The 231,296-nt window shown below is 43.0% G+C and overlaps 3 protein-coding genes across 6 annotated transcripts; all 3 read left to right on the top strand.

Moving 5' to 3' along the window:
• Positions 1-69,517: 69,517 nt before the first annotated feature.
• On the top strand, positions 69,518-140,660 carry LOC140210076 (solute carrier family 41 member 1-like). Of its 3 annotated transcripts, none has more exons than XM_072278867.1 (11): positions 69,518-69,593; positions 70,480-71,221; positions 98,978-99,085; positions 105,738-105,809; positions 111,867-112,011; positions 118,049-118,195; positions 121,087-121,234; positions 125,865-125,944; positions 126,295-126,429; positions 133,613-133,761; positions 134,375-140,660. In XM_072278867.1, exons 2-11 carry the CDS (start codon positions 70,808-70,810, stop codon positions 134,558-134,560), a joined length of 1,584 nt encoding a protein of 527 aa, XP_072134968.1. In that variant the 5' UTR covers positions 69,518-69,593; positions 70,480-70,807; the 3' UTR covers positions 134,561-140,660. The 3 variants fall into 3 exon arrangements, with proteins under 3 accessions (XP_072134968.1, XP_072134967.1, XP_072134969.1); XM_072278866.1 differs by lacking the exon at positions 69,518-69,593 and adding an exon at positions 69,687-69,783; XM_072278868.1 differs by lacking the exon at positions 69,518-69,593 and adding an exon at positions 69,814-70,270.
• Positions 140,661-146,486: 5,826 nt separating this feature from the next.
• LOC140210077 (ras-related protein Rab-7L1-like) lies at positions 146,487-181,272 on the top strand. The gene is made up of 5 exons (XM_072278869.1): positions 146,487-147,321; positions 167,282-167,353; positions 174,872-175,053; positions 178,812-178,933; positions 179,111-181,272. The coding sequence occupies exons 1-5, from the start codon at positions 147,201-147,203 to the stop codon at positions 179,232-179,234; spliced, it is 621 nt and encodes a 206-aa protein (XP_072134970.1). The 5' UTR covers positions 146,487-147,200; the 3' UTR covers positions 179,235-181,272.
• Positions 181,273-186,410: 5,138 nt separating this feature from the next.
• Positions 186,411-230,855, top strand: nucks1a (nuclear casein kinase and cyclin-dependent kinase substrate 1a). Of its 2 annotated transcripts, none has more exons than XM_072278865.1 (8): positions 186,411-186,815; positions 189,317-189,360; positions 198,178-198,283; positions 198,785-198,867; positions 205,217-205,360; positions 214,170-214,322; positions 226,387-226,542; positions 229,110-230,855. In XM_072278865.1, the coding sequence occupies exons 1-8, from the start codon at positions 186,799-186,801 to the stop codon at positions 229,343-229,345; spliced, it is 939 nt and encodes a 312-aa protein (XP_072134966.1). In that variant the 5' UTR covers positions 186,411-186,798; the 3' UTR covers positions 229,346-230,855. The 2 variants fall into 2 exon arrangements, with proteins under 2 accessions (XP_072134966.1, XP_072134965.1); XM_072278864.1 differs by having other exon boundaries at positions 214,167-214,322.
• The last annotated feature ends 441 nt before the right edge of the window (positions 230,856-231,296 follow it).

Raw genomic sequence — 231,296 nt, 5'->3', positions numbered from 1 at the left:
TTTGGCAAGCTTCATCAATCAGGTATTGAGCATAGAGTCATAGAAAAGTACAGCACAGAAACAGACTCTTCAGCCCATCTAGTTCAGCCTGAAATGTTTAAACCGTCTACTCCTACCGACTCGCCCTTAGCCCTCCATATCCCTGCTACCCAAGTACCCGTCTTAACTTCTCTTAAACGTTGAAATCGAGCTTGCATGCACCACTTATGCCAGCAGCTCGTTCCACACTCTCACGGCCCTGTGAGTGAAGATGTTTCCTCTCATGTTCCCCTTAAACTTCTTACCTTTCACCCTTACCCCATGACCTCTGGTTGTAGTCCCAACCAACCTCACTGAAAAAAACCTGGTTGCATTTACCCAATCTATACCCCTCATAATTTTGTATACCCCTATCAAATCTCCTCTCAATCTTCTATGTTCCAAGAAATAAAGCCCTAACCAATTCAATCTTTCCTTATAACTCAGATCCTCCAGTCCCGGCAACATCCTTGTAAATTTTCCCTGTACTCTTTCAACCTTATTTACAGCTTTCCTGTAGGTAGGTGACCAAAACTGCACACAGTACTCCAAATTAGGCCTCACCAATGTCTTGCGAGTTGGGAAGTAAAGTTGCAGTTACAGAAGACATTGGTGAGGCCTCACTTGGAATGTGAATGGTTTTGGCCATCCTGTTATGGGAAAGACGTTGCTAAGCTAGAAAGCATGCAGGGAAAATGTTGCCGGAACTTGGGGCCCGATCTGACAAGGAGTGGTTGTGTGGGTTGGGAGTTTATTCCCTGGAAAGTGGGAGATTAAGCAGTGAAGTGATATAGACAGGTAAGACTTTGAGGGGCATGGACACTGAAAACACGCAGTATTTTATACAGGGAGGAGGTGCTAAAAATAAGAAGGCATGGGTTTAAGACTGGGTGAGAGATATAAAAGGGACGTTGGGGGCAGCTTCGTTATACAAAGGGAGGTGCATCTTTGGAATGAGCTGCCGGAAATAGCAGCTGAGGTGGGCCTTTTAGCAATGTATGAAAGGTAAGGACATGGATAGGAGAGGTTTCGAGGGCGATGCAAAATGCAAGCAGTTTGGACTAACTCTCTGGGCAACACATTTGGCATGGACTAGATGGGCTGAAGGGCTGCCTCCATTCCACAACTTTTCCTGTGACCGAGTGATTTCCCTTCAGGTGATCCAGCTTCCCCCTCACGTCCCACGAGTGGCACGGTAGTGTAGTGGTTAGCACAACACTTTACAGTACCAGTGACCCAGGTTCAATTCCCAGCAGTGCCTGTAAGGAGTCTGTGCATTCTCCCCAGGAGATTCCACCCACAATCCCACAATCTAAATTGTCCTGTGATTAGGCTGGGATTCAGCTGGGGGGTTGCTGGGTACTGTATCTCAGTAAATACAAATGAGCAGACAGGACAGAATTCGTTGGGGGGCAGGAGGCTGAGGAGTGACCTTATCGAGGTAAATAAGATCACGAGGTCAGAATCCTGAGTGGACAGTCCTGAGCATACCCAGTAACACGGGCGTGGCGATAAACCGAGGCCAACTTTCTACTGTACAGTTAAACAGGGACAGGTGTCAACAGCGACCTGCAGATCGAGGCATCCGATACCTGCCTCACGCAGTGTCACGTTAAGTCTGGGCAGTGTGTTAGACGTTACATAAACACAGCACAGAGCAGGCTCTTTGTGTTTGTGCAAGACAAATAAATTAGTAATCTTACGGCCAATTAAACTAATCCCCTTATGCCTACACAATGCTCCAAGACTACCTTGTGCCTACCAAGGCTCGCTTTTATCAGTCGAGGCATTGAGTTCAAAAGTCAAGAGGTTAGGGGAGGTTAGGTTGGAGGAAAAACACCTTATATTTGTCTGGGTAGCCTCCAACCTGATGGCATGAACATTGACTTCTCTAAATTCCGCTAATGCCCCACCTCCCCCTCGTACCCCATCCATTAATTATCTATATACACACATTCTTTTTCTCTCTCTCCTTTTTCTCCCTCTGTCCCTCTGACTATACCCCTTGCCCATCCTCTGGGTTTTTTCCCTGCCCCCCCCTTTTCCTTCTCCCTGGGTCTCCCGTCCCATGATCCTCTCGTATCCCTTTTGCCAATCACCTGTCCAGCTCTTGGCTCCATCCCTCCCCCTCCTGTCTTCTCCTATCATTTTGGATCTCCCCCTCCCCCTCCCACTTTCAAATCTCTTACTAGCTCTTCTTTCAGTTAGTCCTGACGAAGGGTCTCGGCCCAAAACGTCGACTGTACCTCTTCCTAGAGATGCTGCCTGGCCTGCTGCATTCACCAGCAACTTTGATGTGTGTTGCGTGGACAGAGAGTATCTGTTTCCCCGGGTTGAAATGTCAAATATGAAAGATTGAAGGTGAGAGGGGGTAGTTTCAGGGGGGATGTGAGGGGTAAGTTTTTTGACTCAGAGAGTGGTGGATGCCTGGTATACGCTGCCTGGTATGGTGGCAGAGGCAAATATATTAGAGGCTTTTAAAAGACATTTGGATAGACACATGGATATATGGAGGATGGAGGGATATGGACATGGTGTAGGTAGGAGGGAATAGTGTTTGGGTGTTTTTGATTTGCTTTCTAGCTAGTTCAGCACGACATTGTGGGCTGAATGGCCTGTTCCTGCGCTGTACTGTTCTTTGTTATATTTCTAATGTCCGTATGCCTTCACTGATCTGCCGATCTAAACGTCTCTTTAAGGTGCCTAACGGATCTGCCCCTACCACAACACAGGCAGCGCATTCTAGGCATCACCGCTCTCTGTGTAAAAAAAACTTGTCCCTCACATTATCTCTGAACCTACCCCCTCACACCTTCAATGCATGCCCCCCGATATCAGACATTTCAACACTGGGAAAAAGATACTCTATCTCTTCTGCTCATAGAAAAGTAAAGATAGCGTGCAGTCAGATTGTCAGGAAGGGCAGGCAGGTGATGAGGCCTAGTCACAGCCAACAGTATCAAATTATTAGGGATGCACAGTCAGAAAGGATAGCAAATATGGTACTCAAGGTGTTGTGTCTAAATGTGCGTAGTATAAGAAATAAGGTGAATGATCTTGTTGCAATATTACAGATTGCCAGGTATGATGTTGTGGCCATCACTGAATCGTGGCTGAAGGATGGTTGTAGTTGGGAGCTGAATGTCCAAGGTTACACGTTGTATCAGAGGGATAGGAAGGTAGGCAGATAGAGGGGGTGTTGTGGCTCTGCTGGTAAAGAATGGCATCAAATCAGTAGAACGATGTGACAGGATCGGAAGATGTTGAATCCTTGTGTGTTAGATTAAGAAACTGCAAGGGTAGAAGGATGATGATGGCAGTTATATACAGGCCTCCCACCAGTGGCTGGGAGGTGGACCACAGATTACAACAGAAAATAGAAAAGGTGAGTCAAAAAGGCAATGTTATGATAGTCATGGGAAATTTTAACATGCAGGTCGATTGCGAAAATCAGATTGGTAATGGATCTCAAGAGAGTGAGTTTGTTGAATACCTACGAGATGGCTTTTTAGAGCAGTTTGCCATTGAGCCTACTAGGGTATCAGCTATACTGGATTGGGTGTTATGTAATAAACCGCAGGTGATTAGGGAGCTTAAGGTAAAAGAGCCCTTATGATGTGTTCAACTTGAAATTTGATAGGGAGAAAGTAAAGTCTGAAAGTAAAGTATTTCAGTGGATAAAGGGAAATTACAGTGGTATGAGAGAGGACTTGGCCAAAGTAAATTGGAAGGAGCTGCTGGCAGGGATGTCAGCAGAGCAGCAATGCTGTGCGTTTCTGGGAAAAATGAGGAAGGTGCAGGACACGTGTATTCCAAAAACGAAGAAATACTCAAATGGTAAAATAGTACAACTGTGGCTGTCAAGGGAGGTTAAAGCTATTGTAAAAGCAAAAGAAAAGGCATACAACTAAGCAAAAATTAATGGGAAGATAGAGGATTGGGAAGTTTTTAAAAACCTACAGAGAGCAACTAAAATAATCATTAGGAGGGAAAAGATGGAATATGAAAGCAAGCTAGTAGAAATATCAAAGTGGATAGTAAAAGTATTTCAAGTATGTTAAAAATATAAGAGAACTGAGAGTGAATATAGGACTGCTAGAAAATGAGGCAAGAGAAGTAATAATGGGGGACAAAAGAGATGGCTGATAAACTAAATGAGTATTTCGTGTCAATCTTCACTTTGGAAGGTACTAGCAGTATGCCTGATGCTGTAGTGTGTGAAGGAAGAGAAGAGGGTCCAGTTACTGTTACAAGTTTATTGGTGAGACAGTCCTGGCTCGCCGGGCAGAGAGACTGTAGGTGGAAGATCAAGAAGCAAAAGGACTTCCGAAGATGGGGAGTTAACCTGTGAGGACATGATAGGAGGCACAGATTGAGTGGACAGTCAGAACTTTGATCCTGGGATGGAAATAGCTAATACAAGTGCAAAATAATTTGAAGTGATTGGGGCTGTCAGAAGCAGGGCTTTACACTGAGAGTGGCAGATGCCTGGCACGCCCTGCCATGGCTGGTGCAGGAAGCAGATGCACTAGGGGCATTTAAAGTACTCTTGGATGGGCAAATGGATGACAGAAAAATAGAGAGCTCCATGGGAGGGAAGGGTGAGGTTGACCTGAGAGTAAGTTAAAAGGTCGGCACAACACTGTGGACCAAAGGCCCTGTACTGTGCTGTAATATTCTGTTCTATATTTTATTTATTTATTTATTGAGATACCACGTGGAATCTGGCCCTTCCAGTCATGTCGCCCTGCAATCCCCCAATTTAATCCCAGCCTAATCACGGGACAATTTACAATGACCAATTAACCTACCAACCAGTACGTCTTCAAACTGTGGGAGGAAACCGGAACAAGCACACACATTCATGAGGAAAACGTAAAAACTCCTTACAGGCAGTGGTGGGAATTGAACCCATGTCGCCAGTACTGTAAAGTGTTGTGCTAATCGCTACACCACCATGCCGTCCACTATAGCTGCTGAAATTCAGAAGAATGGGTGCGGGGCAGGGGGCAGGTAGGTCTTAAAGAAATATGGAACTTAGAAATGAATAAATGGTGATAATGCTGAGTCTCCAAGCCTCCCGGACGTCTACATCTGCGCCAAGTGCATCGAGATGCAGCTCCTAAGGGACCGCGTTACGGAACTGGAGCTGCAGCTCGATGACCTTCGTCTGGTCAGGGAGAGTGAGGAGTTGATAGAGATGAGTTATAGGCAGGTGGTCACACCGGGGCCACGGGAGGCAGACCAGTGGATCACGGTTAGGAGGGGGAAGGGGAAGAGTCAGGTAATAGAGAGTACCCCGGTGGCTGTGCCCCTTAACAATAGGTACTCCTGTTTGAGTACTGTTGGGGGGGACAGCTTACCTGGGGGAAGCGACAGTGGCCGTGCCTCCGGCACAGAGTCCGGCCCTGTAGCTCAGAAGGGTAGGGAAAGGAAGAGGAGGGCAGTTGTAATAGGGGACTCGATAGTAAGGGGGTCAGATAGGCGATTCTGTGGACGCAGTCCAGAGACCCGGATGGTAGTTTGCCTCTCTGGTGCCAGGGTCCGGGATATTTCTGATCGTGTTCAAGATATCCTGAAATGGGAGGGTGAGGAGCCAGAGGTCGTGGTACATATAGGTACCAATGACATAGGTAGGAAAAGGGAAGAGGTCCTGAAAGGAGAATATAGGGAGCTAGGAAGGGAGTTGAGAAAAAGGATTGCAAAGGTAGTAATCTCGGGATTACTGCCTGTGCCACGCGACAGTGAGAGTAGGAATGCGATGAAGTGGAGGATAAATGCGTGGCTGAGGGATTGGAGCAGGAGGCAGGGATCCAAGTTTTTGGATCATTGGGACCTCTTTTGGCGCAGGCGTGACCTGTACAAAAAGGACGGGTTACACTTGAATCCTAGGGGGACCAATATCCTGGCAGGGAGATTAGCGAGGGCTACTGAGGTGACTTTAAACTAGAATGGTTGGGGGGTGGGAATCAAATTAAAGAGGCTAGGCGAGAGGAGGTTAGTTCACAACAGGGAGATGGGAACCAGTGCAGAGAGACAGAGGGGTGTAAAGTGAGGGTAGAAGCAAAAAGTAGTAAGGAGAAAAGTAAAAGTGGCAGGCCGACAAATCCAGGGCAAGCATCAAAAAGGACCACTTTTCAACATAATTGTATAAGGGCTAAGAGAGTTGTAAAAGAGCGCCTGAAGGCTTTGTGTGTCAATGCAAGGAGCATTCGTAACAAGGTGGATGAATTGAAAGTGCAGATTGTTATTAATGATTATGACATAGTTAGGATCACAGAGACATGGCTCCAGGGTGACCAAGGATGGGAGCTCAACGCTCAGGGATATTCAATATTCAGGAGGGATAGACATGAAAGAAAAGGAGGTGGGGTGGCGTTGCTGGTTAAAGATGAGATTAACACAATAGAAAGGAAGGACATAAGCCGGGAAGATGTGGAATCGATATGGGTAGAGCTGCATAACACTAAGGGGCAGGAAACGCTGGTGGGAGTTGTGTACAGGCCACCTAACAGTAGTAGTGAGGTCGGAGATGGTATTAAACAGGAAATTAGAAATGTGTGCAATAAAGGAACAGCAGTTATAATGGGTGACTTCAATCTACATGTAGATTGGGTGAACCAAATTGGTAAAGGTGCTGAGGAAGAGGATTTCTTGGAATGTATGCGGGATGGTTTTTTGAACCAACATGTCGAGGAACCAACTAGAGAGCAGGCTATTCTGGACTGGGTTTTGAGCAATGAGGAAGGGTTAATTAGCAATCTTGTCGTGAGAGGCCCCTTGGGTAAGAGTAACCATAATATGGTGGAATTCTTCATTAAGATGGAGAGTGACATAGTTAATTCAGAAACAAAGGTTCTGAACTTAAAGAGGGGTAACTTTGAAGGTATGAGACGTGAATTAGCTAAGATAGACTGGCAAATGACACTTAAAGGATTGACGGTGGATATGCAATGGCAAGCATTTAAGGATTGCATGGATGAACTACAACAATTGTTCATCCCAGTTTGGCAAAAGAATAAATCAAGGAAGGTAGTGCACCCGTGGCTGACAAGAGAAATTAGGGATAGTATCAATTCCAAAGAAGAAGCATACAAATTAGCCAGAGAAAGTGGCTCACCTGAGGACTGGGAGAAATTCAGAGCTCAGCAGAGGAGGACAAAGGGCTTAATTAGGAAGGGGAAAAAAGATTATGAGAGAAAACTGGCAGGGAACATAAAAACTGACTGTAAAAGCTTTTATAGATATGTAAAAAGGAAAAGACTGGTAAAGACAAATGTAGGTCCCCTACAGACAAAAACAGGTGAATTGATTATGGGGAGCAAGGACATGGCAGACAAATTGAATAATTACTTTGGTTCTGTCTTCACTAAGGAGGACATAAATAATCTTCCAGAAATAGTAGGGGACAGAGGGTCTAGTGAGATGGAGGAACTGAGCGAAATACATGTTAGTAGGGAAGTGGTGTTGGGTAAATTGAAGGGATTAAAGGCAGATAAATCCCCAGGGCCAGATGGTCTGCATCCCAGAGTGCTTAAGGAAGTAGCCCAAGAAATAGTGGATGCATTAGTGATAATTTTTCAAAACTCGTTAGATTCTGGACTAGTTCCTGAAGATTGGAGGGTGGCTAATGTAACCCCACTTTTTAAAAAAGGAAGGAGAGAGAAACCGGGGAATTATAGACTGGTTAGCCTAACGTCGGTGGTGGGGAAACTGCTGGAGTCAGTTATCAAAGATGTGATAACAGCACATTTGGAAAACGGTGAAATCATCGGACAAAGTCAGCATGGATTTGTGAAAGGAAAATCATGTCTGACGAATCTCATAGAATTTTTTGAGGATGTAACTAGTAGAGTGGATAGGGGAGAACCAGTGGATGTGGTATATTTGGATTTTCAAAAGACTTTTGACAAGGTCCCACACAGGAGATTAGTGTGCAAACTTAAAGCACACGGTATTGGGGGTAAGGTATTGATGTGGATAGAGAATTGGTTAGCAGACAGGAAGCAAAGAGTGGGAATAAACGGGACCTTTTCAGAATGGCAGGCGGTGACTAGTGGGGTACCGCAAGGCTCAGTGCTGGGACCCCAGTTGTTTACAATATATATTAATGACTTGGATGAGGGAATTAAATGCAGCATCTCCAAGTTTGCGGATGACACGAAGCTGGGCGGCAGTGTTAGCTGTGAGGAGGATGCTAAGAGGATGCAGGGTGACTTGGATAGGTTGGGTGAGTGGGCAAATTCATGGCAGATGCAATTTAATGTGGATAAATGTGAAGTTATCCACTTTGGTGGCAAAAATAGGAAAACAGATTATTATCTGAATGGTGGCAGATTAGGAAAAGGGGAGGTGCAACGAGACCTGGGTGTCATTATACACCAGTCATTGAAAGTGGGCATGCAGGTACAGCAGGCGGTGAAAAAGGCGAATGGTATGCTGGCATTTATAGCAAGAGGATTCGAGTACAGGAGCAGGGAGGTACTACTGCAGTTGTACAAGGCCTTGGTGAGACCACACCTGGAGTATTGTGTGCAGTTTTGGTCCCCTAATCTGAGGAAAGACATCCTTGCCATAGAGGGAGTACAAAGAAGGTTCACCAGATTGATTCCTGGGATGGCAGGACTTCCATATGAAGAAAGACTGAATGAACTGGGCTTGTACTTGTTGGAATTTAGAAGATTGAGGGGGGATCTGATTGAAACGTATAAAATCCTAAAGGGATTGGACAGGCTAGATGCAGGAAGATTGTTCCCGATGTTGGGGAAGTCCAGAACGAGGGGTCACAGTTTGAGGATACAGGGGAAGCCTTTTAGGACTGAGATTAGGAAAAACTTCTTCACACAGAGAGTGGTGAATCTGTGGAATTCTCTGCCACAGGAAACAGTTGAGGCCAGTTCATTGGCTATATTTAAGAGGGAGTTAGATATGGCCCTTGTGGCTACGGGGATCAAGGGGTATGGAGGGAAGGCTGGTGAAGGGCTCTGAGTTGGATGATCAGCCATGATCATAATAAATGGCGGTGCAGGCTCGAAAGGCCGAATGGCCTACTCCTGCACCTATTTACTATGTTTCTATGTTTCTATGTTTCTAAATGTGAGGTGCTACATTTTGGTAGGACTAATCAAAATAGGACATACATGGTAGATGGTAGGGCATTGAAGAATGCAGTAGAACAGAGGGATCTAGGAATAATGGTGCATAGTTCCCTGAAGGTGGAATCTCACGTGGATAGGGTGGTGAAGAAAGCTTTTGGTATGCTGGCCTTTATTAATCAGAGCATTGAGTATAGGAGTTGGGATGTAATGATGAAATTGTTTAAGGCATTAGTGAGGCCAAATTTGGAGTATTGTGTACAGTTCTGATCACCGAATTATAGTAAAGATGTCAATAAAATTGAGAAAGTACAGAGGAGATTTACTAAAATGTTGCCTGGGTCTCATCTCCTAAGTTACAGAGAAAGGTTGAACAAGTTAGATCTTTATTCTTTGGCGCATAGGAGGTTGAAGGGGGACTTGATAGAGGTATTTAAAATTATCAGGGGGGATAGACAGAGTTGACGTGGATAGTCTTTTTCCTTTGAGAGTGGGGGAGATTCAAACAAGAGGACATGAGTTGAGAGTTAAAGGGCAAAAGTTTAGGGGTAACATGAGGGGGAACTTCTTTACTCAGAGAGTGGTAGCTGTGTGGAACGAGCTTCCAGCAGAAGTGGTTGAGGCAGGTTCGATGTTGTCATTTAAAGTTAAATTGGACAGCTATATGGATAGGAAAGGAATGGAGGGTTATGGGCTGAGTGCAGGTCGGTGGGACTAGGTGAGAGTAAGAGTTCGGCACGGACTAGAAGAGCTGAGATGGCCCGTTTTCGTGCTGTAATTGCTATATGGTTAGTAAGGTGAAAAATAAGTCAGAGGCAGGAAAGTTGTTTCCACTGGTAGGTGAGACTAGAATTAGGGGACAGAGCCTCAAGATTTAGGGGGATAGATTTAGGATGGAGATGAGGAGAAACTGCTTTTCCCAGAAAGTAGTGAATTTGTAGAATTCTCTGCTCAGGGAAGAGGTAGAGGCTGACTCATTAAAAAGACTGAAGACACATTTGGATAGATTTTTGCATAGCAGGGAAATGAAGAGCTATCTGGAAAAGACAGGCAGGCGGATTTCTGTCTAAGGTCAGATCTATCATGGTTTTTTTGATGAGCAGAGCAGGCTTGACAGGCCAAATAACCTACTCCTGCTCCTAATTCTTACGTTATCCTCGTGTGGGAGAAACCGAAGGCTTCATTATGTTCACTTCAAGGATCAACTATATTTGCCATCTACATTTACAAGTATTAGGAATTTGTTGTGATATGTTTGTCAGGGCACGATGTGCAATAAAAACAACTTTCAACAATAATAAAGAATTATATCAAAAATAAAGTTGAGAGGTTACAATACAGATATGGAATAAAATGTGCTTAAATACATAAATACCAGCATGTATTTTATAATGCAAACAGCTTTATAAGAAGAGGTTTAATGTGTTGACAAAGCAGTGACAGGGTTAATAGGCAGAGGGGAGCCGTGTAACTAGCTACAATGGTTGATCAGATTAACTGACTTGGGGGGGGGGGTGGAGGGTGGAAGAAACTTTTAAGATGGCATGACTTTTTTGTTTGTTTTAATAGCCGTATTGTGCTTTCCAGAAGGAAGCTTTCGAAAAAGTTTAATGGGTGTCTAGTGTCCGCTGTGCTGAATTGTATTGCGAAGCAGGGAATCCCCGGAACGGGGTGGGATGAAGAATTGAAAGGCTGCGTTTTACTGCCCTCCAGTGGCGGATATACGTATCACAAGCAACTTCAATGTGATGATAAATTTGGGATCACACTTTCTGTAATTTAAATCAAGTTAAAATAGAAAGCAAATCAATGTTCTGCTGTAAACCTAAGTATAAATGTGGCTTCATTGTTCAGATTTTCACAACCTGTGTCACTCCAGTTGTTCAGATACCCAAGCCCTAGAATTTCCTGTTCTAAACTTCTCCACTTCTTTAACCCCTCCTTCTGTCCTACTTCATGATCTGCCCTTCTTTAAGCAGATTTCAGCTCCAAGGTTGCAGTTGTTTTCCTCAGAGAAAAGTACACTGGGAATAGCATAACCCAGACGGACAACACGGTGGCCTAGAGATACAGGAAACTGCAAATGTTGGAATCTGCAGCAACACACAAGATACTGGAGGACCTCAGCAGGTCGGGCTGTGTAGAGTAGGGAAATGGACGGTCAACATTTTAGGTCGAGACCCTTCACCAGGACCAGATGAAGGGTCGCAACCCAAAAGGTCAATGGCCCATTTTTCCCTCAAGAGATGCTGCCTGACCTACTGAGTCCCTCCATCAGATTGTATGTTGAACACGGTGGCCTGGTTTCAACAGGGTAGACAGAAGAAGCAAGGCTCATTTATTCGAGTTTCAAGGACCGAAGGTCACAAATTACATTTGACATAGAACAACAGAACAGTACAGGAGAGGGATATGCCCTTCACACATCATGCTGTTCTGAACTATTTAAAATAATTATACCAAATTAAACCATTCCTTTCTGCTTATACAGATCCATTTTCCTCCATTCTCTGCACATTTGTGTGCCTTTCTAAGAATCTCTTAAAAGCCTCTATTGTGTCTTCCTCCACTACCATCCATGACCCATTCCAGTCCCCTTGTAAAAAAATTGCCTTGCACAACTCCTTTGAACAATCCCCTTCTCACCTTACATGCCATGCCCTCAAATATGAGACATTACAACCATGAGAAAGGATATTAACCGTCTGCTCTATCTACATGCCTTAAAAATGTCGAAACTTCTGTCAGCTCTTCTCTCAGTCTCTGCCGCTCCAGAGAAAACAACACATCTACTCTTTATAGTTCATGTCCTCAAATCCAGGCTATAAACCTCTCCCGCACACTCTGCTAAACCTCTCCATCCTTTCTATAATGGGGCGACTAGAAATGAATGCAGTCACCGTTCCACTCCAAGCTGTGAGGGTGCCTGGCCACACGGTAACTGAAATGCTCCCATGCGCACAGCCATTGGAATTAAGATAGATGAGAAAGAGGTTATGAAACATGAAAGATTTTCTTTGTTGTACTGCATTTCATCATACCCTTCCATTAATAAATAAAATCAAAAGTATGTGATTTTCCAGTTTTCTTTCTGAATATTCTTAGTATGCATATTGCAAAAAAAAAACATTTAAAGTGCCACGCTGCTTTTAGGTTGTGTAAAGGACTACCGCTCAGTGCAATGATTGGTCTGTGCAGCTGTGAAAAATAATTAAAGGGAACATTGAATACAATGACGTAGGAGTAGCCTAACAGAAGTTTTATAAAGTTGCAAGGAGGATAGTTAGAAGGGGGTAGGTGGAGCCAGGTGGCTTAAAGGGGAAAACGGTTGGAGGGAAAGGTATCTGATAGGAGAGGAAAGTGGACCATAGGAGAAAGAGAAAGAAGAGGAACCAGGAGGAGGAGATAGGCAAATGAGAAGAAGTAAGAGACCAGAGTACCTTTCCTACCCACCTGACTTCACCTATCACCTTCTAGCTAACCTCCTTTCCCTCCCACAACCTTTTTATTCTGGTGTTTTCACCCTTCTGTTCCGTTACTGAAGGACGGGCTCAGTCCGAAACATCGACTGTTTATTAATCTCCATAGATGCTGCCTGACCTGCTGAGTTCCTCCAGCATTTTGTCTCTTTTGCCCTCGGATTTCCAGCATCTGCAGAATTTCCTGTGTGTAAGATTTTTTAAATTATGTTTTGCATCGTACTGCTACTGCAAATCGACCAATTTCACCACCTATGCCAGTGATATTAAACTTAGTTGTGACGCAAGCTCCACAGAGACAGCATCGGGGATCAGAATCGAACCTCGATCGTTGGAACTAGTGGGTTCATAGCCCTACTACGCAGGCTGCCAGGCTGCACTTAATGTCACAACATTTCAGGAGGATTATTCTTGCATTGGAAACAATTCAAAGAATATTCACCAGGTTGTCTCCTAAGATAAAGGGGTTGCATCTTGGAAAAATTCAACAGAGAGGTGATTACATCAAAAGATGTGATTCTGGGAGGACTTGACCAGGTCGATGCTGAACGTGTGGTTCTTTTCATGGGCTAATCTCAAAAGAAAAGAGGTTTTGCGTTTGAGATGGAGCTGAAGAAGATAGGAGCTATGAATATTGAATATTTGGAGTTCTCTCTGAGCCAGTGACAGTAATTAAGGCTCAGATAGAGAGATTTTTCTTCTATAGAGGAGTTCACGTTTTTGGTGAACAGGCAAGGAAGTGGAGGCTAAAATCAGATCAATCATGATCTTATTGAATACTAGAAAAAAACTAAGGGGCCTAATGGCTCACTTGTCTTACAGCCTTGCATTCAACTTCTGCACAGAAGTGTCAAGTCGCTACTAAAAATAACAATGCAAGTTGTTAGGGTGGTAAAGAAAACAATAGTCACATTTGCCTTCATTGCCTTCATTTGCCGTCACTGAGTATAAGAGTCAGGAAGATGCAGATTAGAAAACTTTGGTTAGGCCACTTTTGGAGTACTGCATGCAGTTCTGGTCACCCCATTTCAGGAAGGAGGTGAAGGCTTCAGGAAAGCTGCAGAACAGGTTTACTAGACTACTGCCCGGATTTAGAGGCTTATAAATCTATAATAAAGGCATCCGTTAGTCTTACGAGACCATGGATCTGCACCTGGAATGTCTTCACTCGCCAGGGCGCAGGCCTGGGCAAGGTTGTATGGAAGACCAGCAGTTGCCCATGCTGCAAGTCTCCCCTCTCCACGACACCAATGTTGTCTAAGGGAAGGGCATTAGGACCCATACAGCTTGGCACCAGTGTCGTCGCAGAGCAATGTGTGATTAAGTGCCTTGCTCAAGGACACAACACGTTCCCACAGCTGGGGCTCGAACTCTCAACCTTCAGGTCACTAGTCCAATGACTTAACCACTTGGCCATGTGCCCACAAATCTATAAGGGGCTATAAAGGGGAGGTTGAGCAAATTTAGTTGTTTTCGCTGGAGGGGAGATCTGATAGACCTTTATAAGATCATGAGCGGGTTAGGGATACTGATCACTAGAGGACATGCATTTAAGGTGAGGGGGGGTAAGTTTAAAGGAGATGTGCAAGGTGGGGGCACGGCAGCGTAGTGCCAGTACCAGCGACCAGAGTTCAATTCCTGGTCGCTGTCCGTAAGGAGTTTGTATGTTTCACTTCGTGCCCGCATGGGTTTCCTCCAGGTGCTCCAGCTTCCCCCCACCGTCCAACGGCATACCATTTGGTAGGGTAATTAGTCATTGTAAATTGGGGGTGGGGGTGTTGTTGGGTGGCACAGTTCAAAGGGCCAGAGGGCCTATTCCATACTGTATCTCAATAAATAAATAATAATAATGTTATTTTACACAGGTACCTGAAACTGGGGAGTGGTGGAAGTAGATACCATAGTGGTGTTTAAAAGGCTGCTAAATAGACAGAGAAATGTGTGGGGAATGGAGAAAATATGGATCGTGTGCAGGCAGAAGAGACTTACTTTAAGTTGGTCTCATGTTTGGTGTCAACATTGTGGGCCAGAAGTCCCATCCCTGCACTCAATATTCTATGTTCTAAAGTTGCAATTGAGTTATGAGTTTACTTTGGTTCTCTGATTTTATTTTCTTCCAGAGTTGGGTTTTGAGAACTTTAATTATCCCTTCTGGAATTACCTTTATTAGCATGTCATGTGGACAGAATTACAGCAATTGTTGAGTTCCGCTGCCTCTAAAGGAAAGAGCTGTACAAGTTTTAATCCTATTTTATGGATAAGTCAACTTGGAAATGTTCTATTTGCTCTCTTCAGCCAAACAGCTGTGAATAGCTGGGCACCACGCAGCAACTAGTCATGGCCTGCCAATCTTAGAATGATCCATTTGTTCCCACACTTGGCTTTCTGTCCAATAACAGCTCCCAATCCATGCGCGGTTAAGGTGTAAGGTATGTTGGCCTTCATTGGGGGATTGAGTTCAAGAGCCGTGAGGTAATGTTGCAGCTCTATAAATCCTGGTTAGACCACATTTGGAGTATGTGCTCAGTTCTGGTCACCTATTATAGGAAGAATGGAGAAATTTTTAGAGAGCGTGCAAAGGAGATTTACCAGGATGAGAGATAGGTCTTGTATGGATAGGTTAAGCGAGCTAGGGCTTTTCTCTTTGGAGAGATGGAGGATGAGTGGTGACTTGATAGAGGTGTACAAGAAGATGTGAGGCATAGATTGAATGGATGGCCAGTGCCCTTCTCCCAGAGCAAAAGTAGTTAACAGAAGTGGGCATAACTTTAAGGCGTTTGGAGGGAAGTATGGGGAGGATGTCGGAGGCAGTCTTTTTACACAGACATTGGTAGGTACAAAGAACAAGTTGCCAGGGGTGTTGGTAGGGCAGATACATTAGGAACATTTAGGAGACTTAGATAGTGGATGAATGAGAAATAGAGGAGTACATGGGAGGAAAGTGTAATTGATGTTAGAGATGGTTAAAGTGTCAACAGAACATCGTGGGCCAAAGGGCCAGCACTGTGTCAGTTTATTAGGCCAATACTACGTATACTAACCCTGTTAAGCAACCCTGGTCTGAAAGCTTTCCAAAAATTCAAATTCACTGCGTTCATTGGCACTCCCTGATTTATTCTATTAGTTATCGTCATCATTATGTGCCGTGTTGTACGACATCATCATTATGTGCCATGTTGTATGACGTCATCATCAGGTGCCATGTCATATGACGTGGGCAATCATGATCTTTCCTTGACCATGATTGTTCCTGCCAAATTTCTCTACAGAGGCGGCTTGCCACTGCCTTCTTCCGGGCAGTGTCTTTACAAGATGGGTGACCCCAGCCAGAATGAATAGTCTTCAGAGATTGTCTGCCTGGTGTCAGTGGTCACATAACCATGACTTGTGATAGACACCAGCTGCTCATGTGGCTTCACGTGACCCTGATCAGTGGGGAGGAGTGGGGGGGCTAAGCAGGTGCTACCCCTTGCCATTTTAATGGTGGCCTGCAGGCTAGCAGAGGGAAGAAGCACCTTACACCTCCTTTGGTAGAGACGTATCTCCACCCCACCACTCAAGTTGGTAACATCCTCAGAAAACAACAGCACTAGTCACACACTCAAACATCATCTGCAGACTTTCTCCTGTTTAGTACATTATTCAAATATGATTTCCTTCCATACACCACTCCTCAAGAGGGTTAAGTATTATTTAGTGGAGCTTTGTTCACTGAGTTATGTTTTCCATATTCTGTCCATCAAATGATATTTAAGACTGCAGGCCAATACGCGACCCAGAAGGCAGAGCTAGCCAAGGCTGTTGGCTTGTTTGATCGCAGCCTTTTCACAATAACTGACAGGAACAGCATCAGGCAGGTTTCTCTGTAATCCACTTGTTTATGATGTGCTTACACAAGCAGAATGTTCCCTTTACTTATTAAATAAAACCTTCCGTGAAACACGAATCACTAATCCAAGTCAGCAGCCGAGCCAGAATTCTCCTGGAGGGTCATTCACAGTGCCCTGTCTTAATAACTGGTGCAGTGGAAACCTGCCCCAGCCTCTGGTGAGGGAGGACATTCTACCAACTGGAACACAGGGAGGGACACATTGGATGCTGTGGTTTCTTCCCCTCAGCTTTCAACGTTTATACGTCATCAGCAGATTACGTCATCAGCAGAATCTTCAGAGGAGGTACTATGATTTTTTGTCATTCAGAGAGAGGAAGGAATTGAGAACCAATTTCCCAAAATGGGCCAGAACTAGGACACAGGAGCAGAACTAGGCCATTCAAGTATGCTCTGCCATTCCAACATGGCTGATTTGTTATCCTTCTCAACCCTGCCTTCTCTCATACCTTTCACATCCTTACTAACCAGGAGAATATAAACCTCCGCTTTAAATATACCCAGCAACTTGGCCTCCACAGCCATACGTGGCAATGAATTCCACAGATTCACCTCCCTCAGGCAGAGAAAATTTGTCTTCATCTCTGTTCTAGGACATTCTTCTTCTCCGAGGCTGAACCCTCTGGTCCTAGATTCCCCCACTAGAGAAACCATCCCCTCCACATCCACTCCGTCCAGGCCTTTCACGATTCATCAAGATATTCTATAGCATTCAATATTCTATATTCTATAGGATAGCAATATATGCATAAACACTGTTTGCCCCAGTAATTGGACCTGCACATTCTCAATTACGGATGGATCACATTCAAGTGTGATAACACGATTTTATTTTATTGTTTATTTAGCGACACAACGCGGAGTCGGCCCTTCCTGCCCGTAGAGCTAGGCTGCCCCAGCGACCTCCAACAAACTAGATTAACCCTAACCTAATCACGGGGCAATCAACCCACCCAGTACGGCTTTGGACTGTGGGAGGAAGCTGGGGCACCCGGGGAAAATCCACGGCTTCCCTGAGGAGGACGTACACAGACTCCTTACAGAACACCGCCGGGACTGAACTCTGAACGTCAGGCGCCCTGAGCTGTTATAGGACTGCGCTAACCACGACACAATTGTGGCACCCTCTTAATCTTCAGAGCCTCCAATCCGGGAGGCCGAGCTCAAACCGCAGCCTGTGGAGAACGACCCGTAGAAAGTTGATCAAGAAATTAAAAACATGCCCACATTTCTGTGTATCCGTCACAGCCATGAGGTCCCAAGGAGCACACAGCCTAGGGAATACGGCTCGAAGTTCAAAGTTCAATGTAATAATAATAAAGGCATCCGTTAGTCTTGGGAGACCATGGATCCGCGCCTGGAAAGTCTTCACTCACCAGGGCGCAGGCCTGGGCAAGGTTGTATGGAAGACCAGCAATTGTCCATGCTGCAAGTCTCCCCTCTCCACGACACCAATGTTGTCCAAGGGAAGAGCATTAGGACCCATGCAGCTTGGCACCAGTGTCATCGCAGAGCAATGTGTGATTAAATGCCTTGCTCAAGGACACAACACGTTGCCTTGGCTGGGGCTCGAACTCACGACCTTCAGGTCGCTAGTCCAATGCTTTAACCACTTGGCCATGTGCCCAAAGTTCAACGTGAAGTTACTATAAAAGTACATACACTTTCTCTTGTGGGCGTTCACAAAGAAATACAATAGAATCAATGAAAAACTAAACACAAAGACGTACATATAACCACTGTGCAAAAGAAGACAAATTCAATAATAATAAAAATAAACAAATAAACAATATTGAGACCATGGGTTGTAGAGTTTTTGAAAGTCAGTCCTTAGGTTGTGGCACACAGAAAATGCTGGAGGAACTCAGCATCTATGGAAAGGAATAAAGAGTTAACATTTTGGGCAGAGACCCTTCAAGAGGACTGGAAATTAAGAGGGAGGAAGCCAAAGTAAAGAGATGGGTGGAGGGGAAGGAGTACAAGTTAGTTGATTCAGTGTTGAGGTGATTGAATCTAACCGCACTGGTTCAGGAGCCTGATGGTTGTAGTGTAATAACTGTTCCTGAACCTGGTGGTGTGGGACCTAAGGCTCCTGTACCTCCTTCCTGATGGCAGCCGCGAGAAGACAGCGTGGCCTGGGTAGTGGGGGTCTTGGATGATGGATGCTGCTTACTTGTGGCAGCACTCCTTGTGTTGACATGGAGCCAGGGCTGATGCGCAGCCAGTTCTCACACAGCAAACTCCGGCTCATAGAAATATGTTAATGAGCGGTGAATTGGATTTGGGGATGTTGAATATGGGTCAAATGTAGAACGGGACACGCGAGCCAAGGTTTAGAAGGTTATGGGTCAAACACTGTCTCGTGGTCTCATTGATGAGGCATGGAACAGTGAGGCTGAAGGTTCGATGCTGTGTGACTCCATGACTCCAGGGCAGTCTGATGGCATAGCAGTGAATCAGATCACTTTATTGCCAGTAGGTGAAACATACCAGGATTGATTGTGGTTCAGTGCCAAGCATAAAACACAGGACAACACCATAACAGAAAACACAATAGTAACCAACTATTCACAAGGCAATAGTGCAAACAGCCACAAGCAATCAACAATCAGCAGAACGGTCACATGCTCAAACATCAATAAGTGTGAACATATGAACAGACTCAATAAATGTCAACAGAACAAGAAGAGCAGGAAAGGCCATGTAACGGATGTTGTGTGGAGACAGTCAGGGGATTACACCTGAGTGAGTTTTGTTGAGAAGCTGGACAGCTACAGGAAAGAATCTTCGGAGATATATAACCATATAACCATATAACAATTACAGCACGGAAACAGGCCATCTCAGCCCTTCTAGTCCATGCCAAACTCTTACTCTCACCTAGTCCCTCGACCTGCACTCAGCCCATAACCCTCCATTCCTTTCCTGTCCATATAGCTGTCCAATTTAACTTTAAATGACAACATCGAACCTGCCTCAACCACTTCTGCTGGAAGCTTGTTCCACACAGCTTCCACTCTCTGAATAAAGAAGTTCCCCCTCATGTTACCCCTAAACTTTTGCCCTTTAACTCTCAACTCATGTCCTCTTGTTTGAATCTCCCCCACTCTCAATGGAAAAAGCCTATCCACATCAATTCTATCCATCCCCCTCATAATTTTAAATACCTCTATCAAGCCCCCACCTCAACTTTCTACATTCCAAAGAATAAAGACCCAACTTGTTCAACCTTTCTCTGTAACTTAGGTGATGAAACCCAGGTAACATTCTAGCAACACACTTAAAAGTTGCTGGTGAACACAGCAGGCCAGGCAGCATCTACTGGAAGAGCAACAGTCGATGTTTCGGGTCGAGACCCTTGCTCAGGACTAACTGAAAGAAGAGCTAGTAAGAGATTAGAAAGTGGGAGGGGGAGGGGGAGATCCAAAATGATAGAAGAAGACAGGAGGGGGAGGGATGGAGCCAAGAGCTGGATAGGTGATTGGCAAAAGGGATATGAGAGGATCATGGGACAGGAGGCCCAGGGAGAAGGAAAAGGGGGAGGGGGGGCATTAGCGGAAGTTTGAGAAGTCAATGTACATGCCATCAGGTTGGAGGCTACCCAGACAGAATATAAGGTGTTGTACAACACCTTATATTCTGTCTGGGTACAACACCTTATATTCCGTCTGGGTAGCCTCCAACCTGATGGCATGAACATTGACTTCTCAAACTTCCACTAATGCCCCACCTCCCCTCGTACCCCATCCGTTATTTATTTATATACTCAAATTCTTTCTCTCTCTCTCCTTTTTCTCCCTGTCCCTCTGACTATACCCCTTGCCCATCCTCTGGGTTTTTCCCCCCCCTCCCCCTTTTCCTTCTCCGTGGGCCTCCTGTCCCATGATCCTCTCATATCCCTTTTGCCTATCACCTGTCCAGCTCTTGGCTCCATCCCTCCCCCTCCTGTCTTCTCCTATCATTTTGGATCTCCCCTCTCCCTCCCACTTTCAAATCTCTTACTAGCTCTTCTCTCAGTTAGTCCTGACGAAGGGTCTCAGCCCAAAACGTCGACTGTACCTCTTCCAGTAGATGCTGCCTGGCCTGCTGCGTTCACCAGCAACTTTGATGTGCGTTGCTTGAAATTCCAGAACCTGCAGATTTCCTCATGTTTGAGCTTTTAACATTCTAGTAAATCTTTGATGTATAGTCCTGGTGGTGGTGGACTTGTAGCATCTCCCTGATGGTAATTTGGTGAATAGGTGACTGCTCGGGAGGGTGGAGTCAGCAGTAATTTTTCCAGCTCTTTTCAATTCACTCGGCAATGAACAAGTCTTTTAACGTCAGTAGCTGACGGCCAGTGATCTTCTCTGCAGCGTGGACCCAGTACAGCAACCTGGACCTGGAGAGGGAGGAGGTGGTGGGGAGCCAAATGGTGATAGAGGTCGTCACAACACTCTCAATGATGGCTGAGTAAAAATTCATCAGGATACTCCCTGAGATGTTAAGCTTCATGAACTGGCATCGGAACCATCTCACTATTTATTTAATTTATTGAGGTGCAGCACAGAATGGGCCTTTCCAGCCCTTCCAGCCGCCCAGCAACCCCTGATTTAATCCTAGTCTAATCGCAGGACAACTTACAGTGACCAATTAACCTATCAACCGGAACGTCTTTGGACTGTGGGCGGAAACCGGAGCACCCGGTCACGGGAAAAATGACCAACTCCTTACGGGCAGTGGCGGGAATTGAACCTGGGCCGCTGGTACTGTGAAGCATGGTGCTAACCTCTACACTACTGTACCTCTGCTGGGCTTTCCTAGAGATGAGCATAACGTCCTTATCCCACTTCAATGTATTGGTAATGCAAGACACGGGAATTTGAAAGACTCGGCCACAGATGCAGCCTGACCATTAATTTCCAAGGGGGGGTGCAGGTAGGGGGTTGTTGGTGGAAGTCAGTCCTCATTTCCACTGTCTTGATAGCAGTAATCTCCAAGTTGTTAGAAGCACGGCATGCTGCAAGATGATCTACCTCTGTCTGATAACGGGTCACATCATTATTAGAGATGAGACAGTCGTGTTATCCACAAAAATATGTCTGTGGAGGTACAGACATCTCTATAAAGTGAGAACAGGAGGGGCGAAAGAACACAGCCCTGGGGAGAGCTTGTACTTATCGGCATTGGATTCGATAAGTAAGAGTCCAGCCTTACAAACTGCTTCCTTCCTGCCAGGAAGTTTGTAACCCACTGACAGATACCGAAGGGTGCAGCTAGCTGGGTGAGCTCGCTGTGAAGCAACTCTGGAACAATAGTGTTGAAGGCGGAGCTAAAATCCACTAACAAGATCCTCCCACAGGTGATGGGGGAGTCCAAAACGTTGAAGAATGCAGTGGCAGCATCCTCAACTGAGCGATTTGCTCTATAAACGAACGGCAGCGGGTCAAGAAAAGGACCAGATTAAAGATCCGATCAGAGCATCAGATTATCGATTGAAGATTAGTTTTATTTGTCACATATACATTGAAACATCAAAACATACAGTGAAATGTGTCATTTGTGCTAATGACCAAAATAGTCGAGGATGTGCTAGTGGGATCCCACAAATATCCCCATGCTTCTAGCATCAATATAGCAAGTCCAGAATTTACTAACCCAAACCATAACCCGTACGTCTTTAGAATGTGAAAAAAAATAGAAGGCCTGGATTTCACCATTAATTTCTCCAACTTCATAATCATAGTCATACTTTATTGATCCCGAGGGAAATTGGTTTTCGTTACAGTTGCACCATAGATAATTAAATTCTAATAAAACCATAAATAATTAAATAGTAATATGTAAATTATGCCAGGAAGTAAGTCCAGGACCAGCCTATTGGCTCAGGGTGTCTGACCCTCCAAGGGAGGAGTTGTGAAGTGTGATGGCCACAGGCAGGAATGACTTCCTATGATGCTCAGTGTTGCATCTCAGTGGAATGAGTCTCTGGCTGAATGTACTCCTGTGCCCACCCAGTACATTATGTAGTGGATGGGAGACATTGTCCAAGATGGCATGCAACTTGGACAGCACCTTCTTTTCAGACACCACCATCAGAGAGTCCAGTTCCATCCCCACAACATCACTGGCCTTACAAATGAGTTTGTTGATTCTGTTGGTGTCTGCTACCCTCAGCCTGCTGCCCCAGCACACAACAGTAAACATGATAGCACTGGCCACCACAAACTTCCAGTCATTTTCCCTCCTCCACCATCTCTGTTATCCATTCCCCACTCTGGATCCCCTCTTACCTCTTCTCTCCTCCTCACCTGCGCGTCACCTCCCCCTGGGTCCCCTCCTCCTTCCCTTTCTCCCATGTTCCACACTCCCCCTCCTATCAGCTTCCTTCTTCTTCAACCCTTTACCTCTTCTACCTACCAACTCCCGGCTTCTCACTTCACCACACCCTCCCCCTCACCGAGCTTCACTTATCACCTGCCAGTGTGTACTCCTCCCACACCTTCTTAGTCTGGCTTCTTCCCCCTTCCTTTCCAGTCCTGATGAAGGGTCTCTGCCCGAAACTTTAGCTCTTTGTATTTCTCTACAGTTACTGCCTGACTTGCTGAGTTCCTCCAGCATTTTTTTAAGGTTGGAATCAGCTTTATGACCACCGTCTTGTATGATGTTGTATCTATTGTTTTGCAGCCGTGGCACAGTGCAAAGATATAAAATTACTATAAATTACAAAATAAATTAACAATGCACAATAATGAGGTAGTGTTTATGGACCATTCATAAATCTGATGGTGGAGGGGAAGAATCTGCTTCTGAAGCAAACATACAATCTGTGGCCACTTTATTAGGCACACCTGCTTATCAATGCAACTATCTAATCAGCCAATCATGTGGCAGCAACTCAATGTATAAAAGCATGCAAACATGGTCAAGAGATTCAAATGTTATTCAAATCAAACATCAGAATGGGGAAGAAAAGGTTCTTTGAACGTGGAATGATTATTGATGCCAGACTGGGTGGTTTAAATATCTCAGAAACTGCTGATCTCCTGGGAATTTCACACTCAGCGGTCTTTGGAGCTGAGAGAGAATGGGCAATAAACAAAAAAATATCCAGTGAGCAGCCGTTCTGTGGGCAAAAATACCTTACTAATGGGTGAGGTCAGAGGAGAATGTCCAGACTGGTTCAAGACGACAGGAAAGCAACAGTCACTCAAATAACCACACTTTACAACAGTGGTGTGCAGAAGAGCATCTCTGAATACACAACACATTGAACCTTGAAGTGGATGGGCTACAGCAGCAGAAGACCACGAACATACACTCAGTGACCGCTTTATTAGGTACAGGAGATACCCAATAAAGTTGCCACATCAGGAAAAAGTCTAATCACCCCTTGGCATTTGAGTGCAGTTTCATTTATGACATTGGCGACTTGTTGTCTTTTTAACTGGTCGGCCTTCCTTTGCCTAACGTGAGAATATCTGCGGATGCTGGAAATCCAGAGGAACACACACAAAACAGTTTTGGGCCCCATATCTCAGAAAGGATGTGTTGTCATTGGAAAGAGTCAGAGGAGGTTCACAAGGATGATTCTGGGAATGAAGGGGTTAATATATGAGGACCCTTTGGTAGCTTTGGGCCTGTATTCACTGGAATTCAGAAGAATGTGTGGGGATCTCATTGAAACCTACCGAATATTGAAAGAACTATGTAGGGTAGATGTGGCGAGGATGTTCCCTCTGGTGGGGGTATCCAGAACTAGAGGGCACGGCCTCAAAATTGAGGGGTGACCTTTTAGAAGCAAGGAGGACTTTTTTTTAGCCAAAGAGTGGTGAATCTGTGGAATGCTCTGCCACAGACTGCAGTGGAGGCCAAGTCCGTGGGTATATTTAAAGTGGAATTTGAAAGATTCCTGATTGGTTGGGGCATCAAGGGATATGGTGAGAGGGCAGGTGTACGGGGTTGAATGGGAACCGGGATCAGCCGTGATGAAATGGTGGAGCAGACTCGATGGGCTGAATGGCCTAATTCTGCTCCTATATCTTATGGTCTAAACTACTGGAGAAACTCAGCAGGCCAGGCAGATCTATGGAAAATAGTAAACAGCTGACGTTTCGGGCTGAGTCCTGAGGAAGGGTCTAGGCCCAAAACGCCAACTGTTTACTCTTTTCCACAGATGCTGCCTGGGCTGCTGAGTTCCTCCTGCAGTCTGTGTGTGTTGCTTCTGTTCCCTGTCTCCTCTCAGTTAACTATCTGACCCATCCTCTCCTGCAGCTGTAGAGCTGCTCCTTGCCGCCCATGGTTTTCCTCTGCCATCAGCAAGACTTTGTTTACCATGCCTTACCGCAGCGTCAGCTGTCGGGAACACGAGGTCAGAAGCTCTTGAGAGACTCTTGTCCCTTAATGACTCTTGATTAAAATGTCAGAATTTGGTCTCCTTGGAAAAGGTCAAGTGCCTTCTTTCTAATTACAGAGCTGATTGCATCTTGCACTCAAGTGGCATGATCTGACTTGCTCTCATGAACACAAGAGCTAACCCCTCCTCTTTTCTCCCATTGTCCACTCTCCTTTCCTATCAGATTCCTTAGTCTTCAACTCTTTACCTCTTCAATCTAAAACCCTAAAACCCTCACTAATTTTTATAGATGCACCACAGGAAACATTCTTCTAGGGTGCATCACAACCTGGTGTGGAAGTTGTCCTGTCCAAGACCAGAAGAAGCTGCAGAAAATCGTGAACATGGTGCAGTACATCACAAAAAACAATCTTCCATCCATGGACTCAGTTTACACCGCACGCTGTCGGAGCAGTGCTGCCAGGATAATCAAGGACACGACCCACCCAGCCAACACACTTTTCATCCCTCTTCCCTCCGGGAGAAGGCTCGGGAGCTTGAAGATTCATACGGCCAGATTTCAGAACAGCTTCTTTCCAACTGTGATAAGACTGCTGAACGGATCCTGACCCGGATCTGGACCATACCCTCCAAATATCCGGACCTGCATCTCGGTTTTTTTGCACTACCTTACTTTCCCTTTTTCTATTTTCTATTTATGATTTATAATTTAAATTTTTAATATTTACTATCGATTTGTAATCCAGGGAGTGAGAAGCGCCGAATCAAATATTGCTATGATGATTGTACGTTCTAGTATCAATTGTTTGGCGACAATAAAGTATATTCAATCTATCACCTCCCAGTTTCTCACTTTATTCTCCCCTCTCCCTCACCTACCCACCTTCCCCTTCAACTGGTCTCACCTATCATCTTCCAGCCTGAACTCATTCTTCTCCACACCTTCTCGTTCTGGCTTTTGTCCCCTTCCTGATGAAGGGTCTCACTGACGGTTTATTTCCCTCTGTAGATGCTGCCTGAGCTTCTGAGGTCCTGCAGTAATTTTTTTTTTGTGCGTGTTATTCTTAACTTGCCATCAACATTTTCACAGCAAAACTGGGCGGCGGTGTAGTTGCTTGTAATTTATCACCCAAAGCACAGAGCAGAATTCAACCAAAGGAAATTACCAGAAGTGTGAAATTATAAAAGCTACTGGATGCTAGATGCTGACTAACCTTCGAGGTGTTCAGGGAACCATTCTTGAGCTGAGCTGTCCAGCCTCATAAGTTCAAGGTTTCAAAGCACGAGGATAAAAAAAACCTTCTGCCCATCAGGAATTTTGTTTTGAGTAAAATACAGGGGGAACTCACCAGGAAACCCAGACAGTGGTACAGGGTCCATTGTTGTTTGTCATCAATATCAACTACGTGGATGATAATGTGGTAAACTGGATCAATAAATTTGTGGACGACACCAAGCTTTGGGATGTAGTGGACAGCAAAATCGGCTATCAAAGCTTGCAGCTGGGAAAATGGGCCCAAAACTGGCAGATGGAATTTAATTTAGTGAGGTGTTATTGACTTCGGGGGCACAGTCCAGGGTAGGACATACACAGTGAACAACAGGGCACTGAGGAGGGTGGTAGAACAGAAGGATCTGGTAGTACAGGTCCACTATTTCTTGAAAGAGGTAGTCATAGTCATAGTCATAGTCATAGTCATACTTTATTGATCCCGGGGGAAATTGGTTTTCATTACAGTTGCACCATAAATAATAAATAGTAATAGAATCATAATAGTTAAATAGTAATATGTAAATTATGCCAGTAAATTATGAAATGTCCAGGACCAGCCTATTGGCTCGGGTGTCCGACCCTCCAAGGGAGGAGTTGTAAAGTTTGATGGCCACAGGCAGGAATGACTTCCTATGACGCTCTGTGCTGCATCTCGGTGGAATGAGTCTCTGGCTGAATGTACTCCTGTGCCCAACCAGTACATTATGTAGTGGATGGTGTGACAAGAATACACATAGATTAAGATGTAGCTGGTCTGGGCTGGCACCAGTGGGATCAGCAGTTGGTCTGCCACCTGTCTTCAGGAGAGAGAGAGATAAGGAAAACAATGGAGCAGCATTTGGAGATGTTAATGAAGGAAGGAGAGCTGTCAAGATCGGCTCCCCCTTTGAACCCTGAACTGTTTGAAGTGATGGACAGGCGATACCCCAGCAGGGGGATAAAAAGGGACAGGTTCGCTAAGGCAGGACACACACGACACCCGAGGTAACGAGACCCTGGAAGCGGTGCGCCTCTCACAAGTCGGTGGGAAGTACCGGGCCATAGACGCACAGGGTGGAAAGGCACGATCGGCGGGAACCCGGTGTGTGTCCACCCTTGCCGGGGTGCTGGGTTCACCGCAGAGAAACGATCGTATCTGGACACGGAGCGGTCACGGTCGGTGACCTCAGATGACATCACAAAGGACTCGCCCGAAAGCTGACTGCGAAGGTCTGTGTGGAAGCCTTGAATATTCATTCGTTTTTGCTCTCTCTCTCCTTCCCCCACACTGTCCATCTCCCACGGCAGCGATTACTGCGAACTGAACTGAACTAAATTGAACTGAACTTTGCGTCACTTTGAAACCGGTCATTTACCCCTAGACAACGATAGAGCTTGATTGATGCTGTTATCTTAATTCTGTGTACATGTGTGTTTATCATTGCTGAACTGTTGCCTTTATTATCCTTTTGATTAGAGTACTGTGTTGCTTGTTTCTTTAATAAAACTTTCTTAGTTCTAGTAATCCAGACTCCAACTGAGTGATCCATTTCTGCTGGTTTGGCAACCCAGTTACGGGGTACGTAACAATGGGAAACGTTGACCAAGATGGCATGCAACTTGGACAGCATCCTCTTTTCAGACACCACCGTGAGAGAGTCCAGTTTCATCCCCACAACATCACTGGCCTTACAGATGAGTTTGTTGATTCTGTTGGCGTCTGCTACCCTCAGCCTGCTGCCCCAGCACACAACAGCAAACATGATAGCACTGGCCACCACAGACTCGTAGAACATCCTCAGCATCGTCCGACAGATGTTAAAGGACCTCAGTCTCCTCAGGGAATAGAGATGGCTCTGACCCTTCTCGTAGACAGCCTCAGTGTTCTTTGACCAGTCCAGTTTATTGTCAATTCGTATCCCCAGGTATTTGTAATCCTCCACCATGTCCACACTGACCCCCTGGATGGAAACAGGTACCAGAGGTAGATAGAATGTAAAGAGAGCTTTTGTCATATTGGCCTTCATAAATCAAAGTATTCGGTACAGGAGTTGGGATGATATGTTACAGTTATATAAGATGTCAGTTAGGTGCATCATGTGCAGTTCTGGTCACTTACTTACAGGAAAGATGTCAACAAGTTTGAAAGAGTCCAGAGAAGATTTACAAGGGTGTTACAAGGACTTGAGGACCTGAGTTATAGGGAAAGGTTGAATAGCTTAGGACTTTCGCAAACAAGGGCAAGTCTGTAGATGCTGGAAATCTGAACAACACGCATAAAATGCTGGAGGAACTCAACAGGCCAGGCAGTATCGATGGAAAAAAAGTACAGTTGACACTTCGGGGCAAAACCCTTCAGCAAGACTTTGTTCCCTGGAGTGCAGGAAATTGAGGGGAGGTTTGATGGAGGTTTGCCAAATTCTGAGGGGTATAGATAGGGTAAGTGCAAACAGGCTTTTCCCACTGAGGTTATGTGAGAATAGGACAGGAGGCCAGGGTCAAGGGTGAAAGGTGAAATTTTTAACAGAATCTTCTTCACTCAGAGTGTGGTGTGAGTGTGGAACGAGCTGGCAAAGGAAGTGGCGCGTGTAGGCTCGATTTCAACATTAAAGAGAAGTTTGGGTAGATTCGTGGAGGGGTACAGAGGGCTATGGTCCAGGTGCAGCTCACTGGGACAGTTTGGCAGGGACTAGATGGGCCAAAGGTCCTGCTCCTGTACCGTAGTGCTCTACAACTCTACGACTCCACGTGTGTAAATGAAATGGAGGGAGCTCTGCAGAACATGCAAGTGCAGAGGAGAACATATTGTGAGCAACAAATTTAAATACTCCCGTCTGGTATGGAGCAGCAAGTGCCTGTGCAGGATCGGAAGGAGCTGCGGGAGTTGCGGACTTATCCATTTCCATCATGGGCACTAGCCTCCCCAGCATCGGGGACACTTTCAAAAGGCGATGCCTCAAAACAGCGACATCCATCACCCAGGACGTGCCCTCGTCTCATTGCTTCCATCAAGGAGGAGGTACAGGAGCCTGAAGACACACATTCAATGTTCTACATTTCAGGAACCGCTCCTTCCCCTCCGCCATCAGATTTCTGAATGGACAATGGTCCCTACCTCACTACCTCACTAATTTCCCTTGCTTTTTCCACTACTTGTCTAATTTAATTTTTATGTACATATGTTTCATTGTAAGTTACAATGTCTTTTATATGTATTATACCATACTGCTGCTGCAAAACAACACATTGCATGACATACAGCGTTGTGCAAAAGTCTCAGGCACATATATATAGCCAGGGTGCCGAAGACTTTTGCACACCACTGTATTTGTCAAAACGTGGAGCGGAGAGCAAGTTCGTAAATCTGGCAGAAGCAAAGGATGTTGGGAGTGATGAGGTTGGAGCGCCATGGGAGGGGTGTGGTAGAGAAGGTGAACCATGGGAGGGGTGTGGTAGAGAAAGTGAACCGTGGGAGGGGTGTGGTAGAGAAGATGTGCCTGGGGCAGGAGTGGCACGGGTGCAGACACCCAGCTCTAAGACACCAGGCCAGGTCATTTGATTCCAAACAATGACTTTATTGATCATAACAGAACTCATCTCTGGGGCTTCCTGCTCCCTGCCCTCTCCCCTCTCCCTTTTCCAAACCATGATTCCTGTCTCCCTGCCCCCTTTCCCACTCTCAATCCACAACAGAGACCCATATCAGAATCAGGTTTATCATAACTCACATATGTCATGAAATCTGTTTTTGTGCAGCAGCAGTACAGGGCAATACATAAAATTACTACAGTACTGTGCAAAAGTCTTCGGAACCCTAGGTATATACGTACAGTGCCTAGAAAATGTAATCATCCCCCTTGGAGGATTTCATGTTTTATTGTTTTAAAACATTGAATCACAGTAGATTTAATTTGGCTTTTTAACTCTGATCAGCAGAAAAAAGACTCTTTGTGTCAAAGTGCAAACAGATCTCTACAAGGTACGCAATCTAAATTAATTACAAATATAAAACACAAAATAATTGATTACATAAGTATTCACCCCCTTCAATATGACACACCAAACCATCATTGGTGCAGTCAATTGGTTTTTGAAGTCACATAATTTGTTAAGTGACTGGGTGTGTCAAGGCACTCCAATTGGTTGTAATAAAAATACACTTAGATTGGTGCTTGATTATGGTAGCGTGGCTTATGGATCAGCGTCATCTTCAAATTTAAAATGTTGGGATGTGATACAAGCACAGGCTTTAAGATTGTGTTGTGGTGCAGTAAGGTCGTCTCCTGTTTCAGCTTTACTGGTTGAAATGGGACAATTACCCTTACAGTTGCGGAGATTGAAGTTGTTGTTAACATACTGGGTTAACTTGAGGGGGCAGAGGAATGATTACCCTGTTAGGACTGTGTTGGAAGACTGTTGGAACATCACAAGAGTGTTTTCAGTTCTGGGTGACTGGGTTCTCATCACGCTAGCAAAATGGGTTTGTTAGATTACGTAATTGGTCCCACTGCAGCATTTTCGGTAAACCCACCTTGTTTTATTCCAATGACTTTAGTCGATTTTAGGTTGCATGATTTAATGAAATCCAAGGACTCTCATAAACCTGTGAGTCTGTTGGTTCATCAGTATGTTAAGAAAAATTATTGTGATATGTTCACCATTTTTACTGATGGATCTGAAGATAATTTGACAGGGAATGCTGGTGTGGCTGTATTTGTACCTGAATCACAGGTAACGATAAAGAAACAACTTACTAACCATTTATCAGTAGACAGTATTCTGCGGAAATGGTTGCCAGCATTTTGGGCTTACAGTGGGTAGAGGAAATCTGTCCTTGCAAAGTTGTAATTTGTCCAGATTCTTTTTTGGTTTTGACTAGACTTAAAACAGGTCATTCTAGCAGTAGGTCAGATTTACTGCTGGAAGATCTTCAATTTTTATTTCACATTCCAAGTATTGGTCTAAATGTCTTCTTATGGGTTATTGCACATAGAGGTGTTGAGGGGAATGAGCAGGTTAATTGTTGGCCAAAAAAAGCTGTTAAAGTACATCTGTGGATATAGAACATCCATTTAGCAAATCAGAGGCTACGGGGTTGGTGGGGCTAAGAATTAGGGGATTACAGCAAGATTTGAGGGATAATGGGCCTTAGGGGAGACACCTTTACAGAATATACACAACTGTTGGATTGATAGGAGAAGGGGGTAAGACAAGAAGGGAAGGGATTATATTGACTCAACATAGAATTGGGCATCCTATGCTTAATTATTCCTTAATCTTGTTGGAAACCATCACTCTGGGTTGTGTAGGTTTTGTCATCATTATGCAACATTTGAACATATTCATTTACAAAGTGAATGAAAGCAAATGCAGGCTGTGCTACTAGCTTTGGGGGTTGACAGTTTTCATTTAAAAACTTTACTACGTTATGGAAGTGACTTTAATTTAATTCACAATATTGTCTTTCATTATTTAAAATCTATAGGAGTTTTTTGGGGTAATTTAGTTTTCATTTGATAAAGAACACTCTACACCACACTCCAGTCCAGTTGGTGGCGGTAATGCACCTTTAAGTTAGACTGCCAACCACCATTAAAAATCAGAAGAAGAAGAAGGAGGAGGAGGTCCAACTGCTGGCGAGTCAGTATCCTGGTCAAAGCTACACCATAAAGACAAAAGAACACTCCAGGCAACTCTGTGAAAATCGTGTTGAAAAGCACAAGTCAGGAGGTGGATACAAGAACATTTCCATGTCACTGAATATCCCTTGGAGTACAGTTAAGCCAATCATCAGGAAATGGAAAGAATATGGCACAGCTGTAAATCTGCCCAGAGCAGACCGTCCTCAAAAACTGAGTGACCGTGCAAGAAGGGGACTAGTGAGGGAGGCCACCAAGAGACCTAAACAACTCTGGAGGAGTTACAGACTTCAGTGGCTGAGATGGGAGAAACTGCAATAACAGTTGCCCAGGTGCTTCACCAGTCACAACTTTATGGGCTAGAGTTTGCCAGAAGATATGTGGGAGACTCTGAAGTCAGCTGGAAGAAGGTTCTGTGGTCTGATGAAACCAAAATTGAGCTTTTTGGCCATCAGACTAAATGCCAAACACCGCACATCACCATCCCTACCATGAAGCATGGTGTTGGCTGCACCATGCTGTGGGGATGCTTCCCTGCAGCCGGTCCTGGAAGGCTTGTATTGCATAAGATCACTTTGCTTTTATAGTTGCCTGTGTTTATTTCTCTATTTGCTTACAAACAAACAGTTTAAATCTTGAACAATATTATTGTGTGTACCCTCATCCAGGTGAATCCTCACTTCTAATGGTTTACAATATTATTTATTAGCAAATGAACAAGAAAATGGATGACAATGGTCTGCAGGAAAAATTGGGGAACTCTGGATTTCCTCTCAAAGGCCACTTGATTGGGTGTCTCCTGAACCTAATAAAGTGGCCACTGAGTGTATGTTCATGGTCTTCCGTGGCTGTAACCCATACACTTCAAGGTTTGATGCTTTGTGCATTCAGAAATGCTTTTCTGCGCACCACTGTGGAAATGCATGGTTATTTGAGTTACTGTTCCCTTCTTGTCAATTTGAACCAGTCTGGCCATTCTCCCGTGACCAATCTCATTAACAAGATATTTTCACTCCGAGAACTGTTATTTACTGGATTTTTTTTATTTTTCACTCCCTTCTGGAGACTTTTGTGTGTGAAAATCCCAGGATATCAACAGTTCCTGAGATACTCAAACCACCTTATCTGGCACCAACTATCACTCCACGGTCAAAGTCACTTGGATCACATTCCTTCCCCATTCTGATGTTTGGCCTGAACAACAACGGAACCTCTTGACCATGTCTGCATGCTGTTATGCATTGAGCTGCTGCCACATGATTGGCTGATTAGATATTTGCATTAATGAGCAGGTGTACCTAATAAAGTGTGTGGGCACGTGGCCAAGCGGTTAAGGCATTGTACTAGCGACCTGAAGGTCATGAGTTCAAGCCCCAGCTGAGGCAACATGTTGTGTCCTTGAGCAAGGCACTTAATCACACATTGCTCTGCGACGACACTGGTGCCAAGCTGCATGGGTCCTAATGCCCTTTCCTTGGACAACATGGGTGTCGTGGAGAGGGGAGACTTGCAGCATGGGCAACTGCTGGTCTTCCATACAACCTTGCCCAGTCCTGCGCCCTGGAGAGTGAAGACTTTCCAGGCGCAGATCCATGGTCTCGCAAGACTAACGGATGCCTTAACCTAATAAAGTGGCCACTGAGTGTATTTATGCTATTGGATCCTGCTTTCAATGTGTGGAAAATCACAGCTCTGTAAGTAGCCTATCACCAATAAATTAACAAATTGGTAAATTGGTTTATTGTTGTCACTTGTACTAAGGTGCAGTGCTAACTATGACTTGCATACTGTTCACACAGATCAATTCATTATAACAGGGCATTGAGGTAATACAAGATAAAACAATAACAGAATGCAGAATAAAGTTTTACAGTTACAGAGCAAGTGGAGTGAGGGCAGACAAGAAGGTACAAGGCCACAGCAAGGTAGATTGTGAGATTAGGAACCCGTCATATCATACTCGGGAATCATTCAATTATTATTACAGGAAACAGAATATTGCTCCATCTTTTATTGTTTTTTTTTACACATGTACCAAATTACAGTGAAAACCTTGTCTTGCAAACTCTTCATACAAATCAGTTCATTATAGAAAGAGGCCATTTGGCCCAAAGAATCAAGCTGGCCTCAGTTTAACGGAAGAGTCCTCCTACATGAACACAGCTAAATCCACTCTATTCCTGCCTCCAAGTATCTACCCATCTTTCAAATGCCATTCATCTCCCTGAGGGTGCCAGCTCTCATCACTTCGTAAATAATTTAGGAATATTTCACTAAACGTAGAGAAAGATTTGGTCTTCGGTTTTCACAACTCACTTGGTTGCAAATTATCCTTAAATCTCACCGGACTTAATAAGTTACCTCCTCTAATCCATTCATTTGAGAGCAATCCTGCTGAAATGCAGACACAAGTCAACAAAGCCATTAATGACTGAAAGTCCAGGCTGGACTTTCTTCAATCTTTAACATGATTTCCTCTTGTGAAATAGGGATTTGCCTTTGCCAACGGACTTCTTGTACTTCGTTCTTGAGGTAAATTAATTTAAAATGTGTATTCTCAGGAATTTTGGAAAAAAAAATCATCTAACTTTCAACACCCAAATGATTGAGTAACCTGTGTGCTGTGTTAACCACTTGGTATAATCCAGAGGATTTAAGATTATAGGAAAATGGGAGCAGGATTAAGCCACATGGCCTTCAGAATGTGACACCTCAAGAAGACGGCATCCGTCGTTAAGGATCTTCACCATCTCATGCCTCTTCTCACTGTTGCCCTCAGGGAGGAGGTACAGGAGCCTGAAGACACACAGTGAATATTTTAAGAACAGCTTCTTCCCCTCTGCCATCAGATTTCTGAGCAGTCCATGAACACCACATCACTATTGTGCTCTCATTTTGCACTTTTTTTCGTATATTCTTGCAAACTATAGTAATTCTTATGCACTGTACTGGACTGCTGCAGCAAAACAACAGGTTTCTCAACATGCGCCGGGGATAATTAATCCAATTCTGATTTTGATTCTGAAGCCTGTCCCTCCATTCAATGTGGTCTTTTCTGATCTCATCTCCTCTTCTATGCAAGCTCCCCACAGTAGACTTTGTGGGGAAAAATTTTAAAGAGAATTCTTGACATATGTAAGTGATGATAAACCCAATTCTGATATGGGTCTCTGTTGTGGACTGAGAGTGGGAAGGGGGCGGGGAGAGAGGAATCATGCTTGGGAAAAGGGGAAGGGTGAGGGGAGGGAGCAGGAAGCACATTCCGTAATGATCAATAAACCAATTGTTTGGAATCTAACGACCTTGTCTGGTGTCTCAGGACTGGGTGTGAATGCACCCATGCTACCCTTTCGCCAGCACTCCTTCTCTGCCACCTGTCCCACACCCGTCCCGCGGCGCTCCACCCTCGTCATTCCCAACATCCTTTGCTCCCGCCAGACTTACGAACTCACTCTCTGCTCCACATTAACAAATACAGTATTGTGCAAAAGTCTTAGGCACCCTAGCTATACATACACATGCTTAAGATTTTTGCACGGTACTTTAGGTGTGTAAAATATGGACATGGTTTAAATGATGTTACAGTGAAGTTTATAAGGGCTGAGTAGAGAAGATTGTGGGCTATCCCAATGCAATGGCTCCCTATGTTTTTGAGCACAATCAAGCAATGAAAAGATATGGACATAAATCTGTTTACGATTGTGTGTATTACATTTGTGAGATAATGGCTTATTTGTAGTGTACTCAGACTTTAGAAATACACTTCCATTAATTACTTTGTAGTCTACATTCAACTGAGACACCATGAGCCAAAGAGCCTGTTCGTGCTGTACTTATCTATATGACCAAAGGCAAATTTCCATCCCATTATCAGATAGAAATCAAATTTGAGCGGCTGGAGGAACCTGTCTCTATTGGAGTCACAACTGTCATCTCCTCCATGCCCAGCAGCTCCCTCCTCCCCACCTCCTTTACCTGTCCACTGCTTGCCCACTTCAGCCTTCCCTCTTGGATCTTACCCATGGATATCTGCCGAGGAGGGAGCCAGCCAGGCCAACATTGACGTCTTTCTACGGGGGAGCTGGAAGAGGAGGTGCAGCCAGCACTGGAAGCTTGCACCATGTTAATTAATGAATATTAATGTAATCAATTTTCATTAATTAACATTGATTTATAGTAATTAATTTACAGCCCATCTACTGAGCGCATCTACAAGGAGCACTGCTACAGCATCCGGCTGTCTTATCACTGCTACCATAGGGAAGAAAGTCCTACACCTTCAACCAAGAGACTCTAGAGCCAGCATGGATAACTTCACTCGCCTCAACACTGAACTGATTCCTCAACCTACAAACTCACAACTCACTTTCTCAGCATTATTTATTCATTATTATTTTTGTGCTTCTACAGTTTGTTTTCTTTTGCACTTTAATTGTTTGTCCATCGCTGTTTGTGTGTGGCTTTTCACTGATTCTATTGCATTTGTTTGTTCTTCTATAAATGCCAATGAGAAAATGAATCAGGGTGATATGTGTCTATTTTGATAATAAATTGAATACAAAGAAGTAATTTACACCTATAATTAACATAATTTATTAATTAACACAGCTTATTCATTTATTTATTGAGATACAGTGCAGAATAGGACCTCCGGCCCTTTGAGCCCTGCTGCGTAACATTCCCCCAATTTAACCCTAGCCTAATCACAGGACAATTTACAATGACCAATTAACCGACCAAGCGGTACGTCTTTGGACTGTGGGAGGAAACCATAGCACCCAGAGGAAACCAACGCTGTCACAAGGAGAACATACAAACTCCTTACTGGCAGTGGTGGGAATTGTACCCGGGTTACCTGTACTGTAAAGAGTTGTGCTAGCCACCATGCTACCGTACCTCTGTGTGAATTAATCTTATTTCTTTGATTTTACACCATCCACACTCCTGAAATTCATCCCTTCCAGAGGTTCTCCAACAGCACCTGCTAAACCTGATGTCACTACCACCAAGAGGGGCAAGAGAAGTGGTTTCAAGGTAAAACCACGAGCTTCAGCTTCCTGTCCAAATGGCATACCTTCTTGATTTAGAAATACATTGTCTGTCTCTCTTTGGAACCTGGAGCAGCTTTGAAGTGGTTGAAGAAGACTCACCACCACGTTTTCCAGGACAAGCTAGAACGGCCAGCCAGTCAAGTTTAGTGCATTTTCATGTTCAGAAGTACAGTGAGATGCAGATACAATCAGCAGCATCAGAGACACGTACACAGACATAGAACATAGAACAGTACAGGCCCTTTGGCCCATGATATTGTGCCAAACCTTTAACCTACTCTAAGATCAATCCAGCCCTTCCCCCTTATCTTTCTCTCCAGTTTTTTCTGTGATCCATGCACCTATCTGAGAGTCACTTAAATGTCTCCAATATATCTGCCTCTGCCACCGCCCCTGGCCAAGTGATCTATGCGCTCACGATTTTCTGTGTTTTTTTTAAAAGTACCACTGACATCTCCTCTATGCTTTCTTCCATACACCTTAAAATTATTCCCCCTTACATCAGTCATATCCGTCCCAGGGAGAAAACCTTTGGCTTTCCACTCGATCTCTGCCTCTTATCATCTTGTACACCTCTGTCAGGTCACTCCTCTTCTTCCTTCGCTCCAAACAGAAAAGCCCCAGCTCACTCAACCTATCCTCATAACACATGCTCTCTAATCCAGGAAGCACCCTCATAAATTTGCTTTGGACCTTCTCTAAAGCTTCTACATCCTTCCTACAACGAGGCGACCAGAACTGAACAAAGTACTCCAAGTCTGGGCAAATCCAAGTCTCACAGAGCTGCAATGTTACCTCACAGTTCTTGAACTCAATCCTCCGACTAATGAAGGCAAACGTACCATATGCCATCTAACCCACTTGATCAACTTGCGAGGAACCTTTCAGGGTTCTATGGGCGTGCACCCCAAGATCCCTCTGTTCCTACACACTACAAAGTAGGCACAAACAATACACTGGATATCAATCATACATAAGTTATAAAGACAGCAATAAGTGAAAAAGATATTAAGGCAAAAAAAAAAATACAGTCAGAAACAAGTCAATGGCAGTGCAAGAGCTGTCCTAATGCTGAGGTAGGGTTAAGATTATGTGAGTTGGTTCAAGAACCTAATGATTGTAGGAAAATGGCTACTCCGGCACAGTGGCTGCTGGTCTTCATCGCTGTGTACCTCCTTGCCAGCAATGTCTACATTCCTTCAATATATTCGAAAGGAGTTCCTTCAGTGAGCATCCTTTCATCTCCTGATCAGACCTCCTCTGTCCGTTGACCATCTCCAGTGCTAAGTATACACTTAGTGGCCTCTTTATGAGGTACATCTGCTCATTAATGCAAATATCTAATCAGCCAATCATGTGGCAGTACCTTAATGCATAAAAGCATGCAGACGTGGTCAAGAGGTTCAGTTATTGTTCAGAGCAAACATCAGAATGGGGAAGAAATGTGAACTAAGTGACTTTGACCGTGCAATGATTGTTGGTGCCAAGCAGAGTGATTTCAGTATCTCAGAAATTGCTAATCTCCTGGGATTTTCATGCACAATAGTCTCTAGAACAGTGTCCCAACCAGGGGTCGGTCCATGGACCCCTTGCTTTATAGTATTGGTCCAAGGCATAAAAAAGGTTGGGAACGCCTGCTCTAGAATTTACAGAGAATGGTGAGAAAAACAGAAAAAAATTCCAGAGAGTGGCATTACTGTGCATGAAAGCACCTTGGTAATGAGAGAGGTCAGGGGAGAATGGCCAGACTGGTTCAAGCTAACAGGAAGGTGACAGTAACTCAAATAACCATGTGTTACAACAATGGTGTGCAGAACAGCATCTCTGAATGTACAATATGTTGAAACCTGAAGTGGATGAGCTCAGCAGTAGAAGACCATGAACATATACTCAAAAGCCTCTTTATTAGGTACAGGAGATACTGAGTGTAAGCACTTGGCATGGTTTTGTGTTTGTCACTAAGGTTAGTTATAGATCCGCTGAAGATTGGGTTGGAAGATGGAGAAAGTGTCCAATGCTACAACATCCATTAAGCACAAGTGGCCAAAGACGACTTTCTCAGCATTTCTACAAACTTTCTGCCCGTGCAGTTGTGATTTTCTGTCTGTGTTCTATTCATTTTTTAAAATGTGGTTTATCTTTAACTATTTTCAACTCTGAGCATGGATTCAACACCTATATCGAATGATTAATGTTCCCTCTCTCATCGGAAGTTCCCTGACCTGTTGAGTATTTGGCCTCCTGAACTTGTAAATTGTACAACACCACATATTCATTTAGTGCATTACCATGGAGATGGTTAAGTTCTGGCTAATGTTTCTACTTGCTGACGATCAAGGTTCCTTCCACATGTCAATGTAGATTCCAAAAGTCAAAGAAGACATTTTGCATATGTGTGTGCCTAGGACTTTTACACAGTAGTGTAGTTTACAGAAAATCAAGTGTTTTGGAAGTTCAGCTGCTGTAATGCAGGGAACGGAACAACCAACTTACAAGTTCTCATGAACAGAAGTAAGATAATGATCAACTCACCTATTTTTGTGATGCAGACTGGTCACGGCACAGGCGAAAAGTCCTGTGCACTCCCTCCAAGAAGCACTATGGAATACTTTACATAAAAGATTCTTCAAATGCTGGAAATCCAGAGCAACTCACACAAAATGCTGGACCTCTGTAGGTCAGGCAGCATCTGTGGAGCGAAAGAAACAGTTACGTTTTGGGCTGACACACTTCTTCATCAGGACTGGAGTTTAAGGGGGCAGAATATTTTTTTCTCTCTTTAAACTCACCAGACTCACTGATAAATTCATTATAATATTGAGTAGAATGTTTAAAGAAACCTGAAATAAAATTATGTTGGGATATCATAAGAGTAACATCAGCTGTAAAATGGAGGTTCAATTCCCACAGCTGTCTGTAAGGAGTTTGTACGTTCTCCCTGTGACTGCATGGGTTTCCTCTCTCATTCCAAAGATACATGGTTAGGGTTAGTGAGACGTGGGCATGTTATGCTGGTGCACGTGGTCAAGTGGTTAAGGCGTTGGTCTAGTGACCTGAAGGTCGCTAGTTCAAGCCTTGGCTGAGGCAGCGTGTTGTGTTCTTGAGCAAGGCACTTAACCACACATTGCTCTGCGACGACACTGGTGCCAAGCTGTATGGGTCCTAATGCCTTTCCCTTGGACAACATCGGTGGCGTGGAGAGGGGAGACTTGCAGCATGGGCAACTGCCGGTCTTCCATACAACCTTGCCCAGGCCTGCGCCCTGAAAACCTCCCAAGGCGCAAATCCATGGTCTCACGAGACTAATGGATGCCTATAAAGAAGCATGGCAACACTTGCAAGCTGCCCAGCACAAACCTCACTGATTTGATTTGACACATAGACAATGCATTTCACTGTATGTTTCGAAGTACATCTGACAAATAAAGGTAAACTTTAAAAAAACCTGCTTGTTTGAAACCAACAGAACCTAAGAATGATGAATTAGCGGAGTTTTATTGTACTATGATTTTTGCACATGGTCTCTCCAAGTTCATAGCCTGCACCTGCCAAGTATCTACAACAGGAGTTCCGCTGCTATTTTTATTTCAGGCTTCCAAAATAGCCTTTTTAGTTTGCTGGCCATCAAACACATAAAGGAAATATTTGTGGCTGTTTCTAACGTGACTTCCTCTGTACTAACCAATGTCATTCCCCCCCCCCCCCCTTACATAAGTTGCCCATGATCAGTTTGGAGAATTATGTTCTCCATTCAAAGCCGTTCACTGACAGAGATCTGCTGAACATTGTGGTTATGTTATATTGGTTCCAGAATGTGTGGCAACACTTGTGAGCTGCCTACAGCACATCAAGGATAAAAGTTCAAAGTTCAAATTAAGTTTACTATCGAAGTATATATATGTCACCATATACAACCCTGAGATTCATTTTCTTGCAGGCTAACTCAATAAAAACATAATAGAATAATAACCATAATAGAATCAATGAAAAACCACACAAACTTGAGCACTCAGCTAGAGTGTAAGACAACAAGCTGTGCAGGTATGAAAAGAAATAAATAAACAACAAATATCAAGAATATGAGATGAAGAGTCCTTGAAAGTGAGTCCATAGGCATTCAACCCATGTGCAAAAGACAAGAAACTGTGCAAATACAAAAAGAAAAGAAATAATAAAAATGAATAAGCAATAAATACCAAGAACATGAGATGAAGAGTCTTTGAAAGTGAGTCCATAGTTTGTGGAACAGTTCAGTGATGGGGCAAGTGAAGTTATCCCCTTTGGTTCAGGAGCCTGATGGTTGAGGGGTAATAACTGTTCCTGTTTCTGATGGTATGAGCCCTGAGGCTCCTGTACCTTCTTCCCAGACAACTAGGACAACTTTATTCACCATATACATTTACATCCTTGGGTGTGTTGGTTGTTAATGCAAATGATGAATTTCACTGTAGTGCCAATGTACAGTACATGTAATAAATAAATCTGAATATGAATTGGAAATGTTACTGCATTCTTTTACAGAATAATAGAATTATACAGGTCATAGACAGGCCCTTTGGACAACTCTGACTATGTATCATGTACCTGCTCATAAGTTTCAACATATATCTGTCATTTAATAGGAAAACCATAATTGTTCTATTTTTAATTGGGTTCTTCATTGATCAGGGGTGACCATGGATATTGTATCCCAGCTGTCTACACAAGCCAGGGCGGTTCAAGATGAAGAGCAAGCTGTTGCCCATGCACCAGCTCCCCCTCTCCATGGACAGTAGCTGATGAATCCAAAGGAATGGCAGAGACCGATACAGTTTGGCACCAGCAGCATCGTAGGAGTTGGCAGTCAGCCTTGAACTCAACATTGGACTGCCGTAGGGACTCCAGCTCTGGATTTTTCCTTGGGGTTTACACCCAAAGCCTTCCCTTCAAGTGGGTATAGCCACAAGACAGTAAAGGTTTGAGGTCAGTGTTTTCCTTCTCCTAGCAGAACCGTCAACCACAGCTGATGAGCCCCTGAAGCATATGCCTGAAGCAACTGGCCTCAAGACACCTTTGCCCCTTCTCCTGTCAATACAAATGCTTCCACCAGGCTTAGTAGCTAAGCCACATATGAAGGTCAAGAGCTGGACTTGATTGTCAGAGGCTATTTAAGATGCATGCCATTGGGAGCATTTAATAGGTAGTGGGAGTTTACCCCCACGACTTCACCTGGCTATTGACAACTTCAAGAAACCTTTTCCATGTTTACGTAGCTGAAGATAAACTGAAAATTCATGAAAATAGATTCATGGGCCCTTATATATTCTCTTTCTACACCCATCCCAGTAACAATCTTAGCTTTTTCCCTTACCACCTTGTCCATTGTCTCCCCATGGATAAAGATTAAAGAGAAATAGTAGCTTTATTTGTCACAGGTACATTGAAACATCAAAACATAGATTGAAATGTGCCTTTTGTGTCAATGACCATCGCAATCTGAGCATGCGCTGGGGAGCTTCCCGCAAATGTTGCCATGCATCTGCCGCCAACATAGCATGCCCACGAATTACTAATCTTTACGTCTTCTGGGATACGTGAGGAATCCGGGGCACCCAGAGGAAAACCAATGCGGTCACAGGGAGAACGTACAAACTCCTTACATGCGACGGCAAGGATTGAACCCTGACACTGATCACTGGAACTGAAAAGCTTTGCGCTAATATCTACATTACTGCGCTGCCCTAGTGACGTGGACACACTGAACAATGAGAGCGATCGTTCTCTGTTGAGCTCAATATTTAAGGTCAGAGGGAGTGGGAGCTTCACCACCTTTATCAATTGGAAGCCAAGTTCAACACCCTATGGTTCCTTGAGACCATCATAGCCACAGATGGAGGGATTAATGAGGATAAGCTCCCACTACCTATTAAATGCTCCATCTCAAATAGCTGCTGACAACCAAGTCTAGCTCCTGGCCTTCATGTGTGATTTAGCTATTTTTGCCTGGCCAAAAAAGGAGAAGGAAAACTCTGATCCAGACTTCAGCTGCTTTGCGCAATACCCACTCATGGAGAAGGCTTCAGGAATAAACCCCAAGGGAGAAATCAGGAGCTGGAGTCCCTAAGGCAGTCCTACGTTGTGTTCAACACCGACCAGCAACACCTGCAACACCACTGGTGCCAGACTGCGTCAGTCTCTGCCGTTCCTTTGGATTCATCGGTTGTATAGGAAGGAGGGAGCTTGCTGCATGGGCAACATATCATACTGCCTGGTTTGTGTATCATGTAGACAGCTGGGATGAAACGTCCATGGTTGACCCCGACCAATGGAGGGGCCTCAGCTAATTCACACAGTGTTCCCTAACCCTTGGGCACGTACAAGAACAAGACTCTCTCTTGGTCCATAGAGGCGTAACTGTTCTTGTTCGCATGTCCCACACAGGTCAGTAACCAAATAGTCCTCCACAGCTTTGACATGTACCCAGCTCAGTACAACTTTTCCCTGGCCCTATTGTTGAGTGCTTGCTGAATCCACCTGCTACTTTGCCTGACTTGTGTTGTGTTTCCTGCAATGATATAATCCTTAAGTAAATAGTCTTAAAGTTTATAATATATTTCTATTTTCCTCAGTGACTTCCCCTAACACTTCCACTTCCTCCTGTATGTTCATAGTATTTATTTTGGAGGCGGAAGCTGTCCCAAAAGTCACCGCAGGATTTTCCTTGCCACTGCTCCCATTCCACTGCCATGCCTACAGTATTCAAATGCAAGGCTCAAGGTAGTTTACAAGTGTAAAGGACAATGAAATAATTGTTGCTCCAGATCCAATACAGCATAAGGAGTACAATTTAAAAAAACACAATAAATATAAATATAAAAGTGATCCTATCAAACACTATGTGCATTAACGATTATATACTTAGACTTATGGAATGTTCATAAAGCAACACTAGTTGATATGTACAGAGCCATGCAAAAGTCTTAGACACATATATATAGCTAAGGTGCCTAAGACTTTTACTGAATACTGTAGTAATTTTATGTAAAAGTCATCCGTTAGTCTTGCAAGACCATGGATCTACGTCTGGAAAGTCTTCACTCTCCAGGGTGCAGGCATGGGCAAGGTTGTGTGGAAGACCAGCAGTTGCCCATGCTGCAAGTCTCCCCTCTCCACGGCACTGATGTTGTCCAAGGGAAGGGCATTAGGACCCATACAGCTTGGCACCGGTGTTGTCGCAGAGCAATGTGTGATTAAGTGCCTTGTTCAAGGACACAACACATTGCCTCAGCTGGGGCTTGAACTCACGACCTTCAGGTAGCTAGTCCAATGCCTTAACCACTTGGCCACGTGCCCACACAATTTTATGTATTGCACTGTAATATGTGCAATAAAAAGGAGCAAATTTCATGACATATGTGAGTGATGATAAACCTGATTCAGAAATGGGTTTCTATTGTGGACTGAAAGTGGGAAGGGGGCAGGAAGAGGAGAATCATGGTTGGGACAAGGGGAAGGGAGAGGGAGGGGAGGGAGTGGGAAGCACCAGAGAGACATTCTGTAATGATCAATAAACCAATTAAATCAATAGACAAGGATCAAACATCCTTGTCTGTTGCCTCAGGGCTGGGTATGTCTCCATTCACGGTGCTCCTGCTCTGCCACCCATCCTACACCCCACCCACGGCGTTCCATCTCCATCACTCCCAACATCCTCAGCTCCAGCCAGATTTACAAACTCGCTCTCCGCTCCACGTTGACAAGTACTGTACTGTGCAAATGCCTGGGGCACCCAAGCTATATATATGTGCCTAAAGACTTTTGCACCGTACTGTATGTAGTGGTGGTGGGTGTTGGTGGGGTGGCTTAACCGGTGGAGACGTTGATCAGCCTTACTGCTTGGGGGAAGTAACTGTTTCTGAGGTTTGGTCCTGGTGTAGATCTGCGTAGCCTCCTCCCTGATGGGAGCGGGACAAACATTCCATCAGCAGAGCGGGTGGGATCTTCATGATATTGCTGACCTTTTTTCTGGTACCATTCCGTATGTCCTTGTTGGCATGTAGGCTGGTGCCGTTGATGGGTTGGGTGGTTTAGTAATGTGTGTGGAGTAATGTGCATTGACCATGAAGCTACAGTGGCAGATGGAAGGCCCAGGGATGGAAATGTCTACAGAAAGTGGTGGATGCAGACCAGTCGATCACAGACAAAGTCCCACCCCCACCAACCACTGAGCGCATCTACAAAGAGTGTGGCCACGAGAAAGCAGCATCCATCATCAAGGACCCCCACCTCCCAGGCCATGCTCTCTCCTTGCTGTTACCATCGAGCAGGAGGCTTAGGTCCCACACCACCATGTTTAGGGACAGTTATTACCCTTCAACCATCAACCTCCTAAAGCGATATGAATAAATCCACTCAGCTCAACACTGAACTGATTCTGCTACTACAGACTCACCTTCAAGGACTCTATAAATCACGTTCTCAGTATTACGGTTTTAACTTGCACAATTTGTCTTCTTTTGCACAGTCTTTCTTTATGCATTTAAGTTCTGTTCAATTTCTTTATTTTCCTGCAAATGCCTGCAAGAAAATTCCTTTAGATTCACAAGGATGATTCCGGGAATGAAAGGGTTATCATTCGAGGAACGTTTGATGGCTCTGGGTCTGCACTCACTGATATTTAGAAGGATTGGGGGTGGGGGAGGGGGGAATTTTACTGAAACTTTTTCAATGTTAAAAGGCCTAGACAGAGTAGATGTGGAAAGTATGTTCCCCATGGTAGGGGAGTCTAGGACAAGAGGGCACAGCCTCAGGATGGAGGGGTGTCCATTTAAAACGGAAATGCGGAGAAATTTTGTTAGCCAGAGGGTGGTGAATTTGTGGAATTTGTTACCACAGGCAGCTGTGGGGGTCATGTCATTGGGTGTATTTAAGGCAGAGATCAATAGGTTCCTGATTGGACACAGCATCAAAGGTTTCAGGGAGAACACCGGGGAGTGGGGCTGAGGAGGAGGAAAAAAGCGTCAGCTATGATTGAATGGCGGAGCAGACTTGATGGGCCAAATGGCCTGATTCTACCCCTATGTCTTATGGTCTTATGGTCTTATGGTCTTATAGAAAATGAATCACAAGGTAGTATGTGGTGATTTTGATAATAAATTTACTCCAATTTTGAGTGTGCCAATTAAATTTCTCACCTGAATGTTATGTTGTAATTTTAATCCTCTGATTGCATTATTCTATTTTTCAAAAACCTTTAATACTTTCTAATTCCCTCTTAATATTTAAAAAAAGAATCTGCATTGGTTATAGAGGCTTCCACAACCACAGTCAGTGAGTACTCACAACACATGCTCAGATTGTGTCAGTCATTGTTGCAAACAACGCATTTCACTGTAAATTTTGATGTACCTGTGACAAGTAAAGCTAATCTTTAAATCTCTTTCAAAGCGCAGGAACTCTGGGAATGTAAGAAATGTGACAGGTAACTGCCTCAGAGCACACGGCAGTGATAAGATGCTGCAGAACACGCATACAACATGCTGGAGGAACTCAGAAGGTCAGGCAATGTTTATGGAGGGCAATGAACAGTTGACAGTTCAGGCCAAAACCGTTCATCAGGATAAGAAGTTGACTCGAAAGCCAGGCAAAAATCTTCTGCTCTTTGCACAACATCAGTCTGAGAAGGGAGGCGGGTCCTCAGTTTATCTCAAGCAAGGGAATGCTCAGAGTGTTCTTGGAACCTCAGATGCACTCTGTTTAAGAAGTGGTAGGAGCCAGTTACTTCCACAATCTATAAGAAGTAAGCAGATGATCAATTGCATTACCAATGCTTAGAGGACAGCAGATCAAGGCTGGTAAATGAGATTAGTATGGATGGGTGGTCAGTGGTCAGCATGGGGATGATGGGCCAAAGGGTCTGTTCCTGCGCTGTAAGACTCGAGGAGAGCATCTCCAGTGGTGTAGCATTTCAAATTACAGGGTATGAACTGAACTGATTCGGAGGTGAAGGAACTACCACGCTACAGATATCTACAGATGTTCCCTGAAGAGCATTCTGACTGGCTGCATCACTGCCTGCGTAGGATTGGAAAAAGCCACAGAGGGTTGTAAACTCTACCAGCTCCATCATGGGCACTAGCCTCCCCACGGACAAGGGCATCTTCAAAAGACGATACCTCAAGATGGCGGCATCCATCATTAAATAACCTCACCATCCGGGACCTAGCCTCTTCTCATTATTTACCAACAGGGAGGAGGTACAAGAGCCTGAAGACAAGCACTCAGTCTTTCAGGAACAGCTTTCTCCCCTCTGCCATCAGATTTCTGAACAGTCCATGAACTCAAGAACACCTGTTTGTTCATTCATTATGTGCGGTATGACAGGGGCGATCATGGTCTTTCTGTGACCATGATTGTTCTTGGCAAATCTTTCCACAAAAGTGGTTTGCCACTGCCTCCTTCTGGGCAGTGTCTTTACAACACGGGTGACCCCAGCCATTATCAATATTCTCCAGAGATTGTCTGTCAGTGGTCGCATGACCAGTACTTGTGATATGCAGCAGCTACTCATATGACCATCCACCACCTGCTCCTGTGGTTTCAATTGACCTTGATCGGGGGCTAAGCAGGTGCTACATCTTGCCCAAGGGTGACCTGCAGGCTAGCAGAGGGAAGGAATGCCTTATACCTCCTTTGGTAGAGGTTTCCCTCCACCACGCCAAGAACACTACCTCGCTATTTTGCAGAACTTCTCTATTTTTATATACAGTATTTCCTATTGTACCTTATAGTAAGTTGTTTATGTAGTGCTGTCAAACATCAAATTTTATGGTGTGTCAGCGATAATAAATGCTTCAGATTCTGATTCCTTGTGAAATATACATTGAAGTACAGTATCTCAGAGAACAAAGAGCAAGCTTTTCTCCCCTGGCTGGTTTATTCCTGTTGTTTCAGAAGTTGTATCCCTTTGAAACTTACTTTCTTTGCACCCTTATGACAAAAGATCGCTGTCAGCACAATTTCTTGCTGCTATATTTCAATAGGAGTTTGAGAAGGTTTGGTATGTCGCAAATTTCTACAGGGGTACCGTGGAGAGCATTCTAACTGGCTACATCACCCTCTGGTGTAAGGGGTGTGAGGCTACTGCACAGGATTGATGTAAGCTGCAGAGAGTGTGATATCAGATAGCTCCATCTTGGGCACATCTCCGTAGTATCTAGGACATCTTCAAGGAGTGATACCTCAGAAAGGCGCTGTCCATCATTTCGGACCCTCTTCACCCAGGACATATCTTCCTCTCAGTGCCACAAACAGGGAGAGAGTACAGAATCCTGAAGGAACACACTCACCGATTCAGAAACAGCTTCTTCCCGTCTGCCATCTGATTTCTGAATGGACATTGAACCCATGAACACTACCTCGCTACTTTTTATTTTTGCACTACTTAATTTAACTGTTATATATAAAATTTACAGTAATTCTCATTTTCTTCTCTATTATTATGCATTGCAATGTACTCCTGCCACAAAGACAACAGATTTAATGACATATGCCAGGGATATTAAACTAATTCTGATTCCGATTCAGAGGTTTTAGGAGAGGGAGGAAGAATCGAAGGACTAAGTTGCGTAGTTAACGGTGTGCGCTGTGTGATGTCTAGGATTGAGTTTCCTAGGAATTCTCAGTTCATAAAAACTCTTTAGTTAATATTTGCAGCCCTGCTTTGAGGTTGGGAGAAACAATCCATGTCGGGCATCTAAGTCTCATGGTAGGAGAGCAGACATCCCACCCTGCAAAAGCTCATTTCAGGGAGGTAGCACCCCCGCCCCCCGCAACCCCATATCCCCCACCCCCGGTCGACCTCCAAGGGTGTATGTAATACAGTACTTTGTTTAGTGATTTTGTCTAATCTGTAAACCAAGTTGGGTATACTGTATGCAGAAAATGTGACATTAAGATATATTCTTATATTATATTATCATGTTTATTCTATTACAACTTCAAGCAAGTCTACAGGGAGTTTGGCCACATCATGTAGGACATCAATAGCGTAGTTCCTTAGCAGCCAGCCAGCTAGTTTAAATAACGTTAGCTATACTAATGAACGAATGACACCTGTTAAACTCACTTCAACATGTCTTTTACATTTTAACCCACCATGGGCAATAGAAAAGTCACTGTTGCAAACAGTGCAGCGAGCAACACTGTCATTATTTTTGAGGTCGACTGTGAAGCCCACCCACAGAGAAATCTGATAGGTCTACTTAGCAGGGGTCCCCAACCGTTTTTGCACCGCAGACCGGTTTAATATTGACAATATTCTTGCGGACCAGCCGACCGGGGGCAGGGGTGTTAATCACGACCGGAAGATAGGTGATAAGTCAATTATAAGCCAATAACATCATAACATTTTAAGTAACATTTGGTTATTAAACACACTGCGCATATTTTCCCCGTATGAACATATAAAATCATTGCAACACACCAATATCGCTGAATCAGTGGGAGCCCTAGGCTTGTTTTCCTGCAACGAGACAGTGCCATCGAGGGGTGATGGGAGACAGCGATACTCGAAGGGGGTTCCTTATGTCCAGTCTATTCCGCAATTTAGTTTTCGTTGCATTCATTGCAGAAAACTCCGCTTCGCAGAGATATGTTGGAAATGGAAGCAACGTTTTCAGTGCTTCCGTGGCTATCTCAGGATATTCAGCCTTGACTTTGATCCAGAATGTCGGCAGAGATGTTATGTCAAACATACTTTTCAGCCCACCGTCATCTGTAAGCTCGGGGAGTTGATCTTCTTCCCGCGCTGACATGGATGATGTGTGTGTAATGACCTCGCATGCACTCAAGTTCAACAGTGGGAATGAGGAAAGGTGCAGCTGACTCATATTGTCTCATATTGCCAAATCATATTGTTTCCTCATGGCCCGGTGTTTGGGGACCACTCTTAGCACGAATAGAGACCAATCAGGATGCACGCTCTCCCTCTCCCTCTCAAAAAAATCTGTTTCTGGGATATTATATATAATTTCTGGGCGTCAGGGAGCCACTATCAATATGCAGGAGACTTCCAGAACTTCCAGGAGAGGTGGGATGTCTGGGAGAGGTAGCATGGTGGTATAGTGGCTCGAGTAATGCTTTACAGTGCCAGTGATCAGAGTTTAATTCACACGGCTGTTTGTCAGGAGTTTGCACGTTCTCCACGTGACCTAGTGGCCTTCCTCCAGGTGCTCTGGCTTCCTCCCACATTCCAAAGACACACTAGTCAGGAAGGGTTAATGGGCATGTTAATTAGGCCCAGGAAGCAAGCTGATAATTGCGGGATGCCTTCAGCACGTCCTTGTTCTGTGTTGGCTGTTATTGCAAGTGACATATTCCAATGTATGCTTCGATGTATCGATGTACTTGTGACAAATAAAGCTAAAAGGGGGCCCTTTCTGGTTGGTTGCCGATGACTAGTGGCGTTCCACAGGCGTCAGTGTTGGTACCGGTTCTTTTCACGTTATATGTCAATGATTTAGATGATGGAATTGATGGCTTTCTGGTCACTTTTGCAGTAGATACAAATATAGACAGAGAGGCAGGTAGTTTTGAGGAAGCAGGTAGTCTGCAGAAGAACATATAGTGGACAGCTTAGAAGAATCGGCAAAGTGGTGGCAAATGGGATATAATGTCATGTATTTTGGTAAAAAGAATAAAGATATGGACTACCTTCTAAATGAGGAGAAAATTCAAAAATCTAAAATGCAAAGGGAGTCGTTGTGCAGGGTTTCCTGAAGCTTAGCTTGAAGGTTGAGTCAGTGGTAAGAAAGGTAAATGCAATGTTAGCATTCATTTCAAGACGATGAGAATATAAGAGCAAGGATGTAGTGCTGGGGCCTTATAAGGCACTGGTGAGGACTCACTTGTAGTATTGTGAGCAATTTTGGATCTCGTATCTAAGAAAGGATGTGCTGACATTGGAGAGGGTCCAGAGAAGGTTCACAAGATTGATTCCAAGAATGAAATGGTACAAGGAGCATTTGATGGCTCTGAGCCGGTAGTCACGGGTGTTTAGAAGATCCCTGCCATCCTTCCACCACCAAGGGTCTCATCACTACGACAACAAGCTGTTTCTGTTCACCTGTGCTTCGCTTTGCAAAATGCATTTTGAATTATACTTTATTAACTTACTTATCGAATAATATTTTGGTATATGTGCTGTGTGTGATATATTTTGTGTGGATACACTGTGGTCCAGAAGAACATTGTTTCATTTGGTTGTATGCATGTATGTACAGTCAGATGACAATAAACTTGAACTTGAGCTCTGGGCATAGGCCACAGGATAGTCCAGGAATGGGGGGCTCAGTGGGACACTGCCCAAGACTAAGACAGCGATCACAGTCCACTCCTCCTTTCCAGATGTCAACTGGCTGTGGACAATTGGTTGCTCTATCCCTTCAAGTAAGCGTGGTCAGCTGGTTTGACTCAAGCAGAGCGTCCCAGCATACATCAGCACCAAGTACTAGTTGGTTCATTCAATGAAAATTTGCCAATATTCTTGCCTACCTAAAGACTCTGCTAATCAGTTCTATTGCTGTTATTCCGGCCTTTGCTATATTACATACTTAGGTAGGAGAAACCATTTCCAATCAATCTTCATTTCCTGTAGAATCCACTGTTCCTAAAACAAGTTTATTGGCTTCATTGAAAGATTTTCAACTTCCATCTCCAACTCATCATGATTCAAAAAAAGAATGTTAATTTAATTCCCTGGCCTTTACTTAGTAACCGCAACATGCTCTTGCGTCTGGTTATCCATTTGCCATTTCTCAGAAGGCTGGTAATTGTGTTCTAGAGCAGGGAGCGTGTCACCAGCACCGGTGATTGCAAATACTTGCAGGGCCAATGAGTCACAGACCATTGCTCCATCATAATAAGTTATTAAATGTTTTCTGCGAGACTGCCCAGAGCAGAGATCCCCAAGAACTGGGGCAGTATTTCGTGCTAAAGCAGCTGCACAAATACAAACAATTGTCATCGCTTACGAACTTTTCAAGATACAGCAATGCGTGTTCAGGAAAAATTCCCCATTGAAGTATATAACCACCAGCAAAAACTACGTTTATTTTGAAATTGCAGTTAATAGCAATCATTAAATAGAAGCAATATTTCTAACCTCTGGGTCTGGTAACACTTTTTACGCTCGAGTGTAAGGTACAATGCCTAGAGTATCCAATCCATGCAGAAGTTATTTATTTCTGAAGGAAAATTATACATATGATATATAAACAGTGAACATCATTACAGTGTTGCTGATTTGCGATTCTGATTGACTTTAACACTATGAAGTCTGTTTTAGGTAAAAGTGATGTTACTTTATTAAGTCTAAAAATTCTCAACTTGACATATTCCCAAATTTAAAGATCACTCCTGGTCCACAAACTCATTTTGCTTTCTCTCTTTTCATTTATATTGGACATTGTGTGTCTCACTTTGATTAAGCTATTAGAGTCATGGAACACTACAACACAGAAACCAGGTCATTTGGCCCATCTAGTCCGTGCCAAACTACTAATCTGCCTTATCCCATTGACTGGCACCCAGACCTTAGCGATCCATACCCCTCCCATCCATGTACCTATCCAAATTTCTCTTAAATGTTGAAATCGAACCCACATCCATCACTTCCGCTGGCAGCTTGTTCCACGCTCTGTATGAAGAAGCTCCCCCTCATGTTCCCTTTGAACATTTCACCTTTCACCCTTATTCCATGACCTTTAGTTCTAGTCTCATCCAACCACAGTGGAAAAAGCCTGCTTGCATTTACCCTATATGTAGCCCTCATAAGTCTGTATATTTCTGCCAAATCTCCCCTTATTCACCTCGCTGCACCTTAGTATTAGTTACTAAGATTACAAAGGAACCTAAGAATTTGACAAGTTGGTTTATTATTGCGTCATGTACTCAGGTGCAGTGAAATACTTTGTTTGGCATGCCATCCAGACAGATGATTACCTTGTGACAGCTAAGTCTCTGTCGTGGTCACAACGTCATAGTTCCATGTAGCGAACAATCCTCGAAGTTCACCACCCTTGTTCCTGATAATTCTTGCATAAAACTAACACATTTCAACCCATTGACCTGACTGAAATTAGGCCCTCTTCACTGCTTGTTCATTCTCCCAGTCTCTACATGCTGCATCGACCTTTACACCAACTATTCCATCCTATGACCTATCACTCTGGCTCCCATCCCCTTGCAGAACTAGCTTAAATACTCCCCAACAGTTCTAGCAAACCTGTCCGCAAGGATATTAGTCCCCCTTGAGTTCAGACATAACCTGCCCCTTTTTGTACAGGTCATACCTTCCCTAGAAGAGATTACAATGATCCACAAATTTGAAATCTTGCTCTGCTGCACCAATTTTTCAACTGCACATTCATTGGCCACGACATCCAATTCTTACCCTCACTGGCGCAATCCAGAGATTACCACCCTGGAGCTTCCTACGTCGCTCTCAATATTCACCCTGCAGGTAACTCTCAAATCAAAGGTGAATTGATTGCCATGTGCGCAAGTCCACGCACGTACAAGTGGATAGAAAACCGTACTTGCAGTGGCATCACAGGCTCATGGTATCATTCATATGGTGTCATGGTGGCACTCACAAGGAAAACAATTTTACAAGAATGTAGCTGGAACCAAAACAAAGCCAGGTTCAAGTTTATTGTCATCAGACTGTGTGTATATACAACCAAATGAAACAATATTCCTCTGGACCACAGTGTACCCACAGGGCATATATAACACAGCACTTAAAGCAAATTATTTCTGTAAATAAGTTAATAAAATTTAATTCAAAATGGACGCAGCACAGGTAAACAGTAAGCGCTGTTTTGTTAGCGTTTTGCTAATCATGAGACCTTGGTGGTAGCAGGGTATTCTCACAGCCTGAGGGAAGAAGCTGTTCCCCAGCCTGGCAGTCCTACTCCTGATGCTCCTGTACCTCCTTCCTGATGGCAGAGGGTTGAAAAGCTTGTGGGATAGGTGGTAGGGATCCTCAACAATGCTTTGGGCCCTTCGCCTGAAACGCTCCCGGTAAATGTCACAAATAGGGTGTCCATACAAGCATAAAATAGTCAAAGCGATAGTGGTGAGATAATGATTCGGTTTGTGCCTGTTGGTTCAAGAACCGAATGGCTGCAGGGAAATACTTGTTCCTGAACCTGGTGGAGGCACTTGCAACATCACAGGCGCAGGGCGTCGAATGAACAGCATTCACAAGAGAAACATAATGAAAACATAAATTATACACAATTGTTACAAGGCAGAACACAGAACATAAAAAAAAACAAAATCCATATTTGTGCAAAGAGATCAAAATGGTTATAGTGGCACTAAACTATAGTAATTAGGGTTTTGCTGGTTGGTAAATGTTTGAAGGGAGATACAGTGGATTGGGACACCTCAGTATAGCTCAGCCCAATTAAACAGCTCCCCCAATTTGCCAATGTTTCTTGGAAATAGGTAAAAATGTATAAAAGAGACAAACTACAGTCTGAGTAACAAAGTATGTATTTAAATGAAATAATGGAACAAATTAGAACACTGCCAATACTATAAAACTGTGTATTAGTTCCTAATAGTTATCAGCGGAGTCTGTAGATTGTGGAATCAGTTCAGAATTTGGTGAGTGGAGTATAGATGGGGTGGAGGGGTGCATCTGTGGTCACATCAATACATTAATACAGCATATTCCATTATTATCCAAAAATCTTACCACTCTCTGTTTTGGATATATTCCATAATTGAACCACTAATGCCCACTTGGGTAGAGAACTCTAAAATCTCTTTAGCCTCCCTGTCAAGAAAGGGATACCTTAACAAAGTAACCTATATTGATGCTTGGATGAAGGGGCTGAATGCTCCGAAGCCAGATCTGCTGATGATACAAAATAATTGTTGCTAGCTAGAAAATGGCAAGTTAGCAAGATGTGAAAAAACAAAGGACAAACTTTGACAAACTTCTATTTATTTATATACACATATTCTTTTTCTCTCTCTCCTTTTTCTCCCTCTGTCCCTCTCACTATACCCCTTGCCCATCCTCTGGGTTTCCTCCCCCTCCCCCTTTTCTTCTCCCTGGGCCTCCTGTCCCATGATCCTCTCATATCCCTTTTGCCTATCACCTGTCCAGCTCTTGGCTCCATCCCTCCCCTTCCTGTCTTCTCCTATCATTTTGGATCCCCTCTCCCCCTCCCACTTTCAAATCTCTTACTAGCTCTTCCTTCAGTTAGTCCTGACGAAGGGTCTCGGCCCGAAACGTCGACTGTACCTCTTCCTAGAGATGCTGCCTGGCCTGCTGCGTTCACCAGCAACTTTTATGTGTGTTGATATAACTGAATGATGGAATAGAGTTGCTCCTGATACCAATTCTTATGTCCTTATTCTGTCAAGATCTAAAGAGAACCATTGATAACATATTGACTTTAATAAAAAGATTCAGATTTTTTTGGATATATACAGAATCTTCCACTCAGCATTATCTGCACAACTAAGAGACAAAATTAATGCTTTGCTTTCAATTAACAAAAGAAAGTAACGTTTGTGGAATGCAATAATTTTTCCACAGTAAAATGGGCAAGGCATCTCTACTGCATACTTCAATTGCTGTATTTTTATGGTGTAATCTTGTATGTTGGTACTGGGTAAAGGAGTGGAGATATAAAACATTGCACTATAAGACGTAAGAGCAGAATTAGGCTCTGCAGATCTCTCTACCAAAGGAGGTGTGAGGCACTCCTTCACTCTGCTAGCCTTGGGCAAGGTGTAGCACCCGCTTAGCCCCCCCCGATCAGGGTCACGTGAAACCATGGGAGCAGGTGGTGGATGGTCGTATGAGCAGCTGGTGCATATCACAAGTCCTGGTTATGCGACCACTGGCACCAGGCAGACAATCTCTGAAGTGTATTGATAATGGCTGGGGTCATTGTATTGTTAAGGCACTGCCCAGATGAAGGCAATGGCAAATGAGTTCAGTAGCAAAAATTGCCAAGAACAATCATGGTCAAAGACCATGATCGCCCACATCGTATGACTTGACACATAATGATGATGATACTGGTTTATTATTGTCACACGTATCAAGATACAGTGAAAAGCTTTTGTTTTGCGTGCCACGCAGACAGATCGTGCCAATCATACTTACACCAAGGTAGTAAAAAGAAAACAATGCAGAGTATGTCCTGTGCAGGGTTTCAACCCAAAGTCATGACATCCTCTTTCTTCCCACTGATGCTGCTTGGCCAGCAGAGTTTGTCCAGCACATTGTGTGTTGCTGCAGAATATGGTATTACACTTGGGTAAAGTACAGTGCAGGTAGACAAAGAAAATTCAAAGATAAAGGAGATTAGTTTGAATTGATACACGTACACTGAAACATCAAAACATACGGTGAAATGCATCATTTGCATCAAAAGCCAACACAGTTTGGGGCAGTCCACAAGAGTCACCATTCTTCCAACGGCAGCATAGCACATCCACAACTTACTAACCCCAGCTTGTGCGAACTCCTTACAACAGCGGCGGAACTGAACCTCGAATGCTGGTGCTGCAAAAGTTGATCGGGGAGTCAAGAGTGGAAGAGTTCACCTTCGGACGTATGTGAAATCCTTTTAGGAGTCTGATCACAGTGGGACAGAAACCGATGGTTAATGCTCTCAGGCTTTTGTATCTTCTGCCCAGTGGGAGGGGGGACAACAGAGATTGACTGAGGTGGGAGGGGGTCCTTGATTCTGTTGGTTGCTTTACCGAGGCTGTGGGAAACGTAGACAGACTCAATAGAAGGGAGGTCAGTTTACATGATGGTCTGGCTGTGTTCACAACCCTCTGCAATTTCAAACACAAGAAAATACGTAGATGCCGGAAATATAGAGGACCACTCACAAAATGCTGGAGGAACACAGCAGGCCAGGCAGTATTCATGGAGAAGAGTAAATAGTAGACGTTTCGGGACATAACCCTTCATCAGGACTGGAAAGGAAAGGGGAAAAAGTCAGAATAATACCCTCCTCTCCCCACACCTTCTTATTCTGACTTCTTCCCCCTTCCTTTCCAGTCCTGATGAAGGGTCTTGTCCCGGAATGTCGACTGTTTACTCTTTTCCATAGATGCTGTCTGACTTGCTGAGCTCCTCCAGCATTTTATATGTGTTCCTCTGCAATTTCTAGCCATCTTGGGCAGAGCAGTTGCCATACCAAGCCGTGATGCATCGAGTTAGGATTCTATAACATTGGATACATATATGCAATGTATGACTTCAAAACAGGCCATTCGGCCCAACCAGACCATGATGCTACGTAAGTTCCATTTGGATATCTTGTTTTTTAAGTGCATCTCCAAAATTCACTTCAACCGGTCCCCATGGTCATGTTCCTAGTTCTTACCACCCTTTGGGTAGAGAAGCCTCTTCTGGATTTCCTATCCAGTTTGGGTAGAAATTAAAGTTAATTTTCAGCCCTGTGGTTTACTAGAAGTAACTGAGCTGTACATTCCGTAAGAAAAGGAAGCTTTCACACCAATAATTAGCTGGCTCCATCAATGCATAAAAATGTCATGGTCAAAGAGTCCTGGAGCATGGAAGTAAACTTGACAGCCCAGTCTGCCCATACTGAGTAAGATGCCTATCCAGGTCCCACCTTCCTGTGTTTTAGCCCTCTAAATCTTTCCAGTCCGCATGCTTGTCCAAATGTCTGGAGGTCCATGTGCACACTTAGTCTTCTTTGCACATTGGCTGTTTGTCAATTTTTGTTTGTGTGTAGTTTTTCATCGAATCTATCGTATTTCTTTGTCCTACTGCGAATGCCTGCAAGAAAATGAATCTCAGGGTAGTGTATGGTGGTGTACACTTTATTTATTTATTGAGATACAGTATTGAATTGGCCCTTCTGGCTCTTCGAGCCGCTCAACCCAGCAATCCCCCGCTTTAATTACTAGCCTAATCATGGGAGAATTTACAATGACCAATTAACCTACCAACTGGTACGTCTTTGGACTGTGGGAGAAAAACTAAACTTTCAGATATATATGGATGGTATATCCTTCTATATATATCCAAAAGCTCTCTTTTCCTTCCACAGTCCAAAGACGTACCGGTCGGTAGGTTAATTGGTCATTGTAAATTCTCCGGTGATTAGGCTAGGGTTAAATCAAAGGTTACTGGGCGACATGGCTCGAAGGGCTGGAAGGGCCTATTCTGTGCTGTATCTCAATAAATACATCTTTTCAGCATTAAGGTACGTCTCCTATAGCAGAGTGACTGAAACTGAACATAACACTCCAAATGCTGCCTCGCCAATGTCTTCTACAACTGCAACAACCTCTCAGGAGGGTTCACCCATTGTACTAGCCATGTCTCCTCCTGCAGACAGAGGCTACATAGGCTACATAAAGGTATGAAGCCAAGTGGCATTGTGAAAGAATGATCCACAAGATGGAAAGTTCTGTTACACCCAGTGCACAGGAAGCAAGCTTGACTGAGCAGAGACCACCGTCTTTGTCACTGTCTAAATCTGGCCAACCACAAATTATTCATCTTAGATCACTTGGGTTCAGCATCCATTCCTAAAGTAAATAATCAGAGCAGGAAATTTCAGGTGGACTTTGCTTCTATATTGCTGCTCACCAACCACCCAACCAAAACACCTATTAATGTTGCTTTCTTGGTAATGTTTTAACAACGCTGTAATCTCTTTGTAAAAGATTGTTCGAACAACACCACGGCATAAGATTAGAATGTACCACAAAGTTTTGTTTGGAAGCAGGTTGGTTTAGCTAAGTGCAAGGATACATCAAGTGCTGTAAAACAAGGGGAAAGAATTTGCTCTAATCACATCTGGTCACCATTTTGCCTCAGGCATTCCAGTTTTATTTTCTAATCTTTCTGATTTTTATCTCAGGAGTTAAATAATTTTTGTTTCCCATATTGCTCCTCAGCATTGTAAATTTCATAGTCCCTCTCCCTTTGTTTAGATTTAGGAGGAAACAGTTTTGAACTGACATTAGGAACTTTTTTTTTACTCAAAGTGAACTTAAAGTGAACTTCTGCACTCCAGGACACTTTCATTATCAAGACTGGGATGGATGGATTTTTGGAAACATGTACTTGAGGCACATCTCTGAGTCAGTCCTCATTAGGGGAAAGGAGGTGGAAAGGGTCTCCTCCTTAAGTCCATCACCCCTAGAGGAGCACAGGCCGCCGACAGTAGCTTACCGGAGTTCTCTGTCCTTTCTCAGTCTTTCAAGTTGTCCCCAGGTGTAGCCCATCTTCAAAGATGCTCCCTCTGCCAGGAATGAGGTCCATGGAGCTTCCGCTGACATTTCTGTAGCTCTGGGTTTTTACTGGATGGTGATGCCAGCCCTGTGCCCAACCTCCTTTCACTGCTGGGCTCAGGACCATCCACTGCGTTGTTGTGGAGAGAATCAGTAGCTTTAAATTCCTTTATCACGGGATCTGTCCTGGGACCAGAATTTAAGTGTCGTCACAAATAAAGCACAACAGCACTTCTACTTTCTTAGAAGTTTGCGTAGATTCAGAATGTCAACAAAGGCTTTGAAAAACTTCTATAGATGCACAGTGGAGAGTATCCTGACTGGTTACATTAGATTAGATTATGAGGACACGCAGTCCTCTTTTATTGCCATTTAGTAATGCATGCATTAAGAAATGATACAATATTCCTCCGGTGTGATATCACAGAAACACAGGACAGATCAAGACTGAAAAACTAACAAAACCACATAATTATAACATACAGTTACAACAGTGCAACAATACCATAACTTGATGAAAAACAGTCCATGGCATAGTAAAAAAGTTCAAAGTTTCTCGAAAATGCCACATCTCACGCAGACGGGAGAAGGAAGAAAACCCTCCCTGCCATGCCCAACCACAGTCCGACTCTGAGTCGTCCAAAAACGTCGAGCTCTGCTCAGCCCTCCAACGCCAAGTACTGAGCACCATTTCGATCCAAAAGCTTCAACCTCAGTCTCGGTCGCCAGCAGCAGGCAAAGCCGGGGATTTTGGGGCCTTCCCTCCAGAGATTCTCGATCGCACAGTAACAGCGGCAGCGAACCGAGCATTTCAGAAATTTCTCCAGATGTTCCTCTGCTTCTCACGTCTGTCTCCATCAAATCAGAATTGTCCATGGTCCCTATTTAACAGATACGATATCATTTCACCGGAGAGCTGCACGCGCTGCGCCGCACTGCCATCTTCTCCTCCCACCTTGGGCATACCATCATGGGCTGGTATGGAAACACCAACACCCAGGAATGGAAAAGTCTGCAGAAAGTGGTAGATATAGCTCTCCCTACCACTAAGTATGTGGAGCACTGCCACAAGAAAGCAGCATCAAACCGCACCGCGCCCCCCCCCCCCCACCATCCAGGCCAAGCCCCCTTTGCTACTACCATCAGGCAAATGGTACAGAAGCTTTGAGCCACACACCACCAGGTTCAGGAATTTATTTATTATTTGTTTCCAGATACAGAAGCCCATTTGGCCCTTCGAGCCACGCCACCCAGCAACACCCGATTTAACCCTAGCCTAATCACGGGACAATTTACAATGACCAATTAACCTATTAACCAGGACATCCTTGGACCATAGGAGGAGAGCGGGGCACCCGAAGGAAACGCACACGGTGGATCCTAAGATTGAACTCTGAACTCTGGCACCCAAGCTGTAATAGCATCGCACAAACCTCTGTGCTACCATGGCAACCAATTATCCCTCCCAATTCCATTAGTACCCTACAATGCTCAGGCTCCTAAACAGGTGGGGATAACTTCAATCACCACTACTCTGAACTGATCCTACAACCTGCAGGTTCACTTTCATGGACTTCCCACAACTTGTGTTTTCTGTATTTTTTGCACAGTTTGTCTTTTGCACATTTGTGTTTGTCCATCTTAACAAAGACGAAGGTCTTGTTCTAAGAACTGGAATTTGATTGTAAGGTAGGACAGTGAAAACCTGATTGGACAAGAACTAACCAATCAGGAAGGACGGACAATGGGGGTATAAACACCTCCAAACGAGATATGCCCAGGCATTATCCCTGATGAAGATGACAGAGTTTGTCATTGAAACGTCGGTTAAAATCAATTCCTGTACCCAGCAGGAAGCCCGAGAAGAGTTTATTTGTCTATCTTTGTCTCTGTATAGTTTTCCATAAATTCTACTGTATTTCTTTTTGCCCTGTAAGAAAATGAATCTCAAGGTGGTATATGGTAACAGTTAGGTACTTGGATAATCAACTTACTTTGAATTTTTAATTTAAAAGCAATGATTTTGAATGTTGGAGTAGATTCAAAGGAGCTGTATGGTTAACTCCTGTTCCCATTCCTTAGCTTGTACATTTGTAGATAAAACACAAAGACACAGTGTCCCATAGAGAATCAGCCCTTGTGGTTATTCGACCAACTTATGTTAGTACCAGAATATTTGTACAGTACACTAGCAAAGTTCAAATTGTCCCAGTCCATCCATGCTCTTATATAGAGCAAAATGTCAGAAATATGACATGACAATTGTGAGAGTCCAAGGCCAAGGACTGGTGCATGGAGATCTGAGCTGCTGCCTGTTTGTTGAAATTGAAGGTGCGTGCGTGCGTGTGTGTGTGTGTGTGTGAGAGAGAGAGAGAGGGTGGGTGGGTGGGAGAGTGGAGAGTGTTTTGCTGTTGTCATTTTGTTTGGTTGCTGTGTTGTTCTTGCTGTTCTGATAAACATTGCGGGCATGCTATGTTGGTGCCAGAATGTGTGGCAACATTTGCTGGCTGCCCCCAGCACATTGTCAGGTTGTGTTGGTTGTTAATGCAAATGACACATTTCACTGTATGTTTCCATGTACATACATAAATTTGAATTTGAAAAAATACCTAAATATGAAAAAATAATTTAGGTAATGCCTGTACTTCCACCAATAACAGGTTGGAAACCAAACCCAAAATTCCAATTTGTTCTGGGCTGGCCATGTGGGTACTTCAGCTAAGGAAAGCACACCAATACCTCTGCTTCCTCAGAACCTGAAGGAAATCTGCACATTACTCTTAACTCTTACAATTTTTACAGATGCACAATAGAAAACACCCTATCTGAATACATCATGGCAATTAGGTAACAGCTTCTTCGCCCAAGGCTGCTGAGCTTCTTTACACTCTGCTGTCACCCAGCACACATGTGAACCCTGTCTGAATGCCGTGTGGCCCTCTCCTTTCCCCCACCCCCACCACTCCCCAACACTCACTCTCATCCTGCACAGGTCACTTTGCAACTTTTATTGCCGCTGTTTCACATAGTTATACAGCTGCTTCTTTTATTAGAATATTACCAGTAACATTACACTGTCTTACATAAATATACACCTCACACTTTATGCCAACCTAAGGCCAGGCCAATCACAGACTTGTGCTAATATTATCAATTAATGAAAGACCAAACCAACTTGGGCATTCAATCAGTGTGCAAAAGACAATAAACTGTGCAAATATAAAAAGAAATAACTAATAAATAAATAGATTAATTAATTAATTAATAAGCTAGCAATAAATATCAAAATCATGAGATGAAGAGTCCTTGAAAGTGAGTCCATTGGTTCTGGGAATGTTTTAATGATGGGGCAAGTGAAATTGCGTGAAGTTATCTCCTATGGTTCAAGAGCCTGATGACTGAGGGATAATAACTGTTCCTGAACCTGGTAGTGTGAGTCCTGAGGTTCCTGTACCTTCTTCCTGACAGCCCCAGTAGGGAAAGAACACGATGTGGGTCCCTGATGATGGACTCTGCTGTCCTGCAACTACGCTCCGTGTAGATGTGCTCAATGGCGGGGAGGGCTTTACTCGTGATGGACTGGGCCGTATCCACTTCTTTTTGTAGGATTTTCCATTCAACAAGATATTTTCACTGAAAGAACTGTTGTCACAGGATGCATTTTTTTTTGATTTTTTTTGCACCTTTCTCTGTAAACTCTTGAGGCTGCTGTGCGTGAAAATCCCAGGAGATCGACAGTTTCTGAGGTACTCATCTCACCCCATTTGGCTCCAACAATTATCCATGGTCAAAATCACTTAGATCACATTTCTCCCCCATTCTAATCTTTAACCTGAACAACAACTGAACCTCTTAACTGTAGCTGCATGTTTTTATCCATTGAGTTGCTGCCACGTGATTGGCTGATTAGATATTTACACTAATGAGCAGGTGTAGGGGTGTATCTAATAAAGTGGCCACTGAGAGTATAATCACTTCTAGTTTATCTATTAATGATGATGTAATTATGTAATGCAGAATGATGTGCAGAACAAAATCTTATCATAATATCTTGGTACATAATGACAATAATAAATCACTGTAATGACATAATAAAATTTGGAAAAATTCAGCCAATGTTTTGATAATTGTTTATTTTCTCAATTTTAAAATAGTACTTCCATTAAACATTGTGGGAAATTTCCTGCACATTGAAGCAGAATTGTTAACAAGCTGGTATTGGATATTTGAGATGTAACTTATTTGATACACTCGCTGCTGCAGTTATTGTGAAAAGCTTTTTATCTCCAAAAGTTATTTGTAACAATATAACATTTCCTCTTAAACCTGTATTCATTACTTTGTGGCTTGTGCAGATGTCAGGTGCTGATGGGATCAGGGTCAGCCTTGGATTTCTATAGTGTGTTAGCACATTGTAGTATGTCCTCTCCCACACACCAACAATAGCCATGGCAGCAATCTGTGTAAAGACGGAGTTAATGTTTGAGGTCTAAGGTTCTGCAAAGGATCTTCAACCCAAAACATTAACTCTTTTTCTCTTTCCACACAGATGCTGCCTGACCTGCTGAGTGTTTCCAACATTTTCAGTTTCTCCCCTCTTCCTCTACTCCCCACTCTGACCTTCTACCTCTTCTCACCTGCCCGTCACTTCTCCCAGGTCCCCCTCCTCCTTCCCTTTCTCCTATGGTCCGATCCCCTCTCCTATCGGATTCCTTCTTCTCCAGTCCTTCATCTTTGCTACCTGCCTGGCTTCACCTGTCACCTTCCAGCTAGCCTCCCTCCTTTTTGTTCTGGCATCTTCCCCCTTCCTTTTCTGTCCTGAAGAAGGGTTTTGGCCCGAAACATTGACAATCATTTCTGTAGATGCTGCCTGACCTGCTGAGTCTCTCCAGCTATTTTTGTGTGTTGCTCGAATTTCCAGCACCTGCAGATTTTCTCTGGTTTGCGTGTGCTGCTTCAGTTTTTTTAAAATTTCTGATTCACAATTTTTTACACTTTCATTATAGTAGCCAGATGTGTTCTGAGATGGGCGCAACAGTTTTCTGATCATAGTACTTGAATCAAAACAGTAAAAGTTGTCAGACAGATAAAAACAGCCAAACAAATTCAAACTAGTCTGTAGGTACCACTTGGTCTTTAATGTTCCACAGTCCTGAGCACTGATATAGCATAACACACCAGTGTGACAAAGATCCTCTACCATACAAACATAAACCATTTAAGATAAGGGAAATTATCCCTCACACCCAGGCCCCTACTTACCTCTAAGCTAACAATATTAAAACAGTGGTCATTATATATTTTTTAACATTTCAGCATAATACAGGCCTTTCAGACATGATGTTATGCTGACTCTTTAACTTATTCTAAGAAAAATCTCTCCTTCCTTCCTACAGAGCCCTCTGTTTTTCTATCATCCATGTGCCTATTTAAGAGTCTCTTAAATGCCTCTACCACCTTAAAAACTTGCCTCTGACATTCCCCACTATACTTTCCTCCAAACTCCTTAAACAGATGTCTCCTCATCTCAGCCATTTCTGAAGATTCAATTCACTGAAGACCTCGGCGGCTAAATATACAGTATGTGCAGAAACAACATGTTCTATCAGGACCCCAATCACTTTGCTGATTAAGAACGTGGAAACATAGGATGGAGCAAGCAACGTTCATCAATTTTTGAGAATATTGAGGATATTGCTTTCATAGGGTCACACAGCACTACAGCACAGAAATGGGCCCTTCAGTCCATCTATTCTGTGCAGAACTATAATCCGGTTTTATCCGGTTGACCTGCACTTGAACCATAACCCTTGATAGTGTACCCCTCCCATCCATTTACCGGTCTAAATTTCTCTTAGATGTTGAAATCATACCCATACCCACCATTTCCACTGACAGCTTGTTCCACACCCTGAGTGAAGAAGTTCCCTCTCATGTTCCTCTTAAACACTTCACCTTTGACCCTTGACCTTTAGTTCTAGTCTCATCCAATCTCAGATGAAAAAGCTTGCTTGCGGTTACCCTATCTATACCCCTCAAAATTTATTTTTGTCACCTGCAACCTTTGATTGAGACAACATTCAAAGGTGTTCTCTGCTTTTCAGAAAAATTAACTTAGATTAATTTATGATGTCAGTAATTCTGATTATGGTACAATTAAAAATTTGAGCGGGGAAACCTTAAGCTTATATCCAATCATCAAGAAAACGTTCAATGACTTGCTACTTGCTGATCCCAATTCTTCTCAAGGCCAAAGTGCACACCAATAAATACAAGTACATAAGATAGCTTATATACATAGATTGAATGCATGTACATATAGTGATGTACTTTATGCACATACAATCAATCTTTGCATATAATCTATTTTATGTATTTATATGAGTGGTATATTGGAGATACATCTCTACCAATGGAGGTGTAAGGTGCTCCTTCCCTCCACTAGCTTGTGGGTCACCCTTGGGCAAGGTGTAGCATCTGCTTAGCACCCCCACCCCGATCAGGGTCACGTGAAGCCATGGGAGCAGGTGGTGGATGGTCGTATTAGCAGCTGGTGCATATAACAAGTTCTGGTTATGCGATCACTGACACCAGGCAGACAATCTCTGAAGGGTATTGATAAAGGCTGGAGTCACCCATTTTGTGAAGTCGCTGCTGAGAAGAAGGCAATGGCAAACCACTCCTAAATGAAAATTTGCCAAGAACAATTCTGGTCATGAAGCCATGATCGTCCATGCCACACGACATGGCACGTAATGATGATGATGTATTTATATTTATTGTATTTTTATCATACTGTTATTTATCTTATTGTGTTTTTTTCTGTGTTGCATCAGATCCAGAATAACAATTATTTCATTCTCCTTTCCACTTGTGGACTGAAAATGACATTACCAAACTCGAATCTTGAATATTCACCTGGCCAGAGGCACAATTTAAATGACTTTTTATATTATCATATGATTAGCATTTTGGGTGTTTTTCCAAAACATTCTGCCCAAGGAACTTGACAAAATGAGTGAAACTTATTTTATATTGATTCATACAACATAGAATAGTACAGGCCCTTTGACCCCTGATGTTGTGCCGACCTTTTAACCGACACTATGATCAATCTAACCCTTCCCTCCTCCATTTCTCTAACATCCATGTGCCTATCTAAGAACTTCTTAAATGCTGCTAATGTATCTGTCTCTATCACCACCCTGGCAGGGTGTTCCATGTATCTACCACTCACTGTGTAAAGAACTTACCTCTGGCATCCCCTCTATACTTTCTGCCAATCACCCTAAAATGATGCCCCCTTGCATTAGCCAAATCCATTCTGGGAAGAAGCCTCTGGCTGTCCACTCTTATCATCTTGTGCACTTCCATCGAGTCATCCTCCTTTGAAATGGACACAATATTCCAAGTGTAGGCTAAGTACTCTCAGAAATGACCCATTTATCCCAATTCTCTGCATTCTGCTAATAAGTTACCTCTCTCCCATCTATGGCAATATATTAACCCCAAAAGTACTCTTCATGTGATCTCTAATTAAATGCCTTCCACTCTTAACTCTAAATACACTACATGTACTTTTACTCATTCTCTATGTTACAGCCTTAATGAGCTTTAGCAAATTGGTCAATCAGGATTTCTATTACGGTAGGGCAATTCTAGGCAGTTTCTAGAGTAGGTTATATGGACAGCACAATATTGTGGGCCGAAGGGCCTGTAATGTGCTGTAGATTTCTATGTATGTTAAAAGCACATTGTTTATCTCGTGAATTTTTAAAATATTCTCACTATTGCCTCACTATCCAGTTCTGGTCACCTTACTATAGGAAGGATGTGGAAGCATTGGAAAGGGTACAGAGGAGATTTACCAGGATGCTGCCTGGTTTAGAGAGTATGCATTATGATCAGAGATTAAGGGAGCTAGGGCTTTACTCTGTGGAGAGAAGGAGGATGAGAGGAGACATGATAGAGGTGTACAAGACAGTAAGAGGAATAGATAGAGTGGATAGCCAGCCCCTCTTCCCCAGGGCACCACTGCTCAATACAAGGGGACATGGCTTTAAGGTAAGGGGTGGGAAGTTCAAGGGGGATACTAGAGGAAGGTTTTTTACTCAGGGAGTGGTTGGTGCGTGGAATGCACTACCTGAGTCAGTGGTGGAGGCAGAAACAAGAGTGAAATTTAAGAGACTACTAGACAGGTATATGGAGGAATTTAAGGTGGGGGGTTATATGGGAGGCAGGGTTTGAGGGTCGGCACAACAATGTGGGCCAAAGGGCCTGTACTATGCTGTAATGTTCAGCTGGAACTCACTGCCATAGGTGGTTGTGGAGGCCAAGTCATTCAATATAATTAAAGTGGAGGTTGATAGGTTCTTGATTAGTAAGAGTATTCAAGATTACTTAGAAAGCAATAGAATGGGGTTGAGAGGGAAAATAAATCAGCCATGATGAAATAGCAGAGCAGACTCAATGGGCTGAATGGTCTCATTCCACTCCTATGTCTTATACTCTATATAGTCCTGATGAAGGGTCTTGGCCTGAAACATCGATTGTTTATTCCCATCCACAGGTGCTGCCTGACCTGCTGAGCTCCCCCAGCACATTATGTGTATCACTCTAGATTTCCAGCATCTGCAGTATCTCTTGTGTCTTTATAGTCTATGATCTTCTGGTCCTCATAATGGTTTCTAGATTTTTTTCTATTGATAGATGTTATTCCTATAGACCCACAGTTTCCTACTTTCTCTCTCTTCCTTGTATTCCCTTATGGTTTTCCAAATCTCTGGAGCCTCTTTGATTCCAGTGAGTCTTGTTAGATTACTATTAACTCGTATGTTTATTTTTACGCTTTAAATAAATTCAGATGTTGGATCAGGGCGTTTCCCATGTGGTGCTCACTGTAGTGAAATGGCACTACTCGCTAAATGGAAACATAGAACAGAGCTGTAAATCTTCCTTAAATTGCTTAGGATACAAGTCATCAGGTCCAGATATCAGTCTTTATTTCCCAACACTCTGTCTAATTTCTATAGATTGAGATTCGTCTAAGATTCTCCCTCCCTATGTGGCCTTGTGACTGCAATCTCTTGTACATTTAAGGTGAGAAGGAGGGAAAGTTTAAAGGAGATGTGCAGGGCAAGTGAGGGGAGGTGCCCAGGACGGGTTGCCAGAAGTGGAAGCAGATACAAGACACAAACAAGATGCTGGAGGAACTTAGCAGGTCAGGCAGCATCTACCGAAATGAATAAGCCGCCAACGTTTCCGGCTGAGACCCTTCATCAGGACTAAGATGAATGATCTCAGCCCGAATCATCGACTCTATATTCCTGGTGCTGTTTGACTCGCTGAGGTCCTCCAGCATTTTGTATATGTTCTTCTGGATTTCCAGCATCTGCAGAATCTCTTGTGTTTATATAGCAGAAACAATAGTGGTGGTTGAGAGAACATTAGACACATGGAATGTGCAGGAAGTGGGGGGATATGGATAAAGTGCGGGCAGGAGAGATTTACTTTAATTTGAACTGTGTTTGACACCAGCGTAATGGGTTAAAAGATCTGCACCTCTGCAGGACAGTTCTATGTTTCCATTTAGCGAGTGATGCCATTTCACTGCAGGGAACACTACATGGGAAATACCCTAATCTAGCATCCGCATTTATGTAAGGGGGTTATTTGATAGCAATCAGCAACGAAAAGAGAAGCTATGAAAAGAGTGGGATTGCCTGCCCAAACCAAGGCACGGGGGTTAAAGTGTCCTGGCCTCTATGACTAATACTAATTTGGATTGAAATATACAGAGCTCATTTTCAAAATAAAAGGGCAACGTTGGATAAACAAGAACTAACTCCCCTGACAATCAAGCCTTATCACCAACCGAGTGCCAAAGAACATGTGTAATGACTGAATTTTCTTACAGGGAGTTCACAAGTTTCAGTTTACCTCGCTCTTTAATTAGACCGTCCAGTAAACCTTGTTTGTTTTCTGTACATTAATTGTTGCCCATGAGTCATGTACCCATCCATCGGAAGCAATAACTTTTGTTCTATTAAAGAATAACTTTTTTAACCATTTCCCTCCCTGGCTCGCCTTCTCCTCCGAATTCTTTGACAGCCCCACAAAAGCAAAGGAAGGAGGGCCATTCTGTGAAACTTTAGCTTCCACTTATTTCCCGCCCTGAAGTCTTCCCCTCGATTGCCGACCACATGAGTAGTTTATGGGATCTTGCCGTGCCACCTTACCTGATTGGTCGTGTGGCAGACAGTGGGGCGGGTCGAATACGCGCCAAATGTCTCACTACATTCCCCGATACCTGGGGTTCCATGACGTACGGGAGTGTATCTCTCGCCGTCACTGGCGTGACGCTGATTGGTGGATCGGCCCGTCCATCCACCGCGCGTTGCCTTCGGCCCGCGGCAGCCGCGCACTTTGATTGGTGGACGCCGGTGCTCGTCACGTTGGTGTGGAGGCGGGGTGGGGTGGGATGCGGTGACGGAACGCGGAGTGCCACTCGGTTAATGGGTGACGGTCGCTGGCCTACAGGTAACACTTTAACCGGCCCGGGAACACTGTGACCGACCCCCCTCGGAGTCGGGGGGGCGGGCGGAATTGGATGGAGGGGGTGGGGGCAGGCAGAGTAAAACCCGGCGGGAGCAGCAGGAGGCTCGGCCAGAGGCGTAGGGAGGTTGGAGGCTTCACTCATTGAGGCAGCCGCATCTTCACAGCTGACGGGGTAAAGACCCTGTTTGACGCACACGGGCTGGGCAATTCAGCTAAAGAGTCGGGAGATATTGCAGCCTGAAACTGGGGGAATTGCACATTTATCAGATGTTTGCGGGACTTGACTCCAGAATCCGAGGAATTAAAATGTTTGGGACATTCTGCAAAACAGCTGAATGACTGATTCTAAAATCCTATAACAATATTTAAGGAAAGGATCGCAAAAGCAATAGTGATTCTGGAGCTGGTTTCAGAGATTACGCGTTAAATTGAGAGCGAGAATAGTGATTGTGAAAATGTTTGAGGAATCTCAGAAGGCAAAAATCAGGGGTTGAGTGCAGCTGAAAACTTGGGATTTCGGGGCGCGTTCATGTTTAAACGTGCTTGCGAGGTTCTGCGATATCAAGATTGTGGAAAAATTATTGAGTGAAGCTGCTTGACTGTGTGTGTGTTAATTCAAAAACGAGCTTTTCCAACACAAACGGATCCTGACAATCCAGGTGACGTTTGGTGATTTTTCTCCCAGTTTTTTGTTTGAGTGAGTGTTCAATAAGTAGTTTTCATTAGACGTGATTAGAAACAGCAACTGTCACTTAGTGGATTTGTGGGAGTTGAAGGTTTGCTTGCCTCGAATAAAGTGCTTGTTTTCTCTCTCTCTGGTTTATTACATAGGAGCAATTTTTAACTTGTCTCCTTTTTCCATTAATAGCGACGACTCGCCTCCGTCGGACTGGCCGCTGGAAGCAGCCGCTGTTTCCGTTATTAATTGGGAACTTTTTTTCTCTCCTGCCACGTGTTGAACTTATGGCACACTTCCTTGACGGGGGATGGCATTGAAATCTGACGGAACGGCGACTCTACCGACTATATCTGCTGCAGAAGGATCTTTATAACATCTTACCGTTCAGTTTGCCAAAAAAAAATCTACTTGACGCCTAACTTTTGGGAAGGGGGAGTGGGAGGCTTTTTCCCCCCTGAAACATTTAAAAGACTGAGGAAATTAAACATTATGATATCCCGAAGATTGTAAAAGCGCCATGTCTAACCCCACAGAACAGAAGGAAGTTGGCCTGGTTTACCATGTGAATGGAAGCGCCTACCCCGTTGATGCTGGCTCTGACGACTTTGCAATCTCCATCACCCCCAGTTCATCCAAGGAGCTGGTGGAGACGGAGAGTTCAGAATATTTAACGGAGGAGAGGGAGCAAATTGAAAGGACGGAGACTGTTGTGAGAGACTCCCGTGCCAATGCCAAAGGTCTGAGAGAGGAAGACGCTCTACTGGAGAACGGAAGTCAGAGCATCGACAGTGATGATATTAGCAGCGACCCCAGCCGGGCACCAGACTCCCTTAAAGAGACCTCCTTTTCCATAGGACTACAGGTTGTCTTCCCATTCCTGCTGGCAGGTTTTGGCACGGTAGCTGCTGGAATGGTCTTGGACATTGTACAGGTAAGGGAGATTTTTGTAATCTGTGCATTCGGCAACCTCCGGAGAATTTTCCTCAAGTTATTAATTGGCAAGCCAGAGCCCTCACTGTCTTAACCCCCCCAACTCCCTCCCACTACCTTGTCACGGGGGGAGAAATAAAAATCCTGCACTTGGTAATTCCACAGAGAGCGATGTCTTGATTTTTGCATACCGGGCACCCGATGTCAGGATTTTGCATGCAGTTATGAACTGGCTAATTTTTTTTTAATGTCCTGGGGCAGATTGTGTGACTGTTCTCCTGATTTTAAAGTCTGTCTTGTGTTAGAAAAGGTGCAGGAGCCTAAAGGTGCAGGCTCGACGTTTTAAGAACAGCCTTTTCCCCTCCGTCGTCAGATTTTGGAGGTAAAGCGCAGAAGAGGACCCTGTGGTCTAACGAGGCGTGATGCCCAGCAACCCATCAATTTAACCCCAGCTGAATCACAGGGCAATTTACAATGACCAGTCAACCTTCTAAGCAGTACTACTTCTGGACTTTGGGAGGAAACTGGAGCACCCAGAAAACAGAAGCCCAAGGGGAGATGGTACAAACCCCTTGCAGATGGAATTGAACTCTGACCCCCCCCTCCCCCAGGTGTAACACTGCACCACCGTGGTGCCATGTAAGCCAGAGTCCTTTAGACACACAGATGAAAGTGAAGAGGAGGGTTTTGTGGAAGGGAAGGATTAGATTGATTTTAGGAAGGGTTGCATTGATCTAGAAGTAGCTAAAAGGCCAGAGCAACATTGTGGGCTGAATGGCCTGTTCTGCTTTCTATGCTCTACCTTGATATTCCCTTTTTTTGCGCTATTTATTTTGTAATTTACAGTAATTTTTATGCCTTGTTCTGTACAACAAATTTCACGCACCTGTCAGTGGGAATAAATGTGATTATAACTCTCATCAGGCATGGATATAAATGGTTGCAGATTCACTTTCCAATGGGTAAACATCTTAGAAGAATGGATAACGGTGTGCTCAGCAACTTTTCTGATGGACAAAGTAGGAAATGAGCTGTTGGAGGAGCTCAGCCTCTAGGGAACGTCTGGCGAGGTAAATGGACAATCGATGTTTTGAGTCGAGACCTTTCAACTGGACTCGGTCCATTTCCCTTCCCAGATGCCGTCTGACCTGCTGAGTTCCCCCAGTTGCTTCGGGCTTCCACCATCCGCAGTCCATGAGACCATAAGACAGACGGGCACAATTAGGCCTTTTAGCTGATGGAGTCTGCTCCGCCATTCCATCAAGGCTGATTTATTATCCCTTTCAATCCCATTCTTCTGCCTTCTCCCCCTAACCTTTGCCACCCTTACTAATCAAGAGCCTACCAACCTCCACTTTAAATATACCCAATAACTTGGCCTCCACACCATCTATGCCAGTAATTTCCACAGATTCACCACCCTCTGGCTAAAGAAATCTCCCTTGTCATCTCTATTCTAAAGGGATACCCTTGTATTCTGAGACTGTGCCCTCTGGTCCTAGACTCTCTCATTATTGGAAACATCCTCTCCGCATCCACTTGGTCTACGCCTTTCAATATTTGGCAGGTTTCAATTAAGTTGCCCCCCTCCCATTCTTCTAAACTTCAGTGAGTGCAGCCTGTTGTGCCTGCACCTTAAAATTTGTGTGCATTTTGGAAACAGCATGAAAGTCAAAATAATGCTGTAGATGCTGGAACTCTGGAGCAAAAATGGGTGCCACAGTAGCGTAATGCTATTACAGCTTGGGGCATCGAGTTCTGTGCTCAGTCCCGGCGTCCTCTGTAAGGAGACTCTGTATATCCTCCCTGTAGAATGCGTGGGTTTCCTCAGGGTGCTCCGGTTTATTCCCACAGTCCAAAGATGCACTGGGTGGGTTAATTAGTCATTGTAAATTCTCTTGTGATTAGGTTAAGGGTAAATTGGGGGTTGCTGGGGCAGCAGGGCTTGAAGGGCCAGAAAGGCCTACTCCACACTCTATTGCTAAATAAAATAAACAAATAATTGAGTAGCTGGTGGAACTTGGTAGATGCTGGAAGTCTGGTAAACAAAAGCAATGTTTGGATATCTCAACTTAGAGGGCAGAAAGAGAAATGGTTAATATTTGAAACCTGGGGCCCTTCATCAGCAAGAGAAAATCGTTGGTCTTGAATGCAGAGAAGTGGGTATAACGAATTGCAGTTGGTATATATTAAATAGTTAAATAAGTAGTGCGAAGATAGAAATTTAAAAAAAAGTCGTGAGGTCGTGTCCAGGGGTTCAATTTAGAAATTGGGTGGCAAGCCACACATGTAAGAGAACAAGTTATAGATGAAGACGTGAGGCTTTGCTGTACAAATAGAACAGCACAGGCCCTTCGGCCCATGATGTTAACTAATTGCAAGATTATTCTAACCCTTCCCTCACGTGTAGTCTTCCATTTTTCTTTCATTGAGTCAGTTAAATGTCCCTAATATTTCCGTCTTTACCATACCCCACCCCTCAGAGTTGCATTCCATGCACTTACTTCTGTGTTTATAAAAATAACACTACCTCTGACATCACCTCCCCCATACTTTTAAGGCGGCTGGAGGAAAGTATGTCCTCGCATTGTGGCCATTACCTCCCTAGGAACAGGTCCTGGCTGTCCACTATCTGTCATAATCAATATTGGTTATATATCTCGGAATCTTCCTCACTAGGGGTGGTGAGAGGGGTTAAAGGGTTAAATAACTTGAAAAAGCTTCTGTTCAGTATCTTCTGCAACATTGCTGTGATGTTTTCTGTAGCCCCCTGAGGGTGTCTTTAAGAATCAATTGAGATTGACGTTGAGCAGCACACACACAAAGTGCTAGAGGAACTCAGCAGGTCAGGCAACATCTATGGAAATGAAAAAACAGTCAACGTTTTGGGCTGAATCTTTCACCTCTAGGACCTTCCTGATGAAGGATCTTGGCTGGAAATGTTATTCCTCTCCCTAGATACTCAGTTCCTTCAGTATTCTGTGTTGGTTGCTCCAGGGTTCTGGCATTTATGGGATCTCTCAATGAGATTGAAGAATGTCTTGCAGTTCTCGATTGTTGAAGTGGGTATTGAGAGATCTGCACCCTTGGGTGGGGCAGGAGGTGCTCGATACAGTGAGCGGCTGGGTGGTTTGGTAGGGGTTGCACTCCCAAGGTTCTGCATGCTCCCAGCAGGTGGATGTGAGGTCCTTGGAAACGATGACAACGACCTTGTGTAGGGTGAGGTCCCACCAGCAGCAACGCGTCCATGAGCAGATCTGTTTTGTCTGGGGATGTGAAGAAGTAACCATCGATCAAGACTGTAGGCACAACTCCCTTGCTTCTCTGACATGCTGCCACAGAATCTTTTCCCATTCATGTCAGCAGGTCGCTTGACTCGTCTGGAAGGCAGCCTCCCTAAAGGGCAGAAATTTCCTTCCAAGCTAGCATGTCAACTGAACTTTTGAATAGCTATGTGAATAACGAGCAAGGAATCCAAATCAGTTTGTTTTTAACACGTGGTCATTTGAGTTGCTGTCAGCTTGAACCAGTCTGGCCATTCTCCTCTGACCTCTCTCATTAACAAGGCATTTTCACCCACAGAACTGCTGCGCACTGGATGTTCTTTGTTTTTCCCCACAATTCTCTGTAGACTCTGGAGGGTGTTGTCCGTGAAAATCCCAGGAGATCAGCAGTTTCTGAAATACTCAAACCTCCCCGTCTGGCGCCAACAATCATTCCACACTTAAAGTCACTTAGATCTTATTTCTTCCCCATTCTGATATTTTGTCTGAATGACAACTGAACCTCTTGACTGTGTCTGTATGCTTTTGTGCATTGAGTTGCTGCCACAAGATTGGTTAATTAAGTATTTGCATTAATAAGCAAGTGTATAGAACAGAAACTTTTATATTAGGAGGTTTAAACCAGATAGCTGTGTCAGGTGGTGTGTTATTGCCTGTGATAAGCTCCTTCATGTTTGTAAATGGGACGCTGTGTGTTCCATGGGAGTTCTACAAGTTCCTATTAAATTTTGCGCCGAGTTATTCTGTAGGCAAAGTCATTGGTACATCTGAAAAGTTGGGTCTGGTAGTATCAAATTGAACCATTTAAAAACAAAATATGATGCTCAGTGCAATATTAACGTTGATCTTCACCGTGTTACCATGTGGGTTTCCTCTGGGTGCTCTGGTTTCTTCCCACTTTCTAAAGGTGTACAGGATAGGGTTAATCAGTTGTCGGCATGGTATGTTGGCAGCTCTTGTAGTTTGTCCCCATCATATTCCTCACTGAATTAACGCAACAGCCCATTTCAGTGTATGCTTTGATATGCAAATGACAACTAAAGCTAATCTTTATATGCTTTCTTTTAAATAATTTTCTGCCAAATTTGCCATTCCGATGATTTCTCTCCCTTCCTGCAGCTGATAGGTATGTTGATTTGATTAGAAAATGTAACCAAGGTGAGGTACAACTGCTACAGTTTTGACTTTCCTCTTTTTATATATAATTACTGTTCATCAAAGTTCAAAGTAACTGTATTATCAAAGTGCATACGTCACCATACATTACCCTGAGATTCATTTTCCTGAAGAAATTCACAGTAGAACAAAAAAATGCAATAGCATCAATTGAAAACTGCGTACGCAGACTAAGAAGGAATCAATGTGGAACAGTGCAAATTGTATTTGCAATCTGTGCAAATACAAAAATAATGATAATAAAATGGTAAATAAGTCCTTGAAAGTGAGCAACACGCACAAAATGCTGGAGGAACTCAGCAGGGAACGCGACCACAGCCATGTATCATCCCTGGGAACTGAGTGCCTCCAGCATTTTGTGTGTTGCTTGGACTTCCAGCATCTGCAGATTTTCTCATGTTTGTGCCTTGAAAGTGATATCGGTTCAGAGTTGAGAGTGAAGTTGTCCACACTGGTTCAGGAGCCTGATGGTTGAGGGGTAATAACTGTTCCTGAACCTGGTGGTGTGGGACCCAAGACTCCTGTACCTCCTTCCAGATGGCAGCAGTAAGAAGGTGGCATGGTCTGGGTGGTGGGTGCTTGCACTGGTGCATTAGCCTGGATAAGTACTCAGGGTTGTGGAGTGTGACTTTGATCATAAAGACAAGTAGTACATGCAGATCAGTTTGAATCTATTCAATTGTTTTTTTTTCTGTCAGAGAATTTTTACTGTTTGGCTTTGAGTATAATTAGAAACATTGTGCCAATGTCAGAACAAAACTGGCTGCCATAATGAAAATAATACCCAAAACACGAGTTTTGGAGTCCTTAAAAGTAAGTCTATGCTGTAGGTTGTGGTGTCAATTCAACTTTGAGGTGAGTGAAGTTATCCCCACATACTTAGTCTCATAGCGTCACAAATTGCTAATTTCAAACTCCTGACAGAATAATGTCTCGGAAGTCAGCACAGCTTGGAAGCTTGTCTTTGCTGTAGTTTGGGTATATTCGAGTGTCTACACTCTCCAACCAAAACATCCAGGGTTCCATTGCATATCTCACTATACTTTGCCTAGGAAATGAGCAACTGTGCTTTGTGGTTAGGACACCTATATTTGTCAGTGTGGATTTCACTGCTCAGAATTGTGGGTTTAGGGGCATGGTGAGGTAATTGCAGCTGTCATTATGGAGGGGAGCTGTTTTCTTTCAGTGAAGCAGAGGAGGCTCTACTTGGAGACACAAGAGGCTGCAATTGCTGAACTGAGAGCCACAAACCAAATGCTGAAGGAACACTGAGCAGCAGCTGTGGGGGTGGGGTGGGGGGTGGGGAAGGAATTGTCCACATTTCAGGTCCTGCTGCAGGGCTCCAATCTGAAATGTCTGTGATGCCTTTCCTCCCTCAGCTGCTACTCAGGCATACTTAGAGTTGGTGTGTGTGGTTTGGTTTATGAGGTGTGGGCAATCAGAACCAAGTTCTTTTATCTATCACCATTAAAACATTAAAATACATTATTTGTGATGGCAGCCAGCACAGCCTAAGGATATGCTGGGCACTCTTCCCCTCTAAGCTGCACAGGTTTGTGGCTGAGCAGTAACCGCAATGCTCCCGTGCACATAGCCTTTGTTGCCATGCAGCTGAAATTGGACAAAGCTAGAAAAAGTTTTTTTAAAAAACGTGAAAGATTTTCTTTATTGTATTTCATGAAACCTTCAATTAACAAATAAAATCAAACATGTGATTTTTCAATTTTCCTTCTAAGTATTCATAGTATACATATTTAAAAGAAAAAGCATTTAAAGTGTCGTGCAGTTTTTAGAGCATACTTAAAAAATAGATCAATAAATTTGAGGGAACATTGATGCTGTGGGCAAGCCACAAGTGTCAGAGTACATTCTACCTTCAACATAGCATCTCCACTATGTTCAGCAGAGCAACAATAATAAAACAAATCCTTTTCCTCACACCCTTCCACCCACCCACTAATGTCTCCCCCATATTTTCCTACATTTCAAGGAATGAGGACCAAGATTCCGCAGATGATGGAAATCTTGAGCAACATGCACAAAGTGCTGGAGGAAGTTAGGAGGTCGGGTAGCATCTTGGGCCGGCGCCTTTCATCAGGACTTGATGAAGGGTCTCGACACGAATCGTCAACAGTTTCTTTCTCTCCACAGGTGCTGCCTGACCTGCTGGGTGACGCCGGCATTTTGTGTGTGTTGCCCTGGCTTTCCAGCATCTGCATAATCTCTTGTGTTTGTGTTCTGAGCCTCTGTTCTACAAGTATCTGCAGTCTTGGAGACCCTGAGGCTCCCCCAAGGACAGAGTAGCTGACTGCTGGCATAGGGAAGCCTGTAAAAAGTGGCCTCTGACTCTATTAATTTTTTTTTGTTCTGTAAGCAAATTTGTCTAAAATAGATATCTCAGCTATTTTAAGAAAATATGCCCTGTATTGGTGGGGCGTCACTGACTAAATCTGTGTGGTTGAAAGGCAAATAGGGTTCAATATGTTTTGAACTTAATGTGAGTCAGATGTTTTTATCACGTCTGTCAAAACATATAGTGAAGGGTGTCATTTGCAAAAGCAACCAAGGATGTGGGGGGGGGGGCAGCTCGCAATTGTCGCCACACATTATGGCATCAACGTATTATTCCTTCCCACTCCCACACATGGGCAGGCTTTCAACCTCAGGGTAGGCTATCTCCAGTCCTTGGCACAGGGCCTCCAACTTTGGACTTCACCGACCTGTGGGTATTGACCCCAGAACTTGCCAATCATGGCATTGACCTTCAGGCCACGTCGTGATATTTTGTGTGTGGGTTGGGTGTGGAACTGCCACCTTTTTCTTTTGGCAAGGCCCTCCCCTCCAAAGGAAATCTATTGCAGTCTGAATATTGTTTTCAAATTCTGGTGGGAGGTTACGTTTGGTTTTCCCTGACACATTCCCCCTTACTGCCTGTCACATTGCTGGAGTTTAAGGCAGCAATGAAATCCCTCCATCTCTGGAGTTCGGGCTTCCTTCATCGGGCCACAGCTTCCTCTCAGTTTTCACTACTGTCAGTCATGCAATTCCTGGGCGGAGACTCAGGAATACTGTCGCACTCAGATGTAGAAGGAATCTTCATTGCTGTTTCTGTAGCAATTTTGTTTTGTCTGTCAGGAGGGTTAGCCCTGAGCTGAACTCCTGAACCTGGAGGACCTAGTGAACCATTCTTTGTCTGACCTCTACCCTTCGACCTGTTTGGTATGACTGACCCTACCAAGAGCCAAAGCATAAAACACTCTCCAGCCAACGTAGCTGCCTGGGTCACTGAAGCATGCAAGCCTCCAAGCCCAACGACAAGGTTGTGGTCCTCTTGAGGGTATAGAGGTTAGCAGGTTCAATATTGACTGCCCATTGCTTTGTGTCCTTGAGAATCTGGTGATGAACTACCACCTTGATCTGCATAGCCTTACCAGTACGGGTGCTTGCAGTACACACTTGGGGAGGCAGTACCAGGATGGGAGGGTTGTTCCAAGTCGGACTGTTGTGTGGGTATGCTCCAGAAACCCTCGTCATTTGTGTGGAGGCAGATGCTGTAGGAGTAGCAGCAGCATCTGACCGCAGCACACTTGCGAATAATGCCCACCGCAAACCCGGCGTGAATTGAGCATTTTAGTATGATGTGTGGGGTTCTGAGCGAGTGAGTTGCTTTGTCCTGAATGGTTACTGAGCTTGAGGGTTGGAGGTTCGCTCAGTTAGGCAACTAGAGAGTATTCCGTCACTCTGTACCATCCGGGTGGAGTGAAACAGGACAGGACATCCAGCGGGTGTTTCTTCATAGTCATACTTTATTGATACCGGGGGAAATTGGTTTTCGTTACAGTTACACCATAAATAATTAAATAGTAATAAAACCATAAATAATTAAATAGTAATATGTAAATTTTGTCAGGAAATAAGTCCAGGACCAGCCTATTGGCTCAGGGTGTCTGACCCTCCAAGGGAGGAGTTGTAAAGTTTGATGGCCACAGGCAGGAATGACTTCCTATGACGCTCTGTGTTGCATCTCGGTGGAATGAGTCTCTGGCTGAATGTACTCCTGTGCCCAACCAGTACATTATGTAGTGGATGGGAGACATTGTCCAAGATGGCATGCAACTTGGACAGCATCCTCTTTTCAGACACCACCGTCAGAGAGTCCAGTTCCATCCCCACAACATCACTGGCCTTACGAGTGAGTTTGTTGATTCTGTTGGTATCTGCTACCCTCAGCCTGCCGCCCCAGCACACAACAGCAAACATGATTGCACTGGCCACCACAGACTCGTAGAACATCCTCAGCATCGTCCGACAGATGTTAAAGGACCTCAGTCTCCTCAGGAAATAGAGACGGCTTGTGGTGGGAGATTCAGTTCTGATCTCGTTACTGAACCAGTTCAGTCTCAAACCTTTTACATGTGTGCTGCCTTGTGACATGTCCCGCACTTGTAAAAAGTGTCATGATATTTCCTCCCCACTATAGGATTGAGCTGAGCAGAACCCCATTCTTTGGTTGCACAGTGTAATCCTAGTGAAATTCCCAAGCTTTTCTGATTCCTCTCTCCTCAATAAATTGTGTCCACGCATAGAAATTTGTAGACTAACTCTAAAGTTGGTACCACATTCATCCTGAGAGTGTTCCTTCAGCTTCTGGACAGGCAACTCTTCGTGTATTTATCTCACATACATCAGAACGTACAGTGAAATGCTTCATACGTTAACAACCAACGCACCCAGTGATGTGCTGGGGGCAGCCTGCAAGTGTTGCCACACATTCCGACACCGACATAGCGTGCCCACAGTGCTTGGCAGAACATCACAAGCTGCAACAACAACAGAAAAGGCCCCTTTTCCCCTCTCACACAGACACAGCCGCACCCCTATGTAGTGTGGTCACTGTACTAATACAACAAATGTGGTTAACAATTTGTGCACATACCGTAATTTTGTTTTGTGATTGAGGCACGGCGAAAGCTGAGCGACTTGATATCTTTTGCATCCAAGCGAAAAGGCTTCCTTATCCATTCTTTAACAAATCCTCAGAGTTGTGCCTCTGCCAACTTGCTTTCCCAGCATCGCTCTGGCGCTTCATTCTAGACCAGGAGTTCCCAACCTTAACATCGGTTAATCTTGGGGGTTCATGGCATAATAAAGGTTGGGACCCCCTTCCTGTCTAGACCTTCTCTAAGCCTCTGGAGTGGGGCTTGAACCGGCAGCTTGGACTAGAGTGCTGCCCTGCTGATGTCAAGAGCAGGTGGGACAGTCTCCAAATGCAACCGAGTCCGCTCAGGAAATCTGACTTCAAGTCGCTGCCTATTTATTGTGAAACCCACAATGTCCAGCATCTCTCGATCAGTTTGAAGGGCACGTGGCAGGTCTGATCCTGAGCTATCTTAAAATAAGATTCTTTATTTTTTTTTCCGCATGTCCATAAAAACATTGAAATGCATCATTTCAATTCCTCTTCCACCCCACCCAGAGGCTGCTTGACCTGCTGAGCCCTTCCAGCTGTCGTTTGGTTGTTGCTCCAGATTCCAGCACTTGTAGTTATTGTTCCCAACCTTTTTTTTTTATTCCATGGGTCCCTGCCATTAACCAAGGGGTCCGTGGACCCCAAGTTGGGAACCCTTGCTCTAATGTAATCTATTTAGCTGGCACGGAGGCGTAGAGGTTAGTGCATCGCTTTATAGCATCAGCAATCAACCAACAGGGTTCAATTCTGACTGTTGCCTGTCAGGGGTTTGACTGAGTGGGATTCCTCCGAGTACTCTGGTTTCCTCCCACCTTCCAAATGCGTACCAGGTAGTAAGGGTTATGAAGGTGTGGGCCTGGCTCACTGGTGCCAGAAGGATGGCAGCACTTGTGCACTGGGGGCAGCCCACCATTTGACTGTGTTGGTCATTGACACAAACGACTCAGTTCACTGTATGTTTCTATGTCTTGTATGTCTTCATTCTGTTGAGGCTGTGAAGCATCGTGACCGTTCTATGTTGGTGCTGGAATGTGTGGGCGATACCCAGCACATCCTTGGGTTGTGTTGGATGCCAATGCACCTGACTGTATGTTTTGATGTTCAATCCTTATGTGCCATGTCATGTGACGTAGGCGATTATGGTCTTTCCAGGATTGCTCTTGGTCAAATTTTTCTCCAAAAGTGATTTGCCATTGCCTTCTTCTGGGCAGTGACTTTATAAGACAGGTGACCACAGCTGTTATCAATACTGCCTAGTGTCAGTGGTCACATAACCAGGACTTGTGATGTGCACCAGCTGTTCATACGACTATCCACCACCTGCTCCCATAGCTTCACGTGAATGATCGGGGGGAGGGGCTAAGCAGGCACTACACCTTGCCCGAGGGTGACTGACAAACTAGCAGAGGGAACGTGCGCCCAACAGCTCCTTTGGTAGAGATACATCTCCACTCGGTTGATGTATGTGTGATAAATAAATAAATCTGAATGTATGCACAAGAAATTCTGATTGTGTGGGGGTTGAGAGAGAGAGGAATGGGGCTTGTTATGCTGTTGTTTTGTTTTGCTGATCATTGTGGTCATGCTGTGTTGTCTGGAATGTGAGGCAACATTCCTTGGGTTGTGTTGTTTATTGACGCAAACCACACATTTCACTGTATGTTTCGATGTATGTGTGAATTGAATTGACCTTATTTCCTACATCCTTCACATACATGAGTAAAAAATCTTTATGTCTCCATCTAAATGTACCATGTGCAATCATAGTAATTTATAATAAATAGAACAGTCAGTGTAATATAGAGTGCACTCAAATCAGTGTGAGTTAATCAGTCTGATGGCCTGGTGGAAGAAGCTGTCCCAGAGCCCGTTGGCCCTGGCTTTTATGCTGCGGTACCGCTTCCCGGATGGTAGCAGCTGAAATAGATTGTGGTTGGGATGACTTGGGTCCCCAGTGATCCTACGGGCCCTTTTTACACACCTGTCCTTGTAAATGTCCTGAATCAAGGGAAGTTCCCAACTACAGATGTGCTGGGCTGTCCGCACCACTCTCTGCAGAGTCCTACGATTAAGGGAGGTACAAATAAATCTGAATTATTGCAATGATATATTCAACTATTAACTTAATTGGATCAGCACAACGTTGTGGGCCAAAGGACCTAATCCTGTACTGGTTCAACGCATTAGAGGATCTACTCAACGTCAGAGTAGATTCTTCTTCCTGGGGATTGTCAGGAAGGAAAGTGTTTGGACATACGGTACCTTGTAGCCTCCTCAGAGTTAATGCATCATTTTTTACGTGTGGGTTTTATAAGCAAACCCATCAGGTCATTTGTGACATCCCTAGGGAAGCTAGATTAATGCAGAATTGCTTTTTGGGGGGAGTGCTCCTCTAAGGAATGAACCTTAATCAGAAAGAGCTCCATTTCTGTCAGTGACACTGGGAATGTAATTCTTTCTCGAACAAGCAAAATTTTTTCAACTTAATATGTCATGTGAAAATGAGTATTGGAAGTACTGCATTGGTAGCACTAGAGAATCCAGATGTAGATCACATAAATATTGAAATGTAAAGCTCTGATTAGACCATACTTGGAGTATTGTGTTCATTTCTGGTTGTCTCATTATAGGAAGGATGTGGAAGCTTTAGAGGATGCAGAGGTGATTTACTGGAATGCTTTCTGGATTAGACAGCATGTCTCATAAGACCACAAGACATAGGGCCAGAATTAGGCTATTTGGCCAATGGACTCTGCTCCACCATTCGATCATGAATCACTTATTATCGCTCCCAACCCTATTCTCCTGTCCTTTCATGGTAAACTTTGACACCCTTACTAAACAAGGACCCATCAACCTCCGATGACTAACCATCTGTGACAGTGAAGTTTACAGATTTATTACATAGAAACAGAAACACAGAAAATCTACAGCACAATTACAGGCCCTTTGGCCCACAAAGCTGTGCCGAACATGTCTCTACCTTAGAACTACCTAGGCTTTACCCATAGCCCTCCCTCTGGATAAAGAGATTCCTTTTCATCTCCATTCTAAATGGACGACCTTCTATTCTGAGGCTGTGCCCTCTGGTCCTAAACTCACCCACGATCGGAAACATCCTTTGTATGTCCATTCTATCTAGGCCTTTCAGTATTCGCTAGGTTTCAATGAGATTTCCCTTCCTCTCCCCATTTTTCTGAACTTCAACAAGTGCAAGCCCATCAAATGCTCCTCGTGCATTAACCCTTTCATTCCTGAGATCATTCTTGTGAATGGTGTTGAGAATGTCTAGGGAGGGAGTGTGAGAATAGAAGGTTCAAGGGCAGAAATCACAGGCTACAGCAGTGAGGTTAATGTGTAAGGAACTGGTGTTAAATAGGAAAGTAGACACCATAAGACCAAGGAGCAAATGAGGCCATTCGGCCAATTGAGTCTGCTTCACTGTTCTATCATGGCTGATTTATTTCCCCTCACAGCCCCATTCCTGTTCCTTCTTCCCGTAACCTTTGCCCTGACTAATCAAAAACCTGTCGATTTCTGCATTAAATGCGCTCATAGATTTAACCTCCACAGCCATCCTTGGCAACGAATTCCACCATTTCACCACATTGTGGTAAATAAATTCCTCCTCATCTTTCTTGTAAAGGCACATTCTTCTATTCCGACGCTGTGCCCACTAACTTAGACTCCTCCAATATAGGAAGGTCCTCTCCACCTCCACTCCACCTCGGCCTTTCAATATTTGATAGGTTTCAATGAGATTCCCCTCCAGATTCTTCTAAATTCCAAATTCCACCCCCCCTTCAAAATTCTAAAATACAGGCCCAGAGACATCAACCTCTCCTCACAATGTTAATCCTTACATTTCTCAGGTCATTCTTGTAGACCTTCTCTGGACCCTTGGGCTTTGAATGCACCACCCCTCCCCCAATTTGTCTTTCCGACCTAAGAGAACCAGTGCCCTAAGAATAGTGACAAGATGTTTTTTTTGTGTGTGGTGTAGAAGCAGCTGGAGTTGTTGTGAAGATTGCTATGAAACAAGGTGTGGTCTACCCAGTTTTATGATCTACATCTGCATTCTCTCACGCAGTACTGAGGTAGTGCAGTACTTTGAGATGCCCATTTTCACAGGAGATGGTAAACGGGAGCAAATTTTGCTTGTTTGGGGGAGCATTGCAATTTCCATGAGCTCTTTCTGATTGGTAGCAATTCTGTTGGTGTGCAGAGAAAATCTTTATCCGTTACCACTAATTTTAAAATCAGATTTTGTCTCCCTCATGTTTTTGATACCCACCCTCTGCGATCATTTTTCATACAGTCAATGCACCAAGTGAATCGACTTTTCAAAGCACCAATGAATTACACCCCCCCCCCCACTCTCCCAATCATTCTCCGGAGCCTGTACTTTGAACCCCCTCCATCTAGGTATCGTGTCATTTGTCATAAACAAGCAGTCTTATTCCGTGGCCAGTAACACAGCTGCACTCTGATTCAAGCCTGTTTGCTTTCTGCCTTTTTCTTTTCTCCTCTCCCTTTCCTCTCCCACCCATCGTGGCAGTATGGCACTGGGAGGTGCAACGATTGTTTGTTATTTTAAAACTGAATAGCGGAAAGTTATCTCAGACTTGTAGAAAAGGACGAGTCCAGTGCGAACAATCTGTGGGAATAAGGGACGGGGTGTAATCGAGTTCTAGGTTGAGATTTCCACGCACAAGCATGAGTTAATATGATAGTGGGGCAGTAAGGTAGCGTAGTGGTTAGCAGAACGTTTTACAGTACCAGCGACCTGGGTTCAATTCCCGCCACTGCCTGTAAGGAGTTCTCACTGTGACGGCACTTGGGTTTTCTCCAGATATTCCGGTTTCCCCCCACAGTCCAAAGACCTACCAGTTGGTAGGTTAATTAGTCATTGTGATTAGGTTAGGGTTAAATCTCGATAAATAAATTACCATGGTTTTCTCCCTTCACCAGCATCTCTGGTGTCTTGTAGTGCAAACTGAAAGGCCACATGGAGTTGTTGTTTGAAATAGTGGGTGACTTATTATATTTTAAAATTTTTATATATCAAAAGTATAATTTTTCAAAATACGAGAATAAGAGTTGTGAGAGTAAGAGTTCAGCACGGACTAGAAGGGCCGAGATGGCCTGTTTCCGTGCTGTAATTGTTATATGGTTAACAAACAATGCAATACCTTTTCATTCTTTCCATTCACAGTCTATGCTTTCAGTCCTCTTCTATTACATTCCTACACCCTTGGGGTTCCCACCACCTTTTCACACCATAGACTCCTACCATTAACCGAGGGGTCCGTGGACCCCTGCTACGCACCAGTAGAACTGTTGCCACTCATTGTGGCCCCAGTAGGGTTGTATACTACCATAATAATTGAGGGGCTCCCTCACCCAACCCAGCCACTCCCTGTCCAGTCACAGAAGAACCCTGCACTGTGGTCTTCCCTAACCTAGGCCTATCAGTGGCTGCACCAAGCTTCAGCACGATCTCCTGCAGCCCGGAATATGCCAGTGGGCAGCGTTCCTTCACGGATGTCTCAGTGCACTGACTGACCGAAGCACATCCTTCACTGACTTAATTACCTTCCAGCAGCACTCGATGTCCATCTCTGTATGTCCTTGCTCAGCGTCCTCTGTTATGCAGCTACTCAGGGAGAACGGTGACACAGGCCATTCATATGGGTGGTCCATCTTTATTTCTTATCGATGCAAATTTTGCCATGGTGAATATCAAAGGGATGTTATTAAGCCTTCCCATGCAGGTGATGATAATTTGTCCGCAATTTGAGTTACAGGGCACTTATTAGTTGTAAAAGTTTCACATCTGCACTTAGCCTGAAAAGGAAAAGAAGATCTCTTAAATTTATAAGGTGCTGAATTACTGACGTGTAGAAATTGACAAGAGCATACAATGGTGCTTATGACAATTTGCATGTTGTACGTTTCCACAGATGTGTGAGCTGGTTCGGTTGTGTGGCATCTGACACGTCTGCAGTTTGCTGGTGTAGTTTCCGCTGAAGCTCACATGCTCTGTGGACTGTAGGCAGCATAAACGGCAGGAATTAGCTTCCCCCATGGGCAGAAAACAGTGGGGAAATCAGACCGGATTCTAACACTCCAGCTGATTCTGCAGTAGAACGTAGCCTGGGTTTGAGTGACAGATATCAAAGGCCTTGTGTTTTTTAGAACAGACACCGATTTCCTGGTGTCGCCTTTTTCAATTTCACCAGCTGTACTGGATGCGTGGAACGGATATATTGTGTACACAGTGGAAATGACACATGGGAAGCAAATACTGGCAGCATTTTTTGCTTTCTCACTCTCCCACTGTCCCTCTCTTCTCAGAACACAGAGCAGTACAGCTCCTTACAGGCTTTTATGCCCATAAGGTTAGAACATAGAAATTTACAGCACATTACAGACCCTTTGGCCCACAATGATGTGTGACCATGTAACCTACTCTGGAAGCTGCCTAGAATTTCCCTACCGCATAGCCCTCTATTTTTCTAAACTCCATGTACCTATCTAAGAGTCTCTTAAAAGACCCTATTGTATCTGCCTCTACCACCGTCGCTGGCTATGCTTTCCACGTACCCACCACTCTCTGTGTGAAAAATGTGCCTACTTCCAAGCACCTTAAAGCTATGCCCCCTCGTGTTAGCCATTTCATCCCTAGGGCAAAAGCCTCTGGCTATCCACATGATCAATACCTGTCATCATCTTGTACACCTCTTATCAGGTCACCTCTCATCCACCATCATCACAAGGAGAAAAGGCCAAGTTCACTCAACCTGTTCTCAAAAGGTATGATCTCCAATCCAGACAACATCCTTGTAAATCTCCCCTGCACACTCTCTATTGTATCCACAGCCTTCCTATAATGAGGTGACCAGAATGTTGTGCCGACAATTTAACCTGCTCCAAGATCCGGCTGGTGGTGTAGTGGTATCAGCACTGGACTTCAAGGCAGATGGTTCAAACCCAGCCGGGTCCCAACCTAGGTAGCAGCCGTATCTGTGTGAAAGAAAGGCCTGGCAATGGAAATCCATATCTTGCCATGAAAACCCTGTGGACCCTCTGGTCCGTAAGGTCACAAAGAGTTGGACTCAACTTAATGACTGAACAACAAGATAAATCTAACTCGTCCCTCTGTTTTTCTTTCATCCATGTGTCTATCTGAGAGTCTGAAATGTCCTGAATGTACCTGCCTCTATCACTACCCCTGGCTCCCCTTTGTATTAGCCATTAAAGAGTCTCTGCTGACCACTCCATCAGTGCCTCTTATCTTGTACATTTCTACCAAGTCACCTCTCATCCTCATCCTCCTCCTCTCCAAAAGAAAAGCTTCCCCTCACTGAACCTATCCTCATTTGACATACAGTATATGCTCATGAAGCTGACCACCTCGTTTGGAAGTTAATCGTATTTCTCCTTCCTGTTGGAACTACTTGTGGACTTGCAGGCCTTGCGTTTGCTGGTATTCTGATCCTTCATCAGAACAGCAAGGGGTGTCAGACTTTGGGTGCTTGAGGAGCTAAAGCTGATGGCAGTTTGCACAAGAATTTCCCCAGCCACGTCTCTGCACGTAGTGGTGCTGCTCTTTCCTCAGGTGCTGCCTGCTTGCTCAATGATTCTAATCAAATTTTGTTTTTGATTTACTGTAGGACTTACTTCTTCTTTCCCCCTGATTTTATTCAGCAAAATTGGGCAGCATGGCAGCGTAGTTGTTAGCACAATGCTTTACAACACTAGCAACCTGGGTTCAATTCCCACTACTGCCTGTAAGAAGTCTGTACGTTCTCCCTGTGACTGCGCGAGTTTCCTCCTACAGTCCAAAGTCATACCAGGTTGGTAGGTTAATTGGTCATTGTAAATTGTCCCGTGGGTTATATCAAGAGATTGCTGGGCGACGTGACTTGAAGGGCTGGAAGGACCCACTCTGTGTTGTAACTCAATAAATAACATTTTTTAAAATTGGGCTTTTTCCCCGAAGACTTGTGCCTTTGGGGGATGGCCCTGTAGACAACTCAGTTCCTCGTTGATGTTGTGTCATGGGAAATTCAAACCTCCAGACAGCAGGCGCAGCTGCTGGAGGCCTCTACACTCTAGCGATAGGTTGACACTCAACCCAGCATGGGTGGAACTCGTGCAAGGAGCCGGCCGGATTCGAACCTGGGACTGCTTGCTCTGAAGTTTGGTGCGGATGCCACTGCACCATCAGCACAAACCTGCAAAACTCGGAAGCAGGTTTATTATCACCGACCTATGTCGTGACATTTGCTTAATGGCGGCAGTGCGATGCAGTAAGAATACTGAATGTTACAGCAAGAAATATTAGAAATATAAGCAGTGGAAAAAAGAAGCAAATTAATAAGGTAGGGTTCAAGGTTTTGTGCATCGCTCAGAGTAAGTGTTAGTCCGTAAAGATACCATTCACCTGCAGAATGTGAGCCTTGTCCACAATCTGTGAATTCGTGATTAGTTAATTTTGCGGAGGCGATGGCAAGAACTCCACAGGCACCTCCTCTTGCTTGGTGTAATTTTAAGCTGCGGCTTGCTTTCAGTTTGGTAAATTTCACCACTTGGCTAAAGGATGTACCTCATAAAGTGGCCACTGAGTGTACGTTCATGGTCTTCTGCTGCTACAGCCCATCCACTTCAAGTTTTGGTGTGCTGTGCGCACGGAGATGCCACTGTTGTAATGCATAGTTATTTGAGTCTCTATCACCTTTCTGTCAGCTTGAACCAGTCTGCCCATTCTCCTCTGACCTCTGTCATTAACAAGGTGCTTCCACCCAAAGAACTGCTACTCATTGGATTTTTTTTCCCGTACCATTCTCTGTAAACTCTAGAGACTACTTGTGTGAAAATTGCTGGTGATCAGCAGTTTCTGAAATACTTAAACCACCCCGTCTGACACCACCAATCATTCCACGGTCAAAGTCACTTAAATCACATTTCTTCTCCATTCTGATGTTCAGTCTGAACCTCTTGACCATGTTAGCATGCTTTTTATGGATTGCTGCCATCTGATTGGCTGATTAGATATTTGCGTTAATGAGGTGTACAGGTGTACCTAATAAAGTAGCCATGGAGTGAATAATAACATTGCAATTTAATCACAAGACTAAAGGAAGTTCAGTATTATCTCTGCACAGCATATGTTAATTAAGTATTTTCAGAATCTACAAAATCCCTTGTGTGTGTGTGTGACTTGTTAATTATCACCTCCTTTTCTGTTACTATCTGCTCTTTCTATGTTTTTTCTCTCTCAGGTACGTCTCCTTGTTCCACAACTCTCCGTGTCATGATGTTTGTTTACTTTTTCACCCTGCAGTTAGGAATTCTTCCCTTTTAATTTCTGCTGATTAGTTAAAATAATAGGTGGACGAATGAGAAGGCGGGTGATGTTCCATTCAAAGGGTGGTAGCGGCTGGTGACTCGGTGTGTGACAGGATGGAAGGGAATTCTCTTTAGGAGGATTTGGATGAGATGTGAAGCTGAATGTGGGATAGAACAAGAGGAGTGAAGTAGGCCATTCAGCCCTTGAGCAATCAAGGATCAACTTTATTCACCATGTGGATGTGATCTATATGGATTTTAGTAAGGCATTTGACAAGGTTCCACACGGTAGGCTTATTCAGAAAATTAGAAGGCATGGGATCCGGGGAAGTTTGGCCAGGTGGATTCAGAATTGGCTTGCCTGTGGAAGGCAGAGGGTGGTGGTGGAGGGAGTACATTCAGATTGGAGGATTGTGACTAGTGGTATCCCACAAGGATCTGTTCTGGGACCTCTACTTTTCGTGATTTTTATTAACGACCTGGATGTGGGGGGTAGAAGGGTGGGTTGGCAAGTTTGTAGACGACACAAAGGTTGGTGGTGTTGTAGATAGTGTAGAGGATTGTCAAAGATTGCAGAGAGACATTGATAGGATGCAGAAGTGGGCTGAGAAGTGGCTGATGGAGTTCAACCCAGAGAAGTGTGAGGTGGTACACTTTGGAAGGACAAACTCCAAGGCAGGGTACAAAGTAAATGGCAAGATACTTGGTAGTGTGGAGGAGCAGAGGGATCTGGGGGTACATGTCCACAGATCCCTGAAAGTTGCCTCACAGGTGGATAGGGTGGTTAAGAAAACTTATGGGGTGTTAGCTCTCATAAGTCGAGGGATAGAGTTTAAGCATCGCGATGTAATGTTGCAGCTCTATAAAACTCTGGTTAGGCCACACTTGGAGTACTGTGTCTAGTTCTGGTCGCCTCACTATAAGAAGGATGTGGAAGCATTGGAAAGGGTACAAAGGAGATTTACCAGGATGCTTCCTGGTTTTGTAAGTATGCATTATGATCAGAGATTAAGGGAGCTAGGGCTTTACTTTTTGGAGAGAAGGAGGATGAGAGGAGACATGATAGAGGTATACAAGATATTAAGAGGAATAGAGTGGATAGCCAGCGCCTCTTCCCCAGGGCACCACTGCTCAATACAAGAGGACATGGCTTTAAGGTAAGGGGTGGGGAGTTCAAGGGGGATATTAGAGGAAGGTTTTTTACTCAGAGAGTGGTTGGTGCATGGAATGCACTGCCTGAGTCAGTGGTGGAGGCAGATACACTAGTGAAGTTTAAGAGACTACTAGACAGGTATATGGAGGAATTTAAAGTTGGGGCTTATATGGGAGGCAGGGTTTGAGGGTCGGCACAACATTGTGGGCCGAAGGGCCTGTACTGTGCTGTACTATTCTATGTTCGATATATACTTACATATATTAGAAATTTGTTGTGTAGGTGTAATGTTCAACAATTATAAAGAATCTTGAAGCCCTCCGTTGGCCAGGGCAGACATGCATGCTGCGTCCCAGCTCTCTGCGTGATATGTGAACCAGTACGAGCCAGGGCAGTACGATATGGAGAGCAAGCTGTTGCTCGTGTAGCAAGCTTCCCCTCTTCACGTAGCTGATGAGCCCAGAGGAACAGCGGAGGCCGATACAGTTCGGCACCAGCAGCGTCGCAAGAGTTGCCCGTCGGCATTGAGTTCAGCATTGGACTGCCATAGGGACTATGGCTCCAGATTCTTCTCCAGACTTCACTCCTGAAGCCTTCCCCATGAGTGGGTATATCCACAAGGCAGCCGAGGTTTGAGGTCAGAGTTTTCCCTCTCCTAGGTGAGCTGCCAGCCACAGATGATGAGCCCCATTTGCCCAAAGTGACTGGTTTTAAGGTGCCAGTAACCTGCCTTTGCCCCTTCTGTTAGAAGAAACTGTTCTGCTGTGCTTAGTATTTTAGTTACACTTGAAGGCCGGGAGTTGGACTTGGTTGTCAGAGGCTATTTGAGACACACGCCTTTGGGAGCATTTAATAGGTACCACTACCACCTCCGGCTGTGACAATCTTAAGAAACCGTAAAGAATTATATAAGTATAAAGTTAGAGGTTAAAGTGTGGATATGGAATAAAATGTGCATAAATATCAGCATGTATTTACAATGAGAAGTGGTTTAAAGTGTCTATGCTTCAGTGCAGTGATTGGGGTAATCATCTTTTGTAAGTATTGATATTGTTAATTTTAACAATGAGAAAACACAAGAAACAATTCCTTGTTGACGATGAGGAAACATCTATGAAAATATTGTGTAATATAGGAGTAATAGAGGTGGGTGGGGCTAACTAGAATAGCTGATCAGATTAACTGCCTGGGGGAAGGAGCTTTTGAGATGGTATGATTTTATTTTTTAATTCTAATAATCCTGTAGAAGTTTCCAGAAGTCCTCTTGAAGGGTCTTGGCCCAAACTGTCGACTGTTCATTCATTTCCATAGATGCTGCCTGACCTGAGTTCCTCCAGCAATTTTGTGTGTGTGTTGCTTTGGATTTCGAGTATCTCCATATTTTCTCGTTTTACTTTCCAGCAAAGTGCTTTTGTAAAAGGTGATTTGCTGGGTGGGTAGTGTCTGCAATGATTTTTCTTGCTTATTTCTTGATCCTGGTCACATACAAGGCCTGCAGTGTCGGTAGACTACACACAACGACCGTTTCTCCTAACCGGACAGTTCGCTGTAGTTTTCGTGTGCTGTAAGACAACGCTGCACCAAACCAGGCAGATTCCGCTTACAAAGGATTTATGATTTTGTATCCAGTTTGAATGCTTAACATTTGAGCGGAGGTTCCCAGCCTTTTTTATACCACTAACAGAGTGATCCACGGACCTCAGTTTGGGAGCTGCTGTATTGGAGTTTTAGGGTCAGAAGGGCGGAGGATGGTGGTATCCTTTGAGATTTATTCGCACGCTGCTTCTTCAAACCCTCACCCTGGCCCCTCTCCCGCCGCCACCAGGACACACCTTCTGGGTGGGAGACCTTCGTGACATTTGGTGTTGGGTTACGAGCAAGTGATGAGTGAAACATCAGCTGTTGTTGCTGAGGAGCTGCTGTTCTGCTCCTACCTGATTTGGTCTGGCGTGGTGGAGAGGCTTTCAATGGGGTGCAACTCTGTGCAGGGTGGCTGCACCCTGCATCTCTTGCCCGATAATGGTGAGCTCAGAGCATTGGACCGCTTGTGTATCGCTCTAGGTCATATCTCTAGCTGAATTAACTATTTTCACAGTGTGGTTCCAATGAAAGGCCCTGATTGAAATCAAGCACTGTCCATTTCCACACCCCTTCACAGATGCTGCCTGAGCCGTTGAGTCCTTTATTTATTAAAGTATGTACTTAAAGATGTATTGCAGTCTAATGAGCCCACACTGCCCAATTACACCCATGTAACCAATTAACCTACAAACCTGCACAGTTTTGGAATGTGGGAAACTGAAGCACCAGGGAGAAACCCACACAATATCTGGATGAATGTACAAAGTCTTTACAGACTGCAGCGGAGTTGAACCTGGGTCGCTGGCGCTGTAATCGCATTACGCCAGCCACTGCGTTACCGTACCACCTACTAGTTCCTCCAGTATGTCTTCATACTGTGGTGCCTGTCTGTTGTACGATGCACGGTGGCGCAGTGAGTGTTCACACGGAAAGGGACTGAAGCCTCCTGCATCCCAAAGGTGCGCCAATTGGGAGGTTAATTGTCTGCTGCTGATTACCTCTAGTGTGGAGTCTGAGTGACACTAGTGGGAATATAGGGAAACTGAGGCATGGGGGCGGGGTAAAATATGTGGTGCAGTGAGCTAGCACAGAGCTGATGGGCCGAATGGCCTCCTGTTATTTCGGAAGAAGGGACGAGGACCCAAAATTCTGGCTTCACTGTACAAGTCTGCATTTTACAGCTGTCACCTTATAGATGAGACTTTAAGTAGAGATCCCTTTCAGCTTCTAACTGGACATGGAGTATGTTCTAGTAGTTCTGTCACAAAAAGAGCAGAGTATCCCTGATGTCCTCCCATCAAGTTGACATACTTTGGAAGGTCAAACTTGAAGACAGTACAAGGTTAATGACAGGATTCTTAACGGTGTTGAGGATCAGAGGGATCTTGGTGTCCATGTCCATCAATCCCTCAAAGTTGTGTAAGTTGCTAGGGTGGTTAAGAATGCTTAGAGTGTATTAACCTTCATTAGTCAGTAGATTGAGTTCATGAGCTGTGAAGTAAATTTAAAACCTGTTTAGACTGCATTTGGAGAATTGTGTTCAGTTCTGGTTACCTCATAGGAAAGATGTGGAAGCTTTAGAGAGGGTGCAAAGGAGATTCACCTAGATGCTGTCTGGATTAGAGAGTATGTCTTATGAGGAAAGCTTGAGCGAGCTAAGATGTTTCTTTTTGGATTGATGGAGGATGAGAGATGACTTGATAGAGACATATAAGATGATAGGCATGAATTGAGTGGGCAGTCAACGCCTTCTCCCCAGGGTGGAAATGACTAATACAAGCGGGCATAATTTGAAGGCGATCGGAGGAAAATGTAGTGGGGATGCCAGAAGTAGGTTGTTTACAAAGACTGGTGGGGGCTTGAATCATTCTCCCAGGGGTTATGGTAGAGGCAGACATGTTACGAGCATTAAGACGGTCTTAGATAAGTTAGTGGATGAAAGCAAAATTGAGGGCTAGGTGGGAGGAAGGGTTAGATTGATTTTGGAGCACGGTAGAAGGTTGGTACAAGTTGAAGGGCCTGTAATGTAAAACACCCACTGACTGCTGGAGGAACTCAGTGAGTCAGGCAGCGTCTATAGAAAGAAATGAGCTGTTGGTATTTCTGGGTGAGACCCTTCATTGTGCACAGGAAGCTCTGGAGGAACTCAGCAGGTCAAACAGCATCTATGGAGGGGAAACGCACAAGATGCCGGAGTTCGTCTGCGTTGCTTTGGATTTCCAGCATCTGTAGAACCTCATGTTTGGGGCCTGCACTCTTGCAGTACTGTTCTGTTGTTTGTTCAATCATTGATGGAACATGTGATCCATTCCCTCATACATCACAAGGGTGTAGGTCGATGGGACTTGGCAGAAAGACTGGTCGGCATGAGCTTGATGGGCCAAAGGGCCTGTTTCGGTGCTGTAGTGCTCTATGACTGGGTGTCACGGTAGTGTAGGGGTTAGTGTCACACTACTACAGCACCAGCAACCCGACTTCATTTCCTGCCACTGTCAGTCAGGGGTTTGTGCGTTCTCTCCGTGGCCAAGTGGGGTTCCTCCGGGAGCTCGGGTTTTCTCCCACATTCCGAAGACATACAGATTAGGGTTCATAGGTTAATGGGTCACATGGGTGTAATTGGGTAGTGTGGACCCTTTGGGCTGGAAGGGTTGCTGTATCCGTCTATATAAAAGAACGACTCTCTGCAGGATCTCATCCCGAAGGGTTTACCATCAGCTGCCTGATCTGAGTTCTTCCAACTGCTTATCTTCATAAATTTTCTAGTCGTCATGGCTATCCCTCGCTGGTGTTTAGAAGAATAAGATCTCATTGAAGCCTATTGAATATTGAAAGGCCTAGATATGGTGGACGTGGGGAGGATGTTTCCTATAGTGGAAGAGTCTAAGACCAGAGGGAATAGCGTCAGAAGAGAGGGATGCTCATTTAGAATAGAGGCAAGGAGGAATTTTCCTTGGCCGGAGAGTGGTTAATTTATAGAATTCATTGCCAAAGATGTTTGTGGAGACCAAGTCATTGGGTATATTTAAAGCCGAAGTTGATCGGTTCTTGATTAGTAAGGATGTTAAAGGTTACGGGGAGAAGGCAGGGGAATGGGGTTGAAAGGGAAAATAAACAAACCATAATAGAACAGTAGCATTGACTCAATGGGCCAAATGGCCAATTCTGCTCCTACTGTATGCCTTGTGGAAGGGAAAGGTACAAAGTGTTATTAACAGAAAATACCCATTGAAGGAAATTTTTACGGGTTTTTTATGAAGTTTATATTAGTGACCCGGGTTTTTCTCAAAACAGTTGGAGTCCTGGAACTAAATCGGCTAAACCTGTTCTGATAGGATCTCAAATACTGTGGGCTGTGTGACTGTGTTGAGAGTTTAAACACCAGAAACATATTGGCCTATTGTTTTATGTAGAACAGCTTTTGTCTGGCTATCAGCTGCAGGTGCCCTTAAGTGGGCTGTTTCATAGTTGTCAGTGGCAGTCCTTGTGGGCATGTATGCAAGCAACTGACTGAAGCACCCATCTAGTCTTTCCCCGTGGTGACGTTACTGAAAAATCTGCGGCACTCAACTTCCTCAGCCATGCTTGATTTATTGCTGTCAGTATGAAACGAGATGCACTTGTCTGCCTTGTACGGACCTTTCTAACAGCTGCCAGAGCAATTGAATTCGAGTTTACCCTTTAAATAGGATGGCTATCTCTGTAAGGCATGTTTTCCAGTGCAAAGTAGCACACTCAAAATGCTGGGGGATCTCAACAAGTCAGGCAGCACCTACGGAGGCGATTAGGCAGTTGACGTTTCGGATCGAAACCCTACTTCAGAATTGGACTGGTCAACTTCAATCCTGATGAAGGATCTCAGCCCATTATGTCTGCTCTGCCATTAGATCATGGCTGATTTATTACCCCTCTCAATCCTGCCTCCTGCCTTCTCACCGTAACCTTTGATACCCTTACTAATCAAGAACACAGCGATCTCTGCTTTGAATAAGTCCAGCGACCTGGCCTCCACAGTTGTATGTGGCAGTGAATTCCACAGATTCACCACCCTCTGGCTAAAGAAATTCCTGCCATCTGCAAACTTGCTAGCCACCCTTTCACTTCCTCGCCCAGGTCTTTTATATGTGCACGCAGGTATAAAAACTTACTTGTGGCTTGAAGCGTTGACTGTTTATTCTTGTCCGTAAGTGCTGCCTGCCCTGAGTTCCTCCAGTAGTTTGTGCGTGTTGCTCAAATTTCCAGCATCTGAAGAATCTCTAGTGGTTATAAGCATGGTGTTTGAATACATGTCCATTTTCAATCTACTGAAACCCAGAAGATGCTTTTCTCTGCAGTGGTCAATTGACCAACTGGCGCGTTTCTGGGAGGAGGGAGGAAACTGGAGCACGTGTCCCACATGTCACAGAGAGAGCATGCAAACTCCACACAGGAAGTACCGGAGGTCAGGATCCAACCAGATTCCCCAAGCTGGGCGATGGCAGCACCACCTGTTCAGGCATTATACTCAATGGTAGGTGCTGCCTGCCCTGCTGACTTCCTCCAGCATTTTGAGTGTGTTATTCTGGATTTCCAGCATCTGCAGAATTTCTGATGATTATTGCATTCGGTGGCCACTTGATTAGGGATGCCTGCTTGTGAATGCAAATATCTGAATCAGCCAATCATGTGGCAGCAACTCAATACATAAAGCAAGGTCAGAAAGTTCAGTTGTTGTTCAGACCAAAACAGGGAAGAAATGTATCTAAGTGATTTTAGCTGTGGAGTAACTGTCGGTGCCAGGTGGGGTATCTCAGAAACTGCTGAACTCCTGGGATTAGTAGAACAGGGGTTCCCAATCTTATTTATGCCGCAGGCTGATATTGTTAAGCAAGGGATCTGTGGACCCGAAGTCGGGAACCCCCGCTCTAGAGTTTACAGAGAATGGTGCGGAGAACAAAAAAAACATCCAGTGAGCGGCAGTTCTGTGGGTGAAAATGCCCTGTTAGTAAGAGGGGTCAGAGGAGAATGGCCACACTGGTTCAAGCTGATGGGAAGGTGACAGTAACCCAAATAACCATGCATTACGATGGTGCTGTGCAGCAGAGAAAACCCTGGGGGGGCTGGGCTACAGCACAGACGACCACGCCGGGGTCCACTCCTGTGTCTAGTGAAGTGGCCACTGAGTGTATGCTACCTCTGGAAATTAGTTATATTGTTTAAATTGCATGGATTTGGATATTCATGGAATTGCTCATTTTATTGTTCCATATACCTATCAAGTGCTTCTTATTCAGTGCGACTGTACCTTCCTCAATTACTTCCGGTGGCAGCTCATTCCCTGCACTTGCCATCCTTGGCGTTGTCTCTTGGGTCCTTTTTGGCATAAAACCTAGTAGGGAGTGGTTCCTGTACTTCCATTGCCCCTTCCTCCCCCCCCCCCCCCCATCAGGTCTACAGAATCCTTGCCTCAATGTCATACATAATCATATAACAATTACAGCACGGAAACAGGCCATCTTGGCCCTTCTAGTCTGTGCCGAACTCTTACTCTCACCTAGTCCCACCGACCTGCACTCAGCCCATAACCCTCCATTCCTTTCCTGTTCATATAGTTGTCCAATTTAACTTTAAATGACAACATCGAACCTGCCTCAACCACTTCTGCTGTCCTCTGAGTCCTTCGGATTTCAATTGCAGTTAAAACCAAACCCATCCTGAGAAACGGTGAGAATGTTTTGGGCCAGTCTCTCCAGCTTCGTTCAGCGGGTGAAGGAAAGCTTGGCACCTGGATGTTTGAAACATGGAGGAGGGAAGAATTTGGTTGATCGTGGAGGAGGTTGAAAGTTCAACACAGTATCTTGGGCCAGAGGGCCTGTACTGTGCTGTAAATGTTCGAAGTTCTGCGGTTAGTTCTACAGTGCCAGCGAACACCGATCGGGGTCCAGTTCCCACCGACGTCTGTAAGGAATTTGTACGTTCTCCCTGTGACCATGTGGGTTTCTTCCAGGTGCTCTGGTTTCCTCCCACTTTCCAAAGGCATAAAGGTTAGGGTTAGTAAGTTGTGGGCATGCTACACTGGCACTGGAAGCACTTGCAGGCTGCCCCAGCACGTTCTAGGTTTCTATGTTTTTGAGTCAAATAAAGCTGATCTTTTAATCTTTTTAAAATTGCCTCCAAGTTTACTGGGGAATTACCTAATCGCCTCTAGGCTGAGCTAATGTTCACTGTTAACAAAATGCTCACAAACTTCTCTTTCCCTTGCAGCACTGGAATGTTTTTAAAGAGGTGACAGAGGTGTTCATTCTCGTCCCAGCCCTGCTCGGTCTCAAAGGCAATTTGGAAATGACCCTGGCTTCCAGACTCTCCACTGCGGTGAGTACTTGATCTGAAGCCATCTGCTGGCATCTTCTTTCAGCCGACTGTATTTTTACTTTCCTGTACGGTTGGCATAACGCTATTACCGCCTCAACTGTAAGATGGGTCAACTCCTGCCCCCGTCCGTTAAGGAGTTCGTGCATCCTCCCCGTGACCACATGGGTTAATTCCAGGGGCTCCAGTTTGCTCCCGTATTCCAAAAACCATAGTTATGGAAAAGTATAGCAGAGAAACTGTCCCTTTGGCCCATCTAGTATATGCCAAACCATTTAAACTACCTACTTCCATCAACCTGCACCCAGACCACAACCATTCGTACCCCTTCTATCCATGTACCTATCCTTAAACGTTGAAATCGAGTTTGTGCACATCACTCGCACTGGCAATTCATTCCCCACTCTCACTCTGAGTGAAGAAGTTTCCCTCAAAAGTGTATGGACTAGGGTTAGTAAATTGTGGGCTTGCTGCGTTGGTGCCAGAAGTGTGGTCACACTTGCGGGCTGCTTAGCACAACGATTGCTGATGTGATTGGACACAAACGATGCATTCCACTGTATGCTTCAACGTACCTGTGGAAAAATAAAGCTAGTCTCTAAGATCTTTAATCTTTCCTTGGAAGTGGTTCTGTTAAATTCCGATCTGCCGTCCACTTTCTGAGGGATGGTCCTATACTTTTGCCAAGTTTGTTGGTGCAAATGCAGTAAATGGAGACGTTGGTGATACAAGTTTGTGATAAAATCTGCTCAATGCTGCGATCTGTTTCTATTTGTTGTGGCTTGAGTCCTGCCAGGGCCAGGTGGGACTCAACTGTGTCCTCGACTATTTGTTCTCATTTGTCTCGCACCTTTTGTGACCGAAAGTACTGTAGATCAGGTTTTAATTTTGTATATTAAAAATGGCAATTGTATTCAGTAGCAGAGTGGTTAGTGCCTCTGCGTCAGAGTCACACGCCTGGCCTTGATCCAGAGTGCTCATGCAGCCTTTGCATGTTCATCATGTGATTGCATGGATTTTCTTCCTTCCACATGCTGTCATGAAGGTATAAAGCACAGAGACCACATCTCCGTGCTGACATGCAATACAGTTTTAGGAAGTGTGTGGTCTTGCATTCTGGTAGAGGAAACTATTTTTTAAATGGAGAAACTTTTCAAAAATCCGAGGTGCAAAAGGGCTTGAGAGCCCCTCTTGCAGAATTCCCTAAAGGTTCATTTGTGTGTTGAGTTGGTGGTGAGGAAGGCAAATGCAATGTTGGCATTTCATTTTGAGAGGATTAGAATATAAAAGCAAGGATGTAATGTAAAGGCTTCATACAGCACTGGAGAGGCCTCATTTGGTGTATTGTGAGCAGTTTTGGGCCCCTTGTCTACGAAAGGATGTGATGATATTGGAAAGGATTCGAAAGAGGTTCACGAAAACAACTCCAGGATTGAAAGGCTTATCACGTGAGGAGCTTTTGGTGGTTCTGAGCAGCTACTCGCTGGAATTCAGGAGAGTGAGGGGAAGGGAGATCTCATTGAAACCTTTTGAATGTTGAAAAGCCTTGATAGAGTGGATGTGTAGAGGATGTTTCCTATGGGGGGGGGGGAGGTGAAGTCCATGACCTGAGGACACAGCCTCAGAACAGAGGGACGTCCATATAGAATGGAGGTGAGGAGGAATTTCTTTAGCCAGAGGGTGGTGAATCTGTGAAATTCATTGGCCCAGGTGGCTATGGAGGAGGCCAAATCATTGGGTATACTTGAGGCAGAGGCTGATAGATTCTTGATTAGTCAGAGCATGAAGGGATACGGGGAGAAGGCATGAGACTGGGGCTGTGAGGTAAAATGGATCAGCCGTGATGAAATGGCGGAGCAGACTCAATGGGCCAAATGGCCCAATTCTGCCCCTCTGGTCTTATGGTCTGGCCAATTCGTGTCACTGAGCAAGAAGCTGACAGGTGATAGGTGAATTCAGAATTCACCTGTCACCTGCTAACTTGAATAGAATTCAGATTTATATGCAGAGTAAGTGCAATGCAGGTAGACAACTGAGGTGCAAGGGCCAAGACATGGGCAGACTGAGAGATCGGGAGCCCACCCTCATCGGATATGAGGTATGTTCAAGAGTCTTAGAACAGCAGAATAGAAGCTGTCCTGGAGTCTCTGTATCTTCCAGCCAATGGAAGGGGGAAAAGAGAATGTCTGGGGTGCTAGCAATCTTTGACTATATTAGCAGCTTTCCTGAGGCAATGAGCAATGCAGGCAGAGTCCATGAAGTGGGAGTGTGATTTTCATTACGGGCTGGGCTCGCTTCACAACTTTCTGTTATACCTTGCAGTCTTGGGGGCAGTAGTTGCCACTCTAAACTGTGATACAGCTGGACCTGTCATGCATGTGTTTCTAAAAAAAATGAGTGAGGATCCTTCGGGACCTATCAGATTGCTTCTAAAGGCGCGCGCGTGCACAGGCACAGACAGACACGAACTCAGCATCTGTGGAAACGAATAACCAGTCGACATTTCGGACTGAGACCTTACTTCAAGCCTGGAAGGGAAAGGGGGTGATGTCAGAATGAAAAGGTGATGGTGCAGGAGGATAGCTGGAAAGTGATGGGTGAAGCCAGGTGGGTGAGAAAGGTGAAGGGGGAGGGGACTCGGGGATGTGATAGGCAGGTGAGAAGAGGTAAGAGTAAGGAATAGAAGAAAAGGGGAGGGGGAGTGATTTTTTTAAATATATAAACTAGAAGGAGAATTGATATTTATCCTCTAAAACAGGTTCTCTTTCTCTGCATTTGAAACGTTAGTAACTAGTAAATATTTTTTTCCAAATCAGTTAGCTTTTCTTTGGGTAATTATCTTTTTGAACTGAACAAATGTTCCCCAGTGTATTTGTACTAGGAGTTGGCCTGATGAAGTGACTCAGCCCGAAACATGACTGTTTATTCATTTCCATAGATGCTGCCTGACCTACTGCGTTCCTCCTGTAGTTTGCATGTGTTGCTCTGGATTTCCAGCATCAGCAGAATGTCTTGTGTTTTAAAACCGTAAGAGGGGTGAGAGGGTTATGGGACAGGAAATCCTAAATAAAATTAATTTAGCACACTTTTTTTTTGAAAAGTTACTGCTCTGTTGTGAAACATTAAGGAAGCTCCTTTCAAAGTTTCTAAATCAACCAAGACTTGTGCACATTAACAAGCTGAGTCTCCCTTCTGTTGGATTGTGGCTTCTGTCCGAGGTTCTGCCAAGTCGAAGGTGGCCAAAATGATTGTGAGTTTTGAAGGCCTGTTTTCTGCTGGTTGCAGTGACACAGTCACATCTGAATGTGCCCTGAATTCCAACGACAAAATTTCACAGGAGCTCTCTGTACACAGCGAGTGTAAATGTGTGGGAGAGCCATGCGGTCAGCGTGTCCTGCCACAGCTCAGATTGCTGGATTAATTTCCCCAACGGTTTCTGTCTGCAAAAATGTGGAACCTTCCCACCTATTGATCTTTCCACTCACTAATCAATAGACTTTTGGCTGGTCAGTGCAGTCGGATTTGCTTAGAGAGGTAGCATTGAGGTAGAAAAACAGCTGAGTTTACAAATGGCAAAACAGGCTGGGGTGAGACCGAAATAGCCTATTCTTATTGTGAGTATGCAATGCAAAACTCGTATGATTTACATTAAAATAAAGTGTTCAGTGCTGAGCAGGTTGGGCAGTGTCTGGAAGATTTCAGAGCATTGAAACGTCTTCAGAATTGACTTAAACACAGACAATTCTGCTGATGCTGGAAAACTGACACACACAGACACACAGACACAGACACACACACACACACACACACACACCCGCCCCCGGTCTGGTTCACAGGGAAGACAATATTCCATCTTTACCTTGTCTGGCCTGTAACCCACTGATGTGGTTGCTTCTCAGCAGCTCTGAAATCAGATTCTGGAATTGTTTAATATCACGAGCATATGTCTTGAAATTTGTTGTCTTTGCGGCAGCAGTACAATGCAATGCGTCATTTAAAAAATTTATGAATAATAGATAATTTCAGTATAATAGTTAAATTAAATAAGTAGTGCAAAAATAGAAATAGAAAAAGTAGTGAGGTCCATGGGTCCATTCAGAAATCGGATAACAGAGGGGAAGAAGCTGTTTGATGGTAGCAATGAGAACAGGACATGCCCTGTGTGATGGGGGTCCTTAATGATGGACGCTGCCTTTTTGACACATCACTCGTTGAAGATGTTCTGGACAGAGGCAGGAAAAGAGCAGCTTCTGCCCGGTTCTTATCAGTCTCTTTGCGATAAAGATGTGCTCTTCCTATCTAGTCTACCTCATTGTATACCTTCACTTCCTTTTCTGTGTCACTGCAACACTATATTCTGTGTTCTTCTACTGTTTTTTTTCCCGTTTGCTACATCAATACATTTGTATTTTAGAATGATCTGAACAGAGAGCTTGTAAAACAATTTTTCCACTGTATCTCGGTACCTGACAATAAGCTATTTGCCAGTCACTTAACAGGTCTTGCCAGCAACATCCATATTCTGCAGATGATCTATTTATAGGAAGTAATAGTTTGTGTGTCATTTTAACCTAGCACTCTGATCTTTGATACCTCAGCCTCGTTTTTCTCTCTGTAAAGAAACCAGTGTTTACTTTGGCATTTTGCTTTCATCTGTATACCTGTCCAAATATGGCATCAACAGTATGGCTTTAAATCCATCTTCCCCTAGTAGAGGCGGCATGGAGATGCATCTCTACCAGAGGAGGTGTAAGGCACTCCTTCCCTCCGCTAGCCTGCAGGTCGCCCTTGGGCAAGGTGTAGCACCTGCTTAAACCCCCCCCCCCCACAAGATCAGGGTCATGTGAAACCATGGGAGCAGGTGGTGGATGGTCGTATGAGCAGCTGATGCATATCACAAGTCCTGGTTATGCGACCACTGACGCCAGGCAGACAACCTCTGAAGAGTATTGATAATGGCTGGGCTTACCTAGCTTGTAGAGACACTGCCCAGAAGAAGGCAATAGCAAACCACTTCAGTAGAAAAGTTTGCCAAGAACAATTGCAGCAGTGTGTACAAGATGCACTGCAACAGCAGACCAAGGCTCCTAAGGCAGCACCTTCCAGACCCACAACCACTACCATCTAGAAGGGTGAGAACAGCAGATACCTGGGAACGCCACCACTTGGAAATCCCCCTCCAAGTCGTTCACCATCCTGGCTTGGAAGCATATTGCCGTTCCATTGTTGTCGCTGGGTCAAAACCATGGAATTCCCTCCCCAACAGCGCAGTGTGTGTACCTGCACCTCAGGGACGGCAGCGGTACAAGAAGGCGGCTCACCACCTTCTCAAGGGCAGCTAGAGATGGGCAATAAATGCTGGCTTCGCTGGCGATGCCCACATCTCATAAATGAATACATTTTTTTTTAAAAATCATGGTCACGGGAAGACCATGATCACCCACATCATACGACACAGCACATAACGAATGAACAAGTTGGTAGAGACTACAGCACAGAAACAAGCCCTTCAGCTCATCTCATTGTGCACCAAACTGTTGTTCTGTCTAGTCCCATCATCCCATTCCTGAACCATTAGTCCTCCATACCCCTCCCATCCATGTTCCTAACCAAACTTCTCTTGAACGTTACAAACGAAGCACTCCTCCATCACCTCCACTGGCAGCTCGTTCCACAATTGCACCAGCATCTGAAGAAGTTTCCCTTAAATATTTCACCCTTCACCCTTCACCCTTAACCAATGACCTCTAGTTCTAGTCTCACTCAATCTCAGTGGGAAAAGTCTATTTGCATTTACCCTATCTATACTCCTTATAATTTTGTATACCTTTATCAAATCTATCAATTTCCAAGGAATAAAGTCCTAACCGATTCAACCTTCCCCTGTAACTCGGGTCTTCAAACCCTGACAACATCCTTGTGATTTCTGCCAAGCCTTTGCTCATCTGCCCTGATTGGTTTCCTCTGAAATGTATTTAAGTTTATTTATTTCTATTTAGCGCTTTATGGTGCGGAGTTGGCCGTTACGGTCTTTCCTCGATCCCACAACCCCTCTTGTTTCTTTTTCCTTTTCGTGTGGGGGGGAGAAGTTGTTTGATGTCTTTAGTTTCAACAACTACAGTGGTTTTTCTGTATTTAATGGCTATCTGGAGAAGAGGAATTTCAGAGTTGTACATGCATACTTTGACAATAAAATGAACTTTTGAACCTTTGAAACCTAACCTAACCTAACCTAGCCATGCTGCCCCAGCAATGCCCAAAAAAATCCAATTAATCCTAACTTAATCATGGGACAATTTGCAATGACCAATTAACCCACTTGGTACATTTTTGGACTGAGAGGAAACTGCAGGGCCCGGGGAAAACCCACGCATTCCATGGGGAAGATGTACAGAGTCTCCTTGCGGAATGGCTCTGGAATTGAGCTTCGAACTCCGGAACATCCCAAGCTGTAATAGCATTGTGCTGACCGCTACACTGTTGTGGTGCCCAAGTTAACTGCATTAATGTGAATCAACATTGGTTATTTGCCATACGCTATGACATTGATGTTTAGGTGTTTCCATTGCAGTTGGAAAAGTACTGAAGCAAAATTCTGTTGTGCTGTCTTTCGATGTGTTAAAATGATTGCGTTCTCTCGTTTCTTCTCTTCCAGGCTAACATCGGGCAGATGGATTCAGCTGCAGAGCAATGGAAGATGATCACGGGGAACCTGGCTTTGATACAGGTGAGACTGCCTGAGAAGCACACTTTATTTTCTGTGCCTTACATCAGCTTGCCAGATCTTGGGTAGGCAAATTAACCCCCACTACTTTTTATTTTCCCAACATAAGCATAACAATACTCAACAGACCAGATGGGATCTATGGAAGTGAAATGGAATCTAATAATTCATGTCAATATTTCCTCTGACTGACTTGTTAGCTGCCCCGCTGCTGGTGTTTAGGGTGGCAATGAAGGTCCTCCATTAACAGATGTAGAAGCATTCTCCTTTGCTGTTTCTGTAACAATTGGGGTTGTTAGCCCTGAGCTGAACCCCTGAACATGGATGATTGATGGACTACTCTCTTAGTCTGGCCTCTACCCTTTGACCTGTTTGGCATGGGTGAACCTACCAAGAGGCAAAGCATAAAGCCATAACTCCAGCCAGCATAGCTCTCCGGGTCAGTGAGGCACTCAAGACTCCAAACACAACGACGAGGTTGTAGTCCTCTTGGAGGATTTCCTCTGAAGTGTTGTTTCATGCATTGACCTGAAAGCGGGCGGCACGGTAGCGTAGTGGTATAGGTGGCATGGTGTTAGAGTAACGCTATTACAGCACCAGTGACCCAGGTTCAATTCCCACCACCGTGAGGAGACTGTATGTTTTCCCCATGACCACATGGGTTTGCTCCGACTGCGCTGGTTTACTCCCACATTCCAAAGATGTACGGGTTGGTAGGGTAATTGGTCACATGGGTGTAATTGAGCACCGTGGGCTCATTGGACCAGAAGAGCCTGTTACCGTGCAGCACATCAAACTAAAAAATTAAATATAAGTAACTCACTTTCTCCATCCAAAAATGCTGTTTCATCTGCTGACTGGGTTGGTTCTGCTGTCTGAGATTCAAAGTAAATTTATTATCAAAGTACATGCATGTCTCCATATACAACCCTGAGATTCTTTTTCTTGCGGGCATACTCAATAAATCTATAGATTAATGACCATAACAGAATCAATGAAAGACTGCCCAACTTGGACATTCAACCAGAGTGCAGAAGACAACAAGCTGTGCAAATACAAAATGAAACAAATAATAATAAATAAATCAGCAATAAATATAGAGAATGTGTGATGAAGGGTCCTTGAAAGTGAGTCCAAAGGCTGTGGGAACAGATTAGCGATGGGGTGAGTGAGGGATCTCCCCTTTGGCCCAAGAGCCTGGTGGTTGAGGGGTAGTAAATGTTCCTGAACTTGGTGGTGTGAGTCCTGAGGCTCCTGTGCCATCTTCCTGATGGCAGCGCGAGACGAGAGCACGTGCTGGGTGGTGCGAGTCCTCTATTGGCAGTGTTTTGCATTTGAATTAAGTTAAATCCTTTATTTTGCTGCAAAAAGATGAGTTTGTACTCTCTAATTACTTACTCCAAGGAAGGCCTTGACCCTCAAAAACACCTCTATTCCCACCACTCTGTCACTCTCCAACAGGTAGGGTAGGGCTGTTTAGAAACAAAAATATAATCCAAAGATGAATGGTGAGTCTGTGAAATTCATTGTCATACACGGCTGTGGGTATAATTAAGACAGAAGTTAATAGATTCTTGATTGGTCAGGGCATGAAGGGATACGGGGAGAAGGCTGAGAGGACAGTTGGGCCAAATATCCTAATTCCTATATCTTATTTTATAATCAAGCTTGACTGTGTTTGAAACGCAAACTTGCTCCTGCCCCACCGAACTCATTTCTGCATACCTCGACACTGTTTTATCACCCCTTGTTCAATCCCTTCCGACCTATGTTCGTGACACTTCTCACGCTCTTAAACTTTTCGATGATTTTAAGTTCCCTGGCCCCCACCGCTTTATTTTCACCATGGATGTCCAGTCCTTATATACTTCCATCCCCCATCAGGAAGGTCTTAAAGCTCTACGCTTCTTTTTGGATTCCAGACCTAATCAGTTCCCCTCTACCACCACTCTGCTCCGTCTAGCGGAATTAGTCCTTACTCTTAATAATTTCTCCTTTGGCTCCTCCCACTTCCTCCAAACTAAAGGTGTAGCTATGGGCACCCGTATGGGTCCTAGCTATGCCTGCCTTTTTGTTGGGTTTGTGGAACAATCTATGTTCCGTGCCTATTCTGGTATCTGTCCCCCACTTTTCCTTCGCTACATCGATGACTGCATTGGCGCTGCTTCCTGCACGCATGCAGAACTCATTGACTTTATTAACTTTGCCTCCAACTTTCACCCTGCCCTCAAGTTTACCTGGTCCATTTCTGACACCTCCTTCCCCTTTCTAGATCTTTCTGTCTCTGTCTCTGGAGACAGCTTATCCACTGATGTCTACTATAAGCCTACTGACTCTCACAGCTATCTGGACTATTCTTCTTCTCACCCTGTCTCTTGCAAAAACGCCATCCCCTTCTCGCAATTCCTCCGTCTCCACCGCATCTGCTCTCAGGATGAGGCTTTTCATTCTAGGACGAGGGAGATGTCTTCCTTTTTTAAAGAAAGGGGCTTCCCTTCCTCCACTATCAACTCTGCTCTTAAACGCATCTCCCCCATTTCACGTACATCTGCTCTCACTCCATCCTCTCGCCACCCCACTAGGAATAGGGTTCCCCTGGTCCTCACCTACCACCCCACCAGCCTCTGGGTCCAACATATTATTCTCCGTAACTTCTGCCACCTCCAACGGGATCCCACCACTAAGCACATCTTTCCCTCCCCCCCCTCCCCTCTGCATTCCGCAGGGATCGCTCCCTACACAACTCCCTTGTCCATTCGTCCCCCCCATCCCTCCCCACTGATCTCCCTCCTGGCACTTATGCTACACATGCCCTTACACTTCCTTCCTTACCACCATTCAGGGCCCCAAACAGTCCTTCCAGGTGAGGCAACACTTCACCTGTGGGTCGACTGGGGTGATATACTGCGTCCGGTGCTCCCGATGTGGCCTTTTATATATTGGCGAGACCCGACGCAGACCGGAAGACCGCTTTGCTGAACATCTACGCTCTGTCCGCCAGAGAAAGCAGGATCTCCCAGTGGCCACACATTTTAATTCCACATCCCATTCCCATTCTGACATGTCCATCCACAGCCTCCTCTACTGTAAAGATGAAGCCACACTCAGGTTGGAGGAATAACACCTTATATTCCGTCTGGGTAGCCTCCAACCTGATGGCATGAACATCGACTTCTCTAACTTCCACTAAGGCCCCACCTCCCCCTCGTACCCCATCTGTTACTCATTTTTATGCACACATTCTTTCTCTCACTCTCCTTTTTCTCCCTCTGTCCCTCTGAATATACCTCTTGCCCATCCTCTGGGTCCCCCCCCCCCCCGTCTTTCTTCCCGGACCTCCTGTACCATGATCCTCTCGTATCCCCTTTTGCCAATCACCTGTCCAGCTCTTGGCTCTATCCCTCCCCCTCCTGTCTTCTCCTATCATTTTGGATCTCCCCCTCCCCCTCCAACTTTCAAATCCCTTACTCACTCTTCCTTCAGTTACTCCTGACGAAGGGTCTCGGCCTGAAACGTCGACTGCACCTCTTCCTACAGATGCTGCCTGGCCTGCTGCGTTCACCAGCAACTTTGATGTGTGTTGACTGTGTTTGACTAGGTTGAGCTCTTCATATATCCAGGCTTCCCTAAAGGTTAACTTGCCGGTTGAGTTGGTAGTAAAGAAGGCAAATGTAACATTAGCATTAGTTTTGAGGGAGCTGGAATATAAAAGCAAGGATGTAATGCTGGGGTTTTATCAAGTTTTGGTCAGACCACATCGGGGTATAGTGAGCAGAAGGATGTGCTGGCATTGGAGAGGGTCCAGAGGAGGTTCACGGGAATGATCTTGGGAATGAAAGGGTTAATGCACTGTATGAGGAATGTTTAATGACTCTGGGCCTGTACTCACTTTAGAAGAATGATGAGGTATCTCACTGAAACCCACTGAATATTGGAAAGCCTGGTACAGGGGTCCCCAGACTGGGGTCTACAGACCCCTCGGTTAATGGTAGGGGTCCATGGCATTCAAAAAGTTTGTGAATCCCTTGTCTAGACAGAGTGAATGTAGAGAGGATATTTCTAATAGTGGGAGAGTCTAGGACCAGAGGGCAGTGAATCTATGGTATTCATTGGCACTGATGGCTGTGAAAGCCAAGTCATTGGGTATATTTAAAGTGGAGGTTGATAAGTTCTCCAGTGGTAAGGGTGTAAAATGGTATGGGTAGAAGACAGAAGAATGAGTTTGAGGGGGATCATTGATCAGCCATGATTGAATGGAGGAGCAGACTGGATGGGCCAGATTGGCTTAATTCTGCTTCTAGATCTGATGGTCTTACAAGAATTCCTGGACTAACAAAGTTGTAACAAAGTTGCATAATCCCATCAGGGATTAATGTGCAGTACAGGTTAAATAAACTCAATATTGGATGGAAACAAGTTAGCATCGGTAAATGTGACCATGAGACTGTGGGTTTTCATTAAAAATACATTGAGCGCTCAATGTGTGCAAGGTGTGACACCTGCTGTCCTTGCTCGTGTGTTTCCACACTCATATGACCATGTGTTAGACTCTTGCTGTCCCAACACAGGTGCCCAACATGTCTAGTAAGGTCTTCTCACATTCGAAGATCCTAGTACGTACTTAAGCAATCATCATTGGAATAAAGTGAAAATACAGGGGAATTGAACGGCAAGCGATGCGATATTGTACCTATATGACTACTGTATATGTACTGTGTTCTGCACCGTTATCCCAGAGGAGTGATGCTTCGTTCAGCTCTATACGTGTATAGTTGAATAGTAGTAAACTTGGGCGGCATGATAACGTAGTGGTTAACACATCGCTTTACTGTTCCATGACCTGGGATCTGACTGTAAGGAGTTTGTACGTTCTCCCCGTGACCACGTGGGCTTCCTCCAGGTGCTCCGGCCTCCTCCCACAGTCCAAAGCTGAACTGGTGGTGAGATGAATTGGTCACTGTAAATTGTCCCGTGATTCAGCTAGGATAAAATAGGGGGACAGCCGGGTGGTGCAGCTCGAGGGAGCAGAAGGGCCAATTCCCGGTTGTATTCCAATAAATAAATTAATCAAACTTAAACTTGAAACGCACAGTGAAATATGCTTGCATTAACAACCAACACAACCAAAGGACGTGCCGTGGGCAGCCCGCAAGTATCACCACATATTCCAGTGCCACAAATAGTTGGGAAAAGTCAGCTTTTCAGAAATAAAACCTGTGGGCCTTGTGGGCTCTTATTAGCTATTCCTGTACCATGCTGTAAGTGCCTGGAGTTGATTAAATAAAGAAGCTGACCGATGATTCTCAGAGGGCTTAGCTCATGGGTAGTCTTCACTTTCTGTGACTTGGAACCCACAATCATACTCTGGAGAGCAGCAGTTATGGAGAGAGCCTGCCTCTATCCATAATTGGTCGGATGTGGCTTGGAAGTGGCTATTTTGAGATATTTTCAGAATCCAATTTTGTCTGCTGCTGATGGGGCACTTTCTGTTTTGTCTGTGTTGTTTGTGAATCCTCAATGGAGAATGAAAAAAGTGTATGTATATGTGTGTGTGTGTGTGTGTGTGTGTGTACACAAAAACACGCGCACACACACACACACACACACACACACACACACACACACACACACACACAAAAACACACACACCGCCCCCCCCCCACCCCCCACTGGACTCATTTTCAAGGACTCTTCATCTCACATTCTCTATATTTATTGCTGATTTACCTATTATTATTTCTTTAGTTTTGTATTTGCAGAGTTTGTTGTCTTCTGCACTCTAGTTGAATGTCCAAGTTGGGCGGTCTTTCATTGATTCTGTTATGGTTATTAATCTATAGCTTTATTAGTATGCCCATAAGAAAAAGAATCTCAGGGTTGTATACAGAGACATGCATGTACTTTGATAACAAATTTCCTTTGAACTTGTATATATTATCTGTCTGTGTTTTCCCCTGTGGTTTCAACTTGGAAAATGTGTGGGTGCAAGTCCGAATGACGTGTCCCAGCCCAAAATGCAACTCCTCTGCATAAATTCCTGCTTTTTCCTGCCTTTCTCAGGTCCAGGCGACTGTGGTTGGTTTCCTCGCATCCGTGGCTGCTGTAGTGTTTGGCTGGATTCCTGAGGGTCATTTCCAACTGGATCATGCTCTCCTGCTGTGTGCCAGTAGCATGGCAACAGCATTTATAGCTTCCCTCATATTGGGTAAGAAGGAACTCCATAGACCACTCATTTTGTGCTGGTTCAAAGTTCTACTTTACAGTTACGTATGTTAGGAATTTGCTGTGGTGCTCACCTTTCCCACCCACTTGTCTTCACCAATCACCTTCTAGCTATCTTCATTCTTCTCCTCCACCTTTTTTTATTCTGTTCGTCTTTCCCTGAGGAAGAGTCTCGGCCCGGAACACTAACTGCTTATTCATATCCATGGATGCTGTCTGACCTGCCAGGTTCCTCCAGCATTGTGTGTGCGTTGCTTTGGATTTCCAGCACCTGCAGATTCTTTCGTGCTTACGATTTGCTGTGTTGCCACGACATGCAACAAAGTAGAGCAATATTCAACAATTCTAAGGAATTATGTAAAATATGGATGCCAGCATGCGTTTTGCAATGTAAGAAGCATTATAAAGCACAAGAGATTCTGCAGGTGCTGGAAATCCAGAGAAATACGTGCAAGGCCTTGAAGGAACTCAGCAGGTCAGCCGGGGTCTCAGGAGGGTAGTAAAGAGCCGATGTTTAGAGCCGAGACCCTTCAGCATTATCAAAAGTAGCTTAAAGTGCTTCCAGTGTGGTGACGGAGGTAATAGATAGAGAGGAGTTGAGGTGGGGTAGCTAGCTGGAATAGTTGACCTGATTAACTGCCTGGGGAAAGAAACATTTAAGGTGGCATGAAGTTTTTGTTTTAATAGCTCTATAGCACTTTCCAGAAGAGAGTTTTTGGAAAAGACATTTTGCAGGGTGGGTGGTGTACACGATCATTTCTCCTGCCTGCTGCTTTGTCCTGGATCCTTACCAGTACTACAATGATGGGACCAAGAATCAGGCCATTCTGCCTGTCAAATCTGTGCTGCCATTCCATCAAGGCTGATTTATTATCCCTCTCAACCCCGTTCTCCTGCCTTCTCCCCGTAACCTTTGACGCCCTGACTAATCAAGAACCTATCAACCTCCACTTTAAATATACACACGGACTTGGCCATGAATTTTACAGATTCACCTCCCTCTGGCTAAAGAAATTCCTCTTCATCTCTGTTCTGAATGGACGTTCCTCTACTCTGAGTCTGTGCCCTTTGGTCCTAGACTCATCCACCATAGGAAACATCCTCTCCACATCCACTCTTATTGTGGCCTTTCAGTATTTGATGAGCTTCAGTGAGATCCCCCCTCACCCCCCATCCTTCTGAATTCCAGCGAATATAGGCCCCACAGCCATCTTAGACACTGCTCATATGTTAACCCTTTCATTGCTGGAATCATTCTCAGAACCTTCTCTACACCCTCCCCAATGCCAGCACATCTTTTCTTAGATAAGGGGCTCAAAACTGCTCACGGTACTCCATGTGCAGTCTAACATGTCCCTTTATAAAGCCTCAGCATTACATCCTTGCTCTTTTATTCTCGTCTCTCAAAATGAACGCTGTCATTGCATTTGCTTTCCTTACCACTGATTCAACCTGCGAGTTAACCTTTAGGGAACCCTGCGCAATGACTCCCAAGTCCCTTTGCACCTCTGATTTTTGAATTTCTCCTCAATTAGAAAGTGGTCTATGCTTTTATTTCTTCTACCAAAGTGCATGACTGTACACTTCCCCACACTATATTCCCCCTGCCGCTCCCTTGCCCATGCCCCCAATCTGTCTGCGTCCTTCTGCAGACTCCCTGCTTCCTGAACGTGATCTGCTGCTCCACCTGTCTTCGTTTTGCCTGTAAACTTGGCACCAAAGTCATCAGTTCCATCGTCCAAATCATTGACATATAACGTGAAAAGAAGCGGTCTGAATACCGACCCCAGTGGAACACTGCTAGTCACTTACTGCTAAGCAGAAACGTTCATGGCAGAGCACAGCCAGTGACCTTTTCTGCAGATCTGACAATTTGCTGTAATTTTCGTACATTGTGAGAGGATGCTACACGAAGCCAGTCAGTAATGGTATTGCTAGTGTTTTTGGTTAATGGCTACTTAACCGCTGTCTGGCCTTTGTGAATGTTGTTTGCTGAGAAGCCAATTACCTCACAGTTTTTAGCTCCCTTGAATGTTGCAATACAAATGGATAAGGTGTTAAAGGTGGTGTGATTTTTTTTTAATGTAACACTTGGGAAATCATGTTGTATGAAACTTCAGTTAGTCCACACTTGGAGTGTCGTGTGCCATTCAAAGATTACAGGGAGAAAGCAGGAGAAGGGGGTTGTCGTTGTTCCTTTTTACGCCTTGTGGCATATTGGGCAGTATTTTTTACCGTTTCCGTAGCATTTGGCTTTTTTTTAACGAGCTCAATGCTCAACCCATTGCAGATGAAAAGCATACAAGGATCTGGCCTGTTTCAATCCCGAAACTACTTGCCTCGAAGTCCAGTGCTGATGCCACTACACCACCGGCTAGCTAGATAGAATGGGGTTGAGAGGCATAATGAATCAGCCATGGTCAAATCATGGTGCAGATTTAATGGGCTGGATGGCCCAATTCTGCTCCTATGTCTTATTGTCTTCTGGGTACTGCATTACAGGAAGGATGTGGAATCTTTGGAGAGTGGGCAGATCATTAAAAGTATTTTAACAGGTACAGCAGAGGGATTGAGACCAGTATAGGTCCACTTAACTTCTCTCCATGGATCCTGCTCTGTAACTGTGAGACAGCAAACAGGCAATATTCAAGGTCTCTTTTTGTGCAGCTATCATCACTCAAAGGGTTAAGTTACTGGGCTGTTATCATGAGGCCTGAGCTATTCACCTGGAGAGACGAGTTCAAGTCACGCCATGGCAGCTGGGGAATATAAATTCAATTCATAAATAAATCTAGATGAAAGGACTAGTAACAACAGCGTAAAAATGCATTTGCTTCATCAAAGTCCTACAGCCTGGTCTCTCTGTGACTCAAAGCCCACAGATATAGCTTAGGTGGGAGTCTTGGTTAGCATGGTCCAGTTGGTCCAAAGGGTTTGTTTCCATGGTGTATGACTGCCTCCTAGTGGTTTCTCATTGTAGGAGCAATTAGAGCTGGACAATGGTTACTGACAACACACATCAAAGAGTACTCTTTCTTCAGTTAGTCCTGACGAAGGGTCTGGGCCTGAAACGTCGACTGCGCCTCTTCCTAGAGATGCTGCCTGGCCTGCTGCGTTCACCAGCAACTTTGATGTGTGTTGCTTGAATTTCCAGCATCTGCAGAATTCCTGTTGTAATGGTTACTGACTTTTTGGCAACATAACTTGGAAAAGTTTAATTGCATATGAATATCTGGTAGTATCATCGTTTGGTTTATTATTGTCACATGTACCAAAATAAATGTAAAGCTTGTCTTGCATACTGTACCTACAGATCAAATCATTGCACAGTGAGGTAGAACAAGGTAAAGCAATAACGATGCAGGATAAAGTGTAACAGCTACATGGAAAGTGCAATGCAGGTAAACAATATGGTGTGAGATCATAGCGAGGTAAATTGAGGTCAAACGTCTAGCTTGTCATACAAGAGTTTGATCAAAGGTCTGATAAGTGGGGTAGAGGCCCAGTGATACAGGCTTTCAGGCTTTTCTGCCTTCTGCCTGCTGGGTAGAGGGAAAGTCTGAGGTGGGTGTGATCTTTGAGTCTGCTGGCTGCTTTGCTGAGGCAGCAAGAAATGCAGACAAGGAGGGAAGGCTGGTTCCGGTGATGTGCCGAGCTGTCTCCACAACTCTCTGGAGCTTCTTGTGATTATGGTGCAGAGTATTTGCTACACCAAGCCATTCTGCATCCAGACAGAATGCTTTTACGTCGTGCACCGATTTTTTTTTTTTTTTTTTTTTTTTTTAAATTGGTATGGGTCGACAGGAGCATTCCAAATTTCTTTATCCTCCTGAGGAAGTAGAGGCATTGGTAAGCCTTCTTGGCCATGATACCAAAATGGTTGGACCAAGACTGGCTGTTGGTGGTGCTCCCCTGCTAGGAACTTGCAGCTCTCAAGTCTCTACCTGGACACTGTTGATGTAGACGGGCCCATGTAGTAAAATTATACAGCGTAGAAACAAGTCTTAGAAACATAGAAAAGCTACAGCACGATACAGGCCCTTCGGCCCACAAAGCTGTGCCGAACATGTACTTTTTTTTTTGGCATGTGCCTGCGTGCAAGTCTGTGCATCTGCATGTCCATGCGTGTGTCCGTGATGATGTCTTTTTCATGGCTTTTACAAGGTGCGGAGAGAGAGACTGTGTGGCGCGTCACTCCCCACACAGACATTTTCGCCATATTTTCCCTTTATTTTATGAGGTTGGGTTGCGATCTCGACACTCAGCCCAGCACGAATGGAAAGCATACTCGGGAGCAGATCTGACTAGTTTTGAACCCGGAAACCTCAGTTCCCGGGTCCGGCGCCAATGTCGTCGCGCCACCAGCCGGCCTGAACATGTACTTACTTTAGAAATTACCTAGGGTTACCCATAGCCCTCTGTTGTTCTGAGCTCCATGTACCTGTCCAGGAGTCTCTTAAAAGACCCTATTGTATCCGCCTCACCACTGTCACCGGCAGCCCATTCCACGCACTCAGCACTCTCTGCGTTTTATATTTAAAAAAAAAACAAACATGCCCTTTATCTCCTCTGTACCTAATTCCAAGCACCTTAAAACTGTGTCCTCTCGTGATAGCCATTTCAGCCCTAGGGAAAAAGCCTCTGACTAGCCACACGATCAGTGCCTCTCATCATCTTATACACAATTGCGCCCCTCCTCATCCATACCTATCAATGCTAATCCCATTTCCCCTGCATTAGTCCATATCCCTCCACATCAGGGGTTCCAAACCTTTTTTGTGCCATGGGCTAACACTGTTAAGCAAGGGATCCGTGGACCCCATTTTGGGAACCCTCTGCTCTACATCTTTCCTATCTAAGTGCCTGTCCAAACGCCGCCTTAAGCAATGTAATAGTGCCTATGACTTCTTCATTTCAGTCATCCCGCGAATTGTCGTGTGGTTGTTTCGTGCCCTCCGTCTTTTTCATCTGTACCCGTCACTAGTTCTGAACTAGCTGCTGCAGAGATTTAAGAAATACTTTCTACCACTTTTTGCAAAGTAATCGCCAGGAGCACCAGAGTGTCCAGCATATAAATAGATTAATTTGTTTATTATTATCACGTGTACCAAGGAACGGTGAAGAACAGGTCTTGCATACTGTTCAGAGATAGTTCGTTACAATGCCGTATTAAGGTAGTACATGCAACACGGTACTGGGGCGGTGGTAGAGGCAGATACATTAGGGACCTTTAAGAGACTCTTAGACTCTGTGGATGATAGAGAAATGGAGGGCTACATAGGAGGGAAGGGTTAGATTGATCTTGGAGAAGGTTAGACAGCTGGCGCAACATCGGGGCCCAAGGGCTTGTACTGTGGTAATGTTCTAAGTTTTATGCGATTGAAGGAAAAAATCGCCGCTGTTCTCCCCATGTCTGCATGGGTTCCCTCCCGTAGTCCAAAGGTGTACCAGTTAGAAGGTTAATTGGTCATTTTAAATAGTCCTGTGATTCGACTAGGGTTAAATAGGTGAGTTGCTGGGTGGCGCATCTCATTAAATGCGTGTGTCAGAGAAGTTTTTTTTTAAGAGTTGAGTGTGTGGAACATCCTGCCAGGCATGGAGGTAAAGGCAGATACGTTACAGATGGTTTAGAGACACTTAGATAGGCACGTGGGTGATAGAAAAATGGAGGGTTATGTGGGAGGGAAGAGTTAGATTGATCTGGGAGAGGGTTAAACTTCGTGGGCTGAAGGGCCTGTACTGTGTTCCATGTAAAACAGTAACAACGTAGAATAAAGCGTTGCAATTACAGAGAGAGTGCAATGCAGGTAGGCAGTAAGGTACAAGGTCACAATGATGCATACTCTATAACAGATCTGTGAAATGGATTTCGCTGGTAACCATGTGCTTTGCCCAATCACGATTGGAATCTGTGAAAACGACCAAATTGTTGTGAATGTGTACTTTCATAAACATTCATTTAGAAATCCCAGTGAAAAAGTGTTAGCTACTTTGTGTTGATTTTATGGTTTTTCATCCAGGGGTAATCATGGTCGGTGTAATTATTGGCTCCAGGAAGATCGGCATAAATCCAGATAACGTTGCCACGCCCATTGCTGCTAGTCTGGGGGACCTCATCACCTTGGCACTGCTCTCTGGAATCAGCTGGGGTCTCTATATACAACTGCGTAAGTCACACTGAAAAATCCAGTGCTGTTTATTTTGGCAGCCGTCAGCCTTGGTGCTAACTCTGCTTTGTGTACGGGATGCATGTAAAATCAATGTCCTTGTGGTGAGGGAGTTTGATGTGACCAGGTGTGTCTGCATCACAGGCAAAGCTCTCCCCACAGTTGAGCACATTTACATGGAGCGCTGCCATAGGAAAGCAGCAACCATCATCAAAGACCACCCCCCACCATTCAAGTCGTACCCTCACTATGCTACTACCGTTGGACAGGAGGTACAGAAGCCTTGAGTCCTACACCAGTGGTCCCCAACCACCGGGCCGCGGACCGGTAGCAGGCCGCAAAGCATGTGCTATGTGAGGAAACGATATGAGTCAGCTGCACCTTTCCTCATTCCCTGTCACGCACTGTTGAACTTGAACATAGAGTTGCCAATTGTCCCGCATTAGCCGGGACATCCTGTATATTGGGCTAAATTGGTTTGTCCCATACGGGACCGCCCTTGTCCTGTATTTCCCCCGCTAAGGTAGAGCATTCCTATGAAACCGTTTGTAAGCCGAAATGGCGTGAAGCGAAGAAGCAATTACCATTAATTTATATGGGAGAAGTTTCTGAGCATTTCCAGACCCAAAAAATAACCTACCAAATAACACATAAAACCTGAAATAAATAAAAGAAGGAATGATATGATAAATACACGGCCTATGTAAAGTAGAAATAATGTATGTATAGTGTAGTTTCACTTAACAGAATTGGAAAGATTAAGCCAAAACCGATTTGTAGAAAAAGAATCGGCACGTACATGCATGTGCACGTCACGCAAGCGCACACAGGTGCCGCACAAGGCTTCATGGTCATGGTAGTCTTTCTCGGGGTAAACGCAAGTGTCTCGTATTTGACTACTACTTTTGTCCCTTATTTGGGAGTGAGAAAGCTGGCAACCCTACTTGAACACCGCCCCCCCCCCCCGCCCCTTCAGCTGGTCCGCAAGAATATTGTCAATATTAAACCGGTCCGTGGTGCAAAAAAGGTTGGGGACCCCTGTCCTACATCAAGTTCAGGAACAGTTATTACCCTTCTCAGGCTCCTGAACCAGCATGGATAACTTCATTCACCACTGATTTTATGACCTACCGACTCACTTTCAAGAGCTCTTTTACAGCTCGTGTTCGGAGTTGCTGGTAACGTAAGTCTTGACAATAACAGCACAATAGCGAACTAGAGTGCCAGTGTCTGTCAGTCAAACCCAGTGCCCCCATTGACTCAGACTGGTCTTCTGTGCATTTTCTAGAGAAAATTTTCTACATTTACTGAGAGAAGTTTCAGTTTCCTGCTCATCATCATTCAGGTGTCTTGCCGTTCGGCGTGAGCGATCATGTCTCTCCATCCACCACGGTTCCTGACCCTCCAAATTGTAGTTGTTGCCCCCCCCCCCCACCGTTTCTAACCATGATGTTATTCCATCTTTCATTTTCATTCTGTCTGTCCCTGCTTTTTCCTTCCAGCTTTCCAGTTGTAACTAAATGTTCTCATGTCTCTCTTTGCATGATGTGTCCGAAGAATTTTGATTGCTGTTTTCTGATTTTTCTTAAGAAATGTATGTTTTGTTTTTGTTCTCTGTAGAACTTCTTCGTTGGTTATCCTGTCCGTATATGATATGCATAGCATTCTTCTGAGGAAACAAATCTCTGCTGCATTGATTCTTTTTTCCATTGCATTTGTGATGGTCCATGACTCGCAGCCATACATCAATATGGGAAGAATGTAGCAGCTGAGAGTTCTAAGGCGGATGTCAACTGCTATTTTCTTGTTCGTTAGGATGTTTCTCATTTCTGTAAATGCTGTTCTTGCCATGGCTATTCTTGCTTTTATGTCTGTTTCGCATTTGCCATCAGATGTTACCCATGGTCCAAGGTACTTGAAGTTGTGAACTTGTTTCAGGATTTCATTTCCCAATACGATCCTACAGTTTGGGATATCAGGTTTCTTTGATATTACCATTACTTCAGTTTTCTTTTTCTTTAAGATTAGGCCAAGTCTTTAGCTCTCCGTGTTGATGGTAGATACTAGTTTCTGTAAATTTACTTCCCTGTTTGCTATCAGTACTGTATCATCCGCATAGCAAAAGTTTTTAATATTGTATCCTCCTATACCTATTCCAGCTACTATTCCAGGGAGTTTCCTGCTACTTAAGACTATATACTCAGTGGTCACTTTATTAGGAACAGGAGGTACCAAAATAAAGTGGTCACTGAGTGTATGTTTGTGGCCTTCTGCTGTTCCCATCCACTTTAACATTCGATGTGTTGTGTTCAGAAATGCTCTTCTGCACACCACTGTTGTAACATGTAGATATTTGAGTTACTGTCACCGTCCTGTCAGCTTGAACCAGTCTGGCCATTCTCCTGTGACCTCTCTCATAAACAAGGCATTTTCATCCACAGAACTGCTGCTGACTGGATGTTCTTTGTTCTTCCACACAATTCTCTGTAAACTCTGGAGGGTGTTGTGTGTGAAAACCCCAGGAGATCAGCAGTTTCTGAGATACTCAAACCTCCTCATCTGGCACCAACAATCATTGCACTGTCAAAGCCACGTAGATCTCATTTCTTCCCGAACAACAACTGAATCTCTTGATCATGTCTGTATGCTTTTATGCACTGAGTTGCTGGCATATGATTGGCTGATCAGATATTTTCATTAATAAGCAGGTATGCAAGTGTGCCTAATAAAGTGGCCACTGAGTGTATGTTCTGTGTAAGATGGCTTTGCTGTGAAGTGGACTGTTCGCTGGGTGTTGCACATCTTTGCCTCCGATCTATTTGCTGACACTGTGTTCATTAACCCTTGCTGGGGTGCCATGTTTCTCACTTAGACCATTTCTGTGATTACAGAAGCACATCCGTATATCAACCCTCTAGTCTGTGCTTTCTTTGTGGCACTAACCCCTCTCTGGATCATCATATCAAAGAAGAATCCAGCCACACGAGAGGTGCTGTACTCTGGCTGGGAGCCTGTAATTATCGCAATGACAATCAGCAGGTATGACTAGTAAAGCTCTGCAGCTCCATTTTACGGTTACTCTACCAGCTGGTTCCAATGTGCACAAGATTTATCTTAGGGTGGAGGCGGGGGGGAGACGCTTGCTGAATGTCCAATTGGGATGTATCATAAATAATGTCTCTGTTCAGAAAACTAGCTGCGGGATGGTCCTAATTTGAAGTGAACTTTGCCTTTACTATATCCATATGTCTGACTGCTCTACCTAGTAGGGAACCAACTGAGCAAATCTGGGGAGCAATACCTTCCATAGTAAACTGGTTGAATGGCAAGCTGCTTCCAGTCCCCAGATAGGTATGGCACAGTAGTATAACGTGTTACAGCGCTAGCAACCCAGGTTCCATTCCTGCCCGTCTGTATGGAGTTTGTACATTCTCCTGTGACCGTGTAGGTCTCCACCAAGTGCTCCGGTTTCCTCCCGCAGTCCGTAGACTACGGGTTACTGGGTGGAATTGGGTGTCACTACCTCATCGGACTGTTACCGTGCTTGTCTCTAAGTAAGTAAATAAAACACACCGGACGTCCATATTTGTACCACGCACGAAACGTGGAGAGCATTCTGACTGGTTGCATCACCGTCTGGTACAGAAGGGTCACTGCCAAGGATCGGAAGAATCTGCAGAAAGCTGTAAACTCAGCCAGCACCCTGGGCACTAGCCTCCCCAGCATCGAGAACATCTTCAGGTGCCTCTGAAATGCGACATCTGTCATTAAGGACCCTCATCACCCAGGACATGCCCTCTTCTCACTGCCTTCATCAAGGAGAATGAACAGAAGCCTGAAGACATGCTCAAATGCTTTAGGATATTGTTGTAATCTTGCTTTATTTATTATGTATTGCAATGTACTGCTGCCACATAACAGCAAATTTCCATGGCATATGCCAGTGATATTAAACCTGATTCTAATTCTAATTGACGTCTTCAGCTTTCAGATACAAACTGAGCAGCGACGGAAACGATGAATAACCCGCTGGAGGAATTCCGTGGCTTGAGCAGCATCTGGGAGGGGAGAGGAACTGACCATTCGGGTTAAAACTCTGCAAAGACTCAAAACAGTTCCCTTCCTCCACCACAGATGCTGCTCAACCCACTGAGGTCCTCCAGCAGATTGTGTGTTGTTCCAGGTTCCAGCATCTGCCATCACTTGTATCTCCACTGAGCATCGACAGGGATCAAAATCAAGTTCAGTATCACTGACATATGCTGTGAATTTTTTTTTCGGGTCCATAGAACAGTTAAAATAAAACTTAATTCAATAGGTTGTGCAAAAAGAGAGCAAAAATCATGAGGCGGTGTCCATGAGGGAAGGTGCTGCTCCCAAAATGGTGGGTTTGTGTGAGTGTGTGTGTGTGTGTGTGTGTGTGTGTGTGTGTGTGTATGTATGTGTATGTGTCTGTGTACAGGCTCCTGTACCACGTCCCTGATGGTAGTAATGAGAAGAGGGCATGTCCTGGGTGATGGGGGTCGTCAATGATGGATGTTGCCTTTTTGATGTATCACCTTTTCAAGATGTCTCGATGCTGGGGAGGCTAGTGTCCATGATAGAGCTGGCTGATTTGGTCACTCTATCATTGCCAAGTCATGAGGAATCATGTCATTAATAAAACTACCCCTGCAAGACAGTGAAAATGAGATGTCTCCTCCATCTTCCTTTCTTTAGTTTTGTCTTCCCATTTTGTTCACTGCAATCTAATTGGCAACTCTGCATTCTTTGTTATATCTCCACTTAACCTTTTAAAACTGCCTTGTCATGCATCGAGGTTGGTGTTTTCAAAACAAAATTTGGAGCGGTGTCCTGTCAGATTACCTGGACCAGTCTCTGGCAGTGGCAATTTGGAATGAACATATTGGTCACTTCTAATTCTGGTGGCCTGTCTGCACACTAACGTTCTGTGGAAACCAAGCGAGTGTGAACTTACACCTAGAACATGGGCGTCATCTGCGAAGCTTAAGCACAAGAGACTCTGCAGGTGCTGGAAATTCTGAGCAACACACAAGGCGCTGAAGGAACTCAGCAAGTCAGGCAGCATCTAGGCAGGGGGTTAGCATCCTGATGAAGGGTCTCGTCCCTAAACATCGACTGTTTATTCATTTCCATAGATGCTGCCTGACTTGCTGAATTCCTCCAGCATTTTCTCTGTGTGTTGCTCAAGATTTCCAGCGTCTGCAGAATCTCGTGTCGTACAGCTCTTTCTATTGTTCCCTTGAGATGTTTTATTGAAAGAGTTGCATTTGTATAGCTCCCTTTGAAGACTTTGGGAAGTCTTGGGTGCTTTCCAGCCAGTTAACTACTATTTGTAGTATGGTTTTGAAATCACAGCAACCGCTTTGCACGTGTTAGTGTGCTGTTAACCAGTCTGCGGTGGTCTTCATAAAATGCTGGGTTCAGGCAGTATTTATGGAAGGAAATGATCAGTTGACTTTATGGGCTGAAAGCCTTCATCAGCTGTGTGTGTGTGTATCCGTGTGTCTGTGTGTCTGTGTATCCGTGTATCCTGATCTCCAGCATCTGTGCATTCTCCTTTGTGTCAGCGTAGTGATCGTGATTGAGAGGTAATTATTGGGCTGGGCACTAGAGGGAGCTCCCACCTTTTCATCAAGGTCATGCAGTGGGATTCTTTATTTTACTTAGAGGAACAGGGCCTTCTGGCCCAGTGAGTCGTGCCTCTCAGCAACCCACCATTTTAACCCTTGCCTAATAACAGGACCATTTACAATGACCAATCAACCTAATAACCGGTACGTCTTTGGACTGGAGGAGGAAACTGGAGCACTCGGAGGAAACCCATGCATTTCGCGGGGAGAACATATACCCGTTCTTACGGAGGACGCTAGAGTCCGAACTCTAACGTTGGTGTTGTGCTAGCCACTATGCTACTGCAGTATATGCTTTTACTCCCATTCAAAGGAAGAATTGTTGGCGAGGGGGTGGGATCAATTTAATGTCAGCATCATTGGGAACAGAGCAGTCCCTCAGCCCTGCCCGAGAGTATCAGCCTGGATTTTTGTGATTGTGTCTTGAGTTTGTTACTCAGTAAAATTAAAACCGAGATAAATAAAAAGAAAGGAGAGAGCAATTAGTGGAGGATCGACGATACCTGCATAGAGTTAAAGTGGAAAATCAGACAGTCTTGTTGAATGCCAGTGGAGGTTTGAGCAGCTGTGTGGCCAAGTCCTGCCCGTCCTTGTATTACTTAGGTAGAACAGTTTACTGGATTGTCAACATAAAGGAACTATATTTGCACTTGCTGAAGAGTATCTTCCATAGCATTCCCAGGATCTGAAGATAGGTTGTCAATATTTTCTTCTTAATACTGCAGTGGTTGTTGCATCTGCCTCACAGCACAAGGGATCAATGTTCGGTCCTGACTTCCCAGTGTTGTCTGCGTGGAATTTGCACATTCTCTCTGTGACCCTAACTGGATGAAGAAGTAGAAGGGTTGGTTAGTAAATTTGCTGATGACACAAAGGTTGGGGGTGTTGTCGATCATGTTGAAGGTTGTCATAAGTTGCAGCAGGACATTGACAGGATGCAGAGCTGGGCTGAGAAATAGCAGATGGAGTTCAATCCAGAGGGGTGTGACATGATACACTTCAGAAGGTCAAACTTGAAGACAGAATAGTGGCAGGATTCTTAGCAGTGTGGAGGAACAGAGGGATCTGGTTCCAGATCCATAGATCCCTCGTAGTTCCAAAGCAAGTTGATATGGTGATTAAAAAGGTGTAGGGTGTGTTGACCTTCATTAATTGGAGGATTGGGTTCAAGAGCCGTAAGGTAATATTGCAGTTCTATAAAACTCTGGTTAGACCACACTTGGAGTATTGTGTTCATTTCTGGTCACCTCATTATAGGAAGGTTGAGAAAGCTTTAGAGAGGGTGCAAAGGGGATTTACCAGGGTTAAAGGGCATGTCTTTTGGGAAGAGGTTGAGTGAGCTAGGCCTTCTCTCTTTGGAGTAAAGAAGGACCAGAGGTGACTTGATGGAGGTGTACAAGAGGCATGGATAGAGCGCCTTTTCCCCGGTGTTTCAAGTGAGTGGAGAAGAATAGAGGACATGCCAAAAGCAGGTTTCTTTACACAGTGAGTTTCTATACACTGCCAGGCTGGTGATAGATGCTGATATAGTAAGGACATTTAAGAGATTGCAGACAGGCATGTGTCTGTAAGAAAAGTCAGAACCAGGTTTAATATCACTGGCATATGTCATGAAATTTGTTGTTTTGTGGCAAAAGTACATTGCATTATGTAATAAAAACTAAATTATAGTAAGAAGTATATTTATATATTTTAAAATAAATTAAATAACCAGTGCAAAAGAAGAAAAGAGAAGTGGTGAGTTAGTGTTCATGCGTTCAATATCCATTCACAAATCTGACAGAGGGGAAGAAGACGTTCCTGAATTGCTGCCTGTGTGTGGTCAGGAAGGTTTTGGGCTGTCTAGGAGAAAAGGGTTGGACTGATGATAGAGTAGGTTTATGTAGGTCGCAAGGACCATGCTCTGCTGTTCAGTTCCATGTTCTATGTTAATAAAGTACAGGAAGTATAAAACAATGTTTTAAAGACTTCTATGTAAGCTGTATCATAACTGTACAATGTGATTTGTATTTCAGCGTTGGTGGACTGATTTTGGATAAAACCGTATCTGATCCAAACTTCGCTGGGATTGCAGTTTTCACCCCAGTTATCAACGGCAAGTATACTTACTTCTGCCAGCCTTGGGATAAGGGGGTTGGAAAACTACTAAATGCATAGAGAAAAGTTTAACTTCAGTCCCTCTCACCTCATCCACCCGCCTGGCTTCACCTGTCAGCTTGTACTCCTCCCTCTCTTTCTTACCCCCCCCCCACCTTCTTTTCTGGCTTCTTCCCCTTTCCTTTCCAGTCCTGATGAAGGGTCTCAGATCGAAACATTCACTGTTTATTCCCTTCCATAGATACTACCTGACCAGTTGATTTATTTTCAGCGTTTTGCAGAATCTCTTGTGTTTACAGATTGTTATACTGACTTGTACCACCTTGCCCTCTCTTTCTCTCTCCGCAGGTGTTGGCGGAAACCTGGTGGCCGTGCAGGCCAGCAGAATTTCGACCTACCTCCACCTGTCCGCAGTGCCCGGTGCAGCACCAGGAGGCATACGTAAGAGCTGCCCGAGCCCCTGCCGGACCTTCTGTAGCTCAGGTGAGGACCGTCTCGCATGATCTGCGTGCAGAGCAGTTAGAACACCGTCATCTGATCTCATTCCTTGCAGCGTCCCATTGAACGGAGTTAAAGCTGTGCCTATGACCTTGGAGAAGCTCAGCTGAGGGACCAGACTCTCTCTGAATTTGAAATCAATTAGAAAATGTTAATTATCTTATAAATCTTCAATGACTTTTATTTCATCGTTATGCTTTCATACAACATTGGAAGAAGTTATTCAGCTTAATTAAGCTAGGACAGTTGTCTAAGCATTCCTATCAAAGTTCAATTTTAATTTGTTGTCAAAGAACATACATTTCCGTATACTTAACCCTGAGAGTCATTTTCCAATAACCGTAATAGAATCAGTGAAAGACTGCACCAACAGGCCATAGAGCCAGTGTGTGTAAAAAAAAAAAAAAAAAAAACAACAACAACAAACTGTGCAAATACAAAAAGAAAGAAACAATAAATAAATAAGCAGTAAATATTTGTGATTTTTTTTTAATAAATGACCTGGATGAGGAAGTAGAAGGGTGGGTTAGTAAGTTTGCTGATGACGCAAAGGTTGGGGGTGTTGTGGAGGGTTGTCAGAAGTTACAGCGGGACTTCGAAAGGATGCAGAACTGGGCTGATTAGTGTGAAGTGGTTTATTTTGGTAGATCCAATTTAAAGACAGAATATAATATTATTGGTAAGACTCTTGACAGTGTGGAGGATCTGAGAGATCGTGGGGTCCATGTCGATAGGACACTCAAAGCCGCTGCACAGGTTGACAGTGTTATTAAGAAGGCGTATGGTGTGTTGGTCAACCATGGGATTGAATTCAAGAGCGGTAAGGTAATGTTACAGCTATACAAGACCTTGATCAGACCCCAATTGGAGTACTGGGTTCAGTTCTGGTTACCTCACTACAGGATGGATATGGATACTATAGAGAGAGTGCAGAGCAGATTTACAAGGATGTTGCCTGGATTGGAGGGTGTACCTTAAAAGAATAGGCTGAGTGTACTTGGCCTTTTCTCCTTGGAGTGACGGAGGACGGACGGTGACCTGATAGGGGTGTATAAGATGATGAGGAGCATTGATCGTGTGAATAGCCAGAAGCTTTTTCCCAGGGCTGAAATGGTTAACATGAAGGGGCATAGTTTTAAGGTGCTTGGAAATGGGTACCAAGGAGATGTCAGGGGTAGGTTTTTCACACAGAGTGGTGGGTGCATGGAATGCACTGCCGGCAGCGGTGGTGGAAGTGGATACAATAGGATCTTTTAAAGGCCTCTTAGATAGGAACATGGAGCTTAGAAAAATAGAGGGCTATGCACTAGGGAAATTCTAGGCAGTTTCTAGAGTAGGTTGCATGTTCGGCACAACATTGTGGGCCGAAGGGCCTGTAATGTGCTGTAAATGTCGATGTTCCAGGTAATATCAAGATCATGAGATGAAGAATCCTTGAAGTGGAGTCCATAGGTTGTGGGGAACAGTTCAGTGATCGGGCTAGTGAAATTGAGTGAAATTATCCCGTTTTGGTTCAAGAGCCTGATGATTGAAGGGTAATAAATGTTCCTGAACCTGGTGGAGTGAGTCCTGAAGCTCCTGTACCACCTTCCTGATGGAACTCCGAGAACACAGCATGATCTGGATGGTGGGGGTCCCTAATGATGGATGCTGCTTTCTGTGTAAGTGTGTTCAGTGGTGCAGAGGGCATTACCCATGATGGATTGGGCTGTATTCACTACTTTTTGTAGGATTTTCCATTCCAGGAAGAGGTGTTTCCATACGAGGCTGTGATGCAGCCACTCAATATACTCTTCACCGTACATCTATAGAAGTTTGTCAAAGATTTAGATGCTGAATCTTCACAAGCTCCTAAGGAAGAAGAGGTGCTGCTTTGCTTTCTTCGTAATTGCAATTACAGGTCCTCTGAAATGATAACACCGAGGAATTCAAAGTTTGCTGACCCCCTCCAACAGATTAAAAGTAATTATACCAACATCATGATCAAGAATCTTTCTCCTTCAAATACCAATAGAGTTCTTTACTTCTTCAATCATTTGAGCTCAACCTTGGCTGCTTCACGTCTGATCCCCTGATGAGAACTGGCTAATGGATCTCTGGTTTCCTCCTCCTGGTCAATAATCAGCTCCCTGGTCTGCTGACATTGAGAGGTTTTCACATTTCCCAGCTTGTATCTCTGTAATTTGTCCTTTCTGATCCAAGAACCAGCTCCACTCCCAACCACCTGAGTTTCCCACCTACAGAATAAGATGATGAGTTGTATAAGATAGATGATGAGTTGTATGAGATGGTAAGAGACAAACTTCTATAGATGTATAGTGCAGAGTATACTGACTTGCTACATCACAGCCTGATATGAAAATACCCAATCCCTTTGAGTTACAACAAGTAGTGGATACGGCCCACTACATGGATAAAGCCCTCCCAACCATTGAGCACACCTATATGAAATACTGTTGTAGGAAAGCAGCATCCGTCATCAGAGATCCTCACTACCTAGGCCATGCTCTTTTCTCGCTGCTGCCATCAGGTAGAAGGGATAAGAGCCTCAGGACTCACTCCACCAGGTTCAAGAACAGTTAGTACCATTCAACCATCGGGCTCTTGAACAAAAGGGAATAACTGCACTCACTTGCCCACCCAATGATCTTTCATTAAGCACTCTGTTTCATTATCTCATGTTCTCATTATTTACTATTTATTTATATTTGCACAGTTTGTTGTCTTCTGCAATCTGGTTGATCTTTCATTGATCCTGTTACAGGTGCTATTCTATAGATTTGTTGAGTATGCCAACAGGAAAATGAATCTCAGGGTTGTATATGGTGACATATATCTACTTTGATAATAAAATTTGCTTAGAACTTTGAAAGAGTGGACAGCCAGTGCTTGTTACCCAGGGTAGCAGTTCAGAATAAACAAGTTCAAGAACTTAGGGATGCATTTTTTCTGTGGCAACTTGTGACCTGAAACATGAAAAGGTTTTGAGAAAGAGTTTAATTACTTTCAAAAGAGAACGAGAAGCAGTTCATCTTTCTGAACTCTGAGGAATAAGCACGGAGTCAATAGCTATAGGGTGACTGTCACAGACTATGGGTAACTACAACTTTGGCATTTCCCTGTGAAACTCGAGGAGAAGTTCCAAAATTGCCATCAGGTCCTCAAAGTGACAACAGTGAATAGTTTTGGTTCCTCGGTAAAATCCTGGATTTGTAAATTTGCCCAGGAGTTTGAAATCTAATTATTCATTAAAAAGTTGGTTAGAAAGGAGCAATCAATCTCTTCCAACCAATACTGATGTGATGGAGCCAAGGTTGTAGAAGAAAATAACTCTATTGGTATTTGAAGGAGAAAATTTCTTGGGTATGATGTTGGTATAATTATTCTTAATCTGGCTCATGATGTCTTTAAGCATGAAAGCTTGGAGCTGCTGGTGGTCACCACACAACTGGAAAATGTTGTTGGGTTGGTGATGGTGCAGGGGGAAACCATGAGGGGTATAGATAAGGGTACACAGTCACAGATGTAGTAGTAGTATGGTCACTTAAAGTGAGTTTGATGTTCTCCTGAGGGGTTATTCCTTTAATGGAGAATGTCTTTAACGTGGGGAGGCTGATGCACAGGTAGCCACCACTCGTTGGCATGGGTTGCAAGACAATTAGAGAGCCTTCATTGCTGTAGCGTTCCTCCACCTTCACTGGCGCTGTAATGAGTCATCATCATCTTCTGCCGGCTCCACAGTTGGGGTCTCTGTTGGATCGCTCTCTGTCTGGAACCTCCCCCCTGACCTAACCCCCCCCTCCCCTCCATGGGTGACGCTACTCCAGTCGGCATTGCTCTCAGGAACTCACAAGCCACTTCATGACGAGATGATGATCTTCGGAGAAGCAATCTGGCATTGATACAGGCCCTTCGGCCCAATCATTCCATGCTGACCCAACTAGTTCCATTTTCCTGTGCTTGGACCGTATCTCTCAAACCCCACATCTTTGTGTACCTATCCAAGGGGCTTTGTAAATGGTACTCTCGTACTTGTATCAGCCTGTCGCTTACCCCACCCCCAGCACAGGGGAGTCTAAAATCAGAGACTGTAGATTTGGGGTGAGGTGGGGGGGTGGGGACATTTCATGCGGGCCTCTGAGACCTCTCGTCAATGTTCCCATGAAGGGTTTCTGACCGGAAATAGTGACTCCATTTCTCTTCCCGCAGAAATGACCAGACCTGTCGAGTGTTTCCAGAGATTTTAGATTCCCAGTACCTGCGGTTTTGTTGACTGTAACAACTTCAGGGCACCCCTGTTATTTATAGCCAATTATGTACTTTTGAAATAGTTGCTCCTGTAATGGGGAAATATATTGTATGCATGCACACTGTGTCCCTCACAGCCATAAGATGTAACACGTAGAGCATAACTGCACAGTGCAGGCCCCACAATGTGTCGCACTTTTAACCTCTCAGATCAACCCTTCCCTCCCACGTAGCCTTTCATTTTTCTATAATTTAGCTGCCCATTTAAGAGCCTTTTTAATAATGACCAGATTAGTCTGTTTTTGAGAATTAATTGAAAGGGAAATGCTGCCCAGTCACTGGGGAGTGCTCAGCTCTATGGCATTATTAACAATCCACCAAAAGACATCACAGGGCTTTAACTTAATGCCTCATTCATAAGGCCACGCATCATCAGTAGAACACTATTGTCAGCTAGACTTTGTCCGTAAGTCACTGGAATGGGACTAGAACCTTCTGGCTGTGGGTGACAACATAACTACACCAAGACTAAAACTTTCAAACGTAATTAACTAGAACAAGTTCAGTTTAACTTATAACGATCCACAAGAAATGGCTCACTGAAAGAGCTAAATTAACTGAGTTTTATAAACCACTCCCCCGCCTTGTTCTTTCTTACAAAAGAGCCAGCAACCGCAAAACCAAACAAATGAAGCTAATAATTCCCTGCAGCTTCTTGTCTGCGGATCCTATTCCTCTTTATTGACGTAAACAGAAGTAATATCATGGCATTAAAATCCAAATAAGTCACAGACACTGAAATAAATCTTCTCAGTAGATCGACCCACAAAATTCTAACCCAAACAATCACTCTTGTAGCAACATATCCATATTTCTGTTTAGGTTTTTAAAACTCGTCTTCCTGTAGAAAAACTAATAAACTTCTCACCTTCCTGTTGAAATTTCTAACCACTGTTGGTAAATGGTCACATCTGCTTATCTGTGTTTCCGTGCCTGTCTCCAGCAGCTGTTTTGGACGGAACCAGACTGTTCAGGACCTCGTCGGCCATCTTGTCAGCAAGGCTATCCATTACATAATGTTGGCTGACTGTAACCTTTCCCTTGACTTGCACTCAGTGGCCACTTTATTAGGTACACCTTGCAACTTAAGTGTGGTCTTCTGCTGTAGCCCATCCACTGCAAGGTTCAACAGGTTATGTTACCAGAGATGCTCTCTGCACTCTTCCTGTCGCAGCAGCCTGAAGGAGGGTGTCAGCCCAAAATGTCGATTGTTTATTCCTTTCCATAGATGCTGCCTGACGTGAGTTCCTCCAGCATTTTGTGTGTGTTGCTTTGGGCCTTCCAGCATCTGCAGACTTTGTGTTTACACCCTTCATTCTAGCCTTGCGTCTCTGTCCTCTAATGTTAGACTCTCCCACCACTAGAGGGGAAAAGTTTTCTACTAACAACCCTAGCTATGCATCTCAATGTTGTAAACCTCAGGTTTTCCCTCAGCATTTTCTGCTCCAAAGGAAACAATCCCAGCATTTTTTCAGTTCTCTTGTTTACTAGTAAACATAGTGCAAACAATTTCTCGCAACACCATCAAGGTTGCTGGTGAACGCAGCAGGCCAGGCAGCATCTCCAGGAAGAGGTGCAGTCGACGTTTCGGGCCGAGACCCTTTGTCAGGACTAACTGAAAGAAGAGCTAGTAAGAGATTTGAAAGTGGGAGGGTTTCCTGGCCTGCTGCGTTCACCAGCAACTTTGATGTGTGTTGCTTGAATTTCCAGCATCTGCAGAATTCCTATTGTTTGCGCAAACAATTTCTCAGTTATATTGTCTCTTCCACTTGCCTCAGTCACCATTTCAGTTCTAGATTCAATAAGTGAGTGTCCCTGCTATAGTGGAAGGTAACCCACAATACTTGGTAACAAGAGGAAACTTTGGATATGTTAGCCTTTCATGAATGAGAAATGGGGTGGCACAATGCCAGCGATCACTGATTGGGGCTCATTTCCCGATGGTGTCTGGAAGGAGTTGGGAATTCTCCCTGTGACCATGTAGATTTCCTCTGGGAGCTCTGGTTTCCTCCCCCACTCCAATAGCCAAGTAGTTAGAGTTGTTAAGTTGTGGCCATGCTACGTTGGCATGGGACTCGTGGACTGTCCCCAGCACAATCCTCGGAGTGGGTAGGTCATTGACACAAATGGCACATTTCACTGTATGGTTTACTGTACATCCGATCATTAAAAGGTAAATTTTAACTCCTAATGGCAGTTGCAGAATAACCTGCAACTGCGGAACGACAGGGTTTGAACTGATGCTGGGTTGCCTGAGCAGTTGTGTAGCAGAAGTAATCTCTTAGTCAGCGAATGAAATGAAAATCTTGGAGTTCTTCAGTCAATAGGTTTTGTGATGACAGGGTGTAGGTTTCTCTGACTTGTCAACTGAATCTCCCTTCATTATTACCATCGGAAAGAGGTACAGAGGCCTGAAGACCCACACTAATGTTGCTCAGGGTCTTTGACTGGATATGTGTTTTCTTGCATGACTGTTTTTCTTTGCACTCTGCTTTGTATGTTCCACACCTTGGCCCCAAAGGAACACTGTCTCGTTCGGCTGCATCCATGTGTCTGAATGATAATTAAATTTGATTTGATTTTGACCTGATTTAGGAACAGCTTCTTCCTCTCCACAATCAGATTTCTGAGTGGTCCACAAACACTACCTCATTATTCATCATCTGAACAATACATTTATTTTGCAACCCTCAGTAATTTCCATGTCATGCACTGTGCCACCGCTGCAGAACAACATATTTCACAAAATGTCAGTCGTAATAAATCTGAATTTTATCCACGATCAGATTTGTGATTGCCCTGTGCTGAATTCTCTGTATTGCCTACCGGATAGAATAAGCATTTGTATCTTCTTTTGCAGATTTAAATTCCAGGTCGTCTCGGGTGTTGTTTCTTCTTGTTGTACCTGGACACTTGGTATTTTTATACATCATCAATTCCATGCAAGGGGGACACACGACACTCACACCAATATTTATCGCATTCTACATGATGGCTGCTCTACTGCAAGTATGTTCCTTACGGAAATTCAAAATGTATTCTGGCTGCTCTTATTCCAAATTAGAATTCTGCAAAGCTAATTTGGACTGGTATTGGTGCTATCTCGAGCTACTCCACTGTAAATTTTTGAGTTAAAAGTTATTAAACAATGGGACTTTGATTCTCCAGTCTGGTTGTACACCTTGATTCAGTGAAAACCTTCGGCCACCATCTACCTGAGAAATGCAGGTCAGGCAGCAAAGAGTCTATGTTTCAGGCCGATATCCTTCATAAGATCTGAGGACTGATGACAAGTTCTGATGAAGGGTTTTAGCTCAGAACATCAACTCTTGGTTTCTTTCCACGGATGCTGCCTGACTTGCTGAGTTCTTCCAGTATTTTGTGTGTTTACTCTGGATTCCCAGTATCTCCTATGTTTATAATTCTCTTTTATGTGTTTTGAAATCTAGTGTCTACTGCAGAGGTTCCCAACCTAGGGTCCACGGACCCCTTTGTTAATGCTAGGGGTCTACAGCATAAAAAAAGGATTGGGAACCCTTGCTGTACTGTGTGATTTTTTTTGGAATTGGTTTTTATTCTCACATGTACCGAGATAGTGATTTTATTCTCTGCTATGACACAGGTGCTGATCCTGCTTTACGTCGCTGACTGGATGATCCACTGGATGTGGGGACGGGGCATGGATCCCGATAACTTCTCTATTCCTTACCTGACAGCACTGGGTGACTTGCTGGGGACAGGCTTCCTTGCACTCAGCTTCCATATCCTCTGGTTGATCGGAGATCGAGATACAGATGTCGGTGATTAAAATGAAAGCCTCCTCCTGTCAACCCCCCACCCCCAATGAAATAGGTGGGGGTGGAGTAGAATCAGCAAGTGCAATTCAATGAAGATAACTTTTAATGAAATTTTACACTATGGAGACTGTTTCTCGTACAGCCCATTGCAACAACCAATGGATATACCTAAATAGACTGCAAATAGTGCTTTGACCAAGAAAGGTCATAAATTAAATCCCTGCTGTATTTGTTAAAACTGGATTCTGCAGCATGGTAAAGTGGACACTGACTTCAGAACTGGAAGCTGCTAATTCAAGTTAACATTGGTTAATATTTTTATCGTGCAAGGAGTTGTAACCGGTTATTTGGACATTACGTACATGCCGGGATTTTTCTTCCCTGACATACACAGAACAGTCTTCCCGAGAGAACCTGCTGACAGTTAAAAATCTGCGAGGGGATATTCTGGTGTAACAGGGTGGAAAGTCTACTTTCCACTTTTTTTTTTTCCTAATTCATGGGATGATTATGAATTCACGAGCATGATCAGTGTTGTGCATTGTGCAAATTTGCTTCATCTACATTGCTAGATGTGGGGAGAAAGATCCTCTATGATGTATCATTTATATCTACATCTACAGATCTAGATATAAATATACAGATAAATGCCTATGTCATTTATTTTTGTTGCCTCTTATTTGGTAGGAGCTGCCAGATTTGATGTAGGTAACACTTAGAATCTATTTCTGACTATTTTCCAACATAGGTCTGGTGTCAGAATGAAGGGGCAAACTCCCTCTGAATACCCGCTCCACTTTTGGATCTTTCCACTCTCTTTGGAAATTCACCCAACCCAGCAACATAGGTGCAGAACGGAACTGGCCCCCCTGCAGGCCAGGACTCGAGTAAGGAAAGCGAGGTCAGCTCAGAACAGTGGCGGCGAATGCAGTCACCAAAGTGATTATTCTTCTTCAGATCACTTAACACCCCCTCACTGGGCTGGACTCTTGGATCTTGTCTAGATGTAGAATTTTAGGACAATATATTTTATTCTGGAAGGACTCAACGTTTTGGCATTAAACCAAAAAGTGCCCTGTAAGATATCAACATTTGCCTGAAGCCAGAGTTGTAGCTATCATTGTTAATGGAAAATAATTTTGCTTCGTAGAGCATAAAACACTACAGCACAGCATGGGCCCTTCAGCCCACAATGTTGTGCCAACCTTTTAACATACTCTAAGATCAATCTAACCTTCTCTGCAACGTAGCCTCCATTTTTCTATCATTCATGTGCCTAACTAAGAGTTTTATTAAATGTCCCTAATGTATCTACCCACTACCCCTGGCAGGGTGTTCCACACATCCACGGCTCTGTGTGTATATATAAAAAAACAACTTACCTCCGACAACTACTTTCCTCCCATCACAGTAAAATTATCATCATCATGCCCCATGTCGTATGATGTTGGTGATCATGGTCTTTGATCATGATTGTTCTTGGCAAATTTTTCTACAGAAGTGGTTTGCGATTGCCTTCTTCTGGACAGTGGCTTTACAAGATGAGTGACCACAGCCATTATCAATACCCTTCAGAGATTGTCTGCCTGGCATCAGTGGTCACATAAACCAGAGCTTGTGATATGCACCAGCTACTCGTGCAACCATCCACCACCTGCTGCCATGGTTTCGCGTGACCCTGATTTGGGGGGGGGGGGGGGGGGTCTAAGCAGGTGCTACACCTTGCCCAAGGGGTGACCTGCACGCTAGCGGAGGGAAGGAGCGCCTTTACACCTCCTTTCGTGGAAACGTATCTCCACCTCACCACCCAAAGTTATGCCCTCTTATTAGTCATTTCCACCCTGGGGAAAAGTCTCTGAGTATCCACTTGATAACTGTTTCTCACAAGTGCCAGTTTATGCCATACTGCTAACACAGATTAAGTTAGTGTACTACAAAGTTGCAAAGTGACCCTCTGTTTTAACAAAGATCATTGGTAAAGCATCTACAGGCTACGGCACTACCTGAGCAAACTCGATTGAATGTAGTGGTTTCCCCTAGTGATTTTCACAACACATTGTCACATGCACTCACTGTGAGGTGCTTGATTTTTTTTTTAAAAAAGAAAACTTCTTAAACTGTCTAAATACTGAAATCATTCAACTGTAAAATAGGTATATTGGTCACAAGATATTGTAGCACAAACTGACTGGTTACTCAAGACAAACTGAAATTCTCAGTTTACTGTCCTTGGCTAATGACTCTGCATAGTGGTCTGTTGAACCAGTACGGTAAATGGTTTTTGATGAATCTAAGTTGACCAAAAGTGTGTTTCATCAGAGCCGCTCGAAACTTTTAAACCATGCATCTCAGTCTCTGATAGAAAATGCACTGTAGACAGATCAGTCACAGGGAATCCAGCTGGCATCCTTTTGTACGCTTCTCTATATTGCACTTTTTTTCCTTGCAGCTCCCAAAGATTATTGCAAAAGAGTGTTTAGCATGTGGTGGTGGCCTTGCATTACTGAAAATTCATGGAGTTTCAAACACAGAAATTCATCTTTAGTCACCTGCGCTAGGCGGTGGGTACAACACAGTGGTGAGGCATTGTAATGCACTTGTGATGTTCACTTCCGAATTCAGTAGAGCTGAATTTCATGAGCCAAGTACAATAGGCACCTGGTACTATTTTGCAGGCACATCAGAGAGTAGAATTAGAATTTCTCCTGTCTTTTTTGCTCAGAGGTTGGTAAATCTCTGGAATGCAGGGGGGCTGTGGAGACGGAACCACTGAAGATATTCAAAGAAGTCGTGGATAGGTCTTTCCAAAGATCAGGGGATGTAGATCTATGAGGACATGAGACTGGAATCTGGAGCATTAGAGTCCAGGTGAAGGATTTTCAGTCTTGTTCCCTTCCATAGATGCTGCCTGACCCACTGCTGTGCGTGAGCATCTGCCGTGTTGCTTTGGTCTATGGGCATCTGCTACAAATAAGGAGCTGGGATAGATCTGCCACATTCATACTGAATGGTGGGGTGAGCTTGAGGAGCTGGCTGGCCCTGTCCCGTTCTTGCATTCATTTCTGAATAGTTAATCTGGAGATTTTTGGACAAGATGGTGGAATGGTTGGCTCTATCCTCAATGTCCCTGGTCCTTTACGGTCATCAGTAGTTCATGTATGAGGGTTGCAACTGCCCTTGGATCACGAAGGAAGTAAATGTTTTTTTCCGTTTTTGCTGCTCCTGTCTCATCTCTGCTGGCTGATTGTCTTGACCATCTGGATCTTAATCCGAAAGGTTGGTGCCAAAATATTACTGCAGTTATGTATTCTTGGCGTGAAGCGTCAACTGTACTCTTTTCTGTAGATGCTGCCTGGCCTGCTGAGTTCCTCCAGCACTGTCTGTGTGTGTGTGTGTGTGTTGCTCGGATTTCCAGCCTCTGCAGATTTTCTCGTTTATGTATTGTAGATGCTGGAAACCTGAAAACAAATGGAAACGTTGGAAATGCTCAGCAGATCAGATGGGTTGGCGAGCAAGGGAGAGAGAGAGATATAGAGAGAGCGATAATATTTTAGGTCTATGACTTTTCATCAGAAGTGAGAAGGCAAGTGATTGGGCTCTCAGGAAAAAGTGAAGAGAACAAAAATCTGTTCAGATGGAAACTGAGTAAAGTATTAAGTACATGCTGTCTGAGACTACTTGTTAATCATAGCTTGGATTAATCTGACAGATGTAAATAGACCTAGGGATATAAGAGAAAAAATGAACAATGGTGGAATCGAGATGCGGAACGCAACAACAAAACAAAAATAATGTGGGGAAATACCCATCAGGTTGGGCAGCATCTGTGCAGAGAGGTTAAGCTCAATAACCCTTGTGTGACCACTCCAAAATATTCAAAGTTTTCAAAATTGGAAACTTTCGCACAATCACTTCAAACAATTAATGAAATTATTTCTGTCATATCCTTTGCACTTTTATTTTTTTAAAAAAAGGCAACAACTTCTATTGATCTTGATTGATTCTGAGGTGATTATAAATGTTGCTGACAGATTCACTGGCTTCTTCACAGTGATGTGTCCATCCTCAGATAGGTTAACGCAAGCCGTAGATACTTCTGGGTGTTTGCACTGGGCTTGGAATGGTGCCTGTCGCTCCTCAAATTCGATTCTCCAAGGTTTTTTCAGTCGTATGATCTTGAAGCATAGAAGGAGACTGGTCTGCCTACTGTGCCAACCTCCACATCCCTCCGAACTCGTCCTCTTCCAATACTTGTACAGAGACTATTGAAGTTTCCTGTGGATTAATTTATAATCACTTTGATGTGCAGTATTTGGATCCTAAACTCCCCTCCTCTTTTACACCCACACCCCAGCCCTGGATACAGTAATTACTTTCAATCTATAACACACTCGCCATGCTGCTGAGAGCATCTTCTGGATTTAGTTCCTGCTTCCTATCATCATTGTTGGGTTTTCTCAGCTGCACTCCATCAGATGGGTCATGGAAATCTATCTAATGATCCGCTGTACATTTCAGTCCAAGATCCTGTTGGGCCTGGACAGCTCCCTCCTCAAAGCAATGGTCAAAATATACCTAGTGACCACTTTATAAGGTACACCTTGGAACCTCTTTTGCTGCTGTAGCCCATCCACTTCAAGGTTTGACGTGTTGTGTATTCAGAAATGCTGTTCTGCACACGTAATGCATGGTGATTTGAGTTGCTGTCAGCTTGAAACAATCTGGCTATTTTCCTCTGACCTCTTGCACTATCAAAGCAAATTTGCCCACAGAACTGGATGGTGTTTTTTTTTTTTGTTTTTTCACACCATTCTTTGTAAACACTAGAGACTCCTGTGTGTGAAAATCCCAGGAGATCAGCAGTTTCTGTGACGCTCAAACCACCCCGTCTGGTACCAACAATCATTCCATGGCCAAAGTCACTTAGACCACATTTCTTCCCCATTCTGATGTTTGGTCTGAACAACAACTGAACCTCTTGGTCATGTCTGCATATGTTTATGCATTGAGTTACTGCCCTGCGATTGGCTGATTATATATTTGCATTAAACAGGTGTACCCTTATGAAGTGGCTGCTGAGTGTAGTTTCTGCTTCTGTTCATCATCGTCGGAAGTTGCCGGCTGATTCATTCAGCTGTACTCCGTTATGTTGGCCTTTGAAATCAATCTTATGATCCCTGTGTATATATTAGTCCTAGATCCTATTTGACCTGGACAGCTCCTTAAATGGTTAAAATGCATTAAATCATAATAACAGTTGGTTTCTCATTTTCGGAACAGATTTATTATTGCTGAAATTTGCACATGTCACATATCTTTTTAAAAAGTTACAAAAAAAAATCACAGCAATAGCATCTCCTTCCCCAAAGAGCACTGCAACTGTCTATAATGAGAAAGGAGTGACCTGTAACAGTGTATAAATATTTTGATAACTGTTAATGAATTTATTAAATAATTGAATCTGTATATTAAATGCACATTCTAGATCAAATGATTTTATGAAGGGTTTAATTATTTTATTTTGCAAGACCAGAATATATTTTAGAATTGTTTGGGGCCATTTTCTCTCCTTGGCCTTTTGACTGCTGTATTATGGGAGAAAATGGCCAACTTAACTCTGTGAAATCCCTGGTCATTGGTGGTGACTTTTCAGCCCAAGATGAAGAAAATCAGGACAACTCCATAGAACTTGCCTTCTATCTCCCCCCCCCCCCCCCCGCCCCCAACCAGGTCAAAAATCTTCAAAAATGATGAATCAGTGCAATTGTGGAGCAGGTTGAAGATTAACTCTCCTCAAGTTATCAGTATTTAACTGAACAGTTATAGGGGTTTTTTGTGCACTTGCTATTTTTATCGTGGAATGTGATCGAAAATGCAAAACAAAAGTGCATCCTAACAATATTGTATTATGACCAGATGTGTTCTATTCTAACTTCATTCTTGTACTGTGAATGGAAATTTGTCCAGATCCAAACCTGATGTACTCTGTCTTCTGACTGAGTTTCCTGCAGAGTATGTCTAAAATGAATATTTATATTCTAAATTGCCAAGATGTTGTGAACATCCTGGGGAGTCTGTATTTGCTAAAATAAAATGTCATACAATGACCAACTCCTATTAGTTCTGCCTTTCATTATTTGCGTTCACATTCACAGCACAAAACATACAGTTAAATGCACCAAAAGATGGCATAACCTAAAGATGTGCTGGGGGCAGCCACAAGTATTGGCACACTCTACTTTCCTCCCTTCTTCAGTATGGTGCTGAGTCTTAATTTCTGATTCAGTACTTATCAAAGTGTAATCATACAGTATGTTTCTGTGTCATTAAGGAATCCAAACAGAGTTTAACTTGAGCTGTCTTCTATTTTGATTACTGGAAATTTTTATTGATCTGTGGGCGTCTTCGTGATGCCTTAAAAATAACCATCTCTGAAAGCTCAAGTTTCGACAAGCACATGGCCAAGTCATTTAGACCATTTGGCAGCACCAACAATTGCATTGGGTGAGGAGTCAGAAGAATCCAAGGCAGGTGAATAAGGTTGAAGCGCTGGTTTACAGCAATGGAAAATATGCTGAAAACATGCATCGGGTTGGACAGCGTCTGTGCAGAGAGTTTAAAGTTGATTACCCCTGCCTGAACAATCCAAAATATTCAAAGTTTTCAAAATTGCAAACCGTCACACAAACACTTAAAACAATTAATGACAATTGTTGCATCACACCCCTCCTCTTTTATGTATTTAAAAAGGCAATAGTTTCTATTCATCTTAACTGAGTCAGATTCACACATTGGTGACAGCTCCACAACTACAAGTGGTATCTGATTTAAGGATAAGGAGAAAGATTTAAAGTAAAAGCCAAAAGTAATACAAGGAATGTGGAGAAATGAATTAGCAGAGTGATTACGATCTGGAGCTGACTGTCTCTTTCTGTCTTTGTCTCTTTCTCCTACCCTCGCGGAACAAGCCCTTCTGACCCAATGAGCCACACTGCCCTGCAACCTACCTATTTAACCCTAGCCTAATCACAGGACAATTTACAGTGACCAATTAACCTACAAACCGACATGTCTTTGGAATTTGGGAGGAAACCGGAGCATCTGGGGGGGAAAGCCGTGTGCTCACAGGGAGGGCATACAAACTCCTTCCAGACAGCACTGGAATTGAACTCTGAACTCTGGCGCCCCTAACTGCAGCAATCAAAAGGAAATTGGACAGACACGGAGGAATTATTTACAGGTTTATGGGGAAAGCTTTAGGAACTGGAACTGTTGGAGCCATCTGATCCTGGACTTTGGAATGCTTTATGTGCGGCCTCATTTGTAACACAGAAGGGATTTGTTGCAGGGCAGCGCAGGAGCATAGTGGTTAGCACAACAACAGCTGTAAGATCGGAGTTCGATTCCTGCTGTTGTCTGAAAGGAGTTCTATGTTCTCCCCATGATGACGTGGGTTTCCTCTTGGTGCTCTGGTTTCCTCCCACATTCCAAAAAGGCGTACAGGTTGGGGTTAGTGCATCATGGGCATGCTATGTTGGCGCCGGAAGCGCTGCCCAACAATTGCAAGCTGCTCAGAACAACCCTTGCTGAGTTGATTTGACACAAATGATGCATTTTATGGTATGTTTCGATGTGCATATGACAAGTAGAGCTCACCTTTAGTCTGAATGGCTACCTCCTAAAAGAGCAAAGTAAAGAGTGGATGGTTCCTTAAGATTGTCACAGCCAGGGGAGGTAGTGGGGATCAGCTCCCACCCCCTATTAAATGCTCCCAACGGCGTGCGTCTCAAATAACGTCTGACAACCAAGTCCAGCTCTTGGCCTTCATGTCTGTCTTAGCTACTGGGTCCAGTGCAGCCGTTTCTACTGACGGGAGAAGGAGAAAAGGCAGGTTCCTGGTTCCTTAAAACCCATCACTTCGGGCAGATGGGGCTCTTCAGCTGTGATTGGCAGCTCATCTAGGGAAAAGAAAACTCTGATCTCAAACCTCTGCCACCTTGTGGCTATACCCACTCATGGAAAAGGCTTTGGAAGTAAACACTGAGGGAAAAATCCAGAACTGGAGTCCCTAAGGCAGTCCTATGTTGAGTTCAACACTGACCGGCAGCTCCTATGATGCTGTTGGGGCCAAACTGGATTGGTCTCTGCCGTTCCTTTGGATTCGTCAGTTGTGCGGAGAGGGGGAGTCTGCGGCATGGGCAACAGTTTGCTCTCCATATCGTACTGCTCTGGCTTGTGTATCCAGACAGCTAGGACGCTACATCCATGGTCGACCCTGACCAACAGAGGCCTCAGAATGAATGGATAACCTGGTGTTAACTGAGGAATAAATGTTAAAGAAATAAGACAACATCCTTGCTGTTTTACACAAGCTGCATTTTTAAAATGGCTACATGGGGTACTGTTTCCTTTGCTGATTGTGCTACTCTGTTTGACAGGGCTGAGTGCGGTTGAATAGATCAAAGCGCGCAGGATTACTTTTCAGAGCACTCTCCTGTTTGTAAGACACTCATATTGCACTTTTCCTCCAAACAGGTGGGCATGGTGAGTAATTTGCAAACTGGGCCATTTGTAAATGTGGTGGCTTGGATTAGATCTCGAGTATGTTTTCCACTAGGTAATGATGTGATGTGGTGGCCCTGTGTACGAGAGCACCGCAATGTCTGAATTCCTTGTAGATTTTTAAAGAGACATGTCTTCCGTTATGCAAAATGATAAATACCATAAGACCTAGGAGCAGAATTAGGCCATTCAGCCTATTGAATCCATTCCACCATTCAATCATGGGCTGGCCAGTGGTGTAGTGGCATCAGCAAGGGACGTCAAGGCGAATGGTTCAGATTTCGAATCCGGCTGGCCCCTTGCACACTTTCCATCCTTGCTGGGTTGAGCATCGAGCTAACAACTTGGCCTTGTAAAAAAAAACAGTTCAATGCTATGAAAATGGCGAAAATGCCACCCAATGTGCCCTAAGGCAACAAACCAATCAATCACAGCCGATTTAGTTTCCCTCTCAAACTTTTACCACCTTGATGCACGCAGTAATGAATTGATCTGTATGAACAATATACAAGACAAATTTGTTACTGTACCCCAGTGAAACTAACTTACTGCCCATTACACCACTGGTGTTTAGAGCAGCAATGAAGGTCCTCCATATCTGGTGGTGTTCACGGCTTCCTTCATCATGTCAGAAGCTTCCTCTCGGTTTTCACTACTATCAGTCATGCAAGCCCCGGGTGGCGACTCAGGAAAACCATCACACTCAGATGTAGAAGGATTCTTCATTGCTGTTTCTGTAACAACTTTGTTTTACTGGTCAGGGTTGTTAGTCCTGATCTGAACCCCCAAAACTGGAGCACTCTTAGTCTGGCCTCTACCCTTTGACCTGTTTGGCATGGGTGACCCCACCAAGAGCCAAAGTATAAAGCCCGGACTCCAGACAACACGGCTCACTGGGTCATTGAGGCGCGCACGCCTCCAAAGTACATCAAGGTTGTGGTCCTCTTGGAGAGCCCCGTACATGTGATAATAATAAAGCAAGTCAAGTTTATTGTCATTTATCTATATACATGTATGCCATCAAACGAGACAATGTTTCTCTGAACCACGGTTTAAAGCACTGCAGTACACATAATAACTTATGAAAGTAAGGGTGAAATCTACAGATGGATTACACATAAATAAACTAAGAAGAAGAATAGCCCTTAACTTGGCAGTGGAGTTATCGGGGCACTGTCTTTTGACGGTGTTTCCGCAGCAAGCTATTCTTGTTTTTACGAGGCCGAGTTGCTAGCTCGACGCGCAACCCGACTTGGATTCGAACTCAGGAACCTTCGCTCCGGAGTCCGGCACTGACACAATTGCGCCACTAAGCAGGACATAAATAAACTAAAGTGCATAAATTAAATATTGTAAGGAACAGAACAGATTAACCAGTGACACTTTGATGTGATGCAGCAGGGAGCTCAGAAGCCTAATGGTCTGAGAGAAGAAACTGATTCCCATCCAGACTGTTCTTGTCTTTATGTATCAGAGTGTCCTGCCTGATGATAGAATGTCAAAGAGAATGCTGGGTGGATGGCTGACATCCTTAATAGTACTAAGGGCCCTGTATATGTAGCGCTCCTGGTAGATGTCCCCACTGAATGGTAGGCAAACCCCTATGATCTTCTCAGCCATTCTCACAGTCCTTTGTAGGGACTTCCAGTCCGATGCTTGGCTGCTCCCACACCAGATAGAGATGCCCCAACAGTGGCAGAATTTGTGGTACCCACATTGGCCTCACCAGCACCACCTTAACGCACATACCACCAGACTTAAGGACAGCTTCTACCCCCACTGTAACTTTAAATTCCTGGGTGTTATATTAGTACGCAAGTATCATTTCAAAGAAGGCATGGTAATGCCTCTGCTTTCTCAGAAGTTTGCATAGATTCAGGATGCCATCTGAAACTTTGACAAACTTTGGTAAGTAAGTTTCTTGATTGATTGCATCATGGCCTGGTATGGAAACACCAATAACCAAGAGCAGAAAAGCCTACAAAAAGTGGTAGAGACAGCGCAGTCCACCTCACAGTAAAAGTCCTCCCCACCATTGAGTACATCCACAAAGAGCACTGCCACAAGACAGCAACGTCCATCACTAAGGGACCTCCACCATCCAGGCCATGCTCTCTTCTTGCTGCTAGGTTTGGGAATGAAGTACAGGCGCCTTAGGTCCTATACCACCAGGATCTGGAGTCTTCTTTGGTTGTCCATCAAAATCCAATGATGACGTCTACTCCTTTAATGGTGAGACCTTTGATGACTATACAGTCCTATCCTGGACCCACAAGCTCTATTGCAGGTGGGACATGTATATGTAGTAGTGGTGGCAACCATGGCTGCATTTCTCCTGGCTCTCTTCTGCTGTCTTCTGGTTGTTCTTCCCAACTCCAGAATACAAACCCCGTCCCTACACAGCCAGGAGTAGTTACTACTCTTCAACCATCAGGCTCCTGAACCAGTGTGGATAACTTCACTCACCACAACATTGGAACACATTCTATGGTATCACTTTCAAGGACTCTGCAACTCATGTTCTCAGTATCATTAATTAATTTATTATGTTTTTGTATTTGCACAGTATGTCCTCTTTTGCTCATTGGTTGCTGTCAATCTTTGTGCGTGTTTTTTTCATGGATTCTATTGTACTTCTTTGTAAATGCCTGCAAGAAAATGAATCTCAGGGTAGTACTTATACTTCATACTTTATTGTCGCCAAACAATTGATACTAGAACATACGATCATCACAGTGATATTTGATTCTGCGCTTCCCACACCCTGGATTTCAAATATTAAATATTAAAAATAGTAAAAATTAGTAAATATTAAAAATTTAAATTATAAATCATAAATAGAAAATAGAAAAATGGGAAGTAAGGTAGTGCAAAAAAACCGAGAGGCAGGTCCGGATATTTGGAGGGTACGGCCCAGATCCGGGTCAGGATCCGTTCAGCAGTCTTATCACAGTTGGAAAGAGGCTGTTCCCAAATCTAGTATATGATGCCATATACTGTATATACAATGATAATAAATTTACTTTGAACTGTTTAAGACGATTGAACAGATCCCCAGTATGATAAAATAGACTCTTGTCCTTACAATGATCGTTGTAACTTTGTACCTTACTGTCTACCTGCACTTGACACCCCAGCACTAGAATGGGATGCAGACCACTCATGCTTGAACCCCAAAGGAGGGCGGGGCTTTAACCACAAGGGGCAGGAGAGGGGCTCTGTGAGAGAGCGGCATTCTGGGAATTGTAGTTCACTCTTTCGCTAGTCCCGATGGAACTACAACTCCCAAAGGAGGCACTGGCATCGCCGCCAGGGTTTTAAATATAAAACCTCAATTCCCAGCATGCGGCGCCGTAATCGGCGTCATGTGACCCAGTGAGCGGAAAATTTGCAAAATGGGGAGGATGAGGGTGGAGAAGAGGCGGTTGCAGCAAGTGGTGGACTCGCTCGCACCGGGCTCCATCATTGCTTAGTGTGCGGCAGCGGCGGAGGCTGGTAGCGGGGTGAGAGCGCTGAGACGGCCGGCGGTGGCTGTGTTGTGAGGGGCAAGGCCTTTGACCACCCCTCGGCGAGGCAGAAGTGACTCCCCCAATCCCTCAGCGAGTTCCCCTCCTCCGTCAGTGAGTCTTTCTCACTGTCTCCTCCCTCTGTCCCTCGGTGTCTCTGTCTCTCCCTCCCCGAAACCTCCCTCAGTATCTACCACCATCCCTCTGCGAGTCTCTTTGTCCCTCTGTTAGTGTTTCCCTCATTCCTCAGTGTTTTCCTGCCCCCTCCCTCAATTCCCTTGTGTTCTCTTCTCTCAGCTCTCCCTCTGTTCCTCCATCCCTACTCAGTCAGTCGGCCTCCGTTTCCTATCCTTCAGTGAGTGTCTGTCCGCTCAGTGAATCTCCCACCCTCCTTCAGAAACTCTCCTGTCTCTCGGTGAATCTCCCTCTTTCAGGAACTTGCCCACTCTTAGTGAAGCTCTCCTCCATTTCCCTCCTTCAGAAACTTACTCACTCTCGGCGAGTCTTCCTTGCCAGCCAGCTCCCCTCCTCTGCTTTGCTCCGCAGTGAGCCCGCTCCCCTGTTGTCCGCAGTGCAACCCACCATGTCCAAGGACTATCTGTTCAAGGTGCTTGTCATCGGTGACAGTGCAGTGGGCAAAACCTCACTGGTACATCGTTATACTAATGACAGCTTCAGCAAACATTACAAGTCCACCGTGGGAGGTAAGAGATGTATACTTCATGTTCCTCTAGTCACAAAGTTGAATCGCTTTAAATTGATCTAGCCTTGGTGTTGAAAGGAAAAGTATTTTCTTTGGGTGATGCCGGTTTACTGTGGAAGTTGAGAGGAATATTTTTAGGCGTCCGAGATCTGCATTGGGAGGTAAGGATGAAGATGGTTTCCTATTACTGGATTTAAAATTGTATGAAAAGGGAGGGAGGTCTATCTTTAGAAGTAGTGCTCCAAGTTTATTGTCATTCAACTGTATATATGTATACTGCCAAATGAAACAATGTACCTCCGGACCAAGTTGCACAACACAGTGTTTGTAGCTCACACACAACACATAAGTAATTAACAAATAATAAAATATATTCCAGAAGATGAACATTAGCATAAGGTGCATTTATGACACAAGTTTAAAAAATAAGCCATATAACACTACTGGCACTTTATATGTGATGACACCTGGGTGGTGGAGGGAGCTCAATAGTCTCACAGCTTGGGGGAAGAAGCTGCTCCACATCCTCACACTCCTTGTCCTAAAGCTACAGTACCTCCTGCCTGATGGTAGGGGACAGATAGGAGGGATGCTTGACAATGCTAAGGGCCTTGCGTACACAGCATTCCTGATAACTATCTCGAGTGGGTGGAAGAGTGACACGCACCCTCCATGATCCCCTCAGCAGTCCTTGCAGTTCTTTGTAAGGCCTTGCTTTGTAGGGTAATGGGTGGGACAACGGTCAGTGCTGCTGGCTCATAGCACAAGAGTCCGTATTCAGTTAAGGATTTGGAGACTGGGCAGGAGGATGGTGTGGAATTTTTGTCCCTTTTCTCCATGGTTTTCCTCTGGGTGCTTTGGTTTCTTCCCACATTGATTTGTTAACTAGTTATTATAAATTATTCCTTTTGAGGATCAGAGAAATCTCTGAGGGGAGTTAATGGATGTGTGAGAGAAGTTTTAAGTACTTGGGGAAATGAAAGGAGGAAATCTTTAGAAACTTGAAATTTAAAATAAAAGCAGTACTGAAATAGATCGACTGGCCAGGCTGCTTTTGTGGGAAGAGAAACGGTTTCAGGTTTGCCAAAACTGGGAAGAAAACAAGTTTGTTCCAGGTCAAGTTTTTTGTCATTTAACTATGTACATTAATACCACCAAATGAGAAAATGTTTCTCCAGACTAGAGTGTAAAGCTCTGTAGTACACAACACGTATACAACACGCAATAACTTGGGAAAGTAAGAATGAAATCTCCAAATGAATTGTGCTTAGATAAACAAAGTGCATGAATTAAATCTTGTAGGGTATGGTACAAATTATCCAGTGACACTTTGAATGTGATGCTGCAGGGAGCTGAGAAGCTCCATGGCCTGAAAGAAGAAGCTGTTTCCCATCTTGATTGTTCTTGTCTTTATGGATCAGAGTCTTCTGCCTGATGGTAGAAAGTCAAAGGGGATGCTGGATGGATGATTGGGATTCTCGATAATACTAAGCGCCTTGCATTTGTAGCACTGCTGATAAATGCCCCCAGTGGATGGTAGGAAGACCCCAATGATTCTCTCAGCCTTTCTCACAGTCCCTTGTAGGGACTTCTGGTCCAATGCTCTGCTGCTCACATATCAGATGGAGCTGCAGCTTATCAGGAAGCTGTCAATTGTGCTCCTGTAAAATTCAGTTAAGATGGGGGTGGTGGGGGGAGGAGCCTGGCATTCCTCAGTCTCTTCGGGAAGTAGAGATGCTGCTGTGCTTTCTTATTCAGGAGCTGATATTGAGGGACCCAAGTGAGGTCACCCGTGATATGAACTCCCAGGAACTTGGTGCGCTTAACTCTCTATGGAGGAGCCGTGTTAAGCTGCTGCAACACACGCCAAATGATGGAGGAACTCAGCAGGTCAGGCAGCATCTTTGGAGAGGAATAAATGGCATCCTCCCCTGACCTGCTGAGTTCCTCCAGCATCTGTGTGCGCTGCTCTGGCTTTCCAGCATCTGTAAACTCTCTTATGTTTGTTGCGTTGCTGGGAGGGTAGGGAAGGGGAAATGACTCTGAAGGTAACACTGGGGTGAGCATGGGGAAAATGGGAGGAGAGAGAAAATGAACATAAAAGGATGCCAGAGTTGTGAAATGCAAAGCAAGAAGTGCAAATGCATAGCTCAGCCTGGGCTCATCCTCCATTTCTACAAATTAAAAAAAATTAACAGGTGAGCCAGTGTCGTAGATGGGGAACTCGTAGAAGCTCAGGGTCACTCCTACAGAAGCTTAGATGGGACAGTCTTTTTCAGTGCATGAAACAGTTTGTGGAGAGTCCAACTGGAGAAGAAACCACACTGCACCTGGTGTTGGGGAATGAGCCAGGCCAAGTAAACATTTTGATATAGTGACTACAACTCATTATGTTTTAATATAATTATGAGTAAGGAATAAATTCATATCTTTCAGGAAAATATTAAATTGGGGAGGGGGGGCAAATTATGACATGATAAGGCACACTGATTGGGAACAGGTGCTGTTGCAGAAGGCCATGTCCAACATGGAGTTGTTTAACAACCAGCTGATCAGACTAAAGGATCAGCATATTCTGGTAAGGATAAGAATGGTAAATAAGGGAGCCTTGGATGATCTGAGGGGTCGTAAAATGAACCTCGAGTAACGTGTATGAACTTTGATCATGAAGTTACTTTCACTTGAAACTTAGTCAGGAAGTAAAAAAGCATACTTAATATTTAGAAAGCTAAAATCAGACTGGGCCTTTCTGGAATATATACACAGCAGGAAAGTGCTGAACTAGGTGATTAGGGGCCATGAAATGTCCTTGGCAACCAGTATTAAGCAGAATTCCAAGGCATTTTATCTTTGTATTAAGAAAAAGATGATAACTAAGGGCTCGTTAGATCTGCTCAAGAATAAAGGAAAGAATTTGTCCTTGGAGTCGAGCAGGTAGCTGAGGTATTAAATAAGTTTATTGCTACTTGCCCTAGAGATGTATCTGTGTAATAGTTAAGCCGGAGTGTGACATGCTAATGTGCTGCTACATTTTTGGACTGAGGAGGTGGTGCTGGGTTTTCTGAAGAGCATTAAGGTGGTTAAGTTGGCCCCAGGGCATAATGACATAAATCCCAGAATATTGAAAGAAACAAGTGAGGAGACTCAAATCATAAAGACAAGAAAAGTGAGGAGACTGCTAGGACTTTGTGTCCTCTGTAGTAACAGGCGAAGTCCTAGAGGACTGGCGAGTAGCAAGTGTTGTGGCTCTGATCAAGAAAGGAAGTAGGGGTAGTCCAGGCGGTTATAGGCCAGGGGCCTCACATGTGTGGTAAGGAAGCTATTGGTGAAGCTACTGAGGATTTGTGTATATTTAGAAAAAGCTTAGCCAAGTTAGGGACAGTCAGCATGGCTTTGTGTAGGGCAGGTCATGCCTTACGATTGAGTTTTTTTTTAGAAGATAACAAGGAGGGTAAGATAGTGGATATTTACTGCATAGACTTTATTAAGACATTTGATAGGTCCTTCATGGGATGTTGACTCAAGATATTGCATGTGATCCAGGGCGAAATATTGAGTTTGTCTTTGGGTTCCTGTACTTCCTCCCTGATGATAGTATTGAGATGAGGTCATGTCTTGGGTGGTGGGGGTCCTTAATGATTGATGATGGAAGATAGAATCTTTTTTTCTCCCAGGGTAGAAATGTCAAACAACAGTGGACATGATTTCAAGATGGGGGGGGAGTTTAAATGCAGTGAAGGGCAAGATTTTTATGCAGAGAGTGGTGGCTGACTGGAATGGGTTACCAGGAGTAGTAGTAGAATTGGGCAGTCTGGTGTTTAGATTGACACATTAATATGATTGGAATTGAGGGCCATGGCTGAAACGCAGGAGGAGGACGTTTAGTATAAGTTTGCATCTAGGTCATTACAACATTGTGGGCCAAATGGCCTGTACAGCGCTGAACTCCACAAAGCAGTTGCCAATCTGCGTTTTTACATTCTCCACTGTAGTAGCGACTGTGTTGTGATCAACATATGCAGTACTCTAGAGCAAAAGGAGTGGGAGTGGATCACTGCTTCAACTGGCAAGACTGTCTGGGTCCCTGGATGGTGGGAACAGAAAAACTGAAAGGACAATTGTTGCACTGCCTGAGGTTGCAAGGGAAATGTACTAATGTGAGTGTTTAGTGTGACACAATGGAAAAGTGGGCTGAATGGCCTTCTGTGCCATTATAAGATTTTCACTTGAATTACCATGTGGATAGAAGGAATTAATACTTTGTAAATGAATAAATGTTTTGCTTTTATCAAGTGCCTATAAAATACCTCATAGAGTTTTGCAATCTTCCTTTAAGAGTCCAGTCACTGTTGCAATGTTGGAACTGTTTGACTAAGGTTTAGGGGAGTGGAAGCTAAAGTTCATGAATTGACTGTAAATATTAATATAAACATTGCCATGTTTTTAAATCTATCTCCACTGTTCCAAAATTCTGTTTGGTGTGAGCAATTCATTCTAGAATATCTATAGTCAAGCTGCAGTGGAAGTTGGTGTTGAGATTCAGTGTCTCTGTGCCACTGCAGAACAAGGCCGCCTGCTCTGAAACCGTTGTTCTTGCGATAGGATGTTTATCATTACCATGCTTTTTCCCAGTGCCCTGCAGATGTTTCCTTTTCCACTATAGTTCCAATTTCCACGTCAAGAATTATTGTATATACTACTTCCACCCTTTAGGACTGTGTATTCTGTACTGACGTGGCTTGTTCAATTGTAAAAACAATATCTTACTCTCTCTCCCAGCTCCCTTCTCAATTAAATCTCTGGTTGCTGACATTCATTCCTTAATTGTCAGTTTAAAAAAAAATCCACGTCAATTACTTTCTGATCTTTTGAGTCATCTTAATTTGGTAAATATTATAATATCTGGATTTTAGAGCAACTCGTCTTCAAGTTTAAGTACACCGTCATTCAGCACAGAAATGGGTTCTTTGGCCCATATGTTCTCATGCCCCCATGAAATGTCCATCATCAATCCCATTTTTCAGTTCCGCATAGTGTTGCTGATTTCAAGAGTTCATCTAAATATTTAAATATTGTGGGTCTTGGCCTTAGACGATCTGCAGTATTTTTGTGTGTGTGCATCTGCATCTTCCAATTCCTTCTAAGCCTCTTGCCTCTTTCATTAATCTTATGCCATTTGAACTTGGGCACCTCAGCCATGGGAGAGGTTTCCTGCTATGCTAACTATGCCTCACAATTTTTTTTCATATAAACCCATCTGTAGCAGCAAAACCAAACTGAAACAATTGCTGCTGCCTGCGGTCCAATGATTTGTTATATTTGTATGACGCATCCTCACTCCAATAATCTTGCTCCAAAAGTGGAGGATCCTTCATTAGCAACCATGCAATCTTGAAGCGATGAAACTTAAATGAACCCAAGTGTGCGTAATTGAGCTTTATTGAGTGATATTGAGGGATCAGCAAAAGATATGACATCCGCCAGTCCCAAGCTACAAGCTGCAACAAAATAAACAAGAATACATGACTTATTCCCTTCACTTTTACCAGGCTCCCATTCGTGAGACTAGTTACCATAATAAGTACACAACCCAGAATACAATGCAGATAGAGAACAGATGCATGGCTGCTATATTCCAAACCCCTAATTATTTTACTAGAATAATTACAACTATATGCTAATAGGACACAGGAGACATGAAATCTCAACATTTACACAAATGCTGCAAAATTTTGGGAAGCAGTCTATCTTGGATTGTGATCTTCTAACAAACCAAGTTTTTCTTCTAGATTACATTCAGGGAAACCTGTCTCGAATGGTTTCTGCCTAAGCTCATCCTAGCGCAAAACTGAAGTCCCATTGACTGTCAGCTCTTCCACCACCACAGTTTCCTTTCAAAGGCCCATTAAGAGTCCAACCCAGCATTGTTCTGATTGTATAGGGTCCATCATTAACACTGTGAATCATTTGCATGGGCTGTAGTGCCTTGGGCACATTCACCCCTATCAGCAGCTCAATTTCTACTTCATTTTCCAGCAAATGAACATGCTTCAAGTGAGACCATTCCTGAAGACCTCCCTGACGAGGAATGTTCCCTTTGTAGACAGGCATATATTCCTGTGTATAGATGTTAGGCAGTTCACAGTTGTTTTCACTATCTAACCACTTCCAATCCTGAAACAACTTAGCTACTCACAACGTTGTCTTGACCTATGGTGTGTAAGAGAATGCATATTACTTTTCCTGTCAAGTTGAGCTTGTTCATGTGACTCACTATGCAGAACACTGCCGTACTTCCTTAATCTAGGAAAGCATAAGTAGACACTGTCTTGTGACTCTTGGACTTCACCTGAACTGGAATTATAGGAAGTTTACAATCCTCGTATGTACTCATAAATCCATTAGATATGAATATGGTACTCACTGCCTTGTTTGCTTCATTCACAGCTTGTTTCAAATCTGCACCCTTTTCATCAGTTCTGGGCTTAGTTGAGCTTCACTTTGCCGAAGTAGTGGGATAGCCTCTTTCTTAGCTTGAGGATGAACTTGTGATCTAGTTTTGTTCACACCTTTAATTACTGCCGGCAATGTAGCATTGTATTTTTTTCCCCAAACACTGGGGGTGTAGCAACCTTTACTTCTCTTTCAATGAAATCAACAATGTCAGTGTAAGTGGCCTTGCCTTTCTTGCTGTTTACAGACTGCCGATCTCCATTTACTCCCAAAATTTATCGGGCAATTTATTTATGACAATCCTCATATTAGCCCGCATTTCTGACTCGCACATTTACTGCATGTCTTCCATGGCATTGCAACAACCTCTAAGGAAAAGACTGGAATCTTGAAGTGCTTTCACGCCTTCTGATTTAATATGTGGCCAAGAAAGAGCCTTTTCCATGTAGGCTGCAGCAATTTTGTGCTCATCACCAAAATGTTCATGCAGTAAAGCTTGGGCCTTTAAATATCCTTGCTCCAGGCTGGCTTATTGGCAACTTTTGATGAGCTCGCTGGGGTAACATCCAGTGAACTGTTTGAGAAAATAGGAACGGTCACCATAATTGTAAATCTTGCCTTCAAAGCTATTCTTGAAAGCCCTCATATATGAATAATACTGCAATGGATTGCCATCAAAGATTTGAATCTCTCTCTTAGAGATGCAATGCATTGTTGCATCATTGCTTGTTATTTCCTTTCACATGCTTGTTATTTCCTTTGCGTCCTTATGGCCTCTAATGTAGCATTTTCACCTTTTTCATCTGAAACACGAGTAGTTTCATGCTGTAAATCAGTGTCCTCAGAAGCACCTTGTGTTATTGGATGTGGCATAGGTTCAGAGTGCCTCATTGGTGCAGGCTGAGAGTGAACACCCTGAACTACCCCTTGGGGTTTAACCTCGTGGCTCATAGGCATTTGTTCCTCAAAAATGTCTCCACATTGACATTGAGTATACTGGATTTTCTCTCTTCCATGCCAACATGGGAACTCTCAGCATAGAACTGTCGTACTAGAGCATGTTTGGCACTTATAGCCCTTGAAGCCCTTAGCACTTTAACTCTGGCCATCTTGGCTGCAATTTCTTCCTGCAATTTAAACTGCTCCTGGTTTCTTCAAAGCTGTTCCATCTTTTCTTCCAATGCGTGTTTATCTCACAATATTTGTTGTCTTGCGCATAACTCAGCCTCCATTCTGATGTGAGCTGATGAGGTATCAGATGTATTGAGCACTTTCCTAGCAAGAGAACGTGCTGCATGTTAGACAGGCTGTCTTCAGCTTTATACGTAGTCAAAGCCCGTTCTGTGGCTTTATAAATATTTTCCTCTCCTCTAGCAATCTAACCTTTAATTTCTCTTTTAGTCTTGACTTCAAGGTCACTGCTTCCAGCTTGACTCGTGTTGTTTTCCAAGTGCACGAACCAGACAAAATGGCAAATTCAATTCAGCTGTCGACAGTCAAAGCAGTATTTCAATTCAACATTTCAACAGAACTAAGGATCAAACTATTCAGGCAAATACCACTGTTCAAAAGCTGTTTGTTCAAAGCTGTGTTCAGATCCAGACACATAGCATGAACCAACAAAAGGTTGTTACTTGCCATAAGTTGCTCCAGGTTGCAGTTCTAATTTCATGGACACGTCCGAATACTGATGTTCATTTGGTATAGCTGTTCAAAACTTTTGCTGACAGAATGTAGCAGCAAAACTAGAATAGCTGCCACTGCCTGCGATCCTGTGGATTTGTTATACTTGCATGACGTGCCCTCACTCTAATAACGTTGCTCCAAAAGATGAGGATATGTATTCAATCCTTTATATGCAATTAGCAAACACACAATCTTGAAGGGATGAAACTTAAGCGTACCCAAGTGTAAGCGAAGCGTAATTGAGTGTCATTGAGCCGTCAGCAAAAGATACAGTATCTGCTGGTCCCAAGCTACAAACTGCAATGAAATAAGCAAGAATATGTGACTTCTTCCCTTTGTTTTTACCACGCCCCCCCCCCCCCCCCGGCCACTCATGGGACTAGTTCCTATAATAAACGCGTAGCACGGAATACAGTGCAGATAGGGAAAAGATGCATTGCTCTTCTACCCATCCTTTCCAATCTCTCCTCATAACTGAAGCACTGTATTTCCATAAGACCATAGGACAAAGGACCAGATGTTGGCCATTCGGCCCATTGAGTCTGCTCTGCCATTTTATCATGAGCTGATCCATTCACCCATTTAGTCCTACTCCCCCGCCTTCTCACCATAACCTTTGATGCCCTAGCTACTCAGATACCTATCAATCTCTGCCTTAAATACACACAATGACTTGGCCTCCACTGCTGCCCGTGGCAACAAATTCCATAGATTCACCACCCTCTGACTAAAAAAGTTTCTCGCATTTCTGTTGTGAATGGGTGCCCTTCAATTCTTAAGTCATGCCCTCTCGTACTAGACTCCCCCATCATGGGAAACAACTTTGCCACATCCACTCTGTCCATGCCTGTCAACATTTGAAATGTTTCTATGAGGTCTCCCCTCATTCTTCTAAACTCTAAAGAATACAGTCCAAGAGCGGACAAACGTTCCTCATATGTTAACCCTCTCATTCCTGGAATCATTCTAGTGAATCTTCTCTGTACCATCTCCAACGTCAGCACATCCTTTCTTAAATAGGGAGACCAAAATTGCCCACAGTACTCCAAGTGAGGTCTCACCAGCGCCTTATAGAGCCTCAACATCACATCCCTGCTCCTATACTCTATTCCTCTAGAAATGAATGCCAACATTGCATTCGCCTTCTTCACTACCAACTCAACCTGGAGATTAACCTTGAGGGTATCCTGTACGAGGACTCCCAAGTCCCGTTGCATCTCAGAACTTTGAATTTTTTCCCCATTTAAATAATAGTCTGCCCGTTTATTTCTTCTGCCAAAGTGCATAACCATACACTTTCCAACATTGTATTTCATTTGCAACATCCTGGTAAATCTCCGCACCCTTTCCATTGCAATTGCTTTCCTTTACTGTAGTGATGTCAATAGCCCACAATACTTTAGCATAATCAACATTTATCAAGATGTACCATAACCTTTTTGCTGTTGTGTTTTATGCCTCAGTGTACAAAGGCAAGTATCGTGTGTGCTTTTTAAAATTTTTCTCATATGTTTATGCTTCCATCTTTGGCACCTTTGGTCTTCTACACCCTCAGAGCTCCCTCTGTTCTTCAATAGTTCCTAGGCCCATGCCAAATATTTTGCCCATTCAGGACCTCCCACAGTGTGAGGTGTATAGCGATATTACAAAATTGACGATGATGCACTAAGTCTTTAAACATCTCGTCTTTTTCTCCCCATCAATGTTAAAAACCACCTCGACATCAAGATCTTGCAGCATTGTAAATGAATTGCAGGAATTCAAGATGTCACTGTTTCCTCGTATCTTGTGCTGATTCCTTTGGGTTAATGCTAGGTCAGTTATAATGAAGCAAAAATTCAGTAATCTAGTTAGCCTGTGTATATTTTGTAAGAAGTACATATTGTGAGAAAAAGAAAATTGAATTCTTCTGTAATTGTTTGCAGTCCTTTTAGAGAAAGTCCCTGAACAGAAGCTTTATCTCCTTTGTACAATTTTCATTCAAAATAATCTTGTACACAAGTCTCTGCTTTATGAAGCTATTTCCTATTCTTCACTCATGAAAAATGATTTTAATTAGATAATTTTGTTTTGTTGCTAACCTTTATTAGATTGACCCTCAGATTTGCTGGAGACACATGCCAGTGACAATAAACCTGATTCTGAAGATTTCCAACACCCGGATATTGCCTGAGATCAAGCTGTTCAGTCATGAGAGACAAGAGAATGTAGGTGCTGGTAGTATCACAGTTAGCGTAACATATTACTTACCAGCTGTAAGACTGGCATTCAATTCCTACTGCCATCTGTAATAAGTTTTGTATGTTTCTCCCGTGACTACACCGATTTCCCCTGGATACTTTGATTTTCTCCCACATTTCAAAGATGTACAAGTTAGGGTTAGTAAGTCATGCTTACAGCCATGTGACCAATTAATCTACTAATGTGTATGTCTTTGCAATGTGAGAGGAAACCCACGTCACGGAGAATGTACAAACTCTTTACCGACAGCAGAACTGAACCAGTGTTACTGCCACTATAATAGCATTACACTAACCACTATGCTAAATACTAGGGTTCAGAAAGCTGCTTTCTCTTTCAATGGTAGATAACTGAATGGCAGGCTTAGGGCAAGAGGGAAAGAGATTTAGAGGGGCCTATGGAGTATCCAGTATTCATTGTCTGAATGAGTGGTTGAAGCTGAGTTGTTAATAGCATCTTAAAGAGTTTAGAAAAGTTTGAATTGCTTGGGCTTAGAAGTCTATGGACCAAGTGCTGGGCAAAGAGTGAGCACTGATGGATGGATGGGTTGGGCTGAATGGCCATTCTCCACATTGTAATGTTCTGTGAAAACTAAATGAGTCTGGGTCTAAACCTAAGACCTAGACGCCACCTGAGAAATTTAAACACGAGATTCTGCAAATGCTAGAAATACCGAGCAACATACAGAAGATGCTGGACGAACTCAGCAAGTCAAGCAGCATCTGCAGAGGAGAATAATGCCCTGATGAAGAATCTCCGTTCAAAATGTTGACTGCTTATTCCCCTACAAGATGCTGCCTGGACTGCTAAGTTCCTCCAAGTATTTTGAATCTGTGAAACTTGCTTTTAATAGTATTAAATGAGGAAATATGGTATAAATGTCTCCACTTTAACCCCCATCAGGATACCAAGTATTATTAAAAGGCACAGTGGGTTCATTTGGTTAACCGGCCAAACATGGAAAGGCTGGATAGAGTAGTCGTTTCCATTAGTTGGGAGAGAGGACCAGAGGACATCGCCCCAAAATAGAGGGATGTTCCTTGGGAAGAGAGACGAAGAGGGATTTCTTAATGCAGTAGCTGGTGAATCTAGAATTTAGTGCCTCAAACAACTGTGGAGCCAAGTCATAGGGTATATCTGAAGTGGAAGCTGGTAGATTCTTGATTAGTGTCAAAGGTTATGGGAAGAAGGCAAGGAAATGGGGTTGAGAGGGATAATAAATCAGCCATGATGGAATGGCGGAGCAGACTCAATGGGCCAAGTGGCTTAATTCTGCTCCTATGTCTTATGTTTTTCTTATAAATTGAGGGGATGGAGTGGTGGAACAGAATAGCAATGACAGTCTTGGATTTATCAATTAGTCTATAAGGCAGGAACAGTAATAAATTATTGCCAATTACATTGCAATGAAGTCTGAAATCAAAGCCAGTGAGTTGACAAGAATGCCTTTCCCAAGATTGGTTTGCTAAAAAAAGGAACAGTCTAGTTCATCAGCTGGCTGCGAATGTGGTTGAAATAAAAAGTGCTAATGACTAGAGATGAAAATGTGTGGGTGGAGCTGTGCAAAAGGGCATTATTTTCAATACTGGCTTAAGATTTGGGTTCTTTTCCAAACACACATGGGAGTAAGGTTTACAAGAAGCATTAATGAGCCCTTGTGGGATTGTAATTGCAGAATTGTTTCAAGTCATAAGAGATGTAATTCAGCATGTGAAAGTTACTTGTTTGATGGAGAAGAGTGAAAATAGAGAGCAGGGAAGTGAATCTGTAACAGATGATGAGATTGTGAATGTGGTTAGGTTGTCAGTGAGATTTGTAAAGTGTTAAACTAATGACTTGTTATAGTTGTAGGCTTTAGAATTTGTAGAAACTGTTTGGAGAAGACTGGCTTAATTGCCAAGGTTGTCCACCAAGTAACAAAAACATAAGATACTTATTTATCACAGAAAAATGAACATCTATTTAAAAACACGAGAAAGTCTGCAGATGCTAGAAATCCAAAGCAACACACAAACAATCCTGGAGGAATTCAGCAGGTCAGGCAGCATCTGTGGAAATTAATAGTCGACGTTTCGGGTTGAGACCCTACTTCAAGACCAAGAAGGAAGGGGAGAGATGCCAGAATAAAAAGGTGGGAGGGGAAGAAGGCTAGCTGGACTTCTATTAAAGTTCTGCTGTTTTTAATAAATGTCTATATAGAACTGAAGAGTATAGCAAAGGAACAGGCCCTTCAGCCCACTATGATGTACAGAACAAAGTAAATCAGTTATCAAACGGCCAACTAAACTAATCCCTTATGCCTAGACAATGCCCACGTCCTTCCACTTTCCTCACATTCATGTACCTATTAAACGTTTTTTAAAAATCCCTTGTGTATCTTCTTTTACCACCAACCCAGGCAGCACATTCCACTCACTCAAACTGAGTATATTAAAAAAAATTGATCCTCACGTCTTCTTTGAAATTTTCCCCTCTCACATTAAATGCATCCTTGTATGTGCAATGAATAATGAATGTTTACTTAAATCTTATTCTGTTGCTACTTTTGAGGGATCGGTTCCTCCACATGAGCTTTTCAAATTCTTTTTAAAACTCAAACTAAAATCATTCTCCATGCACCAAAAGCAGAAAATTGACTTCATCTATTGTAGCAACAACCACTTTAAAACTGAATAACGTTTCTCTTTTTAATGTCAAGTGTGATGACATGAGAATGCTGTGTCTCAATTAAATTGTTTTTCCTTAAAGGTAGGAAAACTTGTTATTCTAAGGTGTTGGAATTGATGACGGCAGTTGAGAAAATTGTATGTCAAGTGCTCTGAAACTTCCTGAATGGTGCTGTAAAATGCAAGTCTTTTCCTCTCTGGATATTTTTGTATGCTACGTATTTCCTGAGATAAAAGACGCATAATCTTAATCCTTAGTGGAATCCTTTAAACTTCTCATTAGATTAGGGGTTTCCAACCTGGGATCCAAGGACCCCTTGTTTACTGGTGGGGGTCCATGGTATAAAAAAGGCTGGGAATCCCTGGATTAGAAGGTTGTATAGTATGGACAATGTCAGGAGGAATGTCAGAAGAACATTTTAATGGAGAATGAAGCAGTCTCCTATATGTATAAAAGCATTCCTGTCTCATTTTCTCCTCTGCTTTATCCATGCAAATAGTTTCTGTCTTTGCCACAGTGAAAATTCTAACTTTTTAAATTTTCTTGTGTCGAAATGCATTGTACACAAGCAAAGTTTCCCAGTGGCAAACCATTTAAATTCCCATTTTGACATGTTTATCCATTGCCTCCGGTCAAGATGAGGCCATTCTCAGGTTAGAGGAGCAACACCTTGTATTCCATCTGAGTAACCTCCAACCATATGGCATGAGCATTGATTTTTTTTTGGTCTAAGTTATGATAATTTCATCCCCACCCCTTCATTTTCCATTCCTCTTTCTGGCTCCCCTTAAATCCTTTCTCTTATTTGCCCATCACCTCCCTCTGGTGTCCTCCCTCCTTTCCTTTCTCCCATGGTCCACTCTCCTCTCTGATCAGATTCCTCCTTCATCCCTTTACCTTTTCTACTTATCACCTCCCAACTTTTCACTTCATCCTCTCTTCCCCCACCCACGGATCATTCCCCTCACTGGCTTCACCTATAACCTAGCTTGTACTCCTTCCCCTCGCTCCACCTTATTCTGGTTTCTTTCTCCTTCCTTTCTAGTTCTGATGAAGGGTCACAGCATGAAATATTAACTCTTTATTCACGTCCATTGATGCTGTCTGACCTGCTGAGTTCCTCCAGCATGTATGTGTTATCATTTGAAGTTGGTGTAATACACTGGAACGTAAACACTTGCATATTTCTGTATTATGTGGCTAAAGAATTTAAAGCTCTTCTTTGGAGTTTAGAAAACTTACTAAAATTGCCCCTCATTCTTCTAAACATTAGAGGACATGGTTGATGTAGAGATTTTTTTTCATGCATGGGAGAATGTTGAATAAGAAGACATAGTAGGAGGGGAGGAGAAGATGGCGGCGCGACGCAGCGTGCGCGGCTGCTCCGAAATGATATCGTATTTGTTAAATAGGTACTGTGCACAATCCTGATTTGATGGAGACAGACGTGAGAAGCACGGAGGAACATCTGGAGAAACTTCTGAAATGCCTGCTTCGCTGCCGTTGCTACTGTGCGATTGAGAATCTCCGGAGGGGGAAGCCCCAAATCCTCGGCTTTGCCTATTGCCTGTTGCTGGGGCCGGGGTCGAAGCGCTCGGCAGAGCTGGTGCTCGGTGTCGGAGGGCTGGTTGGAGGCTCAAAGTTTTCGGACGGACTCAAGAGTCGGCTGTGGTCGGGTGCTTCCAGGGTGCTGCATCGGCAAGCTTGCGGCGCTGGATGTTCATGGCAGGAAGAGAGTTTCTCTTCCTTCCACCGTCTGCGTGAGATGATGGAACTTTCAAGAGACTTTGAGACTTTTTTTAACCGTGCCCATGGTCTGTTCTTTATCAAATTATGGTATTGCTTTGCACTGCTGTAACTATATGTTATAATTATGTGTTTTTTGTCAGTTTTTTCCATCTTGGTTTGTCTTGTGTTTCTGTGATATCATTCTGGAAAAACATTGTATCATTTCTTAATGCATGCATTACTAAATGACAATAAAAGAGGACTATGTGTCCTCATAATCTAATCTAATCTAGTTACAGAATTGGAGATGGTCATTTAAAATTGAATTTTGAGAATATTTTGCGAGAGGGTTGTTGAGGCTAGATTGTAGGGAGCATTTAAAGAGGAAGCAGATAAAGTTTTGAAGGAGGAATTGAGAGCCATGAAGGAAACTGGCACAGAAGAGGAAATGACACCAGGGCAGAGGGTTATGATTGTATGGAATATTGTCATGCTTGAGGAGCTGACTGGCCTTGTGTTTTATGGTTCTGTCAGATAGATCAGCGGTCCCCAATCACCGGGCCGCAAAGCATGCGCTACCGGGCCGCGAGGAACGATATGATTTGGCGATATGAGTCAGCTGCACTGTTCCTCATTCTCTGTCACGCCCACTGTTGAGCCATTACGCATGTGAGGTCATTACCTGCGTGTCATCCATGTCAGCACGGGAAGAAGATTAACTCCTTGAGCTTGCAAATGACGGCGGGCTGAAAAGTATGTTTCACATAACATCGCTGCTGGCATTTTGGATCTCAAAGTCAAGGCTAAATACCTGTATCCCAAGATAGCCACGAAAGCACTGAAAACATTGCTTCCATTTCCAACATACCTCTGCAATGAATGCAACGAAAACTAAATTGCGTAATAGATTGGACATAAGGAACCCCCTTCGAGTATCGCTGTCTCCCATCACCCTTCGATAGGACCGTCTTGTTGCAGGAAAACAAGCCCAGGGCTCCCACTGATTCCGCGATATTGGTGTGTTGCAGTGATTTTATATGTTCATACCGGGAAAACATGTGCTGTGTGTTTAATATCCAAACGTTACTTAAAATGTTATGATGCTATTGACTTATATAACCATATAGCAATTACAGCACGGAAATAGGCCATCTCTGCCCTTCTAGTCTGTGCCGAACGCTACTCTCGCCTAGTTCCACCGACCTGCACTCAGCCCATAACCCTCCATTCCTTTCCTGTCTATATACCTATCCAATTTTTCTTTAAATGATAATATTCGAACCTGCCTCTACCACTTCTACTGGAAGTTCGTTCAACACTTACTTCAAGCTCCCCTGATAATTGACTTATCGCTATATTCATGCAAGGAAAATATGCGCTGTGTGTTTAATATTAAATTCGTTAGATAAACCCTTTTAGAAACGAAATTGAGTGTATTAGCCACTTATCACCTATATTCCGGTCGCGATTAACCCCCCTCCCCCCCCGAACAGAATTACCAAAAACGATTTGTAGAAAAAAAGTCAGCGCGTATACGCATGCGCAAATCACACATGCGCACTGGTGCCTGCGCAAGGCCTCATGGTCATTGTAGTCTCGGGGTAAACAACGTATTTGACTGCTACTCTTGTCCGTTGGCAACCCTACCCCGCCCCCCCCCCCCCCCCCCCCCGCCCCCGGGTCGGCAGGTCCGCAAGAATATTGTCAATATGAAACCGGTCCGCAGTGCAAAAAAGGTTGGGGACCCCTGAGATAGATAATTGTTTTATCCAAATCAGCTAATTGGGATTGCAAGTGCCTTCCTGTTAATTGAGCAAAACTTCAGAACATTTTTTGGTCTTTGAAGTAAACCATTCAGCACATTGAGTCTATGCCAGTTCCTGCTTGAACTTTCAGGTTAATCACGTTCTCTGCTGTTTTCTACAAAGTGCTTCAAATTATTCCCTTTTAAGTACCTTTCCAGTTCTTTGTTTAGAAATTTCAATTTGACTCTCCACCAGTGATAAACCCCATGTGTTCTGTGGCTGGTATTCTGCATAGGAGAGTAAAACTATCTTTTTTATCTTCTGGGCTCCCAAGTTGTTGAATATTCCACTAGTTGAACAGGGCAATATCTTGTACGCCTTAAGCAAACCTGTCAAGTCTTTGTTTCAAGGAGCTCCCAGCTTTTTCAGCCTAATCCTATTGCTGAAATTTCTTGATGGATTACAGCTCTCAACAGTACAAAGTAATAACTTATCCCCAGTATTAGCTTTTATCTCCTCTGATTTAATTGACCATCCACACCACCACCAGGCACACATTTATTACCTCTTTCTAATTGGCCCTACTACATGTTAATCAGAATCTTCCAGATCTCACCTGACAAAGGACACTTGTGCCAGAATGCTGCTTCTGAATTTCATTTCAGTGTTCAACGCTATTGTCCCACAGACCTTGGTGAACAAACTCCTACTCCTCGGTCTAAATACACCACCGTGCAGCTGGGTGTTGGACTTACTAATGAACAAACCTCAAAAGTCAGGATGCCCAACTTCTCCCCCTCAACACGAGTACCCCCCAGGGCTATGTGCTGAGCCATTGCAGTACACTCTGCTTGTATGTGACTGCACGGCCAAACATTTGAGTGATTGCATCATCAAGTTTGCCAATGACACAACAGAGGAAGAGCTCATCAGCGATGATCATCTCTGTAGGTGGAAGAGCTCGAGGGTTGGTGTCAGGCAAATAAACTCTTCCTCAATGTCAAAAAGACAGGAGATGATTATCGACTTCAGAAGAACTCTCTCCACTTTTTATATCAGCAGCACAACAGTGGTAACTGCAAGCAGATTCAAACTCCTGGGAGTGCACATCACACACAACCTCTCATGGTACCAGAATACATCCTACACAGTCATGAAAGCTTACCAATGCCTCTACTTTTTGAGGAGGCTGAAGAGAACTGGAATTTGCATATCCGTACTCACATCATTCTGCAGATGCATGAGCATCCGAACAAACTGCAGCACTGCTTGGTATGAAAACCACACTGCTGCAGACAGCAAGGCTCTATAGTGGGTATTCCAAACTACCCAGCGCACCAGCCTACCCTCCACCAAGGACATGTATATGGAAAGATGTTGGAAAATGACCAGTAGCATTAAGAAGGATCCCACCCACCCTGTTTGTGGACAGTTTGCCCCACTCCTATCAGGGAGGTGACTACGCTGCATCCACACTAGGACCCCCAGACGCAAAAACTGCTACTTTCCCTAAGCTGCAAGGCTGATCAACACCTCTACCCACTAACTCCTCCACTAATTTGTTATTTCCCGTTATTCACCTTGTGTATAGCCCAGCATCATTTTATGGAAAATCGATCAATCTATGTATATAAGCTATCTTATGTATTTATTGTTTTCTAAATATTATTGTATTCTTTATCTTTTGTGGGTTTTCTTGTGCTGCATCATATCTGGAGTAACAATTATTTAGTTCTCCTTACACTTGTGTACAGGAAATGGTATTAAACAATCTTGAATCTCAATCAAGATTCTCTCAACCCAACCTTAATCTCTTCCCCCTCTCTCACTGTACTGAAACTTAAAATTTGTTGTTTTTTTTTTTTTTTTTAAAGATTTATTTTTTCCCAGTAGTAATGAAAGGTTCCAACTTCCTCAAATACTGTTTGACTGGAAGGTAGACCACACTTTGCTTCAATTTCGGGTTTCCAACAGCCTGCACTATTTAACCATTAGTGGACTTGATTTGCATTGTCATTAAATGTCTGATTCTAGGAAGATCTTCACTGGGGACCAGAATTGTCTAAGATGAGTGTTGTGTTGCGCCGCGGTAGCATAGGGGTTAGCGTGACACTATTTGGGGAGTTCTGGAGTTTGGCGTTCTGTGAGGAGTCTCGGTATGTCCTCCCCGTGGAATGGGTAGGTTCTCCCTGGGTGCTCCAGTTACCCCCTCAGTCCAAAGATGTACCAGGTAGGTTAATAGGTCATTGTAAATTGTCCCGTGATTAGGCGAGGGTTAATTCTGTTTGAGGCGGGGTGTGAAGAGTTGGCAGGGCCTAATCCGTGCTACATTGCTAAAATAAGACGAATAAAATAATAATTGACCACCCAGGTAGACGGTGGTGAAAATGGCGCTTAGCACACTGATCTTAATCAGTCAGGGCATTGAGCGTAAGAGTTAAGATATTATGTTACAATTGTACAAGTCATTGGTGAGGTGGCACTTGGAGTGCCATGTACAGTTTTGGTCACTGTTATTAGGAAGGAGTAACGGGGTGGAGATGCGTCTGCAGCACCTACTTAGGCTCCCTCCCCCCGATCATGGTCATGTGAAACCATGGGAGCAGGTGGTGAATATCACAAGTTCTGGTTATGCGACCACTGATGCCAGGCAGAGAATCTCTGAAGAATATTGATAATGACTGGGGTCACCCGTCTCTTAAAGGCACTGCCCAGAAGAAGGCAATGGCAAACCACTTCTGCAGAAAAATTTGCCAAGAACAGTCATGGTCATTGGAAGACCCTGATCGCCCATGTCATACGACATGGCACATGGTGATGTTACTAGGAAGGATGTGGTCAAACAAGATGGAGTGCAGAAAAGATTTGGGATGTGGCCAGAACTGGAGGGCTGAGTCATTGGAAGAGGTTGGCTAGGTTTGGTCTTTATTCTTTGCAACATGTGAGAAAGCAGGGTGGCCTTAGAAAAATTGAGAGGCATAGTTAAGGTGCATGTTACGTCTTTTTTCCAGCATAAGAGTCTAAAACGAGGGAGCATGTGTTTAGTGTATGAGGGTAAAGATTTGGAAGGGTCCTGAGAGGTGGCAACTTGCAGAGGGTGGTGAGCATGTGGATTGAGCTGCCAGAGGAAGTGGCTGAAGCAGGTACAATAGTGTTTTTTAAAAAAAAAACACTCGGATGGGTACAGAAAGGGATGGAGCTTAGAGGGAGGTGGGCTGAATATAGGAAACTGGAACTAGCTGTGTGGGCAACACAGCTAGTTCCAGTTTCTGTTTGGCATGGATTGATTACACTGAAGGGTCTGTGTCCATGCTGTTTTGCTCTTTGACTCTAATGATGATCTTACACTAAATTATATCTGATAATGTCATTGAATGTTATTCAAGAGTTTTCTCTTTAGAAACACCAACTTCTATACTAACCAATATACTTTGATTTCAGTGGACTTTGCTTTGAAAATTTTACAATGGTCTGACACGGAGACTGTTCGATTACAGCTCTGGGATATAGCAGGTAAGTGTCCATTTCTGTTTGTGCTGGACTTCGTGTATCAAAATCAATTCAATTCAAATTTAGTTGTCATTTCAATCATGCATGAATACTCATGAATGCAGCCAAATGAAACAGCATTACTACGGCGTCAAGGTGCAAATCACAGCAGTCACACACAGCACAAAACACACATTAGACACACAAAAAATGATAGTATCGCTCAATAAGGGTTTAAAAACTCACGCCATTAATCCACAGTCGACTACAATACAGCCTGACTCCTCCATCCTGGATGCCTCCACCTCCACCCACACAAGACATCTCAGCCTGAGGCCCAGTCCTTGCATATACAAGATAACAAGCCCATATAGAATATCAGTAAAAAAAAATACAACCACACAAAATATACGTGTATATTGTCCAAATCCTTATTCCACTGTAATCTTCAGTCGACCACAAATGAGCATGTCTTCAACCAAGTGAACACTGTGGGGGTGGCCTCGACTCCAGCCCTTGGTGGAGTGCACTGGCTCAGATGCCTCTCTCCCGGAGGCTGAAAAACAGGTGACCCACTGCTGCTTGAGGCCCAGTCCTCGCCATGACCCGAGTCCCTGCAGCTCTGCATATCCACACCTGCACTTGGCCAATAAATCAGCAAACTGAACTTGCAGCATACCAGATTAATAGTGTCCAAAGGGGGTCTTGCAATTGCAAGAAAAGTGACCATGACGGCCACTCGCTATTTGATTGTAAACCTCCATCAACTCGGGCAGCAGCACATTGCACAGCTCCTTCATTTTGTCTGCTAGCAAGCAACTCGCTGATGGTGTAGACCTTCAGTACTTCAAGTCCTTAATGTATAGCAGGATCCTACAATCATTCAAAATGGGTTTAAATAGGACAGCAGCACCACCTGTTAACCCCATAGAAGCCATTGTGACTGAACGTGCTGCCATTTTACAGGAAGATCATCTCCTGAAGCAATGTTCGTATATCAGTAAGTCGATATATCATTATGTGCACCATACATAATCTAGTGAATATGTGGTGGAGCATGTGGAATATGCCACAGTTTATTTCAGAAATGTTCGTATATCAGTAAGTCGATATATTATTATGTGCACCATACATAATCTAGTGAATATGTGGTGGAGCATGTGGAATATGCCGCAGTTTATTTCAGAAATAGTTTTAAGGAGATAGTCTTGCAGCTGTACTTAGTGGCACTTATGTAGATTTAAAAACAATCAAATGAAACTTAAACTCAAAAGGTATCCCTGCTTTTGTATTTTATATAACCCTATTGCATTTGAAATTTGTATTTGTGTATATCTGCAGCACTGCAAGCAATTTTTCTTATTTTGCACACGTGTCTAATGATAATGGGGGGGGGATAATTATTAAATTGCTTTTAGTTGGATAGTTAACTTTTGTCACAGAACATTGTCAGGGCCAGAGTTCCTGTATCTAGCTTGTTCAGTCTCCTTTTTCATTTTACTGAGTTTAGATTAATTTTATTTCCAAAAATACACTTAATCTCATCTTCAATAATGAAAACATATGAAACCATGGTGCTGTGTAAACAAATAATTTGTAGCTCAGTTAAGAGTGGGATAAATCTAGCATGAGGGACAAAGGCAGGAGGAAAAGTTGCTGAAGAGGGAAGGAGATCTTTCTTGGTTAAAGGAAAGGTGGCAATGGTAGACCTGATTCTGAGAATGCAGCTTAAGTGGAAAGTAGAAAATGGCAATCGTAATAAGGTTATGAATGAATGTGGAAATGGATGAGAACCATTCAAAGATGAAAGTAGTCATTTGGAAAGCCGCTAATTTCAATGGGATGATCTAGCCTCTGTAGATCAGAATGGATTAAAACAAATTGGATAATGGGAGGTTCCTAAGGTTTCATTTGCAGTCTCAGTATTTTTCCATGAGAAGGAAGTCATGGAAATTAAAACTGCAACTTGGATAACCAAAGAGACACACCTAGGGTTGCTCTTCCGAGTACATTTGCAGTTGAGGGTAGACATGATAGTTTTTTAAAACTGAAGAACATAGATAGGGTAGACTGTCAGAATCTTTTTTTCCCCCCAAGATAGAGAAGTCAACCATCAGAGGACTTCAAGGTTAGAGGAGAGAAATTTAAAGGTTACATGAGTGGCAATTTTTTTTTTACTGGTAGATGCCTGGAATGAATTGCCAGGAGTTTAGCGGAAACAGGCAGCTTGGCAGAGTTTGAAGCTCTTTTATTTATATATATATATATATATATATACACACACACACACACATGAATACTTACAGAACTGAGGGGTATGGATGATATACAAGGAGGTTATTTAGTATATATTAGCATGAAGATTGGCTAAGAATCATGGGCTGAATAGTCTGTCCCGTGCTGTTCTGTTTTATGTTGTAAAATTGAGCAGAGAACTAAAAGCACGTGAAACACAACAAGTTATTAACATGTGAGGAGCCATCTGATTGCAGGAAGCTCAAAGGAGAAGTTAAAAGTAGGAAATGCTAGAGAGCATGTGAAAAGACTGACAATTAGCATAAAATAGGATTTCTTAAACATTTCGTCAACATGCAAATAGGAAATGTTGCAATAAGAAAAGTGGAGCCAATCAGAGACCAAAATGGAGTTTAATTCTTCGCTGGGAAAGATCAGCGTGATGGAGTCTCAGCAAATGACGTAGCTGATATTCTGGATAGCCTTTTTAAAAAAAAAAAGTGGCATTATCTAAAGGGCTAGATGCTTATGAAGTAAATAATCATCTGGTCCAAAAGGGATGCATCCAACATTGCAAGGGGATATAATAGAGGGCATTACACCGACTTGGCCATAGTCTTCCAAACAGGTATAGATTCAGGTATCTGACGGTTGAAAAATTGTAAATGTTACATCTGGAAATTAACATAAGATCATGTGCATTTTGAATCATACTATGAGATGCATTGCTTGTGTTGGGGCTTTCGGGGCAAACTGTAAGTGTTGCCACTTCCAGTATCAACATAGCATGCCTACAACTCACTAACTGTAACTAGTATGTCTTTGTAATGTGTGGGAAACCAGAGCACCCAAAGGAAACTTATGCAGTTATGAGGGGAATCTACAAACTCCTTGCAGACAGTAGTAGGAATTCTACCATGATCTTACAGCTAGAGTGCTGCAAAGTGTGCTATCCACTACACTACCACTCTGCGCTATAAGTGATAACCCTACCAAATGCAAATGAGTCAATTTAACCTGGGTAGCAGGAGAAGTTCTGGAAAAAATAAGGAATGAATTTGTAGATTTCCTGTGGAAAGCCAATGGATTGGTTAAAGGTAAATCGTGTCGTATTAATTTGATAGGATTTTTTCCGATAAAGTACAGAGGTTCAATGAAGGAAATCCCACTGTGATATATCTGGACTTTATAAGGCACTGGTGAGGACTCACCTTGAGTATTGTGAACAGTTTTGGGCCCTTCATCTTAGGAAAGATGTGCTGGCATTGGAGAGGGTCTGGAGGAAATTCACAAGGATGATTCCAGGAATGAACGTTTGGCTCGGGGTCTGTACTGGCAGGAATTCAGAAGGATGAGCATGGGGATCTCATTGAAACCTTTCGAATGTTGAAGGGCCTAGACACGAGGAAATCTGCAGATGCTGGAAATTCAAGCAACACACACAAAATATTGGTGGAACGCAGCAGGCCAGGCAGCATCTATAGGAAGAAGTACAGTGGACGTTTCGGGCTGAGACCCTTCGTCAGGACTAACTGAAAGAAGAGATAGTAAGAGATTTGAAAGTGAGAGGGGGAGGGGGAGATCCAAAATGATAGGAGAAGATAGGAGAAGGAGGGATGAAGCTAAGAGCTGGAAAGTTGATTGGCAAAAGGGATACAAGGCTGGAGAAGGGAGAGGATCATAGGACGAGAGACCTAGGGAGAAAGAAGGGGGGAGGGGAGCATCAGAGGAAGATGGAGAGCAAGCAAGGAGTTATTGTGAGAAGGACAGAGAGAGAAATAAAAAAGGAAAAATAAATAAGGGATGAGGTAAGAAGGGGAGGAGGGGCATTAACAGAAGTTAGAGAAGTCAATGTTAATGCCATCAGGTTGGAGGCTACCCAGATAGAATATAAGGTGTTGTTCCTCCAACTTGAGTGTGGCTTCATCTTGATAGTAGAGGATGCCATGGCGAGTACTGCGTCTGGTGCTCCCGGTGCGGCCTACTATATATTGGCGAGACCCGATGCAGACTGGGAGACCGTTTCGCTGAATACCTATGCTCTGTCCGCCAGAGAAAGCAGGATCTCCCAGTGGCCACACATTTCAATTCCACGTCCCATTCCCATTCTGGTATGTCTATCCACGGCCTCCTCTACTGTCAAGATAAAGCCGCACTCAGGTTGGAGGAACAACACCTTGTATTCTGTCTGGGTAGCCTCCAACCTGATGGCATGAACATTGACTTCTCTAACTTCCGTTAATGCCCCTTCTCCCCTTCGTACACCATCCCTTATTTATTTATTATTTTTTCCTTTTTTTCTCTCTCTGTCCCTCTCATAATAACTCCTTGCCTGCTCTCCATCTTCCTCTGGTGCTCCCCTCCCCCTTTCTTTCTCCCTAGGCCTCCTCCCGTCCCATGATCCTCTCCCTTCTCCAGCCTTGTATCCCTTTTGCCAATCAACTTTCCAGCTGTTAGCTTCATCCCTTCCCCTCCTGTCTTCTCCTATCATTATGGATCTCCCCCTCCCCCTCCCACTTTCAAATCTCTTACTATCTCTTCTTTCAGTTAGTCCCGATGAAGGGTCTCAGCCCGAAACGTCGACTGTACTTCTTCCTATAGATGCTGCCTGGCCTGCTGTGTTCCACCAGCATTTTGTGTGTGTAGATGTGGAAAGGATGTTTCTCATGGTGGGAGAGTCTAGGACAAGAGGGCACAGCATCAGGATAGAGGGGCGCCCTTTCAACACAGAAATGCGGAGAAATTTCTTTAGCCAAAAGGTGGTGAGTTTGTGGAATTTGTTGCCACTTGCAGCTCTGGAGGCCAGGTCGTTGGGTGTATTTAAGGCAGAGATTAATAGGTTCTTGATTGGACATGGCATCAAAGGTTATGGGGAGAAGACTGGGAACTGGGGTTGAGGAGGAGAAAAAAAAGGATCAGCCATGATTGGATGACGGAGCAGACTCGATGGGCCAGATGGCCTAATTCTGCTCCTATGTCTTATGGTCTTATGGACTTCCAAAACCAGTTGATAAAGTTAAGAATTCCTTGATCAATGGGAACACAGTGTTATTAAAAACAGTGTCAGACAAATGGGTACCATCGTAGTGTAGCACTTTGCGTGACATTATTACAGCTCAGAGTGTCAGAGTTCAATTATGGGGTCCTCTGTAAGCAAGTTTGTACATTCTCCCTGCGAATTGCTTGGATTTCCTCCAGATGCTCTGGTTTCCTACCACAGTCCAAAGACATACCGGTTAGTAGGTTAATTGGTCATTGTAAATTGTTACCTAATAAAGTTACGGTTAAATTGGCGGGTTGCTGGGCAGCATGGCTGGATGGGCTTATTCCACACTGTATCTCTAAATAAAATAATTAAAAATAAAATAAATAACAAAGAAACAGACCGTTTGATCCTCCAAGTCTAGACTGACCATCTATCACCCAATACATTAATCCTGCTACCTCAATTTTGGAACAAATTTTCAAAATTATGATTAAAGTTAGTTTAGATAAAAAATGACGCTGTCAATACAGCAGTTCATGTGCTGAAAAATATTTTTGCAGTGCTCATGCTTTTTTTCTTCACTCTTATTGGGTCTATGACAGAGTTCCAAATTGGAGTAGTACATGCTTTCAAAAAAGCCTTTGAAAAGGTAGTTTTTTTTTCTATGTGCCTCCTGACAAACGAATGTTAAGAATTGCAGATTTGTGTGATAGTCTAAGTATGCTTAACTTGCAGAGCAGTGTGTGGGTAGTTCACACTATAATTAGTGTGCCAACAGTGGATGGAGTTTCAATTAACTATTGCTTTGGAGTGATTATTGTTAGAATTGCACTGCAGTTGGTTGATATTTTATCACATTCCAGATTTCTACTTTGATGGAAAGAAATTTGCATCTTTGGGTGTCACTCCTTACAGGATGTCCAATCTTTAACCTCTGTATGTAGCCTTGAGTTTGTGATCAGTCCATTTGTTTCCAATCTCTAGGTAACTGAGGTATTGGTTCATGATTTGGCAATTCAAAAGACAGTTAAATTACACTTTTGGTTGTGGTTAATATTTGGCATTTCCATGGCGCAAATGTCATCTTTCACTTGTTAGCCAAACTTGTATGATGTCCAGGTCTTGCAACACGCTGACACAGAGTATACTCAGTGGCAACTTTATTAGGTTCAGGAGTGGAACCTAGTGTGGTATTCTGTTGCTATAGCCGATCCACTTGAAGGTTATATGTGCTGTGCATTCAGAGATGCTCTTCTGCATAACACTGCTGTAATGTGTGGTTATTTGAGCTATTATTGCCTTTCTTTCAGTTTGAGCCAGTCTGACCATTCCCTCTGACCTTTCACTAACAAGGCATTTCCCCCCCAGAACTACAGCTCACTGGATTTCTTTTTTGTTGTTGTTTTGCACCATTCTCTGCAAGGTAGAGCAGGGGTTCCCATCCCTTTTTTATGCCATGGACCAATACAACGAGCAAGGAGTCTGTGGACCCCAGGTTGGGAACCCCTGCTCTAGAGACTGTTGTGTGTGGAAATTCCAGGAGATCAGTTTCTGAGAAACTCCAACCACTCCATCTGGCACCAACAATCATTCCATGGTTAAAGTCACTTGTATTGCATTTCTTTCCCATTCTGATGTTTGAATAACTGAATCTCTTGACCAAGTCTGCATGCTTTTGTGCATTGAGTTGCTGTTACATGATTGGCTGATTAGATGTGTTAATGAGCAGGTATACCTAATAAAGTGACCACTGAGTGTATTTCATTAACTGAGAAATTTCAAATGGAACCGAACAGTCAGTAGTCAACACGCCACTTTTAATCTTGATTGAAGAAAGTTCATTGCATTCTGGAACTAGTAGAGCTATCAAAACCTAATTAAAATTTTCTGCTCTGTTGTTTGGATAACATAATTGGGAAGAATTGAGTGGTTGCATTTTACTGTGAATGTCATGGCAAAGAATAATACTCCTATCCTGATTGGAAATATCTCCTTGTGAAGCTGGGCAAGAATAGTTAATATTTGACAATTGATTATTTTTCTGCTTTGGTATCTATTGCAATCAGTAACAACGGATCAGCTGGAGAATTTATCCAATGTTACTATAAAATTATGCCTCGGTGAATTGTGGGAGTGCATTAGATACAGGTTTCTAGATTCATGTGTTAGATATTCACTGCAAAAGAAATTTGTACTTTCCCATATTGCTGACCTTTCTCCCCCTCATTTTGGCAAGAGAAAAATGTTTGCACCCTTTTGTAGGAGATAGAGATGATTGTAAATGAGCAAGCTGCAAAGAAATAATTAACGTGTGTTCTTAGGCCAAGAGCGATTTACATCCATGACCAGGTTATACTACAGAGATGCAGGAGCGTGCATCATCATGTTTGATGTGACAGACGTAACGACTTTCCACAGTTGTCTCAAGTGGAAGCGTGATTTAGACAGCAAAGTTACTCTGGTGGATGGAACTCCTGTGCCATGTATTCTCCTGGCAAACAAGGTGAATTTACCTAGATTTGATCTAGCTTTTGTGTTTAGATGATGTAATTTGACCATTCTCATAAGCAATACTTTTGAAGCCAAGGGTGCCCTGCTAACCTTAGTCTGGGGTGGTGGTAGAGGCAGATACTTTGGACTCTTAGGCAAAATAGAGAGCTAAATTTTTATTATTTGTTAAAATACAACACAGAATAGGCCCTTCAAGCTGCATCATCCAGCAATCCCCCAATTTAATCATGGGACAATTTTCAATGACCAATTAACCTACCAATGGTACATATTTGGACAGTGGGAGGAAACCGGAGCACCCGGAGGAAACACACGCGGTCATGGGGAGAACGTACAAGCTCCTTACAGGCAGTGGTGGGAATTGAACCTGGGTCGCTGGTACTGTAAGGCGTTTTGCTAACCAGTACACTACCGTGCCATGAAAGGGAAGCAATAGGTTGGTCATAGAGTAGATTAAAAGGTCTGTTACTATAAAGAAAAATATATAATGTGTGCGTGTAGCTAAACAAATGTTTGGACTTTATGATTAATGTTTAAGCAAAATGGATATTGAAGGAACTTCATCCAATTTGAACTGAAGTGCAAGCAGCAATTATTTTTCTTGAACGGCCTTTCTCTAACTTGCTTCATCTGGATGTCTGTCTAATTTGGACAATTGCACTGATGTTAGCCAAGGTCCAAAATCTTGTGTGCATAAAATGACATTTTTAGATTTCTGCTGTCTCAATGTGGGTAGAATCTTGGCCTTTCATATGCTATGAAGCAGTTATTCCAACTAAAAAATGCTACTTCAGAATTAGATATTTAGTGAAATTGATATTTAGTGAAATTGATTTGAGTTTCATCAGCCAAGAAAGAGTATTTTCCACAGATAAATCATTAAGGAAAGAACATCTCTTAATTATTAATGCTCCCCATGCTTAGATCAACAGTTTTCACGCACTTTGGATTAAGTCCACACATGCACTCAGGAAAGTATACACCTGTTCCCACACACCCCCATGAACACCTGACAAAATCATGGCTACCCTCCAAAGGAGTAGATGATATTCAGGGATTGCTGCAGTCTAGTAACAACCCTACAGTTGGAATAGGTAAACTGCTGAAAGTATTTTATTTTTGTTTAACTTTGTTATATATCAAATCACCTTAATTTTTCAATCATTCTGTTTGTTCTTATTGAAAGAAATCTGGTACTCCATGTTGGGAATTATCATTTAAGATGAAAAGTACACAGTAAATCTATAAATTAGTTAATATTTAAACTTAAAGGATCTGTAATCATGTCCTGCCACAATCTTGGAGCTCTATTATACAACATTACCCTTTATTAAGATAAAGAATATTGGGTAGTGTTGTTCAAATGTCTCATTTAATATCTTGAGTGGTTTCTTACATTTTTCATCACAGGTTATTCACCTTAATTCATCTGCCTATGATAATCTTTCAATATTAAATTTGTATTTTTACATTTGCACCTTTTTCAATGTACTCGCTCATTTCTGATTAACGGGCATCACTTTCTTGCACATTAATTTCTATTTTAATTCCTCCATTCAAATGTGATTGAACTGCTCACCTGATCATGAAGATTGTTCAATTGGATTTCTGAAAAATACAAAAGTCCATGACAATAGAACCAGCTTCATTAGTAACCAGGCATCATATGGAAACTTAACTATTTCAAATTTGTGATATTTATTTTTCTACTCCGTTTTAGGTGTTGCCTTTTTGTCCTATCTCAAATAATTCTGCTCACGTTTTGACTTTATTCAATCACGTGATTGTGGTATTTTCCTGTGTTTATACTTATTTGCCACATGAAACTTCCATATCCTAAAAACAGTTTAACAGACGAAGAGTCTCGGCCTGAAACGTCGACTGCACCTCTTCCTACAGATGCTGCCTGGCCTGCTGCGTTCACCAGCACTTTGATGTGTGTAACAGTTTTCTCTATCCAGCTCCTTGTTACTTTGATAACTGAAAGTGTACTTGGGTGCCCTTTTGTGCTCAAACATGTGATTCAAGTTCAGGGTTTCTTAATGTTGGGTAAAAGTGCAAAAGTGGAAATAGGATGCCTCCAACTTTAACTTCAAATTTATTGTTATAGGCAGATATATGCAGGGTTTAAATGCCATGAAAACCTTGAATGTGGGATAGAATAAATAATATTGAAAGACTGAGAGATAAGAAAAATATAGTCCAACCTGTCCTCAAATTTCAGATGGAAAAGAGATATCTTCTTATTATGCTCCTTCTAGCTGTGGAGAAGTGCTGGTGGAAGCTTGAGTCAGCGAAACAGCAGGGATTCAGCCCCTTCAGCCAATGACCGCATCCAGCAAGCTAGACCCAATTTCCTGTGTTTGCCCCATATCGCTCCTCGTTCCAACCCTCCGTGTACCTATCCAAGTAAAATTAAATTGTACCATTGTACCTCTGGCAGCTCGTTCCACATCCACACCACCCTCTGTGTGGGGGAAAACTTGACCCTTGAGTCCTTTTTTAAATCTTTTCCCCTCTCATCCTAAATCTGTCCCTCAGTTTTGAATTCCCCTACCCTGGGGAAATGACTTAAGCCCACCTTATAATTTTAAACACTTCTATAAAGTTTCCCCTTATTCTCATTAGTAACTTTTCTATTGCCCATGGTGGGTTAAGACTGTAAAAGACATGTTGAGGTGAGTTTAACAGGTGTCATTTGTTCATTAGCATAGCTAACGTTATTTAAACTAGCCGGCTAGCTGCTAAGGAGCTACTCTATTGCAGACATCCCACCTCTCCCAGAAGATCCGGGAGTCTCCCGCAAATTGATGGTGCTACCTCCCTGAAATGAATTTTTGCAGGATGGGATGTCTGCACTCTGTTCCTATTACACTTGCTCATGCCCTACTATTCATGGTATAAATCCTACACTGGTTTGACCTTCAAAGATTTACAAAGACTCCAACCATTCAGGAGCAGGCAGATGTGATACGGAAACCTGAACAGAAATTATGTCTTGTAGATTTTTAAAGATTTGACCAGCAGATGGTGCCACATTCATTGTACATCAGCATGGAATAGTCACATAGATTTCCCCAAGGTTGGAGAATTCAGTACTAGAGGGCAGTGATAGAAGATGAGTGCAGAGAGGTTTAAGAAACCTGAGGTAACTTTAACACAAGTGTATAAGCTGCCAGAGGAAGTGGTTTAAGTGGGTACAAATGCAACAATTAAGAGGCATTTGGATAAATCGATGGAGGGGTGGGGCTTGGAGGGTTATGAGCTGAACACAAGCGGATTGGACAAGGAGGGTGCTATGGTTGCATAGCCCAGTTGGACCGCAGGCTCTGTCTCTGTGCTGTATTACTCCAGCATAATACCATTAGCATAGGGAAAATGACAACATTTAAAATATTTTCAGAGTAATTTTTTCAGTGAAGTTGCTTGCCAATTTGCATTAAGATTTGCAGGCAGGGAAGGCTGCATTTTGGTTTTGACTTTTTGGTACTGAATTTAACTTTATCCTATCTTTGCCAACCACAGAAGTACTTCTACCACAACACACTCAAGTCTTTGCTCTGGCCTTAAGTATTTTTTCTTTCCACCCATTATAGTTATTTTATACATGAATTGTAGTTTTTAGTATTATTTTAAAATGTAATTACTACTTTAACTTCCTAAAATGCAATTGTATATGGAATTAGTATTTTGATAGAATTGTGCTTTTTGTTTGGCATTTTACCCTCCCCCCGCCCCCGTTCCAAATAGTGTGACTTATCAGAATGGGCAATCACAAGGAAAGAGATTGATGCCTTCAGTAAAGAGAACCATTTTGTTGGTTGGATTGAAACATCTGTGAAAGAAAACAAGAATGTTGCTCAAGCTATGAGGTAAGCTGCAGAACTGCTCTATAAATAATTTTTCATTAAATTATGAAGATAATTGGCTAATTAGTTTCAAGACTTAACCCATGCAGTTTAAAATTCAAGTGCCTACGTAATTCAGCATGCTATTGTATTGATGAGTGTGTTACTCTTTAACTTAATTCCACTTGTTTTGTTTTGCAGTGTGTTAGTAGAGTGTTTGATGTCGAAGTCCTGTTTGGGAACTCCAACCCAAAGCCAAGGGGATTATATTGAACTTAAAAACGTGCCAACCAGTGAAAAGCCTTGGAGTTCAGGATGCTGTTGAAAAATTGATCCTCGGGACACCAAGGAAAATTGTACTACCTGTAAGACTTGTAAAGATTTAGATTTTTATGCCCAAAGGAGATCTGAACATGAAAGTTAACACCGACTAGTTGGTTAGTAGATTCATTCTACTAAAAGTTCAGTTGAAGTTTTCCAACTGCCATCACTTCTGATGCAAAATTTGATTTAATACGCGTTTGGCAGGCGTTAGCAGAGGCATTGACTCGAGCAAGTAAAGTTTAAAAAACAACCTTCAGTATTGTACATTTATGAATTGAGTCTGTTGGGGGTTTCTATTGCATCAACTTCTGCCTTTGATTGATCCAGGTTCAGGTGGAATAGAAATAAGCTATTCACTGGATTAGTTTCAATGTGATGAGCTGCTCACTTTATAATTGTGCCTATACCTCTGGACTTCTGTAAAAAGCAAATGACGATTCTGTACTCTACCTACTTCCTATTGTACATATTTATTATATTGTGTGCTACTAGACTTTAACATTGTTAAATAGGATAAGGTTTTGCAGATATACATCCACAGGGGAAAGAACTTGATGAATCTTATGGGACATTGTAAGCTGCTTGATTAAATTTTTATTGCTAGTTTTTACTACCACAGTGTAATGAAGTAATAAATCATTTAATTGAGTTTTTTTTTCAACCAGCCAGTAGTGGTTAGATTTTTTTTTGTGATGAACATGGCAAAATCCCACACAGTGAGTCATTTTCAAATCTGTTTACTTTTTTTTATTAGATGTGTGTTTATCGCTGAACTTGATTCATCTTTGTACAGTAAAAATCGCAGGTGCTGCTTCAAATAAGAAGCATCTCAATCTAGAGGTGATAGCTTATTTTAATATAAATTACACTTTTTCACTTAATGTGATTAAATGTGCTTGTTATAATCTGTGGTACTTCATATGTACAAATAGTACTGAAATTTCTCTTAATTCCAAAGGATGGATATTGGGAATTTCAGAAAATCTACAAAAATCTTAAATATTTCAGAATCTGAATATTAAAACAAAATTCAGTGAATTCTAGATTTGGTATTTGTGAATCGGGGAAATCCAATACTGCTAATATTGTTCTTTTATTCTTTCCACTTTAGCACTCTTGAACAATTTTCTATTGAAATGGTCTTTGGGGATGACCTACAATGCAATATTTAAGAATTGTTTATCTTAATGTGTGATCTTTGAAGCATCTCCTTGAATGCACAAGTTATTCAGCCAAGATCTGTACAATTCAATGAACGTTTCTACTTTCTCCTGATATTTCCTTATCCTTTTGGCAAAAATACAAAAAAAAATTGCACTTGTGCATTGTATTTTTTACAGCATCAACAGAAATCTATAAATTTTTTTTTGTTTTGAGCTTTGACATTAGGGAATTATTTTTGTAATCAAAGGAGCATTTTAGACATTCTGTACAATTATTTGCAATTTCCTACTAAAATGTTGCTGCAGAATGAATATTTGGAGAAGGGTCAACTGTTATAGTGGGTATAACATGAAAATGATATGGGTGGTAAACGAAACTGATTTACCTGAAATAATAAATCTCTATATAAAATTGTTAGAATGCACTCAAACTGGTATTATACAGAATACACACCAAAAGGGAAGCAGACACATGCCTCTCTCACTTTTCATAATACATATTTTCATAATATAAATCTCCTTTTGAGATTTTATTCTAGAGCATTGCAGTATTGATTCTGGTCACCTTGTATGATTTGATCATGAATTTACTTCGCATTCCTCATCCAGCTTTGTTAAACAGTAGATAACAATTTTATTCAAGCTAACCCCTTTCTCATCATGTACTTTGTTACCATAAAGACTGATACTAGAATTACAAGGTTATAGCACTGCTCAGGACTTTTGATGGCAATGATATCCTATTTATGAACACTGCTTGTATATATGACCAAAAATTTCACCATATTGTCTTCCTCAAATAGGCATTTAAAGCAAATCTCATGTCAAATATAGCAATTTTATTTTGTATGTGACAGATACATGTATGTATAAAAATAAAGACATTTATTTTAAATACTGTAATTCAAATTGTTGAACTTGAATTTAAGGTGCAAAGTGTTAATGATTTTGGTTGAGTTTAATGATTTAATATACCATAATCAAACCAGGTATTCTTTTAAAAGGAAGTACAAAGTGCAAAAAGAATCCAAGTAAAACTTTCCCAAGAATGTTGGGTAAATTACTTTTTGCTGCATTTCAATCATTTATGTAGCAAAATTCCATGAGAGAATTATCAAGTACTCTTAGGTACAAAAGGAAGGTATTTTGAAAGTGAAATCTTGGTTTTGGGGTGTGAATTCAAGATCTTTGAGTCAAAAAGTTGTAATGTACATACCAGAAGCACAGTGCCTCAGTTTGGGAAAGTTCGCGGTCTTTAGAGTTGGAGGGATTTAGGCCCTGTGAGGATTTGTAGACAAACATGAAAAATTTTAAACTGAGGCATTGATTCTCCAGGAACCAATGTTAGATCAGTTCCAAAGAAAACCAGCAATGGAAATTGGTGCAAATTTTAATATTGATTCATCTCCATCTTGCGCACAGTGGCATGCAAGCCACAATACATGGTGTGGCACAATAATGTAGGGGGGTTTGGACACGATGCCAGTGATCACAGATTGGGGTTCCATTCCTGCTGCTGTCTGTAAGGAGTTTATACATTGTTCCTGTGACTGCACGAGTTTCCTCAGAGTGCTCCAGTTTCCTCCTCCTCTTCCAAAGATGTACAGTTAGGGTTGGTGAGTTGTGGCATATTATGTTGGTGTTGGGAGCGGATTGCCCAGTACAATCCTTGCTGGTTTGATTCGATGCAAAACTGTGCTTTTCACTAAATGTTCCACTGTACATATCAAAAAGCTAATCTTTCTACTAACCAAACTGGTTTACAACACTGCCTATCTTGAAGACTGGTGTCAAACAAGACTTCCCATGATATTTCTTGCCTCGATGTTGCACTCATCTCTGATAAATCTCCTGGAGTGGAACAAAACTAATGGGGATCTTCTCGTATCTGCTATGTAGTCATTGTAGTTTGAGTACAAATGAACTGCAACAGTAAACAGAAAACACATCCTTGCACATTTAGCTCTTAGCTGTCAATGTTCAGTGAAGGATGGGCCTTGTACCCAACATTTGCAGGACGCAGATCCTTTACTAACCTGTCTCTGTGCCACGTTGCTCTCCAATAATGTCTGTGAGAAATGTGAACAATGTTGACCACTTCCCATTATCCCAGGCAGACATCAATGATGAAATGTACCATTGACATCAAAACCAAGCATAGCTTCTGATCGATTGAGAGAAAATACATGTGAAAGATGTGACCGTAGACCTGGCACATAACTTGTCTGCGGTGCAGCAGTGATCTGCAGGGTATAATTTCACTTCTCCCATTGTTGAAAAGTTTCCACAAACTATGGACTCACTTTAAAGGCCTCTTCATCTAATGTTCTCTATTTATGGCTTCTTTATTATTATTATTATTATTTTTACTTTTTGTATTTGCATAGTTTGTTGTCTTTTGCTCACTGGTTGAATGCCCAAGTTGGTGTGGTCTTTCGTTGATTCTATTATGTTTACTATTCTATTATGGATATGTTGAGTGTGCCAGCAAAATCATAGAACTTTGATCTCTGCCCCATGTGCTTGTGGGACTTGGGCTACCTGCAATAGGCTCCTCAGGGCACTGGAGAAAAATTCTACCAATACTTCTACAGAATCTTCCAAATTCACTGGAAGGATAAACAAACCAATATCAGTGATTTTTCCCAGGCTAAATCAGACCCGAGCCACGCTAGTCGGGCTGACTATGCCTTTGGCATACTCGACATAATATTCCTGAAACAGACACTTTATTGAGTTTTGCTGTGGGAAGAGATGAGCAAATGACAGGAAAGAATTCAAAGCTAGAAGCCTTGGGGAAATAACGCTGTATCTGTAATGACTCCTGATCCAAGATAAATGATTTGGAGAAGGAACATCTGGATGGTGCTGACAACCTCGGATCTTTGAGGCAGGGGGACAGAAGAACTCAACACAAAATGCTGGAGGGATTCAGCTGTTTGGGCAGTATCTATGGAGAGGAATAAATGTGATGTTTCAGGCAGAGATGCTTCAGGACTCTCAATTAAGCTCTGCATAAGTGATGGAAGAGTGTACCACCTTTCAAACTATACATCCAGTCTGGGGAAGAGACTGATTTCTACATTGACTTCGACCAGCTCACAAACCATAGAACTGGAGTGGAAGCAAGTCAGCCTCAGTCTAAGGGACTACTCAAAGAAGAGTTTTCCACCATGCATTGATGCAAGAATTGATCTGAAATGGGCCCTGGTTTCCTGTGGCAACATGCTCTTCTGTTATCAGACCCAGCTATCCAGGAAATACTTAAGCACTGGAGTCCTGTGACCATCCTGGTGCAAGTTTTGGCCACAGAACGTTTGACTTGGATACAAATTCACGTAGCCAGGCATGCCTCCTTGGAAGCTGTACACTCACGATATGGCCTAATTAACTGCCCAATGAAATATGACTAGATAAGAACAGTGTGCATATGGATAAGAAAATAGCAAGTGAGTTTCCTAATAGTACCTTCAGCCAAATGCATTGCATGTACTGCCAGCTATGGGTTTGGTGCTAATATCAATTATTAATCGAAAGCTAAGCAAAAGATATCAAATGTTCGAGGACACTTATTTTTCAATTGCTTGGTGCACTGACAAGTTCCGCCCATACTTGCATATTTTTGAAGCCTGCTCGGTTAAGTTGCTGAAAGGCTGATAGTGCCCCTATCTACTATCAAAGCAGGTAAGGCTGTTTATGAATACACAGGGTATTAATTCCTCAAGGAGATTTCTGATCTGCTATTTTACATTATAATAATCCAATTTGTAAATTGAATCTCGTATCCAGTTGATTCTGTCTGTGTCCTTCAAAACAACAAAACTGAATTTAGAACACTTTAATGCATTTTGCTACCTTAATTAAAATGCACTAGTATTTGCAGAAACCGCTATTTTGTGTGACAGCCAAGAATGTTGTACCAATGGAATATTTAGCGTGGAGTTCAGAAATTTCAAAAATGAAAACATTACAATATAGAGTTAAAGTGAAAAAAGATCTAGTGCTTTCCTGGTGTAGATGATGAATAAACTCTTCTCAGGCTCCCAGCCAGGTACAGGTACGTATAGATTTTAATGGATGTTTTGATGACAAACTCCGTTGAAAGTAGTCAGTAATTTAACTTCTGGCATTACTCTATTTTGCCTCCATTCAGGTTTTTCATGCTAAAGTGGTAAATTAGGAACAGAAAATGGCCGAAAGTATTAAGAATTTGAGTTGCTTTGTTAACAGAAAGCTAATGTACTTTAGAGGGAATCATTGACAGAATTAGGAATTGTGCCACATAAGAATGTAACAGAACAGGAGAAACAATGTTTTGTTCTCATGTCTGAAGGGGTGACAAAGGAATGAAATATAGGGAGAATCAGCAGGAGAAGTCTTGCGGCTGAAGGCATAGATTGGAGCATGATCTTTAAGAATGCTTGAGATCATAAGTAGAAGGTAAAATTCATACCAGTTTGAAGGAGCACTGAGTACAAAGCCCAGGCATGTTTTGAAAAGTGAGAATTTTAAAAGCAAGCCATTCCTTAACTTGGAGCCAGCACTGATTAAAAGACTCAACTGCCCGGGTATTAACCATCCAATTCATGAAATGTAGGATAAGGTAGCTTGAGCTGGCAGCAGTCTGAAACATCATCTCTCTGTGGTTGCTGTCTGACCTACTGTGTCCTCAATATTTTTCATTTTATTTCAGATTTCTATCATCGGCAGGTTTTAGCTTTCCTACAAGAAGGGAGATCCATCAAATATTTGTAGTAACTCCACAATCTAAGGTTGCCCATTGCTCTTGATTTTGGCTGACAGTCCAATTAAACACTTTTGAGTGCCAAATAACCTTGAGGGCTGAAAGGCCTGTACTGTTCAGTGTTCTAAGAGTTGGCCAGATTGAGTAATCTGATTGCAAAAGAGGGAATGGTTGTGCTTTTAATGTATTATTTGAACATTATCAATGAAATGGGACAATGCAAGACTTGTCACCTTGCTGCAGTGGAGAGGCTTGTGAGTGACAGAGATCCTGCGAGTGTTGCTATAAGGAGTTTAACCATCTGGTGCTTAGCCCTGGGTAGGGACTAGAGCCAACCAAGACATCAAAGGTGGAGCTGGAGGAAGACGATGACACCATTACAATGGTGGTGAAGGGATGCAGGGTCATCTTGTATTCCACGCCACTGGACCCTGACCAAGATCCGTCAAGGACTGTATGACGGCTGTATGACGGCTACCTGTGCATATTAAACAAAGTCACGCATTGGCGTTTCTCCATTAAGTCCTGTGGTGATCAGCAAGTGGTATAGTGAACCCCTCAAGAGAACAGCACATTGAACTTGAGTGACTGCTGCACCACCATCCATTGCTGAATACCACGTGGTATATAACCGTGCTATGTTTGCTGCGATAGTTGCAAGGTCGGAGCGGAGGTAAGGACACTTTAAACTTCAAGGCGCCTTCCCGGACTTTGCACCAAGATGGTGTAGGGTTTTGCCGCCAAATTCTCGTGACACCCCTCGGACCAGGATGGGGCGCAAAATTAATTTAATCTTGCCTGAGGTGAGCACCCAAGGGTAATTAGGTCACTGGCGAGTACTTTGCGTATTTAATAAAAGCCATTGTAGTAAATCCGTGAGGCGAATGTGTCGTTGCGAAACCGCAAATTTCTGCCGTGCAGCGATTCAAGTGCTGGTTTTGTCCTTTGGTCGGAATAGGCGGGAGAAGAAGGTTAAACATTTGGCGTGATGCTTGCCGTTCCTTCGCCCGATATTCGGATCTCCGCTAACGGGCGGCGACGACGACAGCGCGACGAATCTGCAGGGGAGAAACGCGGCGGGGAAGCCGCTCACCCCGCCCCCTCCGACTGTGCCAGGCCGAGCTGCAACCTAACGTGCTGACCGACTTGACGGACGGAGACGTCCGCCCATCGGTGTCCCGGTTGTTTTTCAAACGCACCAATCGTAGGACAGTCTAGGCAGATCGTCCAATAACAGTGTAGAACTGCGCAGAGGTGGGCGGGCGCTGGTGGGCCAGCAGGGTAGGTTGCCCTGGAAGTATTTGGCTCTTTTATCTCCCGTGCCCGTTCCCACTTTTAAGGGGGTTCTGTCCAATTTACCCATTTTTTGTTTTAAAAGAGGTATCATCGGATTTGCCACGCCCACCGCGGATTTTTATCCCCCTTCTCGAACTATTTGTTTTGTTCCTTCCAGAAGATTATCTCAGACAAAACGCGGAGTTGGTCGTTTTTTCCCCCCGACCGTTTGCGTGCGTCGGAGCCTGAGGCCTACGTGTTTTCAGGGGATTTTATTCTGACGGGGGGGGGGAGGGTAAAATAACCAGCCAGGAAAACGGAGGGGCTCGTCAGACTCTGGTGTCGTTCTCCGAAAGCCCCGCCGCCACCGCCGCCGAAGAGAGATGTCGAGGCCTGTCAGGTCGGTTTGCTGCGCGTTGAGTTTGTCTGCAGAGGCGGCGGCGGCCCGACCTCGTGTGGCGGGATCCTTTCCCTTCACACCCCCCACCCCGCCCCCTCCTCTTGCACAGCCTGCACCCCTGCCCTGCATTTCTCCACAACACAACGCCTCCTGCACCTCTTCCTCATGCACCCTACTCCTTCGATCTTACACTCCTTACATCCCAACGACACCACATGTAACGATCAAGCTGCACCCCAGCATTCTCCTCTTGCACATTCTACACCGCCAGCTGCATTCCACCCCAGCCTCCTGAACCTACACTCCCTTAATCTCCTACTTCTTGTACCCTACCTTCCTTCTGCACAACGTACACGCCCACTTTGCATTCCACCCCGATCTGTCCTCACACCCAGGACCTCCTGTACCCCACCACTCTCTGTGTCCCTCCTCTGCTCCCACCAACTACCGATTGCAATTCCCAACCCCTCTCCCCCCCACACACCCAGCACCTCTCACACCTCCAAATCATCCCTGCCCCCCAACTTCTTCCAGTACAACCCACCCCTAGCTCCTCTTACGCCTTCCTGTACACTTCACCCTTTGCTGCCTTCACATTTACCCTACTTCCTGCAAACATCACTCCATCTCCGCACCCAACACCCCATCGTCCACCTCTCTTGTGCACCTCCCAACCAATGACGCTGCACCCGTACATCTGAAGCCCGCCTCTCGCACCCACTCCTTATCTGCGAAGCTATCTCTTCCACCCTCTCTTTTGCTCTTCTCCCACTCCCCACTATCTCTTGCACTCCCCCCTTAGCTCATCTCTCACTCCCCACTATATCTCCCACTATCCTCCATCTCCACCACCTGCACCCTGTCCCCTCGCAACTTGTCTCCTATGCTATTCTCCACCCACCCCCTCTATTGCACGTCTTATCACCTGAGCTACCACTTACTGCATCTCTATTCTGCACTATTCTCCAGCACCAGCACTCCTTCCCCTACACTGCTTTTGCTTGCAACCTCCCTACTATATGTACTCACTCACCCCCACACCTTGCATCCTCTGTACTCACCTTTGCTCCCTCCACCCACTTTCTTGCTCCCCAGGTCACCCTGAACCACCACTTGCCCTTTCTCCCAGTGACACATCCCCGTGGACCTCTCCATGTCCTCTCGTGTGGCGCTACCCACCTCCCTGGTATTCCACCTCTTCACCATGACCCCATTCTCCCTGTTGCCTCCAACCACTCAATCCATAGAGCCCTTCCCCCACCATTTGGCACACCCCCTTCCCTCCAGTCCTTTACTGCCCCTCTTCCTTATTTCCCTGTTCTTGACCCCTCCCTGCTGCCTCCCCCTCACCCCTGCTGGGGCCCCTTCACATGCCGATGCACTTCCTTTCCATGGATTTTTTTGTTCCAGAGCGCAATTAACTTGACTTTTAATTTATAGTCCCCCATCTGTCCCAGTTTTACCTGTGAGTGAGTTGTGTATTCACTCTGCAGGCATTGTTAACAGTTCAACTTAATCTAAATTCTCTGACACTGTTAAATCTAGTTTTTCCTTGATGCATGATCTATGGTAACCACTGTTTAGACTTTTCCTTCCAATTTCCTGTGATGTAAATTATGATTGCTTCAGCATGGTCTGCAAATGGCTTAAGTACAATTTCAGCAAGAGTCACTTTAAACTTGCACCTGGGCGCTGTTTCTCTTTGCAGTGTGTATTTAGCAGAGTCATCTCCATTTTGAATCCTGTCCTCTAAAAGTCATGATTTGTAGGAGGTTGGAGGAGTGAATAGGTTCATGCTGAGTCTGCATTCCGGAGACTTTTCTGAATCCTTTGTGAACTAAATAAATTTAGAAGCCAAGTAATGGGAGTTACTACAATTAATAAACTTCCTGGAACTGACTGTGAAGAATTTTTGTCAATTAAAGTAGATGAAATTTGTATTTGCAGCTTTCTTTTGGTATTGGATTGTTTGGGAGGAGAATGAGTAGGGTTCACAGTCATAAAATCAAATGCTCTTTAGTTTTCAGTTGACGGGGCCAAATACAGTGGACATGGGTTTATTTTGAGGTACCAACAGGCTATTAATGTTACTTCAGTAGTTTGGCAGTAACATTTTAATTTTGGCAGGATATCTTTTGCCATGTAGTGTAATATGGCAAATAGAACTGTTGACAGAAGGAGTTTTATTTTAACTTGCAGTAGTTTCCATTTTGTTTACTCTGCGTCTTCTCGTCCTCAATACCAATCCTCCTTTCTCTCACCCACCCCCACTAACCAGGAACAGCGCTTTACCTGTCCCTCTGCAAATATTATTCTTGCCAGGAAAAGCTGAGAAGTATTATAGACTAAAGCTCATGCTTGTAGCAACCTGTCTTTTAAAAACTCCTGATGTGTAAGTTGTACAATGTTTTGAAAGTTTAATGCCAATCTTTAAATTTCTCTATGATTAAAGCTATTTTAGTAGAAGTGGATTTGTAGTAACTAATTTATCTGTTTCTCAGGAATAGGAAGGTCATTGACTACTCCCAGTTTGAAGACTCTGATGGTATGTACTGTGCATGAAATCCAGGTAATTTTAAGTAGCTTGCCTTGCGTACTTCACTGATTTCTTAAATATGCTAACTCATATTGTCATCAGCTCAACTGGAAGTTGCACTCGTAACGTCACATTTAACATCACAAACATCCCATGATGTTAGAGTGATTATCAAATGAAATTTGATGCTGAGCAACATCAAGTCATTATGCCAAAAGTTTGATCAAGTACAAGGCATTGGTGTAAAGCTAATGAGTTACATTCTGCCTACAGTGTCCAATTTTAGGCTCTGTTTCCTTTCATATAGATCAAATTCAAGGTAAATTTATTATCAGAGTAGATACGTTATTGTATACAACACTGAGTTTTGTTTTCTGGTGGACATGCACAGTAAATCCAAGAAACATAATGGAATCAGTGAAAGACTACCCACAGGACAGACAGACAACCAATGTGCAAAATACAAGAAACTGTGCAAATACAAGGGGTGATTGATAAGTTTGTGGCCTAAGGTAGAAGGAGTCAATTTTAGAAAACCTAGCACATTTATTTTTCAACATAGTCCCCTCCTACATTTACACACTTAGTCCAGCGGTCGTGGAGCATACAGATCCTTTCTTTGTAGAAGTCGGTTTCTTGGACCTCCAGAAAGTGGCCCACAGCAAGGGTGATTGATAAGTTCGTGGCCTAAAGTAGAAGGACATGAGTTATTAACTTCAGACTTTCTGTATGATCACTCAGAGTTGAACTGCACTTGCATGTAACGAGAGCTATATAACTCACCTCCTTCTACCTGAGGCCGAAATGTTGAAATTGAGCTTGCATGCACCACTTACGCAGGCAGCTCGCTCCACACTCTCACAACCCTCTGAGTGAAGAAGTTTCCCCCATGCTCCCCTTAAACATTTCATCTTTTACCCTTAACCTTTGACCTCTGGTTGCCTCACCCAACCTTAGTGGAAAAAGCATGCTTGTATTTACCCTATCTATACCACGTGTAATTTTGTATATCTCTATTAAATCTCCTCTCATCCTTTACATTCAAGGAACAAAGCCCTAACTTATTCAATCTTTCCTTATAACACAGCTCCTCCAGACATGGCATCACTCCCGTAAATTTTCTCTGTGCTCTTTCAACCATGTTTGCATCTTTCATTTATGTCTTTCCTATAGGGAGGTGACCAAAACTACACACACTACTCCATATTAAGCCTCACTATTGTCTTATACAACTTCAGAATTTGCAGAAAAAAATATACAGGTTGACAGCGTCAAGATTTTGTGGGTGGGATTTGATAATATGCCATAAATCAAGCAAGCGGAAGTTCTTAATGTTCATCCCTTCGGATGAGTTGTTTTTGGAAGAAGTTTTAAGATGATGACATTCCATTTGTTCAGAATAGGACAGAGCATGTGCTGCCTGGCCTGCTGCGTTCACCAGCAACTTTTATGTGTGTTGCTTGAATTTCCAGCATCTGCAGAATTCCTGTTGTTTGACATTTAAGATGCTTTCTTAAAAACATTTGAGTTTCTGCTGAGTTCTGGATGATGCCAGCTGAAGGTGACCGCTAGTAGATTATACAGTGAAACGGGTATCACGAGGAACAAACAACTGCAAGTTAAATAAGAGGTCCATTGCTACCTTGTTTCAAAGCAGTATGAATAAAATCTAGGCTGTTAATAAATTCTAGGTTTTTTTATTTTTATACTGTTATCATCATTGTGTCGTCTTGCATGACATGGGTGATCATGGTCTCAAATTTTTGGGCAACGTCTTTACAATACAGGAGTCTTCAGCTATTATCAATACTCTTCAGAGATTGGCTGCCTGGCGTCAGTGGTTGCATGACCAGGACATATGATATACGTTAGTTGCTCATATGACCATCTACCACCACCTCCCATGGTTTCATGTGACCCTGATCATGGGGCTAACCAGGTGCAATACCTCACCCAAGGGTGATTTGCAGGCTAGTGGAAGGAAGGAATGTCTTCCTGTAGTAGAGATGTATCTTCACGCCGCCACCCATTTCTTACTGTACATGGTTTTTTAAAACTTAGTTTTGTTGGAGTCTATCTCATGTCAATGACTTTAAAGTTTGCCAGTCCGGACTTCTCTAAAAGTAGTTTGCTGTTTAAGGAATGTTGAAAGTGAATGATAAGCAGAAAGGTTTGGGGAAGGGGCTACACAGGTATTGATAGTTGAACAGTTAGCCACTTGCTGGAGGAACTTAAAACAGGTGCTTAAATGGTGAGGAGTTGTGCAATCATATATCTGGGGGATTTGATGATGAAGGTGTTTGTGTACTGTTGACAACGGTATTAGTATTCACATTGTTGTATTGCAAAGAAATGCAAACTCACTTGTGAGTGAATGTAGGATGGGTAACATAAAAAGTATCCAGGTAGAGCTAGGAGGAGCTGTTACAATGTGGGCGAAGCTCGCATAAGGCTGAGGGCCATGTTCAAGGAGAGTGAGAGTGGTAGTTTGCAGAGACACAAGTCATTTTAATGGAAGTGTCCACGGCAGTAGATTTGAAAATGGGCAATCCTTGATTGGTTACAGTGTCTGCTGAGATGGGAGCTGAAACAGAAAAACTTGGATCAGTTGGGGTTTTGTGGACCAGATGGGACTCAGTGGGAGAGGACAGAGCGTCATGACTACACATGATTCTATCACCCTTTGCCCACAGCCTTTTTCTCTGCCTCTCCAAGCGCAAATAGATTAGATTAGCTTTATTTGTCAAATGTACATCAAAATGTGCATTGGAGAATGTCATTTGTGTAAACAAATCAGCTGATTGTGCTGAGCAGCCCACAAGTGTCATTGTGTTGCCAGCACCAACATGGCATCCCCACAACTCACTAACCTTAAACTGTATGTCTTTGGAATGTAGGAGGAAACCAGATTACCCGGAGAAAACCCATGAGGGTGCGCGGGGAGAACATACAAGCGCCTTATGGACAGTGGCAGGAATTGAATCTCAATCTTACAGTTGGCACTGTAAAGCATTGTGCTAACCACCATGCTGTTAAGCTGTAATTCAGGGTGCTTCTTTGCAACAAACAACAAAATATTGGAGATTGTCCTTCATTACTTCAGCTTATGTACAAGGGCCTGGATGGAAATTTGATAGATTTTATTTAAAGGACTCCTATCAAGATTGCCCAGAGAAGTTTAAAGGACAAAATTGTGTACATGCATCTAATATTTTTGAGTTCAATTTAAAGCCTAGTAGATCTGATAACCAAGTAGTTTTTGTGGGCTTAAAAAAAACACAAACAAAACTAAGTAACACACAAAATGCTGGAGGAACTCGACAGGCCAGGCAGCATCTATGGAAAGGAGTACAGTCGGTGTTTCAGGGCGAGACTATATTCTTTTCCATAGATGCTGCCTGGCCTGCTGAGTTCCTTCAGCACTTTGTGTGTGTGTGTTGCTTGGATTTTCAGCATCTGCAGGTTTTGTTTTGTTTGGAAACAAATATACAATACTTTTAAAAGTTAAGTTTATCTTGTTCTTATTTCTTGAACAATTAATGCAATCATTAATAAGCCTGGGAGTTCAGGTTAAATCTCTATGTACATGATCATAGGCTTACTTTCCTGTATCCTGGATAGCTGGAATTACCTGTTATAATAAGGCAACATCTAATTTTCACACATCTGGGTCCCAAATGCAACACATTGACTTTGGATAGTTGTCGTCCACCTTCCTGTTAAAGTGGTCTAGTTTTGTGCCAATCCCTTGGCAACAATCCGTAATAGAAACTTGCTTTGATTGTTGGGTCTTTTCGATCTTAAATCCCACAGAAATGTTTTGATGATCAATTAAACCAAACCCCAGGCTGAATGGACATCTTGAATGCTTGACTGTGTCAGGATTTTTAGTGCAATTTTTAAAATATCAAAATGTAACAATATAAAATACAGGTATAGTAAGTAATTTAAAAGAAAGTAAATTGTTTTTAAAATTGCATCTTTCTCTTGCACTGTTCTCCATTGAATTAAAATCCAAACCTAAGCTACTGTAAACAGAATCCTATCTGTTGTTCACACACCACCTGCCTCAGCACGCATTGGATTTGGCAGCAGCAATCAACCACATAAAAGTTTGAGACTTCAGCTTTCACGATGAACAACTGTTTAATCATTGTCAAGCCGTATCTGTTCTGCTCATCTCTGAATAGTGCAATGGGTTTTGCAATTATACATCCAGCAGGTAGCTGTAACAATTCATTTGAAAAAGACCACGTGAAAGTTTACCAGTCTTGAACTATGCAATGGAGTTATCAGATCAGATCGTATGGACTTCTAACTCTCCATTGCCCTATCCACAAGGAGAGTACCACCATGATCATCACTGACGTGATCTTGGATATCAGTGTTGTTTGTGCTTTGAATTCAGAGACTCAGATTAATTTTAGACAGTCTGCTTAGCTAAAAGTGAGCACGATTGCTCCATTTCATTGCTCTTGTAGTCCTGAGATTCTTTGGGATTTCTAGCACGGTAGATAAAAGAAAAGATTGAAATGACCAGTTGCTTTCAGGATAACACAAGTGAAGTAGCGTCTGTATTAGATAAGTGACTCTCATCACTAGTTTGATAGTTTCCTAGCTGGGTTATTTATGTAAAATGAATTGTGGTTCTAATCTATAGTTCTTGTCATTGTCCTTTTAAAAGTCATATCAGGCATTTTGACCAATTTTATTCCTATTTAACATGATTGATGTGCATGCATCTAAATCAGTGTCAGTAATCTTATTTGAAGATTCTCACTGATGTACACAATTTAAACAAAGTGCAAGTTAGAATATTTAATATGAAATCATGACAGAAAGCAATTAGAAAACAGAAATGAGATTTTAGAAAAAGAGATTCACTTGATGTGGAGGAATGGCTCCAGAAGAGCAGTTCCTCTGTTTTTTTCAATAAAAAGTATCTTGGGATAGATTTATCAATTTCCAAAACAGGTAGTTAATGTTTCATCCAAGAAAAGGACACTTCTAACAATGTAGACATGCTTATATCAAGGAAAAGAGTAAAGTACAGAATTTTTAAATGTAATGGGATTCCACTCTTGTGAGGGTGTATCTTCAGTCATTATGTTCTTGTTTGTAGTGATTTCATAGTTTAAAAATCACTTGTTTTCCAATACACTGGCCAAGATATATTTTTGTTTTGCAATAAAGTGGGTAAGTACGAGAACCTCATGCCCCTCATTATTTTGATGTCCAATCTAAAAGCATTGATGTGAGGTACTTCGGAGAGGGAGCTACTGGTTTGGTTCTTTTTACTATGAGCAAAAGTTATGTTATATTTACGCCAATTTAACAAATAAATGTCAATAGAATGTGAGTTACTTTCCCAAGCAGTAAGGCTGATCAACACCTCCACCCTTACTGACTCCTTCACACCCCCCCATCACTATTTTATCAGTTCCTGTAAGTCATCTTATAAGACCATAAGACATAGGAGCAGAATCGGGCCATTTGGCCCATTGAGTTTGCACCATTAAATCATTGGCTGATCCTTTTTCCCCCTTCCTCAGCCATACTCCCTGGCCTTCTCCCCTTAACCTTTGATGCCGTGTCCAATCAGGAACCTATCAATCTCTGCCTTAAATACACCCAATGACCTGGCCTCCACAGCTGCCTGTGGTAACAAATTCCACAAATTCCCCACCCTTTGGCTGAAGAAATTTATCCATATCTCTTGTTTTAAATGGACACTCCTTTATCCTGAAGGCATGCCATCTTGTCCTAAACTTCCCCACCATGGGAAACATCCTTTCCACATCTACTCTGTCTAGACCTTCTAACATAGGGAAGTTTCAATGAGTTTCCCTCCCACTCGCCCCCCCATCCTTCAAACTTCTAGTGAGTATAGGCACAGAGCTATCAAATGTTCCTCGTATGATAACCTGTTCATTTACTGAATCATCCTTTTGAACCTCCTCTGAACCCTGTCTAATGCCAGCATATCTTTTCTTAGATGAGGAGCCCAAAACTGTTCAGAGTACTCAAGGTGAGGCCTCATCAGTGCCTTATAAACCCTCAGTATCACGCCCCTGCTCTTGTATTCAAGACCTCTTGAAATGAATGCTAACATTGCATTTGCCGCCTTCCCCACTGACTAAACCTGCAAGTTAACCTTTAGTGTGTTCTGCACAAGGATTTCCAAGTTCCTTTGTATCTGATATTTTTGAATTTTCTCCCCATTTAGAAAATAGTCTACACATTTATTTCTAAATTGCATGGCCATGCATTTTCCAACATTGTGTTTCATTTGCCACAGTCTTGCCCATTCTCCTAATCTGTCTTAAGTCCTTCTGCAGCCTACGTATTTCCTTAACACTAAGTGCCCCTCTAGCAATCTTCGTCTCATCTGAAAACTTGGCAACAAAACCCCATCTATTCCATCATCTAACTCATTGATAAACAGCATAAAAAGAAGTCCCATCACTGGCACCTGCGGAATACCACTAGTCACTGGCGGCCTTTTACTCCCACTCGCTGCTTCTTACCAATCAGCCAACGTCTTACCGTGCCGGTGACTTTCCGATAATACCATGGACTCTTAACTTGGTAAGCAGCCTCATGTGTAGCACCTTGTCAAAGGCCTTCTGAAAGTCTAAATGTACAACATCCACTGTATCCCCTTTATCTATCCTACTTGTAATCTCCTCAAGGAATTCCAACAGGTGCGTCAGGCAGGATTTTCACTTAAGGACACCATGCTGACTTTGTCCTATCTTGTCCTGTGCCACTAAGTACTCCATAACCCCATCCTTAACAATTTACTCCAACATCTTCCCAACCACTGAGGTCAGGCTAACTGGGCTATAATTTCCTTTCTGCTGCCTTCCTTCTTTCTTAGAGTGGAGTGACATTTGCAATTTTCCAATCCCCTGATACCATGCCAGAGTCCAATGATTTTTGAAAGATTGTTACTAATGCCTCCACAATCTCTACCACTACCTCTTTCAGAACCCTTGAGTGCAGTTCATCTGGCCCACCTGACTTGTGTACCCTTAGGTCTTTCAGCTTATTGAGCACCTCCTCCCTGGTAATAGGGTTCTTTTACTTTAAGCTCCCTAATCGCCTCCGGTTCATTACGTAACACCCAGTCCAGTATAGCTGATCCCCTAGTAGACTCAACAACAAACTACTCTTAAAAAGCCATCTCGTAGGCATTCAATAAACTCTCTTTTGAGATCCATCACCAACGTGTTTTTGATTACAGACACTCCTGTGTCTAGTCTCACATTATGGACATACAATCAGCCATCTTGTGCTTGTTTTTTTTTTTTGTGGGCCCAGGGTAACAAATATTTCATTCCCCTTTACTCTTGTGTACTGGAAATTATATTAAACAATTTTGAAATATGTCACCACAAAAAAAATCAAGACCTGTATTTTATTCCTTTGATTACACAAGTCAGATGGTTCTTGGGTTTGGCTCCTGATTTATATCAAGCTAAGTAATCTCAACAGCATTGCACTGTTGCACAATCATTGACCTCAAAACTGGGCAAGGAGATAAAATATGCCTGAGATCCTTTGATTGTGCTTCAATGCAGCCACTTCATTGAAAGTGCATAGAAATAAGTTTTATTTGTGTTTGTGACATGCTATTCTAGTTTGGCTCTTTGCCTGTGTTTAATTATCCTGATTGGCATATTGTGTGTTTACTTATTAAGATTGCAAGGGGCTTTGCTGCCTTGTGAACCCTGATTCCAATTAAATTCAATGTCCTCAGAGGAGCAGGTGTGGGTCATTGGGGTATAATCACTGGTTCAGACTTCCAAACAAAAGTGGACAGCAGTTTCCAGTATTGTAACAGTGATCATTTCATTGACATTAGGTATCTTGGGTCTCCGTAGTTATGGAAGATAGTTCATAGCTACAAGTCTATTTTGTTTTCGCAGTCATAAAACAAATGTTGAAGACATCTTTGGGTTTTGCTAATTTGTCGCTCAACTTAACCAATATTGTTTGCAGTCTTATTTTGCCTTCACATGTTCCTGTTGCTCCATTTACATTGGTTTGGCAAATGATTGCAACTCTTCAGAGTGAGCACTCATTTCATTCTACAATTCATATAGGCGCATGACTTTGAAACAGGCCCTTTGACTTACTGAGCTTGGCTCACTGGAGATGCGGCAGCAGCTTACTGTGTGAAATTAGATTATCATCATTTCAAGACTTTTTTCAGTTTACTTCTGTGTTTCTGGAATTGGATGCAAGTTGTGTAAGACCAAGTGACTACATTCATTATGGTAATAGTTTCTATCTCCATGTATCATTGGACACTTTTATTAAATGTACCAAATATCTGGTACTGCAGGCAATTGTGACAAAGTAACCCAAATGCAATGCAACATTAAAAGGATGTGCCGGCAATTCGTTGTTGCAGTCTGGATAAATTTCCATTCTACAGGTTTTTTTCTACATCCACATTATCTTTTCCATGTTTTCTTCCTTCTGTGGCATACTTATACTTTACTAGGAACTAATGGAACTAAAGCACATTTGCTTTTTGGATGATGTTGCTGTTCCCCCTCAGAATGGCCATGTATCACAATCATAGAATTATACAGCATCTCAGCCAACACGTGCTAACCAGGGAGCCTGCCTGACCTGGTCCCATTCAGCTCATTTCTCTTTCAAACTTTCCAATCCATTTATCTTCCAATCCAAAAAATGTCATGTAAGTGTTGTGATTGTACCCACCTCAACTACACTCTTTGGCATCACCCTCTTTGTACTGATTTTTGGGATATTGGAAAAATTTGGAGTATTAAACAGGATTTCTGCTTGCAGATGAAGCCTATGGAAGAGATTCACCCCCTCCGGCTAAGAGAGCACGAGCGTCCCCCAGGGAAGGAAAAAACAAAAGAAAGTCTGCAAAAAATGCACGGGATGAAAGGTAGCTTTTATCAGATTCTCTTCATTTTCTATGTTCTTGTTTTAAAAGTCTGTCGTTTAAGTGAATACATTTCTGAAGCTTTGCTTTACGTGGGTTGGTTTGGGTGTTTAAAAGTACTTTTAATTTCGAACTTCAACTCATTTGGTGTACAGAAAAGCAGCAGTGCTGATAAACAAGCTGTTGTTTCTTTGAGGCACAAGTTTGCATTCAAAATGACAGGAATGGTATCTTGGATGGGTTGATCACTGTGAGCTCTTGCCTTCAGTTGCAACAAAAGAGACCACCCAAGTTGCATAGGTGGATTTAATGAGCAAGCAGCAATTGGACATTGACAATTTAAAACCTCATTCTGCATTGATTTGTTACTAGAGCTGAAGACTTGCTTCTTTGATATAGTGTACCATTGTCAAAGTTGGAATAAGTTGTGGCTATTTATATTTTTGTGGAGTGTAACTACGCGAGAAGTTTTTGTATTGGCACATGTTCTTATTTATTTGGCAGCGAGGAATCAGACGACAAGCTTTATGAGAAGGACCTGAAGGCTGCCATTGCATTGTCCAAGAAGGAGACATCCCATTCACCTGGTGGGTTTACATTAAACTGTATGGTACAGGTTAAAGGTCAGACCGAAAGAAGCAACCTAATGTAAGTGTAGTTGTCTGTCTCATAGCTCTGCATTTCTGGGCTTTGGTTATTCCTGGAGGCAAATATTCCTCCTTGTTGCTATGATTAATATGACCACCTGGTGATGGGACCCTTGGAGGGAGAATAAATCTTTTAATACACTAATGTCTTGCCAACCAATTGAACTTAGGCAATGTATCATACTTGGCTAATCCTTTTAAGTTAAATAATTGAGGTAAAAAGAGCAGTAGCGAAAAAATGAGGCTTTTATATGTGGCACCCATAATTGAGCACTTTCCTGATTTGCCAGAATTCTGGACCAGCAGGAGTTGTTAGTAGACGTTTAGCAGAGTAGAGTAAACTTTCAAAGAAGGAACGAGCTCACACAAGCTGACTCCTTGTAGCTTGAGAGATCTGAACTTTCATGGCTTGCCGTGCTTGAATTTCAAGTACATCTGAGACTTGTAGCTACTTGCTGCAGTTAATATCTTCAGTGTAACTAGTTCCTTAGTAACAGGTTATGGTAGTGCTTTTTTAAAATTTCCATTATGCGATGTGTGAGCTGCTGATTAGGAGCTTTGGCAAGTAACTGCAGTGCATGCTATAGATTGTATGTGCCATGGTAAATCTGCTGGTGGCAGGTAGGGTGCCAGGCTGATTGTTCTGGTGTTCTGAAGTGCACTTCTATAGACAAGTGGAAAATATTCAGTCACATTCCAAATGTGTGCCTTTGCAAATTGTGGAAAGGCTTTGGGGTGATGGAAGGTGAGTCACTCACCACAGGATACCTGATCTTTGTGACCTCCTGTAGTAACCAGAAAGGACTGTGATAGGTCCAGTTGGATTCCTAGTCAAAAGGATAATTCCCAGAATGGCACTCTATAATAATAATAAAGCCATTGAATATTATAAGCAATAGATCTACAACATAGGAGTGAGATTAGGCTAATTCACTCATCAGATTTGTTCCACCTTTCAGTCAATGTTGATTTACTTTCCCTTTCAACCCCATTCTCCTGCCTTCTCCCTGTAACCTTTGACACCTTCACTATTCAAGAACCTATCAATTTCCACATTAAATATACCCAATGATTTGGCCTTCACAGCAGTCGATAGCAATGAATTCCACAGATTTGCCACGTTTTGGCTAAAATTCCTCCTCTGTTGTAAAGAGACATTCTTGTATTCTGAGGCTGTACCCTCTGCTTCTAGACTGCCCAACTATTGGAAACACCCTCTCCAGGTCCATTCTATCTAGCCCTTTCTAGCAGTCCAAGTAGGAGTATGCCATGTAACCCCCTCAAACCTGATCCAACATTTAATAGCATTGTAATTGATTTGATCTTGGTGTCAACTCACTTTCCCGTTGGGTTTTCCATGACTCTTGACTTCCACGTAAATCAGAAAACCATGTCACTCTTGAGCAACGGCTCCTAATCTGGGGTTCACAGACCCTTTGCTTAATGGTATTAGTCCATGGCATAAAAAAGGTTGGGAATCCCTGCCCTTGAGAAGATTCAATGATTTAATATACTTATTTCCTGAGATAGAGAACCTTAAAGATTCGTGTCCCTCAGAGGGAATTTATTCTTACTCCCTTAAATGGGTATCTCCCTATTCTGAAATTATGCCCCCTTGTTCTACATTTCTCTACTAAAGATAATCTTCTCTCAACATCTGCTTTGACAGAATGCCACAGACCCTGTTGTGTTTTAATAAAGTCACCTCTCATTCATACACACCCCAATTTATTCTACTCTTCTTCATTAGGCATCCTCTCCATCCCTGTGAATCTTCTCTGAAGTGAGAGCAATTAACCAGACATGGTCTCCCACACAGTTAGTAGAAAGACTCGCCTCATTTTTGTACTCCAACCAATTTGACCAAAGCCAACTTTCCATTTACCTCATTAAGTTGTTCTTCTTGGTGCTCATTTTGTGCTTATGTACAAGGATATTAAATTCCACTACACAACCTTTCTATGTTTTAAACAGCGTTCCGATTTTCTAGTGAAAGTGGATAACCTCTCATTTTTTCACAATCCTTCATCACCCAAAGTTTTGTCCACCCACTTGAAAATTGTGCTTGGAACTTGTTTTCTCACTTATCCCTATATTAGCAGCAAATTTGGCTACATATATACTTGGTCCCTTCCATTCAAGTCATTTACTATAGATTGTAAATAGTTGCAGTTCAGCACTGTTCCCTGTGGCAACCCCATTGTTGCAGCTTTCCAATCTGGATGTAACTCATCTACTGCAACCCTATTCTCTGTTAGTTTGTCAATCCTGCATCTATGTTAATGTATTTCTCTCAATGCCATCAACTTTTAAGTGTTGCATTATTGACGACTTCTTGAAAGTGTAAATATATTGGTGTCCCATGATCGGTTATCAAAGCCCACTAATACACTAATAATTGTGTGAAACGTTTAAACGTTCTGTTATTTCCTTTACAATGAATAATGAATTACAGAATTTTTCCAATGATGAATGTAGTACTAATAGGTCTCTGCTTGCACTCTCTCTCTCTCTCTCCTTGAATTGGAGTGCTTTTTGAAATTTTCCAGATTTCAGAATCCTTCGGAACATTGTAATCAGTACCTCCAGTATCTCTGCTGCAAGACCTTGGGATTCACAAGGGTTGTTCATTAATTCTATTACTTTGCTAGTCCATTCATCTCTGGTGTCACTGATTTATTTTCAACTTTGTTCTTGGCGATTTTGCATTATGGGGATGTTTTTACAATGAAGACTTACAAAACATTCATTCCCTTTAATTGCCACTCCATTATATCCCACTCCCATTCTGTAAGGAACTAATATTTACCCCCGCTATTCTTTCCTCTTTTAATATAGTACTTGAAGGAGCTCTTGCTATCTTTTATTTCTTGCTAGTCCACTGATAATGTATTTTCTCCATCTTAGTTATCCTTAGATTTCTTAACTATCCCAAACTTTTGAGTTTCTAATAACGATTTGTTTGCCACGTGTACATCCAAACATATAGTGAAAAGCATTGCTTGGATGATGACGCAGTCCAATAATGTGCTAGGGACAGCCCACAAGTGTCGTGAGCCATTATTTTCAAATGCGGTACTGTATATTTTTGAAATTGGGGAAATATCTCCTAAAACTTGTGTCAATGCTTATCTGCTGATCTATTTTATTTTCCCAGTCCACTTTAGCCAGTCTTGCCTTCAGCCACTGCAATTGTTTTTGATCAAATCTAAGACGTTCGTTTCACATTTGCATTTCCTATTCCAAACTGAATGAAATTTATCATGTTAGGATCAGTCTTCTCCAGGGGATTCTTTGCTATGAGATCATTAATTAAAACTGCCCCATTTCTCTGTTCAGCTTTCAAGTGGTTTGGATATTCGCTGAATTGTTCTAAAACTGTCCTGAATATATTCCATGATGTCATTCTCAAGGTTGCTTTAGTCATTATAGAGATTGGGCAAGTACAATTGACAAAACTTGTAATTATTGTGGTGCCTTTCCTACAAGCTCCTGTTCTTTCTTGATTTCCACTGCCTTATAGTATAGCTAATGTTAAGAGGCCTATAGCATATTCTCACCAGTGATCTTCACATGCTTCATCCCAACTGAGTCTGTATCTTAATTTACTGCTCCTAGATTATTTCTCAATCAACTGTACTAATCTCATCCTTAATTATCTTAAATTACCTCATCTTCTTTTTCTATTTGCCTATCCTTCCAAAGTGTTAAGTATAGCAGAATATTTAGTTTCCAGCGCAACAGACACAGTTGCAGGGTAGCCAATAGTTTTGAAATGTGCATTTATTTCTAATAGTGCATTCATGTCCAAGTAATTGTGAATGCTATGCACATTTAGGTCAAGAGCCAATTTTGACTCCATGCCATTTTCCCTACTCTGATTCTATTTGTTAGAGGGCTTTTGTACATTCTGTCCTCCCTTTTCACAGTTCTGTTAGGCTTACTGGTATCATTGCCTCACACTAATGCCTTGTCCATTCTCTACAACTGCCTTGGTTATTGAACTTACAAGGACGTGGGTCCTACCCAGACTCAAATAAAGCAATCCACCTCCATCCTTCCTTGGTACTGGAACCTAAGCCCCTTAAGTTGAAACCCATTTCTTCTACTGCAGTTTTTTTTAAATCAAGTCTCTGATCTTATCAACCCTTTGACTTTTGAAGTGACTTACATAGTAATCCAGAGGTTATTAACAATGTGTGTTTTTCTGCATTTTTATACAGACCCTAACTTTTCATACTTCCTCAGCAGAGAGTTTATTTTGGTTGGTCCTACTTTTATTGTTGCCTCCAAGGACAATGGTAATTGGATCTTGTCCTTTTTATTCCTGGGTTTCTCTCCAATTCCAGGGAGATGTCCTTAACCTTGGTGTTAGATAAGCAGCACAGATTCTGTGACCACAACAGTGTCTGCCCTTCCTCTAATTCTTAATGCATTCCTTGTCATTTACTTAACTTGAATAGGCCCCTGTACCAAGGTCCTATGGTTACTTTGATCATTCTAACTGGAATCTCTGCACTTGTCAGCATAAGATTTCATAAGGATCATTCAAGGGCCAGATGTGCAGTTTCTTCAGTATGATCATCTGGATCCCTTGGTCTTAGTCTTTGAACTATTTCAGTCAAAATAGCTAACCTCACAGAAAACAGTTTCCTTCCTTTGTGCATAAAACCATTGTGATAATTGAAATTGGTAAATGAAGTTTTCTGCTGGCTTTTGATAATTTTTAATTGTTATTTAATCTAAAATTGATTTTAAGTGTAACTTTTAGTTGCACGTTTTGCAATGGGTTATAATGAATGGGGGGGGGGGGGAGTCCATTCAAGGGACCATCAGTAATGAAGAGAGGGCCAACAGAGGAGATATAGGAGCCTGAAGTTGCTCACCTGATGTTTTAGTAACAGCTTCTTCCCCTCCACCATCAGGTTTCTCAATGGTCCATGAACTCATGATACTACCCCACTGTTTTGCTCTCAGTTTGAACTGTTTGTTTATTTTTTATATATTCTTGTTGTAGCTTGTAGTTTTTATATATTGCACTGTACTGCTGCAGCAAAAGAACAAATTTCACGACATACGTCAGTGATAATAAACCTGATTTTGAAGTACAATAGAATATGAAAAAATAGCTAATATTTGCCAGGTAGTTGTTTTCCTGCCTTCCTATGATGTATAGAGAATTCCACTGGAAAAAGTCCTATGGTTTTTGTTTGGAACTTTGAGCTCCAATGTACGTCAGTGTAGGTAGAAATGTGCATTGTGTGGTGAATGACATAAGGTGTCATTCTCTGATGCTCGGATCATTAGGTGTGAAAATGTAGGTCGAAATATGCAAGTTTAGGCTTCTATTGATCATGTTGCTTATCAGTTAAATTTGCAATTTCTGGATGCAAGCTCACATTCAGCATAATACTGAGTTTATACATTGTAAAACAGTATTTTGTGGGATTCACCTTAAAGGTCGCAGGTTTTGTACTTTACAGAACCAGAACGTTGTGGGTATGTAGTTAGCATTTCTCTTGTAAGAACAGTGAATTCTAAAAGTCCACAAAAGGACCAATAGAAACATCTTCCCATGATGGCTTTTGCATATTTTCTTTGATTATTAGTTTAGTTTATAATGCTTTTGGGTACATGTGCGTGTTTCTGGTTGTTTTTTTCTGTATGATTGTGCATGCAAGTCCTTTTATTTTGCTGTGCATGCTTCTTGTGCTTTTTAAGCTTCTTGGCAGCTTTTGCAGTCTGGAGTGATTTTAACATAAGCTTTGAAATAACAAGTAGATGGTGTGTTTTGGTATACTAATATTTTGTGGAGAATTTAAATACTTATTTTTCTTTGCTTGCATGATTCCAGGCATACAACATGGGGGAGAGGCTGCAGCAAATGAGGGCTTGGGATAGTGATATTGCTATTGCACTTCCTGGTGGCCAAGAACGAAAGGATTACTTGGCGTAGATTATTGGTTTGAGCCCAGTTAGTTCAGAGGAATCTGCTTCTGACATTGGTCTTGGTTGTTTGTGGATTTTTTTTTTTGTCCACTAGTTTCAAGGAAGGTGTTATAGGAGGGCAGTATGAGGTCTCTTAATCTTTTTAGATCTTTTATCATTTTTTCATATAGGTGATTGCCTATTGTGTGTTCCATTTGTTAATAGAGCTGAGACATTTTCTAGTTTGTGTTGTTAAATTATCTGGTGTAATGTTCTCTGACAGTTAATCTGCAAGCCTATTTTTCTTTAAATCATAATATTCCATTTGCTATTGTATGAATTTTCTGCTATTTACTTTCAGATGAGGACATGGGGAGTGAGGAGGATTTGGACCACGGTGACAGTGATTATGAAGCTTCGACAAAAAAAGGCAAAAAAGGAAAAAAGGTTAAAGGGGATAAGAAGGAGAAAAGGACACCCAAAAAGCCCAGGAAATCGGCTGAAGGTAAGTTGTATCCGTGCATTAAGATGAGGAGGTAATGAGTTGTGATTTTGGTGATTGTGATTGAGAGTTCCCATGGACTGGAAGGCTCTGACGAGGAACCTGATGAGAGGTATACGAAGTTTATGAGTGCATAGATAGGGTACATAGTAGAAAGCATTTTTTCGCAGGGTCTAAAACCAGAGGGCATAGGTTTAGGGTATGGGGTGAGACCTTTATAGGAGATCTGTTGAAGAATTACTTTTTCATCCAGAGGATGTTTGGAATACACTGCTTGGAGTGAAAGGGGCAGGTGCTCTTATAATGTTGTGTTCGAACAAGCACTTTGCTGGAACACTTTCTATGATCCTGAACACAAAAAGTGATGTATGTAGTGTAAACTGGAACTTGTATGCAGAACAAATTAGTTCAGCCCTAATGTGCTGTTTAGTAGGATCTTGGTGTATATTGACCAGGCCATTTGCTTCAACGGTATCTATGCAAGGGCATCTGGCAATATTTTTTCTGTTGTAAAAAAAATATTGTACCAAATTTTACAGCAGATCCTTGATGGTGCAATACATGGTTAAGAAGACAAATGACCTTCATTCGTTGAGACACTGAATACAAGAGTATACAGGTTATATTCCAACTTCCATAAACACTGGTCAGGCCTCTGTTCAGATCACTAAACTAAAGGAGTGATGCATTAGTGCTGTAGAGGTTGCTGTGGAGATTCCTCAGATTATTGCATGAGGTGGACTTAATTCAGTTAAGAGGAAAGACTGGAGAAGCAAAGACTGTTTTCCCCAGATTAGGGAAGTTTAAGAGGGGTTATGATTGAGTAGAAGAAACTTGAGGGGTATAGATAGGGTAAACTACAGGAAACTTTCCACCATATCAGAGGAAGATGAAAACCAGTCGACAGTGATTTAGGGTGACAGATTTTTGAGGGCATCTGAGGTGGACTAATTTTACCCAGTGAATGCTCGGTGCCTGGAATGCCCTGCCCGAGGGAGTGGTGGAAGCAAAGTCACTGGCAGCATTGAAGAATTGTTGAGACAGATACTCGAATGGCAAAGGAAGAGAAAGCTTTGTGCTTTATGCTGGACGTTGCGATTAATGGGGATGAGTGCTCACTGTTGGTATGGATGTGGTGGGTAAGTGGCTGGTTTCCATGCTGTTTAACTCAATATAATGCAGGCAAATAGTATTTCAGTGCTCAGGAAGGGTGACATGGTTGTGGTTGGCCAAAGAATCTGTTTCAGTGCTACATGATACTGTGGCTCTATGAAACTATGCACAGCCTCAGCTTGATTTCAGAGTAGTACATAGTGACATAAATATGCTTTGACAATAAGTTTATTTTGAATTTGACTTAAAGCCTTTACTGAAATTCAGCGTCAACTGAACGATTCCCTAAGTACAACATTGGTGTATTTTGTACTCTAATCTTGAATGCGGATTTGAATCTTACTGACTCACAGATGTGCATTCAGGGTAGAAACTCCTAATGATTTTATATCCGTTCTAAGTCCTAGGAATGCCAAAATCAAGTTCCATGCAAATTAAGGGAGTAGATTTGAGATCAACATTCTTTGAAAAATCAGTGTTGAAATCTGTTAAGATCGAGAATATGTGGAAAGTTTATGACCTGTCTAATTAATTTTGTTTTCCTCATCTTTGATTTTGAGTTGCCCCATTCAGTTTTTTATGTATGAGCTGGCACCCTGCATGAGTTCATCATACTTCATCATTTCTTTATACTGCATTCATTCTTCTTTTGGAGGTATAAAATTATTAAAAGTTGCCCCTAGGCATATCCTGTAACTGAGGCCTCTTTGATCGCTCAACTCATTTTACACCTTAGGGTGTCACCACATTATCAGATTAGGTTTGGGGGGCATGTTAGTGGAAAAGGAATTGTTCACTGTGTAGGATGTTGCACTTAGGATCTCTACATATAACTGTCATAAGAGCCAACAAGGTGCCAGTAACTTGGCATGGTGTCCAGTTTTTTTTTACTCTTCTGCCCATTTAAATTGCATTGAGATCTTTTTCAAAGTCACATCAAGCTGGTGGACAGCAGATTATTAAAGCTTTTTTTCATTCACATTACATTTGATTAATTTAGGGTGGAACCCATGTCTTTTTAAAATTGTGGATGACAGTGTTACTGTGCTTAGCACTATTGCACAAATTCAAAATGTGCAGGGTAGCAGTTGGCCATAATTGTAGACTAGATGGCAGATGATCCAACTTGCTGTTCCTTGGTTTATATTAAAAAAATACATCAAGACTGTTAAGTTTTGTTCTTTATCTAGTTGGTCAATATTCTGCAAAGGACAATGTTGGCTTTACTTCAAGCTTTATCACAAGCAAGGGAAAACCTGCAGATGCTCAAAATCCAAGTAACACACACAAAATGTTGGACAAACTCAGCAGGCCAGGCAGCATCTATGGAAAAGACTACAGTCGACGTTTGGGGCCGAGACCCTTCGTCAGGACCCTTCATGTGTCCTGTTGAAAGGTTTCAGTCCAAAACGTCGTTGGTACTCGTTTCCATAGATGCTGCCTGGCCTGTTGAGTTCCTCCAGCATTTTGTGTGCATTACCAAATATTATATTTGTAGGTAATGCTTTTTTTAAAAAAAGTTAGTGGAATGACAATCATTGTCATAATTTTGTGTATATCTGTAATAATTTTTGGCATTGGGGCATGTTTTCTTCTTTCTGGGTTCCTGGAATTGCTGCTTAAAGGATAACTTCAATCTCCAAACAACTATTTTAAAGAAAGTAATTATAGTCAGTACTTTGATGGTAAGTACTTTAGATGTGTCCCAGGTATGTATTTGTTTTGTTTCATAATCTTCTCTATCCTCTTCATTTATGTCCCTACCTTACTCCAGTCCTGTTCGCCGATAACTTAAACTTCCTTCTGGACTTCTCATTCTGAAGTTCACATTGTATGTAGTTTTACCCAGGCCAGTATATTAGCTGAGAACTATCTTTTGTTGTATCCTAGCTCATCCAAAGTGTTGCAACGTATTTGATTGTGAAGGACATGGCTACAAAGCCTTGCCAGTCAATATTCTACAAAACGTGCACTCCAGGAATTGATAATGGATGATACGTGGAGTAGGGGTCTCTCTGCAGCTTCATTCCTTGCCCCTGCTCTTAAACTGTATTTTCGTGGACACCAAAGACTTAGTAATAAGGTAACACACACAAAATGCTGGAGGACCTCAGCAGGCCAGGCAGCATCTATGGAAAAGGGTATAGTTGACTTTTCGGGCAGAGACTCTTCATCAGGACTGGAGGAAAAAAGATTAATAAAGTGTTTTTTGTAGTTAAAATTAACTATCTGTAAATGGATCAAATCTCAAATCTTTATTCTCCAGCAAACATCTCTGTTTTCTAAGTGGAAATAACAAAACATACGAAAACTACTAGACCATTAGCTTTGGCTAGCTGTTAATGATTTCAAACAATATGTTGGCTGCTAGAAATCAAAATTAGTTATTCTGTTAGATATTTCAAATGATTCAAAGAAGCATTTCAGAACTGAGATTTTTATTATTTTAGTTTTTGTAAATTGTTAGAAACAATGCATACCTGGGACATGGTCAGGTTAGTATGTATCATGCAGTAATAAATCCTGGCATTAATTCCTGTTTTTTCATACCTTAAGCCGGTGGTATAGTGGCACCTGCACTGTGGTTCAAATCCGGCCAGCTCCTTGCACACTTTTCGTCTGTGCGGGGTTGAGCCTCGAGTTGGCAACCCGGCCTCATAAAAAGGCAGACAAATGCTAAAGAAGCGGCAAGATTGCTGTCCGATGTGCCACAAAGCATGGAGAGGAACAAACAATTCACACCTTATACATGTAGTTGGGTTGCAGTAGTTTGACAATAGCTTTTGACCTCTAGAAGCGTGCCGTGAGTTATGCCCTGGTGTGTTCTATCATACCCGAATTATCTTTGGAAGATACAGCAATTATAAAACAGCGCAAGTGTATAAAGGTTGTATTATAGATGATTTAGAATTATTAAGAGTGAATCCAGAAGTGCTCAATCTGTTGGGGTGTCTTATTTGATCTGTGATGGTTGTCCTTACATATCAGTAGTGCTCAACATTTCATGACAGCATTCATCAAGACTGCTGTCATGAAATGTTGAGCAATCTGCCATTGTTTTCTAGTTAGCATCGAGTGGTTGCTACTGTAATCTTCTAAGAATTGTGATTTCCTTGTCAGCACTCTGATAATCTGATGTTCTTTGGCCCTTGCTTTCAGTAGTTCTTGTTTTCCAAGTTATGTGGTTAAGAATTTGATTTTGATAAGGAATTCACTATTCTTTATAGAGAGTGAAAATGGATGTTCGGTAGGATATCAGGACTATTGTGCACAAAGGTAGTAAACTTTGTGAATTTGTCTTTGAGCAGAACTGTAGACTATGAACAGGTTATACCTTCAAAGTTATTCTGGCTGTCTTCTTCCTCAAAGACTACAGTTCAGGAGTAAGTTCAAAGGACTAATAGGCTGGTTGTTGGGAAAGATTAGAAAAAAACAATTTTCTGCTTTAACAGATTTGACAGAAAGATCTTGCAGGATGTGCAATGAGTTATCATATAATGTAATTGAATAGAACATTAAGTGGGAGATCTGGGGCTGAGATTCAGGCAATGAGTCCCAGAATAACATGGGATGTGTTTCTGGGTAATAGATAAAAGCCAGGAATATGTTTATAAAACAGACGGTGTGATTTATTAGAACTGCAGTAATTATCTGTTAACTTTTTATTATGAATACTATTTGTTGCAAATATAATCATTGAGGAAACTATAATGATTCAGTTTGTTTCTTTACTGATCACCATATTTGGGCAGCCTGAAAGCAAAATACAGTGAAGGTTGGAAATAAATAATTAAAATAAAATTGCAGGAAGTAACAAGCAGGTTGGGCAGTGCCTGTGGAGGGAGAAATGGTAACATTTTTCAGATTAATGAAAGCTATAATTTTCAGTTTAATTTGAACACATTGGGACCGGCTTAGCTGAAGTTTCATAGAAATAGTTAAAAAGGTATTTTTTTTAAAAAGACACTACTGCTTAATGGAGTAACGAATTATGTATTTAAGTGAAATATAGAACAAATTAGAACACTACCAATGCTACTACAGTACTGTAAATCTGTATTAGTTCCTAATAGGTGGAGAAATTCATCCATTGTACACTGCCATGTATGGGGTGTCCAGGGAGGGGTACCATCTCTAGTGTCAGATATGACAGACAACTAACAAGCTGCTGTGTTCCTTTGACTGTAAATTAACAAAATTAGTACAGACACCTTGTGCAGATAATGGCTGCGCCATCTCCAGGCTTCTTTGCTGTGTGGCCGCCATACCTTACGGACCACCCTCCGAGACATCACCAAAACGCTGGATCGCTCAGTCAGCCTGAAAACACACCACCAAAATGTAGATCACAGGCAGAATAGTAGCAGAACCACATTTGGAAGAAAAAGTAGTAGTCATCTGGAGGATGTCGCCTTTGGTCATGTTGTCCCAGCTTTTTTCTCAGTTTTGCTTCTTTAAGAGTTATCCCAAATAAGCAGCCGCCCTGATTAACTGATGGGCCAGTTTATATCATGATTGATAGATGATGGATTCTGAAAGTGATTAATTTATTGGATGAGAAAACCATCCAGATATTGTCTACTGGAATATTTTTGTTGCAATCTTTCTATTGAAATTAGTTCAGTTTGTCCTCTTTTTGACTATTTCTACTGTTTCACTTGTTCATTGTTCCATCTTGATTAAGTCAGTGCTACAGACTAGTTTTTCTGTTTAAACTTCTGATGTATTCTTACAATTTTCTGATTGTTTTGGTGATGTTTATAGTTATCAGGCAGCATGTGGAGTCTAGTTTGTCAACTGGTATTAAATATTTCATGGAAGTTCCAATTAATTGAGTAAGCCTTGTGCAGCTGCTGTAGTTGTTAGTACTTATTTTCTAAGAATGTAGTTTTGCTGGAAAGTGTTTTAATATGTGTCTTCTGTGAACTTGTAGCTCAAACTGTGTCCTTATTTCACAAATAAAAATGGCTTCCATTTTCAGATTGGGTTAGATTTATAATACTTCTACATGCATCCTCAGGCCTGCTGTCAGTAAGATAAACTGCATGGATAATGTTTTCAGTTGGGCTTCTGTTAAAATATTTACTTTGCATTTTGCACTTTTACCTGATTGCTTGGTAATATCAGTTAATCTTCTGGTGCAATATTTTCCTACATATGAGTACACTAACACTAATGTTACATATCTGGTTGCTGTTTGTGAACTTTACTATTTCTCTGGAGGAATATTTAATAACCTTCCAAAAGGGTTTTTTTTCATTACTCGTTTAAAGGAAAAGATTTCACATTTAAATTATCTTGTGCAATTACTTTGTAATGAAATTGTTTCAAATTTATACCTCTATTGCCTTGCTAACCATCACAAATTTATCATTCTGGACATTTCCTTTTTATGGCCATATTTACAACTACTAATGTCTTTTAGTGACTTGTATATCCTCACACGAAAGCTCCATTTTAACTAGCACATTTCTTGGGATTTTTTGAAATTTAGGAAATATCTTCAAATCATATTGTGATAGTGCATTGCTGATTAAATAAACATGGTACTCAGGTTGTTTCTGGGATTTAATCTCCTTAGAACAAAAGGCTGTAGGCATATTATGGTACGTAAGATCATGATTTAGCTAGAATAAGCTGATTCTTGAAGCAAGTGGTTTAGGAAAATTAATGTTAGAGGTGAGATGTAATGTTGGGGAAAGAATGTGTGACAGCAATGATGCAGTCCTACCTTCAGTCTTCACTGAGAGTGATTCTGTTGTAGGGTAGGTCCCTGCAAAGTTATTATTCACCTAGTATAAGTTCTGCTACAGGACACAATTAGCAGATGGATGATAAAAAAAAATCCAAGGATGTCCACAAAACTCTCTTGAAGTACAAAATCCCCACTAAATCTTGGGAATTTTATAGTGTATGACCCCTTTAGTCTGGAAGTGGATTGTTGGGGTATCCTGCAGCCATATATCAAGAACCCAGCATAACCAGTGGAAGGACTCTTACTGCTGCGCTCTCTGGAATAGTCATTCACTTAAGGGATTAACCGAATCATATCTGTAACTCTGTCATTTCAAAGTCCATTTATTATCAAAGTATGTATACATTATACGACCATGACATTCATCACCTTTCAAGCAGCCACAAGACAAAGAAACCCAAAAGAACCTACAAAAAAGACTGTCAAACACCCAATGTGCAGAGGGATTAAAAACAAATCGTGCAAACAATAGAAATAAGCAAATAGCATTTAGAACAAAACTGAGTCTTCAGACACAAAGCCCGGAGCAGCTCTCAACCTCAGTCTCAGTTCAGCGCAGAGCCCGGTAAACGTCATGGAAGAGCGAACAGAACCGGCTTGACCCTTGCCACTGGTTCCAACACTTTGCCTTTGCAATCCACCTGATCCCGCATTTAAATTGTTCAAACATCGGGTTGTTCCTTGCTCTAAGACTCGGGGCCTTGTTGTATCGATGTGCTCTGGGCCTGGACCGCACCTTTCCAAAATGGCCAGAAGCTTAGATGGATCAAACCTTGCTCTCGGTTCAGATGGACAGGCCTTGAATCTGCCTCTTGCTGTTCAATCAGTACATAGTTAATCATTGTTGCCATTTCATACTTTTGCTGCTACATTTCTAATAATCATTAAAAATGTGCTATTGAATACTGGGTCACTTAACCAAAAAAGTTTTTGTATCATGACTAATTAGGCAAGGAATTTTATTTGATCCTGGTGACTGATTGCCCAATGTTAAGATTTTGGTGACCATTTGGAAAATTTATATTATCATTTCAGAGGATGTGCCCTGGGTCCAGCACCTACGTGCCATTACGAAGAAAGCAGAGCAGGCCTCTACTTTCTTAGATGATTGCAAAGATTCAGCGTGTCATCTAAAACTTTGACAAACTTTGATAGATGTGTAATGAAGCATATATTGACTAGTTGTATCACAGCCTGCATGGAAACACTAGTGTCCTTGAAGGGAAAAGCCTACAAAATGTAGTGGATACAGCACAATCCATCACAGGTAACCTACTCCCTACCATTGAGCACATCTATACAGAGTGCTGTTGCAGGAAAGCAGCATTCATCAAGGACCCCCATTTCCAGGCCATGCATTGTAAGAGAACTTCTTTTCCAAAGGATGACATTTCAATTGCTGTCTTCTCACTGCTGCCATCAGGAAGAAGGTACAGGAGCTTCAGAACCCACACCATCAGATTCAGGGACCGTCTTGAACCAGAGGGGATAACTTTGATAATAAATTTACTTTGAACTTTGAAAGGACGAATCTGATGTGGTTGTGTTGTACCCAGTGAGGACCTTCTCTTGTAAAGAATGATCATGGTGATAAGGAATTACTGAAGTTTATTTTCTGAGGTTTGGTATCATGAAAGGAAGAAAATGGGTAAGGCACCAAAATTAACATAGCGGGAAAATATAGGATACCTTCTTTTATAATCAGTGTAAAATACAGTATGTATAACTTCAGATGGAATTTAATTTATTGTAGTCTTCTGGGGTATCCCTTTTGAACTGATGTACATTGTTTTCCATGTCTTAAACTTTCTGTGATATGTAAATAATATCATAATCTCTTAAAGGTGCAGATATATGTCCCCGGTGACTGTACTGTCTCCCAGTATAATTGGTGTGGGTTTGTGATTTTAAAATTTAATCCTGGGTACTTATTTCTTTTAGCAGGGGATGATGAGAGTGAAGATGAAAAAGGTCACAAAGATGGTCGTCAGAAAAGGCAAGCTGCATCCAAAGCTGCAAGCAAACAGAGAGAAATCCTTTTGGATGATGGAGGAAGTGAAGAAGAGCATGAAGATGATGAAGAGGCTGCTCAAGAAAGTAAGTGATATAACTTGTGTCCCCTGAAAAGATTTTGAGAATGTGGTAAGATTGTTGTGGTCTTGTTTGCAGCACAAGAGTGAAAGATTGCAGAGGAAGAAATCTGAATTAAAATCAAAGTGAGGGAATACATTGGTGGTCAGTTATTAATTTATGGAAAAAGTGAACATGTCAAGTTGCTGATGATGTACCACTGCTTCTGGAGGTTCAGCTGTATGATTATAAATTGGCAGTTTTCTTATTCAGGGTGCACACTGTGTATCAAACCAGAAAAGTCATGCATTCACTGAATGAACTGTACTTGACAATTAAGTGGCAACAATTCTTTAATAGCTATTAGGTGGTGGTCTGCCTGAGCCTTGCTGTGTTTCCTACTGTCATTGGCTTTCTCGTTCCTTTCATGGGTGAGGTATTAGATAAATACTTTGCGTCAGTATTCAAGGAGAGGATGAGGAGCATGGTGAGATTGGTGAGGAGTGTGATGTTCAGGGCCAAGTTGGTATCTAACAGGAGGTGGTGCTCTTAAAGAGCATCATGGTGGAGGATAGATCAGTGATGAATATGGTAGTGTTCTTGTCTTGTCCGTCTTCTGGTCTAACAGGGGATGGGTCTCGGAGACAATTAAGGTGAATGTCCCCAGGCACATGGGCCAAGTGGTTAAGGCGTTCATCTAGTGATCTGAAGGTGGCTAGTTCGAGCCTCAGCTGTGGCAGCATGTTTGTGTCCTTGAGCAAGGCACTTAACCACACATTGCTCTAGTGTCTGTGCAAGGAGTGCTGCCCCACACAGATTTCCAATCTGCACCTTGTAAGGCATGAAAATGCCCGACGCAAGCCTCTCGTGGTCTGAGTCGACGTTCCCTCCCCAGGACCCGATGGGATCTGTCACAGGTTATCTGGAAGAGTAAGGGAAGAGATTACTGGAACCTGGACAGAGATCTTTGTATCCCCTTGACATAGGACTGGAGAACAGCTAATATAGTTTTTTTTTTGTTTAAAAAGGGGCAGTAGAAATAAATTGGAAAATTGTAGACTTGGTGAGGCTGGTGGTTGGGGAAATATATTGACTGTGACTCACACGAGAAACTGAGGAGATGATAGGTAGGAGGTACAGGAAGGTAGTCACCCCTAAGTTGCAGGAGGCAGGAAATGGGCTGCCAGTGCAGAGTATCCCTGTGCCATACCTTTAATAGTAAGTGTACCATTTTGTATACTTCTGAAGGGGATAACCAACTGGAGGGGAGGGGGAGCTACGCTGACCAGTTCTTGGTGCTGTGCCTTGTGGGGGGGGGGGGGTGAAGAAGAGGATTACAGTAGTGTTTGGAGATTATATTGTTAGAGGAATAGACAGGAATTCTGTGGACACCATAGAGACTCCCAGGTGCCAAGGTCAGGGATGTCTGGGATCAAGTCCACGACAGCCAGAAGCCTTAGTACATATTGGCACCAATGACGTAGGAAAAGTGAGGATGTCCTGAAGAATTTAAGGAACTGGGTAGAAAACTGAGAAGTAAGACCTCCAGGGTAGCAGTCTTTGGATTGCTGCCTGTACCACACGCCAGTGACGGTAAGAATAAGATGGTTTGGCAGATTAATTTGTGGATGAGAAACTGGTGTGTGGGCAGGGTTTTAGATTTTTGGGATCTCTGGGGAAGGTATGACCTGCACAAAAGGGATAGATTATACCTGAACCCGAGAGCGACCAATACGCAGGCAGTTTTGCTAGAGCTGTTGGGGAAGGTTTAAACTTAATTTGGCAGAGAGATGGGAACTAGAGTGATAGGGCTGTTGGTTTACAAGCAGAGACTGTGTAGTGAGACTCAGGAAAGACAAGCAGATGATAGGGCAAAATTGCAGTCAGTGGAATGAGTTGCAACGTAGAGGGGGGATAAAATCGAAAAGGGTGTTGGATACAGGATTGAATGTTTTATATTTGACTGCACACCATGTGTGGAATAAAGTTGACTCTCTTGTAGCACAGTTAGAGATTTGCTGGTACGATGTTGTGGACATCACTGAGTCATAGTTGAAAGAAGATTATAGTTGGGACCTTAACATTGAAACGAGAGGCAGGTTGACAGAGGGCTCTGTTAGTAAGAAATGAAATCACATCCTTAGAAAGAGGTGACCTAGGATCAGAAGATGTAGAATCCTTGTGGGTAGAGTTATGAAACTGCAAAGGGTAAAAAGACCCTGATGGGAGTTGCTTTATATACAGGCCTCCGAACAGTAGCCAGGATCTGGGCTACAAATTACAACATAAATTCATGGGAAGTTAGAGGATTGGGAAGCTTTTAAAAACCAAAAGAAGGCAGTTAAAAATACCATAAAGGGGGAAGAGATGAAATATGAAGGTAAGCTAGCCAACAATACCAAAAGAAGATACTAAGTTTTTTTCAGATATATAAAGGGTGAAAGAGAGGCGAGAGTGGATATTGGATCACTGGAAAATGACACTGGAGAGTCAGTAATGGGGGACAAGGGAAGGCTGATGATCTACACAAGTATTTTGCATCAGTCTTCACTATGGAAGACACTGGTAGTATGCGGAAAGCTTGAGAGTGTTGGGCCAGAAGTGAATGCAGTTGCCATTACTAGAAAGAAGGTGCTTGGGAAGCTAAAAGGTTTGAAGGTAGATGAAGTCACCTGGACCAGATGGACTACACCCTAGTGTTCTGAAAGAGGTAGCTGAGGAGACTATGGAGGCATTAGTAATGATCTTTCAAGAATCACTAGATTCTGGATGGTTCTGGAGGACTGGAAAATTGCAAATGTCACTCCAATCTTCAAGAAGGGAGGAAGGCAGAAGAAAGGACCCCCCCAGCATCCAGATGATTAATGTATATGACAAATAGTACAGAACACTGAGGCATACCTAGCCACCTGCCTCCAATCTGACAAACAGTTATCCACCACTACTCTCTGGCGTCTCCCATCCAGCCACTGCTGAATCCATTTTACTACTACAATATTAATACCTAATAATTCAACCTTCCTAACTAACCTTCCGTGTGGAACCTTGTCAAAGGCCTTACTGAAGTCCATATAGACAACATCCACCGCTTTACCCTCGTCAACTTTCCTAGTAACCGCTTCAAAAAATTCAATAAGATTTGTCAAACATGACCTTCCACGCACAAATCCATGTTGACTCTTCCTGAGCAGACCCTGTCTATCCAGACAATTATATATACCATCTCTAAGAATACTTTCCATCAATTTACCCACCACTGACGTCAAATTCACAGGCGGATAATTGCTAGGTTTACTCTTAGAACCCTTTTTAAACAATGGAACAACATGAGCAATACGCCAATCTTCCTGCACCATCCCCGTTTCTAATGACATTTGAAATATTTCTGTCAGAGCCCCTGCTATTTCCACGCTAACTTCCCTCAAGATCCTAGGGAATATCCTGACGGGACCCACAGACTTCCACTTTTATGTTCCTTAAAAGCGCCAGTACTTGCTCTTCTGTAATCATCATAATTTCCATAACTTCCATATCTGTTTCCCTTACCTTACACAATTCAATATCCGTCTCCTTAGTGAATACCAAAGAAAAGAAATTGTTTAAAATCTCCCCCATCTCTTTTGGCTCCACACATAGCTGTCCACTCTGATTCTCTAAGGGACCAATTTTATCCCTCACTATCCTTTTGCTATTAATATAACTGTAGAAACCCTTCGGATTTATTTTCACCTTACTTGCCAAAGCAACCTCGTATCTTCTTTTAGCTTTTCTAATTTAGCTTTTCTTAAGATTCTTTTTACATTCTTTATATTCCTCAAGCACCTCATTTACTCCATGCTGCCTATTTTTATTGTAGATATCTCTCTCTTTCTGAACCAATTTTCCAATATCCCTTGAAAACCATGGCTCTGTCAAACTTTTAACCTTTCCTTTCAACTTAACAGGCACATAATGATTCTGTGCCCTCAAAATTTCACCTTTAAATGACCTCCATTTCTCTATTACATCCTTCCCATAAACAAATTGTCCCGATCTACTCCTCCTAAGTCCTTTCGCGTCTCCTTAAAGTTGGCCTTTCTCCAATCAAAAATCTCAACCCTGGGTCCAGACCTATCCTTCATAATTATATTGAAACTAATGGTATTGTGATCACTGGACCCGAAGTGCTCCCCAACACAAACCTCCGTCACCTGACCTATCTCATTCCCTAACAGGAGATCCAACACTGCCCCTTCTCTAGTTGGTACCTCTATGTATTGCTGCAAAAAACTATCCTGCACACATTTTACAAACTCCAAACCATCCAGCCGTTTTACAGTATGGGCTTCCCAGTCCGTGTGGAAAATTAAAATCTCCCACAATCACAACCTTGTGCTTACTACAGATACCTGCTATCTCCTTACAAATTTGCTCCTCCAAATTGCAGAGTGAAATTTGCGTAACCCCATGACGACAGAATACTTGCGGTTCGAATTTGTTGTGGTCACTGATGACCTTACACTATTGCTGGGAAGCAGGGCCAGCCAGCAAATGAAGCTGATTATGGTCAACAATGACAACTTTTGCAAGGTGCATGCATCTACACTTAAAGAAAAACAATGCACACCAGAAGCACGCTATGCAGAGATGTTCGATGATGCGCTCGGGGAGCTTCCGGGTGCAGCCGACCTGCAGATTGATGAGGAAGTTCAACCCACAGTGTTACCCCCACGACGTCTACCTCACGCTATGAAGCGGAAAGTGAAAACTGAGCTTGATCAACTGGTAGACTGCAAGGTGATAGCTCCAGTCCATGAACCTACAAGGTGGGTTAGCCAGTTAGTGGTCACAGAGAAGAACAACGGCAATCTTCGTATACGCATTGACCCTCGACCATTGAACAAAGTGCTGAGGAGAGAACACTACCCCCTTCTGGTGATAGAGGACATTTTGCCAGATCTTGACCAGGTTAAGGTTTTCAGCAAGCTTGATATGAGTTCTGCATTCTGGCAAGTGAAATTGGACAGTGAATCAAACATGCTCACCACTTTCAACACACCTTTCGGATGGTACAGATGGCTCAGACTCCCGTTTGGAACCAGCGTTTCATCAAAGATCTTCCAGCGCAGGCTGCATCAGGCGCTGGAAGGACTACCGGGAGTGATCTGCGTCGCAGACGACATTCTGGTGTACGGAAAAGGGGAAACACAGGAAAAGGCAATCGCCGATCATGATGTGAAACTTGGAGCAGCTATTACAGCATTGTGCAGGGTAGCATATTAGGTTCAACAAGAACAAATCTGTCTTCAGAGTGACAGAGATACCCTTTTTGGGACATCTCATCACAAGTGAGGGACTTCAGCCTGATCCTAAAAAGGTTGCTGACGTGCTCAATATGCCAGCACCCATGGATGTGCAGGGAGTGTAGCGATTGATCGGATTTGTCAACTACCTGAGCCGTTTTCTACCATGTCTCTCAGATACCCTTGAGCCAATACGACAGCTGACAAAGCCAGATGTAGCATGGGAGTGGTCAGCTGAGCACCAAAACGCGCTCTCCAAGATTAAGCGGATGGTATCCGAAGCACCAGTGTTAGCATACTACAATTCTAAGGAAGAGCTAACCATCCAATGTGACGCCAGCAACAAAGGCCTAGGGGCAGCACTCCTCCAGAATGGAGGTCAGATCGCATATGCAAGCAGAATGCTAATGGTCACAGAAACGCGTTATGCAGCAATCAAAAGGAAATGCGATTGTTTTCACACTTGAGCGTTTTCATCAATACACTTCTGGCTGCTTCACAAGAGTACTCAGCGATCACAAGCCACTCAAAATGATAGTTAAGAAGCCTTTGGTGAAGGCACCAAAGCACCTAAAGGGAATGCTTCTTCGCCTGCAGACCTATGACTTTGACATCACCTACTGTCAAGGAAAGCTCATGCACCTTGCGGATACGCTATCGCGAGCAGTTAGCGGTACTCCAGGCCAGGAGAACAGCTTCGACGAACTCAACATGCTATTGCACCTGCCAATCCGCGATGAGTGTCTGGAGCAGATTCGCATAGAAACAGGGAAAGGTGACACACGACAGATGTTGAAATGCGTAATCATCAGTGGATGGCCAAGCGAACGTGACGTGCTACCAGAGCAACTCACAGCTATAGGGATGAGCTCGCAGTCCAAGACGGCTTAATCTTCAAAGGTGAGCATGTCATCATACCGCAAAGTGAGCGAAAGCAAATGAAGGAAAGAATTCATTCATCACATTTGGGCATAGAAGGCTGCCTCAGACGCGCATGCGAATGTCTTTTTTTTCAGGCGTGAGCAGCGACATTATGCAATATAGTGCTACATGTGATGTTTGTCGCACATACAAAATGAGTCAGCAGAAAGAATCGCTAATGAGTCAGCAGAAAGAATCGCTTATGAGTCATGAGGTACCTGCTTGGCCATGGGAAAAGATAGGTACCGACCTGTTTACATTTGAAGGAAAAGAGTATCCTGTCACCGTTGATTACTACTTCGAGGTAGATCTTCTTTGTGATACGACCAGCGCAGCCATTATTCGCAAATTGAAGGCTCATTTTGCGAGATATGGTAGCCCAACACAAGTGGTTAGTGAGAATGGGCCACAATACACGTCAGCGGAGTTTCACAGATTTGCACGAGAATGGGATTTTGAGCACTTGTGTAACAGCCCCGGAAATAGCAGAACGAATGGAAAAGCTGAATCAGCAGTTTAAACAGCTAAGCGGATCCTCACAAAGAGCAACAAATCGTGAGCAGATCCCTACCTCGCACTCCTAGACCATCACAACACATCTTTGCAAGGACGCAGCACAAGTCCTGCCCAGCGTTTGATGAATGGCCACACACGCATGCTCCTGCCTACAACAGTGAGTTCTGGAACCCAGAGCTGTACGCGAACGCAAGCGTATGAAACCGTCCAGCAGCAGGCCGACAATTACAGCAAATCAGCCAAAGATCTTGCCCCACTCGATGAAGGGGATACTGTGCGCATGCAACCGCTATTGCAAGGTAAGAAGAATTGGGAGAAAGCAATTGTGTGTCGGCCTCCTTGATGAACGTTCGTATGTAGTTCAAACCCCTTCAGGGATCTACCGACGTAATTGTACACATCTATGAAAGACGGCTGAGGAACCGCCTGAAAAGCTAATCACATATGAGCAGGCAAAACCAGGTCAAACAACTAGGATCAATGACCACAGTGTGCCTACCACATCAAATGCACACAGCCAAACACTGGCAGAGGCTAATGACAATGACTACAGTGTGCCTACCGCATTAAATATACACAGCCGAACACTGGCAGAGGCTAATGACAATGACTACAGTGTGCCTACCGCATTAAATATACACAGCCGAACACTGGCAGAGGCTAATGACAATGATTACCGTGTGCCTACCTTATTAAATGCACACAACCAAACACTAGCAGAGGCTAATGACAATGACTACAGTGTGCCTACCTTATTAAATGCACACAACCAAACACTAGCAGAGGCTAATGACAATGATTACCGTGTGCCTACCTTATTAAATGCACACAACCAAACACTAGCAGAGGCTAATGACACAATGCAAACACTAACACAAACGTTGAAACACGCAAATAACAAACAACAGGACCTGGACAAAACAGTAAAAACTCGTTCTGGCCGCACAGTGAAAAGGCCACAATATCTAGAAGACTTTGTCCCACATTGAGTAATGGCATGAGCAATGAATCGGTGGGAGGAGAAGACGGCAGTGCGCCGTGCATGCGCAGCTCTCCGGTGAAAAATGATATCGTATCTGTTAAGTAGGGGCCGTGGACAATTCTGATTTGATGTTGAGTGGACGTGAAAGCACAGAGGAACATCTGCAGAAATTTCTGAAACACCCGTCCGCTGCTGTCGTTACTGCGTGGTCGGGAATTTTTTGGAGGATAGGCCTCAAAATCCCCGGCCTTGCCTGCTTTCGGTGACCGAGAAGGAGGTCGAATCATTCGGCAGAGATGCCACTCAGTACTCGGTGTCGGAGAGCTGATCAGAGCTCGACATTTTCGGATGACTCAGAGTCAGATTGTGGTCGGCATGGCAGGGAGAGTTTTTCTTCCTTCTCCCGTCTGCGTGAGATGTGGGACATTTGAGAAACTTTGAACTTTACTGTGCTCACGGACTTTCTTCATCAAGTTATGGTATTGTTACACTGTTTGTAACTATATGTATAATTAATGTGGTTTTGTCAGTTTTTTTAGTGTTGGTCTATCCTGTGTTTTGTGATATCACACCAGAGGAAATAATGTGTCATTTCTTAATGCATGCACTACTAAATGACAATAAAAGGGGACTACATGTCTTCATAATCTAAAAAAAACAATAAGTCTGTGACACTATTTGGCGTTTTAATGTCGTGTTTATACTCAAAGAAGGACCATGTCCTATTTGAGGTTGTGTAGTTTGAAGTTAAAGTCGAATTTTAGTATATTTTATATTTTGTATATATGCTCATACAAATGGAAATAATGAGTGGTAAGGTATCTATTTGTGACAGGCGTAAGAGACATAAGGCACGATTAATGAATCCTTTGAAAGTTAATTCCATGAAAATACACTAGAAAGCAGACTACAGAGAAATTGAGTTTAATTGTTAATACAATTGTTCCTTTTCTTTGTTTTGATAAAAAGGGGGATGTTATGGTATACTTGTACATGCACTCATGAGCAGATGATTAAAGTTGGTGCGCATGCGCCGTTGTTTTTATCTGAAATATCTGTCTCGGAACACAGAGCTTTATAAAGTCTCAAAATTACATCCTTGTTTTAATATTCCAGGCCTCTTGAAATGAATGCTAACATCACATTTGCCTACCTCAATCTGGAAATTAACCTTTAGAGAATCCTGTGCAAGCACTCCCAAGTCTTTTGCACCTCGTATTTTGAATTTTCTCTCCATTTATAAAATAGTTGACCTTTTCATTTCTTCTACCAAAGTACATGACCATGCACTTCCCAACACTGTATTCCATCTGATACTTTGCCTGTTTACCTAATCTGTATGTCCTGCTGTAGCCTCTCTACTTCCTCAAAACTGCCTGCTCTTCCACCTATCTTTATATCGTCTGCAAATTTGTAACAAAACCAGCGATTCCATTATCCATATCATTGACATATGACGTAAGAAGAATTGGTCCCAACACAGGTACCTGTGAAACACAACTGGTTGCCAACAGCCAGCCAGACAAGGTTTCCTTTATTCCCATTCTTTTCCTTCTGCAAATCAGCTCATAGCTTACTTAGCAGCCTTACGTGTGGCACCTTGTCAAAGGCCTTCTGGAAATCCAAGTACACAACATCAACCAATTCTTCTTTGTCTATCCTGCTTGTTATTGTTATTTCTTCAAAGAATTCCAGTAGATTTGTCAGGCAAGATTTTCCTTGAGGAAACCATGGTGACAACGGCCTATGCCTCCAAGTACCCTGAAACCATTGTTGTTGCCATCCATCTGTCTTGAAGGACAATGGGAAATGTTCATCATCACAAGCCTAGGCAGAAAGTATGGAGATCCTGAGATGCCCAGTCGTCAAGATCTCCCTCTCAGCCTCACCAGTGTAGTCCAAAGGAAAGCTTATGAAGCAATATGTTTGGTACCAGCTTGGCTGCAGGAGCTGTTGGAAGGATGTAAGAATATTCAATGATGTCCAACTGCCTTAGGGACTCCACTCTGGATTTTCTGTCTGGGTTTATTCTCATAGCCTTTGCCTCTCCCAAGGCTGCTCATAAGCCAGTGGGGCTTTTACCCATAACTGGGGATCTGGTCCACAAGCACCAGGGCATGTCTACATGCAGGTGGGCCTGCGTATTGTGTGTGCAGGGGCCAGACCTTCTCCCCATCCTCTGTAGTTCAGCCTGTGACCGAAAGGAGTTCAATTTCCATGTGTCACCAGCGAGGAGGCACTACATGAGGCTTGCTGTTGGAGAGGCCATGTACTGGCAGAGAGAGACTTGCACATTCAGCTCTCCTTTTTGCAAGACTGCTAGCCAGCAGTGGAAGCTGAAAGAGCGACAAGCACTACCCACTACACTGCCACACTAGATGCATCACAACAACCATTTTGACACCCCGAAACCACTTCTTTAACAATTGACTCCCAAAATCTTCCTTGCCACTTGGGTCAGACGAACTGGCCTATATTGTCTTTATTGAACACATATTTAAATCATTCACAGTCCAGGCTGGAAAAAGCATGTGAACCCTTGTATTTAATAACTGGTAGAATGTCCTTTAGCAGCAATAACCTCTACCAAATGTTTTCTGTAGCTGCTGATCAGACTTGCACAACAGCAAGGAGGAATTTTAGACCATTCCTTCATGTAAAACTGTTTCAGTTCATCAATATTTATGGATGCCTTGCATCAACAGCCCTCTTCAGGTCATGCCACAGCATCTCAATTGTGTTAAGATCTGGACTCTGACTTGGCCATTCCAAAACATGAATTTTCTTCTTTTTAAACTATTCTGTTAATCAATTTACTCTTGTGTTTCAGATCATTGTCTTATTGCATCATACAACTTCTATTAAGCTTCAGGTGCCAGACCACTGCCCTGACCTTCATGATACAATTTTTGAATTCATTGTTTCCTCAACGATTGCAAGCTGTACAGGTCCTCGAGCAGCAAAGCAGCCCCAAACCACAATGCTTCACAGTTGGGATGAGGTTTTGGTGTTGGTGTGCTGTACCCTTTTTCCTCCAAATGTACTGGCAGGCATTTCTGCAAAAAAAGTTCAACTTCTGTCTCATTTGTCCACCAAACATTGTTCCAGGTGGTCTTTTGCTAACTTGAGACATGCAGCAGTATTTTTTTGAGAGCAGTGGTTTCCTCAGTGATGTCCTTCCATGAACACTATTTGTATAGTGGACACATGAACTGAGACTTTAGCAAGTTCTAGAGATTTCCTCAGGACTTCTACTGTTACCCTTGGGTCCTTTTTCACCTCCTTCAGTATTGCATTTTGTGGCCTTGGTGTGATCTTTGCAAGACATCCACTCCTAGGATGAATTTTCTCCATTTTTAGACTTTTTTCTTACTGTGAACTAATGAACACTCAGGTCTTTAGAATGCTTTTGTAGCCTTTTCCAGCATACTTCGGTGCATTTCTTCTAAGGTTCTCTGAAAGTTGTTTTGATCTTGAGGAGAGCAGGCTCTGTCAGTAACTTGACATTGTGTGTCATTTACATACGGTAGGACACCTCTACAACCCACACCTCCAATCTCATCTCATTGATTGGAAAACCTGACTCCAAATAGCTTTTGTAGAAGGCATTATCCCAGAGGTTGACATACTTCTTCGAACCTAGACTGTGAATGTTTAAGTGGCGTGTCCAGGGGAAACCCATGTGGTCACAGGGAGAGCATACCTGACCTCGGGAAATCGAACCCTTATTGGTGATCTGTGGTACTGTGGACCGATTGTGTGCTGCTTGTGATACAGACAAAGATGTAAGTGAGCTGATTTGCAAGCTTGCAGATAACACAATACTTGGTGGAATTATGAATTGAGGAAGGTTGTCAAAGGATTCATTCAGTAGGATATAGACTAGTTGAAAACATAGCCAAGAGGTAGCAGATAGTTTAACTTGGACAAGTGTGGGGTGTTGTACTTTCTAGGGCAGGGGAGTGGGAGGGGTCAAATGTAAGAAAAATTTACAGTAAATGACAATCTTTGGGAGCACTGATATACATACTGATTAAGTTCATGATAAGGTGTGGTTTTCAGGGTACCTTTCTTTGGGGTACATTAATGACCTGGCTGTGAACTTTTCAGATCAATAAAACCACTAAATGTGTTGAATTCAGTTTTGTGGCCTCTTATGATGGCTTTTGAATTTGCAATCTGGAATTCTTGTCCAAAACCACAATTGTTCCGCCACCTTGTAATGTGGAATGTCTCATTTGTGTTGGTGTTCATCATAGGCCTTTCCTTGCAGTTTAGGAATCTACAAACTTTTAATGGAAAATACAGCACCAAAAAACCAGTATGGTATTTGGTCAATTAAAAAAACTGATTATATGACTGAAATTCACAATTATACATGTTATTATAGAAGGGGATTCTGGAAGTGATGCAGACTTCTACGTGGAGGAGGATGATGATAGTGACTATGAGAGTTCTTTGAAGAAAAGCAAAAAGGGAAGGAAAACTAAAACAGTGCCTGAAAAAAAGGAAAAGAAGACACCTAAACCCAGACTCAGCGCTACAGGTAAGCTGTTAATGGAAAAATTAAATCCATGGGCTGTCTTGAATTTTTTTAATTCTATGGTAAAGACAAAGGTATGGTTGTGTAGTTCAGGATCAGTGAATATAAAAGTGAAGGTGAGGTACTTGGTTGATTCAAATAGGCTCAAATAAGGAAGCTGGATTGGAAGAGTGAAGCCAGTGAGTTTTCATTCTACAGGAATATGTTGGTGTACCTGGGGTCTGAGCAAAAGTTCAGAAGAATGTCTGTCTCACAATTGTATCAATAGAATTGTTCAGCAATCAAGGAATGAAGAAAAGAGATTTTAGCCTTTACATCATGTTGTTTTGGGCTATTGGCACTTGCGAACAGGTGTAGTACCTCCTGATTTAAAAGTCCTTGCATCCATACAAGCTTCCGAAAGGATTTTTTTCTTGTGCATTTGCAGAACTCTTGTGTTCGCTCTTGAACTTTGAAGGGAGTGGAAAAGATTAGTATACTTCTGTTAGGTTATGGTGTTGAATGGCAATGAAGATGCAAAGAACAGCAGGGCCTACTCATTCACTTAAAAGAAATACTCATCTTTTGCCCCTCTCTTCCCTCCACATGAGGTTAAATGGTAAGAAAGATCATCAGTTAATCTACAAAATTGAATTTAGTGATGGAGAAGAATTGAGACAATTTTTTCATCATACAGATTTGTGCTCAAACTACTTGAATACTGAATTACAAATTCATATCATGGTGTCAACATGTAACAAACAAGAAGCCCTTTTCAGTTTGTCTAATAGATTAAGATTTGGGAAAATCTCTATATAAACTAGTACTGAAATCTCTACAGCAATTTTCTCATAAACTGGGCAGCAGTCTTTAAGTTTTCCCATTTAATTCCATGCCACCAGTGTGGTCGATAATGAACTGTTCAGTTCAGGGCAACAATTGCAACATGGTCATGTCAGTAATTGCACTAAAACCCTCTGGGCATGCAGCGCTGTTCCCTCTAAACTGCACTGGGAGCCAGTGAGATTGCATCCACTGCTGATCTATTATGGTGATAGGCAAATTACAGTTTATCCAGGTCCTTGCTTAGGCAGCATTTGATTCTGGCCATGACTTGGGTCTACCATATTTTAGATATCACTGCCGTTATTATCTTAGAACATGTAGAAGAACCAGGACCCCAAATTTGAGCCACCGGTATCATCTGGGGGTAATAATTCTTATAGTGAATTTTGGCAAGGTATACACCCCTAGTGCTAGAAAATATATGGTAGCATTGCAGCGGTGGTAGCTTTCTGTGATCCTATGATAAGATGAATTATGCCAGGTACCTGTCCCCTACTTTGCTCAGATGATGAACCTCCCAGAGAAGAATCCTTCTGTGTTTGAAGCCTTCAAAACAGACCAATTCTCAGTGCAGCTGCCAAGTAACAACCCCTTTGGGCAATTTGTCAGATGGTGTGCTCGTTCCACCACCCACACGGGATGGCTGTGGCTTCTGTGCACAGTTGGGTTATGTCAGAAGAATCCCAGATCCTCCTCCACATTGAGCTGTAATACTCATACAGCATGGAAACCAGCCCTTCAGCGCACTGTGTCTGTGCCAGCCATGAAATACCTATCTATACCAATTCAATATCCCAGCAATGAGTTTTCAGCTAGTCATTTAATTCTTCTTAAATGTTATCAGAGTTGGCAAAGTTTAATTGTAAATTGATTTGGCTGTTTGGGATTTGAGTGGAAGCCTTGCAAGTTCACAATGTTTGGGGAAGTTTTCTACCATTCTTCACAGTTGCAGCCAGAGAAACGTGTTGACCTGAGCTTTTATGTTCCAAGCTTACCATGTTGTCTTCTATACCTATAATATTTGTCATAATACTTGATGCATTAAAAAATTGCGAATATTTTGTATTTAAATTGAGTGCATTTCTGCCTTCAAGTTTAAGCCTTCCTCTTCCAACAGTTCTCGTGTGTGTGTGTGTGTGTGTGTGTATCTTTCTTATTTCTTTAGCTTATATGTTGAAATATGAAGCCCTTCATAAGAAATTTAGTGTCACTTTTTCCTTCCCACAATTTCTGTCATTAAATGATTACTCAGCGTTTACATTTCTAGCTTGTCACCAAGTACACAAGGTTTAATGAAAACTTTTGGGATCTCTGTGCTTAGTAATTTGTTAGTTAGGAACATACTGGTTACTTTTATTTATTTAATGTGCATTATATTTCCAGTATTACCATCATTTAACATTTTGCTTATATATTTCATTTGACTTTTAACCCCGATTAAAAGTTAAATGCCTTCATTTTAACCTTTTGTTTAACAAACAAGCCAGGTGTCTTGTTGGGCATATAGTAGTGTTGATTAATAAGACTGCAAGAACTTCTTTGTAGTTTTTACTCTGTCATATCTCCTAGGTAAACATGAATTTAACAGACCAATTTTTATTTTCCGGCCGAATAGCCAAGCATTTAATTGCTTGTATCAGAAATGTGTTAATCTTAAGTTGTTTCGAATCACTTTAAAATAAGTGATTTGTGTCACATTACTGAATATTTTTAATTACTGATTTGTGTGTCTTTCTCTTTTGAAGTCACCCCTGCAACTCCCAGTCCGGTAAAAGGTAAAGGGAAGGGACGGGTTGCTACCACAAAGGCATCACCACCTTCTAAGGGGCAACCACCTGAAAGTCCTGCTAAAGAATCAAAGAAAGAGAAGAGTCCTCCACCAGAAACAAATGAAGAGGAGGAGCCAGAAGATGAAGAAGAGGAGGAGGAGGAGGAAGAAGAGGAGGAGGAAGAGGAGGAAGTTAATTCTGGGGATGACTGAACAATACAAGGGAATATTTTTTATATAAGTAGAGTTAGAATAAATTTCACTGACAGCTTGGTTCACAAGGTTTAGACAGAGGACTTGAGTGGGTGTGTGCATGTATTTTTTTTATGCTGTCCCATTTTGTATCTTGCGGTCATTAACAAAATCAAATCATTTTAAATTTGGCTTGCTATTTTATAGGAGTTGCTTTGATCTTTTCAAAATAAGAATCTGCAAATTTAGCCAAAATTACTAGTATTTTTGGCGAAACTTTCATTTTGTAATAAGAATTTCATGGCAGGTAATAAAAAGTCTTGCGAAGCTACAAAAGTATATTAGCACAGCAGATGTACCTACATTATGTTCAGGCAAACCTCTCGGCCTGTTTGATCCAGGAAGCTAACGTACCTTCCCAATGAGTTGTGTACAGAATAAAAGGACAAAATGTGTGAATGTCAAAGTATAATTTATAGAACATGAAATTCATTCAACTTAGCAACAAAAATTGTTTAATTTTCTTCCCGGTGAATGAATCTATGAATGAATCATTCCTGTGGATTTCTTTGTTTGAAAGATTTGATAGCAAAGGACAAGATCAAAGGCTCCTGTAAATATATAACTCTCTCAACCTTGTAAAATTTCAATGCTGTAAATACACATAGCGAAATGAGCGACAAGTTTAAGATGCAGCTTCATTAAAAGCAGTGTAGATTTTGCTTAATGCTGACTGATTGGTCTCTGTCTCAGTATATTATCTGATGAATTTTCTAAAATTCATCTCAAACACTTTAGACTTTTGTACCCAGTTCTTACCTCATGATTTGTATAAAATGAAAAGTATCCTCTTAAATTGGACATGTGAACCCATGTTGCATAACTAAATATAAAGTGGTGACGAATAAATAATCTCCAGTCAACTGCTATAATCCTGTTTGAAAATTGTATGTTATATTTCAAAATTCCTTTTTTTTTAAAAGTTTAATTTGGTCTAAACTTCTGCTTTTAAAACTTACAGGGGATCGAAATGGCCAGTGTCCTGCAGTTCATATCTAACCAGTTAACAAAAAGGAACTGCTCTATTACAAAATAGTTGTATTTTAAGATATGGCCATGCTGTTCACAGTAAATGAACAGAATGTGTGATGTAATAATCCTGTAAACCTATCACACAGTTTTCATTGCTAGTTTTATTTTAAACACTTATATTTAATCTTAAAAAAAACAAAACTGGGATAAAAGCAGTTCTGCACCACCAGAAATCACTGAGTCATCAAGTCTGATCTTGTGAACTGAATTGTTTTTTTTTGCAGATTGAAACGTTTAAAAATGAATGTGACTGAATCCTGAAAAACTACGCGTTTGTTGTCTTTATCAGCATTTTGTCAAAGCAGCCATATCTTTGTAAGTTACAGATTAAAAAAAACTTGTACAGCCAATTCTTAATGTTGAGATCCAATTCAAGTGGGCTTTCAATTTCTTTTGTTTTTATTTTCGCTACAGAACATTAAATGTCTGCTGATGTAAATTGGTTTCGATGCTCAGTTATTTTTTTGGGGGTGCTGGTGGGAATTAAAGGATGACGAGATAGCATTTTTAATGTAACGTTGAGAGTAGTACACTTGTAAGTTCTGGAGTAGTTTAAAAATCTTGGCTTTTGAGTTCTATTAAAACGCCAGAGTTTTGTTTTTAAGATGTTATATCTCTGGGAAATTGCAACTGATGGTGTTTTCTGCTTCATAGTATATTGAAAATATTGTCTTCCCACATGTCCCAACCACATTCCATTTTTCCAGTTCAGATTTTTTTTACAATAAGGGACATTTCCTGTAATGGACTATGGGAAAGCAGCGGTTTTGATCATCTAACCCAATTTTCTTAAAACAAAGACGCATCCTACTCCAGTATATCTTGCAATATTTCATTGGCTCAGTTTTTCTTAAGTTTTTAAGATGTGCATTGTGTTTGG

Source organism: Mobula birostris, chromosome 14, assembly GCF_030028105.1.
Source record: "Mobula birostris isolate sMobBir1 chromosome 14, sMobBir1.hap1, whole genome shotgun sequence".
NCBI lineage: Eukaryota > Metazoa > Chordata > Chondrichthyes > Myliobatiformes > Myliobatidae > Mobula > Mobula birostris.
This window is presented reverse-complemented; position numbering and strand designations above follow the sequence as displayed.

Bases quoted from the DNA above. Each gene is read 5' to 3' on its own strand.
- nucks1a (XM_072278864.1), top strand. The intron at 189,361-198,177 runs GTATGTACTGTG...TTCTGCTTGCAG, and splicing joins CCAGTTTGAAGACTCTGATG to ATGAAGCCTATGGAAGAGAT. The intron at 214,323-226,386 runs GTAAGTGATATA...ATGTTATTATAG, and splicing joins TGAAGAGGCTGCTCAAGAAA to AAGGGGATTCTGGAAGTGAT.
- LOC140210076 (XM_072278867.1), top strand. From the start codon at position 70,808: ATGTCTAACCCCACAGAACAGAAGGAAGTTGGCCTGGTTTACCATGTG. The intron at 105,810-111,866 runs GTGAGACTGCCT...TGCCTTTCTCAG, and splicing joins GGAACCTGGCTTTGATACAG to GTCCAGGCGACTGTGGTTGG. The intron at 121,235-125,864 runs GTATGACTAGTA...TTTGTATTTCAG, and splicing joins ATCGCAATGACAATCAGCAG to CGTTGGTGGACTGATTTTGG.
- LOC140210077 (XM_072278869.1), top strand. From the start codon at position 147,201: ATGTCCAAGGACTATCTGTTCAAGGTGCTTGTCATCGGTGACAGTGCA. The intron at 147,322-167,281 runs GTAAGAGATGTA...CTTTGATTTCAG, and splicing joins TTACAAGTCCACCGTGGGAG to TGGACTTTGCTTTGAAAATT. The intron at 175,054-178,811 runs GTGAATTTACCT...CGTTCCAAATAG, and splicing joins GTATTCTCCTGGCAAACAAG to TGTGACTTATCAGAATGGGC.